The 284,510-nt window shown below is 42.7% G+C and overlaps 18 protein-coding genes, 1 long non-coding RNA gene and 6 other non-coding genes across 46 annotated transcripts; 5 read left to right on the forward strand and 20 right to left on the reverse strand.

The window, feature by feature from the left end:
* Positions 1–6,727: 6,727 nt before the first annotated feature.
* Positions 6,728–9,839, reverse strand: selenot1a (selenoprotein T, 1a). The gene is made up of 6 exons (XM_012826336.3): positions 9,663–9,839; positions 8,927–9,037; positions 8,615–8,741; positions 8,071–8,158; positions 7,787–7,953; positions 6,728–7,421 (listed from the first exon to the last, which is right to left on the reverse strand). Exons 1-5 carry the CDS (start codon positions 9,794–9,796, stop codon positions 7,829–7,831), a joined length of 585 nt encoding a protein of 194 aa, XP_012681790.1. The 5' UTR covers positions 9,797–9,839; the 3' UTR covers positions 6,728–7,421; positions 7,787–7,828.
* A 7,349-nt stretch (positions 9,840–17,188) lies between these two features.
* On the forward strand, positions 17,189–20,148 carry LOC105899192 (stress-associated endoplasmic reticulum protein 1). Its single transcript, XM_012826338.3, has 3 exons — positions 17,189–17,422; positions 17,694–17,769; positions 19,501–20,148. The coding sequence occupies exons 1-3, from the start codon at positions 17,339–17,341 to the stop codon at positions 19,539–19,541; spliced, it is 201 nt and encodes a 66-aa protein (XP_012681792.1). The 5' UTR covers positions 17,189–17,338; the 3' UTR covers positions 19,542–20,148.
* Positions 20,149–21,273: 1,125 nt separating this feature from the next.
* On the forward strand, positions 21,274–33,259 carry pcyt1aa (phosphate cytidylyltransferase 1A, choline a). 2 transcript variants are annotated; one of them, XM_031559200.2, is made up of 9 exons: positions 21,274–21,655; positions 26,427–26,538; positions 27,467–27,566; positions 30,954–31,070; positions 31,343–31,494; positions 31,823–31,901; positions 32,011–32,153; positions 32,506–32,694; positions 32,985–33,259. In XM_031559200.2, the coding sequence occupies exons 2-9, from the start codon at positions 26,428–26,430 to the stop codon at positions 33,222–33,224; spliced, it is 1,131 nt and encodes a 376-aa protein (XP_031415060.1). In that variant the 5' UTR covers positions 21,274–21,655; position 26,427; the 3' UTR covers positions 33,225–33,259. The 2 variants fall into 2 exon arrangements, with proteins under 2 accessions (XP_031415060.1, XP_012681778.1); XM_012826324.3 differs by having other exon boundaries at positions 21,275–21,509.
* A 1,813-nt stretch (positions 33,260–35,072) lies between these two features.
* LOC105899178 (AP-2 complex subunit mu-A) lies at positions 35,073–43,305 on the reverse strand. 3 transcript variants are annotated; one of them, XM_031559201.2, is made up of 13 exons: positions 43,162–43,305; positions 41,933–42,049; positions 40,465–40,730; positions 39,448–39,530; positions 39,291–39,296; positions 39,061–39,196; positions 38,598–38,742; positions 38,305–38,319; positions 37,807–37,929; positions 36,417–36,552; positions 36,209–36,306; positions 35,951–36,062; positions 35,073–35,686 (listed from the first exon to the last, which is right to left on the reverse strand). In XM_031559201.2, the coding sequence occupies exons 2-13, from the start codon at positions 42,004–42,006 to the stop codon at positions 35,552–35,554; spliced, it is 1,329 nt and encodes a 442-aa protein (XP_031415061.1). In that variant the 5' UTR covers positions 42,007–42,049; positions 43,162–43,305; the 3' UTR covers positions 35,073–35,551. The 3 variants fall into 3 exon arrangements, with proteins under 3 accessions (XP_031415061.1, XP_031415062.1, XP_012681776.2); XM_031559202.2 differs by lacking the exon at positions 43,162–43,305 and adding an exon at positions 42,301–42,390; XM_012826322.3 differs by lacking the exon at positions 38,305–38,319.
* Positions 43,306–44,314: 1,009 nt separating this feature from the next.
* On the reverse strand, positions 44,315–54,254 carry LOC105899174 (segment polarity protein dishevelled homolog DVL-3-like). Of its 2 annotated transcripts, none has more exons than XM_031559203.2 (15): positions 53,726–54,254; positions 51,590–51,659; positions 50,841–50,959; positions 50,264–50,385; positions 49,636–49,768; positions 48,509–48,599; positions 48,295–48,364; positions 47,675–47,814; positions 47,472–47,548; positions 47,240–47,307; positions 46,963–47,112; positions 46,609–46,740; positions 45,898–46,065; positions 45,340–45,540; positions 44,315–45,153 (listed from the first exon to the last, which is right to left on the reverse strand). In XM_031559203.2, exons 1-15 carry the CDS (start codon positions 53,884–53,886, stop codon positions 44,849–44,851), a joined length of 2,007 nt encoding a protein of 668 aa, XP_031415063.1. In that variant the 5' UTR covers positions 53,887–54,254; the 3' UTR covers positions 44,315–44,848. The 2 variants fall into 2 exon arrangements, with proteins under 2 accessions (XP_031415063.1, XP_012681771.1); XM_012826317.3 differs by having other exon boundaries at positions 49,636–49,771; positions 53,726–54,252.
* Positions 54,255–54,709: 455 nt separating this feature from the next.
* On the reverse strand, positions 54,710–57,284 carry LOC105899195. Its single transcript, XR_001162347.2, has 5 exons — positions 57,184–57,284; positions 56,448–56,566; positions 55,983–56,100; positions 55,545–55,658; positions 54,710–55,221 (listed from the first exon to the last, which is right to left on the reverse strand). It is a non-coding gene; the product is annotated as an uncharacterized LOC105899195 (long non-coding RNA).
* LOC116218530 lies at positions 55,306–55,435 on the reverse strand. Its single transcript, XR_004162920.1, has one exon. It is a non-coding gene; the product is annotated as a small nucleolar RNA SNORA13 (small nucleolar RNA).
* On the reverse strand, positions 55,756–55,889 carry LOC116218528. The gene has a single exon (XR_004162918.1). It is a non-coding gene; the product is annotated as a small nucleolar RNA SNORA13 (small nucleolar RNA).
* LOC116218531 lies at positions 56,184–56,315 on the reverse strand. Its single transcript, XR_004162921.1, has one exon. It is a non-coding gene; the product is annotated as a small nucleolar RNA SNORA13 (small nucleolar RNA).
* Positions 57,285–59,920: 2,636 nt separating the features above from the next.
* On the reverse strand, positions 59,921–69,584 carry LOC105899171 (solute carrier family 12 member 9-like). Of its 3 annotated transcripts, none has more exons than XM_031560430.2 (13): positions 69,134–69,584; positions 68,881–69,015; positions 68,466–68,501; positions 67,608–67,910; positions 66,723–66,830; positions 66,447–66,558; positions 66,200–66,357; positions 66,014–66,096; positions 65,632–65,756; positions 65,286–65,478; positions 64,444–64,618; positions 61,314–61,460; positions 59,921–61,113 (listed from the first exon to the last, which is right to left on the reverse strand). In XM_031560430.2, exons 1-13 carry the CDS (start codon positions 69,351–69,353, stop codon positions 60,203–60,205), a joined length of 2,706 nt encoding a protein of 901 aa, XP_031416290.1. In that variant the 5' UTR covers positions 69,354–69,584; the 3' UTR covers positions 59,921–60,202. The 3 variants fall into 3 exon arrangements, with proteins under 3 accessions (XP_031416290.1, XP_031416289.1, XP_012681768.2); XM_031560429.2 differs by having other exon boundaries at positions 67,608–67,913; XM_012826314.3 differs by having other exon boundaries at positions 67,608–67,913; positions 68,364–68,501.
* A 6,824-nt stretch (positions 69,585–76,408) lies between these two features.
* On the reverse strand, positions 76,409–79,793 carry thpo (thrombopoietin). 2 transcript variants are annotated; one of them, XM_042703080.1, is made up of 5 exons: positions 79,381–79,793; positions 79,031–79,158; positions 78,293–78,373; positions 77,855–77,989; positions 76,409–77,267 (listed from the first exon to the last, which is right to left on the reverse strand). In XM_042703080.1, the coding sequence occupies exons 1-5, from the start codon at positions 79,391–79,393 to the stop codon at positions 77,112–77,114; spliced, it is 513 nt and encodes a 170-aa protein (XP_042559014.1). In that variant the 5' UTR covers positions 79,394–79,793; the 3' UTR covers positions 76,409–77,111. The 2 variants fall into 2 exon arrangements, with proteins under 2 accessions (XP_042559014.1, XP_042559013.1); XM_042703079.1 differs by having other exon boundaries at positions 77,804–77,989; positions 79,381–79,791.
* Positions 79,794–80,559: 766 nt separating this feature from the next.
* Positions 80,560–121,897, forward strand: clcn2a (chloride channel, voltage-sensitive 2a). 8 transcript variants are annotated; one of them, XM_031559863.1, is made up of 26 exons: positions 80,560–80,683; positions 81,256–81,328; positions 99,060–99,213; positions 104,495–104,626; positions 105,062–105,190; positions 105,595–105,728; positions 106,171–106,248; positions 108,150–108,179; positions 108,776–108,854; positions 109,576–109,701; positions 109,877–109,961; positions 110,796–110,897; positions 112,135–112,219; positions 112,469–112,612; positions 112,831–112,900; positions 113,452–113,562; positions 114,199–114,409; positions 116,221–116,354; positions 116,723–116,904; positions 117,163–117,271; positions 118,242–118,288; positions 118,778–118,843; positions 119,692–119,727; positions 119,837–119,941; positions 120,274–120,360; positions 120,827–121,897. In XM_031559863.1, exons 3-26 carry the CDS (start codon positions 99,060–99,062, stop codon positions 121,298–121,300), a joined length of 2,910 nt encoding a protein of 969 aa, XP_031415723.1. In that variant the 5' UTR covers positions 80,560–80,683; positions 81,256–81,328; the 3' UTR covers positions 121,301–121,897. The 8 variants fall into 8 exon arrangements, with proteins under 8 accessions (XP_031415723.1, XP_031415718.1, XP_042558944.1 ...); XM_031559858.2 differs by lacking the exons at positions 80,560–80,683; positions 81,256–81,328 and adding exons at positions 85,699–86,435; positions 86,544–86,624; XM_042703010.1 differs by lacking the exons at positions 80,560–80,683; positions 81,256–81,328 and adding an exon at positions 85,699–86,624.
* Positions 121,898–124,877: 2,980 nt separating this feature from the next.
* Positions 124,878–133,410, reverse strand: fam131a (family with sequence similarity 131 member A). Its single transcript, XM_031559288.2, has 5 exons — positions 132,527–133,410; positions 127,494–127,581; positions 126,775–126,960; positions 125,928–126,077; positions 124,878–125,684 (listed from the first exon to the last, which is right to left on the reverse strand). The coding sequence occupies exons 1-5, from the start codon at positions 132,560–132,562 to the stop codon at positions 125,116–125,118; spliced, it is 1,029 nt and encodes a 342-aa protein (XP_031415148.1). The 5' UTR covers positions 132,563–133,410; the 3' UTR covers positions 124,878–125,115.
* A 1,184-nt stretch (positions 133,411–134,594) lies between these two features.
* On the reverse strand, positions 134,595–162,737 carry eif4g1a (eukaryotic translation initiation factor 4 gamma, 1a). Of its 5 annotated transcripts, XM_031559283.2 has the most exons (35): positions 162,313–162,737; positions 155,983–156,050; positions 155,733–155,851; positions 155,545–155,628; positions 155,276–155,314; positions 154,615–154,635; positions 153,763–153,945; positions 153,082–153,178; positions 152,429–152,539; positions 151,511–151,659; positions 151,216–151,308; positions 150,772–150,853; positions 150,056–150,525; positions 149,428–149,938; positions 149,059–149,144; positions 145,551–145,728; positions 145,145–145,278; positions 144,832–144,948; positions 144,264–144,662; positions 142,509–142,655; positions 142,144–142,380; positions 141,581–141,685; positions 141,083–141,388; positions 140,820–140,937; positions 140,313–140,430; positions 139,847–140,187; positions 139,502–139,617; positions 138,154–138,326; positions 137,792–137,917; positions 137,467–137,548; positions 137,235–137,333; positions 136,825–136,959; positions 136,233–136,314; positions 135,356–135,496; positions 134,595–135,027 (listed from the first exon to the last, which is right to left on the reverse strand). In XM_031559283.2, exons 3-35 carry the CDS (start codon positions 155,805–155,807, stop codon positions 134,846–134,848), a joined length of 5,337 nt encoding a protein of 1,778 aa, XP_031415143.1. In that variant the 5' UTR covers positions 155,808–155,851; positions 155,983–156,050; positions 162,313–162,737; the 3' UTR covers positions 134,595–134,845. The 5 variants fall into 5 exon arrangements, with proteins under 5 accessions (XP_031415143.1, XP_031415144.1, XP_031415146.1 ...); XM_031559284.2 differs by lacking the exon at positions 154,615–154,635; XM_031559286.2 differs by lacking the exon at positions 152,429–152,539 and having other exon boundaries at positions 162,313–162,736.
* On the reverse strand, positions 138,531–138,593 carry LOC116218532. Its single transcript, XR_004162922.1, has one exon. It is a non-coding gene; the product is annotated as a small nucleolar RNA SNORD66 (small nucleolar RNA).
* On the reverse strand, positions 141,770–141,845 carry LOC116218533. Its single transcript, XR_004162923.1, has one exon. It is a non-coding gene; the product is annotated as a small nucleolar RNA SNORD66 (small nucleolar RNA).
* On the reverse strand, positions 142,746–142,803 carry LOC116218534. The gene has a single exon (XR_004162924.1). It is a non-coding gene; the product is annotated as a small nucleolar RNA SNORD66 (small nucleolar RNA).
* Positions 162,738–166,239: 3,502 nt separating the features above from the next.
* On the reverse strand, positions 166,240–172,356 carry tfa (transferrin-a). Its single transcript, XM_012826316.3, has 17 exons — positions 172,205–172,356; positions 171,930–172,078; positions 171,612–171,714; positions 171,318–171,509; positions 170,973–171,102; positions 170,790–170,845; positions 170,341–170,504; positions 169,919–170,066; positions 169,256–169,407; positions 169,013–169,109; positions 168,875–168,898; positions 168,318–168,482; positions 167,618–167,771; positions 167,349–167,416; positions 166,906–167,084; positions 166,602–166,791; positions 166,240–166,512 (listed from the first exon to the last, which is right to left on the reverse strand). Exons 1-17 carry the CDS (start codon positions 172,242–172,244, stop codon positions 166,466–166,468), a joined length of 2,058 nt encoding a protein of 685 aa, XP_012681770.2. The 5' UTR covers positions 172,245–172,356; the 3' UTR covers positions 166,240–166,465.
* Positions 172,357–178,629: 6,273 nt separating this feature from the next.
* ubxn7 (UBX domain protein 7) lies at positions 178,630–184,573 on the reverse strand. Its single transcript, XM_012826319.3, has 11 exons — positions 184,417–184,573; positions 183,116–183,272; positions 182,890–182,957; positions 182,733–182,798; positions 182,507–182,619; positions 182,064–182,210; positions 181,862–181,952; positions 181,466–181,593; positions 179,525–180,002; positions 179,254–179,333; positions 178,630–179,011 (listed from the first exon to the last, which is right to left on the reverse strand). Exons 1-11 carry the CDS (start codon positions 184,484–184,486, stop codon positions 178,850–178,852), a joined length of 1,560 nt encoding a protein of 519 aa, XP_012681773.2. The 5' UTR covers positions 184,487–184,573; the 3' UTR covers positions 178,630–178,849.
* Positions 184,574–184,993: 420 nt separating this feature from the next.
* ppp1r7 (protein phosphatase 1, regulatory (inhibitor) subunit 7) lies at positions 184,994–189,873 on the reverse strand. Its single transcript, XM_012826328.2, has 10 exons — positions 189,779–189,873; positions 188,879–188,971; positions 188,748–188,803; positions 188,576–188,641; positions 188,340–188,470; positions 187,963–188,125; positions 187,491–187,607; positions 187,293–187,397; positions 186,535–186,621; positions 184,994–186,412 (listed from the first exon to the last, which is right to left on the reverse strand). Exons 1-10 carry the CDS (start codon positions 189,816–189,818, stop codon positions 186,236–186,238), a joined length of 1,035 nt encoding a protein of 344 aa, XP_012681782.1. The 5' UTR covers positions 189,819–189,873; the 3' UTR covers positions 184,994–186,235.
* Positions 189,874–194,701: 4,828 nt separating this feature from the next.
* gk5 (glycerol kinase 5) lies at positions 194,702–201,095 on the reverse strand. The gene is made up of 16 exons (XM_012826340.2): positions 200,486–201,095; positions 200,240–200,333; positions 200,079–200,154; positions 199,773–199,866; positions 199,453–199,584; positions 199,122–199,197; positions 198,676–198,737; positions 198,283–198,356; positions 198,107–198,167; positions 197,853–197,979; positions 197,144–197,248; positions 196,896–196,990; positions 196,484–196,587; positions 196,293–196,352; positions 196,040–196,173; positions 194,702–195,759 (listed from the first exon to the last, which is right to left on the reverse strand). Exons 1-16 carry the CDS (start codon positions 200,609–200,611, stop codon positions 195,599–195,601), a joined length of 1,581 nt encoding a protein of 526 aa, XP_012681794.1. The 5' UTR covers positions 200,612–201,095; the 3' UTR covers positions 194,702–195,598.
* Positions 201,096–202,396: 1,301 nt separating this feature from the next.
* xrn1 (5'-3' exoribonuclease 1) lies at positions 202,397–227,596 on the reverse strand. Of its 3 annotated transcripts, none has more exons than XM_031559469.2 (47): positions 227,490–227,596; positions 227,136–227,342; positions 226,773–227,039; positions 226,363–226,443; positions 226,201–226,227; positions 223,901–225,413; positions 222,453–222,685; positions 222,170–222,267; positions 221,704–221,813; positions 221,504–221,614; positions 221,282–221,367; positions 220,973–221,060; positions 220,470–220,638; positions 220,067–220,134; positions 219,820–219,954; positions 219,466–219,535; positions 219,248–219,353; positions 219,004–219,093; positions 218,516–218,672; positions 217,839–217,958; positions 217,132–217,301; positions 216,651–216,768; positions 216,357–216,452; positions 216,074–216,177; positions 215,714–215,845; positions 215,437–215,599; positions 215,149–215,262; positions 214,862–214,960; positions 214,261–214,376; positions 213,707–213,853; positions 213,472–213,561; positions 213,235–213,370; positions 212,538–212,594; positions 212,236–212,368; positions 211,866–211,935; positions 208,842–209,037; positions 208,472–208,570; positions 208,171–208,263; positions 207,851–207,949; positions 206,368–206,442; positions 206,103–206,243; positions 205,776–205,908; positions 205,463–205,620; positions 205,154–205,267; positions 204,744–204,846; positions 204,349–204,506; positions 202,397–203,912 (listed from the first exon to the last, which is right to left on the reverse strand). In XM_031559469.2, the coding sequence occupies exons 6-47, from the start codon at positions 223,973–223,975 to the stop codon at positions 203,640–203,642; spliced, it is 5,103 nt and encodes a 1,700-aa protein (XP_031415329.1). In that variant the 5' UTR covers positions 223,976–225,413; positions 226,201–226,227; positions 226,363–226,443; positions 226,773–227,039; positions 227,136–227,342; positions 227,490–227,596; the 3' UTR covers positions 202,397–203,639. The 3 variants fall into 3 exon arrangements, with proteins under 3 accessions (XP_031415329.1, XP_031415330.1, XP_031415328.1); XM_031559470.2 differs by having other exon boundaries at positions 208,472–208,567; positions 226,773–227,042; XM_031559468.2 differs by having other exon boundaries at positions 226,773–227,042.
* A 6,541-nt stretch (positions 227,597–234,137) lies between these two features.
* On the forward strand, positions 234,138–240,965 carry atp1b3a (ATPase Na+/K+ transporting subunit beta 3a). 2 transcript variants are annotated; one of them, XM_012826332.3, is made up of 7 exons: positions 234,139–234,448; positions 235,887–236,015; positions 236,177–236,275; positions 237,449–237,636; positions 237,753–237,803; positions 239,652–239,738; positions 239,923–240,965. In XM_012826332.3, exons 1-7 carry the CDS (start codon positions 234,334–234,336, stop codon positions 240,088–240,090), a joined length of 837 nt encoding a protein of 278 aa, XP_012681786.2. In that variant the 5' UTR covers positions 234,139–234,333; the 3' UTR covers positions 240,091–240,965. The 2 variants fall into 2 exon arrangements, with proteins under 2 accessions (XP_031415744.1, XP_012681786.2); XM_031559884.2 differs by lacking the exon at positions 239,652–239,738 and having other exon boundaries at positions 234,138–234,448.
* A 2,140-nt stretch (positions 240,966–243,105) lies between these two features.
* Positions 243,106–249,757, reverse strand: grk7a (G protein-coupled receptor kinase 7a). Its single transcript, XM_012826318.3, has 4 exons — positions 248,954–249,757; positions 248,173–248,610; positions 244,755–245,035; positions 243,106–243,859 (listed from the first exon to the last, which is right to left on the reverse strand). Exons 1-4 carry the CDS (start codon positions 249,554–249,556, stop codon positions 243,520–243,522), a joined length of 1,662 nt encoding a protein of 553 aa, XP_012681772.1. The 5' UTR covers positions 249,557–249,757; the 3' UTR covers positions 243,106–243,519.
* Positions 249,758–259,977: 10,220 nt separating this feature from the next.
* On the forward strand, positions 259,978–264,093 carry LOC105899154 (transmembrane protein 255B-like). The gene is made up of 6 exons (XM_031559388.2): positions 259,978–260,164; positions 260,542–260,604; positions 262,040–262,129; positions 262,844–262,924; positions 263,062–263,147; positions 263,458–264,093. Exons 1-6 carry the CDS (start codon positions 260,009–260,011, stop codon positions 263,693–263,695), a joined length of 714 nt encoding a protein of 237 aa, XP_031415248.2. The 5' UTR covers positions 259,978–260,008; the 3' UTR covers positions 263,696–264,093.
* The last annotated feature ends 20,417 nt before the right edge of the window (positions 264,094–284,510 follow it).

Here is a 284,510-nt window from a genome sequence, read left to right on the forward strand (position 1 = left end):
ATGCAAAATACGGTGTTAAAGGCTAGCCTAGCACCAAGCCCTCCTGCTTTTGTTCAAACATTAGCACCTCCTCTGAGGGTTCATTTACCAAAGTACAGGCTATAGACGCTAAGGTTTGAAAAGCAGGAGGGCTTGGTGTTAGGCTAGCACTTATTCACTTATGATCCAAATCACAGAATGTAAAGAGAGATCAACAGTGTCTTAAAGTGACAGAACACCCTCAGGACATTTTAGAGTAGCCAAATCCAATTAAATCACCTTCAATTGACTAATGAAAACTCCTATGTAGCCTGTAAGACAATATTTAGGGCCTTTGTTTCCATTTCAAGTAGCTTGCATGTTGTTGGGGTTTGGTATTTACATTTAAGAATTTTGTAAGCTACATTTTTAGCATGTGTGACATTTCATAATTTAATATTTAGGGCACCCCAATGGTCAGCAGCAGATCCAACAACAAGCTTACATGGATTATTATTATTATTATTATTATTATTAAGTTTTTAAACTTCCATAGCCGGTAGAAAAAATGCAAATGCATTATGGGTGCCATGAACGCATTTACTCAAACACCTTTTGTATTTAAGTCACTTTCTAGTGACTCCTATAAAAAATGACAAAACCTACCTGATTTATAACATCACAACCATTATAGGTGATGAGAAACACAAAGCCCAGTAGGGTCCTGTACACAGAGTAGCCACAGTCCTGCGGCAGCTGGTTTAGCTTGAGCGGTGTTCCTCCTGCTGACAAAAAGACACCAAGTCCTCAGGTTCTCTCCCAGAGTTTACAATGACCCAACCCCACACACAAGGAAGGAACAGAAAAGGTTAGTCTGCTGAATCTGGCAAGCCTTTGCATTAGTGTAGTCAGTGAGAAGCTGATAACAGCAAGGCCCTGGTGAGTTGTTGAAAATATATCTCAGCACCAAAAACTAGCAGTCGGCTGAAGCCCAATATTTTAAAACTATCCCATATAAGCCCTTTACCTCTGTCTAGCTGAAGTGAAGAGGATCCTGGGCCTTGTGCCGAGAACTTCATGAGGTCCTTAGTACATAACACAGTTGGTCGCATACTAGCCCAGGCTGCCTTAGAAGAACTGGAGTCATCAATGACATCTTGTCCACCAACCAGCTCAGCAGCGTCGGCTTGAATGTTAAAGCCATCCTCATTTTTCACTGGGCCAAAATCAGGAATATCTCTACCGAACATAATGGTACCCACTCGAACATTATCGTTTTTTTCCTCTCCGTGTCTCTCTTGTGTTCGCATGATTTCGAGGCTTACACAGCATATTTGGCTGAAACAAAGAAAGCCAAGACAGAAAAGTAAAACATCCCTGTTTGGTTTAAGCCTCATTTTGGAATTTTCTTTCATAAACAGGGAGCTGCCCAAACGCTTGTCTCGCGGCCCTTTCAGTTGGGTATAAATACAAAGCGAGTTATTCCCAATTAACTTAAATTGATCTCAGACCAACGATATCGCTTAACTCCTTGTCAGTTTATCAGACGCAGCTGGTTTTACTTACTTAAATACTCACCAATTTCATGTCAAATAAGACGCCAGCCCAATGATAACTCAGTCACATCAACTATATTCAATCAGTTTCACTGGATAATCTCAGGCGCTAAACGAGGCCTGTGTCATCAATAGACTTAACATGAATGGGCCTCGTTGTAGTAATTTCCCCATAAAGTACGAACTGTGTGCTGGTCTAAATCGTTCGGAAGTCTGTACAGGACATGAGTCTTTTTTAACTCCTATTATCACGACTTATTATCTCGGGATAACCAAATGTGGCTGTCCTACTCATTTAATCTATCTGTTTGATAGTTTAACATTTTTGGTAGACCTACCCGAGCATATCAGAAATCTGCCTAGAAATTCTGTTAACCCTACGTGTGGAGAGAACGTAGTCCAATTGCCATGTATTAACAAGATCTATATACTGCATCATCTGGTTTATGTGAAGAATGGAAAACTGCAAATGACATGTATTACAGTTTTCTCAGTCGCTTTGGTACTTTTTCAGATCATCCTTAACATTGTGCATCTCGAAACAATTCGAACAAACACTGAGTAAAATACAACAGTAATTAGCATTTTCTTGAGTCCACCAAACCATGACCTAATGCTGTTTTAGTAAATAAAGCCCAACATGACCACGTACAGTATGTAATGTGGCATGTTGCTTCTTACGAAACCCCTCGTGAATGAGATCCCTGTGAATGTTTTTATGCAAGTACGGTAAGATTCTGTAAAGCCCAATGGTGAAATATGACTAAACACATTCGTGTCTGATAGTATCATACTGTTACTGGATTTGCCCCCATGCTGGACTCGCACATCCACTTTGGTATAGTGGCCCATGAGGTTTTACACCATTTACCAGCACACATAGCAATGACAGATGAACGTTTTTTAGTATAAGTCTGTAAAACAACTACAGACATGTACAACAGTCTGCTTGTATACATTTGTAAAAAGAACTATAGACAGTACCAGTGGCGTAACGTAGTTACGACGGTCCCAGGTGCAGGCTATTATGACGGGCCCTAGTCAGTGGCGTAAGGCAGTGGTTCCCAAACATTTTACAGACCCGTACCCCATGTTTGTAACCGCCGCTGCCATGCCCCCTCCCCCTGCGCAGATATTCAGCCTACAACACTTAAAACTGTGAAATTGTCAGGGTATGTCACTAACCGCCGCTGCCATGCCCCCTCCCCCTGCGCAGATATTTTTCTTGGGCACGAAAAAACCCCGGCTACGGGCCCCCAAGACCCACGGGCCCAGGTGCAGTAGTTACGCCCCTGGACAGTACAGGGCAGACATTACAGATCTATACACACCATAGGTTTGTAATAGGAAATACAGACATTAACAACAGGCTCAATGCCGTAGGAGCTGTTTGAGATGGTTGCCATGGAGAGGAGTGGAGCTCTGGACAGACCAGATGAGCAGCCTGAGGCGGTGGCCAAGATTGCTGATGTCATCATGAGGGAGGAGCCAGAGCTCTGGAGAAGAGCAGGTGTGATGCAGACTGGGGATAGCTAACTAACCAGGGGGACATGAGTCACGCTTCCCGAAGGGGAGGGCAGTGTGATGGAGTGCTGCCACTACAGATGAGTATGTGCTCTTACTCATTCCATCGAGCCTTCGGTTTGGTACCCTTCGCTACACAGAGCAATAATAGTTACCACATGTCTATTTATGTGGTAACCTGGAGGATTGTGAGTCCTTATTGATCGGTTTAGATACCTCTCTGGGAATTTCGCCCTGGTCATCACCAATAGATTGGAGAGGGTTTGTATCATTCAGGATGACCAACCATTAGTGGAGGCATCATATGGTGAGTGTCAACAAGGGAAACCTACATCAAAGCGCACTATATACACTCAAATACATACTTTAGTTTTAGCTGAGTGAAACCTATATGATCACAACCATGTGGACACCTGCACATCCAGCTGCTAATTGTAAAATTGTGCATGTTATTATGGAGATATTCACTTGTTCACAACTAACAGGCCCCTGTATCCAGGAGTTTTCGTTAGATATTAGAAACATTGCCAGAAGGAGGCTTCCATTCTGCTGAATGCGTAATCGTGTACTGGGTTGTAATTGGAGTTTGTGCATGTATTTCAATAGTGTATATGAAGAGATGACTGATATGTGGAACTCTGGTGTCTGTGTCCAGGCTGAGCATGGCCATGTGGGGAGGGCAAAACCTTAGTAAATAGGAGAGAGGACCAGGACGTGGTGCTGAATTCACCATGCCCACACACCCTCTCCTCTGAGACCTATCCTACTGTCTTAAAGTAAGAAGATTGGTGCAAGGGTACTAGAGCAACAGCAGGTGTTGTGTCTTTCCTTGCCTTGAGGCTACAGGCCAAGTTTCGTGTAGACACCACATTACAGGTAAGTTTGTAGAGTAGACTTTACACTTACAAAGTATAAAGAATATAAGACATAACTGTTGTTCCCAATGAATCAGTAACATGTTATATGACAACCAATATTTAGACTAACAGTGGTACAGGTAGGTCCAGAAATATTTGGACACAATTTTCATAATAAGACGAGACTTAAGGCCTGCAAACAAACAACAACTGAAGAAAGCTGCAGTCAATGCCTGGAAAAGAATAGAATAGACTTTATTTGTCATTGTGCATTATATACACAACGAAATTTGCTTGTGCAATCACTAAAAAAAAAACAATGCTTACATCCACATACACCCTTAAACCACACTAAAGCACATTAAAGCATGCTTGCAACCCCACGCACTCACACATACATATATTAAAAACATAAATAGGGAGATCATCAAGACATCATATATGGCACAAAGTGAAAGTGCAGTTGTGCTGGGTGGAGGGTAGGAGGGTTGTGTGGTTATTTAGTTCTGTGATGGCCCTGGGGATGAAACTGTTCTGCAGTCTGGAGGTGCGGGCTGTAGTGGCCCGGTAGCGCTTGTCAGAGGGTAGCAGGGTGAAGAGATGGTTTGCGGGGTGAGTCTCATCCTTCAAAATGCCACATACCCGGCGGAGGCAGCGTGTCCTAAAGATGTTGTCCAGGGGAGGCAGTGGAAGTCCAATTATTCTCTCAGCAGACCTTATGACCCGACTGAGGGATTTCCTGTCCTTGTCTGTGCAGTTGACGTACCATGCAGTGATACAGTATGTGATGACACTTTCAATGCAACTGTGGTAAAAAGACTTAAGCAGCTCGGGAGACATCACAAAGGAGGAAACCCATTGTTTGGTGATGTCCATGGGTTCTAAACTTCAGGCAGTCATCGCCTACAAACGATTCTCAACAAAGTATTAAGAATGAACATTTTATTTATGATTATATTCATTTGTCCAATTACATTAGGTCCCTTGAAATGAAGGGACTATGTATGAAAATTGTTGCAATTCCAAAACCCTTCCTCCTATTTTGATGTAAATACCCTCAAATAAAAGCTGAATGTCGACAGGAGCGACAGGAGATGTTAAGAATCAGCCTGAAAGAGGACCTATCGGTAAATTGACCCCACGCACCGTGAGGAGGATGGCTTGACTGGCAAAAGAATCTCCAAGGATCACAGCTGGAGAATTGCAGAGGTTAGTTGAGTCTTGGGGTCAGAAAGTCTCCAAAACTACCATCAGACGCCACCTACATCACCACAAGTTGTTTTGGAGGGTTGCCAGAAAAAAGCCTCTGCTGTCAATCAACAACAAACTAAAGCGACCAAAATGAAGCTTTTTGGCAACAAACATCAAAGGTGGGTTTGGCGTAGACAGAAAGATAGCCATACAGAAAAGCACCTCATACCCAATGTGAAGTATGGTGGCGGATCTTTGATGTTGTGGGGCTGTTTTTCTTCCAAAGGCCCTGGACATCTTGTTAGGATACATGGTATCATGGACTCCATCAAATACCAGCAGATATTAAATTAAAACCCTAACATCCCCCTCCAGTAAGCTTGAAATGGGCCGTGGTTGGACCTTCCAGCAGGACAATGATCCGAAGCACACCTCAAAATCAACACAAAAATGGTTCACCGACCGCAGAATAAAGGTTTTGCCATGGCCATCACAGTCCCCCGACCTAAACCCCATTGAAAATCTGTGAGATGAGCTGAAGCCGAGTCTACAAACGTTGACCTCAGAATCTGAAGGATCTGGAGAGATACTGCATGTAGGAATGGTCTCAGATCCTGTGCCATGTGTTCACCAACCTCATCACGCATTATAGGAGAAGACTCAGAGCTGTTATCTTGGCAAAGGGAGGCTGCACAAAACATTAAATTAAGGGGTGCCAATAATTGTGGCACACATGTTTTGGGGAAAAATATTTATTTAATGTCAACAGTTTTTTTTTTCTTTCTATAATTTTACTATAATGAAAAGGTAAGATTTTTGTGAATATTCTGAGTGAAAGACCAAGAGGATAAACAGCAAAGACATATTTTTTCATAGCCTGTTTTGCTCATATTCACTAGGGGTGCCAATAATTGTGGAGGCACTGTCATTACAGAAAACAATTTAAGCAGTATCTTCGCAGTCTTCTGACAGTTGGATTAGTACATCTACTTCAATCCTTTTGTAAGATACTTCACCTTATAAGCTCCAGTCAAGATGAGGCTATGACAGGATCAGAGTAGATTAGTCAGGATACACAGCCACTAACAGTCTTCACAATGTTATATCTGCTCCACCGACTCAGACACAATTGCATACATATTCAAGTATTCTGAGGCCCAAGCTCAATCCATAAATGTTCCTGCAAGTTTCATGATGTGCCCATTTATTTCCAACCAACTGATATTGAACTAAAATCTGGCCATAACATGATGGTTTACTGTGTAGTAACAATTGTAACTTTTATGCATCCATGTGATCACTCACTTAACACTAGAAGCTGGAGGAAACTCAGACCAAAGAACTGTGGAACTACCACTTAAATTACATTTACACAAACTGCTTGTTGTGCACCTCTTTATAAGATAAGGCATTTGTTTTTTGTTTAAAATATTGCAAAGACGATACTAAAACATCTTCTCATCATTTCAGTTAAAAGCACACCATTAATAGTAAAGGGCACACAGTAGATTCGATATTAACACAATGAAATTAGGTTCCTTAGTATGTGCTATTAACTACACACATAGCATGATTCAAGTGATGATAACCAAATCAACAGGTTCCACAAACTAGAAATGTAAAAAAGCATCAACACCCACATGGTTAGAACCGATTTTATTGTCGTAGCCCTCACATTCTGCTATACAAAGAAATATAAAAATTACAATGGCTTAGAAATTAAAACATTAGCTAAACTGTTAAGCTATTGTTGACTGAATCTAGTGAATAAATTAGCTATTAAATTATACAAGAATCATGTTCTAAGGATACATAGGGATAACAAAAATATCAGATAGATTCTTCACTGTTCATTATCTAGATGGGGATGTTAGCATTTGTTCAAGCCTCTGATAGCCATAAATGTATACAGTAATGCAATTTTAAGATCTTAGAATTACAAGGCTGCATCTGACAAACAATTTCTTGTGATGTATTCAGGTGGTTGCATCTCACCTACAATAATGTTATTTCTTACACCTGGATGTAATTACATACACAGAATATGAAAGACAGTCAACAAAAAGGAAATAAAAAAAACGTAATAGAACCCTGTACTTCAAAGGTCTTGTGAGAAATGCATGTCTATACAACTAATTGCACAGGGAAGAATGGTCTGCAGTAGTAAAATGGCCACAAAATTTGCCAGGGATTCCAGCACATCAGTAGGAGGAGCATCTCAAGGGGCATGGTGAGAACCAATCAGGACATCCGGCCTGTACTAGCAGACGTTCCGCTTTCAGTGCAAACCTTCATAAGAAAGGTCCCACAGCCTTAAGAGATGCTCACCTAAAACCTATAGTGGGAAAATGGGGTGGAAAAGCAGAATTAAAAATGTGAAAAGGGGAGAGACCTTCAATCTGTTAAAGGAGAACTATATAGTTACTTCTGTTAAACAAATTGGCACCACACTAGGCCATCATTACAAAACCAGAGAAGGTCTCAACAGTACAATAACTCTGCCACACTGTTACATTGAAGTGCTTCAAGAGTGTGAAACAACCACGCACAACTTCAACTTCTATTTCAGGTCCCAACAATTAATCGCTTGGGGGGGGGGGGGGGTCATCAGAATGTCAACAAGTTCAAAAGCACCAATTTCCCCCTTGAGCAGTGATGCACAACATGAGGGATTTGTAACATTGGGTTGTAGGCACATACGTGTCTGGCTCCTAGGCTCCTTCTGACAGGGCAGAGGCTGGGTTAGGAGCGGTGGTGTGGAAGTGTATCCATGTGAACGTTCATCTTCATCTCATTCTCCAGAATCTGCACCAGCTGCTGCATTGAGGGCAGGTGACCCGACTCCAGTTTAGACCAAACTGGCACATCTGTTCAAAGACAGAAAAGCCAAATAGGTCAAATACAAGAGTGCCATTCTAACAGTCCCAAAAAAGCACCATACAAACAATGTATGAGTTCAGGGGGGGGCGAATACATAGTCTTACCATTCAGCGAGATTTCAAATGCACCTGTTGACATAAGCTGATTCTCAATCATATTGCTGAAGAAGAACACCATCATGCAGGCATAAATCTATTGAAAAGGAGAAACCCAGTCAATGGGGAAAGAGGAGAAATCATCTGTATGATACATACTCAGAACATCATCGTCAAATATGCATTTACTTCACTACCAACAAAGGGACCAAACAGTGTGGCACAAACTTTTTGTCTATGAGATGGAGAGAGAAACCTTCCAGAAGGGCCTGTAGAGGTTGTAAACCTATATCTGTAAATCCCATTCAGCTGAATTGTAGCACCACAACATAGCTAACTAGTGCACAGATCACATGAAACAGGAGACAGAGGCGACAGAGAAGATAGCTGCTAAAGGGCTATTTAAGAGCCCAACCTACCAGAGGGAATTTGGTTACTGTGGATATCACAACCTCTAGAGAACCAGTACTTTACTCTTAGTTGCTAATGAGACCCTGTGGGTCTGGGATCTGCTGTGCACTCAACAAATGTGACAATTTCTACCACAGTTTACCTTGTTCTCTTGACCCCAAGTCCACACCCCCGGAGCTTCCATACCAAAGGGAGTAAATGGGTCTTTCCCTACTATGATCAGCCCAATCAGGGCTAGCTTGAACACAGACAGGAAGGAAGAGAAGTGTCTAAAGGAGAGGGAGAGTAAAAAGAGACATTGTGTTTACGTTCACTTCCAATCATCCCATCCTCCACAACAGAGTCAAATAAGGCAATTATTGTATTCTGCAGAAATGGTGTCTTACACAATAACGCACAAAAACAGGACCCACGTTTAATTTCAATGAGAATCATTAGGGTCTGCACAACTTACCGGTAAAGAGGGTGAGGAAGGAAATTCTCTCCCTCGATGCGGATGTCTGGGTACCGCTGGTACAAGGCCTGCGTATACTCTTCAAACACCCGCTTGTACCCTCAGGAAATACTAACATGCAAATAGAAAACAAATGATAGGATCCAGTTTTACGGTACAGAGATAAACATAACGTTAGCCCTGAGGGTAATACCCCTGTAATGCTCGACGTAACGTTACCCCTACTCCGTACGAAAAGCTTAAATCCCCATCTTGACATGACACGGGTTTCAGCTAACGTTTCGTTTAACTTAACCAACTCTGTAATGCCGCAGAGTCGTAATATTTGAGCCATACGACCCATTTTCTTTGACATATGTACCTTGTAAAAATGCTACACACTTCACAAACACACGGCAACCAGCTAGTAACCATTAACATCCCTCACGGATTGAAGATAGCAATGTCTTGACACGCTAATGCCGTTTAGGAAGTGCCGAGGCCTCAAGTAAGATTGACAAGTTGATTTTAACAACTTGAGATATATTACTTCTCGACACAGTTTAACTAGTCAACCAGACAAAATAGACCAAATAACTTAATTGGTGTAGTAACAACCTAATTTGATATCTTACCTAAGCTAACCAGCTTGACTAGCTAAAATGGATTAGCTGGCTAACTAACGTTAGCTACATTGCACAAAAAAGTAGCGATAGTCCTCCGTGCAAGTCAATCATTTAAATTAGCGACTACTTACCAAATTTGGAATTTGAGCAGTGGCCCTGCGGCATACTGCATTTTCATCCTTTTCACGCCATTATCAGCAGACGTTGAATAAAAAGAGACGGCCCATAGAAAAAGGACCGAGAGAGGTAGCCATCGTGCCCTCATCTTGCCTTCTTCCCTATACAAGTATTCCTTCGGTAACAGGAAGAGGTTGAACTTCACGTATATGGCATTGTAAATTGCTATGGCTTATGGGAAATGAAGTACAAAGAAAACGATTAAGGTAAGAAGTAGACTTAATGTAGCACATATTTGTTGCACTGTAAACAAAATCATTCAAATACTTGTATATGGTGGGTGGGCCATGGAAGAGCCACTACATGATAGTCAGACCCGCATCATTAAAATACGTGAACGATATAATCAACACATTCCTACATACGTGTGTTTGCAAGTTTCTGATGTGACAGTGAATTCGACACACAGTCAGACCAGCAAGAATTGTGAATAAAAGTGAAAAGGTTAATTAAGTGGTCAATATACTACTCTCAAAATTACTGAAATTACACAAAGAAGTACCATTTCAAACGAAATACCTTTACACTTTTAATAGTGTTTTTTATGCAGGACGAAAAAGCAAAAATAATGTATTAACTACATCAGCTCATAGATGTCCACCTATATGCACATGAAACAAATAAAATCAGAACTGGTCAGAGCTCAGTGACATCTTTTTAAAAAATCAACTGTTTTAGTTTGATGGCCTACAAATTGTTGCATAGTGTTACTTTAAAACGTTAATTTGATCCATTAGGGAAATTACATACCAAACATTACCAATACAGACCAACAGAGACCATTACAATGTCCAACCAATACAATTCTAACCTCTAAACCATTATAATTTCTATGATGGATATTATGGTTTCTATTATAGCTGTATAAGTCAGGGGTAGTGCAAAGAAAAATATGATGGACCACAACATGGGAAGCTACAGTAATTGTTACATACATTGTGACATGTTTTCATAAAAAAATTAGATTTGCAGATAATAATTGTGACAAAGTACTGTTTGTTGTGTTCATGGTGATCCAGACATACATTTGTAAAAAAAAAGTTGACTTGTAGGGAAGACTGGGGTAAGATGAGCCATTGGTTTCCCACCACGTGTTTCTGGGCAATACAAGTTTTGTCATGTGACCCTAAATTTTGTTTGCATTCTCATTTTTCATCTTGCTATTGAAGAACCATGTGGGTAAAGTGGTAAGCATATATTTTTCACAAAAAAATGTTGCCTGTCAAAGTTTTTTTTGGCATATCAGGTATAATTAGTCTCACATCAAAAGTAATTTATCACATTTTAAAAAGTTATATCAGCCATGTTAATGAACTGGCACAGTTGACAGTTTGTAAAAACATGAATGAATTAGCAAAACTGCTAAACTAAGCACTTTTGGTGGCTTTGGGGCAAAATGAGCCAAAGCCTTGGGGTTAAGTTCAACTAGTGGTTCATCTTACCCCAGATATGTACATTTGGTGTTTAAATTAGTGGTGCATCATAACAATGAATAACTGTGTGTGATTTTCTGTCTGTTAGCGTATTTGCCCACCTCTACCTAGTGTGTTGTGTTGGTGTATACGTCTGTCTGCCTTCCCTACCTTCTATATCAGTCTGACTGTAGGCGCTGTTTGCTCATTAAGTGTCAAAAACATCAAAGACAAGCTCCTCGATTGCTCTGTGTGTTTCACATTTTAGATGTAGAATAACAGTAATCGTGCCACATAATTACAGAAGAAAAACAGATAGAGGGTTCCATAGTTATGACATTATAGCCCTTGTTTATGTTTACCTCCGTGTGGATGAAGTAGAAGCATCAGTCTTGTTATGCCATTTTGAATAGCATTTTCTGTACATGTGACAGTTTGTTATTAGCTACAAAGTTGGAAATGATATGGATATTCATAACATTATGTGACACGTTGGTGGTTATGTTTATAAGCTAAAACGTTTGCCATTATGTCAAATAAGTGAAAAACAAATAATCTGTGGACGTTCCTTATAAGAATTAAAGTTGAATTCAATTGAAGACTTCCATGTCGATGTCTAGAGACTTGGCAAGCCATCTTCAGGAATCAAAACTGTAGACAAATGAGTTTATTTAGTTATTAATTTATTTCATGAATACCAATACAATGAGCAGAATGGGGGATTTAATAATATACAATTACATACAATAGAAAAGTTAGTAACTTTAACATGGAGCAAGTGTAGACACAAGACCACATATGTTATTACTGCTCTGCAGGGTGGCCATATAGTGTTTGTCAAAGTTTTCGAATTCCACTCCTCCAACTCCTTCCAATTTTCGGTCAGCGATATCACACACTTATACTTCACCAATCCACACGATTATAGACCCACATACGGAATATAAGGATTGGGTCCCCAGGTGTGCGTGGCCCCTTGTGCTAGCGCCCCCTGAAGTGGGGTAAGCTTAAAGCACTTTTGGGGCAATAGCTCAACAACCATTTCATAGGTGGCAGGTGGCAATTATGGCAGGCTGGCCTCTAAAAGGTGCATTTCCCTCGCTCTTTACGATTTATTTGTGGAGTAGCACCAATTTGTATCAATATTAGTGTAAATGCGCCCTCTTCTGTTAAGCCAACGTATGGCATGTTTGTTTTACTTAACCCCTGGAGACTTGCCCATTAGCACAAGTCTGTATGTACACTATAAACAACATGGCTCTAGAATGGTAGTTTACGGTCAAAGTAGAAAGCGGATGACGTTGGTGCAGTCCCCTCGGTGAGACACGCAGAAAAGACACAAAACATTCACCCAATTTCGGATGAGTGTATTATGGAGGTGCTTCATTGAGTTGGTGAAGCTATGCCTGAAAGCGAGGATTTCCTGATGAAAGACGGACTGCTCTTTGATGTTCTCCTTCCAGAGGTTTGTTGATGTATAATGTGTGTTAGCACCATGCACCTGCAATTATTGTTTGTCAAACTGTATTTTTTAGAGTGACCCTTTGCTTCCCTTACAAATTACACTATATGTGCTGGAGAAGACATACAGATTCCGTTCCTTTTGGGCTGAATTGTCTTTGATAAACACTGCTGTTAATGTCACACCCCTCAGGTAAGGTAAGGTAAAGTTGTGCCCTGCTGCTGGTGTTCCCTAGTCGACTTGGAGTTGAACGTGCCTTGCTGCTCTGGGCTGGGGCTACAGGCAGTGCATTTTGCATCTGTAGGAGTGCCCTTACAGATCCCAAGTGCAACATGCAAGCTTTCGCCAGCCACCTGGAGTTATATGTCTTGTTTTTTAAGGGGACAGTTAAGTGTAGTCTATTGGAAATATTAAGTAGTAATGTGTATGTTTTGTATAGAAAGTGTCAACTATCTTGCAATCCGACAATCAAAAGTCAAGAGGCTGAATGTGCAAAACTGAGGGTTATTGCCAGGGGCGGCCCTAGCACATTTGGCGCTCTAGGCGAGCTTCACTCCTGGCGCCCCCCCCCCAAATAAAAAATATTTGGTTTTCCCCACGAAAACGGAATTGCAACTTTCAAACGCTATTTTGCCCTGTAAGACTGTATTTCTTTCACATAAACACAACAACGATCGCGACAATGAACAAACATTAATTCAAGAACAAATCACTGAGAAAATGTCACGCCTGTGCTGGACTACGCTCCGGCCACGCCCCCTGTTGAACTGTTTATGGACACACACACACCTCCACGTCATCTTCCCAATCGCCTGCAAATAATGTTTTCCTAGTCTTCTAAAAGTGAATCTAAAATGATATAACAAAAGTATGTATTATCATCATTTGTTAATAGCTATTGTGTAGTTATTAAGCATTTTGGTGTATTTGGACAGCCTGACATTTTTTTATCCCAAGATGCATAGCTCTTGATTAGTTGAATCATGTCTAATTAAACTGGCTAGCTCGCTCCACCAAAACTAAAGCTGTCCAAATTTGATTACTCAAATTTTTATGACGCAAAATGACGCAAATTGCGGTACAGCTGAACTTGAACTGATGTTTCGACTGAATGGCAATAACAAGGAACGTCACAAGTCACTGGCTAGCTAGCGTTAGCTAACTAGCAAGATTACATACAAACCATTCTCTAAAGTTGACAACACTTGGATTTTTACCAGTATTCCTCACTTATTGACAAGTTGCCGTGTTTGGCTTCCTTAATGGGTGTGCTATGCAACGAGTAAGATATGTGTAGTATTGTTGCACTGGCTATTGGCTTTATATGTGCGCCCCTATTTTGTCTTTTTTTGTATAATGTAGAATAAATGGACATCATTTTTGATATACCCGCTTCTGTAAAATCATTAAAGAACTATGTGACAGGGAGTAGGAAAACGTTCAATGATAAGGTACATCTTTTCTTCTTAACTCCACTAAAGTGCCGCGGGCAATTCACGCATTCGTGAACGTTTTCTTATCTGGAATTCATTCTAGGCTAGAACAGGATTTAAGGATTTACCTTTCTCCTTGGCACGTTTCTTTTCTTCTTCCTTTCTTTTCTTCCTAAATTGCGCCCCGGATGGCTTTTGCCTCTTCATTATTTTGTTTTCCAAAGTTTCTTGAACACACACACACTAACCAAACGCCTCACTGTGCTTGCATGTTCTGACAACAACAAGGACGTACGTACCCCTTCCGTTTTCGATTTTTGTAATGTAATGTAATGTTAGAATTTTTTTTATGTCAAAATATTGGTTGGAGATATAGAAGGGGGCGCAAAAAAAAACCCACAATTCTTTTTTTTTTTTTTTTTTGCTGGGCGCAGTTTTTTGCGCCCCCCTCTGAGTGGCGCCCTAGGCGACCGCCTATACCGCCTGTAGGAAAAACCGCCCCTGGTTATTGCAGTCTTCTAAGTCAGTAATAGTAGGTGTTCTATGGACCATCTCAATTAAAAAATTGCTGTGCAGTCTCTTTTAAATAAACCTAGTTCCTCCCATATTCTTGTGTGTGACTGTTACTGTGGTCAATCAAAATTAGCTCAGTCTTTTAACCAATCAGAACTTGTTTTGTGTTTAGTACCAGTGCCAATTCCCGGGATTCTCCTTGATGAAGTCAATTCATCTTTTCTATGAAATGGCTGCCTGCCTCTTAGCAGTCAGCCTTTTGGTATTATTGGTCAGCCATTTTGAGATGCTTTCACATCAATTTGGTCCATGTTCACCAGATACAAAAAAATTAAAAATAAATGACCACCTATGTTATGTGTTCATCTCTTTCATACAGCACCCATTATGATATAGTCTAATCACAGCACTAGGGTTGGGCCTGCACTGCTACTTTGCATTCATGGTCATAGCTACAGTGCAATATTAAACTTGCTTGTCAACTGTGGCATTGTGGTTCTCTTTCCACTTGTTCCTTTAAAAACAAGCAGTACCAGTACATGAATGTAAGATGTATCTATTTATAGCTCTACTGATGGCTATAATGTCCCAGCCCGCAGCTTAAGTCTATAAATTCAATTTCAGAGCAGTAAAGCTTATCTTACGTTAGCTTGTAATTATTAACATCTTATTATTTGACAAAAAATACGATAATTAAAATAAGGCAATTGACAACAGTACTCAAGGACAAGTAAAGGTCCTTGTATTAACCAATCATTAATTAATACTACTTCTGTGGATACAGTTCGTTTCTTTATTCTGGTCAGGTAACTGGTATTATCCAAACGTTAATACAACTTTCAAATACCAACTGTCAACACTCAGCAAGATATATTTTACATCTGATATGTAAGTATTATCAACACACTACAACAAAAAATATTTGATGTCAGTACATTGATCATTTCATGTTGATATTATTCTTTCCTCTGTAGTGGTAGACTATATAAAAGCAACAAACCATGAGAAAAATGGGAAAGAGGTAGTGATCAGACTTCTGATGTGTCTAAACGCCCTCTGAAAAGACCTATACTCCCACTTGTGTATTGCACAGCCCAAGTGCATCTGATGACCATTGTACTTTAATTCTATAAAAGGTGATCCCAAAGAGCAATTGCCCCATTGACTTGATATCCGTTACAAAAGGCTAGCTAAGCCAGTTGATTAACGTATGAATGCTGTTTGTGATCTGCTACCGGAAAACACTAGACGATGTCAACTTGGAGACTGGACTGGATACCATAGGAAATGCTACCTGATCTTTACATCAACGCTGGATCGATTGAAAAGCTCCACAAGTGACCAGACCTCTGCGACAAAGAAGTCTTCGTCTCGTAAGTCATAACTGCACAAGCAGCAGACTATCTCCACTGTTGGATTCTGCGGCAGTTTTTTTACCCTGTAGCGCAGGGAGAGAGCAGTCATTACACCCAGCCTTGAACCCAGGTCTATGGGGGACCAGACCTGCACCCTGACCGCAATGTTAAAGAGCCAGGCTTGTTGCTATGGCAGTCAGAGCACATACTCATGTGCAGTGACGACACTCCATCACACTGCCAGCGCGCCTATGAGCTTCACGGATACAGGCATCCCTCACGCAACCTCCAACTGTACTTCTCCCATCCCAGGGTGTTCCACACACTAGTGCTTCATCCAGTGGCGTAACGTAGTTACGACGGGCCCAGGTGCAGGCTATTATGATGGGCCCTAGTCAGTGGCGTAAGGCAGTGGTTCCCAAACATTTTACTGTCCCGTACCCAATGTTTGTAACCGCCGCCGCCACCACGCCCCCTCCCCCTGCTCAGATATTCAGTCTACAACACTTTAAACTGTGAAATTGTCAGGGTATGTCACTAACTGCCGCCGCCACGCCCCCTCCCCCTGCGCAGATATTTTTCTTGGACACGAAAAACCCCCGGCTACAGGCCCCCAAGACCCACGGGCCCAGGTGCAGCCACACCTGCTGCACCCCCTATAGTTACGCCCCTGGCTTCACCCATCTCTGGGATCCCTCACACAGGGGTCAACCTAACCTGGCAGAGTTTTAAAGTGCTCTTAGTTGCTCACCCAGCATCAGACTGATCAGCCCTGTTGAGCTGCAGAGCTCACCAGCCAAGCAGCAACCATTACCCCTCTAAATACAATATCATTATCAGTCATTATACACCAAAATGATATTCCTTACAAAAAAATATATTAAACAATACATTTTATAGTATTTGCAACACAATTTGCCTTCCAATACACAATAACCAAAATAATATCAAAATAACACCCTGAAAGTTCACCTCTCTCAGTGCGGAACTTGGTATATCGCACAGCCACGCAATGGGAGCACCCCATTCAAATGCCATTCCATACCATGAAATATTGGTAATAACGTTTTTTTTCAAAACAGTCTAAATTGTCAACTTGATTTTAATCATCAAAAACTGCAATATTCTCGCGACTTAATATGAGAGGGGTGCATTTTCCGGCAGGGCGCAGAACGACACCGGCAGTTTCCTCGTCGACACAAGCGTCCGCTCCGCGGACCATAGTTTGAGAAAGGCAACCCCATTTATGACACGCCACCCGGAACTGAGATGTTCTAATGTGGGTGGGACCTACTATTGGATATGCTACGTAGACATAGTTGTGTGAGCGCAGTCTCAGAGGAAAGGCGAGGTAGTCAAACGTCAGCTACGACCAAGAGCGTTTGTTAGTGTTGATAGAATAGCTAATCTCCTGTTCTGCACCTAGATAATTCTCATCTTTTAAATCTTTTAACAATGGTGGCGAAGCAAAGGATTCGTATGGCAAATGAAAAACACAGCAAAAACATCAATCAAAGGGGCAACGTAGCGAAAACATCGGTAAGTAGGATGAGGGTTCTCGATCCAGATGTTCCATTTACGGGTGGTTTTAGACCATTGGTTTGCGTGAATGTACATTTAGACTGGGCTTAATTTTTTTGTTTTCCAGTAAAGGTATTATAACGTTGAAAATATAATTTGTCACTCAATGTTGATTCGACCCCAATGCTCTTAGATTATTATGACATTTTACACACACACAAATACATACATACAGATGTATATATTTATTGTATTTATTAAATTGCTATTATCATTTTTTCTTGTGCAGAGGAGCAATGCTGATGACAAAGTTGCTGTGGGACCATGGCTTCTGGCTCTCTTCATTTTTGTTGTGTGTGGATCAGGTGGGTATTTCATTGGCAAGTGGAGTATGGTTGACTGGTGTAGTAATATCCATCAACAGATACACTTCTCCTCTCAACCTTCACCTTTCAGCTGTGTGAAATATTTTTAGTTGTTCACTGAGTCTTCTCAGATGTTATTATAGGAAAGGACTTTTTACCAAACGATACACATTGTGTTGAGATAAGGATTGTGTTTACCGTATGTGTATGATTTCAAAACCTTGGTGTGAAAGTGAAGGTTGAGATAAAAACCCACTATGTGTACACATGGGCAAGGCTGGTGTGATAGCAGGCGTGTGTGCATGCGTGTGCCTCTCCAGTTGTTCACACTCACACAAAGATATGTTAAGATTAGACCTTCACTACAGCAGCAACCCTCTGCAACAAAAAACAAACACCTTTCCGGTCTGAGGTCACAGAGGTCAAACAAAATGGTGATTTTACTTACCCATTTTACTTTGTTTGTGTGTTTGGTCTATTCTATACGTCCACACGGAACCTGGATTGCATGAATCATGAAAATGTTTTGGATCTGGTACTTTTTTGAATTGCGTCCTCACTGAGCCGTGTCAAGAAAAATCTGCGTCCACGCGGAGCGGAGAAGAGTGGTTGAAAACGCTGTAAAGACGTCATGGAGCATGTGCATAAAGTAAGAAAAGACAGAAGTGGAGATCCAACAATATTCCGATTGCTGAACGACTTTTCTACCACCTGCAATCACTGTTACCACAGCATTCAAACAGGGCTAGTCAGAATTGCGCACTTCGCCATAACCCTCGTTTGTTACCGTTTTGAAACTTCCGTCTACAAAAAAATCTTTTCACGTCAGCTTTGCTCATATAGGATATTGCTGACACTTTTAAAAAACGGTTTTGAACAATGGTCCGATGCAAAAAGATTAAACAGTGATAGATTAAAGTGTGGCTTGTTAAAGTCATTCCTTTCCTAACCAGCTTCTTAACAACATTGATTTAGTTTATGTTGTTGCTGTTACGAAGTGACGCACCGGGGTTAATAATGGTTTAGGCTGAGGTTGCGAGGCGGGGTGTGGGGCGTTCACGTCATCGGGTTAGAAAATGTGCGGATCGTGCGTCCACACGAAACACGGATCCGCTGGCGGGTTGGAATCTTTCCACTCTGGAGACCGGATTCAAAAGGCTGCGGATTCAGGGACCCAACCCGCCGGATTGGTGTGGACGGAAGGCAGATCCGACAACATATCTTTCCGGATTCAGGCAATCAAGGTTCTGTTCTGCTTTGAAGCAATGAGGAAGCAGATCAAAGACATACTTGTTCTCACAATGGAAAGCATGGATGTAAAGTTTATGATGTCTGTTCACAGTACAGTATGGGAGGGGGATATTTTCTCTTTAGTTTTTGTAGGATGTGTCATTATATGAACGATAGGGGTTTGGATTCACTTATAATTCACTGCCGATAGTAAAATGATTTTAGCCAGTATCCTGGTAAATGTGGATGCACTGTCAGTTACACTGTCCTCACCTTAATTGTTTGCCCTCTGTGTGTTTACTGTGAAGTGTAGATTTGTCAGCCCTTTATCTGATTTTCCCTCCGTAGTGGGAAAACACTGTTCCCCTCACTGAGTTTGCATCTGTTATTGTACTGTTATAATACTGTATTATTTATCTGGGTTTTAATTGTCCACTGTGTGTGTGTGTGTGTGTGGTTTTGAATGAATGTCTCTATTTCCTGATGCTGATTGTTTTACAGCAATATTCCAAATCATCCAGAGCATACGCATGGGTATGTAAGATGAGGACCAACAACCGTGATTCAACATGCCAAAGTTCTATCCATTCCACTGTTGTCCAGGAGGATTCACGGACTATACTATGAAGTGATTTTGCCAAGATTTGTGTACCCATGGAGATCATTGCCTTGTTCGTGCCTTAAGAATTTTTTAAAGTTATACAGTTGCATTCCAATTAAGGATGTCTGATTTGATGTAATGGCACAGGGTTGCAGCAGGAGCTGTAATGTTTTCTTTTGGGGTTTTAGGGTGGCATGCTATAATTGTTCAACAATATCATGTAATTGCTGTCTAGGCTTACTTTTTCCTGTCACGAAAAGGATATGATGTGACCAAATTACATGGGATTTGCACAAGTTACAAATGAAGTGAAGACTTTAGAAGATGATTCTATAAGCACGCCCAGGATGTTTGTAATGTAATTTATATAGAGCCTACATAGGTTTAGCTTCCTTGCATCATCGACTAATGAATGCCACATGTTAGAACAGGTGTGTATTAGACCCGTGCTGTATTTCTCAGCAGAGTTAATGAATATCTGTTGTTGAAGAACAAAGAATAATACAGGAAAATAAATGATTATGCAGTTTGGCATCTTCTTTACAACATCATTACATCCTTTTTTAGTGTTAATGTATACTTCCAAAGAGTGGGATCATTTGTGTTTTACATTTATGTTTCATGCTTATCATAAAGGATCAGGATAATGAATTGTGTTCAGCATGTCGCCACTAGAGGGCAGTAAATCTAGAGTTAGGTTGATCTAGGATAATGTAAGGATTACAACAAAAATAAATTGTAAATTAACTTTAATACACCAATTACATTCATTTATTTCCATTGGCATTATACAGAAAAATGTACTAAGGATTCAACACCAAAATCTTCACTACATTTCTTGAGTGTTGCCTGCATTTCCTTTGCAAAAAGACAGCTGAATTCATATAAGTGAATGTTATCCACATTGTAATATCCACCCACACGCACAACCACTATATAACACTGTTTGTGCAGTCATGTCAGGTGAAATGGAAACATGGGTCCTTTGAATTTATTTTGCAGCACAGTACAAATTACTTAAGTCTTAATTACTGCGCAGAGAAAACTTTAAAACAGAATTACGTATGATTACACTTTGATAAATAACTCAGTATGTGAATGGTGGTCTCAGCTTACTATGCCTCACCCTAAGAGGTGTCTCATTAGAATAGACATCATCCAAACTATGGATTTAATAGACTTTGCACATATGTCTTTACGAAATAATAGGAAGAAAACAGGAAGGAAGATGTCATAGGGCACAGTGGTAAGTGATGGGAAGAGGGGAAGAGTATCAGCAATTGTTTGGGCCTGTGCACTGCAAAGTAACTAACATATAACTTTTAACCGTGCCTCCCTTTATTGCTCAATAGCCTCCTCACCAGCAGATGCCACCACAAAGGCCTACTCTGTGAATATCCAGTTGGTTAGGCCTGCACCTTTTCAATTCTTAAAAAGGTTTGAAACTTTAGCCAAGCCTAGTTTGACCAACACTTCTAAAAGGTATCGCCAAAAATATCAAATAAATAACCTATTTTGAAGCACAAGAAACAGGCCGACTTTACGGGATGCGCCAGTCTTGCCAAAGATTTCAGATAATTTCTAATACTAATCCTCTCTGGTGTCGCCCATACTGATGGTCTCGCCTTCCACCTTTCTCCCATCGTCACTTCCTGAAGAGGCATCACTTCCGTTGTAGTTCCTTATGAAGAATATTGACGCTGTCAACGAGTTTGAACACTGTCACTACAGCCATAATAAAAACTGGTTGATAATCAAGTTATTGTTTTATCGACGCTTATACGTCCGTAACTGACCAATCAACCGCCGCCACGTAAAATTAATGTTAATGACGAAAGGACACACTTGAGATCAAGGTGTCGAGTTAAGATAATTCAACTTGATCAAACTCACACCGACCTCTGCAAGGGTAAGTAACTTAAGCGTTAGCTGTGGGTATATCGGGCTCTGCGACGAGCTAGCAAGTTAGCCAGCTGAGCCAGATTTCGAGTATGAACTAGGGGGACAAGGTGGTTTTAGACCGACTTCAGAAGATGCTTCATTAGATGGCTTTAGGTAACGTTAACTTGTTAGGAAGTCGAGCTACATTTGACAGTTATCTTCTGATTGCTAAACTTGGGTTGCCTGGGATGTTGACACTGTATGAAAGACTTGACGTTATGCAGTAACGTTTGCAAATGCCATTTGCGTCTTTATGCTGGTCATATAGTATACGCTAACGGTAGGTAGATTACATTAGCTAACCTCATGACATTGAACGGTGGCCTGCTATGAAACATTGCAGTGTTCAATGGTACCTGGTCAGCAAATCTATCATTATATTGGTTGATCTGCTTCATCATCTTAACGTTACGAAATTAGATTTCAAATTGCTGTCTACGCAAGGAAACCTGTTTTTCTTTGTATAGTTAGCTAGCTAGCTACCATAACTAGGTCCTTCTACCAAGTTTGTCGTGAATACAATTGGAGCAATACGTTTGCTCTCCAACAACTGAACTAGATAGTGGTAACTTCAGCTGTTTTGTCTGTCCAGACTGGGACATAGCCTGTAGCTATTTCTGATGTAGGTTGACTGTAAATAAGATGGCCAGCTACAAGCAGAACAGCTGCAACAGGTTAAGGCTACTCCACTCTATGGAACCTTTTACTTTCCACACTTGAATACATAGAAGAAAAACAAAACAAAATGTTGTTGTCATTTCCATACATTTGTCTGCATAATGAAAGTTACTTGATCACAAGGGCTTGGATGGTGTCACAACATTAATCAAGACTTATGTGCAGACATGTGATCGTATAATGTGAGTGCCAAAAGAAATGTGCCGTACAGAGGGCCTGTTTAGGAAATATAGGTTTACACACTAGAATCCCAGGCCAACTAATTACTTTACAAGAAGGCTAAACATTAAACTAATGTCTCCAGTGGCATGACCCTTTCTATTTAGTTGGTTTTCGCTGCCCCTGAATATTGTAGGAATGCCCTTGCATATCAGTTTGAGTGTTAATTTTAGCCACTTTGGTGGGAACTGTGGCGTAAGTTGCCTGTGGGTGACAGGTGCTTTCCCCCAGGCTATGGCATTGGCATAATCAGAACTCAGTATCTGTATTATATAGGCAAATTATACCATTGTATACAACCCCAAATCAGAAAAAGTTGGGACAGTATGGAAAATGCAAATAAAAAAAGAAAGCAGTGATTTATAAATTTACCTTGACTTGTATTTCATTGCAGACAGTATGAACACAAGATATTTCATGTTTTGTCTGGTCAACTTCATTTGATTTGTAAATATACATCCATTCCTGCCATTCAGGCCTGCAACACATAAAAAAAAAAGTCGGGACGGCGGCAATTAAGGGGTAGTAATGAGGTAGAATAATTCAATAATGATGTGATTTGAAACAAGTGATGTCAATCATGATTTGGTACAAAATTAGTATCCAGGAGCACAGATGGGCAGAGGACCGGCAGTTTGCCAACAAATGCGTTAGCAAATAATTAAAATGTTTAAAACAATGTTTCTCAAAGAAAGATAGGAAGGGATTTGGATATTTTACCCTCCACGCGCATAACATAATTAAAAGATTCAAGGAATCTGGAGGAATTTCAGTGTGTAAAGGGCAAGGGCACAAGCCTAAGCTGAATAACCATGATCTCCGATCCCTCAGACGGCACTGCATCAAGAACCGTCAGTCATCTATAAGCGTTATAACCACATAGGCACAGGATTACTTTGGCAAACCTTTGTCAAGCACTACAATACGTAGTCACATCCACAAATGCCAGTTAAAACTTTACTGTGCCAAAAGCAAGCCTTCTGTTAACTGTGTCCAGAAGCGCTGTCGACTTCTCTGGGCTCGGAGGCATCTGGGATGGACCATCACACAGTGGAAACGTGTATTGTGGTCAGACGAATCAGTATTTCAGGTCTTTTTTGGAAGAAATGGACCCGTGTGCTTCGGACCAAAGAAGAAAAGGACCATCCAGACTGTTACTAGCAACAAGTCCAAAAGCCAGGGTCTGTCACGGTATGGGGTTGTGTCAGTGCTCTTGGCAAAAGTACCTTACATTTCTGTGATGGCACCATTAATGCCGAAAAGTACATAGAGATTTTGAAGCATATGCTGCCTTCAAGACGACATCCTGTCCAGGGAAGCCCATGCATATTTCAACAAGACAATGCAAAACCACATTCCGCACACATTTCAAAGGCATGGCTGAGGAAGAATGGTGTGCGGATGCTGGACTGGCCTGCCTGCAGTCCTGACTTGTCCCCAATAGAGAATGTGTGGCGCATTTTGAAACGCAAAATGCGACAACGAAGACCCCGTACTGTTGCACACCTTAAGACTTGTTTGCAGGAAGTATGGGACAAAGTAACACCTGAAACGCTTCCTCGCTTGGTGTCTTCAGTCCCTAAACATCTTTTAAGTGTTGTGAAAAGGAATTGCAATGTTACAAAGTGATAAATGCTTTACTGTCCTACTGTACATGAGTTAAAACATCAAATAATGTGCTGTTGTATTCTTTCTAATGTAATACAGGTTAAATAGAATTTACAAATCACTGTTTTCAGTTTTAATTTTAATTTAACATACCGTCCCAACTTTTTCTGATTTGGGGTTGTACAAGGTTAGTAAATGTACTAAAAGCATTTAACAATACGTCAGATGCCATTGACGTGAAGTAACAAAGTAAACAAACCTTAGCAGTGTGATGTTCACCACACATTAATGGAAAACAACGGATACTTCGATTTACTTTATTTAATGAAGAACATTTGATTTATTCCCAATTAACTTATCTCATAGTTTCTCTAAACATAGCGAACTAACTAACGTAAGTAACGTCAGACTACACACAACTAAAGTTATGATCAAATCTTGCCAGCTTGCAAATTTATAATTTAGCTTCGCCTCGGTCAAATGCAATGCTTTTTATAATATAGTATTTTACAACCAATCATATAGGTATGTTTTTACCAAACATATTCTGTTCTCTGTGAAGCTTCAGTCTAAGCTCCGCCCTTAAAAGCCGTCACTATGTCTTCAGTAATGACAGTGAATACAATATGTACTTTTGATTGTCAGACCCAGCTAGTGGATGTAATATATCGGAAACATCTGCGGCTGTTTGTTTGATATAGGTTAATATATGTACTTTTGATTGTCAGACCCAGCTAGTGGATGTAATATATCGGAAACATCTGCGGCTGTTTGTTTGATATAGGTTAATATAACCCCCCCCCCCCCATAAAACAGTCAATCCTACTAAATAAAACCCACGGTCCTACACCAAGGCTGATGGGAGACTATTTTGGAGGATTGTAGTCTCCCATCAGCCTTGCTCCAGGGCCTTATATATGTCACCCAACAGGTAACCAGAAAGCAAGCTGGTGACCCCTTGTGGATGAGGTGTGTTCTTGGAAGTGTACTTTCTAACTACAGTGCAAATTGGTATCAGTCAAAAACTGCATAGAGGTGAACAGCGTGTCATCTCCAAAAAGTGAAGCCACCACAGGTTTAGCAGTACAATGCAGTACAATGTGTGACTCCTTTCCTAACAGTTAGTTTGCCCTATGCTAATATCTGCACATTTTTTATTTTCCCAAAGAAATGATTTATTAAAACATTATTCTACTGTATCGGAAGAAGCCTTCGTTGGAAGAGATCAGCTGCAGTACCTGAATTGTGCCCATCCTCATTCAGTACGTAGAGTAGCTGAGTTTAGTGGCGACTTAGTTTAACCTACCACTGTTTTATCATTTCTTGTGGGCATAACTGTTAAATGTAAAGGTTTTAACAGTCATGTCCTGTGTTGCTCTTGGTTGTTCTAAGTTCTTTACTGTTTCTAATGTTTTAATAATGAGTTATTATCTCACCCTACACTGCAGGAGCATTCTGCATGAGTAGCTCCGACGAATGGGTAATGTTAGCCAAAGGCCCGGTAGAGATCACAACGGGCTGATATTGATATTTTAGCCTTTATGTCCCATAAGAAATATGAGAACAGATGATAAGGAATATGAACACATCTGTTAGTTACAGTATGTTTAGTTGAGCACCATCTTAGTCTTACATTTACTCCATTAACATGACACATGGTGTCTCTCTATGTTGAAGTGATATTAATTTAGTGATAGTGGTGTAGATGCAAAAATCAATCAAAAATAAAACCTGTTGTACCTTGATGTCTGCACAAGTGGACTGGTCTACCACATTAGTAGGCCTACTTTGTTTTAGTCATTGGGCATACCTGAATTTGACTTTCGTCTCTACTGCGCACTCTCTGGCCAATGCTGGCTCCAAGTGTGACAACATGGCGGGAGGGTTTAGGCTTCATTTTTATAGAACAGAAGGGCAAGAAGCCACATCGTCCACCTCTATATACAATTGATGGCTTCAGGCAAGAGTTTAACTGTTTTTTGCTGGCATCAAATTGATCATGATCGTCTTGAGAAGTTGCAATTGTAGCCTACACTATGGCACTATGGGTTGGATATTATCTATTCATGTTGAATTTAGTCGCCCATCCTACAAATGCCCACCCCAGGACGACATTCTGATAACGCCACTGCTTATAGTATTTTTAAGTAATGTGATCATATAAGGTAATAACAGTGGCGGACCTTCAGGGCCTAGCTGCTAAGCCGAACCATTTTCAAAATGAAGGAATATTTTCAACTTTGCTTTCTCATCTCAAAACAGCTGTGCTTGTATACAGTTATACAAGAGTGTTTTGATGACATATGTATGTGTGTGCATGTGTATGTGTATATGGGACTGTGTGTCTGACCTTTGAACCCCATATGTAATCTATTCCCAGCATGGAGGCCCATGGCTCAGCACGATTGCTGTCTCGGAAGAGAAAGAGGGAGGGGTCAAATGGCGAGGCAGAGGAGGGGGAGCGGCCAGGCAAGATCAAGCGACGCACCGAGGTCAGTGAGATGACATCTGCCATGTTTTTTTCCCCCCACTACACAGAATAAAGAAATATACATACAGACATGTAAGGCACTTAAGGCAGATTTATGGTCGTCCGTTTTCGGAGACACGGAGACACAGAGAGCCCTCTCCGACGTTGCCAACCCTCTCCGTGGCCTGACGTGCACCTCCCAAATTTTGTAACTATCCGACTCCGTCAATCCGTCAATACATCGCTGTTTACCTTGTGGGTAGTAGTATGCCAACATTAGATAGCTGGCTTAGACACCTCGCAAATCCCCTCAGATGTATTTTTCAGTTAAAATAATGGGGTTTTTACATTGCACAGTGTCTATTTCTCGGTAACTTTAAAAAAATCTTAGCAAAAAAAAGGAAAACAAACAACTTTTATGTACAAATACGACCATCTACGGAGTTTGGTCCGCTGCCATCTTTAAAAAAAAAAATTAAAAAATGCTTTACAACACCCACAACCGTCGGAGAACCATAAATGAAAACAAGTCCATCGAGGCAACTGCGTAACCACGGAGTAACGGGGTCGTAGAAGTATATTTCGGCCTTTAGAGAATGCATTAACAATATTGGGCCTTTGGGATTACTTCATCATCTTGAGCCTAGTAACATTTCTTGGTTCTAACAACAAAAATAACATACCTGATTTCAATAGAGCCGATAAACAGCTTATTATAGACTATTTCATTTTATATTTAATTTGATTAATTGCGAGTAGTTTTGGAAGTAGTTGCAAGTTGTAATATGGTATTTGCAAAGTTGTAGCATGGTATTTGTATTTGTGTAGTAGCTGGATGGCTGTCTGCCTTTGTTGTTGTTTGTGCAAAGAGAGATGGAGGTCAGAGATATGTTCAAATAAAAAGTGAAGATTGTGCTGGATTGAATGCTTTTCTCCTGTTGCCTGCTCAGGCTTTGAAAGACCCGGCACCATTTGCAGATCAGCTTGTGTCAGTGGAAAACCGGTCGTATCAGCGTGTGAGCATGGAGGAGGCTCGCAAAGGGACCCCACGTGAGTCCCTCTCTTACACAACACATGTAGCCCGCATCACTAGCCTGGGCCGAATAGAGATGCTCACAATGTTCAAAAATGTGCTGGAAATGTTGAAAAAGTACTGATACACAAAGTTTTATAATGAAAACCACAAATGCATTTTGCAGCACTATGCACTTTATGTTTGCACTTAAAATACCATAGCCAAAACCTATGTAAACATATGAAAACAATATAAAATGTGTTAACATTAACATTAAAGGTGACACCATGTGGCCATGAGAGGTAAGTGCACTTTATGCATTTTGCAGATAAGATATTTTGCAGCAACAACAAACACATTTCATCTGTGTTGCAGCAGCCCCAAAATATTCGACTCTCTTTCAGAGGCCCTATGCTGGATCCTACAATGAACCCCCCCAAAGAAGCCCATCCGCCGCCAGAATTACCGTTCTGACTAATGTTTTTAAAAAGCTCTTAGAGGAGAAAACCTGTGGGCCATCAAAAACGGCTAGAATTTATCGCTATCGTATAAATTCGGTACCAGTGACTTCTCTTCGTCTCTTCCAAAGGAGAAGCAACACCGGATTTCCATTACCATCGATAACTTCCTGGACTCCCAATCACGCTAGACATCCTCCTCCCTCCTGGGCCTCCTTCATTTCACAATGCACATCATTCCCCGAAGCCAACCTTTCATCGCACACCTCCTCTCTCACGTCTCTTCAGTTCTCTCACTATTAGATCCCACAGCTCGCAATGACCAGAGCCTGATGTGTTACGATGTCTGCTTTTTCTCGCCAGAGGACCTTCAGATGTTTACAGATGCAGCACCATCGGTAGGGTTTGGTGGCTGTTACAATTCTGGTCACGATGCACGGAGAAGGCTTCTTCCCCCTTCTCCAAGCTATACCCAGTGGTAATAGCAGCTATTCTCTATGGAACGTAATGGGGGTCAGAGGGAGTGCTGATATACACGATAACCAAGCAGTAGTTAACGCCATGAACAAAGGGGCGTGCAAAATCGTCCACACTGTCTCCCTTCCTCAGACACCTTATTTGGATAGCAGCCTGCCACCAGTTTATAATCAGAGCTGCTCATATTCTAGACTATCACAATCAAATCACTGACTCCCTTTCTCAGTTTAACTTTCAGAAATTCAGGACCTTGGCACCAGGAGGGGACACTCACTCCACGCCACTTTTGAGTTTTCTCCGAGACGGTCTTTCACTAAACCATCCTCTCAGCTATCTCCCGCCCATCTCGGTTGATCTAGCTCTCCAAGCTTTTGCTCCCAGGACTCTCCAGTCCTACTGGACAACGTGGTCCTTCTTGAAACATTTCCACTCCAGCCACTCACTCAGTTTCCCCAGCCTTGATACACTAACCCTCTCTTCATTGATCACATATGCTCATACAGTCCAGAAGATCAAAATCTCAACCATCAAGGTATACCTATCCAGCATTCGTTTTTTCTAGAGGATGGTGTACGGCTCTGAATGCTCTTCCTTTTCCGATGCTTGGATAGGCCTATTAATCAAAGGTATCTGCAGGCAACAGCCAGCTACACCGGACTCGCACCTACCAATTACAGCGGATATCCTCGCCACCTGCCTTACAGTGCATTAACACGTCTGCCTTGCGTTAAGGCATGACAGTTGGCTTGCCCAGCGTTTGGGGGTCAACAACCAATCACGCCGCTATGAATTGCTGACCGCTGTGTAATTTCGTTAGCGGAAAAAAAAAAGCCAAATAAATGACTTCTATGTACAAAATAGACCATCTATGGAGTTTGGTCTGGCATGTTTTTGCTCTCTTTGGAGATTCGCATAAAAGCGTTTTGATTGGCTAGCGCCTGTGCTGTAATATTTGCATGAATACAATTTGATTGGTTGCCCAATGCACTGCCGCTTGAAAAGTTGAACTTTTCTCAACTTTAACCAACGGGACGCCAACGGGACGCCAACACGAGCAAGCAACACGACGCCGACGCCAGCAAGCAACGCGACGCCAACGGAACCACAATTCAGTTCGGCAACGCATGACGTCACCCCATTCAAAGTGAATGGGAAGCGTCTCTGTTGAAGCATCCAACACGTATCGTGTTAATGTACTGTTACTACCCTGCGAAACCAATCTATGTCCAAACACATAGATTTCACCCTCACAGCAACATGTTTGTATTTGCTTTTTTGAGCTGTTGGGATGTAGCCAGTTTTAATCCAGCCATAGATACCTGCGACTCAGACCTTCAGATGTTCAGAGCAAAACCGATCAATTTAAGGAAGGTCACTCAATCACTTTCATTTTTTACTGTTGCTTCTCATCCTCATCCTTTCCAAAGCCTAACTCACTACATCTCGTACCGTTCCAAGCAGTCCTCTCAATTCAACCCTCTCTTCGCCACAGACGAAGGTACCCCGGTCACTTGCCACTGGTTCCAGTCACTCCTGAAATCCGTCCTCATCAAATCAGCATTCCCTGCAGATCACTACTTTTAGCACAGGAACTGCCATGACTGCAGCAAACAATGGCCTATCCGAGCAGCAAATCAAAACGCTGTTGGTCCTCAGATGCCTACCAGTCCTACATCCATTCTTATCTGGCAGATCATCCGACTTGCCTTTCAAACTCCTTTGTAAATTCACCCTCTGGCAGCGGCCTCTGATGCTAGCTCTTGGGGTGTCGGCAGACATTGCGCATGTGCAATCTCGGCTAAAGGCATTCCAGGACCATGGCCATCTACCAAGCCAAACATGTCTCTTACCAAGCTCACTAAATCAAGCGTCCTGATCTCACTCAACTTTGACCCATCCGGTGCTGACTTCCACAGGGCAAAAGGCAATCTCCTGTGGTCTGAAAGGGCAACTCTGGACATATAGAAGGCTGAAAAATCTCCTTCCGACACAAAACAACCCCACGTTGCATGCTGCGTATATACACCCCCTCGCACAACGTCTTTCTCACTCGCTTGCTGTCTTATCTGTGCACGCCCAACATGCCTTACACACGCTTGCTCAATTTTGCAAAGCATAATATTGTGCCACAAATGCATCATGGGAAAAGTAGTCATCAAACTAAAGTTTGCCTAGGGCTCCAACACTGTCAAAGAAAGGTGGAAAGATGTTTTGTCTCCCAGACACCCTCGATCGGGTATTATGAGTAACCACCTGCTGCTTTGAGGAGCCTTTGGGGTTGTGAATGACTACTTTAACCAGGCAGATTATTTCACACGGGCCTTTTTGGTAAATGCACTTCGGTTTTAGGTCCATTTTCATTCAGTTAAAGAGATGACCAAAGTAATACATCACAGGAAATCGTCCAAGTTGTATATAGGTTTTTAATCAGCATATACTTAACGGGTAACCACAGGGCTGTACTCTTTTGTGGCTTTGCTGATCTAGCGGACAGACCGGTGCGGGTGTATGCTGATGGGATCTTTGACATGTTCCACTCTGGACATGCCAGAGCCCTAATGCAGGCCAAAGGACTGTTCCCAAACACACACCTCATCGTGGGCGGTGAGCTCATTTCTATTTGAATGTTTCTCTCTCTCTTTCTCTCTGTTTGTGTGTCAGACTTTTGTTTGTCTGCTGTTGAATGTCATTTATCAAGGCAGGTTGTTTTGACACTTATGACTGAGACCCTGTCCTTCTTTCAGTGTGCTTTTCATAAATGTAAGTCAGGACCTGTAAGTCAATTATTCTGCCCCAACAGTTCCTTAGTACAGATGGAGGTTTAGCCTAGGGTTATCAAAAGTGTTGTATTCAGTGCCTTTCCCACCCCACCACAGTGTGCAGTGATGACCTCACACACAAGTTTAAGGGCTTCACCGTCATGAACGAAGACGAGCGCTACGATGCCATCAGCCACTGCCGCTACGTTGACGAGGTTGTCCGAAACGCACCCTGGACGCTCTCGCCCGAGTTTCTGGCTGAGCACCGGGTAAGCAGAAATGAGCATAGTTGGGTGGATGTAGAGCTCTTGTCAGCGTCTATTTTAGCCTTAGAACATGTATTCCACTGGTCTGGTGAAATGCCTCTTTCTGGACAAAAGAAATAAGTGTTTGCTAAATTACAAGGGTAGTGATTTATATAATGTAGCTGTCAGATGGGATAATGTGTGGCTAGTACAAAACTCTAGTAGATAACATGCTTGTGTTGCTGAGTTACACTGATAATGTTATGACAGTTTAACATAAATATCTTCTGGGTGTTTATTGTGCTTCCCTCTTGTAATCCTATCCTGTCTGGAATGTCCTGATTTTTTTTAGATTGATTTTGTTGCCCACGACGACATCCCATACTCATCGGCAGGAAGTGACGATGTTTACAAGCACATCAAAGAGGCCGGTGGGTGATTAAAGCCCCTTTAGATGCTGTCTGCACAGAGCTGTCTCTTCAAAAGCTTAAGAGTGTTTCATGAAGTCCTCTTTTTTTCTTCCTTGGGGTGGTTTTTCAGGAATGTTTGCCCCGACCCAGCGGACGGAGGGCATTTCCACTTCTGACATCATCACGAGGATTGTCCGTGACTATGATGTTTATGTGCGCCGGAACCTCCAGCGCGGGTACACGGCCAAGGAGCTGAATGTCAGCTTCATCAATGTAAGGATTGAGTGTGGTTTTTCAGTAGGTGCCCCTTAGTTTCATTTTACTAATTCAGCAGATACACCATGTAAGGGCTTGACATGATTTCACTTTTACTATCAATTTTTTTTTATTGTATTACCTGCCTTTCGTGTAACATTTTCCAGCATCACTTCCATAGTCTACAAACTTTGATTTGTGCATGCAGTGACACTTGAAAGTAGGCCTATACAATATCTGTTCATTTACACCCCCAAAAAGGTGCGGTCTAGAACCTCTGAGGATTTTTTTTTTATCTTAACGGGCTCTCCAGCAATAGGCTAAAAACCTTTGTACCCTAAGCGCATGTATGTGATTCCACGCTTTCCAGGAGAAGAAGTATCACCTGCAGGAGAGAGTTGACAAAGTGAAGAAGAAGGTGCGTGACGTGGAGGAGAAGAGTAAGGAGTTTGTGCAGAAGGTGGAGGAGAAGAGCATTGACCTCATCCAGAAGTGGGAGGAAAAGTCCCGGGAGTTCATTGGCAACTTTCTGCAGATGTTTGGTCCAGAGGGTGCCCTTGTGAGTCTCTGCCTCTGAACCGTGATGCAGCAGTGAGGTTGAATTGTGGTGCCTTGAGTAGATTGTAAGAAAAGCAGATTGTAGATTGTGCAGAAGGCATATTAAAATTACTCTTCTCACCTCACTTCTCTTCCTCTCCATCTCACTTACCCTCATGCCTAGAAAATAACTTTACCTACAATGCCTCACCTCTGAGAAAATAACACAGTACTCTCTGAAAGACATTTTTATTGGGTGCAAATCAGAAATACTGTTCCCCTTTTGCTAAATGCATCTCACTCTCTCCGCAGAAGCACATGCTGAAAGAGGGCAAGGGTCGTATGCTGCAGGCCATCAGCCCACGGCAGAGCCCCAACAGCAGCCCCACACGTGAACGCTCCCCCTCCCCCACCTTCCGCCTGCCCTTCTTCAACAAGACCTCTCCACCCTCCTCCCCCCCATCCCAGCATGGCAGTGCCTTCCATGGCTACTCTTACGCCGTGCGGGGACAAGCCATCAGCGAAGACGACGACGACGACGATGACGAGTAGGGCATCTCAGACTCCCAGACTCCCTCTCGCACTGAATTTTTGAACAACCTCACACTCCCCATAATCAGCATTTTCTATCTGATTGGTCTTGTCATGTCATATCTCCATATGTTATTACGCTGATCCTCACTAGTTCATGGACAGGAGTCTTGCAGAAACACAGACACACACTAAAAAACACAAGACGTTATTTATTTGGGGGTTTGTGTTGAATGGATCAGGCCGGCCTTTTTTGACAGGGCGCAATTCCCCAGCAGCTTTGTAGTACTTTGAGACTATTAATGTATACATTCAGTTTCCACACTTGTATCACAGCAACGATTTGGGGAAGACAGGGCAAGACCATTTAAATATATATGGGTTCTCCTGCCTATTTTATGATCACCGTGTTGGGGATAAGATATACATACATACAAGATATACAACTACACAGTCCACTTGGTTTTTACTTTTAGTGTTTTGGCAGTGAAAATGCTCACACAATGCAACTTTTATTATGCTAATAGTTATTTGGTTTAACCCTGCATAAAGTCTCACAGTAAGAGCAGGAAAGTGCACAAATGTAGTGCAGTTAACCCTGTGAATTGCTCAGGCTGTTGTTTGTCAAGCTGTTTGTGTTGTCACAGATGTGTGTAAGTGCGGGGTGTGGCTTTACACTGCCTACACAGCGCTCTTGGCAGAGCGTCATTGTTGTGTGTGCACAACCCATCTGGCCCCCGAAGCTCCAGGTCACCCTAAGAGTTACTTACCACCGTGAATGTTATTTTCTTTGTAAAAGATGCCAGTGATACCGATTCCCAGGTAGACACATGAGTAGCTTCTTTTTGCCTTGCGTTTGACAGCTTGACGTTGTTACTGTTTTTTTCTTCCATCTTTGAATATAGTTTGAACACTATTAGACCTTTGAAAAGACCCAGAAACCAGCAGATGAACTGCTCGAGTTGGATATATAGGTGCTGCTGCTCTCAAGACTGGCAGGGCTGCCTGGTTGGGTTTTTGTATGACATTCAGCAGCTGTTCATGAACTCACTTATCTGCCACCAGCTCAGAGGAAGCCGAGGATTATCAGGGCAGTAGGGGAAGGCCCCTAGATTAGTTTGTCTGGTTACAGTTCATCTTCCTTTAAACTTTAACAAACAGGTCCAGGTCAAGTGGATTGGTGCATGGTCAGTGTGGAAAAGATCTGAACTAGTGCATGAACAGGTAGAATAGGCATTTTGTTGCACTTTCTGAAGGAAATGTGGTTTACCTGTTTTAAATGATGTAGATCATAAGATTAAGAATGAACCTACCACTGTTTGTAAAACAAGATATGTCGTTTGAAGTAGGTTTTATTATTCCCAGAACTGTGAAAGGTTGTTTAAAGCACAGTGACCCTTGAGGTATTTCGGACTGGCAACGGTCTGTGTGGTTGTTACTGCAAGTATTTTATTTGAGTTTAGTCTTCCTTAAAACTCGTCAACCTCTTTTGAATAGTGAATCCGTGATTGAGTCTTTTTCTCTGCAAAATCACGAGCTGTGTAAACTTCACAACGGCCTGTCAATTACATAGATTCACCTCAGCCTCTGTTAAGGTATGCCATTATTGACATAGACTTTATCTGTCATCCAGGCCTTTTTTGTTTGTTTTCCCTCAGTGGCTTGTGAATGTACAGATCATCAAGTAGGGACAAAAGAAACACCTAAATGTAAAATAAATCTCCTAAACATCATGACTCTTCTGTTAATGTATACTGCCACATATCTGTGAAGTACATATGACTTAAGCTGCACCACAACCTAAAGACAGAACACCATCACTATGTCCCCTGAGGAAAGAGATCTGAAACAAACGAAAGGCGTGACATGTCTGTTTCCATGATGTATTTTATACTGAACTAGACAATGACCACTGAAAGCGAGATCATACACAGACACTAAAAGGTATGATAAAGTCAATAAGGGGCAACCACAGATTACAACCCACAAAAGTGGAGCTCTAAATGAATGGGTTCAGTGGCCAAGTCACATCACTTAGGCCTGCTACACTGGTCCAGGCAAGAGGGGTGGCTGAGAAGGAGGGGGGCCCCCCAACACTAGGGGGCCCCAGAGGGAGAAGCCTCCTGGTCTAACTATTCAGTCCCCATTTGCCCACTGAACCAGTTCATTTGGTCACTCAGTATACAGACAGACAGAGAAAACAAGCGTTCACATTTTGCATATTTCTTTTGAGCTTTGCAGTGTTTTTTTTTTTTATAATTCATCCACAAATCGGGAGAGGAATGGGGGGGATGGATATACTGTAGGTAGAGATAGAGAAAGGAGGATTTCATCTGTTCAGTGGCTCATCAACAGCGTGTCTCGTAGATGCCGCTGCGACCAATGTAACGCACCCATTTGATCACATCATGGTCGCTGTAGTTCAGTTTGGACTCAAACACCTTCAGGTAGCGCACCTTCAGTCCAGAAGGTGCAAACGGAACCTAAAAATACATAAATAGGGATTTCAAATTTGATGTGACCATGACAAATTCACAGGTTAAGAAATAAATAGTTTAAGATAGAACAGGGTATTCCCAAAATGTATGAAAACACTGTCCTAAATCCTAAATACTTAAAATATACCAAAACATTTTCACACCAAAGTATCAGACTCTGTTTTTTTTTTTTTTTTTTTTTTAAATCAACAACAAACGTCTGCCAAACGAAGTGACTAAATGTGTTTTAAACACACAGCAAGACTGTACCTCAAAGTTCATAGAGATGGGTGGACGGGCCCACTTCTTCTTATCATTGGTGGGCAGCAGCTCAATCTCAGCACTAATCTGGGACTCCTTCATTCCAGCCATGCGTTTGATCCTAATGAGTCGGGAGGGGGCACACACACACAGAGCAAGTTACCCCTGCGCCACTTCCACATTAGCACGCTATTCTGGGTGGGTGCCACTGCATGAGAGCGTGCAACGAGCCAACAGAATACAGGGAAGCTCAGCTCACTCACTCACTTCCACACAATGGCGTTCTCGCTGGCCTTGTACTTGGCCTTTCCCTTCATGCAGATCACCTGAACCCCACTTGTGTTCAGAGGAGTCGGGATGCGGACCTAGAAGAGGCAAAAAGAGGGTCACCAGACTAAACAAAACCAGCCACCCCCAAAATGACCGCTGGCCCAGAAACTCCAAGGACACACAGCTCCAGCCTGGTCTCACTCACCTCAATCTTCTGTGCAAGCAGAGAGGGCTTAAAGTTGGACTTGATGACCACCTTCACCTCCAGCTTGGTGCGCCCCACCTCCCTCACCAGTGGAATGACACGGAAGGGCAGGATGATGTCCTTGGTGGTCCGATACCTGCTCATGGCATCCACAATGAGGTAAATGGCAACCAAAACATGTCACCATATGGAAATTCTCAATTACTGGTTTACTGAAATGTTGGTCCAATGTTTCATGGTTGCAGACACCTCAATTTTAACTAATTCTGAATTACACAGCAAAAAACAACTAAAAAAAAAAAAAACATGACAATGCACTATTTAAGCAGGGTGTATTTTTATAATCTCAAAGCACTACACCTACACTGCAGTTGTACTGAATGTGCACCCTTCCTTTCTTGGCTCAAGGCTGAAAAGGGCTTGTTGTCTATGGCAAGCCATTTTAACATTTAATAGCTAGACTGATATATATTGCAGATAATCTGTAATTCAATTCATCGTAGTCAAAAAGAACATTTCAGATATCCACAATGACTTTCTTCCTGTCCACAATTATCATTTCAGATATCTACAGTTATATTTATAGAATTCTTACTAGGAAAAACTTGTACTTCAAATATCTTGTTACTACTCCCATTTTGGCATTTATTGTTATCTTTTTGGATATCCAGAATTGCATTCCTACTAGTAAAACAGACAATTGTGGATATCTGCAGTTGCATTGTTTCTAGACCTAACTGTAGATATCTGAAATTGTACTAGTCTTAATACTTTACATTTATTACATCTAATCCATTTAATCCATTTACTATATTACATTTACTGTGGACATCTGAAATGACATTTTTACTAGTCACAATGTATTTCCAGATATTCAAAATTGGAATGTTTTTTTTTTCCGCCTTCATTTTGGATATCTGATCGTATTACCAAATTAGTAACTGCATTGTAGGCATTTGAAATGGGAGTTTTATCTGATATCTGAAATTGAAAGACCAATACACATAACGTTGTGAATATCTGTAATGACAATTGTGGACAGGAAGAATGTAATTGTGGATATCTGACATATTGTTCGTGACTAGGATGAATTGAATTACAGATATCTGCAATATATATCCAGCCTAGCTATTAAATGTTAAAACGGCCACTATACTTAAGGATTTTTTTTAGATATCTTAAATGTAGTTTCGATGAGTACAATCAAAGCTGTGGATATTTTGAAATACAATTCTACTATAAGAATTTTATTGTGGATATCTTTCATAACCATTCTGACTAGCGAGAATACAACAAGAAATGCCATTATGAATATCTAAAAAGTAAATAAAGATAGGAGTGTGGTTGGGTTAAATGTTGAAATTGCTTGCCATATGGTGTCCCCACTCACCTCATGAGCTCGTACTCGCCATCTGGAGGGATGAAGCTGATGCTGCGCTCCGAGTCAAACTTGCTGAGGCGCACACACTGGTGAAAAGTGCAGTCGTCGATGGCTATGGACTGCTTTCCACTGCTGCAGAACATATTCACAGGGGGGGCTTAGTATGGTGCACACATCCTAACAAATGTTAGCTTTCACTTAATTTGGTTTTAGTAACATGTGTGATTTAGCTATGATCAGTTACTTAGCTAGCACAACAGTCTTCAGTGATATCTACACAACCACAAGAACATTATCTACTAATGGGGGGGGGAGGCGGGGGGCGGGGGGGGGGCACATGGTTGAATGAGTAAATTCATATTACCATCACTGACAAGACATGAGTTTCATAGAGATTTGAAAACTGGTGTGTGCGATGCTAATATGCCAAACGGAAAGGGAGAACACAACACACTGAACACAAAGAGGGAGATGGATGTGAAGGAACGAATGCCAGAGATACAGTACCTTCCCCCTAACTCACTGAGGTAGAGCACAGAAAGAGAAAGCAAGGGGAATGCAACAGAAGTACACAACTTCAGAACTCAAACAAAATCAACCGTGGCGTCTACACCCTAAGCATAAATAAACAGCTAACTCAACGAATACACCGGAAATATCCATGCAGAAAAAACATAACCAAAAACACGTACAGAACACCAAAACAAGGTTAACTGACAGCCTCCCCATTTACAATTAAGAAGAGAGTCCCACTTACATCGCCATTCAAAAAGTTTCAGAACACGCCCCCACCAACTCACCTCTTGCCTGCTTCATCTGAAGTTGCGCCTTTTCCCGCCTTGTCAATCACAATTTTGTCATTCATGCCAAATTTGCACTCGGGCATTCCACTCAGGTAGCTCTTCATCACCACCCGGCCAGAGACGTGCGCGCTGAGCACCTGACCTGCAGCGAGGGCACACAACAGCAGGGTGAGTGGAACTGAAAACAGTAGAGCATATCCTATATGTAAAGGATAATGTAGACTGCCACTCATTCTTGAAAAGTAAATCTGTGAAGGGGTCTTGTATCGTCCTGAAAGGATTTATTTTGAATGAAGCAGAATGACTGGCGGACTATACATTATCACGCTTATTGTATATGCTAACACAAAAAACGTTTTATGATTTTGTTGCAGTTTGTCATCATTAGGTTTTCATGCTCCCCTTCCTTTAAGTTTAGCCTCCAAACCCAAATCTCCTGTTCCACCGCAAAGACTATTACCTTGTGGGGACATGAGCAGGTTAACGCTCTCCAGCACATCCAGAAAGAGCTCATTACGGCGGTACTTGATGCCCTCTCGACGCCAGCCTATCTGCCCAGTCACCTGGCTGGTGATCTGAGACTGCTCCTCCTTGGTCTGTGGTGTCACATGCAGAAGGACACGTCAACAGGTCCTGAAACATGTCTGACATCTGACATCAATTGATAATCGAGATAAGTTATGTCATTACCTGATGCTGTGGGTTTGAAGTTCCATCACCGAAGACAGGGTGGGAAATGAAAATGGAAAAGGTGTTCAAGTTTAAAACATCAATAACTGGATTAAAGAGTGGATTGTGTGTGTAATACTGATCTCGATGCTTTGTGAGGACTGAACAGGCTTCTCACCTGGCCCTTGATTCCCTGCTGGGTGATAAAGGTTTTCAGTGCTCCGGTCTCAGAGTTCTGAGGGTAGCCAAAATCAAGGATCTCTGCAGGTGCGCGAACACACACACACACACACACACACACACACACACACACAAACAAACAGACACACATACACACAGTCATGCATGCATAGTCCTGAACCTAGACTTGAAATATCTACTTCCTTTAATCATCCCCATTGGCCTATTTCATCAGCCAATTATAGCCACCTTGGTTATTTTTTTTTTTTTTTAGCATGCCCCTTTTCCCAGCAGTCTGTGCCTGATGTCTAGCCATGAATGGCCGCCAAGTTTTAAAAGATGTAGTATTTGGTTAGTTAAACTGACAAAATCAAAAGCTTCACACTGCTTGATATCGCAAATTATCAATATCAAATAAATCAATGGTGAATAGACATCTGTACAAAACCCACATGGTAAGCGACTAGAAACACCATCCTTTACAGAGTGCAATAAACAGAGGAAAAGACGGCCTCAGTGAATACAAAGGACGACGAGAGTCCTGCTTCCTGTCAGACTGGGACAATACCTATTGTTAAAGTTGCAAGGCAAACAAAACTGCAGCGTACCAACTTGAAAGATGAGTGGGTGTAGATAGGGAAGAGAATAAGGGGCCATTTTGTCCCTCACTGTCAGAGCTCGTGTTCAGAGAGAAAAGGTTTGGCTCTTTTTCACAGATCGCTGCCAATTCTGGAACGGCGGCGGCCCTGGTGCTGGTGCTGGTGCTAACGCACTCCAGGGCAGGACCACCACCGTTCCGGAGCCGGCTGCTCTCCGGAGGTGCCCCTCTCCGTACGAGTTTTGACAGAGGAATCAGAATTCCCTTTATTCACTCTGACCTCAGGGTCAAACATTTTAAGTTGAACAAATGAGCAAAATTCAAAAAGTGCACGCAAAAATAAATGAATAAATAAACAAGGAAAACGCCTTTCTGCTTTTGATGAATGATGTCAACTAATGGTGCCTTAGCCCTTACCATCAAGCAGTTCGTAGATCAGCACAAAGTTGTTCTTGATGTTCTCCTCGCTGATCTTGCCAAAGTAGGCAGCCATGACATCACACATCTTGTAGAGGAATTCAAACACCATGGCAGCGTTGACATTCTGCTTGGTGACGGCCGCCAGCCAGATGTTGGCCCGCTTGACATGGAAGAAGCTGGTGCGGGCAATGTTGGTGACTGGTGAGCGCACTTGTTGCCGCGCATGGATCACATTCACACGGAACGCATCCACTGCATTGCGTCTGAGACATAAAGAGATGGAGAGGGAGACAGAGATGAGGGAAAAGAAACAGATTGATGTCAACAACAACAAAAAGCAGCTGACGCACCTCCACTTGTACAGTACACCAGTTATCAAGGTCACCGTGTCCATTCCCCAGAGGCACGGCTTCCCTCACCACTTTACGCCAGACACCTGCCATTTAATAACGTCCTCTAGTAAGACAAATCCTCCACTTGGCTTCACTTCACACAGTTCAGCCAACTAATGTCTTCAATAATGACGAACCACTAGTCTGCCATGAGATGTTTAGAGACTGTTAATTTCCCTTCAGGAGTTGATCTCTAAAACACCAATAATATCCAAGGTAACCTTCCCGTTCCCATTTAAACAGGGTGCATAAGGTCATCAATGTGCACTATGTGTATATATACAGAAGGCTGACACTGATTACAATAGGCGTACTCCTCTTCTCATGGACGAGCAGGTAAAACATATATTTGGGTTGGGCTTCAGAGTTCAGTTTACACCATTTCTTGCGAACATGCTTTCAAAGGAAACAAAAAAGGAGGAACTTAAGAGGCGGATGACTGGGAAATGACAGCTTGTGCAATTGGCCGGTCTCTCTTAATATTATCATTTTCCACATTTCATTGGCCTGCCCTGTTGGGTGCACTAATATACAACTTATAGTTATGCGCATGTTTGTCAGGTGTCATGCTTTGCGGTCCTCAGTCTTTTGCCATTGGTCAGGTGGCATGCGCTTCAGTTTGATTGGTTGTCATGGGTCTGGGAACATGCTTCTGAGGATGTGATAGGGGAACATCTCTTACCTACTCCTACAGTTGCCATAATGGAAATGTAGAGGGAGCAATATGCCAAAAGGGATGAAGAGAATGAGAGGACAGATACATAAACATAGGTAGGGTAGGTGTGTACTCACCCACACACAATAGACTCACACACAAAGAGGCTGTAGGGATGGCTGATGGTATTAAAATGGTACCACAATATGGATGGATTTGTACATAATTCACAAATGATTTCGTAGGGTGCTGACAAAAACATGATCAAGTCTTAAATTAAATAATTCCACATGAATAGCACCCTTTTTAATTAAATTCCTCGTTCGGTTTGACTTGATGACCGTTTATGACAGCATAAAAGAAAGTGTGGCAGGCGGCAGAATGTTCAAGAATCATCCCTCAGCCTTTCAGGACATACCCAATATCATCACGGTAGACACGGGAGATAAGAACCTCTCCCTTATGGTTGTAGATAAACAGTCCTCCAATCATGGTGGCTGTTCTTCAGTCCTCACGAGTCATGATGGTCCAACACCTACACAACAAGAGCACTAAGCATGAGCCATACATGATTTATTCGTGATGTACAGGTTACTGTTTGAGCCACAATAACTGAGAACCGCATTTGTGATTACCTCCAAAGGGAAAACTTAAGGATAATCTCTATTATCCTATACCATTTACACATCTATATTGACTTTCAGTTTGATCAGCACTTGGGTCACTGATTGCTGCAGCTGTCTGGTTGGCTATGAAAAATGTATGCAGAATTGCTTGCATCCTTACCAATGAATAGGTTGCCATTATGACCTCCAGCAACACTTGATAGAACTGAACATCATGGTAATATCGGATATAAAGGCACTGTTCACATTACAGGCGGCATGGCGATGCTGATAACGTGCAACATCTCAAAACAGATATGACCAGGATGTGCACGAGCGAAGTCTCGATGTATGACGGGTGTTGGTGCATAAATACTAGCCTGGTGTTTCCTATGGACAAAACAATTCCTCGGGAATATTATCTTGCGCCCACCGAAGCACACGTTACATCAAACCAAACCTTAGCAACTACCGTTAGGGTTGTGGTAAAAGCCATATCGTTTTAGCCGGGTTACTCAAATCTGTTCGTGTCCACTAAGACGTGACCTGGCTTGGACTGGCAACATCGCTCAGTTAAGGTCAAAAATACCGCAGGATTATATCGTTTTCAGTCCATATCGACTCAAGGACATGGGGCAAGGTGGTTGCGAATTGATACAATGTAGCTCTAGCTAGTTCGGACATCCACAATGGTGAAAATACAGGAAGTATCATTCCCGTGGCTGGTTTATCGCAATATAATTGGTCCAAGATGTCTGCCTCAACGGAAAGAAAATGCTCATGAAATGTTAATGTTTTTCACCCTTTCGTATTCATTATATTTTCGTTGACCGCTGGGACTACAACTACGTTTACAACTCTTAAAAACCTACACAGATAGATCTTCCCAATATTTTTGATATCATTTGGTTTCAAGCTATCCTGTTCCTGTTGCGAAATAGAACAGAGATCTGCCGCTAATAATGGTGTCGTGACCAACGAAACAAAATAGGGGCACTGAACGAATTTTCATGCAATTTTTTTGGAGTGTGTTAAATCTTACCTGATAAATACCGCTGCACAAAAAAGCGCGGTATCGCCCTTTCCTTTTGCTTGGTATTTCCAGGATCAAAGGGATTAGCGGGATTCTTGCTTCACCGACTCAAGCCCCTCCCTCCCAATGGTCAGTCAGCTGACAACCATCAGTGGTCTACGCGTTTACGTCATTACCGAAATGTCGTGCTGTGCGTGACCAATGGGATAAAAGTCTTTACATGTATAGATCCAATATTCATATAGATTATTGTGAAGTGGGCTACATCATAGCTGTTTCAACATTCTGGAGAACGGTTCTCTTGGACTGAATTAATGTGTGTGGTAGCACTGAACAGTTAGATGACCCATTCTGCAATCCTAGACAGCAGAACGTAAACCTGCCCAACCTGTAGACAGTTTTTGGATTCCTATACTAATGTAGCCTCTTTACTCAACTCCTCTCCGTTGTGGTTAAACTCAGGATAGCCAAAAGGCAAATAGACATTTCAAAGACAGGATACTAATTTTTTCCTCATTCTACACAGAAATAGAAATGACATTTACTATAATGATTGCATATATCCAACAGTTAATTACTATGCAATGTTGCTTTGCTGTCTTGTTCATTTCACTGCTTGTAGTTGTTGCAAAATCTTGTCTACCTGAAAAACACATTCACATTTCCAATGAATTCTGTCCAAGTGTGGTTTAAAGTGAAATTCTTCCAGGACACACCCTTGATCTTTGTAGACGCATAACAGTGCATTTCAGAACTGCTGAAATATTTTTCACTGTTTTTCTTAACAAAATGTTCCTATAAATATTGTTGCACGTCTGTTGGTGTGTGTATTTCATTATGCACATAATGGTGTCAATGGGTCACAATAGCAAAGTCTCCATCAAAATGCCAGTCCAGGCAGTCTAGACATGCGTACCCTACAAGCTCCTCCACAGTTCCATTCCAATAGAACTCCATTTGTCTATTCATAACATTCAGTGGACTACTGCCTTCTTTTGAGGACAACACTCACACATCTGGGTTCCAGATAACATTCCAACAAACATTCCAGTCCAAGGAAGTGAAATTCCTCACTTGTTTTAAGTTCACCCAACATGTCCAGCTAGAGGACACTTACAGACCCTAGTGGTCTTCTTAATAAACACACAGACACACACAGAGGGATATTCCAAGCTTAGGCAATAAAACTATATTTATAAATAAAAAACATTTTCTCATCAAAAATGGAGTTTGTTTTAGGCAATGCATTTCTGCCAAGTGAAGCTTCAAAGTAAAAAAAAAAAGAAATGTTGACAAAATGGAAATGACCAATACTAAAAGTATATGTCTGTGAGATACATTCTAGATCAACATAGTCATGCTCAAATGATGGCAAGGAAACCAGAGCGAAAGCAGAGCCAGAGGGAGGTTAGAGCCCTCACTTCTATTTTGTCACATCTTGAAATGGGTATTTGCTTTTCTTTCTTCTACAACACCTTTTGAAGTTCATCCAGATGAGTTGATGTTCTCTCCTACTCTCTCTGACCTACATTTCTTCTGAAGGGCCCTAATTGCCACCTTCTCAGGTAGCCTCTAGCAGGATGACGCAGGATGCCTAACGGAAACATGGCATTTCTTTACTGTCTTTCACGAACAAGAGGAAACTCACATACACACATCATACATCTAATTCATCCATCCATTCATCTGACCAACATCACATAATGTCAACAAAGAACTCGCCCTGGCTGCCTACTGTGTGGCAGGACTGGCGCGAGGCAGAGAGTTCGGGGGGCATGGATATCAGCGTGCGGCCAGAGGGGGAGCCCGGTGTGGCCACCGCCACCGTACCGAGAGGCGGGTGGGCTAGGCGAACAGAGCTGGAGCTGTGACCGTGGGAACGAGGGTTGCGCATGCTGTGCGAGCTGCGCATGCTGCACTCACTGGGGGCGGAGCGTTCGCTGGGGGCCCTCTCCCTCCTGAGCTCTGACTCGCTGCAGTGGGACCCGCTGCTACGGCTCCCTGACAGAACACAGACAGATGGAAGGAGGTGAGCGGGGTCTCATCTCAGTGAAAATGCATGTGTTTGTCCTTTGAACATTTCTGTGTGTGTCTGTCTGTCTCTGTGAGTGATGTGTTTTGTTATGGACTGTTTTGTGTGTGTGTGTGTGTGTGTGTGTGTCGTCACCAGTCATAAAATCATCTCACCCTCACTATGCTGGCTGCCTGCACTCCCTCCTCCTGCTTCGCTGAAGCCATGGGGCAGCTCCGGAGGGAGGGGAACTGGGTACTGGTAAGGGAAAGCCATAGGCCACGGAGCCTCGCCCGAGTGGAGGAGAGGAGCCAGAGTGTCCTGATCAGAAGCCCCACTCGAACCATCATGGTCTTGTAGGGACATGTGAGCCATGTCTGAAAGGATGGGTAGAGACAAGCAGTTTTAGGTCACACACAAAATACAACAGTTACTTGAATACAGCTGCAGGCAAGCAGTTGATTCTTGACTGATTCTCAACTGCCAAAAACTGAAACTGCTATAACGACATCCTTCATTTTCTCTACTACTGTTATGGTAATGCAGTAGGCATTCTAAGACATATGCAGTAGTTGAGGAGCTAGTCCCTGGCACTGACCAGGCATTTCATTATTTTATGGCAGTTTTCAATGTTGAATTGAAATAGGGAGGTGAATCAAGTAGAATACAAAACACAAATTAAAAAGGCAACAAAGAGGATAGAAGAATAAAAAAAAATGAAAAAAAAGACTTACTACCACAGAGATCACCAAATATGTAGTAGCACTGCTCAGAGAAGGTGATCTTGTTGACAGTGTGGCGGATGAAACCAGCCTTCAGCAGGTTGCTGGCGTACTTGCGTGCCTCACGGCGATCTGTGAAGCCCTCGACGTGATGGAAGAGCCAGTCGACTACATCTGACCCTGAGAACAGGATCTGAATTTAGTGCTAGTGTCATATTTTTGCCACTACAACAAAACAAATATCTGTTATAGCTGTAACTAGTCCAAACAAAAAGAGGGGTTGAAGATGTTTCCTTTGCGCTACCGTTTATTATAGCTATAATAAGCTAAATATTCCATCAAACATGCATGTTATGCATTTCTACAATTTATCTAGGAGCCCATTCAGGCTTGACAGAGTTGTCATTTGCACAATGCAGACAGTGACCTCTTTTTAAATGAATTTCAGTATGTCTCAATACGTATCTAGAGTCTTAACTAGTATACTGAAATTAATGTGAGACTGAAATTAATCTAAATGCCTAGATGCACACATCATATGTTCTGTAAGAATAGCCATACTACACCATAGCCATACTGATAAAGGTCATGACAAAGGCCAGGATTTTCATAAAAAGAGAGATAGACAGACAGACTATAGCCATGAAGACAATAACAATTAGTCTATGCAGCAGGTGCTGACTATGAACATTCTGATAGAGAGGCAGACAGTTCATACCGTACCTATGAAGGCATTAGCAATTGTTATCTTCAGCCACAACCGATCACGAACTTCCAATCCAGAATCAGGACATGCCATTGCTTTAGCAACAGTTGCCATGTCGCTGTGAACTGACAGGTGGTAATCATCGAAGCCTGAGAGGGAAACAGATGGAACAATGTGACAAGTACAACTTCATCTCAGTCTATCCACACAAAGGCCTGAGGCTTAAGTTAAGAAACAAGTCACCCTGACAAACATAAACGAACGATCATGTGAACAAAATATTTACATTTGCCTTGTTATGAATTTAGTCACGTCACAAACACTTAGTTTATAACACTTGGTAAGTGTGTGGACATGCAGATGGCTCTTACGCTCGGTCTCAGGGATGGAGCTGGTGATGGAGGAGCTGGTGGAGGTGACGGTGCTCATAGAGGGGCTCATCCCGTAGGCCGGGTACACACCCGTCATGGCCGCCGTGTGGGACACCCATGCGGCCGGGTCAATGGGCCTTATAGGCTCACCTACAGAGGCAGGACAAAGGGTCAGCATCAAACAGAGCCTGGGGATAAACACACCCATAGAGCACAACGCAAAGAGCAGGACTGTTGTAGAGGAGAGAGGGGAAGGCAGTGTAGCATTAATACTCACTTCTAGGTAGTGCAAAGCAGCTGTTTGGGTTTGGGTCCCAGCACTTTGCCACAGTCAGAGAAACAGGGCTAAGCACAGAGAGAATTCAAAATGAATTTCAAAATTTTATCTCAGAAACAGAATTTGTTTCCATCCACAGAAATCCACTCCAGAATGTTCTAAATCCATATATAATCATGTAATATCACGAGGAAAAATCTCCAGCATCATATGCCAAAGGCCTGCCACTCACCCCGGCTTGTGAACGATATCCCTCAGAACTCGCACTGCATCATCATTGCACAAGTTCTCAAAGTTGATATCATTCACCTGCAAGAGGAGATCAAATCCAACAGATTTCAACAATCACATGAATCAATCCCAAACCACTTCAGCCAAACACTCCACAGTGCTCTTTCGACAATCGGAGGTCATGTTTAGTGCCTACATACATACCTGAAGTAGCATGTCTCCCGGTTCTATCCGTCCATCTGCTGCCACTGCCCCACCTTTCATGATGGAACCAATGTAGATGCCTCCATCTCCTCTCTCGTTGCTTTGCCCAACAATACTGATACCCAGGAAATTGTACTTCTCTGTGGGGAGAGCAAAAAGGACAAAACACACAGTCAAATCAATGGAAAGATTCAAGTACACTGGGAAACACTGATGAAACAAGGTGTGACAATTCAGGTTTACAAAGTAGGGCTGTTATTACATTTACATTTAGTCATTTAGCAGACGCTTTTATCCAAAGCGACTTACATATGTGTGACTTATAATGTATACACATTTTACATTTACACTGATGGCACACTGCACATCAGGAGCAATTAGGGGTTCAGTGTCTTGCTCAAGGACGCTTCGACAGGGAATCGAACTAGCAACCTTCTGATTACTAAACGACTTCTCTACCTCCTGTACCACAGTTATAGCTGTGTTGGAGCCATAAACCAAGCTTACTGGTTTGACACTGGGTTTGCCTCCACAGGCATACAGCTGTGATTAAATACTGGGTACATCTTCTCTTTAACAGTTATTCAAAAGTAGGACGGCTGGAGGGCTCTGATACGTACCCATGTTTAGCGTAACAGTGATGATGTTGAGTGACATGGTTGAGTCAGTGATGCTGCTGAAGGATGACGACTACACAGAAGAGATGGACCAACAGGACGGTTACACAACTGAACAAACACTCTCATAGCAACATTTCACTCAAATGTGGCTCCACTGCACATTCAAAAATAAATAAAGATATTAATTTTTTTTAAACAACACAAACACTCTCACCCTTTCCATGTTTTGTTTGGGTCTCCGCCTCCGCCGACGAGGACGCCTGACCAAGCGTGATGAGCCACTCTGTTCTGTCACACTGCTGAACCTGACAGACATGCACCACATAACATCACACTCTCTTAGCCAGGCACAAGCAAGGAAGGAGGTAAAAGTGTGTTGGAAATACACAACTGTACACCCGAAGCAGGTCTAAACCGGTGTCGCACATGGTTCATTCAAGTCAAGCATTCCTATATAAAGCTTCTAAGCCAGATGACTATCTAATACAGTGGTTCTTAACCTTATTGGAGGTACTGAACCCTGCAAGCTTCATCAGTGCATTCACCGAACCCTTCGTAATTGGAAAAATAAAATATGATTTCTTCAAAATATAGGTATATATAAAAACGGCCCGACATTGGTAGTGTGAACCGGGCTATACTGTGTGTGTCTTGACCCCTACCGAACCCCTGAGAGTGACTCAACGAACCCCTGGGGTTCGATCGAACCCAGGTTAAGAACCACTGATCTAATAGATGCGAGTATAATTCCAAACCAATCTAAACATTTCCATACCATCTTAACAATATCAATTGCTTTAACTCATAGGTCTATGACAGACTCACAAGCCAAATCACAGTACAATTTAATGTAAGAGTGTCTGCTTAAACCAGGAACAGCAGATGTTTGGTTTAGTCTGTTTGTTATTTACAACTGACAGTATTTTTGTAAGTCATGGCTTAAGACCAGGGTGGGAGAAAGAGGGAGCCAACACTATTTATATTTGCTGTAATGATGGGTATGTCAAAATAATGACATATGAAAAACCCCAACTCAATTTGATCCATTTGTGCTACAGTTTCTGGATGAAAAAAGGTAGGTGAAAAGAGTGGGCAGCTGTGCGTGTTTGGAAAAGGTTTGGTGTTGGAATGAGTCTACTGCCACAGCATCACTCAGACCACTCCTCTGGGTTGATGAATAGCTTTGGATCACTGCCAGAACTGTAGTTCTGATGGAGCATAAAAGCTGGGCATTTGTCAGCACCAGGCCAGACAGGTTCTGTCAGAGTGCCATCTGAGGAGGCCCGTCTCAGGCCTTAAGCTATGAATATACGGCTGTCTGAGTGTGGTGGTGCCTCTTACCGGCTGGTGGATCCATCATCTTCTGAGTCGAAGCAGCTACTGGACTCCAGCTCGCTGCTCATGAGGGATGACCGACTGTCGTAGCCCCCCAGGTCCAGTCCTCGACCTCCACGTGTGTACCCATTCATCCTCCCTGCTGCACCCAAAACAAACACCCCTGGATCAGCAGAGCACGGACATGGCCATTTAGCATCACCATGACCAATTCTGAAGATTTCTGTTCTTCAACTTAACACACAAACAGTCACAGGGGGGTAAAAAGAGTACCGTTCTATTCACTTAAGTGCTTTTTGGATCTTTAAAATAGCTATTGACACTGATACGGAACAACACTAAACCAAAAACTCCTTAACAAAGAGCAGACACAGTATGACTATTAATAATTACTATTTACAGTGTAGTTTCCCCAAGCACTTCACCTTAAATCAATGTGGTCACCAAAAGGTCCTCTGGAGGGCTTTAGCACACAAGTGAAAAGAGAGAGACAAACAGTGAAAGAATAGTGCCAAAGAGAATAGAACTGGATGGAGGTTACAAGGTTGGAAATAAAAGGACAGACAGTGGAAAAGTAGGAGAGGACAGGATGATGGCAAGCATGAACGAAAGCCAGAGTGAGAAAATGGCAAACCTGCGTGTTCTTGGGGGTGTTTCCGGCGCGACCTCTCCCTCTCCCTGTCCCTGCGATGGGACGCCACGGAGTCAGTCTCTGTGTTATCGTCCATGCCGTCACGACTGCCAGCTGACTTTGCACTGAGCCACACACAGAACAGGAGAAGGGGGGAGGTTACGATGGTGACGATCTGTGATCCCTTTAATGGTTATTACTAATAACAACATATACAATCAATAACAAGGTATCATCTCATCCTCATAAAGGATTTATTTGGCATGTCAAAAAGCAATGGCTTGAATCTCAATTAAGAATAAATCACACATACTTAAAGACTGAACGAATGAATGAATGAATGAATGAATGAATCACACATGCTTAAAGACTGAATGAATGAATGAATATATCACACATACTTAAAGACCAAATTAATTAATGAATAAATCAAACATACTTAAAGACCGAATGAATGAATGAATGAATGAATAAATTGGGTACAGGGAAAGGAAGATAGAGAAACCAAGAAAGAGAGGGGTAGAACGCAAGAAAAAGAGGAGGAGAGACAGACACAGAGAGAGAGAAGGGTGGTACTAACTGGAAGGAGGGTGGTCTGGAGTCTCCAATGCCTTGGCACCTCTCAAGGGAAGGGGGGCGATCTGACTGGCTCTCAGCCACAGAGCCCCCGTCTGAATGAGAACCATCAGCGGACACCAACTACAGAGACAGAGGCAACATCACAACCAGCTCACTATTACTATACCTCAAAGATCACAGTATGGTACAATAACTAATCATTGTTAGATTTAAGAGGTAACTAATGGATCAGATAAAGGATATGGTCATATTACATATCCATAATACAATGCAAGATTGGTTTACACTGAACATGGGAGCATTGACTTGGGTCAGCATAATCAGGGCCCAAGGTCTAGCATTCCCAAAAAATTCTCCGCCTACATTCATCCTGTGACTGTTGTTTTTAGTTTGATTGAACCCTCATCCAAGTCCTGTGATTCAAGTTAGATTCATTAAATCAGTCCCGTCCTTTGGGGGAAATCAGCCTTTGCAGTAGACCGAGTTGAAATGAAGTGTGTTGGTCTATTCCAATGGATCTGAAGTATGTGTGCGTAAAATGAGGTACAGGGACTTCATTAATGGCAGCATAAATAATATGCACCATGCTACCCATGTGTCTCTATCATACTGAGAGAGCAAGTGGACTGACCAGATGGACGCAATGGACATCCCCTCACAGGCAGCTGAGCATGCGTACGTAAGAGGAGGTCAAGATGCACTTTGGTTCGGGGCAACTGAATTGGGAAAGGTGTCTGTCTATGAGCTTACCCAAGCAATGACACGTCCATTGTAACAGGGGAGCCTTGCATTGTCGTCTGAAATCTCTTCCTTCACCACTCTGAAACAGCACACAAGAGGGGATGAGAGACTTTAGGCTACCGCCATTGTTACATGACCTTTAAGGTTGTGCAAGTCTGATAGTGTTCATGTTCCGTGTCAAATACATACAGAGCACAAGATCAAAGCACATCAATTACCTACAGCATGGCTGGAAGTTCTGGTGAATAAATTAGACTGAATCAAATAAATACAAAAATGTCATTAAGATGCAGGGTGGGGGAAGGCGGGTCTAATCTTCTGTGCATACATCAAATAGGCACAGACACACATGCATGCATGCATGCATACAAACTAAAATACAAAAGAAAGAAAGACATGACAAGAAAATAAAACAGCACAAAAACTGGGTCATTGATTGGGAGAGACCAAGAGAGAAAGAGAGATTCTTTCAGAGTATATCATAGTAATCAATCAGTGAACATACACTGACGTGAGAGAGAGCAACTGAGAGAGCCATTACACTTTCACAATTCACAATTCTGCATTCCACACACAGGCCCACAAAAATGGCTCTACTCCATTGCAATTAAACACACACATACACACACACATACACACACACCCATCTCCATGAGCATCAAGCACAACTGTGTGAGAAAGAATACAGTCCAGCATTTCAAACAGTCAATTCCAGCCCAAGTCTTGCCACCATTTAGGGTACAAATCTATGAAGTTGGGGTGGCTGGTATCCCTGTTGTGGGGAGAGTGGCTGGACGAGTCGTGGAGTTTTTAATTTGCACATGGGGAGAGAAACCCTTCCTTGGGTGGAGTCTGACCTGGAACACATTTCACAGCTGAGGCCGCAGCAGTAAAGCTGCCAGTCCTCGGTGTGATCAGGACATTCCTAAGTGACTGATTGCAGTTGTTTCACAGCGGCATTCCTGCCCCGCTTTAATGTACAGACACAAGCAGAAGGGCCTTGGTGAGACTGGAGATAACAAATAGCTAGGATGTGGGAAGCTATGCAGGCTGCATGTATGGATGTCAGAACATGTTAGTAAAAAATAAAGTTTATGAAAGAGGCTTGAAACACTGGTAACTGTAATGGAAACCAAGCTGTGCTTTTCTCATCACTCAGAAATATTATTCCTCCTTAGACAATGACTACATTAGGTAGCTGTAGCGCTATTAGTAGTGTAGATCAGTTTCAAAAGTAATCAAGAACTCTAGATGAACAGTTTTTATGTTATTTATTTATTTAGCCTCGTTTCCTATGTAGGTATTTTAATCATCTTTGAACCCACGTTCCACTGTCAACTGACAAAACAGTCTATAATGAAGATGACACTGGAACAGACAATTAAACTGTGTACTATACTAAGTAGCCTATGTGGGACAAAGACAGGTCCTGAGTCACCACTAGTGCACATGTTGAAGGGGTTGAGAGATTGAAGAAATCAGACGGATATGTACAGCCTACGTGTATTTAAAAAACGAGCATCTTGCAGATTGTCATTCGATATTAGACTAAGGTAAAACGTAAAAAAAGAAACCATCACATTTCATCTTAACAGACGGATTCGTAACCCCCGGCCAGATCCCTTTCACGCCAACAATGTGATCTCGATATATATATATTCATATTGCAAGTAAAAAATATATATATATTTAAGTGAGTACAATGGTTATTTGTGAACAACATACTTCGGGGAGCCGTGGACGCGTTTTGGCAACACTGGGCCACATTTTGAAGACTGTATTAAGGTTAGCTACGTCCATTATTCCTCTTACGGACTCCCCCATTCACTCTACCTCGTAAAAGAGATACAATCCCTATTTGGTAACTGCACAGGTTTAACATACATGCTGCTGGTGAAATCGAGCGTAAATGGGTACTTTTCAATCAGATACAGCGTTTTTAGGCATATATTTATATATACACACATGAAGGACGAAATACAAGCGACTAAAACTAGCTAGTGAGACCTTGCTGACTCTTGTTGTAGTTCCCAAGCATGGAGGGAGACGCGAACAAAAAAGCTGTTAACAGTTAAACTGCTGTAAAACAAGATGTTAGGATATAATACGAAAGCGAAGAGAGGTTTACTAAGCAAACACACTCACCCGAAGTCATCATCCATTGATTTAAAGAAAAACTTGTAGTTCGGCTTCTTGAGAGCATTTTTTAGGTCTAAGAGAGTGACCCTATCGGCTGGGATGGGCAATTTGACCAGGTAAGGAGTTTCCTGGTCGTCGAGATGATATATTATTTTGGTCTCCCCCATCGCAGACCACCGGGGAACGATAGTCTGTGATCATCCAGCTTTAGTGTTCTTGGATCCCTCTCCGGAACCGGCTTGTGCTGTGGTAGTTGCCTTTATTTCTGTGTTTTTCTTTCTTTACTTTCGCCAAACATCGAGGCTTCCCTTGGACCTCTATGGAGCTCACACCGCCAACTGGACCATTCCTGCGTTCCAGTTCTTCTCTCTTCTGATCGCCAATATGCAATTCTAACTTCGACGATAACAATCTTTGATCAAATACAGACTTGTGTAGCAAATATGAATCGTAATCTTTTCGTTTCCCATGTAGCGCGTCCACTACTCACAAGGCTTTGTGGCAGTGTGGACATTATTCCATAAAACTCCCTCTACTGGAGAGAAATGGCTATGAAGGAACACCGAGGAAGAAAAGTTACATTGTATCCATTACATTGTGGAACACAGCGACCTCTGACGTTACATGACACACTTAAATGCCAGGCAAATGTTTTGCTTCACTAACATATGAAGTGTTATATGTAACATGTAGTGTTCCTGTGTGGGTTCCATTATTCATGTCTAAGCAATATTGGTATATGTTAGCTACAAATAGTTTATGCGGTCTCAGTTCAGTCATCACTATTTCACAGCATTTAAGTTGTGACCATTTCATCATTATGGTCAGATTGAAAACCAGAAACTCATTTAGCAGGTAATTAGACTGATTAGAAGGAAGAACCAATTACTGAAAATAAATGTTTTACAATCATTGGGTAGGATGACCCTCAGTTCATTTAAATGTGGCACACTGAATTCATGAAACGAAACATCCAAAATATATCGGGAATAGTCAGAAAAACTTTTTTATTTTTTTTAAATTGCAGTACACAGATCCTCATTCATACACACACCACCAACAAGGACACAAATAACTTCAAATATATTCATGTCCAATAAGAGAAAATCCTGCAACACACATCATACAATATGACCACAAACCATAACAGACAGTCATTCACACCTTTGATAAACCACCCACACTTCAGAACTGAACGGGCAAACCTAATGAAGGACAAAATCAACAGTTTGAGACATCTGCTGGTTTGGTCTTAAAGATTAGACCAAGCCTACGATGCTGTGGTCCTCTTGGGCCTCCATCCTTGAAGTCCAGGAGACTTTTTCCCCAATGGTATCTGTTTGGTCCTCGGGCTGTAACCTCCATTTCATCCTCTCCTCAATACAGGTATCCTCTCCACCCATGTTCCTCATAGCCTCCCCATGTACACAAAATGGAGGCGTTGACGAAGATTTGCCCATGGTGTGTCCACTGCCACTGATCCAACTCCAGTTTATGTCTTGCTGAAATAAACCACCATCACCACCAGCTAACAATCAGTATCCAATAGCAATCCAAAATACAACATCCACCATATACAATGAAGGCAATGTTCTTGAGGAGCTTCAGAAGTGCAAAATACATACATTTCCAGGTTGAAATCCCCTTAAGAATTAATGTGTGCCTTAGTAGACACCACGTTCAATTACAGAAAAATGAACGGGCAACACAAAGGCAAGTGGCATCACTGCCAGTCAATGTAATAGAAATAAGCTCACAAAAAGCTAATACACGTATGACACGCAGTAGAGTTTGTTTTCTGAGACTGTTGAGCTCATGGTATTACCTCTCGCTCCTGGGCTCCTTTTCCAGCAGATGATCTAGATTTAATTTGGGTGTCCAAGACTGGTTGTTGTTAAGACCCATTTTTACTGGGTTTGAGCCACCTTGCTTTGATTTCCTGGTCAAGATAATTACATATTAAATTAAGTTTGTCAGCAGGAACATATTTACATTGAGATAGAGTTATTTCAGCACCAATCATAATTCATATCTAAAAATGTGCTTGAGAGAAAAGGAAACAAAATGGTCACAAGAGAACATTTTTACTCATTCACCTCAAAAGTTAATGTATGCCTTTATTGACACCACATTCACTGAATAAACAATGAACGGGCAACACAAAAAGGCAAGACATGCATACATCTTCTGGCAAGTACACAAGATAAACAAACTCATTTTTCACTGTGATCAATGATAAGCATGTGCTGTTGATCAGTCTTACCATGCCTTTCAGAGGCTGGGCTGTCGTGGGATAGCATCACAGTTGCACAAATCCAGATAGAAGCTGTGGCGTCACCCCATACCAATCCTCTCAGTTATTTCTAAGTTGAACAAGTTATCTGAATATGAAACAAACAAGAGTGAATTAACCGTGAATTAACTAAACAGAATAAAAAAAACTTTCAATCATTTCCTCCGAGTAGAATGTGCTTGAGGGGGAAGTCAAAAGTGCTTTTTGCACTTTTGAACGATATTCACACATCAAGAGTTGATGTATGCCTTAGTTGACACCATATTCACCACTGGGAAAGTGAACAGGCAACACATAAAGGCAAACTTCTCAAATGTACTGGTCTTCAATCCATACAGTGACGTTCTTGAATCACGTTTTTGTCAAGTACAACCAAAAAAATATGTTCCATTATAACATCATGGCTTCAACACGCAGGCTTTGGTTCAAACCCACCTTCCAAAGGATCCTCCATGGAGAAACCGTGTCGTACAGGGTCATGCAACGCAACCATTTTGCAGACGTCTTCATCACTCAATCTGGGTCTACCTCCATGATAGCCGCTCTCCATTGTACTGTCAAAATAACATAAGACGCATGAAAAGTAGTATTTGGTATTAGTGTAGACCCTGAACGAACCACAGCTCAGAACCTCCCGTTGGCAAATCCTATAGTCAATTAAGCTAGGTTATACTAACAGGGGCGGAAAATGGTCACAAAGCGACCTTCCAAATGCAGTCAATTTGACTTAACACCTTATACATATAATGTACCAACGGAAGGAGAAGAAGGGCCCCATAGTTGTTGCTCTTTTCATTTAATTCGATGGGCAACGCAAAGTTGGCACCCTGCTATCCACTAGCTAACGTACACGTGTTAGCTGCCTGGTACATGCTGCTAACGTTAGTTCACCTCGGCGCCACAATAGTGACCGAGTGCGTTAGGTATTTGTTTTTGGTCGCCTTTTCTGAAATTACACACTAAAAATCGGAGCAACAAAAAGCTTACTGACAACGTTACCAGATGATGAAGTGCGCCACGCTTTAAACTTTAATGTAATTTAGATAACCAAGTTAAGATTTAATGCAAGTTAGCTAGTTAGGTGTCTCCTATAATACTACTATGTACAAATTAAATTACAGCTAAAGTGAGAATTCCCAAAGTTAATATCGAAGAATGAGACTTGGATTACCATTGTAGTTTGGTTCTGCTGTCGCTTGAATCTGCCCACGTGAGAAGAAAGTACGGGGGGCGCAAAGCACGCTGGGAAGATCATCGTCATCAAGACCTCTGACGATATGTGCTGACGTTGTAGTCCATGACTTGTAACATTGTAACGGGATTTTGAAGAATCGTACCAGCCAAACTCTGTTGGTAACGAAGTAGTCTGAAATGCTCCCGATTTATGGCAAGGCGTTTTGGCATTTCATCGAGCCACATTCCTATCTGTATTCCTACTTGTAATTACATTTTTGGTATCCATAATAGCATTTCTCGTAGACAAATTGTGTTCTGACTAGAATGGTAATTACAATAACATCCTTACCAGTACAAATTGTATTTCAAGATATCTAGTCAAAACTAATTTAAGATATATCTAAAAAGCATAATTGGCCGTTTGAAGATTGAATAGCTAGACTAGCTATATATTGTCGATATCTGTAATGAAATTCTTCTTAGTAAAACAACTAAAACAAACCATTTCAGATATCCACAACCCCGTTCTTCCAAGGACAAATCACTTTTGCCATGCATGTGTATTGAGCTTTCAATTTCCAAAATTACCTTTTTCAGTCAGTTTTTATTCGCACAAACGACACACAGTAACACACACGTGCATATATAGTGGTGACACAGGACACACACAGGCCTGAGGTCGCAGTGAATGTAATCTCTGCATTTCTCCCATCCTGGACTATCCTTCCTCCAGGGCTCCCCAGGAGCAGTGGGCAGCCTTTAAGTGCCTGGGGACCAAGTCAAGTGATCCGACTTGGTCAGAGACGGACAGTTCAATTGCTCTGCATGTTTTTCTGTTTGGGTTCTTAGTGGAGGAAACCCCTTGTGAACACGGGGAGAACATGCAAACTCCACACAGAAAGGACCGGGAGATAGCCCACCTGAGCACTGGAGGCCTGGGGAGAACCTACCCCCCAGGACCAACAGTGCTCCATGCAGGAATCGAACCCAGGACCTTCTTGCTGTGAGGCGGCAGTGCAGGCACCTGAGCCACCGTTCTGTATATCGGCAATAGAATTATTAGAAAAACTCCCATTTCAATCTACAATCCACCTGTCACGAGTCATAATTTTAATATCAGATATCCAAAATGAAAAGAACATGCAGTGTTCAAGTGAAGAATACATGTAGGCTGAAAAGTGTGTAGCTGTGCGCTTGTTTTACTTTAGCGCTTGGGAGAATAGTTATTAGTCATAGATACATAAACATTTATATCTATATCAGACAGTCTTTTCTAGCTAACTGTTGTCTCATAAAAATGTTCCTACCAATATGCTAAAGTAGAAAAAGGATAGCCTACATCATGTCGCTTGCAGACTTTTATATGGAAAAAGGGTATTCCAAATCTGAATTTCCCCAACGACTATTGGAGGCCCTCAGAAACCTTTATTTATCAGGAAATGTCGTTGGGGAGTGGGGGGCTAACTGCAAATTCTGTCAGGAGGCCCAGAATTCTTAACAGTGCCCCTGTTACACACATGCTAGACATTCAAGGACATTCAGGGCCTCACATATGGAGAAAAAATACATTAAAGCAGTACATGTCTATAATGATCAGACCAGCGACGTTTCAAGCTATTGAAAAGATCAGGGGCTAGGTCAAGTTTGCCTGGGGCTTGTCTTTTTTGTTTAAGGGAGATTGGCATTGGTAGGCTGGGGAGGTATATCTACCTAGATTTTAAGATTGCATCCCTATGTAGCCTTTGTGTTTTGTTCAAGTTTGCTTAGCTATACTGTTTCTTATGGTCATGTCAATAAAGCAAGTCTAGTTGACCTTAATTAAACTGAGAGAGACATACTTGGCCATCTAACTGTTGGTGTAATGGCTATCTAGCTTGGGTTGCTATATAGTCACGTCACTAAACGTTTTTTTCAGCATCATCATAATTCGATACATTGTGTACATCCCCAAAGAACATACCCATGGTCAATGAGTTTCAACTTGAGTTTTCTTTTTGAAATAGCAAACTGGAGCTTTTCATCTGGGTGCGAGTGTCTTACTGTTTTATGTGAACTGTGCAGCGCTTGATTTCTCCCCCCGCTTTCGGACACTGCAAGTCAAGTTTCACTGTTACACAGTCTGTCTGTTGTTTTGCTATAAACACCTCAGTTTTCAAGATGAAAATACTCTGGGCTAGGCTTAAAATAGTATCAGCCCTAACAACACCACTGGATCAGACTAGCTCTAGATCATTTTAATTCAGACTGGGGGCCCATGTATCCCTTTGTGTATTGCTGGGGGCCTTTTAAGGTATCTTAAGGGTCAACCCTGGAACAGCTGGGCAGGTGCAGGTTTAGGGGCCCTGAGCCTATGCCCAATAGGCTCATGTGGTAAACCAGGCCAGACAATGAGCAAGAATGAAATGAAATAAGAAGATATTTTCCATTCCACTAAATGTGTGTTGAAATATGAAACTTCTGGCAAAAACAGACAAAAAAAGTTTGTTCTTTATTCTGAGTGAACATGTAAGGAACTATAGTTTGTGGATATTGCGGCTGTGTATCATCTTCTGAGATTTTGCAATCGCTCTAGTGAATGAGGCATGAGTGGGAATGTATAAGATATATTCTTGTGTCAAATTTGAGCATTTACATGTATAACAATATGAGCTTCTTTGTATAAACGGACTTGGCATTTATTTACAAGATTGAGAAATACGTAGAGCAAAAGTACAGACAATTCAGTCACGTGTAAAAAAAATATGCCTTTATTTATTTAATTTACCCCCACAACATTATCAAATCTGGTGAAACAAACAAAAAACACACAAATCAAAACTGACATCGGTTTTGTGAGCCAAAGCTAAATGGACAGTAGGAGGGAATGAGTAAAATAACATCATAGTAAAGAAAGTAAAATTACTAACTTTACCAAGACATTTACATTTTGAAAAGGGCAAGCTAAAGTCATACCTCATCTTTCAACACAAGTTCAAACATTCTCAGCCTCTGTCTAAACCACACATTTTATTGATCTACAGATCAGTGGTGAGAACAGGGGCGACTCCATGAATAAGCATAGTTGGCCCCAGCTCCCGACTCAGCAGGTCAAGCTGGTGCAGGTAGGAGGTGTAGCGGCGTGTGTCTGCAGGGGGGTGGGGCAGATACAGGAAACGCACAGCAGGGGGCGGATCTCCATTTTCACGAATCAACAGATTGACAGCACAAAGATACTCATCTGACAGCAGTGTGGTGTTGCTAGGAAAGTTGTGGAGACACTCTGCAGCCTCTTCCTTATGTCCCTCGGTCTGGACTTTGGGATGGAGCTGGTTGACCTTTGCTTGCCTCTGGCCATGGAGCACCAAAATGTGGTCCCAGGGTACAGTGTAGACATCAGCTGTGATACGCAGGTCCTTCAGCATTCGCTGAAGCTTTTTTTCTGCCTCTTGCAAGCAGCTGCCAGTCTTCACACACAGGAAGAGACGGAGCCTGGCCTGGTGCCACGCATGCGACATGTTCAACACGCAAGCAAGCTGCAGCAAGAAGAGAGAGCAGGTGTCCACATACCTGCCGCTATCCGGCCGCAAAAGATTCAACGGCCACACATCAACATAGAGACCAGACTGGCCTGGTTTGGCTCTGGCGAATACCTCCGACCGGTTGAAAGTACAGAAATAACGTGCCAGGGCCACGCTCTTCTGCATCTTCACAGCGTCTGCGATCACAAACACGTACTCCTCAATGGACAGGTCTTTAGCAGAGGCGGCCTCACTGCCCACTCCGTCCCCTCGTACTGCAGGGAAGTGAAAGATTCTCTTCTGTGCTTTATCGGGCTTGAACTTGTCCAAGGAGAGGGCACCGGTGGAAAAGACACAGTCCTGCAGGTTGTCTTTAGGGGAGCAGTCGTCATAGAAACCCAGGACCAGGATGTTGGGCCTCATTCCTCCTGCGGGGAAATAAGAGTAAAAGTTGCCTTTAAATGTAAATGTGTAACAGACACATTGAACCAAAACGGAGTGGTCAACAAACACAAATGTCATTAGCTACAATTCCTTTTTGTGTGTGCACATTTGAATTGCGTGTGCCAAACACAAGTGTAAATATAGTAAAACAAGACATGAATGAATATATAAACCTGTGCAATACCTAAACCAGAAATGAATAACAAGTGCTGGATTCCATGTCGAACCGAGTCAGCCAGAGTGAGGCTGACAAAGGCCTTAATATTGAGATGGTCCACCAGCGACAGCCAGGAATTATAGCATGGCTGTAGTGGGTCCGCAGGCAACATCTCTTAAAGAGGGGGAAAGAACAAGGTATGAAAAGTAACTAGCACATCAATTCATCGTCTATGTGTCAAACTATACATTTCTACATTTCTACATTCATGTTTATCCACCTAATCCTAAACCTCATGAGACATGCCATCCTCCGGGCTGATAGAAAAGCAGAGGACTCCGGTAAGACCAGAGGCGGTGGACTATGCATCTATGTAAACAAAGCTTGTTGTACGGACACTGTCATCATTGAGAGTCACTGCTCTGCTAACCTTGAGTACCTCATGGTTAAGTGTAGACCGTTCCATCTGCCTAGAGAGTTTACATCAACCGCTGTGTCTGCAGCTTATATCCCCCCGGATGCTAACGCTAAGCTGGCAATGAAGGAATTGCATGCTGCCATTAGCAAGCAACAAACTCTACATCCGGAGGCAGCCTTTATTGTTGCGGGTGACTAATCACTCCAACCTGAAGTCTGTACTCCCCAAATTTCATCAACATGTCTCCTGTCCCACGAGAGGAGACAAGACTTTGGACCATGTCTATACTAACATGGCTGATGCTTACAAAGCTGTCCCCCTCCCCCACCTAGGACAGTCTGACCACCTCTCTTTGTTTCTTCTCCCGAAATACACACCACTCATCAAACGTGTGAAACCCACAGTGAGGACAGTTAAAGTGTGGTCAGAGGAAGCAGACTCTGCACTACAGCACCGGTTTGGACACACAGACTGGAGTGTGTTTGCCACCCAGGCCACACTTGACTCCCACACGGACATCAACGCCTATGCCTCATCTGTATTGGACTTTATCAACACCAACATCAACAGTGTCACCACCCTCAAACAAATCACCACATTCCCTAATCAGAAGCCATGGATGAACAGGGAGGTCCGCCTTTTGCTGAAGGAACGCGATATTGCTTTCAGATCAGGTGACACCCAGGCCTACAGTTCATCCAGGGCCGACCTGAAGAGGGGCATCAAAAAGGCCGAGCACAGATACAAGCTCAAGATTGAGGAGCACTTCAAAAACAACTCAGACCCCCGATGCATGTGGCAAAGCATCCAGGCCATAACGGACTATAAACCCACCAACACCTCCCCCCAAACCGGCGAAGCATCATTCCCTGATGAGCTTAACAGCTTTTATGCACGCTTCGACAGGGACCACCAGGAGGCGGCCATCAAGGCTGTGCTCACTACAGACAAGCAACCCCTCACACTCTCCTCCACCGACGTATGTGCTGCACTGAGCAGGACTAATGCACGAAAGGCTGCTGGCCTTGATGGCATCCCTGGACGGGTGCTCAGGGCCTGTGCTGGGCAGCTGACTGAGGTCTTGACTGACATATTCAACATGTCACTGGCCCAAGCAGCTGTCCCCACGTGCTTCAAAACCACCTCCATCGTGCCGGTGCCAAAGCACTCCAAGGCAGCGAGCCTTAATGACTTTCGCCCAGTTGCACTCACTCCAACCATCATGAAGTGCTTCGAGAGGCTGGTCCTGGCTCATCTCAAAACATGTCTACCACCCACACTGGACCCCCTCCAATTCGCCTACCGCCAGAATAGGAGCACGGAGGATGCCATCTCCACGGCACTACACTCCGCCCTTTCCCACCTGGACAACAGTAACACATACGCGAGACTGTTGTTCATAGACTTCAGCTCTGCATTTAACACCATAATCCCCTCCAAACTGATCACAAAACTCAGTGATCTGGGCATCAACACCTCCCTCAGTAACTGGATTCTGGACTTCCTAACCAACAGACCTCAGTCTGTCAGGTTAGACAACAACACCTCATCAACCCTCATCCTGAACACTGGTGTCCCACAGGGCTGCGTGCTGAACCCTCTCCTCTACTCCCTCTTCACCCACGACTGCACATGGTTCTAATACCATTGTAAAGTTTGCAGACGACACAACAGTGATTGGCCTCAACAACAACAATGATGAGTCGGCCTACAGGGAAGAGGTCCAGCACCTGGTCCAGCACCTCAACACCATGAAAACCAAAGAGCTAATTGTGGACTTCAGGAGGACCAAAGGTGGCGCACACACCCCGATCTGTATCAACGGGACGGAGGTGGGGCGTGTCGCCAGCTTTAAATTCCTGGGTGTCCACATCTCCGAGGACCTCAACCTTAATCAAGAAGGCTCACCAGCGTCTCTTCTTCCTGAGGAGATTGAAGGAGGCAAATCTGTCTCCTCAGATTCTGGTGAACTTCTACCGCTGCACCATTGAGAGCATCCTCACCAACTGCATCTCAGTCTGGTATGGCAGCTGCTCTGTTGCGGACCGCAAAACTGTCCAGAGGGTAGTGAAAACTGCCCAACGCATCACTGGTTCCCCACTCCCCTCCATCAAGGCTGTCCAGCGCAAAAGATGTCTGCGGAAAGCGCGCAGCATCGAGAAGGACAGCTCCCATCCCAACCACAGACTGTTTGCCCTCCTCCCCTCAGGGAGACGCCTCATTTATAACTTCTACTGCCACTTTCACCTGTACTTTACATATATCTATATCACATCTGCACTAATCACCATTATTGCTGCTTACTGTTCATATCACTTATGTCTTATACCATACTGTATATATTCTATTTATCTATTTTTATATTACCACTTTGCACATACTCTGCACTCTTCTGATTTTGCACTTCTGGTTAGATGCTAACTGCATTTCGTGGCCCCAGTACTTGTACTCTGTGCAATGACAATAAAGTTGAATCTAATCTAATCTAAAACATGAGCGGCACTGATACTGCCATGTCAACAATAATCATCAGTATCTATTCTTCCTTCAGGTCTTTAAGTAATCCAATGATGCCAAATATATCAGCAGTGTTGTCCTCACTGTGAACTGATCACCCCCCCCCATGAAGCTCCTGAGTGGACTGGCCTATTTTTGCTGACATCCTGTATAGGTAGGTGGCTCTATTCTGATGGTGACCATGTGACGTGAATGTCATGTTATACACCGTAAATGTCATACCCAGCTCCCCCAACTGCACATGGCCGAGCACATAGAGTCCACTCTTCTTCACATCGTTGATGAAGGTGATGAGTCCTGTGCTGCTCCGTGGATTGGCCACCATCAGCAGCACTTGTGGTCTCCAGAACTTCACATGGTCCTTCCTCACATCCAGCTTCAGCAGGTATTTACGCACCTGGTTGAGAGAGTGAGCAACACGCTTGCAGTTTAAGGTGGAATATATGTTGGGTAATCTCCATTTCCATCTCCAATATCTAAATATGCCAACTAGTCCAACGCTTAAAATCAAACCTCAAGGACATGATTGACCACAATAACCATAGTAGGGATCCTGAATCTGGACTTTTGTTCATCTGCTCCATTAATCCAATGAAGGGCACTTTGCACACTAACTCGAGAGCAGAAGTCCTTCATAACTATAAAGCTTTAATGTGCTCAGAGATCTGCATACATTCTGCAAAGAAATCTTTATAGACAAAGTAAGGCTGGCAGCTTTTACGAATTCTTGCAGAAAAGCATGTCCAAGAGCCATGGTGTCGTTGGAGCCCTACTAATGGACCTAGAAGGATTCCTGAAAGAACACAATCTACTCCAAAGAAGCCTAGATTCTGACTTTTGATCCAAGTGTAGGGTAGGTTAGACCGTTCTTTTCACCAAAATGTTACATAATATAAATGAGATATAAACACCAACAGGGACCTCTGTGCTTGATGTTTTTACATGCCATCCACAGTACTGAAAAGTACAGCAATAAACATCATGAAATACCCCAGAGAAAAGGGAAACTATATAAACAACTATAAAACTGCTCGTTTCTAGACTGTGGCTTGTAACATGTATACCTGATGGAAGATGAGGGCCTGAGAAACATATCCCCAACTGCTGCTGGGACACAGGTAGTGGATGAGCAACAACAACACCAGCATGAAAGCAATACTGGCCGAGGCATAAACAGCACTGATCAGGAACATCATCACCAGACAGCCCACGATGCCAAGTGCACAGGTGTGCCAGGTGAAGTATCGAAAGGTAGGCCTTATGAGAGCATGGAGAGTATGAAATGTTAACAGTCTGAAATATTACACATTACAAAACTGCAAAGATATGAATATAATAAAAAATAAAAATAAAAAAAAAACATTTCAAATTAGTTTAGTTAATTCATATGTGGAATTACTAGAACCATACCGAAAGTTTGGAGCCGATGCCCATTCCAGTGCTAAACAAGCCAGATCTACAGCAGCATAGACCAGCAAGAAACATATGGTGACAATGCTAGCAATGGTATTCAATTTCCCTGACAGAAGTACCACCTGCAGAGACAAACGCACAACCATTTAATTTATACACAGTGACACCACATGGCACAACAGCGTAATCATATGGCACTAGTTGCACAAACCCAACCCACACAGGCTCTTGAGGACTGCCGCCTAATCTAACTATCCAACAGACTCCATTCAGTGTAAACAACTGTACCCAAACATTGGCTGTGTGCACCACTCTACACCCATCAAAATACTATATAGTATCAACAATTGCTTCTGCTCCTTTTCTTTCTCTACCCCACCTGTACAAGTGACCAGGAGATGAGCACAGAGACCCATGGGTTTCCTGTTTCAGATGTCCGACTTGCTGGAGCCAGAACTCCACCTGGAAGTAAGGATGCATTTCTTTAACGCCGCTGGGAAAATGTGAAAGGGTTTGAGCTTTATTTAGATATGTAATTTATTTTAAACTGAACGGTGCTACTCACCAAATATATTATCTCGTGATACAGCAAAAAGAATCCGCGAAGCCCCAATAAGATTACTCATGGCTGCAGAAAGTGTGGATGAGTATATCCCCACCATCACAAGGGGACACCAGATATTAATATCTCGAAGAAAACTGTAGTTTCTCAGGAGTAACAGACTGAGGATTGGGAAATAGAAAAATAAAAAACAGGCAGTTTTTATGATATTTTGCCATGATAATGATAAAGTGTGTGTGTGTTGAATTACCGTTCACAAGAGCATGACACCAACACAGCCAGCAGGTTATATGTGATGAACGTGAAGACAACTGCCGTCAGGGTTCCGTGTGGAATGGAATAACCGGGGTTCTTCAAGTCACCTTTCACAGCAAAGCAACAGATTGAAAAGAGAGATACTATAAAAGATCTGTCAGCTAAAGAGACAACCCCAGCATTATCCTGACATACCCTCAACAGGCTATTTCGAACACACTCGGACACCGCAGTGCACTCAGATAACCCCTGGAGAGTGTTGAATGCTCACCTGACATATTGGAACCAGCCATAATGCCAGTGCATCCATTAAACATGACGGCGAAGACGGTGATGAAACTCATCATGGAACCCGTGGTGTAGTCCACCGTGTAACTTGCTATGACGGTAAGGTTAAATGACAATCAGTGTCCATACTCAGAGAGAGTCGTGTAACAACTTCCTTTCCTTAATAAATTCCATTTACTTGACATGGCCATGTCAGTCAAATATTAAGTCATAGGCTATAGTAGTCAATGCTAATGCAAATCAGCTAATATTAAAGCACATGAAAATGTTCTACTACAAATAAATGTACCAGAGGAAATGTACTCCCAGGAGGCTCATGTAGCTGAGCTTGTTCAGTGTGACAAGGAACACACATTTCTTTTTGAAGAAGCAGCAATTAGCACATTTTTTAGCACATGTCTTCATAGGCAACCAGTTTTAGCATAATCAAATTCATTTTGATTATATAATGTGAAGGACATAAAGCATTCATGCATCATATTCATTCTGATGGTATATGGTAAAGGCCAGAATAAACAAACACAAGTACAGATGGACACACATTCCCGCTAGCCACCCAGGCTATGCACTATGTAGTCATGTGGTTCAGGTTGGGCCCTGCAAAAATGCAAAAATTCATCACCAACCATATGCCAAGACACCAGTTAGACTGCTCGAAAGCCTTTATAAGTTCCGACTGTGCTGTTGTTGGTGCACGGTTTTTAGGCATTTAGATAGTTAGCTTGCTAATTTTAGAATTAAACTCTTTACTGCTGCTTTAAAGAATCAACATTACTTTATGCAATCACTTTAATGGGCTCCGAGAGTTGTGTACAGAACCAAGGACACCTGTAGAACTATTGTCGGCAATGTAGTCAACTGTACTTACCCCACAAATTACCCAACAAGGTGTCCAGCTTGACGCCAGTGAAGTTGGCAGTGGTTGGCAGGGTAGAATTGGCAAACGCTGCCGGCAACACAACTACCCTTGGTCCTACAATGAAGAAGCTGACGAATATAGAGCTCAACACAATCATGACTATGAAGAAGATGAGTAAGGTGGCCTTGGCATAGACATTGGCACCTACAAGACACACCACAAGGCAAAGGAGAAGAACTCCCGAGGCATACAGGAGGGACCACCAGTAGCCCACTGGAAGCACGTGATGGGAATATGCCAGACCAGTTCCATCTGCTGAAAGAACATTTAAGAATAATTGAATAAACACCTTTATTTATGAGACACACACACACACACACACACACATATATATATATATTAAAGCTATTTATTTATCCATACATCTCTACACTTTTGCAGATTTATTATCTGGACTCTGACCATACAACTCACCAATTTAGTGCACTAACCAATTATGTGTTAGTCAATACATGTATACCTACACTGAGAAGCGTGTTGCAGCTAATTTCTACAGCTCTCAATGTTGTAATAAATGTAAATACAAGTGCAACACTGAATGTATATTTGATTGAGAAATGTGCTTCCAGACAGACAAATGTACCTACGATACGACAACACCCATACCAGCATAACGCCCCAACTTCCGAAACACTTTCAGGTGTATAAAGAAATATCAGTAAATCTAAATCAGAAATGTGACAGGAGTACATATTTTTTTCAAACCTTCAGAAATGCCAAAAGACACAGTGATTGCTTCCACCAGGCCAAGAACATAGAGGGCGCAACCACAAACGTTGGCAAAAAAATACAAGATTCCTACGCTACCTCCAAACTCTGGTCCTAATGCTCGACTGATCATGTCTGAGGGGAAAAGGTTAGGAACAACACAGAGTCCAGTACTTGACGTGTGAACCAAAAGTATTTCAGGTGTTGGGGAAAGTGCACAGGAAATTGAGACACTTGTAAGTGTAAGTGCTGATGACACATAGGCAGTCTGATTCGGCTATAAAAAGGGAACATCCATGCTTCAAAGACTGCAAAGTCTCCAATCGTTGTGACTTGTGGAGCAAAGAGAAGCCTAATTGGGCCTCTATGCCTGAAATGGAGTAGAAAGTAGTGATGTATATTTGACAAAAGTAATGAGTCCTTGAGATTTGCAAAAATAAGCTTGGACCAGTCGGTTTAACACAATGGGACTGAGATATGTAAATATGTAATGAGACTTGCGTGAAAAGGATACAGTATGCCCCACCAGCATCTATAGCTCCATTAGTTGAAACAGCACAAACTGAAAGCACAGTCATGGTGATGATTAGATAGGCTACCAAGAACATCAGGATGGACTGATAAAGCCCTGCATGACCGACCACAAACCCTGCGAGGTAACGAAAGAGAATGTATTATGGTCTCCAGGCTAATGCCGTTTTAATGTTGATATTTACAGTAGGCATAGGCTAGAAATTGAGTTCAACAAATCGCTTACAAACACTCACCTATGCGAAGAAATATAACAACGCTGAACATGGATAAAACAGTTGGTATGATTACCCCGACAAATGTTGATAGTTTCACTGGAGGTTTTTCGACTGTTTCCCGGGACACACGCGGCGATTTCTCAACAGAGACCCCGACTGAACGCTCCGAGCCATGGGAGCTTGAGGATAGTCGATAATGCAGCAAAGGCGTCTTTTCAGACATGTTAGCGGCGGTCATTCAACTTGGCGTTGGGCTAAAAATGCTGGGGTTGATTGAGAACACTGCATGGGCTACACGTAGGCTACTGTTACTTCCACAGCTGCTTCTAATTGCCTACTAAAAATTACTTGAGGAACGTTTTTCTAAACGAAACAGGACCTGAACGCTACAGACCACATAGTTTGTCTTTTTCCGCCCCCACAGGTGCGATAGCTTACTCTGAGGAGCTGAAATCTCAAAAGAGCAGTTTTCATGACAAGAACTTATAAAGGTAACTTGACATGACCCAATCCACACAAACACGGCCATGTTTCAGAGGTAGGCCTAAATTGATTAACAAGGAAGCAGGCGCACCCAATTCCAATTGAACTGTCTATGGGTGCGAGTTAAGAACGACTTTGATAATAAAGAAAAGAACCGCACTCTTAATCATATTGCCTACTCTTTCTTACTGATTTATTGGGAGCATGTGTTCAGCGTCTGTTTTATGTGCAACAAATAATTGTATCTGTGCATCGTCCTTAACAACAGAAATAGCAATAGGCTACTGCGCTCTTTTATCGCAAAAAGCTCTCTGCAGTCCAAAGTAACAATGTTAGCGTTGCTTTTATGGAACTTACATTTTCATATTTAAAATGACAGATACGGGCAATTGTGTAAGTGTACAGTGCATGTTATAAACAATAGCCAAAACATATTTTGGAAACGACATATGTAACAAATATCTCACAAGAAAAAGTGGCACGGTAATACAAAGACGACAGGAAAGCAGCATTCTGGGGCTATAGGTGCATTTCCTTAAAGATGGCTCACACTGCGCAAGTCTACATTATTTCCACAAGGTGACTGACACAGAACGGCAAGAGACATATTGCCTCAAAAAAAAGGAAAGCACTTTTTGATGTTGGAATATGTGATTCGAGTCAGCAGGGGCATTAACCGCCTTAATGCGCAATTTAAAATTGTTAACTAAAACACGAGCAATGGAAACAAAGTCAAAAACGCGACAAATATCCCACCCTGTATTCCGTCTGTGTGAGTCGAGCACCTGTTATGAATAGGGACTTTAATATGTCATGCGTTAAACCCAATTTAAAGGCCGAATTATACTACTACGAATCCGTTACGGACAGTGTGTCGTATGTGCCATTAAAAACCTGACAAAGGTCTTAATTAGACAGTCGGACGGATGGACGGATTCGACTGACTTTTTTTCATTTATGGTTCTCCGAAGGCTGTGGGTGCTGAAAACAATTCACCGCCAGAACAGTAGGTGGTGCAACGGTTTTTCGTCTTAGAGAAGCATACCTCATGACGTCTTTGAGTGTGGAAGTCATCAATTGTTTATTTACCTCCTACCATAACTTTAGGGGGTGCAGCAGGTGCGATCGCACCTGGGCCCGTGGGTATTGGGGGCACTTAGCATTACATTATAGAGAGTGTCTAATGCTATATATGCACTTGAAAAGGCAAACCTATCTCCATCATGTTAGGTATAATTTGTGGGAAAAATAGTAGCAATCTATAACAAAATGATATGCTTATCTTACATACACTATAGAAACTATAAAAAAAGATTACAATGAAATGAATAGGTTCTTATTTTCTTTGGTATTTTTGTCATATTCAGATTTGCAATGATGATTGCTGGGTAATATGTATGTTGTTGTCCAATGTCAAGTCTCTATTTGATCATGTGACGAGACGATATGATATAGCTAGTTTAGGCGCAACATCTGAACGTCAAGACCGACAAGTTGACTGAGCACAGCCAGAGGCACAGCACACCTGCAAGCCCAAAACGATGCCTTTCAAACATTAAAGTGGTGATGCGTGATTTGCTTTTTCAATAGACAGGATAGCCAGACCATTCAGCCTCTCCTGGTCCTCAGGTAGGTCTTAATGAGTTTCAATTTGGAAAAGGGTTGCTCGGCTGTTGCCACTGTCAGAAACAATAGCAGGGCAGTGCACACGGAGTGATAATCCATAATCAGCATCTTCGGCAAATTGAGGGTGCGGACTGCTCTAAAGCAGTAGCGGTCAGACAAACGTTTTGCCTGGTCATATAGCTCATCATTGCCTGCGGGTCGGGTTTGGCCAAACATTTAGAAATTATACTCGGGCTCGGACACATCAGCGCGATAAGGCATTGATTATTCCATATTTAAAATATCTTAATAAGTAGTGAAGTCAACGTGTCTGCTTCACATGGTGCAGAAGTTCGTTTTTGAGAAATAAAATAAATCACATTTAGGATAACAGCCTTCTTCCTGTGGCGGGAATTTGTTTATGTCCTAGCTGTGACAACGCGATTACAGGCGGCAAACTGGCATCATGGAGGAAGTTAAAAAGAAACTGTCATCTGGAGAGTTTAAAACGATACTTAACGAGGGGAAATTTACTGTATGGAGATATTTCTGTCGGATTGCATCATAGTCGATGCGGATTCTAATGAGGCTGTTTGATATGTCCAATGTAAGAAGTGTGAAGTTTTAATGAAATATGATTGATGCCATCTTCTTTTTCCACAACAACATGGATTAAACCTCGATGGTTGGACTATGTAGATAGTTTTATAACAAAAGTTGCCATGCACTTAAAGTTTTCAAGAAAAAAAAAAGATCTTCAATGGTAAGACTTGTTTGTTGTGCCTCTTCTGGTGTAGCATGTAACGTGAGTTTTATTTAGGCGTAGAAGATGCCTGCCGTGTGTAATGTGTAGGCTATTTCATTCCGTTGCAATGTGAATAATTTTATTTCAATATGCTTATTTACCTCTTGTGCACGCTTGTGCGTTTAACGGTGCTTGTTTGTGTGAGCGAGTGCATTTATCTGTTGATGCTCGAGTTTAATAAAGGCAGGCTATTCATAAAAAACGTACGTAAATGTGTCAGTAGTATAAACAGTTGAGACATTGACTCCTTTGGGCTCGGGTCGGGTTCGGACAAAATATTTCAATGGCTGTCGGGCTCGGGCAAAATTCGAAAAATTCGGGCCGATCCACACTCTATAACAGAATAGGAACAGATAGAGAATGAAACAGCAAATGTGAGATTCCGGAAATGATGTCCTTAGCGGACCAATCACAGCCAAGGGGTATCCGAAGGCTATCCGACATTCCAACGGATAGTCAGAAAAATCAGGAGGTGCACGTCGGGCTCTCCGAGGTGCTCGGAGAGGGTGTTCCACGTCGGAGAAGGCATACCCTGTGTCCGTCTCCGTGAAAACGGAGTAGCATAATTCGGCCTTTAGGCTTATTTATGGTCATCCGTATACGGAGACACGCAGAGCCCTCTCCGTCGTTGCAAACCCTCTCAGAGCACCTCTCCATGGCCTGGCGTGCACCTCCCAAACTTTGTTACTATAGGGCGTATTCACCCACGTGACCCCTATCCATAACAACAAGCTTTGGCGGCCATCTTGGGGTCCATGTACGGCATTGTTTTGCTGTGTTTTATTCCGCTCTGACCATCATATTCTGAAGGAGACACAATTTCAGTGCCTTGTAATTATGGTACTGTGCCTCATTGTTGGATGTGGGACTAGGACGGGTAAAGCGCACACACACCGCGAAAAGGTTAGGTTATTTCGCGTCCCGCGTGTGATAACTAACCAGGGGGAACATGTGGATAGACTAACATCTACTCGGCGCAGACAATGGATTTCTGCCATAAGTAGAGCGAATCTGACAGCGGAGAAGTTGGAGAATGAACGTGTGTGTGGTAGCTTCAAAAGTTCTTGCTGCTCCTGAGGAACAAGACAACGCTACTACTGGTACCAAAGAAACATGGACAACTTCACATCATCCAGAAAACCAGACTCCATCCAGTTGTACGGAACTCACAGGTACAAGCACTTCTGACAAATCTTCCCAGACATCCGAATTTAACTATCTGTTCAAGGAAAGCAAGATGCAGTCTTTTACTGAGGAGTATTTTTCAAACTGTCATGACAGTGATGACAAGGTACGATTTTACACAGGCTTGCCAAGTTTTGATACATTGAATACAGTTTTCAATTTTGTTGAGGCCCATGTGTCAAGGAGGGCCAAAACCTTAACACCATTTCAAGAGTTTGTGATGGTTCTCATGAAACTGAGGCTCAATGTGCCTCAGCAAGATCTGGCATATCTATTTGATGTCAGTCAGCCTACTGTCTCAAGGATTTTCTGGTCATGGATGATAGTGATGGATGCACGACTCTCACCCCTTCTCAAATGGCCTGAACGAGAGGAGATCATTCGGACAATGCCAGCATGTTTTGAGTACTCATTTGGTAGTAAGGTGACTGTAATAATTGATTGTTTTGAAGTGTTCATCGAGAGGCCTTCCAACCTGCTCGCAAGAGGGCAGACCTTCTCCAACTACAAGCACCACAACACTGTTAAAGTACTAATCGCTATCACACCACAAGGATCCATCTGTTTTGTGTCTAGGGCATGGGGGGACGTACATCTGACAAGCACCTTACAGCAAACTGCGGTCTGTTGGAAAGACTGAAACCTGGTAACTTAGTCATGGCTGATCGTGGTTTCACAATTCAAGAGAGCCTTGCCCTACGCCAAGTGAAACTGGCCATTCCTACATTCACTCGTGGTAGCAAACAGCTTGACCCAGTTGAAATTGAGCACACAAGAGGAATTGCCAATGTGAGGATACATGTTGAACGTGTGATTGGACAGTTGAAACAGAAGTACAAGATGTTACAGGAAACCTTGGAGATTGATTATGTCAGCCTTACTGGTGGTTCCACAGAACCGATGGTAGACAGAATTATCAGAGTATGTGCTGTGTTAACAAACATGTGCCCATCAGTTGTACCCTTAACTTGAATTGCAGATGTCTCAACCATTACATGATAAGGACACTGTTTTTTATTTGATATACTGTTTTGAATTCATATTCATACTGTACAGATAAGGATAGTAATAAATATACTGTTTTGATATACTGTTTTGATTTTATATTCATACTGTACAGATAAGGATAGTAATAAATATACTGTTTTGATTTCATATTCATACTGTACATATAAGGATAGTAATAAATATACTGTTTTGATTTCATATTCATACTGTACATATAAGGATAGTAATAAATATACTGTTTTTTATTTTATATACTGTTTTGAATTCATATTCATACTGTACAGAATAGTGCTAAATCAAGTTTTAGTGCAGATACTACCATACAAATTGTGACAGTGTGAATGTAGCAATGCATCTTGAATTTATTTCCATCTTTATCCAAATGACTTAGATCATTCATTGCCCCAAATAGTGATGGAATGGGGGTGAACGGGCACATGTTGACCCTTCATTTCTGTAGAGTTTTTTGTAGTGCTCAGTCTTCAGGAACAAAACCTCACAACTCCAAGGTATGTGGGGAGGGGGGCACCTGCAGCACTGTATGACTTTATTTAGCCTTGCACTGTAAACAGGGGGAAGGACAGTAAAGGTTACTATGGTAACAAGAATTACAAACAACGACATTATCTCCAGGTTAACCTGAAATGTAAAATACAAAAACTTTCTTTGGTAACGCAGAAGGACATGAGGTTGCAGGCCTCTCGCATAATCAGACAGCGGACACGCTAGGTCAACTTCTTCTGACATTTAATAAGTGGACCCCAAGATGGCGCCACGCGAGATGCTGACGTCACGTGAATACGCCCTATAGGTTGAAATATGCTTCTACGACAGCGTTATTGCGTGTCACACAGTTGCATGGACGGACTCGTGAACATTTATAGTAAAATACGTCTGAGGGGATTTGCGAGGTGTCTGCAGTAGGAGTTAAATCTTTAACTGGCATGTGGCATCAGGAAGTACATGCCACTGGCAGGAGGCGGGACATGCCAGGGAGCCGCCAATCAGCAGCATCGACCGTTGACAGCCAATTGCACGAACGAATACTGAGCGAAAAGTGTTTAGATAGCTGGCTCAGACACCTCGCAAATCCCTTCAGACCCATTTTTCAGTTACAATAACGGGGTTTTTACATTGCAGTGTCTATTTCTCGGTAACTTGCACGCAAGAGGTGCTCGGAGGGTGTTTGCAACGACGCAAGGGGCTCTTGCGTGCCTGCGTAAAAAGCCGACCATAAATTAAGCTTTACAGACAAATGGCCCAACATTTTTTATTTTCACCAACCTGTAGATGTGTTTGTATAGACCAGACTAGAGCGTAACATAGGTCTTTAATTAACTAAGTCATTTTTTACTTTAAGGGCGTTCTAGTACCATGAACTTCTTCTGTTCAGCAGCTGATATTTTAAATAGATTATGCCAAGGATATCATTCAACTAAATTCAACGTTTTTTCCCCTCAGGTTTGACCCTTGATAGGGCAAGTATGTAACATTAGTAAACCACACAAATGTTTGTAAAATTGTTGCAGTAGCGCAAAATTGCATTAGAAACCCGCCTAATGGTCTTGTAGTGAACTCTAGTGATACATTTGCTCTGAATGAACAATCAAAAAGACAAAAAACAATCAAATGACACCGGTGAATGACAACTATAATACACAATAAATGTCTACTAACAAAAATTTTCTCTCTCCCTTGTAGCATGTTCCAATTGCTGATGGAAGTGGAAACATTGCTCTTCACCCTCACTACTCAACTACGCATATGGACAGCCAAACTCTACCCACTCACTCTGTTCTTTTTCTTTCTCTCCTAATCCAGACTATCTTCGCTATGGGGCGCTGCTGTAGTCTCTCCACCCAGTCTACCCGTAGAAACCCTCGGCCAATTGCACCCACCGCCACCGCACTGCCGTACACTTACTCTACCTCATACCCTATGCTAGCATTTATATACAATATATATTATTGCCACCATCAACATGTTTCTCTGTTCCTACTCCCCTTACCCCTGTAACAGTAAACCTTTGAGCACAGTGTATACCCACTAAACTGGTCTTGTTTGTATCATGTCAACCCTCCCCCCATCCCCCCTTCCTATCTCCACCCGGCCGACCTCAAGCAGATGGGTCCCCCCTTATGTGCCGTGGTTCTGCTTAAGGTTCCTTCCTGACTAACAGGGAGTTTTTTCTTGCCCGTGTTGCCATTGTGCTTGCACTGAGGAGGTTCAGGCTCTGGGCTCTGTAAAGCGCCTAGAGACAATTGTATTGTTATGGCGCTATATATAAATAAAATTGAATTGAATTGAATTGAATTGAATTGAATTGAACTCTGGCTACAATCTGTTATATGGCATGGCTGCACAGAGGAAAAGAGCACTGAAGACGTCAAAATCCCGCAAATGTATTTTATGCAGGTGGTATTGCTCAAGATATACGCAGGCCTATACGCATCTCATTGTAGACCATAGTTTTTGCGTATTGCGCTGTTTTTTTATGTTATGTTCAATTCAATATTGAATATTATCAGTCTTTCCCCACTTGATGTTCAACAGTTACTTATAGTATCAGCAGAATACAATACAAAATATAATATTAACATCAAAAAGGCAAATATAAAAACAGCCAGGAACTAGGCACTGCATCTTAGACTGTCTCAGCCAGGCCCTGGAGGAGTGTAATCTCATTGGAGGGGGCATGAAAGTGGTCATGTCACATACATTTACACATAAGAATACATTTGTAATTTTGTAGTGCATAATACATTTGAGAATGAATTTGCATCCATTTCTCTCCATCGGCAATGTCCCTGCGCCTCAAAAGGTGCCATGGTCTGTCACTGTAGTTCAGGTTCTGACCAGCAGAGAGCGCAGTAACTCCAGAACATTGTACGGTGGGTCCTTCCCTACATTTCACTGCTTGTTTCCTGTTCCACAGTTCACATTTAGTTCTATAATGAGCCATCCAAGTATGCGTAATAGTTGGCGAAAGTAGTTCAGAACCTCTTTAAGGTCGCCAGTCTCTTTAGAAGGGTACTTTTGGATTATGGGTGGACTTGTGGCCTCCCTCTGAAAAAAACATACAGAGACACAGAGAGACAGGGTCACCCATGTGTGGAGAAAGAGGTCCTCAAAAAGGAGAGCCTACTTAAATAATAACAAAATTTGACAACACACCTCTGACCAAAAATATCATAACTGACAGGCAAGATGAACAATTTTTCCAAACTGTATACAGAAAGTGGCTAAATGAAATATAGTACGACAGTAATAAACAGAGGTAGGCTACTTGAGTATTTTGATAAGAAGTTTGCATTCTTGAGCAAGCTTGGCAGAATTACTTGCCCTATGTGTTCTGTCTCACTGGTCACTGGTCTCACAAGTATTCATATCTGTTTTCAACTTCCGGGAAGTTGTTTGCGGTCAAAATCATGGTCATTATAAGACTTAGGGGATACTGACGTGCATGCACTCTTTTTGGGAAATGGTGGACTTCTCTGTAAATGAAGCATTACACATACAAAAACAATCTCTCTAATTCTGTTGTCAGTTGTACTCCAGGTGTTGTCAGGTTTAACATGCGAGTATATGCTATATGGACTTACAGGACGTAGTTGTTCTACCATTACAGTAATGCTGGGATGAGTCAGTATAACCTGGTAGTTTATGGCGTTTTTTTCCAATATCTCTAGGATGGAACCACAGCCAGATTGCGTGAGCCCCCTGGCAGCCTTCACATCCTGCACCAGATTACTCAGAGACTGCAGGATTTCCGCCATTCTGTCTTGAAACTGGAGATCAGACAGACAACAGTGTTCAGTGTTTTTGGTTATGGCTAAAATCATGTGTGTGGAGTGATGGGGTTAGGTATTCTTGTGCCAGTTTTGGAGTGGTGCTTGCCCGACTGGGCCGCTCCACAGACACATGACATGGCATGACATAAAGCATGACACTAGCCATAGTTATCTGGCAAGAGGTAGATTTATAAATTCTGAAGTGAACAACTGCACTGCATACTTTCATTGTACTGTAGGTCACATCTGAATGAAAACATCTGTGAACATTGCATACAAAACAGCTGTAGACTGACGTACCTGAATCTTCTCCCATGTTGCTTTGTCCCACATGGTGTGAGATAACCGAATCAGAGAAGGCCTCAAGTCAGTGCAGTTAACCTGTGTGGGACAGACAGATATTGGCCAAATTATGGCAGATGCCGAATTATCCACTTGAGAGACTTGAAGTCAAATTCACACAGTCAAAACCCCGCCCACAACCTGTCATACTATGAACACGAATCAGTTCAACAATCTCAAATAACAATGGATCTGTCACAGCCTACACCCTACAACTATGACTCAAGCATGGTTCCTCAGTCAGTTATTATACAGATACTGAATACATTACTTTGATAAAATGTTTGTCCTCTACAGCATATATACTATAAATAAAACTTTAGATTGTATTTATTACTAAGATAGGAATGTATTTGTTATGTTACATATGTTGTGGTAGGCTGCATATTAAAATTGCATAAGCCAACTGGATATACATAGCAACTAACTGGCTAACTTATTATCAATCCATCTAGGTGTGGATCTACCTATCTGTCCACGTGTGTCAAGCTATCAGTTAACAAAGAACGGTAGCCTAAATAGACTCTTGACAAATCTGATTAGTGGAGGGGTTCCAAAATCAAATTAAACGTTTAGGTTAGCGCAAGCAGTTCATGAAAAGTAAATACAGATTCTCCATCCCCCTACCATTGTCTTAATATTAAACAGACATGTTTTAGATAATTTAACGAGTAGTGACAGCTAAATTGACCTCACCATTTCCCCCCTCAAATCATTCTTAACTTTGTTCATCGCACGGCTTGCCTTCGATATGCAGAGAAAATCACTGGTGCGACTGTCACATGCTGTTGATGCGATCAAGAACAGCGACGGGAGCAAGAATCCTGGTGAACACGCATTGTTAGCAACATTTTCTCTATGTTTGAACAACTTCGACAGTTCTAAGCTTTGAAGAGGATTTTCTGAAAAGGCCGGTTAGTATTCTAGAATTGGTTTATGGGTCTATTTTGTTTGTCAAACTAAACATTTTCCTAGACATAGATATTGATACATTTTGTATATCTGAAGAAATACATATGGCATATAGATTAACAGTTAATACTCACTGGTTACAGCCATACCCCCCTCGCTGCATGAAGCGAGCGACTGGGTCCCATGAGATCTGTTCAAACATGCGTATATTGCCTTAATCTCTTCCGAAAAATAGATTGCATAATGACTGTCATTCTGGTCCCAGCTGTAGTAGTTAGTAGGAGATCGAATTCAACTTCAACTTGCCCGTTGCTGTAAGCAATTTTTTTTGAGTCCACTCACGAAACTCCTCCCCTGAGAACTAAACACGCGGGGCAACTAGACGGAACCTTGACATTACATCGGACTATAGGATGTACCTCTATGTAGCCTACTTAAAGCTATCTGATGTGGCTCGTTTATATTCGGGGGAAAAAAGCGAACGCTTCTTCGCTAAGAGTAGTCTACTTATGCTACCAGACATAGAAGACAAGGTGGTCTAAACTAAGTTTTTGAACTATGAAGTAGGGCTCTTAAAGGTCGTGTTTGACTTTTTGTCGACGATATGATCTGTGATTGGACATGGTACAATTTAACTGAGTAAATATTTACGAGAAGTGACTAAATCCCATCGACATTTTATTTGCCTTAGAATAGACCTTGCCCACCAACTGTTTTATCTCATTTAGGTCTGACCCTGCAGTCCCGTTAAGCCTTGCACATGTCATCAGGACAAACAGGTTCAAGTTTTGGTAGGCCTATGTCTTTTCAAAAGGCACTAGTTCACCCATGGCCCGGTAAACTGAGATGTTCTGCGCCCGAATAGCTACAATATGCAGTCATTTTTACCAGACACCTGTTGTATACCTTGTTGAGTAAGCTATCCGACACCATCCAGTTCTAACGTTACTAGACCACCGGCCAAGGTGAGCGCATACCGGTGGATAATAAGGCTCCCCACTATCTCATGAAATGTTATTCACTGGAAAAATGACAGCAACTCGCTATTCCAAGGATATTTGATCATAACACATATGTATGAAAGCATTCTAAGATTCAGGGGGTGGCCTGATTCCTCTCCAAAACATTTCTCACTTGGACATGCAAAGCTTACTGCTATACATATACATAATAATATGCATTCTACAATACATGTATTCACTAATAAGGGCGTAGGAAACGCCACTCCCACAAACGAATACATCGACAGTTGTGGCAGCACTGTCAATTCTCATCACTGACACAAGATCGCATTAGCATGCATAATACATGACCGTGGGCACTAGACGCGCATAGCCTATGTTATTTGTAACCAATCTCAACCAGCCTCAAGAATCAAAAAACGAACTGAAGCGGTTAAGCATCTATTAAGCATCTATTTGTGCATCAGAACATTAGGTATGAAGAGACATTGTGTGATCATCTAACATGCTTTGACATACACTGCGTTTGCATATCTCCTACTCTTCCGAAGGTCGTGTGAGCTAATTGAGACAAAATGCGCCACCGCATGTTGGTGAGATCAAGCGCGTCTGGAGTTTCTGTGGGGAGCTGGAGTGGACGAAGAACTAAAGGCTGTGACGGAACCCGCATTGCATCACAGAATCGTTGCTCAGCCACCACTCGAGCTTCGGGCAGTGTAGATTCGGTTCATTATTTCAGAGAAAGAGCAACATGCCTTAAGAAGGGGTGTTGCTGCTGTGTGGACCTGCTGTAGCATGTTGTTTTTTGCGCAGTTAAGCATTCGTTGCATTTTTGGGAACTTTTTGGTTTCAGTGAATAGACTAGATTTAGCAACGCAGGAGTCGAGTCATCAGCAACAGGGCGTCAGACATTCAACAATTAAGCTGAACGGAGTAACCTGTCTTTAGGACCCAGTCGGTTACAAGCAGTGTTAAAGTTCTCAGCCGTTACTAGCAGCTTGAAAGAATATGTGGAAATAATTTATGCCTCTTTCTCGCTAAATGGAGCCACGTAGGTGACGTTTGGATTGTTGCCTTTTGAGGAGATCTGAACCATTTAGGAATCCCAAGCCGGAGAAATGTGAGTAGCCTACATCGAGGAGCAAATTGCAACCTGTTTCTGCACCACACGTCTTTCAGACACTTAACGAGCGAGTTTTATTGCTGTCAGGTGCATGTAAGACAACGGTATTCGCAATTAGCCTAAATAAGCTATACATTTTATGTCACAAGGGTGCGCACTTGGTGATCCTGGTTGTCTTGGTTGCTCAAGGACATTATGATGCTCACGCGGGGATTCGAGTCTGCGCCAAAATTTCATCTGACTTGTCAACAATTAGACCTAAATTTCTATGGTTAGGAGTAATTTTATGGTTTCCGTCAATCTATTGAAAACAAACTTTGCAGAAAAGGCTAATGTACATATTGCAGTCACTAAATCCCCCCCCCCCAAGGACCTCTCAAAGTCTCGTCTACAGTGATATTTCACTATACACAAGAAAGCATAGAAACCTATAGACTAGCCTACTCTCCTTCAACGTGTGAGGCCACCATGAATCCATGTCAGAGTTGAAGGAGAATAGGCTAGTCTATAGGTTTCTATGCTTCCTTGTGTATAGTGAATTAGTTTAAAGGGAAGTTTAAAGATTGGAGAGGAAGCGAAATGGGTCAGTATGCTAGCGCTTTCGGCTCCAGAGCACCCAGTTTCACTGCCACGGTAAAGTAAAAGGTGTTGCATACCTCCTTTCCCTAGGATACCTCTGGCAGCTTGGATAAAGTGTAATTATTTGACCACTGACTCATTAGTTCAGCAAGACTTGATTTTAGTTCACACGGTATATCAGGGTACTGAATCACCTATATCCATTCCGGAGTAATGTAAGAACTGGTCCTAATGGCAGGTTACTGGATGGAAACATTCTAGATCAGTCTTTCTGGGATCTTGGGAAATATACCACAAGGAAAGCATGAAGCAGATGTACAGAATAAGCACAGAAATATATTTGTATTAATGAATGCTGTGTTTGATAAATGAACTGGTTCACAGGTTCATTCATAAAATTATTTAAGATCATAGCAATACAGTACATACACAAACAATATTTTCTGATAAGCACAATTATAATTGATGGAATGTAAAAATTTAAAATGGCCTGGCTGGTTTGTGTGAGAGAGTGCATCCAAACTGAAACTTTGTATGTGTGAGTGTGAAGGTCTTTGTGTAACAAACATACCTCATTGAAGTCAAGGCTCTTCCTGGTCCCTGAGCTGGCTCCAGACCTGTTACTATGCCACATGATGGCCTATCACAGGCTGCGGCTCTATAGGGAAATTAGTTTGACAGCCTGTTGAAGGCTTTGATACCCAAGGGAATTCTGTCTTTCATCCAGCATAGTGTGTAAGCAGCAGATGCCCAGAGGATGAGGGTGAAACAGACACTGAGAAGCACATGCAGCCTCCGCTTGCCTATATTTAGTATTTACTGTAGCACTATGTAATATTTATAATATTAATGGATGCTGTACTGCCCACTAGCCCTGTGTTTAAATATGTATGTTTTATCAGTGTAATTGAAACATATAAGAAGGTGGACCTGAACTGTGTTAAACTGCCTTAAACAAAGTCATGCCTTTGAATTTGGGATTCATCCATAGCTCCTATGTCCTCTTCACATAAAGGTATAGTTCACAATAAAATTCACTTTCTGGCATTGTGTACTTGTCGCCAGACCAATTGACCCCTGACTAGGTCTCTTGCTGTGAAATACAAATAGAGTTAGAAAGCATAGGAGCTATGGATGAATCCCAAATTCAAAGGCATGACTTTGTTTAAGGCAGTTAAACACAGTTCAGGTCCACCGTCTTATATGTTTCAATTACACTGATAAAACATACATCTTTAAACACAGGGCTAGTGGGCAGCACAGCATCCATTAATATTATAAATATTACATAGTGCTACAGACTTTTCCCCCGATGTTAATTTCTATTGCGTTGTGTTTCTTAACTGAGCTAAACTACACTGAAAATCAATGTAGAGTAATAAAGTGGTAAAAATGCTGATGGAGTAAAAACAATAATTTTTAAGTGTTGTTGAAGCAGGATCTTGAAAGTATTTATTGAGTTACAAAACAAATATAACTACATACAGTAAACTGTACAGTCCCTAGATTAAGTTCTGGAAACATCAGGCAGTCAAGAGCAGAGGTGACGCCCAGTCTCTCGTTAAGACCTTTCTCAAAGGCTGACCTTGAGTGTTCTCACAATTATACTATCACAAAGGCATAAATCATTTACCTAACAGTTGTGCTTAGCAGATACAAATTCAGAAACAAACCGTATTAGGAAGTGAGGAAAACAACAGTATGAGAGGTATGATGTTCAATTCTTAAAGGCCAGTTGCAAGACAAAATATCTAGCTATAGTCCGAGACTCTAGCCATACCCAGACGCCCAGCATGACCACTGACCCTACATCTAGAATTCTCTCTGACGGGCGCAGAATGTGCAAAGTACATTTTAAAGAGAGCACTTACCTAACAGGTCACAGTGGCAACTTTAACATAGAGCACCCTCTCATTGTACAAGCAGTTGTATTACACTTAAACCTGGATACTGAATTTAACTCCTTTATTGGAGACTCCTGTTATGAATTTGAGTGATTAAAGGGCAGTTAACTTAGAAACAGCTTTCATGGCATTATTTACTGACGTCATTTTACACCTACAGCTCCTGCATGAAAAAAACTGCAACATGGAACGAGGGATTATTACTAGGACTATAGGCAGCAAGGGAGATTGATGATTGTCTCCAAAAAGCTCCCCAAAATCATCAAACATCACAGAGGCGCTAGCAGGATACTCAGTTCGCCAAATAGTGTACACTACTCAAAATTCATACATTTTGTCCGGATGTCCAAATTGAAACAAATTTAGGGTTCTGGAATCATCTGGTAGCACAGTGGCTTCCTGTGTTGCAGGTCCCCTCCTCATGAACACATAATTCAACACCCCCACCATCCATCTCTGTAAATAAACACTATGGTAAAAAATAATGTGGTAAAGGAAGACCTTCCATAGGGTTGCAGCTTTGCCTTTTCCAGTCAAATGTAAATACACTGAAACCGTAACCATCATTATTAACGGGGAGTTAGATACATTTGTCCAAGAAGAACTAGCGCCCTCACATTCATCAGGACACTAACATTGAGCCACTAATTGATAACAATTGACCCAATACCTAACAATTGACCCAGGCCCTGGCGACCTTGAAGAGAAAGGGAAAATAATACTCCAGTCAGCTGTAGAGCCAGTGCTCTTCTGCCTGTGGAGCAATGGGTTGCTGCATTGCAAAGACAGAGCATTCTAGAACTGGATGACACACTGACTCTACCTATGCTGTCCAACTGACAGAAACCCCTTGAGAACTCAAGGCCAACATCCCTCCTATTTCCGACGTAGGATGGTTTGTACCAAGCCACTTAGGGGAGACCAGGGACAGTTGTAACACAGGGACAGTTGTAACTTGCTTCATTTCTCAGCTTGTGTCTGACGTATGTGATGGCATCAGCATGCTATATTCAGACTTTCAGCTTTCAGATGCGTTTTGTCAGGAACACAAGTAACAGGTGGTTGTGATCAGTGATTTCCAAACTAGATGGTAGTATAAGTATTAGCTGCATATAATGTGTTATATTTCAATTATCTCATCAAATATTAGGAGAGGATGGTGGGGGGGACAATTGTAACATGCATTACAATTGGTTGTGCCCAGCAAGCGTAGCTAGCAAGTGAAATAAGATAGCGACTTTTGCAGAAATGTGACACCCTTAGTTTGTAAGCAACTCTCTGGTATTTTCAAAACAAACGCTGTGCACTTTACAGCACAGACTACAACTTACAGAAAAACCGTTATTGTTGATTTGAATAATGCATGGTTGTTGCCATACATTGTTACTTTACTCCTTCAAACTGGCATGTTACAACACAGTATGGGAGAATCTTCATGATACCTCCAAAAACCAGATACACAGGATGTATCTTACTCCTAGAAAACGTCGTGTGATGAAAATCATCACATCTCCTAATTGTGACCTGGGTCTTTCTTACATATGTTTTTGGAAAGCCCTAATCATGTGTTTGCCTTTTGGAGACATATATGCTCCACTTTAAGTGATAGAAGTAAATGATGTATGAGTCTGAAGTATGATGGAGAGATCTGTGGGCCGTGTCCATGGAGCTAGTCAGAAAATGTTATGTGCATGGGACGCAGCTTACACTTTGGTTAAAGAAAGAGTCCAGCATTAATATATTTAACTGAATGTAATCACATCTGTACATTATATTGGTATACCTGTATTGGTTTTTTCTTTATAGAGGGAGAGAGATCAGGGACTCGGGTTGGTAAGGGGGTCGCCTTTGGGGTAGGGGGGTGATTGTTCTGCTTCTGTTTGGTATACGTTTTTTGTATTGATCTAAAATGTAAAACTCGTGCTATTTTTTGTATCTTTACCTATATAGTGTACCTGAATGAGTGAACAAAATATGTATGTTACAACTGTACCTGGTTTCCCCTATAACTTCAGGCTAAAGAGACTGACTTAATGCCTAACAGATCCTGATCAGATTTAATTTCATAATCCATATCTTGCCACAGTGAAGATGAGGCGTTTGTAAAGATCGGAGTGAAAAGTCAATGGATAGGCAAATGCAATCAGTTACCTGACATTTTTGAACATTTCTATGCAAATACATTGTACAGTGAGTCAAACTTGTTTACTTATTCTTTCAAATTCAGAGGGTTAATAGAAATACAGAAACACATGTCACATACACAGAAAAAACATCTATCTTGTCAACTGCTCTGATAATTTTAGACTATTATTTGAAGTAGTGCAGGGAGTTAAAGAAATAAGCAACAGCACGTTGGCGTTGATGATCCTTCACAGTCTGCTTCAAACAAATAGCTTACTCAGACTAATAGTGAGTCACGTAGTGTAGTGAGTCACCTTCCACTCTACAACTGAGGGCAAATATCACTGTGGTAACTCAAAGCGTATAGCTGCTGCCCAGCTAGAAAAATGGCAATCTAACATTCTGCTCAGCTCCGCCACCCCCACAAACCATGGGCTCTACCGACGAGCTACAAAATCATCCGTGGCATTTGATTCCTAGTACCTGTTACGCCAACAGTAAGTCTAAGCCCAAACTGTAACCATGTTATCGGATTGAAGTAAAATACACACGACGTACGCATGTAATGTACCGCTTTAGTCTAAAGTGCTAAATGTCATATTTAGCAGTCCGGCATTGACATAATCATCGAGGTTATGGTTCGGGAACCAGCTGAGCATCGTGTGCTACAATATCAGCAAACTTTGGTGAGTGTTCCGAAAAGAAGCGAGTAGAGCTACGTGACCAACTTACAGCGAATGATAGAATGATTCCAACTGTTTGTAGACATAATTTCATACACAGTGGCTCTGGAAAACGGTACGCATTGCATATTTGACGTGTTATTACAACGACTGTGCTGCCCACTCTTTCACGAGGCGTTGGGCTATTTAATTCAACAAGGGGATACATCTAAAGCTGCTTATTTGTTAGTAGATGTGCACTAAAGCCAATACCGCACTCAGTCGTGACCATTAGGTGCATTCAGTGAGAGAAGATATTTTACGATAGTTAGCCGAATGTAAAGCCTGGCGATATTAAAAAGGTGTATGAGGTTGTATTGCGTGCTATGGAGAAATAATTTTAAAAGAGTGAAATGAGAAAGACCTGTGTTAGTGGTTACTTTCATCACAAGCAAGTGAAAAGAGTATTAGCAGTGGTGGCACACACATACACTCCTGCACTACCACCCCTCCTTTTTTCCTTTGGTTCTCTACACATGGACTAAATGTGGAATCCTTTCTGAATATTAATGGACTCATGCACCAGTTTTTCCATTTCTGTCACTGTGGGATTGACAGCTGTACCCTGAAGCACTTCCCAGGAATATCTTCATAGACATACATGGAGAGTGAGATGGAGGGATTGGGGTGGAAATCTTAGGGGTTTCGACAATGCAATTCGATTTCGATCCCTAATGCTATTCAGCAATTACACAAAATCTGGCGCAATATATGATTGGATTTAAAACACTAACTTACAAAAGATATGTGTTTCAAATAACCAGAGATGTTTCTCATTGATGTACAAACACATTGTAGAGCCTGTCATTTTATTTTTAAGTTTAGTTAACAACACTCAATCCAATTTCTGAAAACAAAAAAAAGATACTCTGCTGTTCACAGTGCAACATGTGTCGGACATTAGAGACCCAGATGTGCTTGACATTGCTGAAATGTTATTTTTGGACCCAAGCCAGCAAAGCAGTCTGATAGTACCCTTTACACTCTGTACACTGAGGCTATTATTTTCCACGGTTTCTCAAAACAGTTACATTTGTTGAATGAGAAAACCTCGTCTCGATAGTGTGCTTGCTTTATGTGGATGATTTATTTGTATTATCCTATGAAAGACTTCATGGCCTTTCATGTGATTTGTTCTTGTGTGTAAGGCAGGTGTGCAGGGCCACTCACTTTACATATCAGTGTGTGTAATGCTGCAGTTTACATATCAGTGTGTGTAATGCTGCAGTTTACATATCAGTGTGTGTAATGCTGCAGTTCATATGTGAGCATTCTGGCTGTGTGTAGAGAATGGCCCAACAACAGGCAGAAATCAGGAAGTACCTGCATAATACAGCAAGACTGTTCACAGTGCAATGTGGATTTCAGTCTGGACATGAATGAGTGACATTTTTCTAGCCCCTGGTTTACCTTATTGGTGTGAAGATCAATAGATGTTATATATAAAATGGTGGCTGGTGTGTCTCCAGGCGTGCTGTCTCCAGGCGTGCTGTCTCCCTAAATCCTTCACTCTGACGGGGATCGATCAGCTTGCAGATCGATGGCCTTATCAATCACTCTGTGCTCTTCTACTTCATTACAGGGTGCCACTGAAAATCCTTTCCGTCATTTGTATGGAAGTCTGTACATTTGGCTGAATTGCTGTGTGTTTTTAGAGAGATTTTTATAACAACTTCTCTTTTACAATGTTTTGTTATTTCAGTTGTTAGATACACAGCTGAGGAATATATGACAATTATTTAAATATTTAAATTAGTTCAACACTCACGTTTACGTCTCTTGGATGCACATGGTCTTCAAAACACATGTTTTTCCAGCAATACAAGTCTTTTTGTAATATTCACCACGTTGAAGAATTCACGGCTTTAGCCCACAAACTCTCCAAATTTTCGAAGCAGCGCACAAATAAATGTGTGACTGCGCATGCAGTGCACTATAGGGTTTTGCTTCAGGTTGGTGTATAGGAAATCACAGATCAGAGTGATTTGACTGTGACTGGTTTTCAGTGTGGAGAGCCACTGTGAGGCTTTGTGTGCCTTATTTAGCCAATAAATCCACTCATGTCATTGACGTAAGTTGTAAATATGCAGATACAATGGAGAGTTGTCCGTGGTACTGAAATGAATCTGTGAAAATGCAGTACCTTCATTCAGTGGTACAGTATGGGTTGCTAAATGTTTCTGGTGTGTTCTGAAAATATGGTGAAAAACTGTTAAAATGTAAGTTATAGTACCTTTTTAACAGTTTCTGAAAAGGTACTGACACACGCTTAGATTTCTATACTCTATACTCTAAGTCTTCTAACCTTATGGCGAGGTCCACCTGCATCTATCTTGATCACCTCTGCAGTATAGATTTGTTTTGTGGTGAGGGTGGATGGAGACTTGGGCAAGCAACTAGATTAGTCACACTAAATAATACTATGCACATTTACAGTACACACATCCCTCGGGGCCTATGTTTGGGTGTCTGGAATGACATGTTGAATAATCATCACAGCAAAACATTGGCTTGAGTAAAGTAGTCACATTGGAGATGACACAGTAAGCATAGTAGTCATCACAAAGCACTTATGTTTATATTCTTTGACACTGACAATATTTGTAGAATTTGCGTTTTTCAAAAGGTGTGGGATCAATCGATTCAGGAATGTTTCAGGAGGTTTGTGATAGCACAGTTTCTGTGCTGATTGTATTTTTTCATTCTGTCATTTTGGTTATGGCAAGTCGTTAGCATATCATAAATTCTACTCGCTTGAGGGGGAGTTCTGTTTATGCTTGTTCACAGTGGAACTAGAACTAGACCATTTTTTACCACTTGTCAGTGAAACAAATGTTATGGAATGAAATTGAAAGCACTAAGCCCCTTGCCTCAGAGAAGTGCTCCAACTGAAGAACTGAGCTATTATAAGATTTTGTGCCGTAAAACATGATCAGTCTGTGTTACTACAATAGACCTCAAAAAAGTGTATTTCTGCAGTGTTTTCGTTAAACAGCACTAGAAATAAGTAATTGTAACTAGCATATGAGTACATTTCTCCCTTTCCACCTTTATGTAAGCTACTTTACCAGTGTCTCACAAGCTGACATTAAACTACAGTTCCTGTGGATGGGTTGTATGCATGTAAGGGGGTTGATGCGCACTGCAGTGAAGCAGATGTCAGGGTCAGCCCTTTTAGATTTAGGTGGCAAAGGCTGTTCCTGATGGAGCAGATGGCAGCTTAAGTCTGGATACCTGTATGAGTCATGAGTCATGCACGTGAACGGATGCACAATAAAGGGAAACATATTGAAATGCCAGGGTAAGCGTGTAAGTTCTCCCTTTCTTTCTTTCCTTCTCTCTCTCTCCCTCTCTCTCTCTGTGTTTATGAATCTTTTCTCTCTCTCTCTCTCTCTCTCTCTCTCTCTCTCTCTCTCTCTCTGTATGTGTGCAGGAACCTGTAAGTGTATTGAAGGGGATTGTGTTTTTTTTCCATGGCATTCAAATGACATTTGAAATCAAATATCTTCTCCAAGTATTACGACTGCCCTTTCTTAAACAAAATGACTCTGGATGTCTGCACAAGTACGCCAGCATTTTCTCCAAAGGAAAACAATCCTACCTGTCTGCACTGCACCTTTGTAGTGATGTACAGAGCGGAGCGCGGCCTGCGCTTGACCTTGTGGTTCTAAGTGTGTGCCATGAGGCTCGTGCAGGAACAGATGCCGGTCACAGTGTGCAGGTCTCCTCCATGACAGTGTGAGGCTACGTGGAAATTGTGACTGCAGCACGGATCAAAGCCTCTATCGGTGCGCTCAGGAGGAGTGTCCCGCTGGGTGACAGCAGCATATCCAAACATCATCAGTGGGGTATGGGCAGACCACAAGCAGACATTAAGGACCGATGCTAAGGACTGCTATTTATAAAGGGCTTACGTATTCTTAATGAAGGTGGGGTTCTCTCACTCATTCACTCACCATGCGTGAATGTAGGACCTGAGGGCAAAGTTGAAGGGTTCTCATCCATTACGGATCGAAAGCCATTATATTTTGGAGAGAAATAGTGAAGACAGTGCAAAAATGAACAGGTCTATTTGGCTGTCGTTCACTTAAATCTCACACCCAGCCCAGTAGATTGGAGAGCAGTTATTAGCGTAATTGGATGTGTGTTAATTTTTTTCCACTAAGCTGGAGAAGTTTGGATGATGCTTTTTGTGGGGACAAGGAAGGATCTACTGGGATGCTGACAGTAGTGCTTTGCTTTGTTGTCTATGGCTCTCATAAATGTTAATCCGATCTATCCTGCAGCAGGTGGAACCATTATATTTATTGATTCAGCTTTGACACACACAACCTTACACACACACACACACACACACACACAGGCTGATAAGTGACAAAGGCTTGGTCTTGGGAATGAAATTCTCACTTTAATGTGTAGTGCGTAATTAAATATTCATAGGCAGGCCTGACAGTGTTGTTTAAAGCCTTGGACGTTTAGCGGCAATGTGCATCTACTGTTGAATGCTGTCAGCTAAAGAAACACTCAGTTGTGTCAACTAGATTGTTTTTACTTGGGTTTGTAACTTCTGTGTAAACCTTTTGCTGAAGTGGAAACTATTCCTCGGCTGTAGACTGTTAAAGAAATATGGCACTTTTTCAGCAATTGTCAGTGTAATGGATGCAGTAGTGTTTGAGGATTCAATAGCGCAACTCTGAGACAGGGGTAAGTGCAATCAACAACTTTTACTAATAGAGTTCGGTACACGGGTAGGCAGTCCATAAACAAGCAAACAGATTTCACACAGAACAGAAATAATAATGACAACACAGGGGAAACATAATTTAGGGAACAGGACGGGACTTGACAGTCAGAGAATGTGGTTTATCATGTGCCTCAATCAACGTTTTGGCCCAGATCACAAAGTTTTGGCTCAGATCACATCTCCCCACATGCCTCTGATTGTCTTTCATTGCTGTTTGCAAAAAAGGAAAGCGGTTTTGAAAGGCCACATTTACACTCCAGGTTTCCACTACCATTCATTTTCACTTGCCCACACATGAAAGTTTACACCGCAGTTTACAAAGCAAAGGCTAATAAAAAATCAAATCAGCTTCTTTTACAAGAAAGAAAAATTGTTCTTTTTAGGTTACAACACAGATTTAGAACATCCACAGTATTTGTAATGAATCAAGTGTCTTTCTGAACTGTCAAACAGAAGAAACCCTTAAAGTAAATACTGACAGTAGGCCTACGGGTTCCAAATTAAAATATAGGGCGGACCTACAGAGTAGTATAGTATAGTAGTATAGTTCAAATATGCTGTTTGAATGTTGTATAAGTGATAGTCCGTAGCCAAACTTGCTTTGTTAATAAACAGATGTTACTCACACTTCACACTGAAACTTCAATTAAAATGCCACAAACATATTTCAGTCAGGGCCTTGTGTTTTATCCACACACAATCATCCCAGTTATCAAAGTCCCACTTTTTCATTACATTAGTAGGCAAGCAATACTAACAGGTTAGCTAACCAACTTTAATCTTAGCTAACTGGATCTGTGTAGACGTTAGCAGTGTTGGTCTTGCTTAATTAAATTTGACGTGGAGTCCTTGGATTTTACAGTATTTTCACCGCGGGGAGCTATAAGGTGCACTGCACTGTTATGTTCTTCCCACTTTCAGCTTTTAGGACAAAATAGTGTCGATATTTCTAGCCAGGGAAAGCATTTTCTGAACTTGAGGTCATCATATGGACTTGTTGTTTTATTTGTTGTCTTCTCGTGACGTGTTGTCAAGTGCGCATGTGGATGATAGTATAATGTTCTGCATGTTAAAATCTATTTTAAATGTGTAATCCTGTTAGTAGTCCTGATAGGTGAAAATTCACCCTAGTTACCTCAGGACTCCGGAGCTGCATATAAGTATATTTATTAGACAAACAACAATTGCAATCGGGCTCACTCCCAGCACAAGGCTGAAAGTGAAGCAATGATAAACACATCGCACAAGGTTTTTATAGACAGAAGTTTAGCGTTCAGTAGGGATAACCACGTGGTGGATTTCTGACGCTCGAGGAAAGGATGATTTTTGCACAAGATTAGAAGAAGCACAGTTCGTCCCTTCTTATCACTTCTGGTCTAAACATGCTCTTGTACATATGCAGACTAAGTGGCACCTAATCATCTTAGTTACACACACGCACACAGAAACACAGAAAAGCCATGTTCCTGCTTTCATAAGCACATGATTCATACAAGGAATATATTAATACAAGGCACTTGATTCATATATTCTTAAGTAACAGTGTTTGGAAATGATCTCCATGAAGTCCCAATTTTTGCTAAAAGTATCTGTAATCTAAATGTTTATTTTTTTTCTGTAACTGTACCGGAATACAGTTACCTTTTTTTGTATCCTAATTACGTAACGCCATTCGATGTATTCCGTTACTCCCCAAGCCTGGTGGGCATCCAGTGAGTGATCTCGGCACACTGATGGTCAGTAAACATCCCACAACACTGACCTGCTGCAGCCCCCATCATCATTTTGAATCCCACAGTTTTCTTTTTGCTGCGCATTCAACCTTCTTTTCACCTTCTATGTCATCGGCTTGTCTCGTTCTGTGTGTCTTGGTATCCCTTTCCACTCTTGTCAGTCTTTGACTTTCTATTCGTGTGCACCATTTGTGTTCATTAGTGTGCTGGGATCTGTGGCTAAGTGAGCGCCTGTGACCGGACGGACAGAGAATATCTGCTGGTGTCCAGCGTGAGCCAACCAGGTGCCAGTAACACACCCCACTCCAACAATCCGAAATCTGTCACCGACCCATTTCCACATTTGCCCTCATGCTGGCCGTTGTGCTGCCAGAGAGGAGAGGAGCAGTTGCTCATCTCTTGTCCAGCTGTGCAGCAGAGGGAGCAGGAGACCCCTCCCTCCCAATCCTCCCTCGGCCTGACCTGAGCCTGCATTCCTCCCCAGTGTCGCACTGCTGTGAGTGGAAGCTGTCTGCCGCTCGTTAGGGTGTTAAGGTCTTCTCCAGTGCAAGTGCCGCTGAAGGGGCGCGCTTTTAAAGACTCGTTTCTATTGATCCTGTAAGCCCTGCCGTGAGGGATCTGTTAAAGGAAGCCACACTAACTTTCGATCTCTTTGAGCGAGCACAGCTTGGTGCAATTAGGGCTTTCATTATCAGCAAGTACGCCACAGTAGCCTTTTAATAGCACGTGTTACATTCCTATTAATTCGATTTCTTAAATGGAATCTCTGAGGGTGATTTATGTCCAGTTGAGGGAGAGGCAGAGGCTTGTTATGCTGGAGGTGAGCCTAGTCTAACGCAATTAAAGATGCATTATCAAACAGCCTGCTGCGCTTGTCTACTCATGGTAAATGCTGTAATCCTGGCGGTCAGATTGCTAAATGTGATCGCAGGATGATTGATATCGGCTGTGCGTGAAACAGTGGAGCCTCTGAGGCTAAAAATAGACAGCGCAGAGATGTGGTGCTTTTTATACTGGCCCTTTGTGGTGCTCGCCAGGCTTTTTAAAATGATCGCTGACAGCACATTTCGACTGCTTGTGAATCCACCGCCAGCGAGGTAGTGGCGTTGTGCTTCCATGAGGAGGGAAGGCAGGTGGGGGGAGGGGGTACTCTGCTTGCATTTGAATGCAGGTGTGAAATGGGCGATGTGAGTGGCTGAGATGGGGGGGCAGATACATGAAATGGGGCAGACGGTGAGGATAAGGGACGGGCGATCAGTCAGGGTATCTTTGCTTTCGCTGCAAGCTGCACCTGCTCAGGCGAGCGGAGAGAGGGAGTCTGGCGGAATCGTGACGCTCATCTCAATGTGCCGCGGTGGTGCCAGGGCCGCAGATTACAGGGACCAGTGTTTACCACACAGAAGAAGAGGGAGAAAGAGGAGGGGATTGGTCGAGAGAGAGGGGGGATAGGGAGAGAGAGGGGGGGGTGGGGTGGTAAAGAGAGAGGTAGGTCAAGAGAGAGAGGGGTTAGGTAAAGAGGGGAGAAAAATAGAGAGGGAGAGAGACATGGATTAGGGAGAGATTTTGATAAAGAGACATTTGGAGAGAGAGTGTGGGTTGAGGCAGTGGGAGAGAGAGAGCTAGATGGAGACAGATGGAGTGTGATAGAGAAATGGACAGAGGGAGAATGAAAAGCCTAAAAAACTGAAGAGAGACTGAGAGAAAGAGAATACCCAGTGGATCTTCAAAGCACTGCATTCTACCCTCAGTCTCTCCACAGCACTGAAAGCACCTGTGTGGGAGCTGCCGCCTCAGGCTCCTGTGGCAGGGCAGAGGGAAATGGAAGAGAGACAAGGGGAGGAGTGATAGGAGGATAGAAAACTGAAAGGTAGTACAGTAATTGACAGAAATACGCAAACAACTTAGAGCTGCCTTTGCATAACAGAGAAAAAGAAAGCAAGGGAGGGGAGGTAGGGGGTAGTGTGCAGGGCTGGGGGAGGGGGGGTATGATTACAGTTCAGTGTAATTCCCCCACCCTTCGTCAGATTAATTGATAACTCAGATTCTCTCCTCTCCTCTCCTCCCTTCCCTTCTGCCCCCTCCCCCTCTCTTTTCCTATCTTTCTCCCCAGCTGTCCCCAAGCACATGCGCCCACTTGAGCTGAGGTTCTGCTCAAGGTTTCTTCCTGTTCAAAGGGGAATTTCCCTTGCCCCTGTTGCCTTAGGCTATGTCCACACAGAAACGCTGGGGTGGAGTGGTTGAACCCACTGTAAAGATGTAATGGAGCATGCGCATAAAATGACAGAAGACAGAAGTCGAGATCCAACTAGCAATCTTCCGATTGCTGAACGACTTCTCTACCACCTGAAATCAGTGTTACCACAGCACTCAAACAGGACTAGTTAAAATCGCGCACTTCGCCATAACCCTCGTTTGTGTTAAGTTACCGTTTTGAAATTTTCGTCTATAATAAAAATCTTTTCACGTCAGATTTGCTCATATAGGCTATTGCTGGCACGGTTTTGAACAATGGTCTGATGCAAATAGATTAGACAGTGATAGATTAATGTGTGGCTTGTTAATGTCATCCCTTTCCTAACCAGCTTCTTTACAACATCGATTTAGATAGATAGATAGTTAAACTTGTATTAATCCCGTTAGGGATTTTTTTAGCAGGAGAGCTGCTAAAACAGGCTGTCACTCGATGCGCCATGGCAACCAATTCAGACATTAAATAATGCCGGTCGTGGTCTCAAAAATTACGTCCAACTGGCTAAGTAAGACCACGAAAAACTATCCATATGTAGGAAGAGCAGCACACTATCCCAATACAAACAACTAAGCACAGTAGACAAATGTAAGTCACGAAAACGTTGCGAAAAGAGGGGGGAAAAGTAGAAAAACGGAGAGCTGCTAAAACAGGCTGCTACTCGCGTCGGCGCCACGTCATATACATTTAGTTTATGTTGTTGCTGTTATGAAGTAACGCAGTGGGGTTAATAAGGGTTCAGGCTGAGGTTGCGAGGCTTTCACATGCGGCAATTGCGTCAAAGTGTGCGGATCGGGCGTCCACACAAACATGGATTCACTAGCGGGTTCGAATCTACCCACTTTGGAGACCGGATTCAAAAGGTTGCGGATTCAGTCACCCAATCCGCCGGGTTCGTGTGGACGCGAGGCCAATCCGGCAACATTTCTTTCCGGATTCAGGCAATCCAGGCTCCGTGTGGACGTGCCCTTAGTGCTTGCGCTGAGGGGTTCAGGCTCTGGGCTCTGTAAGGCACCTTGTGACAATTTTAATTGTAATTGGTGCTATGTAAATAATATTAAATTAAATTAAATTGAATTGAATAACACAGTATAGAGGTTATTCATACCAAATATGTAAAAGAGAATGTATATAGTTCAGTTAGTTCAGTAATTCAGTGAGAGGTCCAGTGAGAGGAGGTGTGGTCTGAAAATTACTGAAAAATTTCACCGATTTGCTTGGTAGGTGAAATGGTGTATGGGACTCCTCACTTTGTTTCTTCCTAATTATCTTGTTTGTTTCCCTTCTCTACTTTAGTCAGTGGCCTGGCGGATGTCATGTGTATGTAGTGCTTCGGTATACATGATGAGAGTCAGTTTATGTGACAACAAGAATGCTTACAGTTAATTAGCCTTATCAGCAAAAAATCGAAATCCGCTTGCTATGCTAATTTTGTTTATTTTTTCTTCCTAATTATCTTGTTAGTTTCCTTTCTCTATTTTAGTCAGTGGCCTGGCGGATGTCATGTGTATGTAGTGCTTCGGTATACATGACGAGAGTCAGTTTCTGTGATCTCAAGAATGCTTTCAGTTAATTAGCCTTATCAGCAAAAAATCTAAATCCGCTTGCTATGCTAATTTTGTCACTTATCATTACCTATCAGAATGCCTTTAATATGCAGTTGTTTGGTTTGCACATTTCAGCATCTGTTGCGCATACTGTTGCAGACTAATTCACAAATTTGTCAAGTGCTATTCATCAGTAGTAACATAACACCACCTGCTGTGTTATTTCAAAGTGATTTAATGTGTTCTCTTTCCCTTTGGGCAGGAGATGAACCTTCGTTCTCAGTATAGCTACTCTGAGGGTGGTCAACTGTGTATGATCGGCATTGTTGTGTCAGTTCCACTTCACCTAACACTGAGGCTACAGAAATAGACTTCAGAATTTTGCTGGTGTGCGTGTAACAAGGTATACCTTCAAGGTTTACAACAAGGCCTATATGCACACAAACATACAAACCCCAAAAATAGTTCTGGAGACTTTAGGAAGTCATGGATTGCTTGAAAGTTCCTCAACACTCTGATCAACTTATATCAAAATATTAGGGCTGTGAAATGATTACAATTTTTAATCAGATTAATCACAGGTTTCTGTGGATTAATCATGATTAATCACATATTACCAATTTTCTCGGTATATTTTTGTGAGAACAAAAAGATTTATGACAAAGGACGGATATATACATTTAACACGTTTTCTTTTTTTATTAATAAAAAAAAACAATGGTGCTGCAACTCAGCAGTTCTTTAGCAGTTGGTATGGTTGAAAAAAACATTTTTCTTTTCTTTTTAAATCAAACAGAAATGATTTGGGCTTCTTAGCCATTGTTTGTATAGGATGTTTGAACATGTTTCTCTTTTTTGTCAAACAACCATTAACCACACCATGACACAATCTAATGCCTCTAAATGCCCTTTTACAGTAGTCTAGCCGCGGCTATCATATTACGTGCACTGCCTATAGTGGTCGTTTTGTCTTCAATTGCCCAGTTTGGAACTGTTGTGCACATGCCTCTGCAAAGTGGCGCTCTTCTGTTTAAATGCACGTTAGTGTAAACGACTTTAACTTCCATTCGTCGGTGATTAGATGTGCAGTTACACCCAGGTAGTTAACGTTACTCACAGAAGTCCAGTGATCCCCTGTCAGCACCTGATGTTTCGTAGCAGCCAAGTCATTTTACTTTTTTTTCTTTTCAGCTTCATACAGCTCGTGGATTTTTGTGATTATTGTGTGTCTTCGCGGTGCTTTGATGCTCGAGTCCCCCGTTGCCACTCGCAAAACTTCGGTGAACCCCACGTCCTCAACATTATGAATCGGTTTACAGCTTTTTGCAATCCATTTTGCAACTGTGCTAGTCAACTTTGCACAGGCAGACTTAATGAGGGGCCTACGTTGTTCAGTGAGGGTGGTTTGGCGCATTCCACTTTAACTCCCCTCGCCGACCAATGCATGCATAGCGTTGAGGTGGTACTTAAGGCTGATATTGCTATGGTGAAACGATAACGTCTTCCCGCAGAGTGCATATCACTTTGGTTTTATTGAATGTTCCATCTTTTTTTTTTTTTAAACACGAACTTCCCATTACAGCGGCGAGCCGGCGACTAATGCAGATTGGGCGGAATTGTGGGTATATTGGAAGCTCATTTTGCGCATGCGTTAAATGCGTTAAAAAAAATTAACTAATTAATCCTGTAATTTAATCATAACGCGTTAACGCGTTATTTTTCACAGCTCTACAAAATATAAGTGGACATTTTTTTTTGTTTTGTTACATTTTGTTTATAAACATTTCTAGGGGTGCCAATAATTATTTCTTAATGAGGGACATTCTTTCTCTGAATATATTTGCTTCAATTAAAGGTTGGACTTTAAGCTAATTCACCAAAAGGTGAATTTTTAATATATTCCTTCACTGGGCAGGTTAATTATGTGTCTCACTGATGGGAAAGTGTCACTTTATATTTTTCATTGTGTCTTTAAGGAACTTAATTGTAGGCGTATTGCTGTACTGACACTGACCTCAAGCATAACACAGGGTGTTATCATTCCAGTCACTCCAAGAGAAAAGAGATGGAAAAAACAGTGTATGTGATTTCTTCATGGTTAGCTCTTCTGTTTCCTGTCTCCCTCAGATGTATGGGAGATATACCCAGGAGCTGGGGGCCTATGCTAAAGAGGAGGCGGCTCGCCTGCGGGAGGATGCCGGCCTGCGCCGCTCCGCCAGTGTGCGCGGCCAGACCCCGGAACCACTCGAGTACGAGAAGGACCCCTGCACCAAATGCCAGGGTAAGCAGCACAGAAGGCTGAGCCTACGAGCACAGGCGGCGTCTGGCTAACACCTAACTCTCAGTGTGGTGATGAGAGGGAAGGAGGGGGGGGGGGGTGGCTGTGCCAAATGTTAGGGTAAGCAGACTGCCCACCCCCACAACCCCATGTTATACACCTAAGCCCAGTCCCTAGGCTGCAACCCTCTTTGACACCCCAAAACCACCACATGGGGAGAGAGCAGGACCAACTAAAGATGCATTTCTGCAAGAAAATGCAAAGTGTGATTGCTCAACAGTAGCAGACCCATGCCTAGCAAATGACAGGTTATACAGCCCCAATGCTGATTATATTTTATATTTAGATATAATTTAATTATGAGTATACAGCACTCTTTAAGATTAATAAAACAGTATTCAAAATAAGTTTACAGTCATTTATTGTGTGCAATAAGTTACGTAACTTCCCCAATCAAGGACACTCTTCTGCTGTATTTTTTAAATGAACGAAGAAACCACTAACACAGATGATATGACTACGTACATAGCAGCCGACTTGCTGGCGTTGTTTTCTGCGATTCAGAATTGTCATAATCCCTCTTATGGCAAGTTTCCACTATCACAGCTATTGTTATAAGACATGCGCTCGAGGCTTCAATATCTAATTTAAATGGTTCGGGAACGTTTTTGATAACCAACCAGATATGTAAACATAACACTGACATTGGGTGAAGTATAGACTGCTGTTAATGTTATCTTTGGCAGCATGACTTATGACTTTATGGCTATATTATTAGTTTTACTTGTGTTGTTGCAAGTAAACTTGTTTGGACGAATTTCAGGTGTACCAACAGTAGCTTCAGTAAAGCTGAGGTTACGTGTAATATTATTCATAACATTGATATTTATCAGGTTTGGATTAAAAGATGCTCTTTTTTTGCAAAACCGAGACAGAGAGGGAGTTGATACAGAAGGATGTGGCAGAGTGGGAGAGATAGGGAGGACGGTATCAGGGTGGGGAAAGCCCCTGTGGCAGGATCAGGGTAAAGGGTCCCACTGTGCAGAGGACTGCAGGGGAGCGGAGCTTATCTCGTCTGTGGCAGGGTGCATCAACACTAGAAACAGCGCTGGGTTGTGTCTGTCGGAAGTGAAAACTCAAAAATGTCTTCATTGCCCCTCAAGCAGCTTCCTTGGTAGCGAGGAAGGTGCCTGACCGAAACATCTGTTCATCAAACACCTTTTCTCACCCTGCTCTTGTCACTTTTGCATTTGTGATGAAGCATGAATAAATGATGTTTTTTTGTTTACATCTCAGCTTGGAGTGCTTGTTCAAAGTCAACTTCGGTGCCACACAGAGACTTCCAGCATTCTGGTACCAGACTCTAAGCAAAGTTTCAGTGACACTTTAACCAGAATCAAATACTGCTGACAAAGCGCTTCAACGCAGCCATTCAGTATTGATACAATTATGGAATGTGCTTCATTTCAACTCTAGTAGAGGCGGTAAAAAGAAGGAATTTAAAACAGTTAAACTTTTCAGTTTTTGTGTGGTGTGATGCCGTTGATCCTGTGCTGATCAATGGGAGGTGCATGTGCTAGTGCACCCAATATGCGATCCGGTGCTCGGAGCGTCAGGCTTGTGATGTAATGGCTCCCATGAATACACACACTGAGCAGTCAGTCTAGAATCAGCCCTCTCACTTCACTCCCAGTAGATGAGATTAGGAGAAGCGCAGAGGGACTGTTCATCCTAGATCTGGTGGAAAAGTGGCTCCTCTCAAATGGATGGTCCATGTGTGTGTGTGCTTTAAAAGACACATTTCGTCCCAAGATGAACAAAGCCTCTTTTTTTTTGTAGATGTACAGCTGTAAGGCTGGAAGGAGCTTCTGGAAACCTTCTCCTGGCTGTGTCGTTTCCGACAGCACTTTGGGCCTCTGCGCAGCTTCAAATGAATTGACATGCAGACCCATGCAGACTGAATGGTTTAGCTGCTTGTTGATATACTGCCTCCTGCTGTTCCCATCGAGTTACTGCATACTTGTAACCAGACAACAGATGATTGACTATCTCTGATGTGAACTTGGATTTGTTCAGTCAGTTGATGGCTCATGTTGGTTTGCAAAAGCCACATGCCAATATTCTCTTACATGCAAATAAGTTGTGATGATATCAAGTTTGAAAAGAGCCTGAGGCTTGGTATCAAAGGAAGGGTTATAATGATGTGGCTCTGCTATCATGTTCATTCATGTTCAGAGGATCTACTTTCTGCCTGTCAATGTAGTTCTTATAATACTCCAGCAGAGTGCATAATCAGCCTAAAGTGTTCAGCAGAAAGGTTTATACAGAGAAATTTAAAATGTACAGATGCCACATAAACTGTGTGTTTTATGTTTGTATGTGAAAGAAAAACGAGCTCTGTGATTGTGTCTTCTGCTTTGTGTACAGGAAAGGGAAGGACATGTGTAGGTGTGTGTGTGTGTGGAAAGAGAGGGCATATGTCAGAACACGTGTGTGTGGTGACTGAACAAGCGCCAAGTGGAGATAGCTTCCGCTTGAGGGTGTGTGAGTGTGATGGTGTGTGTGTGTGTGTGTGTGTGTGTGTGTGGAGTGTGCTTGTGTGTGTGTGTGTGTTTCTTTGTGTGCATGTTTTTTCTCAAAATCCAATCATAACATCTTCAAAATTTAAATCAAATCTAATCGTTTTATTAGAATTTTCCCAAAATTGGAATATAAGGATTGTGTGCAGCCCTTCTGCCTCCTTTCTCTGGTCAGTGGGGTTCCTCCTGTTGCCTCATGGACACGGCCGTCTTTGCCTGACGCGGAACAGAGAGAGTTGCGCGTCTGTGTTTTCCGTTGAGCTTGCCTTTCCGTTTCAGAGGCGTCACATTAAACCTCCAAGGATCCCACTGTTCTCTCCACTACTGTGACAGTGTCTACAAATCCTGTCAGCTCTGCTCGCTGGCTACCCACCTGCACTGGAGGAAAAATTGTCAAGTTCTGCATTGCCAACGTTTCCTATCCTCCCGTTTTCTTTATCTTTAGGTTTTTTCTTTCTGTCTGACTTCTTCTTCCCTCTCCTTTTTCCATTTTTTTGGCCTCACACCACTAAATATTGCTTCTTTATACTTTTTTTCTTTGCCTTCCGTTTACCTAGAGGCAATTACCTGTGAAAAACCTCTATGGAGACCATACATTCACAAGCACACTCCCACACACTCACAGAGACACACACACACTCCCACACACTCACAGAGACACACACACTCCCACACACTCACACACACTCACAGAGACACACACACACACACACTCACAGAGACACACACACACACACACAGGGCGGAGAGGCTAGTGACGGGCTATATCAACAACGTGCCATTAATTTCCCCTGGCTAACTTAATAACGCGACTCCTCAGTCCCCGCCTCTGCCCGCATTAATAACGATTTTGCTTGAGTGGTGTGGGGGGAGAGAGGCGGGTTCATGGCCGCGGCTCAGACCCGCTCGGCTTGGCTCGGCTCGGCTCGGCTCGGCTCGGCTCGGCTCGGCTCAGCCCCGCTCGGCTCGGCTCAGCTGGCGCGCACCACACAGGCACTAGCTGACTCTAACTCTGACAAGTGCTGGAAGGTCTGGCATGAGGAGCCTGACAGTAGCTGTCATCTCGAGCCTCCTCGCGCCTCCCACATAAACCCGCCTCCTCCTCACATACCCAGCCAGGCCGGCTTATAAATAGATGCCATTCTGCCATACATGTGTGTTTGTGTGTGTGTGTGTGTGTGCGAGTGTGTGTGTGTGTGTGTGTGTGTGTGCAGGGCTTGTTAGTTGTACGTTGCTACATTATGCATGCAGCCTCCCATAGGGGTGTCAGACGCTGATGCTCACAGCACCGACCTCCTCCTCCTCCTCCTTCTCTCCTCCATGTCTGACTTTACAGAGATGAGGGTAACACCTTTACTCCTAAGATGACACCTGTAGGGTATATTTAATTCTGTGTGTGTGTGACTGTGGAGGCGTCTCTAGGGTTTGTGAGAGAGTGTGTGTGTGTGTGTGTGGGCTTGAAGTGGATGTACGCAGCTCTCTCCCCTCTAACTTTTGACAGAAGGGGTTGACACCCGAGGCGACACCATGCTGTGTGCTTATCAGTGTCATTGAACCCCCCAAATGTGCTTAAGAATGCGTGGCGAAGCCCACACTGACAGGAGCTCTTGCTTAGGTGTTACTGGCGCATTAGACTCTTAAGCGCTGCTGCTGTGTCGGCCGTGCACGTCACAAACTTTCCCCTCTGAGCACTGCTGTTGCCTTTACGGGGCAGATAAGTGCTGCTGCTGCTGCAGTGAGCATCACATAAGACACACACACACACACACACACACACACAGATTCAGAGAAGAGGGGAGATCTGTTTTGTTCTTCTCTGAGTAGGGCTAGTGAAATGCAAATATGTTCTTCAAATACATACCTCTCCTACCAGAGTAGAAGTGAAAACTGAGGCCCTTGACGAGCGTAGCAGAGACTCTCTTTCTGTGATGAAATGTGGTGCTGAGTGTGGCCACGGGCACAGATAGCCGTGTGTTAGATCTCAATCCCCACAGTCTGGAGTGCGAGAGCATGGCTTCTTTAGTTGCTCCCTGTGAAAAGGAGCGAGTACTTGGTTTTGGCGGCGGGGTTGAGTTTATTTTGGTCTGGAGACATCTGTCGCCGCCTGCTGCGGTCAGGCTGGCGTGCCCAGCAGCCTGGGGGCTCGGTGGGCAGAGAGCCTCGTTGCCAACCCCCCCCACCCTCCTCACCGAGGTTCCACCTCTGCTCCATATTTCATTAGTCTCTCGTCTTGTGAAAGCTGTCATGCAGATGTTCCTCCCTTGCTCTGTAAATCATCACTCATTCGCTTTAAATTTGCTCACACTCTATTTCCCTCTTTCTTTGTGTTGTGTGTGTTTCATCCTGCTTAAAGGCCTCCCTTTGCTCCATCATCCCCTACTTTTCTGTGATTCTTGCAATGGTTTGAGTTCTTTATCTGGTGTGTTAAAGGGTCTGATCTCGGAGAACATGATGTATAATGCACCAAGCTCTCTCTCTCTCTCTCTCTTTGCCCTGTCCTCCCCTCCCCTCACTCCCTGTCAATCCCGTCACACTGTCAGTGGGGCTGCAGGTGGCGGTTCAAGCCACTCCAGCCACTGAAATCATGCGAGGGCTTCGGAGAGAGAGAGAGAGAGAGAGAGAGAGGCTGTGGAAAAGGGGGGGGGGGGGGGGGAGCAGGGAGGGTGCGGGCTTTGACCTTGGGACTCTCCGTGTGTCTTTTGCAGACGGCGCCACACGTTGTCGGAAGTTCCTGATCTCGCGGGTGGGAGAGGACTGGATCTTCCTCATCCTGCTCGGCCTGCTGATGGCGCTGGTGAGCTGGGTCATGGACTACACCATCGCCTTCTGCCAACAGGGTGAGCACAGAGCGGATGGTGGGGTCGCAGAGGTGACTGTCTGCCAACTTGCCCATATTGCCCACATATCAGATATAATTGATTGAGGCAGATCTTCCTGAATTGCAAGAGTAAGTTTTTTGGTGCAGAAGAGCTTAAAACAAACACAAAAAGCAGAATAATAATTTTAAAAAAGTCAAAAAGAAAAGTTCATCTCACAAATGCGGCAACACACCTTCAGATTTGTTTCCGGCCAGAACAGCAATTACAGATTGTCAGTGCGCCGATGGTGTGCTCAGCCCTTTGCCCTGCTGTTCTTTATACTTTATTTGTCCCCTCACTGTCCTGTTCTCTGGCTTGTGGCAAGTGGGAAGCTTTGGCTGCTGTGTTGCAATGCAGCGAAGTGCAGCTGTCTGAGCCGTGGTGCTGGCGGTGCGGTCTGCTTTGTCTCCGCAGCCCAGAAGTGGATGTACGCGGGACTGGATAGCAACATGCTGCTGCAGTACCTGGCGTGGGTGACGTACCCCGTGGTCCTCATCACTTTCTCAGCAGGCTTCACGCAGATCCTGGCCCCGCAGGCAGTGGGTGAGAGTGTGCTGCAGACACGGACAGACTTGCGTGTAACCTACTCTCCCTCAGGCTCTTCTTCTCTCTCTCTCTCTCTCTCTCTCTCTCTCTCTCTCCCTCAGGCTCTTCTTATCTCTCTCTCTCTCTCTCTCTCTCTCTCTCTCTCTCTCTCTACCTCTCTCTCTCTCTCTCTCTCTCTCTACCTCTCTCTTTCTCTCTTTCCCCTATTTTCCACAACCTCTGTGTCACTCTGACTTTTTTGGTTTACAAGTTATGTGCACACACCCACACAAACACACACACACACACACACACACACACACACACACACACACACACACACACACACACACACACACATATACTGGACTGGATGCATAATCTCTCCTTGCGGACTGTTACTTGTTACCTGGCACCCACAGGTTCAGGGATCCCAGAGATGAAGACCATCCTGAGAGGTGTGGTGCTGAAAGAATATTTAACCTTTAAAACCTTTGTGGCCAAAGTCATCGGTCTCACCTGTGCCCTGGGCAGTGGCATGCCACTGGGGAAGGAGGTGAGAGACCCTTTATCATGCAAACGTGGACTACACAAGTGTAAAGATAGGACTTCTGTGTCGTGTGAGGGTATGATGTTCTGGGCCTCAATTCATAAATTCATACCTTTTTTGTGGGCCCTCTTCCGCCTCTGGGCCCCTTGAATAATCCCCTCTTTCCAGCTCTCTTAGCAGAACTGGTAATATATACAGTAAGTGTGCGAAAAACCTACCTGCAGTCATTTTGACAGCAGTACAAGTGGAGGTTAAATGCAACAGAATCTAAAGCAATGGCGAGGGAGTAAATGAGTGCCGACTATGAGCAGTTGAGTTCACTAATAGTTTAATTATCTGGTTGTATGGCTCTCCTTGCATGTCAACTTCTTTCTTTTTTTTCTCTCTCTGTCTCTCTCTCTCTTTCTCACACTCTTTTCTCCTTTGCTCTCTTTCTTTCCTTTCAAAGGGACCATTTGTTCATGTTGCCAGCTTGTGTGCAGCTCTCCTGAGCAAGTTTATGGCCTTATTTGGAGGCATCTATATGGTAAGAGACACTTTCATAAGGAGTAGAGCAAGAGCAAACCCCACCATTCCCTCCAGTCCAAACCCCACCATTCCCTCCAGTCCAAACCCCACCATTCCCTCCAGTCCAAACCCCTCAGTTCCTGGTGACCTTCCCATGCTGGCCTCATCCTCCGCACTCACACCTCTCACATGTGTCGCACCTGATCCATCCCGTCTCACTGATCTTTCCACCACAAATGAAGAAACTGATTAGGGAAGTGGATGAAAAGGCTCAAACTGAAATGTTGACTAGAGAGTGAGATGTCCTGCACCTGTCAGCTGAGCTTGAGTGAGTTAGAGGTGGGACAGGCAGGTTCGGTCAGTGGACGCCATCACCCAGTAATTGATGTCAGTTATCTTGACTGGCTAATCAGCTTGTTCCCTGGACCGAGAAGTAATACTGATGTGCGAAGTTAGTGCGCAGACTGCAGAGTGCACGTGGCAGGACCTTTACTTTACAAACCTCAGGCTCAGGTTTACATACAGTACTTCATGTTTGCTTCTCTGAGCCCATTTCTGCTGAGCTGCTTCCACATGTAGGGGAGATTGGATTAGATATCTGACATCAGGAAAGCCTGGCTTGAACGCAGCCCAGAGGTATTGATCAGACTGATTGCAGTCTGATAACTGAGGCCAGCTCCAGAGCTGTTTTTAGGAGGCATTTGTGTCAGATGCTGAAAAGATGTAAATGTATCCATTACTCCAAAATCTGCACATGCCATTCCAAACTCATTACAGAAATGATATAGATGTGGAAACTGCAGCAGTAAATACCCCCTTAGTTGTAAACATAGCATGTCTACAGTTTGAACAGTTATATCTTGCTAGGTAAGAAAATACGTGCAACGTGCCTGGATAATGAAAGACTTTCTGTGGTCCCTGCCATTGTGACAGGAGGCTGAAGTATAGGCCACCCCTGACTTGTGAATAATACAGGACCAGCAGTACAGGATGCAGTTAGATTTTGAGGCTGACAGAGAATTTAATGCAAGTGTGGACATGTGGGTGAATTCTGTCTGAATATTCATTGACACGTCTAAATGAGGTTTCTGTCAATCTCTCGAAATTAACAAAAGATGTGTCAAACAAAATAAGCATAACTGCAAAACTCCAAATTAAAATAGCTGCATGAAGTGAATTCTTAGGGTTTGCCAAAGCTTTCAGAGCTCTTTCCTTTGCAGCTATGTCAATGGCACTTGATAGATTGTAGCCTGCGTTGTCAGTCACGGGTGTCATTGTTACATTGTGCTTCATTTTCATTGTTTCATTTATACCAGCAGCATCACTACAACACACAACAGGATGTGGCTCAACCCCTCGTGCTGAAGGGCATGTTGTGTACCAGTGTGTAAAAAGAATACTTAGGCTGTAATTGCTATAGCCTCATAAAAATCACAGTCACTATAAAAGTGCTTTGGAATCTTTTGAATGTTTACAAGGATATTTAATGACTTTGCTTACTTGCCAGGAAGTTATTTATGAAGTGTGAGCCAATTATAAAGTCATCATAATAAAGACATTCAAGAAATGCAAATACACCCCCAGGGGATGGATTTGGGGAAACAATCATGCACTGTGTGTTATACCAGCGTCATTAATATATTATGTGTTATATTACCAGATTAGGTTGACTCAGGAGTTGATGGTGAGTACATGATGACTGACAGACCACTAGCAGGCAGGGGTATACATTTTGAGTGAACACAAAATCAGGAACGTCTCCATTTTCCAAATGGTCTGTGTAAGGGGTTGTGTAAGGGGTCGCGTAAGGGGTCGTGTAAGGGGTCGTGTAAGGCCGTGAGCCAGAGACAGAGTGCAGTGTGACAGAGAGACCGCCACTTGCAGGTGTTCACTGTTATCCCTGTCTATTTCCACTTACTGCTGAAGGAAGAGCCCTTTGTGGGAACCAAGGTAAGAGTGCGTATGCGGGGAGTGACTGGTCCATGGACTGAAAATTAAACATGTCCTTTAGAAGTACATGTATTCATTTTCAATGAATATGACTTTCTCCCCCTGTCATTTCCTTTTCTTTTTTTCGAATGTATTCTATTTTCTGTGTTGACTTAGTGACGCTAGTATATGGTTGCAACCCCCCACGGCATTAGATGAATCACTTTAGAAGCCAGTTCACGGCATTGTTTCATTCCATATCTCTGTCATGTCTCATTTGGAACTCACTCATTCTGGTAGTTTGTCCTGTCCCTTCACCTTTTTTGTGTGTCCCCCCTCCCCCTGTTGAGTGTGTCAGCTTGTTGAATGTGAGTGTGGGCGTAGTGTGTTTGTGTCACTGTATGAGGGAGAGAGAGAGAGAGAGTGTGTGTGTGTGTGTGTGTGTGTGTGTGTGTGTGTATGAGAGTGACAGTGTGTGGGTGGGTGTACGTTTGTGTGTATGTACGTGCGTACGACAGAATATGTTTGGTGTGTGTGTGTGTGTGTGTGTGTGTGTGTGTGTGTGTGTGTGTGTGTGTGTGTGTCAGTGAGCATTAGCTTCTCCTGTTGTTTTCCAGAACGAGCTGAGGAACACTGAGATGCTCTCTGCAGCCTGTGCAGTCGGGGTGGGCTGCTGTTTCGCTGCCCCTATTGGAGGTGAGAGCGCGCTGGTGGCCCCCTGCAGCTGGAGCCTGTCAAAGCCTAGCCTAGCCTGTGCATTATATCACTTGCATTACACCACTCACAGCATTCAAAAAGCCTGAGAAATAACACTGATATCCCTCAGATATTAATCGGGCGTAGGAAGTTATTTATGAAAACTGAGGTTGCTGACGTTGAACTTTTACTTCAAGGCCATTTCTGTTTGCCCACGTGGTGATGACATAACAAAAAGTCTATTTGATTAGCTGCAGTCACTGAGTGTTCCTACAATGATTATTAACCCTACTGGTAACCTTAACCCTAGCCTTAAAGGCATAGTTCACCTCCAACTTCCTACTAGGAAAAATCTCCTAAACAGACTACCAGTGGTCATGCAGAAAAAAGATTTGCTTATCAGTGCAATGCAAACTGGGTTACACTACATTTACATTTGATTGTACCGTAGTTCCTTTCCAGAACGTTTGAGACGACTGTAAATATTAATATTTGAAACAGATTAATGTGATGTAAACTATGTACTATTACTATGCTCTGTGATTACATATTATGAAGTTAATGTCATTTGGGGCATTTATCATTCATCATCATGTCTTGATGGCATTACCACTTACAGACTCAGTGTAGGGCAGTAAATATCATAAGTATATGAATACAGCACACTGATATGTTTGGTAAATGTAAGAGCATTAGTGAGTGTGTCCCGGGTGTGTGGCAGGTGTGCTCTTCAGCATCGAAGTGACGTCCACCTTTTTTGCCGTGAGGAACTACTGGAGAGGCTTCTTTGCCGCCACCTTCAGTGCCTTCATCTTCAGAGTGCTGGCCGTGTGGAACCAGGATGAGGGTGAGGCCAGCACCAGTCATGTGGAACACAATCAAAAGTGGGTCATCATTTTTAGATCACGCCATAGCTTGCTCTCCCCCTCTCTTTTTATCTCTCCTCTCTTTTTCCTCTCTCTCTCTCTCTCTCTCTCCTTCTCTTTTACCTCCCGCTCCCTCTATTTCTCTCCTCTCCTCAGAGACAATCACTGCTCTCTTTAAAACGCGTTTCCGCCTCGACTTCCCCTTTGACCTGCAGGAGCTTCCAGCATTTGCTGTCCTTGGGTATGTTCTGTGCAGTGGCCTCCAATACAAAATCAATTAGATCCAAGAAATTCTTTCCACGGAGCCTTTAAACATCGCTCACTGACTAGGTGTAAAAGACATGTTGATGCATCGCATTGTCCTCTCTGTTCATTGAATGTTACATACGGGGATTTCTTTCTAATATTTTAGAGGATTTCTTAGCTCTAAACACACTAAAATGAATAATAGAGCTTTTAGGTTATCTTTAGCTGTTTACTTATTTTCACTTAACTTTGTACACATAAATGTATATGATCATGAGTTGGTTGTCATGATTTTCTCTCTGTCTGGTTTGGGTTATGTGTCATTGTTCCATACAAGATGAGGACAGCTCTATAAATAGTCTTGTGGCTGGTAGCCACATCATTTCCCGGCCTGACTATTGTTAAGTCGGCCACTGAGGTCTCTCTGGGCTGGTGGCGTAGTTTTCGGTCTGTGGGAAGGTCATTAGGGCTGATTTATGCAGACATCAGACATGCTTTTGAGCACCACACTGACCTTTCTGTGAGAGGTCAGACACATACTCTCTGAATTAGACGGCACTGACAGAAATCACCACTCACCTTGGCAGGCTAGATTGATATGACGTGTTAGAGGGTGGAGAATGGGGATAATCCTGTTCCCAGTGTACACTGTTCCCTAGAAATGAAGTCAAAGAAGTTTGTCTTCCGATCAGACATCAAGGTTTACAGGAATATGGTAGTTATCATATGCTGTAACTATCACTAATTAGTTTAAACTCTTATTTGAATGAATCAAAATAAATGCTGTTGAAGACTTTTTGTTGTTCATGGACTTTTCCTCTTTCCTCAGAATTGCCAGTGGCTTTGGGGGTGCTCTGTTTGTGTACCTGAACAGAATAATTGTTGAATCCATGAGAAAACAGAAAACTATCAACAAGTTTTTACTGAAGAAGTAAGTACTTTATGACTTAAGGGTTGTGTTGCTGACAGGTGACTCTGCAGTGTTGTGGGCTGAGTCAGCGTTTCAAGAGCTGCATCTTTCACATAGACATTCATTTATTTGCCTCGCGGAACGACACAAATAAATGAATTTTTATGCGAATGCTGTCTAACTTGTTTATGTACTTTTGGGGGATCCAGCGCCTGACTTTATTATTTTCTCAGCTTATTCTGTAGCCATATCTTCGTGAAGAGATGAGCCACTTACCTTGATGGCAAAATAGATGTTTGACCTATGACCTTTGACCTATGACCCTATTGACCCTATGAACTATTTCTGGAAAATCTGTGTGTTTTTTACAAGTGTTTTTAACACCCCCGCCTTCTTTCCTACTGTGAGGCGCATTGTGTTACCTCCTTGTATGAAATGCGCTGTACAAATAAAGTTTGATTTGATTTGATTTGATTTGATTTGATTTGATTTGATTTGACCCCCTATGTCATTCCTGTCCTGTCTGCTGAACTTGGAGAGTTAGGAAATCTATGTTCAGAATGACAGAACAATCATTACAGCGATAATGTATGGAAAGATGTCCGCCGTTATTGCAGCCATGCTTAAACCTACGCTTCTCCTCTAAGGGGATGCCAAGATGGCCGATGTGTTTACTCAACACATGTGTACACAGCACAGAACACCAGGCATCAGTACCAGACTGAGGCTGCATGCCAGTCAAGGGATTATTGTAATCTGAGTCAGTTTTGCCTTACTCACCTGGACAGGAGGTAGAGCAGGGCTTTCAGAGTTAGTTCAGTGTTTTGTGGAGAGAAGCCAGACTATAATTAATGGGTGAAAATGTTTTATTGCACAAGAGGAAAACTAAATCAGGGGCTCTTTTATCCCGCCTGTACCAGAGTGTTCTTCAGCACTGCTGTTGCCTTCACATTACAACAAGACACCCAGAGTAACTATCCCTCTCTTCCTCCCTCTCTCCCTCTCCCTCTCTCCCTCCCTCTCTTCCTCTCCCTCTCTCCCTCCCTCTCTCCCTCTCTCTCTCCCTCTCTCCCTCTCCCTCTCTCCCTCCCTCTCTCCCTCTCCCTCTCTCCCTCCCTCTCTTCCTCTCCCTCTCTCCCTCCCTCTCTCCCTCTCCCTCTCTTCCTCTCTCTCTCCCTCTCTCCCTCTCCCTCTCCCTCTCCCTCTCCCTCTCTCTCTCTCTCTCTCTCTCTCTCTCTCTCTCTCTCATGTTGCACAGGCGGCTGGTCTACCCGGCTCTTGTCACCCTGCTGGTGTCCAGCCTCACCTTCCCTCCAGGGTTTGGACAGTTCATGGCTGGCCAGGTCTGGTTACTCGTATCTCTGTTTCCGTGATCAGCCTATATGCAACATCTTGTCTAGCAGTGGTAGTAGTAGTGGCAAATATAATATGGTTTGAGCGGTCGAGTTGTAGGACATTTAAACTAAGGTCGCATTCCCCCGAAACACAATGATTACATTCACATCCACTGTGCTTTGAGACTGCAGTGGATGTAGTTCTAAATGTAACTCAGCCATCCTCTTTAAGGTGCCGTTGTGTTTGCTCCTCCACAGTTGACTCAGCACGAATCTCTGGTGGCGCTCTTTGACAACCGCACCTGGTACAAGCAGGGAGTAGCGGAGGAGTTTGACTTCCAGGCTTGGAAACACCCACAGCTCAACGTCTTCGTCACACTCCTCCTCTTTGTCCTCATGAAGGTGTGTGTGTGTGTGTGTGTGTGTGTAGGGGGATATGTGTGGTGTGGCCACTGACATGTTTTTCTAGTGTTTGTATGTATTAGTGTTTCTAGCCGTTCACATGTAGCTGTGTGTGCTTATGTTTACAAGTGTGAGCCTTTGAGTGTGGAGAGTGTGGTGCATCTTAGCGCCATCCAGTGTGTGTAAGAGTGTGACACTGACTATGTTTTTTCCCCTAGTTTTGGATGTCAGCTTTGGCCACCACCATGCCAGTCCCCTGTGGAGCTTTCATGCCAGTGTTCCTCATAGGTAAATGCCGGTGATCTTAGTCATGGGAGTGTGTGAATGTGAGACTCTGTGTCTGAGAGAGATCAGCATTCCACTGCATTCCACAGGTGTCGTTTGCTTGTCATAGTTTTGTTGTTCAATATGGACACTACCATGGCTGCTCACACGCAGGTCATTTTGGCAGGTAAACTGCATCTTTATTTCAATTTTATCCCACTTCACTTCATATCTTGGTTTGCGTCTAACTTTTGTTCTTTATCTTTGACATATTTTGTTCCTCCATATCTCATCTCCATCAATGTTTGACTGACAAACCAAATCCTCTGGTGTATAAACATTGCAAATCACCTCCAGCTATGTTGGTCATGGAACACACGCTTGATCGAAAAACATTTCATGTGAGTATTTTTTGCAGGTTTTTGCTGAAGTGAAATATCTGAAAATTTGGCCTGCAAGCAAACAGTGGGGTTTAGTTTTAGTTTATAACAGTTTGCGTGTGTGTGTTTGTGTGTGTGTGTGTGTGTGTGTGTGTGTGTGTGTGTGTGTGTGTGTGTGTGTGTGTGTGCGCGCAGGAGCTGCATTCGGACGTCTCGTCGGAGAGAGCATGGCAGCCGTCTTCCCTGATGGCATAAATGCCGACGGCACAGTGTATCCTATAGTACCTGGCGGCTATGCAGTTGTAGGTCAGTATCCTCCACGGCATCCTGGTTCGTGTCCAATCTCTCTCTCCTCACTCGTGTGTGCGAGAGAGAGAGAGAGAGCGAGAGAGAAAAAGCCATCAGATGTAACCACTGTGCCCATTGTGGCTCCATTCTGATTCGCCCGAATAATTGAGCCTGCAGGGCGCGGTGTGCAGGAGTCATGCATATTTCATCAACCAACACTGACAGCCAGACAAATTAAATCTAGTCAGTGGAAATAGATGCCACTGCTCCCTGGGCAATGTGCAGTGGAGCAGGAAGGATCCGGACCAACACAATGACAAATCGAATGGCTTGCTGACACTGGCTCAGGGCTGTGGAAATGTGACTGTGTGTGTGTGTGTGTGTGTTTGTTTGTGTGTTGTCGTTTGTAAACGTGTGTGTGGGTTTGTTGTGTGTCAGAGTATTACGTGTGATGTAATTTAGTAGGTGTTTGTGCGTGTGTGTGTATGTCTGCATATGTGTGGCATATGTTATAACTTACTATGTGCATCTGCATGTGAATGTGTGTACCTGTGTGTTTGTGTGTGTGTGTGTGTGTGTGTCTGTGTGTGTGTGTGTGTGTGTGTGTGTGTGTGTGTGTGTGTGTGTGTGTATGTGTGGGTGTGTCCACATCAGGTGCGGCGGCTCTTTCAGGGGCGGTCACACACACTGTGTCGACGGCGGTGATCGTGTTCGAGCTGACGGGTCAGATTTCACACATCCTGCCGGTGATGATTGCCGTGATCTTGGCCAACGCCGTCGCCCAGAGCCTGCAGCCCTCCCTGTATGACTCCATCATCCGCATCCAGAAGCTGCCCTATCTCCCCGAGCTGGGCTGGGGGCAGGAGTGAGTCCACCTGTCTGTCTGTCTGTCTGTCTGTCTGTCTGTTTATCTGCCTGCCTGCCTTCCTGCCCACCTGTCTGTGTCACGCTCTCTTGCCCGTTTGCCTGTCAGGCAGGCCGTTTTTGGATTTGCCTCTTCTCTTCCCCTCTGTTCTTATCTCTCTGTCTCTCTCTCTCTCTCTTTCCCTCCCTTTCTCTCTTTGAGCCTCCTCGGTTTTGTTCTGGTTAACTGGATAGATAAACCATACTGTACAAATTCACCTATACCTCTGAAGAAAAAATAAATACAAATTATTTTAGGAGAATTAGGTTGATACATGTCCATCTTTACACATTTCTAGAATATGCACTGTTAGTTTGTAGATCACATCATGGACCACTGAAATAGATTGGTACTGTTCTTTTTAACCATTTCTTGTTCCATATTTGCCTGGTCTCTTTGGTCCTGCTATTCATCTGGCCTCTCTCCTCTCCTCTCTCCTCTGCTCTCCTCTCCTCTCTCCTCTCTCCTCTCTCCTCTTCTCTCTGCTCTCTGCTCTCCTCTCTCCCCTCTCCCCTCTCCCCTCTCCCCTCTCCTCTCTCCTCTCTCCTCTCCTCTCTCCTCTCTCCTCTCTCCTCTCTCCTCTCCCCTCTCCCCTCTCCTCTCTCCTCTCTCCTCTCCTCTCTCCTCTCTCCTCTCTCCTCTCTCCTCTCCCCTCTCCCCTCTCCTCTCTCCTCTCTCCTCTCTCCTCTCCTCTCTCCTCTCTCCTCTTCTCTCCTCTCCTCTCTCCTCTTCTCTCTTCTCCTCTCTCCTCTCCTCTCTCCTCTCCTCTCTCCTCTTCTCTCTTCTCCTCTCTCCTCTCCTCTCTCCTCTCCTCTCCCCTCTCCCCTCTCCTCTCTCCTCTCCTCTCTCCTCTCTCCTCTTCTCTCCTCTCCTCTCTCCTCTTCTCTCTTCTCCTCTCTCCTCTCCTCTCTCCTCTCCTCTCTCCTCTCCTCTCTCCTCTCTCCTCTCTCCTCTCTCCCCTCTCCTCTCTCCTCTCTCCTCTCTCCTCTCCTCTCTCCTCTCTCCTCTCTCCTCTCCTCTCTCCTCTCCTCTCCTCTCCTCTCTACTCTCTCCTCTCTCCTCTCCTCTCTCCTCTCTCCTCTCTCCTCTCTCCTCTCCTCTTCTCTCTTCTCTCTGCTCCTCTCTCCTCTCCTCTCTTCTCTCTCCTCTCCTCTCTTCTCTCTCCTCTCCTCTCTCCTCTCCTCTCTCCTCTCTCCTCTCTCCTCTCTCCCCTCTCCTCTCTCCTCTCTCCTCTCTCCTCTCCTCTCTCCTCTCTCCTCTCTCCTCTCCTCTCTCCTCTCCTCTCCTCTCCTCTCTACTCTCTCCTCTCTCCTCTCCTCTCTCCTCTCTCCTCTCTCCTCTCTCCTCTCCTCTTCTCTCTTCTCTCTTCTCCTCTCTCCTCTCCTCTCTCCTCTCCTCTCTCCTCTTCTCTCTTCTCCTCTCTCCTCTCCTCTCTCCTCTCCTCTCCCCTCTCCCCTCTCCTCTCTCCTCTCCTCTCTCCTCTCTCCTCTTCTCTCCTCTCCTCTCTCCTCTTCTCTCTTCTCCTCTCTCCTCTCCTCTCTCCTCTCCTCTCTCCTCTCCTCTCTCCTCTCTCCTCTCTCCTCTCTCCCCTCTCCTCTCTCCTCTCTCCTCTCTCCTCTCCTCTCTCCTCTCTCCTCTCTCCTCTCCTCTCTCCTCTCCTCTCCTCTCCTCTCTACTCTCTCCTCTCTCCTCTCCTCTCTCCTCTCTCCTCTCTCCTCTCTCCTCTCTCCTCTCTCCTCTCCTCTTCTCTGCTCTGTTTGGTCGTGCTGTAGGAAGTATAATATCCGAGTAGAGGACATCATGGTGCGGGACGTGCCTCACATCACTCTTACCTCCACCTATCGCAACGTGCAGGATGCCATGAACACAGCTCAGCTCAAAACAGTGTCCCTGGTGGAGTCCAATGGTAACGTGTACTCAGATCCATTCGTGACACACACACACACACACACACACACACACAGACACACACCGCCACACCTTTTCACCTGTATGAGTCAATCCATGCCACTATACAAATCAGAGCAGGACTTCCTTGTGTCTCGTGAAGTAAAACACATTCTAGGACACAGTTGTGTACACCCTGCCCTACTTGTTCATTTTTTCATGTTTTGGTTTGTCTGATTGTAACCCTTTGCCTTTTCCCCTCATTCTCCTCTTTCTAATGATCTGATTCATTTAGTCTCACTGGGTTTGTCTATTAGGCTCAGGCTCACGAGATATCATATCAGTCTGATTTAACCTGGTCGCTCTCTTCCTCCCTTCCTCCATTAGAGTCCATGATCCTGCTGGGCTCTATTGAGCGCTCCCAGCTCCAGTCTCTGCTCTCCCTGCAGCTGAGTCGTGCTCAGCGGCTGGAGTTCTTGCGGGAGCGGGCCCAGGGCAACGGTGCCCACCACCCCACGCTGATAGGCCAGGACGGCTCGCCCACGGGGAGCCACGGGGTCCGATTCCTGGTGAGCAGCGCCAGGGGAGACAGATGGGTCAGGTCCTTGGGCTGTAAAACACCATTCATGGGCTCTTCAAAACGGAGATATCTTTTGTTTAGTTATGCATGGCAGCCTTCTTGTCTAAAAATGCCTCTGCACACCTCTGAAGAGCAGAGACTAAGGTTACAGGGGGACAGGCTCTCTCAAAGCAGCGGCTCAGTTCATGCAGGTGGTCACAAGTCAACCACCCCTGTTTGGTGGGTATTCCTCTCCTCCTCTTTTCAGATCTCCACTGAGGAATCGTTCTACAGTCCAACCGTCTCCAACTCTCAGATTCCTCTCAAGTCTGCGCTGAAGACCGTGTCCGCCGTCAGCCACACAGAGACACCCAACGGTATGTGCTCAAACACAGAGTGATTTGAGGCTTAAACATACTCATGTTGTAAAAAAAATATGATGTATATTCGTACTTATAATGACTGATGTACTTCTGTATATCTGACTGTTTATTATTATCTTTGTCCAGTCACTTACCAAGTAAACAAGTAAACTCAATTATTAGACTCACAAATTAGTCACAGGTAAACTCAGAGAGAAGTGCAAGTGACCAGAAGTGTCTCATCTCACGTCATGACATATTGGTGACATATTAGCTGCCTTGACTACTGCAACGCCCTCCTAACGGGCCTGCCGGCTTGCGTGGTGAAACCACTACAGATGATCCAGAACGCGGCGGCGCGTCTGGTGTTCAACCAACCGAAAAGGGCACACGTCACCCCGCTACTCATTGAGCTCCACTGGCTGCCAGTAGCTGCTCGCATTAAGTTCAAGTCACTTATGCTTGCCTACAGAGTGCTTGCTGGTTCTGCTCCCACCTACCTAAACGTTCTTGTAAGGGCAAATGTTACACCCAGGACGCTGCGCTCGTCTAGATTGCGTCGTTTGGCACTGCCGTCCGTGCAAGCACGGCAATCCAGACTATTTTCATTTGTAGTTCCACGTTGGTGGAACGAACTGCCTAGTACTACCAGAGCAGGGGCGTCCCTCTCTACCTTCAAGAAGCTTTTGAAGACCCAACTCTTCAGAGAGCACCTCCCCTCCTAACTGGCACCTGACTAGCGCTTAACTTGCACTTCAGCAGTTACATTCCTGCACTTCTTTTTCCTTTTTTCTAGGTTGTTGTTTTTCTAATTCTCATGTAAAGTAGTATTTATTGTTACACCATGCTTTTTATTGCTCTTAGCTTGACTGTTCTCTCCCTTGTACGTCGCTTTGGACAAAAGCGTCTGCTAAATGACTAAATGTAAATGTAAATGTAAATGGTGACTGAACCACCTGAGGCGCTCTTGTCTCTCTGTGCACAGACTCCCAGACCCTGTCCTGCGAGGACCCAGAGAAGAAGCGTGTGAAGGTGAGGTCCAGAGAGATGCCCACTGTCCCCTAGAATAGAAACTCACCCACCCCATATCATCCCCGCCCACTAACATTTCTTATTTTATGGACAGTATTACTGCATCACTTTGTTGGAGACTGGCTAACTATCCATCATAAGTTGACCTGTGATTGTGTGTGTGTGCATGGAGAATGTTTGGAGCCTTCACTAAAGAGGGAAGATGTGTTAGTTTAAGGGAGCGTGGAGGTGGAAATCCCAGGGAAGAAAGACCCAGAATATTTCATGTCAAATTAACACACCTCTCGGAGCTGGAGGGAGAACCAATCAGCTACCTGGCCCAGTGCCTGTGTGGAGCAGATTCATGGCACTATAGAAAACTTTGCACCTCTGCCAACAAGCATCACTTTAACCTTAATCGGTCCGACCCCAGCCAAACGTAGCTCCGTAGCATGTGTTGGACCCTTGTGTTAACTCTGTGTGCTCCTCCCTCTCTGTTTGTTTTCTCAGAAGAGCAAAGTTCGGGCTTTGGCTCGTAAGAGCAGGAGGCCCAGGCGAGGCAGGACCCCCATGGCGGTAAGATCACTGCTCCGAGCCCTCCGGTACCCCTCAGTCCGCAATCACCGCCCCACCCCAGAGGTGCCGTAGCCTCATTGCTAGCAAGGCTAACACGCACTCCAGTCTAGTGGGTTCAGCCACAGTGGATTTTCAAACTGATTCTTTTCCTTTTTCTCTCTCCTCCTCATTACTATTGTGGTCGTGGCTGTGTGCGAGAGGAGGTGTGTGAATGAGTTCAGTAATTGTCATTGATCTTCGCCATGCCCTTCATGGCTCGCTGTGGTTTGGGAATTTTGATGGAGCATGCTGTGAGGGTTTAATTCAGGATTCCTGAAATGTACTGTTTGCCACGCTTCACGGCACAAAGGTGAAATGGACGCTTCCAACTGCCAAACATACAAAGTCGGTTGCCGTACTACCGGTACTGCGCTTCGCCCTTTTCTCTTGAATACTGGGTCAAAAATAACCTTTACATTTCTTTAAAAGCAGAATCAACAGTAAATGGTGGGTTACTAAATGCAGTGATTTTGGATTTGTGATTTTATGTTCTATTTTACAAAAATGCATCCAAACAACCTTTGAAAGCATAACGTTTCTCAATACTGTGACCGCTTTCAGGATGTAACAGGATGGATTTTACATACAATACTCAGACAGCCACCTTTAGAGTGTGTGTGTCTGTGTGTGCGTGTGTGCATGTGTGTGTGTGTGTGTGTGTGTGTGTGTGTGTGTGTGTGTGTGTGTATGTGCGTGTGTGCATGTGTGTGTGTGTGTGTGTGAATGTGTGTGTGTGAAAGATAGAGAAAGCAAGAGATAGAATCAGCCTGTGGAAATCTGTCTGTAAAGCTGCTCTCTGTGTCCATCAGGCACTGGACGTAGAGGACGACATGACTACAGCTGAGGTATGTCTCGTGCACACACACTCTCCCTCTCTCTCTCTCCAGACTCATCTCTGCATTCTCTCATAGAGAGGCTGGGATTGACTCACTGTCAGCTTTTGCCATTTGTCAGATTACTGAGTGGGAGGAGAGACAGCTGGATGAACCTGTAGATTTCAAGAACTGCAAGATAGACCCTGCCCCGTTTCAGCTGGTGGAGCGCACCTCTCTGCATAAGGTTTGGACCCATCCGTGCCCCGAACAGCTATTCACCTTCACTTATTTCAGTCACCTCCACACACTTCAGGAGCTGCCAAATGCTTCGGGGGTTTCACTTCCTTTACCGCAAAGACAATTCAGCTCATATATGGCGTAGATGTATCACCACAAACAACATTTCTGCTGAGTCACCCCGCTCATCAGGAAAAGCCATCTCAAATTCCTGCGTTTTGTGTTTGTTGTCTATTGAATGGTCATACTGCAATACAACACATTCTAATTACAAAGCATACATTCATTCTAATTTAGAGTGCTCTAAAGCAACCATTGTACTCTGTTTTGCCTCGGCAGACCCACACCATCTTCTCCCTGCTGGGTCTGGACCACGCCTTCGTCACCAGTACGGGCCGGCTAGTTGGAGTCGTGTCTTTGAAAGAGGTGAGCACCACAGCAGGACTTTTAGCCAGGCGACAGCAGCAAAGTCAGCACATGTGGAAGCAGCTGTCATTATTCTTCTCTTGTTCATACAGCTGCCAGTGTATACAGATGTCTGGAGTTGGTTTGTCTTGTCTGGGAGATCTGGGTTATACTGTATGTCTAGCTCGAGGTGGAATTCATATTGTCAGAGAGTCTTCCCCACTGTTTTTGGCAAGCTTCCTGGATAATTATCACTAGTCCTGAATCAAGTGGTGGTGTAACATCTGACGCCTCAGGTCAGACTTCTTCCCACTGTTTGAACAGGGGCCAAGTAATATCAAAGTTATGGCAGTAATTGTGGTGTGTTTTGAATTAAATTCTTCACAGTGAAATGTAAACGTAATGACTGTAGCAGGACCTCTGCTTCCTGGTTTACATTCTTAGCATTTGTCCCACATCCTGCTCACCTCTGGCGTTCTCTTGACAGCTGAGGAAGGCCATTGAGGGCTCGGTGACCGTAACAGGTGTGAAAGTGCGCCCTCCGTTGGCCAGCTTCCGTGACAGTGGCACGAGTACCAGCGTGGCGGAGGTGACGGAAATGCACAGGCTGTGGAACCGGCACCGGAGCCTGTCATTGCCACGGGAACCAAGCCCACCCGAACTGGAGGACCAATCAGATTTGGCCTTCGATGGCAGCCCATTGTTCAGCAGGGACTGCACAGAGCTGTCCACTCAGAACACCACCCTGCAGTCAGACGACCAATCAGAGGTGGTATGCGAACCAGCAAGCCCCTCCCACTCCCCAGAAAAACTTCCAGAGTTGCCATGTGACTATGATTCCGCCCAACTGGATGTGAACCAATCAGGGCCTGTAGAGGAGCTTTGCCCCTCCCCGTCTGAAGAGCAGCCAGAAGAAGCGTGTGAAGCAGATGCGGCCGACACAAAGGATCTTGTCGAATGAGACTGGTCTTCTCTTTCTCTCTCTGTCTTTCTTGCTCTCTCTCTCTACTCTCTCTTTCTCTCTCTCCATCCGTCCATGTACACACAACCATTAGAAGACAGGGTAGTCTGGACCTAACAGGGACTCTTGATGGTGTTTATCATTGATGAGACCTTTAGCACTTCCAAAACCCATAGACTTCTCCGCTTCCTCTCCGCACCATTTGTGTTCGTGAGAGACAGAGAGAGAAACCATGTGTGTCGGGGATGGAGTGAGCTTCAATGTGGTTCTGTGTATATCATCTGAATGTGTTAGTGGGGATGTAGAGGGTTGAACAGGTCACAGCATAGGTCTTCTGGTCCTGGAGTTGTGGTACTGCATAAAGGGGAAGGGGGTTATATATGTAGATCTAAGTGTGAAGGTGTAATGGAAGCGCATGCATCAGTAAGGGGGCATGTGTGAGGGTGCATGTGAAGACTGTGATTGTGTGTGTGACTCAGCTACAGCCAGCCCACGTACCCATCTGGTGCTGACACTTTTAATCGAAATAAGATTGTCTCTGAGAGCGAAACTACAATTTCTCTCCAAATTTAGCTCCTAATAACCCAAACTGAAGGGAGGTTGAGAGGGAGGGAGGGAGGAAGAGAGAGAGAGAGAGGGAGGGAGGGAGGGAGGGAGGGAGGGAGAACCAGCGAGGGGACTGGAGGAGACACCAAGACAAATGGGATGACGCAAGAGGCAGAGACAGACGGGGAGAAGGCAGGGGAGAGGGACGAAGCAAGGGAAGGAACGAGGGGGAATAAGTGAGACTAAACGACACGTCGTCACAAACAAGAATAAATGCCACACTGCGGCAAAACCACACAACAGAGCCCTGGCCAAGCATAGGAGCTTACAGCGGAAGAGGTCCTTAAGCACACTGTCATTTACTCATTTACATTTATCATTTGTATTTACCACCTGAGACCCTTTCTCAGAATGCGACGCATATGTGTTGATGATCACAGGAGCTTCAGTGCTGATGGGTGTTAGTCACACGTTCTACGTCAGTGTCCTCAGTCTACCTGCAGCCCATGCAAGACTCACAATGTCAAAATGTGCCGTGCATGTGCTGCTCCAGACTGATGTGTGTGTGTGTGTGTGTGTGTGTGTGTGTGTGTGTGTGTGTGTGTGTGTGTGTGTGTGTGTGTGTGTGTGTGTGTGTGTGTGTGTGTCCCTCTTGCACGTGTAAATTCCAACTCTTGTTGCTCTTTGAACGTGCAAATTGCACATGTTTGGAGAGACTGAGCTTGAAAAGAAACTGACCCTTAAGCTCTTTATGTATAAACACACAGAAATACATACACATGTACAAATAGAGCCACACACCCAACACACACACACACCCAACACACACACACACACACACACCCAACACATACATGAAGGCCAGACGCCTCAGCCATAGGGGGCACCAAGGTTATGCCCTTAACTTTCTAGCTGGTGATGTCATTAAATGTAATGTAGATAACTTGTACAGTAGAGAAAGTAGTTTTTTTTAGACCGGGGTAGAATTGCATCTGTCAAGAAACTTACGAATAGTGAGAGAATGCTGTATTTTGTTATTTTTTTTAGAGAAAGCTGTACTTGATCCAATGGGTCTAATCAGGGTTGCCTTTAGTTTTAAGTACAGCTTTTATATCTTCAGCAAACCACAGAGGTCCGGGTGACCACACCTGCCTATTCAGGCATTATGGCTCATATGCTTATTTTTGGTCTTGTTTTAATTGCTAAAATGCAATAATATGTGTCTAAATTTTGGAATGTATTGCCCGCCATACAAGATTATTTTTGGTGACCTTATTATAGAGCGCTTAGTGTTTTTAGACGATGGCGTGCACATGCAGTAGAGAGAAGCAATAAGTGCATACATGACCCTGAATGCTCTTTATAATCCCACTGAAAACAATGTGAATGAAATTTAAACTTTAACTCATAACATGTAAATTATGCATACAAATCAACAGTTGACATTATTTTTAAGAATACATGGAATTGTTTTGTACATCAGTGAAATATTAAATTCAATCTTTGAAGTTTAATGGCTTCTCATATGTGTGTTCTGTTGATCAGCTTACACCCTCACTCACTATGTTAGAGACTCGAAGAATCGAAGCCTCTTTTCTACAACACCTTTAGATGTGTTACTGTATCACATACAGGGGGTTGTAGATGACATGACTTAACATCTCTAATTTTGTCAGTGATCTATATTAAGAAAAGATGGACCAGCACCAGTTCCTGTTCGAAGGGAATACAGCTATTTACAAGTTAGTCTAACAAACAACATCCATACATTTAATTCAGGCAGCCACACCAGTGATCACCATCTTTGGTAACGCTGAACTGTGAGAAACATGAACAGATACTTTGAGACGTGTTGTCAACTCATCCTGGTCTGCAAGTCTCCTGGCCTGGTGTGGATCAGAGTGAGATTGCTGGGCGAGATCCATGGACATATCTCCATGTCTATAGATGGACTATAGAATAGAATAGACTTTATTTGTCATTGTGCATTGGATACACAACGAAATTTGTTTGTGCAACCACTAAAAAAAGTGCAGTTGTGCTGGGTGGAGGGTATGAGGGTTGTGTGATTGTTTAGTTTATAAGTTTATAATGCTATCCTCTGCACCTTGACCAGCAGGCCATAAATAACTAATCACCAGGTTAATTACAAGATTTAGGTTATTCACCAGTGAATACTAAGACATAGCTTTTCTCAGAGATGTTTTTTTTTTTGTCATTTATTCATAGTTGATAAACCAACCAAATGCACAACAAGTCATTGCAACAGAGAGGACTTAAAAGAGCAGTTTGAGGAAAAGAAAGACACCATTATTTTCACATTTTGCCTCTCTTGGAGTACATCACACAGTGATCATAATAGAGTAATGGACACGATCCACTAACAGGCACATCGCTCCCTCCGACCAGACACCAGTCTTCAGGTCAGACAGGGAGTGTGGAGAAAAACAGACAGCGGGAAACATTCCACATTCCACATTCTGACATCCTCACGCTTTTTCCATTAAGAATACTGTTATCATTGGCTATGACGCTGAGGTTTGAAGTCTCCTCCTCTCGTTTGACATTAACGAGACCACCTTCCTCATAGACCTCAGCAATAAACCAGAAAAGTCTTTCGTATGAGATACTAAGCAGAGATACATCACTTTTTTTTGTACAAACAAGAACAATGGATTATGTACTGTATCTTCATCTTCACAGAAAAGTACAAAACCTGGTTGGTTAAGGATGCTGCAGCGTTGACTGTTGCGGACGTGTGCGGGACAGGTTGGCACTGTGTCCTGTTTGGAGGAAACGGGAGGTCTTTTATTCAGTCTCAGCCTCTTCTCTCAAATGAGTCCCAGCACGGCAACAGCAGGATGCAGCGCAAAAGTCACCCTGAACTGTCACCTTAATCACGTACACTGTCTAGATACCATACCCTCCATTCACAAAAGGAGGGGAGGTGTGTGTGTGTGTATGTGTGTGTGACAGAGAAAGAGAGAGTAAAAGAAAGACTGTGATTGTGTATGCGTTCGTGTGTGTGTGTGTGTCAAAGAGTGAAAGAAAGAATGAGTAAAGGAGAGACTGTGTGTCTGAATGTGAGAGATCAATTGTGTTTGTGTGTATGTGTGTGTGTGTTGGGTAGGACAGAGAGTAGAGATAAAGGAGAGTAGAGAAGGACAGGAAAGGAGAACAGAGGAGAGAGAGCAGAGTAACCTCAAAGAGCGAGGGAACAATAGCTTAATGGAAGGACTAGCAGAGAAAGGAGGGGACTCGCAGGGCCATCACAGCTTCACACGCTTCCTCTCCTCCATCTCCTCCTCCTCGAAGGACACCACACCCGAGGTATCAGACATGCTCCGGCAGTGATTGTAGCAGTGGATCGCCTCCCGGAAGACACTGTCCTCACCTTCTTCCTCGTCCTGCCCTTGCCCTTTCTCCACCCCCTCCTCCTCCTCCTCCTCCTCCTCATCTTCAGGGGAAAGGCCCGACTCAGAGTAGGAGGTGATGGAGTAGTAGCAGGAGTCTCCTCCGCTCCACAGAGACCTCCGGCTGGGCCTGTGGGGGCCAGGGACGCAGGTGGCCCCGGAGTGGAGCCCCCAAGGCTGGGCCTGCTGCTGCTCCTCCCCCCCCTCCACCTCCACCTCCACCTCCACCTCCTCCTCGTCAAGGCAGTTTGGCTCCGTGGAACTCCTGAGTTCCCATTCCCTCTCCCTCTTAAACTGAGGCTGGGATTCTAGGAAGCTGCCCTGCCCTACAGGATTGGACAAGCAGTCAGAGAGGGCCTGGGCCTCTGCGCTGTCAATCTCAGCCTGGCACGGAGTTTGAGACAGTGGATTGGACGATGTGGCGTCTGAGGGAGGAGCAAAGAATCAGAACACCTACAAGGACAGAGGAGGACAGAAAAAGAACACACAAACACAAAAAGCAAACAAAAGAGGATCAGATGGCGAGAGGAAGAGATGGCAAGACCCAACAGAAAATGATGAAGAGAACATAAGAAATAAGACATGAAAAAAAACAAAAACAAACAGAACACACACACACACACACACACACGAAAGAAAGACTTGAGTCTGAGGGTGCATGTGCATACCTGTGCTTTCAGTCATCAGAGAGAGGTCATTATTTTTGGAGTTGTCTTCATCACAAGAATCAGTATACTCCTCCTCATCCCCGTCCTCCTCATCGACAGATGTCCAGGCCCGGAGTTTGGCCTCAGCTATGGCAAACTGCTCAGCCACACCTGGGGAAAAAAAATCATATCTCTAGCCTCAATACTGATCTTGTACTAATAATCAACCTCAGATGAAATATTATTTGAAGATACACTATTTACAATGTCTTTGCTTTACACTTCACTTTTTGTCAGGATAGGGTTGTAGTTCTAACTCTGAAAGGTTTTTTTCAGGAATACAAGCCTCCAGACCACCATGTTGTTTGGGCAGGACATTCACCTGAACCCAAAATCTATCCAGACAACGAAAGGCCATATCGTCTTGCATTTTGAGGAAATGAGAAAGACTCCAGGAAAAACTGACGAAAACTATGACAGTGAGGGAGGCAGGCAGGGAGCCTGCTGTTTATGGGAGGACAGTGGCGGTTAACTGATGGACTGATCTGGGTAGGGGTGGGGGGGTGGGAGCAGCAGGTGCGCCTCTGTGGCAGAGTAATCTAATTGAACACCATCTGTTTGACTCGCCATGGCAATTCCATCAGCCAGAAGAGGGTTGGGGGGAGGGGTTGGGAGTTGAGTGACAGTGACGCATGAGCAAGTACGGTCGAAGCACAGATGAAATGGTCACTCACATAGGGGAGAGGTTGAGGAGCTGCGGCCATACAAACAGGAAAATGGACAACAGCCAATCAGCACGGGAGCCAAACGGGCACCAGCTCTCGGTAACAGGCTGACAGAAACAGGGAGAGTACGTTTGGGAGCATACCTGCTGCAAAGCGGGCCTCCTGTTCGCCCTCAGTGAGGTGGCAGTAGGAACTGAAGTGGGATTGCAGTGTTGCAGAGGGTGGGTCCAGAGGCCGGGACCAGCCTTTCCACTCGATGAGGTGAGCGACGCGGCCCTGGGCCATTGCAGTGGGCTTGGTGACATGGTCCTTCACCACCTGGGAGATGCCTGGGGTACAAGGCACAAGGCAACCCATTCAAAAATAAAACACATACAGCTGTACAACAATGTAAATACTATACATGTAATATAAAGTTTTAGACTATTATAATATGTACATGTTACATATTTAGTATTATATTATATATTCCATATATATAACTATTTTTGAAGATATTTGTTCTGCACGAGATGCAATATGTGTGCTAGTTCAACAGAGGAGAGGGCAAGCAGGGCCTGGTTCATGAGAATACAAAGACATGGGCACAGTAGAAAGATTCCTCAAACAGTGTCAATGAGATTTGCCCATTTACATTAGTGCTGCTTCAAACAACGCAAACTGCAGCAAGCTTAAGTGGCAACAGACTAATATAGTGTGTGTAAGGATGTGTAACTTAACCAAAGTAAAAAAGTGAAAACTAACATTGTTATGCAATGTCAATCAAATGTGTGCATTTGCAGATAGAAGCACCTCCTGAGCAACTCCATGTTGGCCAATCATATGACTAAAATGTGAGCAAGGATAAAGAATGAATCCTTACCGTTAAATGAAGATCTGGCCAGAGCAGCAATCTCCTGAATGCTGAGGGCTTTCCTTGTCTTGGGAAGCATGTGAGCAGGATCCTCAACCTGTGAGATTAAACCAACAGCAGATCTTAACCTGACTTAACCTACAAATACGGTTAAGTCTGACAAGATGCCGGTTTTCCCCCTGGTATAACATATGGGACACCGAATATTTTTAAATATTTTGTTTTAGATACTTCATGGGTGGGCCTTCATAGGGAATTCACATTTAAATGAAGGTTAAGTTATTTTGTTACAGACAGATAGAGATCAACTATCTTATATCAGCTATGGTTGTCATGTGGTCTTGCTGAAAGTGCAATAAAACATATCTACAGCAAAAATTGAAAACCTCTGCATCAGTCCTTGAAAATATCCACCATTAAAGTGAAGACAGAACAATTTTCAGCCACTTGTGAAATCAGGGCTCGTTTCTTCTAGCAATTTAGAAAATGACTATGTACTCTGTCTTCTGGAGAGAGAGACAGGAGGCAACCTTTTCACAGCTCTTAGGGATCTGACATTAACTGCTCGCTCAGACCTCCTCCTGAGATGCTTGTATTTAAGGCAGACATGTGCAAATGCCACTAAATGAAGCTAAAAGACAACACTTCAAGTTCATGTCTTTTGTCAAAAGTACTCCTGTCAATCAATTCAAGGAAAACTAAGTCATTGTTTTCATTCTAAAACTTTCAGGAATCTACAGAATAAATGCCCACCTTCTGCCGGCCTCTGCCCCCCCTCGCTCCTGTGGTTATAGGGCGCATGGTGGTTGCTGGGACCTGTTGCTGGCCGTGTGCTTAACTAAAGTGAGGCAACAGAGAGCCGCACTGTTTTCCCTGCATCACTGGCACAGTTCCATGCACCGCCTTCACTGAGCAGATGCCCAAGCCAAAAGCCCCTGTAAGCCTCTTGACACACCATTCCTCAGCTCTCAGTGATAAAGTGAAGGGCGTCCATGTCACCATCAAGCATATGGCTCTCCCTTCAGCTGTGGCTCTGTGTAAACTATCCAAAGCTGCTCTATCACAGGGGCCTAACGTATGTGGCATCTGGAATCAGACACAATATCACAAGAAGGCAAAGCTCTTTGGAGTTTACAATGGCTCAGCCTCTCCATATGGCCTTTGCCGACAGTGTAAACATAGGATACCTCTTCCATTCACGTGACAGAGTAGAGAAACTGGATTCTGAATTATTGATTAAAGTGAGATTTAGTAAGATAATTCTCTTGACAAACAGAGTATGTGTGATATAACGTACAGTGTGAAATTTTATGTAATACCAACCAATACCAAGTCTATCTATAATATATATACATTTACAAAATTACTTTAACTTTTACTTGACACTGCTCTACACCCAAGACCACATACAGTGGGGAAAATAAGTATTTGAACCCCTGGCGATTTTGCAAGTTTGGCCACTTGCAAAGATATGTGTGATCTATAATTGTAATGGTAGGTGTATTTTAACAGTGAGAAATAGAATATCAACAAACAAATCCAGAAAACTGCATTTTATAACATTTATGACTTTATTTGTATTTGATGCAGAAAATAAGTATTCGAACCCCCAAGCAAACAGCAAGAATTCTGGCTCCCAATGACCAGTTATGTGCCCAAGAAGCACACAGATTAGTCCTTATTAGGCCTAACAAGGTACACCTGATCTCAACTGGTGACGTGTATAAAAGAAACCTGTCCAAAGAATCATACTTCACACCTTCAACCTCACCACCATGGGCAAGATCAAAGAGTTGACCAAGGACGTCAGAGATAAGATTGTAGACCTGCACAAGGCTGGAATGGGTTACAAAACCATCGGCAAGCAGCTTGGTGAGAAGCAGACAACTATTGGTGCGATTATTCGTAAATGGAAGCAACACCAAACAACTGTCAATTGCTCTAGGTCTGGGGCTCCATGCAAAATATCCCCTCGTGCGGTATCGGTGATCATCCGAAAGGTGCAGAATAACCCCAGAACTACACAGGGGGAGCTTGTGAATGATCTCAAGGCAGCTGGGACCACAGTCACCAAGAAAACCATTGGCAACACACTACGCCGTAATGGTTTGAAGTACTGCAGCACTCGCAAGGTCCCCCTGCTCAAGGAAGCACATGTATAGGGCCGTCTGAAGTTTGCCAATGAACACTTGAATGATTCTAAGGAGGATTGGGAGACAGGATGTGGTCAGATGAGACCAAAATCAAGCTCTTTGGCATCAACTTGACTTGCCGCGTTTGGAGGGGGAAGAATGCTGAATATGACACCATCCCCACCGTCAAGCATGGAGGTGGAAACATTATGCTTTGGGGCTGTTTCTCTGCCAAGGGTACAGGACGACTCCACTGCATCGAGGGGACTATGGATGGGGCCATGTAACATTGAGTATTGGGCTTGAACCTCATTCCCTCATTCCCTCCCATTGAAAACGCAGCCTTAAGGATTTGGAGAGGATCTGCAAAGAGGAGTGGACCAAAATCCCTCCTGAGATGTGTGTAAACCTAGTGACCAACTACAAGAAAATGCAAATTAAGTCATAAATGTTATAAAATGCAGTTTTCTGGATTTTTTTTGTTGATATTCTGTTTCTCACTGTTAAAATACACCTACTATTACAATTATAGATCACACATTTCTTTGCAAGTGGCCAAACTTGCGAAATCGGCAGGGGTTCAAATACTTATTTTCCCCACTGTATTTGGAATAATTACAATTGGTTGAGAAGGAAAGTACAGAAGTTGCTAGTTTTTAGATGTTTAGTTTCAACATGACAGTATAAACCCCTTCACAGCAAGCCGCTAAACTAGCTGCTACTCAAGATGGCGTTCAGCTGCTGTTGAAGGCCTTGTGTGCTACTTATGGGTTAAAGCTGGCAAAAGGTAGACCAATTACTCATCGCTGTGAAAAAGGTAGATCAGCCCAGTACAGTAGCTTTAACTTTGCTCAAACTTTAGATGTTAGAACAGGAGAATATCAGTAGAACATGTTAGGGTTTTGCAGCACCACTACAATAGGAAGCAAAAGCAGAAATGAGTATGAGACAATTCCATTATTCTAACCCAGTGGTTCCCAAACTTTTTACAGTCCCGTACCCCTTCAGACATTCAATCTCCAGCTACGTTTTCGCGGACATTTTCTCCCCGCGTACCCCCTGAACCAAAAAGTACCCCAGTTTGGGAACCGATGTTCTAACCTAATCGCTGTGTTGATACACTGAAGACAAAATTAGTTTTAATATTTGAAGATGAAACAACAGTGACCAAACCCATTTTATATCATAATAATAATGTTATTTTTATATATATATATATATATATATATATTGGCTTAGTGGCAATAAAGCGACTTCAAAAAGATAATCTGCGTTACATTGAAATACAAATTTATAAAAATAGGTTCAAATACAAATTGAAACTAAACAAGTAGAGCAGTCTAACTTACTATTACAGTTCATATTTAATTAGGTGCATGTAGTGAGCTGTTTATTTTATGGTAGAAAGGTTTCTCTCCACACCTCTGTGTCGCAAATCTTGCTTGGCCTTGGTCTGTCTCCCACGAGTTTTCCAGATGCTTCTTTTAAAAGCAGAGGGATAGGCCATCTTAAGTGGGATGAGACCCATTTCCACACAATAAGTCTAAACTTAAATAGGTCACCTATTTCCTTTAATCAAATCTAAGTCAAATACAAACGTTCGATGCATGCGCATGTTACAAAAAGATGCATTTAATATAGGGCAAAATCGCAGGCCGTTCAGTAGGTTACGCAGTGGTCTAAATGGACATTAAAATCATGTTGTTATAGCAACAAGTTGCTTATAAGACATGGACAAGTCTGAAAGATAGACTGTGCAACATGAAGTTGTAGCCTAATATTCGATCAACAAGGGGTGACGTCGCGTAATTTGCTGTCTAAGAATTAGATGGGTTTTTTTCCGTACACGATCAGTGCTCGATGCTCTAGGAAAAACAACTGTTTGACGCATTGAAATGCTCCCTCTGGTTTGTTGTTATGGCAACGACAGCACTTCACTTGCAGCGATAGCGTAATATGGTTGGAGCGGACAAGGCAACGAATGGAGATGACACTGATTACTTATTGTTAAGTTGCCAATGCATCCATGAATGCATCTGATGTGTCATATGCACAACTTACACTAACCTTGATTGATGACTATCTTTAACAATTCATAACCTATTAATACAGAGAATATTTGCTCCTTTAAGGCCAGTTCGTTCCAAAAGTTGTTTTAATTACGGGTTTAAGACATATTTTCCGTAGCCTACAAGAACCCTCAACATTTCAGAAGAAATATTACAGGTGACAATTTGCGTAGGTGGCTGTCGACCTTGAATAATTTCACATCTTCAAACTTGTTATAGGCATGTGGAAAGGCTAGTTGTCTATAGACTGCAGGAGCTGGCTTTGCTCTGCTTCATGGTTGCACAACTGACAGCTTTTCATAACACTTTCGTACGACTGAAAAATGATGGCCTTGTCACAAAACGGACAGTAGAGCGCACCATTAACACAAACATCTAGAGGGTCATCTTAAGTGACTAGTGAATCTGTTATGTGTAGTCTTACATTGAGGTTTGGGAAAACATCAGTATGTCCCCTGTCAAATTGGACTGATTTAACCCGTTTTACCAAGGCCACGGGGGGAAAAAATCACCGTGCGCTACTAGCAGGGTAAGAATGCGAGACTGTGCGAATCAAGCGCGCGATCATGAGATTGCTGGCAAGATAATTTTCAGGAACAACACTATAAAGCCGCTGGGCAGGACATCGGTTTGTCTCCTGGCAACAGAAAACCACTGCCGCATATCAATTGACTATTCATTGTAGGTTACGTTATGGCGTAGATGACATGTCCAACCTAGCCTTCTTCTCACAATGGGTACATGTTGCTTGAGACCGTTACTTCAAAGAAAACAAGTCACAGTAATGAGTTAGTAAATGCCACTGTCGCACGTGACGCAATGATCTACAAACATTTCTTACCTTTATGTTCAATTGGGGAAGCGCTGTCAGAAGCATTGCACATGGATACAGCGTCAACCACCAACCTAAACAAGATGTGGTCGCATCGAAAGTAAAATGGCTAATGCAATGCTTTAGAGGAGCAGTACATTATAAGCATCCGCCGAGAAATACCACACATAACCCCCCGAATGCGTCCCCTCGTTCTGTCCTACTGGCGGCGTCATCGACGCAGCAGCATCTGAAGACCCACCTTGACAGGCACTCAGTTTCTTAAAGCCACAGTAGCTCGGAGTCGCTGTCTGTTCCCCGCGGTACCTCGTAAAGGTACACAGCCATGGAACAGAAGTTAACTGCCTACCCCAAAAGATGCCTGTCTGAATTCTTAGAATTATCCAATATCTAAATGAAATACCCTGATAAATAATAATGGAATGTGACAAAACAATGTAAGGTTTAGAAATTCACGAGAAACTTCATTTCCCAAATGTACACACGCGCTAATCATGGAGAGTTCATATACCAAACTGGGTCTCCTAACTTAAAGTTTTTAAGTCCGAGTGGCTTCAAGCATCAACACCCATCGACATTTTCGACACCCAAAAGGTACTTGCTGATTTGGTCGGGTATTATAGGCAGGTTTGGGTGTCGGTAAATAGAATAGATAATGAATTTCAGGACCGTAGTTAGCGCCGAATCGACTAGGCCTATTTGAGCGGCATGCATCCCCAGTGACTGCAACGTTAACACAAGACCTGAGGAATGCAGGCAATAACCTGACCTCAAATTAAGTACTAAAAACAGAACAAATTATTTTGCACTCAGTGATCTCAAAGGCTACTTTGTAAGCTAAACCCTTCAGCGGTACATATAATGACCCCAGAACCGTCTCTTCAACCGTCTTTCCACATATGCACCAATTCAGGTACTGTATGAGGAACAAACTTAGGCAATACACACTCATAATAGTGGACACGTACCGTGCATATACAGTTCTAAAAGCAATGTCCAGGACCACTCCTCTGCAACTTGATAGTCTTTTATTTGCAATGTTCTGTTTCTCCAGCTTTCCCAGTTTCTGATGCGAAAAAAGCATTAATTCCTTAAATAATAAAGAAAGCAAAATATATTTACATTTTTCTCAATAAAACTGTAATCAGTGGATCATTGTAAGCACCTCTCACCAGCTGGAGGGGAAAAAAGAAATCTTAAATAGAGAAACTGCCACTTCTGCTGGAAAAAAATACATGGCAATACATCAGATTATTTTTTTTAATTTCTGAAAAATAAAACAAACAAAAAAAACTTTAATATATATGTACAGAACGCTCCTGAAATGTGTTTCCACCTAGAGAGTAGAAAAGGCTTTAGGATCATTACTGTGTCATTTCATCAAGTCGATTTCTTTCAAGTTTTAATTATCATTTCATCTTAAAAATCCACTGCAGGCTTGCTCTGGTGCGGACCTTTTAACAGAGGCCCTGACAGTTCTTAAATGCAGAAGAGGTAAAATGCAGACGAAACAGTGGGGGTGGGGGTGGGAGCAGAAGGGTGGGGGGTGGTGGCTTAAAAAGGAAGTATGTCAACCTTGCCCAGCAGTTAAGGTCAGAAGGTCAAAGTCCATGCCATGTCGTCTTGGTTCATCCTCACATCCCCACTGAAGTAAACAAAAAGCGAAGGGCCAGGAAAGAAATTGCAGACCTTGCTCAAAATCCATTCGTCATTTTGAGAGGTCAGCAAATACTACGCTTGTCAGAACGTCATCATTTTTTTTAAAACAAAGCACTGCAATCGCCTTGCGCGCACACACCCCTAAGTAAGAGTATAAAGTTGGATCAGAGGTCACACAAAACAACACAGCATGACGCCCCTCTCATGCCCCAAGGAACACGGGATATGACACACCATTTCATCTATACGCGCGTGTCATATACTATGTTGCATTTATATTTCTATTAACATAAGAGCAGCGTTGGTTTGTATCATTTCAGGAATCTCAATGTTTGTAGGTTTGTTTTTTTTCCTCTCCTTAAAATGCTGTAAGTGATGGTGTGATGACGTAACGCGTTTAAGCATTCCTGCAGAATCATTTTTTTCGTTTTATTTTTTCCACTTTTTTATTTTCATTTGGTGGATATTTCCCACAAAGGACAGGAGACAGAGAAAGAGAGGAAATGAGAAATGATTGTAGTTTGTTGCCATGTTCGAGAGCATCCTTTAAACGACAGGGAATGGCAGCTCGACAAGCATCATGTTCGTTTAGTGACAAAATCCTCCTCTCTCCCATAAGCAGTCTTGCTTGCACTGCTCCTCCTGTGCAGCAGCAGAGGCCTGTGAGGCCTAGCTGTTATCCGACTCGTCCTCTGCCTCCCGCAGCCAGGTGAAGAAAGCAGTGACGGACTTGAGGGCCACGCCCTTCCCCTGCTGCTCAGCCGGGTCCTTGCTGGACTCCCACTTGTAGAAGGCCTCCTCTTTAATCACGTCTTCGTCATACAGTGTGTCGAAAAACATGCGAAGCAAATCTAAAGGGAGGGAACAAGTCAGGGAAAATGAGAAAAAAAAATGTGAAAATTATTCAAATCTACTTCAGCTCAGTTATGAACTTTCATGACCTACCAACATCAACCATGGAGATGTTTACAAAATGCTTGAATAATCAACTCGGCATTGAGGCATGACCTAAAGGAAATGGGATACTAGACCAAAGGAATAACCCATGACTTGGTCTTGAGCACATATCATGTCTCTTTTTGGCATTCATATACATAGAAAGACTAAGTGACTTGCCTATGCTGGCAGAACAAAAGTCGAACGGTGTTGCTGTAGATCAGAGCAGAGATAGTCACTTACTGGCTGGCTGTTCCATGTGCACCATTAGGGCCTGGAGGGCATAGAGGGCCTGCAGCTCCTTCTTCTCATCAGACAGGTACCTCTGCAGCAGCTTGGCCCTCTGGGTAATCTGTTCCACATCCACCTTGTAGGGATTCTCGACTGGAAGGAAGAGAGCGAAACATAACAGCATTAGTGTAATGGAAGGGTGGGGGTGGGTCCTTGCTTGTACAAGAGGAAAACTAAATAACTGCATGGAAGAAGCCAAAAACATAAAGAGCAGGCTAGATCAGATACTGTTAAATCAGTTGTATGTTACAAATTGCACTAAAAATACATTTACAAAAATTACATAGATCTAAATTCAAGTTCACATTCAGAGAGTTATGTTGTTGAAGTAAGCTGTTTTACTCTATTAAACATTATGGTCATTATGTCATGTATTTGGCATAGGACCTGCATTTTAAGCATTAAGGGTTATTTAAGAATTGCTGAAAACCCTAAATATTGCCAAAAATTCCACACACATTTCTGTCACAAAACTGCTTGGCAGCAGAGCAGTCTGGACTAGATCCATTTGAGAACTGAAATATGAGCCATTAATTAATCTACAACTGACCGTACCAGTCTCAAGGCCACTTTGCTTTCATTAAAAGGCATTGGGTTACATGGAATTGGAACAATTGTGGTTGTTTTGCACTGCAAACAGCTGTTCCTAAACATTGAGATTTAATTCCAAGACATTTCTCACCAAAATGTTATGAAATCTTTAAATATGAGTGAATAAGTGAGGTCAATAGTATTTTGCAGGAAGCTAAACTATAGTAGCAACACAATTAATGTCTCTCTGAATTTGACAGCTGTGAATATAAAGTTGTTCCGAGGGAGCTCTACTCACAGATAACGGCTGCTTGACAGACAGAGGTCATCAGAGCTCGCACAAACTGATTAGCGCTAACCTGCTGTTCGTCCAGGTTGGCCTGAAGAAAAAGAAAAAGGCAGTTTGGATTATGAAATGTTACATGAAGAAAGGAACATTCAATAAAGGAAGTTATGGGGGGAGGTCTAATGTCAAGTTTTATAACGACTTTATAAGAGTCGTAATCAGAATAATTTGTTTACGGAATACAACATGTACAAAGAAAATGTGATTCAAGCATGTTCCACAACCAGGTTCCAAAAACCACCTCATGCTTCAGTAGCTCAAACAAGGCACAACAAACGTAGGGTATCGTGTGCAAACACAGCCATTATTTCCAATATCAGGACGACCAAACCCACAGGTTCACTAATGACAATAGGTGCCAGAAACCTGATAAGTTCAAGATCTCAAAAGAGGAAGCTGCAACAAAAATGTTGAGACCAGGCAAACAAAGTAAGATGCCCGTTTGATAAGGTGTTCAGATCTTAATGTTGAGGTCCTACATGCTGTGCCATACCCACTGTTCAGGCCAGTCTGTTGTTGTCTGTTTAGAGTAGTGAACCCTCACCTCCACCCAGTCGTAGATCCTCTGGTTGTTGGCCTTTTCCTTGATGAGTCTATCCAGCTGTTTGCCGATCTCCTCCCCTGACAGCTCCTTCTTGCTTGGCTTCTCAGACTCCTCTCCCAGGGTGAACTCCACCTTCTGCACAGGGGAAGGGAAACACTGAGTGACTAAAGCAGGGGGGGAGCAGGTCAGTTTGGTTGTTTTTGGTCGGCAAAAAGAACGACTGATGCAGCTCGCAAGACAAGGTGGAGTGAAATGCTGTTTCTTGGTTTTCTTTTTTTTTTTCCTTTTTATGTTTTAACATTCTGTTGATTAAGTATTTCATTTTGTTAAATGAGATCCTGTGGCCATCACGGACATATCACAAAGCAGAAACCCTGTTTGTACCACAACGCACAGCAGCCACACCTTACCTGTTCAGTCACAAACTTGTTCACGTCCTCATCCTCAGGTAAGAAATCCTTCCAATTTAGACCCGCCTCCTTCCAAAGGCCTCCAGCTTTTTTATGGCTCTGAAGAGAAAGACATCACACACATTAAAGAGGAAGCCATCACACACACATTAAAATATGAAAGACCCGAGGTATATAAATTAAAAACTTTATTAAAGGAAAGTCAAAAGGAATTGCTCAGAAAGCGACATACTAATCCTTTGCAGAGCAAGTTGAGGATCTGGACCAGGAAGACGGCAGCTTTCCCCATTGGCAGCAAAGGCTTGGACACCTCCCTGATGGCACAAAGCAGCTCAGCTCAGTCATTTACACATGCTTTCAGCAAAAACGTATCCAATCTCACCTACAGTACAGTGCATGTACACTTTTTAGACGCATGTGGTTAGGGGAAAACTGGAGCCATGACCTGTGCCGTGTCAGAACTAGGTTGAGGCACAGGCGACCACCAGAGGGCTTCTGAGGTTTTTGGGCTGCATCTTCCTGCGGCGATACTTTTGAAGACGTCTCTGTCAACTCACCTGAAGAGCTGGCCCATGGGGATACCTCCCTCTTGCAGCATGGGGGTAATGAGCTCACCCAGGTACAGCCAGATGTGGGGAATGTCTATGGCCATGTCGTCAGCCATCTCCAGAATCTCCTGCATCCTGTGGGGCAGAGAACGAGTCAGAACAGTATTATTTCTCCACACCACCTTAGAGCTTGTGACGGACATGTACAAAAGCCAGCTAAAATAAGCATTCATTACAAACATTTAGAATTCATTTGTATTTCTTCTTTGACTGACTGTTCTGATTTCCCTATAATCAGCTGAAAAGGGAACCCCCGAACACCAGCATTAGCCCTAAAAAAAAGCTGCTCCCTCAAGCAGTTGTGGACTGACCCTTTGTAGTACTGGTCCGGGGTGATCGTCCCAGCACTGATGAGATGCTGTAGCAGCAGGCCCATGCGCTCCCTGGCAATGGTGCTGCGCTCCAGAGTGGACTCCACGCTGTTCCGCACGAACACGAAGAGCAGCGATGCGCTGTTCAGCTCCTGCACACACTGCACTGCCTCCTACACACCACACACACACACACACACACACAGACACACAGACACACAGACAGACAGACAGACAGACAGACAGACAGACAGACAGACAGAGAGTTAGCAGTTGTGGCGCATACATGTTTGGCTTGCTGTGTCTGAGGTGAATGTAGATTGATTGATAATTGAAACCAAATCGTTCGACATGAATGACGAATGAATGATTAAAAGCTCCTCAGGTCCTCAATCCCATCAGTGTGAATCAGTGGCCGAGACACGAGGCACTAAAAGGAGGTACCGTATTTTCCGGACTATAAGCCGCTACTTTTTTCCCACGCTTTGAACCTCGCGGCTTAAACAACGATGTGGCTAATTTATGGATTATGATACCTGTGACTGTATACGGTGGCTTTGTGGAGCTAGGATGCTAGCATGGATGCAGCCGCATGGATGCTTAGCTCCACGCGATTTCTCAGTATCTCTCAATAACTTAACTAATGTCAAAATAACCACAGTCTACCAGCGTAGACAGAACACAACTCAAAACACTTTAGAAAATAAAATAAAAGTTTACAACAATACAAATCCAGTCTTCAAGTTCTTTAGCTCACTGGTTTCAAACTAGCGTCTGTCTTCAATCTAACGTTCTAGCTTCTGATTGACTCTTGCGACTGTGTGCTCTTAAAGCAACAGTGCACTTATCTAACTGGCAAAACTAACTATTGTATTAGTTTTGATATTCATTTTAGCCTGTGTAAAGTTAATTTGTTTCAATGTTGCGGTTGGCACCTGCGGCTTATAGACATGTGCGGCTTATTTATGTTAAAAATAATTATTTTTAAAAAATTCAGTGCGTGAGGCTTATATTCAGGTGCGCTCAATAGTCCGGAAATTACGGTAATCAGTGGAGTAAGGTGGGTGAGCGTGTGGGTGAGTCAAGGATGTTTAAAAGGACTTGGTTTTACTAAGAAAGTCTGACAAACTTTCTATTTAACTTACCACACTGTAAACTGCGTCTAGAACTTATAGGTGGGAGGTGTAAGTGAAGTAATATCCAATATTTCCTCTTTTACAGTGTGTTGCCAAATCAGTGATTTAGCAGCAGAACGCCTTGTAGGGCCTTCACTGCGTAGCTTGCTAACTGTTGGGTTCGGGTATGTGTGTGTGTGTTTTTTAGTGTTTGAAAGAGAGAGGGTTCTGACCTTCACATCGTTGATGTGCAGGTATTCCTCAATGATGGCCTTGGACTTCTTGTCCAACTCGTCCTCACTCATGGCTGGTTTGCTGGGAGGGGGTGTGGGAGCAGCCTCCCTCTTCACTGTAAGAGGGGTATTACATTAAAATATATTCTCTACTTGTATAGAACTAAACTGAGCAAAAGTCTTAAGTGCTGAAATACTGGGTATACCTTCTTGCAGTATTGTACAGCTAAACATTTTTTCTCAGTATGAGATGTTTACTTCTAGACTAATATTGCTGTCGACTTCCTAAAGTGCAATCCCATGACATACATCTGTATATGACCAGTGTGACTGAGCACTCCTCACCACTGTCTTTGCTCCTGTCCCTGTTGTGGCTGCCTCGGTCTCTGCTGCCTCGATCCATGCTGCCCCGGTCTCTGCTGCCCCGGTCCCTGCTTCCCCGGTCGCGGCTTCCCCGGTCCCGGTCGTCTGTCATGCTGGCTACGCGGCGCACAGCATCTGCGGGACCACGGTGGTCGCCTCCCCGGCTCCGCTCCTCGTTCTCCCGGCTAAAACTACGCTTGGAGATGACTGCCCGCTGGCGGTCTTGGGACCTATCCTCGCGGCCTTCGCGGCGCTCAAACCGGTCGAATCGCTCCCTATCCCGGTCGCGATTGGGCTCACTACGCTCCCTGCTGGAGCTGTTTCTGTGGATGAAAATACAGTTCATCAACATTGAATCCTACTAAGGACATTACAAAACAAAATATGACAAAAATATGTTATAAAACACAAGTACTGGACACGGCCATAAATGTGCCGGAGGACTCACCTTTGTGGAACTCGTCTGTCGACATCCAGAGAGGAGGCTGAGGAGGAGGCGGCGGCAGGCCCAGACTGCTGAAGCGCTGAGAATCGGTTGACTGTGCTGGTGGCAGGCCGACCAGGTTCTGAGACGAGAGAGTATTCATCTTTCACATTTTTATTTACCCCTTAAATCGCTCATAGATGACCATCAAGAGAGAGGTCAAATGTAAGTTTAAACATGCTACATTGTTACAATAGGTAACTACAGAAAGGAATTTTACATACATTACACATATTATAACAAATCAAATTGCGCGCAGATATAATACCATTTTGCCCCAATTAAAAGACTGAGAGGCTTACACCCTGACCTCAATAACACAATGTTACCTAGTATACCTGATATCAGTACAGCCATCCACCTCACTGACTGACATGCTAGTTGTCATTTCATTAATTTGCCCTTGTTCATTACTGAAATACAGTGGCAAATCTAAGCTTCTGAATCATCTTAGTGTGCAGGTCTGCTTACCCTGTTCTGGACTGGGTTTGGCCCCAGTCGTGCCCCCACTGCTGCCCTTCCCCCAGCTGCCCCAGGTGCCCTTCCCTCCAGGAGCGAGCAGCTGGTTGTTGAAGTCCAAAGCACCAGGCTACAGAAATAAAAAAAAAACGAACCACAGGTCAAGGTGCAGTCAAATGGGCAGGTTGTTCAGTGGCGACCTAACTGTAAACCATATTTTTCTTCTGTTCCGCAAAGACGTCCTTTGCCAATCCAGAGCAGCAGTAGGTACTGACCTTGGTGATCTTGCTGAGGCGGCTTGTGTCGATAGGCCGGTTCTTGGAGATGGGCACGGTGTTCCAGCCCTCGTCCTGAGGCTGGCTGTTGCGACCGCCCCCGGAGGGGTGGCCCCCCCCGCGGCCGCCGCCGCCACCACCACCGCCGCCGCCGCCACCACTACTACCACTACGGCCCCCCATGACCTTCCCAGACATGAGCTGCTGAACCTTGATCTGCTCCCGATGCTCCTCCGCCTCCGCGTCCTTGTGGATCTGGTCGATGGTCTTGGGGCCCTGTTCCCCTCTCCTGGGCACCCAACCGCTCTAGAAGAGGAGGGGTAAAGAGGTCATTACAGGGGGGCTGAAGACTAGAACAGATTCTTGGAGGTGATCGGAACAGGAAGCGAAAAAGACAGAGAAAGAGACCGCACGAAATGATGAAGCGATAAAAGAAAAAGCATGATGGAGAGCAGTGACTGATAAGGACAGAAAGAGGGAGCGTAAAATGCTCCTTACCCTTCTCAGGTCCAGAACGTCCTGGAGCATAAAGCGAATTCGGGATGAGGTCTTCTTGTCCTTAATGATCTTCTCCATCTGGTTGAAGTACTGGTCCATTCTGGGCTGTGGGCACATAGAGAAGGAGTCAGTCAGAACTGATAGGCTACTGGTAGTAGTGGTCATCACACAAAATTGCCATCATGAACAGACCGAAGCTCCCCAATCCCATCAGCGTGAATCAGTGGCCCAGACATGTGGCACAAAATGGAGGTCATAAATGCTCTACAAAATTAGGATTCCATAACTGATCTACAAAAGGCTTTACCCAAAATGTCCCTGACACATGTTGTAATGGTACACAAAACTGGAACAAAAGGCTGCTTTGGTCAAGAGAGTCGACCAACTGATAACACAAGGCTACCGATACTCCTGAGGGAATTCACAAAGACAATTCAGTGGAGCTTAGCAGCCTCCCCCTTTGGCAAATACTATAACAAATATTTATCTATTCGAGGTCATATAGGGTCCACTAGATAACCGTATTTGTTGAGCACAGATTCTGAAAGGGCAAGTTTTCCCACCTTGGCCTTCTCGAAGTCCAGGTCCTTGCCGATGGTGGAGAACAGGCGGCACAGGCACTCCAGACTCTCCTCGTCGTGGTTCTTGAGCAGCTTGACGATGCAGTCATGCATGATGGGCTCGGTCAGCATCTTCAGCTTAAAGAGCTCGCCGATGAACTTGATGTTGCCCAGTGACCGCCGGCGGGCCTGGTCCTTGGCCAACAACAGCTCATCATTCAGACGCTGGCGCTCCACCCCCTGATGAGAGGAAGGGGACAGCTTTCATTATACTGCTCTGACTGTGTGTGTGTGTGTGTGTGTGTGTGTGTGTGTGTGTGTGTGTGTGTGTGGATGGAATGTAACAGTCGGAAAGAGATAACCATTACCTCTGGGGCAGCATCCATCTCCTTCTGTTTCTGCTCAAAGATCTCGTCATCGTCCTTGTCTTTCTCAAATTCCTTCTGACAGCGGTTGAGCAGCAGCTTGCGGAAATTCACAGTGACTCCCGGCTTATCTGATGTGGGGACTTTAAGCTGAGGGAGGAAGTGGAGGGAAAAGAAAAGAAAGTGTGAATTACTATGAACCTACAGTGCTGATGGGACAAAAACAGACAGACAGACACATTCCTCAGTTCCTCAAAGCCATCACTATCAGATCAGTGGCCCAGACACGTGAGAGGAACATAGGGGTGGGGGCAGCATGTGATGAGAGAAATCACTCAGTCACTACATACACACATACCCACCCACACACACACACACACAGTAGATTTTAATTTAGGCCTAGCAGTTGGGTACAGGAGCATGGAGACACACACACGTTAGATTTAGGTGTTTTTATAACTTCACATAATATGATTTCATCTCAACAAACCCCCACAAGTTAGATTCCCTGTCGAAGCGTCCTTGAGCAAGACACTGAACCCCTAATTGCTCCTGACGTGCAGTGTGCCATCAGTGTAAAAAATGTAAAATGTGTACCGTAATTTCCGGACTATAAGCCGCTACTTTTTCCCCACGCTTTGAACCTCGTGGCTTAAACAATGACGCGGCTAATTTATGGATTATGATACCTGTGACTGTATACGGTGGCTTTGTGTTTACGGTGGGTTTGTGGAGCTAGGATGCTAGCATGGATGCAGCCGCATGGATGCTTAGCTCCACGCGATTTCTCAGTATCTCTCAATAACTTAACTAATGTCAAAATAACCACAGTCTACCGGCGTAGACAGAACACAACTCAAGCAATACAAATCCAGTCTTTTCAAGTTCTTTAGCTCACTGGTTTCAAACTAGCGTCTTTCTTCTATCTCGCTGTCTTCAATCTAACGTTCTAGCTTCTGATTGACTCTTGCAACTGTGCTCTCAAAGCAACAGTGCACTTTTCGTAACTGGCAAAACTAATAATATGCATCACTATTATATTACTTTTGATATTAATTTTAGCCTGTGTAAAGTTCATTTGTTTCAATGTCCCGGTAGGCACCTGCGGCTTATAGACATGTGCGGCTTATTTATGTTAAAAATAATTATTTTTTAAAAATTCAGTGGGTGAGGCTTATATTCAGGTGCGCTCAATAGTCCGGAAATTACGGTATAAATCCTTGTAAGTCGCTTTGGATAAAAAGCATCTGCTAAATGACTAAATGTAAATGTAGTTTGCATAGCATCAAGCTAGAGCCATCGAGGTGGCTCCTGGCATTTTGTGTGTCTTGGACCCAGAGACATTATTTGGCTTTTGTCTACAACCACCACAAGATGGTGTAGGCCACAAGGCATTAGCATCTATATGGCCATTCCTGGCTACAGCCCCAGTCAAGCTAGACTTTCCCCTCTGACCTCCAGACACACCCATCCCCTCCCCTTTACACCTCTTGTTATTTCCACACTATAAATGCTTGTACATTTCTGTAATGTTGAAAAAGAAGGAAGAAGACCAACCCGTGAGCAGCAGACGTGCCTAGTGCATGCATGTGTTGTGTCGCGGTGACCGTGGCTAGTGGCTGAATAAACACATTCTTTCGCTAAGCCGTCTTCTACAAGTCTGTTATTCCTGAACAAGCTAACTTGAACCAGGCGTGGGCATCCGACGAATTCGCCGGAGAACAGCACATTGTTTCACACACACACAAACACACTCACCCCCATAAGGCAGCGACACATGTTGGCGTAGGCCACGCTGAAGTTGGGCTCGGAGATGGCTTTCTCGAAGATGAGGTCGATGACGCCCTTGAGGCGCTCCTCCGTGTCGATGGTGAGCTCGGTCACCTGCTTCATCAGCTGCTGGAACATCTGTGGCGTCAGCTTGTTGAGCACGCTGCGCACGCGACGGAACAGCTCTGCAGTCTTGCCCGCCTCCGAGTCATCCTCTTCCTTCTCGCTGCCGCCACTGCCGCCGCCACGCACAGCCTTCTTCACAGTCGGCTTCCAGGCCTTCTCTGCCTTGTTGAGCTGCACGTTGTCGTTCAGCGACACGCTGGCCAAGATGATCTTGCGCGGCTCCTTGCGCTGGCCCTGCTGCGAGCGCCGTGGCCCAGGCGGCTGAGGTGGGAAGAAGGAAGGGTGGGAAAATCAGAGAAGTGAGCTGAAGATATTAGAGGGGGGAGGGGGGGGGGTTGATACAACTTCACATAACTTTAAGATTGTATGTGGAAGTAATTCCAAGTGACAGCCTGCCTGCTGTGCTTCATGAGGAGAGGCATGCACTTACGGGGCCGCGGCCACTAGAGGACGGTCTGCCTAGGTTGGCGAAGGAGGGGGTGAAGTCTGGACCACCTTGGTTCATCATTCGACTCGGGTCAATGGGGCGCAATGGTGTGTTGTTGGCCTGAAAGTACAGCACCGTTCACAAAATCAGAACGAAAATGACAAACTTACAAAACATTCCAGAAAAGGTAAACAAACAAAACTAAAAAGAACAAAACAAAAACAGAAGGGATGGAAGAGGAAGAGGAAGCCACTCCTCCTACACATACAGCTCAGCTACATGCAGGCAATGGTAGCACCACAGAGTGAAGGCTTACCTTGTCCAGCACCACATCGCTGATTTGTGGCAGCCCCTCTGGCTTGTTCATGCTGGCATTGCTGAACTGGAAGCCCAGCAGAAACTCCCGGTCATAGCGCTTCTTCTCCTCAGGGTTAATGGGCTTCCACTTGTCTGGAGGGGAACACAAGGCAGATATGATGAGATGGGGGGGGGGCGGGGGGGACAAACCCTGAGGAATTCGTAAGATGGTCTTCATCTTCCTTTAACTCTTCCCACAAAGTTACATACAGAAATTAAACAAAAATTAAGAAACCTCCTAATTGAAAGGATTCTTGCAGAAAACTCATAGTTTGTAGTAAAATCCATGACACAACAGGTGGAATGGCAATGTGATACTGTGGCCCTGCAGCGACAGTGAGATGGCTCAAACCCCCAAAACCTACCTTCTTTGTACTGGTACTTCTGCTCAACAGTCTTGGGTTCTATGTTCTCAGCGTCCAGCTTGTCCTCCTTCTCCTCCCACGTCTGCTCAGGGTCCTCTGCAGGAGTGGCAGGGGGCGTGGCGGGGCGTGGCTTAACAGGCTCCGGCTGAGTGACCACTGGCTCAGGCTCCACCTCAGGCTGTGGAGGAAAAAGGACAAACAGTCAGGTCAGAATACACCCTTAGAACACACTACACCAGGGGTTCTCAACCTTTTCTACTCCAAGGCCCACCTATTCGTATTTGTAACAGGGACCAGACAGACACCCTGCTTATTTTAGCAAATCTATATTCCATTCTAATTAATAAGCGATTGTTATGGGTCACAAAGAGCAACATCAGCACCTGCTACAGGTGGGAGCCTAGAAATTAATACAAGAAAATCTCAACTCTAGATATTGCACTCAATCAAAATTGCATTGTGCACCAGAAAAACAACATAACCCCCACAGAGCATTTTCAGTCAAAAGGGGTTTATTATCCAAAAGGAATTTATTTGCAGTAGGCCTGGGCCTATTTGTGCACAGCAAACAAGCAAGTTAATAAAACCAGAACAGACCCGAAACATAGCTTGCACTCAACACAAGTGATTAAACATGCAAACAAGACCACTCAGCTAGGCCCAATTAAAATATGTGTTGCTACAGACATGTAAACAAAATGGGTTTGAATAGGTCCAAATAATGATTTAAATCAACATACACTACCGTTCAAAAGTTTGGGGTCACTTTGAAAAATAAGGAAATTTCTAAGAAAAGCACTTTTTTTTCAATGAAGATAACATTAATCAGAAATACACTCTATACATTGTTAATGTGGTAAATGACTATTCTAAGTGGAAACGTCTGGTTTTTAATCAAATATCTACATAGGTGTATAGAGGCCCATTTTCAGCAACTATCACTCCAGTGTTCTAATGGTACATTGTGTTTGCTAATCGCCTTAGAAGACTAATGGATGATTAGAAAACCCTTCTGCAATTATGTTAGCACAGCTGAAAACTGTTTTGCTGGTGAGAGAAGCTATAAAACTGGCCTTCCTTTGAGCTAGTTGAGTATCTGGAGCATCACATTTGTGGGTTCGATTATACGCTCAAAATGGCCCAAAAAAAAAAAAAAAAAGAGAACTTTCATGTGAAACTCGCCAGTCTATTCTTGTTCTTAGAAATGAATTTTGCAACGCGGACGCCGTGGACAGCGCTTGATTGGAGCCAATTTCCTCCTACAACAGGCCAATGACCCAAAGCACACCTCCAAATTATACAAGAACTATTTAGGGAAGAAGCAGGCAGCTGGTATGCTGTCTGTAATGGAGTGGCCAGCGCAGTCACCAGATCTCAACCCCATTGAGCTGTTGTGGGAGCAGCTTGACCGTATGGTACGCAAGAAGTGCCCATCAAGCCAATCCAACTTTCTACAGATTACCTCAACAAATTAACAGCTAGAATGCCAAAGGTCTGCAATGCTGTAATTGCTGCAAATGGAGCATTCTTTGACGAAAGCAAAGTTTGAAGAACAAAATTAATATTTCAAATAAAAATCATTATTTCTAACCTTGTCAATGTATTGACTATATTGTCTATTCATTTTGCAACTCATTTGATACATAAAAGTGTGAGTTTGGAAAACACGAAATTGTCTGGGTGACCCCAAGCTTTTGAACGGTAGTGTAAATAGCACCAAGCATTCCTTGGCAGTGGTTCGAGTGGGTAGCTCTCCACAGAAAAGCATGTCCTGTGCCGCTCAAACGATAACGCACAAAAACCAACAGTAATGCAGCATTACTGAAGTCTGTTGACTCGTCTAACTGTATTGAAAAGAACGGGCTACCTTTCATCCTTTCCAGGATCTGGTTCTGTATGTCCTAGGTCATCTCCGAAATCCGGCATTTCGGAGATGACCTAGGACATCGGTTCCCAAACTGGGGTACGCGTACCCCCAGGGGTACGCGAAGTGGTTCAGGGGGTACGCGGGGAGAAAATTTCCGCGATAACAGAAAACGGACGGAATTCGTAGAATGTAACGTTTGAAACAGAATTGCAACTTTCAGACGGAAACATCATTTTGTGCATCAAAATCGCCCAAATTCCCCTGTATTTTGTCCTGCAAGGCTGTATTTCTTTCTTATAAACACAACAACGATCGCAACGATGAACAAGCATTAATTAGAAAACAAAACCACTGAGAAAATGTCACGTCTGTGCTGGCTCCGGCCACGCCCCCCTATTCAACACAGACCTCCGTAGCCTGTCAAATGAATTCGCTCATCTTCCCAATCGCCTGCAAATAATGTTTTTTTAGTCTTCTGTTCTGTTGATGGCTGAACAACAACCTTAGAAGGTTTGGGTCACTTGTGGCACATATTATTCACTCATTTTAAGCCATCAATCTACCTCTGGGTGAACAAAATGAGCCGAAACGGATTAAAACAGAATTAAAGTAAAATGCAGCTGGAGATTAAATGTCTGAAGGGGTACGGGACTAAAAAGTTTGGGAACCACTGACCTAGGACATACAGAACCAGATCTACTAAATTTCAGCGTAAATACAACACTGATTTATATTAGATTTGGTTTTGTGAATGGAGGTGTCGTTTGAAAGTGGTATTGTCGAGTTTTTTTCGCAGCATCTTCTCCAATCATCTCGCGGCACATATCCACCTCAAATGGCAGCAACAGTTCCTCCGCGATCGTAAAGGCCTTCTTGGTCAGTGCCACACGTCTAGCTACCAAGAAACTTGCCTTCAAAGCACTCGGCTTTTCAGCAAGTGCTGTTTGTCGTGTCTCCAAATGTCGCTTCAGATGAGCGCCTCATTAGACAGCGTTAAAGCGCACTCAACACACTGCGCTCTCAACGTCGTCACCTCCATTCACAAAACCAAATCTAATATAAATCAGGGTTGTATTTACGCTGAATTTTAGTAGTTTTCGGTAGACAGTGCAGTCATTCTTTCGCTTGAGGAACATTTTTCAGCTAATATCGCCACAGAGTAGAACGTTAACTTAACTGAGCGCCTCAACTTGATGACGCTGTAAATTTCGAACAAGATAGATCATGAAAATATCCTGTCTTTTATGCCTATTTATACATTTAATGTTGTGTTTAAAACATCGAATTTCTATAAAAAAAAATTTGATTTATATTGTTCTCAACTAAAAATCAGTTCTTCGTGAAAAATTTGCTTCAACTTGAAACATTTTCACGGCCCACTAGAAAGTGGCGGCCCAGTGGTTGAGAAACACTGCACTACACATTAAAGACCTCAATGCCAAGGTGACAACTTGGAATTCCAGGGTCTCCAAAGGTAATTGGTAGTCAGGTGCTTTTCAGTGCCAATGTCAACAAGCACCATCAGTTATAAAAGGTTTGCTGACCACATTCTGCAAGTGTACCTCACAATACCACCACCATTGTCCTTTCATCCAATGGTGGCTGTTTGAGGACTGATCGGTCATTCAGACACACACTGACCTCTTTAAAGGCATCCAACATGTCTCCGCCATCTTTTTTGTCCAGGTCCTTCAGCTTCTTCTTCTTCTTTGGCACAGACAGGGGAGCTGAAACAGAGAGACGGTCAATGACCCGGTAAAAAGTCTAGCTCAGTTTTTCTGTGTGCAACCTGGGTAACAAATGAAGTACTCCCCACCAAGTATAATTTGAATATAATTGAAAACAGCCTCCTGACACCAATGCCACATCAAATTCACAGCCTTTGATCAGTATTTCCCCTTGTGCTTCAGCCTTAGATCACCACTAAATGTGTTCTGCTTGTCAAATGCAGAGAGCCCCAATACATCCACATCATATTGCATAATATAGTAACTGCACACCATTATCTACCTTGCATAGTAGTCTCCTCTACTGGGCAGCTAGCTTTAGCCGAGGGGGCTTCCTCTGGCTTCACCTCAGCTTCCACTGCCACTGCCTCCATGGCAGCCACTGCCTCCTGCTCCTGGGCAACCACCTTGGGTTCGACCTTGGGCTCGGCGACGGGCTCCGGCTCGGCAGCCTTCTCCTTGGGCAGCTCCTCAGGGTCTTGGGGCAAACCGTTGGGCAGCTGGAGCTCCTCAGGCTGAGCAACGACCTGAGACACCTCTTCAGGTTCAGAGGCAGGCGTATCCACCGCTGCTGGGGTGGCTGGGACTTCCTGTTTCTTGGCAGGCTCCTCGCTGCCATTGGCTGCTGCTGCCGCCGTGGTGGCTGCTGCAGGAGCAGGCTCTTCACTGGGAGTGGCAGTGAGTGAGGCGGGGGTCTCTGTGGCCGACGCGGTGGTCTCTGGGGTCAACTCAGGGGTCTCTGTGGCCGACGCGGTGGTCTCTGGGGTCAACTCGGGGGTCTCTGGGGTCAACTCGGGGGTCTCCGGGGTCAACTCGGGGGTCTCTGGGGCCGAAGCGGGGGTATCCGGGGCCGACGCGGGGGTATCCGGGGCCGACGCGGGGGCCGACGCAGGGGTCTCCGCGGCCGACGCAGGGGTCTCTGGGGCCGACGCAGGGGGCACCTCTTCCTGCTTCTCCTCCTCTACTTCCTGCTCCTCCTCCTCGTCCACCTCTGGCTTATCGTCCTGCGTGTCTGGAGGAGAAGGCTCGGCTGTGGCAGTGGGGGCCTGGGCTTGGTTCTGAGGGGCCTGGGTTTGATTCTGGGGGGCCGGGGCTGCTCCTGAAGACGGAGGCGCAGGTCCATCCACAGTACTGCCTTTGGCCTCCTCAGAGGCAGGGGTCGGGGCAGGCACTTCCACAGGCGGGGGAGAGGTAGGGGCGGGTGGGGGCGGGTTAGCAGAGGCATCTTCGCCAGGCGGGATGGGGAACTCGGCGGCTTGCAGGGCCGCTTTGACCTCTACATCAGGTTTGACCTTGGGAGCAGGCGTGGCGGTGGTCACAGCCGGCTCCGGGGTTTTGGCAGGGGGAGGAGGGGTGGGGGCAGCTGGCTTGTCCTGCTCGTCTGGGCATCAAAAACAAAACAAGCAGTCAGTATAAACCTGCGCGCTGTAATCACCATCATCAATAACAGTGGTGACACTTCTAGAAATTATGAATGTCAACAAAAATGTATGATTTATCAGACATGCACTTGGTAACTTCATATGAAATGTTCTACTGTAGTGCAGTGATTATACAAAGAAAACAGGTGTTTTCACTCCACAGTTGTCCTGTGGAGTGCTGACTGAAGGGCAAAGGCCCTACTCACCCGCTCTTGTCACAACAGTAGCAGCACTAGCGATCAGGCTTTCTCCGTTGGTTTGTGCAGAGCCCGTCATCTCAGGCCCAGACTGAAATCAAGAACAGATTTTATAACTTACTGGAACGACAGCCATTACATGCAGTTGTGTGAGTCTTTATTAGGGAAAAGAACAATGTTGAGACAGTACTAAATGAACATGGGACCAACACAGAAAAATCAACTGCACATCAAAGTCAGTCAGATTCTTTTGACAGACAGCTCATTTTAAACGAAATGTTCAAATTCAAAAATCAATTATGATCAAGAGGTCAATCAATAAGTATCACAAGTGAGCTGGTAGTGAACTCAGACATTATGGTTCAAATACTGATACTGGTTAAGCTCTTTGGCTCCCTCCAAGCTGACGATTGAGAACTGAGCCTGCGCTGAGGGAGGCCTGAGGGCGCTCACCTGGGGAGGAGTAGGAGTAGAGGTAGTCCTTCCTCCAGACATGATCTCCTCTGTGATATCCCGGCCTCCCTGGTTAGGATCCCGTATTCGGATCTGTGGCAGGAATACACACGTTAGTGGAATAATACGCTTAGTGATCCATTGGAAACCAAATTACAATGGAATTATTTCCTTCATCCTCTCCATTAACTTTTGCATCCCTTTAGTTATATTTATATAACTCCATCGCTCATCAAATGAATGCAGGAAATTAAAGCAAAACAGCATCCGTTAGACTGGTTTGGGTGTCCGGTACCTGTTTACGCTCCCTTTTGGGCGGACCCGGCTGTGGTGGAGGTGCTGGTTGAGGAGGAGGGGCCTGTGGCTGCTGGGCGGGGCTCATCATGACAGGCGCGGGCTGCACCGGGGAGGGGTACTGGGGCTGGGCAGGGTAGTAGGTTCCGGCTGCACAAACAACCAGAGAGCAGAAACAGCAGAGGGGGCGGGGGGGTGAGAGTCATTACGATACTTGACCATGACGCCATAAACCAGACATCTAAAGCCAGTTTCACCAAGGGTCAGGAGGATGCAGGGTTTTAATCTGAAGCGATCATAACAGTTCTCTAACTCCGTGGGAGGCACCAACTTTGAAAAAATATCAAGCAGTATAGTGAATGGTTGATGAATCAGTCTGCATGGACTTATCCCTTGGTGGAAACAGCTGTAGAGCAGTGTAATACAAAACACAGCTACACCACATCTGCCAATTACATCAGCACAGGGGATTCTCTTTTGAAGGCGTATATGCATGCATTTATGGTGTGAGAATACATAATGCCCAACTGCAGGTCCTTAGACATGCCCTTTTAGTTCATCGGACAGACCTGAAGTAAGGCTCTCTCTCTATGTACACAGGTGCATGTAATGTATTTTCAATTCATTCTCGAGTGTTCACAGACCCAGAGGGGTGCATGCAGTCCTCATCAACAGAAGTCATCTGTACACTTGAACATGCATGCACACACACACACACACACACACACACACGCAAGCATGCCAGAGGCGTACAAGTTCAGGTTCACAAAACTGGCCATTCCCTGTGTAGCAGTCAATCCGGACCAAAATAGAAAACAAGTGCTTGACACAACGGCTGGGGGGGGGGGCAGCGCTGCTTGAACCTGGACTAGCATGCGCCTCTGCTGAAGACGGAAACAGCCCTGCAGTTCCTACTCACCAGGATAGCGCTGGGAGGTGAGGGGAGCGCCGTGCAGCGTCAGGCGGCCGTTCTCCCGGCCAGCCCCCCTCCCCCCACCTCCCCGCCTCTCCCTCGCAGCAAGAGAGGGCTCTGAGCTCACAAAGAAAGGGATGGGAAGGGGAGCGCAGAAGACAGACAGAGAGAGAGAGAGAGAAAGAAAGAAAGAAAGAAAGAAAGAAAGAGAGAGAGAGAGAGAAAGAAACAGAGTAAATGAACACAGCTAACAGGAAGAGCAAGATATAGCAGAATGAGGTTAGAACACTTAACAGAACTCATCACTGGAACTGAACTCAAGAGAAAAAGAAGTGAAAGAAAGAAAGAAAGAAAGGAGGCTGAGAGAAAAGAGGAGATTAGTATAGAGAAACTGCCGCAACACCGAAATCAGGAAACAAAACACACCAATACTACATTTACGCCGTTGGTTAGTGAAGGCAGGCAACATTTTTTGACAGAAAACTGACTTCACAAGGCCTTTTCAGGAGTCCTGCTGGCCTGACACAGGAGACAGCAGTCTAAAAAGGTCACTGGACCGGTCTTTAACAACTCAATTTAACTAAGTGTTTGTTTTAGGTTGGGGGAAGGATGGTTTTGGAAGGTTGTTGCATGTGGCTCTGGCTGTAAGAGGCTCTTACCATATGGACCGTATTCTGGAGTGGTCCCAGAGTAGAACCCAGCAGTTCCACTGGGCACCGGGTACTGCTGAGCCTGAGGCAAGTACGGAGCACGGTACTGCAGAGAGAGAGAATCAAAGAGTAAACATGACAACGACAAACATAATCCCATCAAGAAACGCTACAGACATGGCAGTGATTTTGAGGGTCACTAAGGATGGGAATCGAGAACCGCTTCCAGATTTTCAGATCTATCAGAATCGTATGACTCCAATAACATCAATTCCTTTTATCAAAGTCTGAAATTTTCTGACAATTGCACATTGCAAAACTTCATGTGTCTACGCTGCTGGAAACTTGCACATAAACTGACTGCAGTTTAAACTTCTTCAACGAGTGAAATGCTGCAAAACTGCAATGAACAAGCACCACAGAATTATTGTGGGGTCATGTTGATGTAGAACAGTATGCTTCTCTTTTGAAAAAAAAAAATGACCCAAAACAGGCACTGTATCACGCAACAAGTGGTGGTATTCAGTGTTATGGATCAAAGTCATATTCTTTCAAGAAAATGAGCAGTGTTAATGAAAAAGCTAGTCTTATTCATTATAGTAAAGGCCTTTGTGTCTGCAGATAAGAGGGTGGAGGCAGTGGAAAAGCAAAGTAGAATGGGCGGTTACGGATGTGTCGGTTGCGCCATACCTGTCCAGAGGAAAGAAAGTAGGCCTGGCCCTGAGAGTTGGAGAACTGCAGCTGCTGCTGGGGGATCATCATGACCTGGGAGCCAGGCTGGTACACATGGGTGGGCGCCACAGGCCGAGGGGTGTTGCTGGGCTGGACCCGGGGGGCACTGCTGGGCAGATTGGGCCGGCTCTGGTAGTACGGCTAGAGGCAGAGGATGATATTCTGAGACGCCATCCCACACACTCCTACAGTGAGCAATAACTACTGCTGCCACTTCATACGTTTCATATCAGTACGTTCATTCTATTGTCTCTGTTTATCTACGGCTACCAACAGTGCGCATACACTACTGATAGCCGTGCCCCACATGCACCAAAGTCAACACACCACCTAACTCGTGCATGTTCTTTAACAGGGACATCAAATTATATTCTTGAAGACATGCCATCTGATCCTAACCCCTAACTGAACTGCAACCCCAAACAAACATTCCTGGATACAATATTCAGATGCTCAAGGTAGCAACTAACATGCGGTAGGAGTGGACGTGATGAGGCAGCGCAAGACAGCCCTAGACAGAAATGGGAGCATTTGAAGTCTTCCCCCAAATCTATTCCCTCTTTACAACCAAAATCTACAAAACCAAATGTTGGGGGGGGGGGAATCAGAAAACAGTATGTTAAAATGGTATAACAGTCTTAACACAAAGCAAAAATGGATCCGGAGAGCCAGTTATAGGGCCAAGAGTTTGATGGATTCTAGCGTGCTAATGCATGCGACGCATCTGAGTACACAGAGACAGTAGAAGCGTCTCCAGTGTAGAGCTCTAGGAGGAGGAATGAGGAGGAGGAGGAGGAGAGAAGCAGTTACCTGCAAGGACCTGAATCCACCCTGCAGCCGCAACAAAACACCAGCAGTGTCAAGAGGAGCAAGACACAAAGAAAGAGAAGATGAGAGCAGAGAGGGAGATGGAAGGAGAGGAAGGAAGAGAGGGGTGGAGAGAAGCAAAAGGTAGTAATAACCGGTTAGGCTGAGCAGCAAGCGAACATTCACCACACACACACACACACACAGAGTTATGCAAGCACCCTTGTGAAACAGTGACAACAAGGAGACAAGCCATACACAAATGGAAGAGCAACAAAAAGGAGTGTGTGTATTATAAGCAATTGTCAGATCATGTTACTTTGAGTTTGATATCTTGTTGAACAAACTGATCAAACATACTATAGCAACTCCTAAGTTTAGAAAGTATCTGAAGGCTACAAGAGCTAGTGAAAACACCGCAATGGAGTGTCAAAGCTCTTTTCGACATCTTAAAACTTTTATCTGGAGTGTGTATAGTGAGACTTTAAAGAAGCCCTCAGAGCATCTGACTCGGGCCCAGACCCGGCCCCGACTTGGCACGGAACCAGACAGAACCGTTCCAGGTCAGAGCCAAAACCACTCAGGAGCCGGCCGCTGCCTGAGAGCCTCTCGGAGTCTCCCAGGTCGCGTGCCTTTAGATCAGCTGAGAGGGAGATGTTAGTACCTGTTGGTGTAAAGCGCGTGGCCCTGGCCCTGGAGCAAACTAGGAGAGCAAGAGAGAGCAGAGAGGGCGTAGGTCATACAGCAGAGAGAGAGCGTGAGAGAAAGAGAGAGTTTGGCAGACATGCAGAGTTGTCATCACGATCACATGAGAACACAGAGTTAAGAAGCAGACATAGCAGCAAAAGCAGCAGCACAGATCTCCTACTGAGGACTACTATATAGCAACGTGTCTGTCTATCTCCTTCTCTCTCTCCTGTTAGGGCGGCGTACCTGTCGGGGTTGCGGTGCAGTGTTCATTTGTGGAGGTGGTGAAGCAAAGACAACAGATGGGGGCTGGCCAGGGGGGAAGGCAGCCTACAGGGAGAGAGGTAGAGGGAAATGTAGTCATGTTCAGAGATTCATGGCCAGCTCACAGGTCTTTCTGGAGGCAAAGAGTGGATCCTGTGATTGGTTCTTACCTGTGTCAGTCCAGGGGAAGGGGTGGGGTGGGGGACAGAGGGGGGTCCTGTTATAGGCTGTGGCGGTTTATTCATTTCACGTGGTTCTGCATGAGGGGGCCTCGAACCTGCCTGCCAAACTGATATTAAGAGGAGGAAAAGGTCAGCCATGAAGTGAAGGAACAACTATACAACAGATAACACACAACACACACACACACACACACACACACACACACAGTGAATCTATCTCTAAAAATGAGTAATGTACCTCTGAAATGTTAGGGTTCAATTGAACTTGGGAAGGAAGCCCAGGCTTTTATCTTCTCCAAGGTCAGCCTGAGAGATGCAAAGAGAAAGAGCAAGGTTAAAGCAAACAGTTGTCTAAAATGATCAACACCCTCAAGGTTATATAGTTCTGCACTCAAGGTTATATTTTTCTGTTATATACACTGTTCAGCAAGAGGGTAAACTGAGCATATAGTGTCACTGAAGCCCAAGGTACACACACAGCTCTCGTCATTAACACTCGTCTCGTGTTAAGAACGTTTTATAGTGGTTGGGGGGGGTTACTGTTAGCATGCTGATAACAGGCAGAGACCCACCCACGAGCCAGACATCACACCCATATATTTCACCAACACACGCATCAATTCTAACTGTGATAAGTTCAGGGAGCCCCCCTTGAGACAGCAGCTGGAGAGCTGGGGCTGGGGAAGAAGGGGGGGGTGAAGGCCCTGGAGGTCAGCGGGCTGAAGTCTGGGGGAGGAGGGGCCCAGGCAACTTCCCACAGAAAGTAGGGGGTGAGAGTGAGGTGGGGAGGACTACTGAAGTCAGACAGGTTGAACCTGATCGGTGACAAAAGAGTAGGGTCTCCCGCTCCCTGCCCCAGTCTTTTTTTGATGCCAACAGGTGGCGGGCTGTAAACCCACCCTGGGGAGCGACAGCTCAGGGTCCTCCACAAAGCAGACAGGAGGGTCTGAGACTGCTGGCTCACACACAGGTAGCCTCGTCCGCCAGAGTGCTCCAGGGTCAGTAAGGAGCACTGCCACTGACAGAGCGGAAGCCAAAGAGACTCCATCTAATGGGCTAAATGATACGTTACACAAGGGTGCCCTGCAATCTCTCACCTGGGTTAAGCAGCCATTACAGGTTAGCCTAAATAACTTATGCAATAACAAAATATTACCAAAAGCCATGATTCAAAGACACAACTGAAACAAAGTTAAATGAGTATGCATAAATTCTCATTCTCTCGAATCTGACAGAGAAAGCACATATAGGGCCAATGATTTTCCGCGATAACGGAAAGCGGACGGAATTCGCGGAATGTACCCTTTGAAACGGAATTGCAACTTTCAAACGGAAACACCATTTTGTGCATCAAAATCGCCCAAATTCCCCTGTATTTTGTCCTGCAAGACTGTATTTATTTCAAATAAGCACAACAACGATTGCAAGGATGAACAAACATTGAACAAAATGAACAAAACAAAAAAAAACATTGAGAAAATGTCACGTCTTTGTTGAACTCCGCTCCGGCCACGCCCCCCTATTCAACAGTTGACGCTACAGTCACATTAATTTGCGCATCTTCCCAATCGCCTGCAAATAATGTTTTTTTAGTCTTCTGTTCTGTTGATGGCTGGCAAACAACAATCTTAGAAGTTTTGGGTCACTTGTGGCACATATTATTTACTCATGTTAAGCTATCAATCTATCTCAAGGTGAACAAAATGAGGCGAAACGGAAAAAAACGGAATTCACCAAATGTGAAACTGAAAACAAATTTTTTTGAAACGGAAAATCATTGGCCCTAATAATACTACATGTGATATCTAAAGGGTCATGTAATTGCTGATCTACAACCAGATTACCAAAGAGATCAATTAGGCAGATAGACACAAGGTATAAAAGCAAAATTGCTGTACTTGTAAACAAACATTTTAAGGAAAAAAACTACAAACCCAAAAAACTTAAATAAAAAAAAAAAAAAAAAAAAAAAAACAGGTAGAGGAAAAATTAGCTGAATTAGACAAAAAGCATATTGGATTAAAATTTCGAACAGTACCTTTACAGGACTACTGAAATTTTCTAAAAGCACAGGGACATTTGGAACACGAGATAAGGTGCCAGCAAACCAAGCCGAGAGTAGTTCAGAACTCACTTAAGGGCCGCTTACACGGAGCCTGGATTGCCTGAATCCGGAAAAAATAAATAGTTGGATCGGCCTCAGGGCGGATCCGGTCACTGAATCCGCAAACTTTTGAAACTGGTCTCTAAAAAAAATTGTCACTTGTGGCACATATTATTCACTAATTTTAAGCCATCAATCTACCTCAGGGTGAACAAAATGAGCTGAAACGGGAAAAAAAAACGGAATTCACCAAATGTGAAACGGAAAATGCATTTTTTTGAAACGGAAAATCATTGGCCCTACAGATGAGAGTATTCAAAAATGTTCTACAGTTTCTTTACAGTTATTGAAGTAAACAGACAAAGGTGTATCTCTGTACAGATCCTTTCCATGTTATCAGAGCCTTATAAAAACATCTACCAGTTGCTTAAACTAGTGGTTTACTTTGAGTGCATGCATAGGATTCCAATCTATAGCGGTCTTGCGGTTACCAGTACTGGACCGATTTCACTTGTGTCCCAGGTTGAAAAAGTTTCCCTTTAAAGCTGCAGGGGAACTATTATAAAAATAACTTCGTCATATTTGCTAAAACTGTCATTATGTCTTGACAGTAGAACATGAAACAGATAATCTGTGAAATAAAATCAGGCCTAGAGATCTTAGAGGCATTTGCAAAAAAACACTGCAACTTAAAAACATTTTACCATAAAACTAAGATGGTTCTGGTTACCGTAACATTCCGTAACGCATCTCATGTTACTCTGATGTTGCAGTCAGAATAACGTTAGCTGGTTTTCCGATGCTAAGGCTACTGGTTAGAGGTGTTTTATGTTTTAAAGTTGATGAAAATATCTTTGCGAAGTGCCAAGGCAGTCGTATCGGTTTGGTGTTTCTCACAGCTGAATGTTCTCATAAGAGGTCTTCACGACAGCTAAGTACTGAAATAAGTGTGTTTACAGAATAGATATTGCTCTACAACTGCCTCCTCTGCTGGAAGGGGCTTTGGAGACAATAGAACTTTAGAAATAAATAATTTTAAAGCAAATTTTACACTACAGAAAACACTAATAAATGTTTTGTCTTTTTTAACCTTGATGACAAAGTATTTAATTTCACCGTTTTACTGACAAGAAGTTTTAGGTAAACAACTGAACTTGCATCACATTCATACCTGGTTTGTGCTGCTAAGTGAGAAAGCAGGATTCCAGCAACTGGTAGTTACACCAAAAAGACAACAGAATGGTCAGAGTGAAGGTAACTATACTCAACTGGCAAACTACTTCCTGTTAAAGTTAATCAATGAAATCAATAAGAAGCTTTGTAACTAAACATGGGTGGTGCATAACAAAGGTGTATGCACAGTGTGAATCAGCCCACAAATATGCACGTTTTGTTTGCATAAACATTAAATGTTGTTTTCTAGAAGTCGCGGTATATTGGCTAATTTGTAGGTCATTTCAGAATATCATGGGATAATGCTGAAGAGGGCAAATGTTTCCCACTGTTCAGCTCCCCCTGACAGCAAAGTAGACTAATTGACTTAGGAATTCATAAGAGTTCAACTATTTAGGCTACTGACCTTCACACAATAGCAAATAATGCCGTCACATCTTAGTGACGCTGAAAATTCCATATTTAAGAAAGCACAGCCTTCATGTTAAGCTAGGGACATGTCCCCACCACTTTTGACCACCTGAAAATAAAACTTCACAGCAATGGATAGAAAGCTTCCCAGCAACATGCTTAAATCACCAGTGGACAGATGATTATCAAATTGACATACGAAAATGAAAGCTGTGTGTAACGTTGGTCTAAGTGTAATGTAATGTTAACTATGCTTTGATGACCCTCAATTGGATGCAATCACCTTTGTCCCAGCCGTTCATCTAAAATAAATGTGTTACTATCGAATGTCATGTGCTTTTAAAATGCGCCAACAGAGGTTCTAAGTGCTGCTAACATCTCAGGTTTTGTTCGGTTTGCCAAGACAAATCTGGTTGACAAAACTCATTGTACATTATGAAGACTTACCAAAGCTACACAATGCCATAGACGCTTGGCTCAAATACCAGCTTGTATTATTGCTGTCAATGACAGACATAATCTATACTTAATACACAACACTACACAGTGTTGTCCACAAATTAAGCTTGTTAAAATTACCAGCACCTGAACACACTGCAAAGTTACCTACACAAAGAGAAGCACTGACAAAACCACAACAAAACAATGAATTTACAGTAAAGGAACTGGCAACACTCAGATTCTAAAATTGAATCAATTTGTCACCATCATATCATGCAGGCCACACCACCACAAATGATAATTTAGTGGCTAAGTTAAAAGATGAGGCCAAGCCACCAAGCATACCACGTCCTAGTACAGTAAATAAACCCAGCAAGAGGGCAAAGCCTGATGCAGGGCTCTTGTGGAAAACTATCCCTCTGCCAATGGCAATTATATTAAAGCCATATACATTGGCTAAGGAAGACACTTGGCAGGTTTTCTGACTGTACAGGACATCCATGAATTGTATGTAGCCTAATGAGTCACACAGCTCAAGCCAAATACAATAATGGCCAAATGACTTTCAAATCTTTCCTTTGAAAATTATGAGAATGAACGTTAAGAATGAACTTATTTTGTTTTGAATTGGGTAGCAAAAGGAATCACAAAATATCAATATAATAACCCTCTGTCTAGGCAAATACGAAAGAATGTGTATGGAATCTGCTGTGCAGAGAACATGCAGTGCAGGCTCTCTGGCCGAACCACCAACTAAAGGCAACGCAAATGGAAATCTGAAGAAATAGGGACGTGTCACAGCAGCCATAACGCCCGGCTCATGAAAACTTGATCACTGCATTAGCTTTAGCTCTCGTTATACCATATGGTACATCGTGCCAAACGTCATTACAACCGTTTATTAAAAACTGAATTCTAAATACCAACACACACACACACACCTTGAAATAATGCGTAAATTGGTGGTAAACAGCCGATCTAATAACATAAAGTATCTGTCTGACGTTACAATATAGTGAGTTCATGAGTGAAAATGAACCGTGGCCCGCTAACGTTGGCTAACTTGTCATTAGCCAAGCTAGCTAGCATCATTTTGGTCTCGGTTCAGGTTAGATTTACACCAAACAGAAAGCCACTGTTTCTAAGCTCGAAATGCCAATCAGTGCCAACCTTAATCTTTACAAATCCACCAACGATACAGTTTAATCATGTGTACTTGATGATCCATGAGTAGTGCCGAATACAGAGCTGGTTGCTAGCTAGCTAGATAACGAACACATTTCATTGATTCTTTCATGTAGCTACACTATGTTCTCAGTGCTAATGTCGAGCAGTTAAAAACTTGGAACTGGCCATTGAAATTCAGAGCAGTAACAGCCCCGCAACATGCTACCTAACAAATCTAGTCAGTCATAGTACTATTATTATTAAGACCTACCGTTAGCCGGTGAGCTAAGTGAAAGCTCATTAGGCATTAAGTTAATACCCAGGCCCAAAATCTCACACGGTTAACGTTAGATAAAGTTAGCTTAGAAGGCATGTAGGTTTCCATATACCAATGTGGCTAATGTTACGTTTACATATTCATACCCTCAGTGAGCTACACAGTTTTGATTGCGGAGCAAAGTTACCTGGTTCACCTAAAGTTACTTATTAACATACACCTATTGTGATGTGACCCTGTTCATAATCCAGCTAATACTTTAGCCAACTTCATGTCAAACAGTCGCTAGTTAAGCTATCTAGCTATCCATGGGCTGTTTCACACATTTTCCAAGTGGAATAACGTTACACTGAAGTGGATCAGGCTTACCCAACACTACATAAAGCCATACACAAATAATTCTAACAGATCAAACCAAGACATCGGCTGGCGAAAGAGGATGTGCTGGTATGCAGCTAACTGGCTAACGTTTGGTACCAATATTTTGTCCAACTTCTGGGCCATGGCAGTTAGCTCACGTTGCCAGCTAGCTGCCAACTGGCTGGCGTTGCAAGCAAGTCTGTCAATGCGATGCATATTTGGGGGATATCGCCCAATTGACAAACTCCTTATCACGTTACCTCCAAGTTTATCTGCCATCGAACAACTAACTTAATCAACTGACGTTACTGCTAACTGTTAGCTAATCAAAGCTGGAACATCAGGGAATTGAGCATAAAACATTCGACACATATTAGCGATCTACACAGAAACACATTCGAGCATAACGTTACCTCCTAACTGCCCGTGGGACTGTAACGTTAGCTTCTTTTAATCAACATCAGCTCACTAACCAAATGAATACCTACAATACTAAAGCACCTACAATACTGGCTAACGACAGCTAGCTACACAGACCCTCACCCGGCTAACCCATCAATTCTCACGAGACGTAGCTACGAGGCCTGTTTGCCTTTCACGTAGCTCGTTAACGTTAACTTAGCAGGACCACTTACCTGGAGTTTGTAAGATGTGTTGAATAGAACAATCAATTATGGAGTTTGACCTCAGGTTTATATGTAATTTGAGGTTATTTTTTTGTTATTTTATCTTGAAATCACTGTCAAAGCACGTCTTGGGTCCAAAGGGAAAGTGGTGCTCAAGGGATGAGGGCTGTTAGCCTGCTAGCTTACTGACACTTAATGTTTAAATCCCTTGTAGCGTGCAAAGGCAAAAAAGTGTCACGGTAAAAAAAATGGACAAATACAGTTATCTGAAATTACTACTGACAACTTATTTGCATCCGGAATAAGCCTCTCGACTGGAGGTCCATGTTTAAGGCGCGGATGGTGACGGATTGCCGGTAAAATCTCCACGCTAGCCTGTTAATGCACGGTGTTCAACAGAGCCATGGTGCAATGCCTTCCTCTCCTTGAGTCTACGGAACCGCAAGGGTATTTCCGGGTTATTCACGTTTGTGACCTTTAACGTCAGTCATGTGATAGTGGTGCACAAGTAAGCTCTGCATGGTAACAAAGTCTTTGATGGTAACTGTCTAGGTTACATTAAATTAGTTAACTTATTATATTATATAATCACTGTGTCAGTTTTAGGTGTTCATCAATTATGGTTGATGTCGTTATAAATGTAAATATGTAGGCTATCCATCAATTAATGCATGTATGTAGGCTTAGCTCTAGGATTTGGTTTAGCCTGTTACAAAGTAGGCTTGTGCATTTGTGCAATTTTGACAATGTATTGATTCTTCATATCCACACACAGTTAACAGCTAAAGCACACATTTTATGGTTTGTATTTAGCAAATATTATGTGTTGTCAATGAATACAAATGACATGAATGCAAAGGCCATAAATGCACATGGCTGTGAGGGATTCTTTCATTTTTTAACCATTGCCAGCAATGTTGAGCAAGGACACAAACGTTTATTCAACAACTGAAAGTTGTCATCATTTGTCTTTGTACAGGGACAATGTTACTTCTCCCTGTCCCATCCCCTGCTCCCTCATATGGCTGAGAACATAATCTGAACAACAACAAATTAGCTCAACAGAATGGTCTGAAAATGAGATACTTGAGTTACAACTCCAAATCAGAAAAAGTTGGGACGGTATGGAAAATGCAAAGAAAAAAAGAAAGCAGTGATTTATAGATTTACCTTGACTTGTATTTCATTGCAGACAGTATGAACACAAGATATTTCATGTTTTGTCTGGTCAACTTCATTTGATTTGTAAATATACATCCATTCCTGCCATTCAGGCCTGCAACACATTCCAAAAAAAGTTGGGACGGGGGCAATTTAGGGGTAGAAATGAGGTAGAATAATTAAATAATGATGTGATTTGAAACAAGTGATGTCAACAGGTCATTGTAATCATGATTTGGTACAAAAGCAGCATCGAGGAAAGGCCTAGTCCTTAAGGAGCAAAGATGGGCCGAAGATTGCCAGTTTGCCAACAAATGCGTGAGCAAATTATTGAAATGTTTAAAAACAATGTTTCTCAAAGAAAGAGGAAGGGATTTGGATATTTCACCCTCCACAGTGCATCATAATTAAAAGATTCAAGGAATCTTCAGTAAATGGCAAGGGCACAAGCCTAAACGGAATAACCGTGATCTCCGATCCCTCAAAAACTGTCATTCATCTATAAGACGAATCAGTATTTCAGGTCTTTTTTGGGGAAAAATGGATGCCGTGTGTTCCAGACCAAAGAAGAAAAGGACCATCCAGACTGTTACCAGCAACAAGTCCAAAAGCCAGGGTCTGTCATGGTATGGGGTTGTGACAGTGCCCGTGGCACCATTAATGCCGAAAAGTACAAAGAGATTTTGGAGCAACATATGCTGCCTTCAAGACGACATCCTTTCCAGGGACGCCCATGCATATTTTAACAAGACAATGCAAAACCACATTCTGCACACATTTCAAAGGCATGGCTGAGGAAGAAGAGTGTGCGGGTGCTGGACTGGCCTACCTACAGTCCTCACTTGTCCCCAATAGAGAATGTGTGGCACATTTTGAAACGCAAAATGCGACAACGAAGACCCTGTACCGTTGCACACCTTAAGAGTTGTTTGCAGGAAGAATGGGACAAAGTTACACCGGAAATGCTTCATCACTCTGTGTCTTCATTCCCTAAACATCTTTAGTGTTGCGAAAAGGAATAGCAACATTACAAAGTGGTAAATGCTTTACTGTCCCAACTTTTTCTGAAATATGTTGCAAGTATTTAGTGTTTATTCTGAAAAAAAACATCAAGTACATCAGGTAAAACATCAAATAATGTGCTGTTGTATTGTTTTCAATGTAATACAGGTCAAAGAGAATTTACAAATCACTGTTTTCAGTTTTAATTTTAAATTGACATACCGTCCCAACTTTTTCTGATTTGGAGTTGTAGACTATTTAACACTGTAAAGCATTTACAGTTCTTATTTCTCTAAATACACAGATGACACAGAGACATATCCTTCAGAAATACACCCTTATTGTAAGTCTGCAAACATTTCCATTTTTTCTCAACAAAAGCACTACACCAACTGCAGTTTTAAATATGTAGCCTACTCACTTACCTCCAAATCAACCACAAATATTCAAAGCAATTATGGGAGACTGAGACAGCCATCAGTGGTGAGAATCATGTATGACTGGGGCATCCTAATATCAGAACATCAACACTATGTTCAGAAATATGAAAATGAATACACTGTACACATGGGCACCTGTGGAAAGGGCATGGGTGCTTAAAGTAGGCCTATTTGAGTCTGTCCTCAGAGCCTCAAGGCTTTATCATGAAATACATTAAACTACCAATAGAGGGCGCCCTACATTCAGTTAGTAAGCTAACTAGAAAAAGAGCGCCTTCACCATTTTCCATATTAGTAACACATAGGGGCATGACACATGGCACAATCTGAACCCGATGCATCTTGTGTCCAGCCATTAATGATCCTGTTCATAGAATACAAAGAAATGGCATATTTTTTTGCTGTCCACTATCTGTGTGCCAAGTCAGACAGCACTATCCATGTTCTCCTGACGGAGAACACTGACAAACCGATATGCCCAGGTGCATTACCTGGAAAACACAGATGTGGAGGGGTGCTTGCTTAATGTTTTTCTGAGCACTCTATAGTTTTCAGGAGGGCTGATAAGGCTTGCAGCAGCCTACTCGTTATCAAGGGCCAAGCACGCAAAGGTAGAATGAACAATTGTAATCTCCTCATATGCCAGTAGGTATCAATAAAGCACATGGATTCCTATCTTATCAATAAATTGATCATGTGAACCACTCACATCCAACCAATAAAAACAAGGAGGTATCTCTACCTACCTATCGTTTGAGTATCCCTGTCTGAAGTCACAGCTTAGCTGTGGGGCTTTGGTATGAGCAGTAATGTGTTTTTGGCCATTTGGTTTAAATATTGCCAATAACAGACTATAGCCAGATAGCTTCAAGGAAACTAAAATCTACTGGTTCTTACTCCAATATAAATCTGGTAGTCTATTCCCTTTGAATTTGCATTGCAGTGCAGTGATTTTGCTATTGCAATTTGCATTGCAAAATCGCAGCGTTTTGAAAGAATGCAGTGATTTTGTCTTGTTTCAGTAAGTTGATTTCTGTTGTAACTTGCAAAAAGGCTAAACACATAAATGCTGTTTCATGGCTCATTGATTGCGGGGCAGCCAGTGTGAGTACAGTTGGTGCACGGCTAGCATCAAATGATGTGACCGTGGGAATTATCTGTTCTTGGGCTTCCCACAATTGAATTGCATTCTGTCTTATCGATAAGTGGCTTCAGATGAGCATGAGTATCGGGTAATATGCACAGTATGCAATTTCATTAAACTGAGATTTATCTTAGCTGAATATAAAGACAGGATTACTCATGGCAGGAAAAAGGAAGATGAATAACTAGATGCATTAGAAAAGGTATTTATTTCTTTAGTTTTTCTTTGTTTTACAAACTTTCATAAAGAGCCAAATATTAGACAGAAAAAAGTTACAGTATCACTGCAATAACAGTTGCACAGGAACAACAAACAACATCCCCAATTTTCTTCATAAGGGAAAGCCAAAAAAGATGAAATTGAAGTCAGAGTTTGGTCTCTTTGGAGGCGAGTTTTGATCTGCATGCTCTCTCCTCTATGCCTTTTGCTGGCAGGTATGGAAGGTACAAGCCTGCTCCAGCTCTGAAACATAATATTAGACAGAAAACGTTAAGCACTTAAGAACATGCTCTCTCGGTATAATGTGTTATCCCATGTTTGTTGGTTGGTACCTGAGATACTGCTGGAACACTGTCTCAGAGAGGTCATTGCTGTCATGTAGTCAGGGCCCAAAAAGTCCTTGTAGCTCTGTCCAGATGGAATATCCTGGAGACATTGTGTGAAGTCTTTGAAGAGGAGGTTCTTTCCATCAGTCGACTCAAACAATTTAAATGACTCTGATCCAGAGGGGCCAAATTTCTCCTGAAATTAGAACAGCAGAGACAGTAAGAAACCAAACAAAATAGCCACAGATTTATCTTTCAGTCAAAGTAAACACAGTTATGCATAGACAAATTGTTTGGTGCCCCTGCAAACCTGCTGCTTTTTGAGGATTGTCACCACATCATCCCGCATCTCTGGACGAGTGACCACAGCATGTGCAGGCACTCTGGCTAGGTTGCACTTCTCATAGTCTTTGATATCAGCAGAGCAGCCAGGACCAATGAGTTTGAAATCTGTAGCTTTCGCACCCTGAGCCCAAGCAGGTACTTTTTCTGGAAAACACAGACATGAAGGGGTAGTAGCTTAAAAATATGCTTAGAATTCTCTTTCTTTCTTTCTTTCTTTCTTTCTTTCTTTCTTTCTTTCTCTCTCTCTCTCTCTCTCTCTCTGAGGAAGTGAGAAGACACACTCAAAGAAAAGAGTGGGGGACAGAAAAACATCACCAGAAAGACTATACAAGTGTTATTTTAGTGTAATTCTCTAAATGTACCTTGTGAAGACTTACTTACTGACTTTGTCTGTAAGGTATCACTCACCAATAGTATACTCATTGACAATGGTATGCTTTATAAAAGCCACATCACCCTTTCCCTCAACGAGACATCTGAGTGAAAAAAAGACATTGTTGAATGATCACGCAAAATCCACAGCATCCACAATGCTGGGTTTATATTTCAGTCACATACACATGTAATACAAATGAATTAAAATTGAATTTACATTTGAACACACAACCTCTTCGCACAGATATAGACACAAATAAGGAAACTACAGGAATGCCTGGTAATGTTCTGCACTGTCTTACCTGAAAGCTCCTCCATAACCATAATACAATTCATCTGCACTTGGCTGGCATTTGGTGTCCTCTCCACCTACCGCTTTACCGCTTCCCATACAGAGTGAGCAAAGAGGGGAGAGCTTATCTGCCCCAGGGGCACAGCTTGCACTGAAGAATTTATCTGGTGATGAATATAATATACTGGTAGATTAATGAAAAGCTGACAGAAAGTCCAATCCCAAACAAACACAGATCTCCCCTGAGGAAAATGCTGCTGGATTTTCCATGTCCTAATGGCACAATAGACTCACACAACAGAATAAGGGCCCCAAGCAGTTCTGTTAATGTCTTAATAATTCATAAATCTGGCAGAATTAGAAGATTACATTAAATGTTATCTTTGTATACCTCTCTCATATTTGTTTAATGTGTGAGGCTTTGTTTATGTTTTTTCCTATGAGGGTTTGTCGGACACCCTTTCACTGCCGATCAATATCATTTAACTTTCCCATTATACCGGTTTGCTGCGGCGCTTTCCTGTATGATTCTTGGAATACAATTGTGAATTAACACTCCATGTTTATGTCTCACTCAAGTGTCTCCTGGGGGGTGCATATATTTCTTACATTTTGTAATTTCAGAAAGAATTCATTTCTGAGTAGATGACTGAATTAATAAATTAGTGACTGAATGAATGTTCCGTCTTTACTGTGATAAATACACTTACCGAAGTTACAGACTCCAGTGGTACTATGGATTTTGCCCATTGGGATGTTCCAGCCAGCAGTGCGACCCAACCCTGTATGGCAGGATTTCTTGTCCTTGAGTGTCTCCCAGGTGATATCACTGCTCTTCTTTGCCACTGCCACAGCGTAGTATGAAGAAGCAGGACCTGAGAGGATTGCATGCAGGACACTAAAATGATTAGTGGAAAAAACATAGGGATAGTTGTGCCTGCGATAAATAATGATGTCTTGTTTGAGCCCTCTTTTTTTGGCTTTGATTATGATGATGATAAATGGTTTACTGTCTGGATTCTTACTTCTTTTTTGGCTTTGTAGTTACTGGTGACACATCCAACTGTTAATTTGATCAAGACACTGGCACAACTCTCTTTGGTCACAGCCATTTTGTGTGTCATCTACATAGCTATGGTTGGCAATATTGCATTCTTAAAGGATTTGGCCTTGTGGAAGTATGTAAAAGAAGAGGGTCCCTAGCATTGATCCCTGGGGAACTCCACAAGACATACATAAGATGTGATGTGATGTGATAATTGCTTACCAGAGGCATCAGGCTTGCACAAAGCTATGGAAAGACAAGGGAATGTATCTTTATGGTTATCACAAAACCGCATCTTTCACATCATATTATGCAAAAAAAAAAAAGTAAACTATAATGTCATGTGTATAGTCTATGTACCTTCTACATACTGTTCCACCATTACAGGAACCAAGCCACACTTCCCAGCAGTATACACTTCTCCTCCATCAATGGTCATAGCATCGGCCTGTTTGCGCTGTAGATAGAAATAGATGGATATAAACATAAACTCAGCCACTAATTATAGGAAAAAGATTTAGATCATTATTTATATTCCAACAAAACTTCTAGAAAAATATAAAAAAAATATCTAGATATTCATAGAAGTCAGATGTTCCTTACCATGATCTTCTTGATGCATTCATCCACAGATCCTGCCATTTCACAGAAGACGCTGTCCAAGCTGCTAACGCTCCAGCTGTCACACTTGTCTCTCTCGGCTTTGCTTGTGACACACCATTTAATGGACTGAGAAGCGCTGCCAGAGCCTCTCTCTAACAATCAAGATGGACGAGGTCATAGACAGATCAAAATACTAGTCAGCATAAAGTCAGCATATTTACAGTAGTGTGTTTGTAACAGTGCATTTACAGAAAGCTATATACAGTATATTAATGTGTATTCATGTGGCCCATTTAGCTCAGATGAAATGTAGTGTTGGTTGTTCAAAATACTAATTAAATTGGTCAGGATTTTTTAGTTTTTTTTTTTTTTTTTGTTTTAAAGGAATATCACAAAATAGTTGTATTTATCATAATATGGTTGATTTATTCAGGAGCTGTTTCCAGTAAATTGACATTATCTGGACATGTTGTCCTTTTGGATTGGACCTATGGCCATTGCATGCATGACAGTAAAGCCGGGCAAAAACTATACCATTACGGTGGCATGAGAGGGGTAACTCTGACAAATAAAGAAATAATGCCATGCTCCACCAGTATACATACACTACACAGAATAACGGACAGAGCAAGTGACTTGAGATTGGAATTAATCTTAACTCACCTTTCTTTAGGGAACGAATAATGCTCATGTATTCAGCTCCCAGGTATAAGAAAGAGTCAGTGGTGCTGGGCAGCTGAACCAATTTTGTTGCTGAGTCTTTGAACATCAGGTTTTTGCCTCCATAGGGATCAGAAACGAAGAGTTTGCTCTAGAATACACAAATACTTTATTGCCATAAGACTTCATAACAACCAATGCATACTTAAGAGAGGAAGGTGTACCTGGACAGTGTCTACATCATATACCTGGTCTGCAACTGTATCTGTGTGACATCATCGAATTGCATTTTGCTTGGGACTTTGTTTTACAAACAAAATTCACCATGTGTTTTACTTATTTAGTTAAGTGAGATCTTGGAGTAATTTATTTAGGTGAATCCAAGCATGCCTTTTCATGCAAAACATTTGAACGATGCACTGTACCTCAACTGGAGTCAGTACATCAAAGATGCGCTTGGCCAGCTCAGGGTCCTTACGACTGACCACTGCATGGGCTGGCACCCTTGCCAGATGGCAAGTCTTGTAGTCATCTATGCTCTTCCTGGTACCATCCTTACACAGGAGCTCATAGTTGCCCTTCTCACTGTCTAAAGAAGGAAGTGGCCGTGTTTAAATTGCATACCAAGTAAGTAAACAGAGATGATTTCAACACGTTATGTCAAGTAATCAAAGCGACCCATTGGTATAGTAGTGCTGTAATTCATTAAAGTGCTCTGTGACCTGACTGGGTGTGAATGAGCGGCGTTCTTTTGTGCATCCCAACTCTGAAAAGTTCCTCGCCATGTGTATTGTATTGTACATTGTGACTTAAGTTAAAAGTGAAAGGTTTTAAACTAGAATTAAAATGTCAGTTATCGAATCCTGTGGCTCACCAGGAACAGTCAGGTGCTTCACAAATGCCACATCTCCAGCTCCATCCTGAAGACACCTAGGAAACACCAGCAAACCGTTTATGAGGATAAACTAAGCCACAGCATTAAAGAAATGTAATATCAATAAAAGGTTAAATGTTTTAGTGATGGATTTAGGTATGTGAAAGCCCCTGCTCTACTCACTGGAAAGCCCCATGATAGTCATAATAGGTCTCCTTGTGGGAACGACTGCAGTCATCCTTGCACAGCTTGCACAGTTTGGAGTCCTTGTTTGCTCCAGGGGCACAGCTTGCTGAGAAAAACTCCATCACAGCTGCAACAACATCAAGCCAAAAGTGGATAAACTTCAAAGCTATGCTCAGCATCTATCAGATGTTGAAATACATGCAAAAGAGACCGTTTTTTTTATAGTAACAAAGGGTACTCTATGCACTACCATTATGGCTTAAATTGTCCATTTTAAACACACACGTAAGCCCATTTTATTATCTCTACTCCTTCAACGGGCTCCAAGCTCTTCTCACTTACCATCTTCCAATGGCTTGTCCTCAATGCCAGTCCACTGGATCTGACCCTGTGCCACCAGGGTGCCAATGGGAATGTTCCAACCAGCAGACTTCCCCAGGCCGGTATGGCAAGATTTCTTCCCCTTCAGAGTCTTGAAAGTGAAGTCAGTGCCTTTCTTTACCACGGCAACAGCATAGTAGCATGTCTCAGAACCTAGAAATGAGCGCAGAGAAGATAGACAAATGTATTGTGTTACCAGGTTGAGATGTTCAAGTGAGTATTTTTTTAACAAGATTTCACATAATTCAATATTACTTGTGCCATAATCTTCTGCAATGATGGGATGCAGATCATAGTTGATAAGGCCAGCTACATAGATATCTCCACCATCAAGGGTGATGGCATCAGCTTGCAAGTCCTAGGTTGGAAGTATGAGAGTGAGGAGATACAGATTGAATAGCTACAGATTGAATAGCTAATTAACTACTGCACAGGAAAAAATGGTGTATTACAACCTGATAGCTTAACATTAATTCACAAGACTCGCCCATACCAAAATGTATTTAGTAATCCACATTCAGACAATGTCCTGAATTTGAATTCGGAACATGTTCACATTGTTACACGTCTCACCTTAATAGCTTTGATGCACTCCTCCGACCCTTCTCGTTTTACGCACACCAACTGTGCTGTCTTGGCAAGATCGGTGCACTTCTTTAACTCTAAATCTGACTTAACGCACCATCTCACTTTGACGTCTGCGGGGGCTGCCATAGCAGAAGCTGTAAAGGAAATAAAGTTACACAGGACATCCGTCAAGTCAGTAACTTTGATGCGCATTACAGATGTAGTCGTAATAGTGATATTTTGTCAAATATTTGTCCAAACATTTTTTTTTACTAGCCTACCTAGGCATCCCAAAAACGCCCACAGAAGGACTGTATGCATGCTGGCAAGCCGGTGGTGATTCAAAAAACACTGACCAGATAGGACGTGGGGAGATGGAGTTTATATGGAGAAGAGATCACTTGGGGGCTGAGTTACACAGCAGGAGGAGTCTGGCCGGGATTTTCCGATGAATGGCGCAATTACGAGATGGACTGTGGTTCGCAAGCGCTCTCTCGCGCTCTCTCTCTCTCTCTCTCTCTCTCTCTCTCTCTGTGAATGTAATTTAATTCAAACTCATCTTTGTGAAAAATAAATGTCACAATTTCCCCACAGTACATTGTGCTGTATGTTTTTTTTTTTGCAGTACAAACGTTGTAAACTGAGTTTAAAGTATTGCGCAAACACGTCTCTCCCACTGAAGTAAAGGCATTGCTTTGCTAGATAACTAGTGGACTGACACGTTTGTCTTGTTTACACAGTCAATATTGGGTAACTCATGCCAGCAGTAAAAGTACACATTGACCATTATACATTTAAATAGGAGTTCTTCGTGGATAATGACATATCTGTTGATAGCACATTTGTGAAAACCCAGCATTACAACATCTTAAGTAGGCAATCAATAACAGAATTCTGGCATTGTTCTTCTCAAACATGTCTTATTTGTACCTATGTGCCCATTTTCCAATGCCCTAGAGAGGCGAGAAGCATACCCAGGTGAGTTGTGCAATGCTGGGTTTTTCAGCTAAGCTGTTTTGGAAAAAGTGGGGGAAAGCAAACTGCAACCAGATTAGAAAAAATTACATAATAGAAAGAAGTGTTTTAAAGGCAGTGTCACATTTGAAATGCTCTGTCCTTTCAAATGAATGTTAATTATTCTATAATATGCCCAACGATCACTTAATCTGATTATTATTATTGTATTATAGTCACTGACACACTGATAGTGGTATAGCAATGCACTGTGCAGAGGACAGTAGTCATAGATGGCGAAAGCCATCCCACTGGTCAAGGCCCTAAGCAGGATTCGTAAAATACCAAGATCAGAGGTGCATGCATTCCCCATCACATTAAAATCATCCATTTTATGAAATGCTACATTGACGCAAGGGTGTTAGTTGTCATCATCCCTATTCTCATTTAATATATCCTGAAACCCACAGAAAAGATACAGAGGACAGGACCATGGTGTCCTCTATGGTCAAACATAAGCTTTAACCTTTCAGCCCTTGCTCATACTTAATCAGCATGAGGTAACAACCCATGCTTGCACCACGGTGTCGGAGACAAAGGCCAAAATACAAAATGGGCACTGCTTTAAGTAACACTTGTCATACACCTTTAGTGCGTCTGTAAGGTTTGATTCACATGCGGTGATACGGGTTGGGCCCTGCAGCCTGTGGTCTCCTGGGAAACAAAAAGGATTTTATACTTGAGGGCAATAAAGGATAACCCTTATGACAGTTAGACAGATACAGTTATCCTCAAAAGACCTGTTTAATTGTCATTCACTTTGGGCTGTACTATGAGCTGGATTGCAAACATAGCCAAGACAGAATTGCCATGTTACTGGCGTGGGGTGTATTCTCGAACTATTTGCAGGTTAAGGTACAACCAGGGAACTGTAATCAATGATTTCATCACCCTTTCCTCCAGATGAGCACAATAATCAGATTTTCTGAACTAAGGATTTGTATTCACGTAACTTATATAAGCATCATTTGTCTGACTGTTCAAAACATAAAAGAACAGGGTAGAGAGTATTTGCTTGAGAGTTATAGCTCTGCATGTCACATTTAGAATATTTCCTTGGTGTTCCAACATGCTGCTCATGGTCTAACCTATGCGTCAACTGCAAACTACAGTAACACATTAACAGGCTTCTAGGAAGGGACAGGAGAGCAAGGGAAGTGGATAGGACCTTATGGGACCTCAGTTCAGATGGTCAAGATAATGGGGTACATCAGCAGAAAAGTTGATTAGATTAGGTTAGATTATGTCTAGTATGGCTTAGTATGCACAATAGGTGGCCTAACTACACCACACCGGGAGCCTCATGGTTCGTTGCTGAATTCAAGGTGGTGTTTAGTTTCGTGCTGAATTGACTGATGCAGGGAGCTGCTTTCTGACTCTGGAAGATGGGGTCATTGAGGACTTGTGTATTAACTAATATGGGTCATCGGCCTGCCTGTTTGAGCAGCTGCAGGATGAGCTCTTTCTGCAGCCCCTGTGCCGAATCACAAAAAAGGCCATGGGTCTGGCTGTGAAACACAAACAAACAAAATACAAAACATATATCAATCAATCCCTATTTACACATCTTTTATCGAAATATGAAGGAAAGCCGCAAACAAGACCTCTCCATTTCTCCCTTTCTTTTGCTTCAGGCTGTGCCATGCCCCATGTGAGACTTATCTTTTCCAACTTGGTTGTTACCATCCTTCTCCAGGTGTTCTTGGGCCTGCCTGCTTTTCTTTTTCCTGATGGTGTGCATCTGAGGGCTATTTTAGGGGAACGTTGTTCACTTCAACACTAGTGTGTGCAGAATGTGTGTCTCCAGACTGCGAGTTGCTTGGGACTTGTGTTACAGCAATCTGGATCAACTGTAGCTTATCAAGTGCTTTCAGGTACAAGATGACATGAGAAGACAAGATGAAGTAGGTTGTTGTAGTTGCCAGACCTGATGCCAATGAAACTCAGCTCTTGCATAATTTAGTAATGACAAACAGCAATTGACAAGGTGGACAAAAATGTATTCTGCTCTTTGTTATATAGCTGTAAGACCTGATTTCAAGTGTTGCTATTCAAATTCTGTGCCAAACCCCAGTTTCGATGAACTTGAGTAAAACAGTCCTTCTTTCTTCCTTGTGTGACCCAACAATGGACAATGAACACCTTTTATACCCACTTGCTGTGCAGGGATTTTGGTCCGTGGTGCTTTGATACAAATCATGATAGTTTGGCAGACAGCGCATCTATTGAATTTGAGATAATGCATCATTAGACCCATGTGCCACATACCTGTCCATACTAGTCTTCACCTTTTCTGGGAGAGGATACAGGCCCTTTAAAAATAAAACAAAATCACGGTCTCTTAGAGTCAAGACTTTTACTTTTCACTCATGTATTTAGATAGACAATCTGTAAATATTTAGTCTAGTGGTCAAAAATACTAGTGGCAATGTGATGGAGAGTTTGTTGTTGAACCTAATTTTACTTCACCACCTACCGTATTTGATTTGGCTTGGACTTAGAAAACACAACTCTTCATCCTGAACACTGGGTGAGTTGCAATGTTTGTCACCTTCTTTAAATAATACCTGAGGCCTTTGTTTCACAACATATGCTGTTTAAAATAATCAAGGTAAAAAAAAACACATGGCAATTCTATACCAGGACACCTTGTTTTTAGTACTGAGGTCCATGGCAAGTTTCTATGAAGGCAGATTGTGTAAGACCATTTTAAAACAGCAAAGCTAATTTGGTTGGACTTGCATGCACAGCTGTGGTTTGGTGGTTCAGTGGAATATTAAACAATATTAAATTACTACCAAAACCTTCGAGCCCTACTTCACCACACTAATTTTTTACACTAAAGTTGTACGTTTTTACACTCACACACTAAAGTATTATTCATACAAGTAAAAAGCTTTTTTCTTTTTAAATCGTACCATTTAGTGAGTCATTGGCAAACAAATACTGTTTGACACCCATTATCTTCTCACAATGTCCTTTGGGAGAAAAACAACTTGGTTAGTATTGCCCAACTGTGGAACATTTTCTTGTGATCAACATTGTTCAACTTAGAAACTACACTTGAACTGTGAAAGTCCAACATCAGTAGAGCTCAACAGAGGACTCCAGTGTGCTTTGATATTCAGGTTTCCCATTAAAAGGTGGTCAAGCAGTTACAGTAAATCCCAGTAAATCACATAACTTCCAACAAATGCCCAACAGTTTCCTCTTTGTTTGAAATACAAAAGCTTGACCTGCCAAGTTGTGTATTTAGTGCCTCCTGAGAAAAATAGGCGACTCACAAGGTATTAAGTCACACCGAAAATTAAAACCAATATTTGGACACACAAGATTTTCAGGTCTACATTCCAGTCCAAGGGTGCTATCTCAGACTTTCAATATAACAAAAGAAATCCTCAACAAAGGTACCAATGTTTTGTTCATGTTCCAGTTACATATAATTCATCTCATATCCCTTCATCAGTATGTCAACGTTATGATCATACTGAACATACTTGGGTGCAGGTATGACATCAGGTGTATGCCTGTCTGCATGAGACAAAGGAGTCCCTTTGTGGCTGATATATTTGATTGAAATGAATGTACCCACAAAACATGGACTCTTCAGTGTGATACACACAACACTGTTCTTCCAGAGCATTAGTTAACCAACTCGTTATTGCTGATTCATGTTACCCGGCAAGCCTCTGCTAAACTCTGGGGGTCAAGTTCAACATCGAGATAAAAGACTGAAAGTAGAGCAAGAGCTGAGGCAGACATGCTGTTCCCCCGACTTGATCAAGTATGTGTGCTAAAGTGGAGATGGTCGCCATGGAAAACAACAGACCCCAGGGTTACAAAAACATATGGAGACACTTCATGTACAGTCTAAAAAAAAAAAAAGGTAACACAAAGACCTGCCCTATTTATTCTGTTCATCCCTCCTAAAACATATCTTCACAAAACAAAGATTCATTGTCATGAACAGTACACAAAACACAGATAAATGAATTAAAAGGATCCTGTGTGATAAGATTTTACAACCAAATTCTCGTCTTGCTTTCTACAGTGCCTTTTGGAAACACAATCCAGGCTGAGTGGTAAAGGATGGTCACTGAATAAGCTGAGGAATAGTTTTTGAACAGTTATGGCCGTGGCATATTACATATATGGCATATCTTTAGTCACCAATCTCGCCCATGAATCCAGCTGGAATGGCTACAGTATGGTGAAGTGTGTATTCTTGCCTCGGTTGGGTTGTAACCCCTCAGTAGGGTTAAGAATCCACTTTCTTTCGAACATGGCCCAAGCGCTCATCTGACTTCTCAGTGCTACCCTGTCTAGCGTTTTATATGGACCACAAATAACCATCACCCATAACTGCACTTAGTTATAGCACAAGTAAACATGAATCACTTACTTCATAAGAACAAATGAAAGTGAAGTGTTTTCATTACTAATGGGCATCAAAGACATTGGAGAATACTAACTTTGACTTTTCCTCCAAGTAACAATCCAAAACTCTTCCAACAGTGCACGGCCTAAATTACCTGGCCAAAAAGATTTTATCTTCCTTTTCTTCTTGAATCTCCTAAAAGGTAGATGCAATTGGAATAGGAGTGTAACAATTTTGGGACAGTTGGCAACGAAGTACGAACTGATATCCATGGGATCTGTTGTTCCAGGCACAAATTCAGCTACATGGGCACGTGGACAGTGCAGACCTTTGCCAGAGCCGATGGTGTGGCAAGGCCAGCAGATGTCAAAAATGCCCTCTCACAATGTTAAAGACAATGAAAAAGAAAATCCGGGATTCGCCACTTGATCTGGTTCCACTCCAAATGTTTATGGGATCTTCCTCTACCCGTGCAACCTCCCTACATCAAGTTTCATCGGCCTGTTTGTTTTTGTGTAATCCTGCTGATAGACAGACAAACATAACCACTTTGGCAGAGGTAATAGTAATTAGTCCTTCCAGGAAAATCAGTGAAATTACCCAATCAGCTACCAATACCTCTTGCATAATTTTAATGTGACCTCCAGAAAAAAAGGGAAAGAGGAGCAAAGAAAATTCATTGATTGATTTGCAACATTTCATGTTAATAGAAGTTAGTGTGTTATGCTGTGAGTGAGTGAATGATCTCAAGTGGTTTACAATGAACTGCTAAATGTCAGGCAGGTGTAGACTACTTGGGTAGGTGCAAGTTAGCTAGTTAGTTTTTTTTCAGTCAAGGAATTCAGCCCCATGAAAAGCTTTGATGGTTAATTCATCCAACATAATTCAGCTTTTCTGGCATGGTTGATAGGTTTGAATAACACAACTTAATAACAAGACAAATAACTCCATAAACAGTCAAGAATCCCTTTGTTTGATGATTATATTTGAGAATATTTTTCTGGAAATGATACAGAATATAAAAAAGAAAGAAAAAAAAGAAAGACAAACTCACTATGACTAAATGTCAACCTTTACACCATTTTTGTACAGTGCAGGTTTCAGAATTGAGGATTCATCCTCTAAATACCTCTTTTTGAAGCCCCCCCCCCCCCTCCACAGCCATCTGATTTGATTTCCATGGAGAACAGCCTCCATAATCCTCCATCCGATGTCAAGTTCAAGTGTTTGTGACATCTTGGGACAAAGGGGTTTAGAGACAGCATCTCTTGTTCCATCAGCTCTCAGACACCAAATGTTTACGATCTTTTTTTCATCCAACTTCTAAAACCGTCAGTCCCCTACTCTGATTGTAGACCACATGACCCAATCAGGCTGATGTGCATTAAGTGACTGAAGGTGAACGCCAAAGAAAGTGGGGCTTCTATACATTTGTAGTCCTTCCGGGCCTTTAAAGAGGTTCTGTCTGTTTCGTGTGTCCAGGTCAATGGGGTGAAAGGAATGGGGCATGTGGCTGAATTGTAGCAGAGGGGGTCTAATTTCTCTCCTGCACAAAAACTGTTTCCTGCGGACACAGTCCCGCTTCCTGCAGTGTGATGTCATAGTCCAAGTGGGCAAGTTTCCGCCTGGGGAAATTGGTGACGAGTTCAAAGCGTTCATTGGGGTAGCCTTTGGACTGCACGTGCCTCACCAGTGCCTGGGAACAGGAATGGGAACAGCTTGAGATTTTAAAAGATTCAGGCCGAGATAATTATGAGATAAGGTTGGATGTTACATCCAGAAACACGACCACCGACAACAACATCTGTTTTTTTCCTACCACTCTTAACAGTAACAAAACAAAGATGCTACATTTAAAAAAATATGATGTCAGAGTGTTTGTTGCAATAACAGGCAATGAAGGTTTGAAACATGTAAGAGAGAATTACTAGCACTTACTATTAGTGAAGCGTTGGTAGATAGCGCAATCTGTTCCCTCTGTCCATCTGGGTATCGCAACATGAGTCGAGCCTTGGGGCCTACAGTCATAAAAGAGTGCATAGCACAGCCACAGTCAGTCAAAAAATAATATGAACACCCTTAATCCCATTTCAGCCAACTTATAAAGCAGAGCTCAAATCACTTAAATATGAGTGCTCCCCAGGGTCACTTTGAATAACACTGTCTTTGACATGGGACCAACTGTAAAAGATCATCAGTAATGACGTACCATTATCATCGGGTTCACTGGCACTGATCTCGGAAGGTTGTGTGTGCTGGCCTGATGATGAGTGGTTGTTCTCCCCATGCTGCCGCTGGTTGGAGCTGGGCTTTGTCTGCTGGTTCGATGTGCTGGGCTCCAGGTGGTTCTTCTTACTTTCCTCTTTCCTGTGACATGACACTTTGTGTGGGGACTTCCTGTGGTGGGCAGGGCTTTCTGGCCTGGTCGGTGGGGCCGGTGTTGAGGGCGGGGCAGAGGCAGCTGAAGGTGATTGGTGACCGTCTAATGAGTCCTCGCCTGCTCCGCCCTCATTGTCAGAACCGTCCACTGAAATGAGGCCCTCGCTGTCAGAGAAAGGCTCAGCATCAGAGTCATCATCGGAGCGCGAGTCGGGCCGGTCCTGGGCGGACTCATAGTGGGTCTCCTGCAGCGAGGCCCGAATGGCCGCCTCAAGCTGACTGTCCTCGCTGGCGTCGATTAGACTCTCCTGAGGGTGTGAAGTGGATAGGAAAGATTATTGAGACAGAAGAACTGCAAGGGGGTGTCACTATGACAACACCACTACCGTCTATGGCTGTTCATTATCTGAACTATGTGCATTGTTTTTTTTGTTTTTTTGGCTGCTAATGTGCGTTAATATGAACTCATATTATACACTTACTGGCAGCCGAACTCTACCCACTCACTTTCTCTTTCTTCCCCTCCAGATCTAGGCTATCTTTGCTGTGGGATGCTGCTGTAGTTTCTCCACCTGATCTCCTTGTTATTTGTAGTTAGTTAGCTAGCATAGCAACTAGGCCACCAAGTAACAACGTTTGCTGCATTACCACAAGCAACATTTAATTTCTCAAAATCAGCTCACCAATAAAAGACAGCCTTAGGTTCAGAGTGATCACAACCACTTGCGGATAGATATGTTAAATAGCTTCACATAGACATGAAACAGTCCTGAGAGAAATAAAGGGACATCAGTGGAGCAAGGGTGTATGGTGAAAAAGAGGGGTTGAAGTCCCCCTCCCCTTTCTCGAACACGTTAATTCAAGTGGTTACCAGGGGATCTATTAACGATTTGACTTAAACATTAAGCGTCTATTCCCACACAACACCATAACACTTAATAAATGCTTAATAAATGTATGGTTTTCACTGTGAGTGGGAATGAGGTAGCCTATGTGTGTGTTTGCATACGTGCCAGGAGAGAGCATTGAAATGCCCATCCCATACAACTTTTAAATGGCTTGTAGCACTCGCATCACAACTACATGGCATTTACTTTTACGTGATAGGATGATGCACCATTGAATAAACTGCGGTTAATAAACAGGTGCGGTCAATACACCAGTTTGTTTTATCAAATTACATAAAATACTGTAATGCGGTTAATAAATGGTGCTGTTTAGTTTGGAAAATATGGTAGCAGAGTATGGGGGAGCTGGAACCACATACAGGTTTAGTGCCCACGAGGACCCTGGTTCGATTCTAGCCTGAGGTTATTTCTCAAGCCCACTCCCCCTCTCTCTCTCCAACTCCCTTCCTGTCAAACGTTCACTGTTCTATCACTACAGGCTAGAAAAGCCCCAAGAAGAAACCAAAAAAACCTCAGTTGTGCAGCTGTACACTGTATACTGTTTTTAATGCCCTGAGTGCAAAATGCCTTATGTGTCCAGTTTAATGTACTTCAACCGCATTGAATATGTGTGCTTTTTTGTGTTACTCTGTCACTTCGTGTATGTGTATGTGTATGTGTGTGTGTGTGTGTGTGTGTGTGTGTGTGTGTGTGCAAGCCTGTCTGTCTGTCTGTCTGTCTGTCTGTCTATAAATGAGAAAAGCACACTCAAACAATAACCTATTAATGAGGAATAAATATCAGTTCAACTGAAGTAACATCATGTTTGAGTTTGTGTAAGAGCCTGACAACCACTGGAGGGTGATGAATAGGGAAAGGTTTACCGAGCGCGCTCTCTTTGCGGGGGGCTGACAGGACAGTCCGTCCAGCTGTCCGTGCTCAGTCAGGAACCCCGTCACCTGGTCTAGGAATGAGGTCACGTCCAACTGATTCCACTCCACCATCTTTTGACCTACCAGTGCCAAAGCTCAAAGGTTACTGGGGTACAATGCATTATTGACCATACCTCTGCATTCTGAGCTAGTCAAAGATTAACACGCACCTACCACCGACGAGTTATGAAAGTGCAATTTCATTTCAACATTTTTATTATAGTTGTAAGTGACCTTTTTTTGTGAAGATGGTTGGAGAAGGCACTGCAGATTTTAGAGCTATTATTAAGACATGAAGAGCAATACAAAAAACACGTCAGGCAGGCAAATAGGTCAGCACTCTCTCACCTGTTCTGGGGTCCAATATGGAGATGTATGGGAATTTGTTCAGTTTGTAAAACTGTATATACCTCTGTCCCTCTTCACTATCATGGTACACCTGTGCATGCAATTAAGGAAAGGAGAAATAAAAGAAGAAAAGAAGTGATGTTTAGTATTCAGTGTTCAGTGTGTGTGTTTGAAAGAGATTAGGGTTTGTGCTTATATTCACCTGCCAGAATATGAAGTGCTCTCTGATGATGGACTTGACTGCGTCATTACTCCACACATCCCTGTTTAGGCACTGACAGGCAAAGTCTTGCACGTTCTGAATGTTGATCATCAGCCATTTGTTGGAAAGCTGTCCAGTGTCCTTTGCCTACAGCAGCATTAATGAAAAGTTACACTGAGTCGGACAACATTGCTACTAATCATAACTTATAAATCATAAACAGCAGCAAGGCAGAAACATGGAAGCAGTTTAACATTTTCACTTCTGCATTTAACGTTACATCATCATGTTGTGATTTAGCACATGGCTCCATGGCTTTACTTTACTGTAATAATTAATTTGGACTTTGCATGAAGAAGCTTGCTCTGCAACTGGTGAAAGGAGCACAACTTTGACATAGAAGCATCATTACACCCTCTACTGGCAAACATCAGAATGCTCACCGTCTCAAAGCTCCCCTTATGCATCAGCTCAATAGGTGGACGGAAGAGGTCAGCCAGTGTGCTCAGCTTCTTGTCCATCGGGCTGCCATTCCGTAGCTCCTGCTCCTGCCTGACTGCAAGCCAAGAGGAACCACACTGTCAATAAAAAGCACCACCACACTGCCAGGTGTCCAGCTTAAAGATGTGTGACACTTCAGCTAGTTATAGAAAAGAATTGCCCACTTACTGGTTTCTGTCTGGAAGTCCCGAAAGCCATCAAAAATGGAACGGGCAGGTCTTCGTCGCTTTGGTACTGTTGGGGAGATAAAGGGATATTATTATGGATCTGTCTGTGAAGAACAATGAGCTCTTGCTATGGCTTCAACTGAGCATATTGTAGTTACCTCCAAATAATGGCTCTGGCTCCACCAGTATGTCTTGCTTCTGTGGGATTGGTGCCCGCACATCATCTCTGTGGAAATGTTAGCACAGGAATAAAGGAAGTGACACTCAGGTACAGGCAAACCGCACAATAACCCCTAAACAGGAGTCAGGTTTGGGTCTGTGATAACGCCAATGTCTTATCAGAAATATAAAGACATCGATCTTAATAAAGACTCATTAACTCACTCTGCAGGTTGACTTCTATTGCTTGAAGCCCCTGCTGAACTAGAGCTGGTGCTGGGCTCCTCTGCAATCCCCCCTCCATCCAGGAACATGGTCACTGCCATCTCTAAATTATTGTTGCAGGCCTCCAGCATATGCTGTCCCACACTCTCAGTGGCCCCTGTGGGAAATCCAAGAGAGCACAGTCAGACCAATAGGGAGAGCAAAAAAACACTGTACAGCCAGGTGCAAAGTCTGTGTTCAGATGTGGCAAATCAATTAATTAATACAATTCATCAATACAAACCATACTTTCCATATCTAATAGTATTTGCACGACGGATACGAAAAGAACGGATGGACCATTATGAACCAATGACACTAACTGTAACAGTAAGCAATCTGTAAGGGTTCCTCGTTATTGCGCATGCGTCACACAGCTGACATGCTCGTCTTTAGACTAGTTCCAGGCAGGCACAGGCTTCACGTTTAGGATGTTACAACGAGAAAGTTATACTGGCACAAGATCGAAAAGTGAAAAGTGTCATGAAAATAGTTCTTTATTTAAAATAGTTCAATATTTGTAATCATTATCCACATACTCCTGCCCGAGTCATTTCACTTAGCACTCAGACATAGAAACGGCATAATTGATACAATTTCTGCCTTAAACCGCCATATTGTTGGTTGACTTAATGGTATGAGAGCTCGCTTCGTAAAAATTGATCGAAGGGTTAAGAGGGTTAAAAAGTTGCAAACAGGTTGACGATACAGTAACGTTAGCTTCTTCTGACTGTAACGTTACATATCTGGACCCATAACATGCTATCAGTAAGACGTTTCGGACTCACCAGTACTCATTTAGAAAGAGCCAGAGTGAGCTTACTAGCTAGCTTCATATTTGCAGGAATATATTCCACACAACGACGTCAATAGACAAGGCAGTGAGAAACGCAACACTGTCAGGAGGGAGTTCAAGGCATGGAGTGATCATAAAACTAGCTTTAACAGACATCGAATGCATTTATTTCATGGACTTAGGGCGGGGTATTGATTTTTGGAGAGTCTGAATTCCCAAATCTGTACAACATAAGCAGCAAGTGCTTTGCTTGTATCCTTAGCAAGCTAACTTGCTAGCTAGCTCCTTCTTGTCTCAGCCAGGTCTTTTCCCCTTGCATGACAGAGGGGGCAGTAACGTTAGCTAGGTAGTGATGCCCCGTCTAAGTTCCATGCGCAATTTCTGGATTACATGAGTGTACCTTATTTTTCTCGCAGTACCTTAGCAAATGTGGATTGCTACACGTTTTACAAAATACTATATTTACCCGTTATGGCAGTGAACTGTTGTATTAACCCATTCAGCCCCGGTGCTGATGCATCTCCGAGTGTCGCCATCTTACCGCCACCGACAACAACACAGTAATGCGCCTGCGCACAGCTGACCAATATTTACACCGCCTCAGTGGATTCGTCACACACGGCTTCCGTTTGATTCTGGGTAATGCATTCCTATCATCTACAGCCCAACACATTTTGTAGTATTACAAGTTAGTTTTATTTTATACCAAGAATAGATATATTGGTCTGTTGTTGGTTGCCGTTTGTGTCATTGTATTTGAAGGCCATAAACACTCACTTGCTATTTGGTAGCCTATAGTGATAGCATGGCGGTGTGATTTGAAGAGATGTTTCCTAACATTGCATACTTATGTCTGTTTCAACACTTCAATAGCATTGGTTTACATGTTTCTCACCACGAAAATGTAAACAATGCAGGAAACATCAAGATGCAAAGAATGTCCAAAAAGGAAAGACCATCTTCTCACTGTTTTGTCAAAAATAATCATGTCTTAAAGCAATTCTTTTAAAAATGAATATAAACTTAACATATGTAGCACAATGCATTGTTAAAATGAACTTTATTGTTTAATCTGTTTCTTTAATAATACATTCAGTTCAAAACAGTGAACCAAGCGCTTGTAAAACCCAAACAAAAATAAACAAAATAAGAAAATGTGTCCCCAAGTTATTCCTGTGAAGAGGTTCTCTCCCAAATAGTACCAGTGGAACAGTACTTTCCAAAACTTTGCTTTTCCTAAACTGGACAACTGGAGCTGAGCACACATGCCAATACAGGATATCATTCCCGCCAATTCCATAGGTTCACCTGCTAAATCAATACTGAATACCTGAGCCACTCCGTGACAGTGAATCCTTACCAGCAGGTCCTGCAGCAGTGCCTGGATCTGGCCAGAAGGTTTCACCCATTCAACAATGCCGCACAATGATGTTGACAAATCCCTCACTCACACCAAACATTATTATATTTGTTAGTAGGACAGTGTGCTCGTCAGTGAAAACAAAGTGCACTGCCATTCAGATACTACCAAAGATAATGCCTTCAACAAAATTACCTCATGGTGCCACATGCAGATTATGGCAGAATGTATTTTTCAAGTTGTGAGAAAGAGTAGGTGTCTGCCAATACAACCATTTTGATGCAAATTCAGCAACATTGCACAGTATGCAAAAAGCAGCTGTACAGAAAATACAACGCACTTTGCACTGAAGGCAACTGTCACTGTAGGGTTTGTTATTGGGAAGATCCAATTTGGGTGAAAGGGAAGAAATAAAACAAATGAATATGAAGTCTTGACATATCTTTGTCCAACTTCGTTAAATCTGGAGGATATCTCCTAGACACACTTATAAAAAAATTTTTTATCAGAATGAGCCTTAGAAATCCTTACATCACACTCATTTTAATCTCCAAGGTGGGAGGGGAGTGGGTGGAATGCTACAGCACCATTCCCAAATCTACATGCACAGAGATGGCTTCATATCACGAGGTCTGAGGCCTCAGCACAGGCCCTCCCACACCTCCCTCTCCATGTTTCTCATTGCAGTTTATTAAGCTGATTAATAAAAGAACACACAAAAAGTCTCAGTGTGCGCCTTTGCATGTGTTTGTGTGTTGCCAAGATAAACAGGGTGGTGGTGGCGAGGGGATGTGATGAAGAGAAGGGAGATAAAGGTGTATACATGACTGACCCTAAGGATGGGAGTGTTGCATACATGGTGCGTTGGGGACGGGGTGGGAAGCGAGACTGGCATTGGGAGGCAAGCTGCACATCACGGAGGTGGTCAAAAGCGGATGAAGGTGGCATCAATTTGCCTAACGCTGGGCAAAGCCAACATGATCTTGCGTCTGTACTGAGGGTCCTTTTGTAGCGGGTTCCTCTCTAGATAAACCGTCTCTAAGCCTTTGGCATTCTTCAGCTCATCAAGATCTGACCAGTTGTCAATTTGATTATCATTCATCTAGTAAACATGGAGAGAGTAACAAGAGGGTAAGATGGAGAGGAAAAAATACCTGCTTAGTGTGTTACTTAACATTTTTAGTTTTGTATAAATCTTCTTGTTCTTGTCTTCCTGGTCCTTACCCAGAACTCCTGCAACTCTGTCAGGTGGCTGATATTTTCAATTTTTTTTATCCGGTTGGCAGCGATGTCCAGAGTTGTCAGCTTTTTCTGAAGGGAGTTGGAGTGAGACAGAAGACACAAGAACATAAGAGAGCTTCTATTTCCGGATACATTTTAGGTACTAAAAAGGAAATACTGTTAACTGGGTCATGTATAGAGACAAAACAATACCAGCGGAATAGCTATAAATAGAGAGTTGCATTGAATCTCTTCTAGTTATTTTGTACATGTTAATGTGTGGCTGTGTTCAACTGTTCAAGCGCAACAACACATTAAACATTTACATTCAGAATTTTAGTTTATCATTTACTTTCTATTTAATGAAACACTCCTAACAAATGATGGCTGATGTTAAAACTCTCATCGAAGTGGAAAATTATTATCAAGAGAAAGTTATGGCATGTTAAAAACCACATTTAACAGTCTAGATGATCTTACTAGCAAATTAGGAACCATTTGAGGGAAATGCATTGCATTCTTGGCATGTGTTTTGCCTAATATTTCTTTTTTTGGTACCAGTGCACTTCCATTACTTGTTAGCAATATTAGCAGTCAACTAAATCAGAGATGCAATATTCATGCAGCAACTGAATGTCATAGAAACAGAACACAAACACCCATGCTAATCTGATTTTGGCTACACCAAGCAATGTTTCAATTGCTAAGTGTTTCGATAAATACTACTGACAACCTTGCTGATATTCTCATTAAGAACTTACATTGTTTTCCAATCCCTCAATAACTTCAACTCCATTGTGACTCAGGTACAGCTCCTTTAAGTTTACTAGACATTGCAAACCCTCCATTTTTGTGATCCGATTGCTCTGAAGAGGAGAGACATATGTACATGAGTGTGTCAAAAAGTAAAATATATAAATGATCACATATTTCTGTGTGCATGAATAAGACAAACATACTTGAATACTGAGGACGGTGAGATTATGTAAGCCATCAAGGTTTTGCAACTGGGTGATTTTATTTGTTCCGAGAAACAAACTTTGCAGAGAAGACAGTGAATCCAGATTCTCTATCATCTATAAACACACAATAACATCAATCTATATTGAATGCATTTAGATACTTTAACACAAAGCAACTTTCAATCAGTTAGTATGTGTTATCAGTAGTTTTGTTTACTTGGAAGTGTGTTCAAGACTTTGGTCACTTAGGCCAAGTAGTTGAGCTACAGTAGCTGGCACAACATGCCACACTTCGGGCCCTAGCTTAAATGTAAGATGACAACCACCCATTTTGTGAAAGGCGGCGAGAAATTCTACAAAGTGACAGGAGCAATACGGGAATGAGTATCTGCCCAATAGTGTGTGAAGTGAATGCATACAAGTAATGTTTTCATAAGATGTGTGCATATGTAAGTGTCCTAGTTCTTACCCGAATGCGATTGGACCCAAGCTCTAGCATTTCCAGGTTGGTCAGGTTATCAAGGTTGGCAATGGACGCTATCTTGTTGTGAAGCAGGAAGAGCTTGGTGAGCTTACTGAGCTGCTCCACACCCTCCGTTTTTCTCAAGACATTAAAGGATACGTCCAACTGCCTGTAAATCACAGACTGACTGATCACTATCCCTTCCGGACATAGCAAGCTCTACATAACCACACATGCCACACATACAAAAGAAAAGCATGACATAGGCATACCCAAGGCATATCCAAGAGATGTAATTTATTCAATTACTCAAGAGGAATTTATCACTGTCCATCTTATGCATGTATACAGCACATGTGAGCACATGTAAAACAAATACTTACTCCAGCTCAGTGAGTGCATCAAGGTTTTCCAATTTGCGGATCTGGTTGTCATAGAGGTCCAGCTCCCGTAATGACACCAGACTTTCAAGATTCTCAACGCACTTAATGAGGTTCTGTCTGAGAGAAAGTGTCTGGCAAAGACAAGAGGGCATCAAGTATGGCAAAGAAGAAGGTAAGCAAATATAAACGATAGTTTTGTATGTACACAATGCCTTCTTTTATGAAAGTCAACTAACCTTTGCCTTCTGTAAGACCTCTAACCCCTCAATCTTGCCAATTCGGCAATGGATAAGATCTACATCCTTTGATTATAAAAAGTGGGGATAAAACAGAAGATCAACAGCTTAATTGAGCTATTTAACATCAGACAAGGCACTGAAAAGATACACAGATCATCTTTTCACTAACCTCCTCTTCAGGATCAAGGGTTATAGTGTCCATATCAACAGGAGACTCCTCTTTATCTGAAGGAGAGGGTAATTTCATTGTTAAAATCTGGCAGTTAAGTCAGAAATACCATTTTTAGGGGAGGTTGTCACCTGTTGATGGTTGCTGAGGGTCAGCTTCTCCATTGATGCTCTTCCTCTTAGTCTCATCATCGCCAGATTCCTCTGACTCTCCCCTCCTATCAACTGCGGTCAAGACATAAGTTTTGAAAATCACTAGACTAGTAATCAGTTCATAACGGCGTAATGCCATGTACACCGCAGCTGGTCATGTTGGCAATATTTCGGATGGTCTAACAATGACTGTGTATGTTCTAGAAAGATGAGGGCACGTTGACTGCAGTGACACAGAACACTGCATGTAACTTGCCAATCCTGACTGACAGTTAACAATAAACATTTATAAACTGTGGCAATGCATGGGAATGTTGACACGATCAAAAGACCACGAACGGAGTGATTAACGGCCTCGTATTCATAATGGCTTAATATTTTCCTGACAAGCTAGCAAGATAACATATCTTACCACCTTTTTAGTACTGGTAATGAAACTGCTAATGGAAGTAACGTTATAACCCTGACTGTTGTGTTACTTAGCAGGTTGGCTGGATTTCTAGCTAACGTTATAGGCACAATCAGCTCTTATTAACAGATTCACAGGCAAAGCACATTTCCATTGCGATAACTACATCGCTAACACGGTCAACGTTGTTTTCCTTGCAACGTAACATACTACTGTAGAGTTAGCAAGCTGACAAGCTAGGTAGCTATCCTAGCATGCTAAATAGATAATCAGCAGGCGTAGTGTTGCGAGCGTAAACAATCACCAATACAGGGAATGAATGGTTGAATCATGGAAGAGATCCGAGTAGACTGTAATTTCCCCATAAACGATTTGGCACTCAGATTAAAAAAATGAACACAGCATTTATATTATCTTAATTTAATCATAAAATGGAATAATGCAAGAGATACATATAAGTGTAGTCTCACCTTCCATTTCTTGGGGCTCGCCAACAGACAAGGTAGCCATCTTTTCCTGAATCCACCCACTGCTGAATGATTGACATTTATTTGAACCAATCCAAACAGAGTTATTCACCGACTGATATCATCGACCATGTACCTGTAATGAAAAACAGTTAAAGATTTTTTTGAATTAATTCATAATCGAGTTATATTGACCATATTCTAAAGTGTATAGCATTTGGTCATTATAAGATAAGATAAGATAAGATAAACCTTTATCAATCCCCGTAGGGAAATTCAGGTGTAATAGCAGCAAGGACAGTTACACGTAAGAGTCTAATAAAATAGATAAATAAAAATAAATTATAAAAAAAAAGTACACTGAGCAGCTGGCCCTAGATATTAGATGAAAGTTATTATGTGGGGGGTCAGTCCTCGGTTGTAGAGCCTGATGGTTACTGGCACAAAGGACTGGCCAAGGCGCTTTGTGGTGTTCTGAGGAGGGATGAGTCTGTGGCTGAACGTGCTCCCCATCTGTGCTCGCTCGCCATAGAGGGGATGGGAGGGGTTCTCCAGGACAGCGTCCAGCTTACTCCTCCTCCTCCTCTCCTCCACAACCGTCCCAGATTGTCCAGTTCAGTTCCAACCACGGAGCCAGTTTATTGTACAGTCCAGTTTATTGTTCATGTGTACTCCCAGGAACTTGTAGGTGTCCACCGCCTCCACCTCCTCCCCTCGGATGGTGATAGGAGTCGGGGCCTCTTCTTACTCTGTCGGTAGTCCACCACCAGCTCCTTGGTCTTTCTGATGTTGAGCTGGAGGTGATTGTTGTCACACCACCCTACAAAGCTACCAGAGCGCTGTATTCCGCCTCGTTGTCATCCGTGATGCAGCTGACGGTGGAGGAGTCATCGGAAATCTTCTGTAGGTGGCACGTACTCGAGTTGAAGCAGAAATCGGAGGTGTAGGGGGTGAACAGGAAAGGTGACAGCACGGTTCCTTGAGGGGCACCGGTGCTGCTCACAAGCACATCCGACAGGCTGCCCTGCAGTCTCACGTACTGTGGTCTGCCAGTGAGGTAGTCCGTGATCCAGGCCCCCAGGCCATGGTCCACCTGCATCACTGAGAGCTTCTCAGCTAGAGCTAGCCGGGGTGGCTGGATGGTGTTGAAGGCGCTGGAGAAGTCAAAGAACATGACTCTCACGGTGCGGCGCGGCGCGGCCTCTCCTGGTGTGTGTAGGCTCTGTGGAGCATGTAGATGATTGCATCATCCACACCAATGTTTGCCTGATATGCAAACTGCAAGGGGGTCCAGGGAATCATTCACCAGGGGCTTGAGGTGCTGCAGGACCAGTCTCTCAAAGCTCTTCATGACGTGTGACGTCAGAGCAACTGGCCTGTAGTCATTGAGGGCATAGACATATATACATATGTATATATGTCTATGATTGAGGGTACTGGGGCGTGCCTTCCTGGGCACCGGGACAATGCAAGAGGTCTTCTAGAGTTGGGGCACCTTCTCCGGCCTCTGGGAGAGGTTAAAGAGGTGCTGGGACGCTGCTGCCAGCTGGTGTTGTCTGGTCCTCTGGCCTTGTTTATGTTAATCCTATAATTATGTTATGCAAGCAAAACGACATCTGTGTAACACTAAATATGCCAATTTCCCACAAACACATTTGTTCTAATCTATATCTGCCATCATGTTCACTACACTACACTCCTGTTGCCTTCCATCATTGTTTTGATCTGGAAAGAAAAACAAGATTTGGCTCAAATTAGATCTTTATAATAATCACACCCATGGCTGTTTTGCAAGACATAACATATGCATAACATTGCTACAAATAATGTTCATCACCACCCATTTACATTTACATTTACATTTAGTCATTTAGCAGACGCTTTTATCCAAAGCGACTTACATATGTGCGACTTACAATGTATACACATTTTACATTTACACTGATGGCACACTGCACATCAGGAGCAATTAGGGGTTCAGTGTCTTGCTCAAGGACGCTTCGACAGGGAATCGAACTAGCAACCTTCTGATTACTAAACGACTTCTCTACCACATATTATGTAAACTAATTGTACAGGTATACACTGCCTACATATTGCATTACCTGAATTTGGAGATCCACTTTTTAAGCCAAAACCTTTTACAGACATTTGGATGCCAGGCAATAACTATAACAACATATTGCTCGTTTTAATGTTGTTTTAATTTAATGTTCTATTCAATGTCGCTGTCATAACCTCCCTGACTCTTCGAACCCACTGATTTTTGGTCTGGAACTGTTCCATTGGGTTCCAGTAAGGTTAGGTGCATATCTGTTAGGTGCAAATTCACCCTAGTTACCTCAGGACTCCGGAGCTGCATATAAGTATATTTATTAGACAAACAACAATTGCAATCGGGCTCACTCCCAGCACAAGGCTGAAAGTGAAGCAATGATAAACACATCGCACAAGGTTTATATAGACAGAAGTTGAGCGTTCAGCAGGGAAAACCACGTGGTGGATTTCTGACGCTTGAGGCAAGGATGGAAGTTTTGCAAGGTCGGAAGAAGCACAGTTCGAACCTTCTTATCACCTCTGGTCTAAACATGCTCTTGTACATATGCAGACTAAGTGGCACCTAATATTCTAAGTTACACACACGCAGAAACACAGAAAAGCCATGTTTCTGCTTTCATAAGCACATGATTCATACATTCTTAAGTAATTAACAGTGTTTGCAAATTATCTCCATCAATATCTAACAAGTGTCCGTCTAAATAATAGTTACTACGCTAAACATTTTAAAAAGAAAGCTAAAAGCACATCTCTTCACCTTAGCCTTTAACTAGCTACAACGACATAATGTGATATTAAGGGGATAGATAAACTATTTTCTGTCTTATGTTATGCAATTTATGTATTCTATCCTTGCACTCCATCCGTGTCTATCTTTATGTTTTTATGTTATTTATCTTTGTTTTTATTTATGTCTATGCACTTTATCCCAGTTTGTATGTTGATGTTTCATGTGTTACAGTATGTCTATTCCATGTCTATTTTTATGTGGATCACTGTGCATGTCATTTCTCTCCAAGCAATTTCTTTGCTGTTAAGCACTTTGAGCTGCATTGTTTTGTATGAAAGGTGATAGATAGATAGATAGATGGATACTTTATTAATCCCGAGGGAAATCTAGGTAAATTAGGTAGGTGCTATACAAATAAAGTGTATTATTACTTCAGCTATGCCATGGATTTTTTGCCTGATAGTGCAGAACTGCAAAGAAGGATATAAACAAAACTAATTCAAACCCTGGAGGGAGATAAGCTGTAACATTCATCTTCAGTAAATGGTGTTACAACTCACTGCCCATCTTTTTAACCCTTCAAAAGTAGCCATTTTTTCCCCCCATATGCAAATTTGGAATGAAAGCATACTCGCTGTCATCACATGAGCCACTCTCTAATGATTGCTGATTGGGCACAATTTTAGGGTTTTTAAACTTAATTATCAGTAACACCTCAAAATCCTAAAACCATTTAAACCTTTACTGCTGTATGATACCAAAATTACCAATTCAATTATGGAATGGGACAGGCAAATGATGTATTTACATTCATAACACTGACACACAGCCTGGTACATATGCCATTACTTGCTGGTTCTCTGCAGTGACAGTGAGATGTTGCAAAGACTTTGCCATCCATGCAATGCAATCATTTTCCCCAATTTGACCAAAAATAAATACATTCTACTAACCCCAATTGAGCCTGCCAAGGGTACCTCAAACTTTGGTTGACATTCATAGGTTAACAAATAAACTGCATGAAACCATATATCAGCTAACTGGTTTGCAGAACAAGGAAAAAATATTCGACTCCCAGTCGGACAATTTATCAGTTGTGGGCTGACATGATAGATCCTCTGTCCAAGAGGGCTGCTATTTAATACAATCCTTACTGAGTTTGATATAATTAAAAGTCATGTAAGTATGTGTGTATATACATAGTTGTGTAATTTAATTGTGTTATGTAATTATATCTTTATGATCCACACAATATGACTGACCAATTCCCCAGAACTCACACATAAGCACAAATGTAATATTGACTGCCTTTGGAAAAAAACATAGCAAAGAACAGCTAATGACTTAAATGGAAACTTCACCGCAAAATATGAGAAAAAAAAGTATATGGAGCAAATGTTACTTTGTTGTTCAGCAATTTTCAAGAGAGCAGTGACATTTATTATTCCAAAAGTGCATTGTAATACAGTTGTACATTTCAAAATTGACAATACAGTATCACAGTTAATAGAGTTCGCAGTTAAAGATGCCTTCCGTGAAGCGGTTTCCCGAAAGTTTGTTGATATTTGCGCTCAACGGCAAATCACATTACACCGCTCCTTTCTGTGCTCCAGCATCATTGTGTTGATTGGCTGGAACTGTTTATAGCTCAGTTTGGGCCTCTACGTTTGTTTTCCATTTACAGAACTAGGACTGTGCAAGAACACCAGAGTTTTCTTTAACCGTAAACACTGAATAAACAGCTAGAGGACTGAGTAGCAATTTGTTGAATTTGACAAAAAGTGAATGGGAGTAGAATCACGGACTGTACCTTTAATGCAACCAAAAGGCCTCTGGAGGCTCAGTACATTACTTACTTTAGCAAAGTCCCTGGTAGACTATTATTTTTTTCTACGGCAATAAAAAAAGTGCATAATCATTACAAGGCAATAATGTGGCGAAAATTAAACCACTTTAGTATTTTAGTACTTTACTAACCAACTTAGTACTTTACTAACCAAATTACTATTCATGTTTTATCTTCTAGTTTACCGAGAACTGTTTGACAGGTCACTTGGCCTAAACTACTGAGTTCTTGTTACAAGGCAATGCATGTAGCATTTTTTCACAACAAAATACATTAGCCGTGATTTACTGGGCTTTGATATCCAAACTCTAATAGAACAGAATAATGTAATGGAAAACCCACCTTTGCTTGCAAGCACACGGCCCCACAGCCCCATTACTTTGTCAGGAGAGCTGCCTGATACATAAGGCATGGATGTGGTAACATCTCATTTACTTCAATGTCATACTGTGACGATATACTCCAGATTTTCCATGAGCCAATGACAGAAATAAGAGGAGTTGTTTAGGCTTAACACAAACTCTACAGTCAGCGCATCGGTTTGTGGCAACACTGTGGAATGGGAATTAAAAATGTAAAGTTGCCAAAACTATCTGCATTTATACTTAAGATTAAGAAGCACTCATGTAAACAATACTCACAATAGAACCTGATCACATACCCAACAAATTACAAAAGGCACTTTTGTTACAAAAATATGCTAAATAAAATCAAGATGCCTCAATTGGCCATCTTGCCATCATGTCATTAGTATGGCTTTTAAATTCCATTATTCATTCTAAAGAAAAAAAATGTGGCAAATTGCTGTAGGTTGGAGAGTGTAAAAGGTATGGGACAATAAGTGACCCGTGTTTAGGCACTCGAGGTGACGTCATCTGAAGGGGTCACGTGGGATTAAAATGAAAGACAGTCTCCTCTATGGCAAAGCCATTACACTTATGTTGACAGTCATTATTATGATGCAGCAGATTCAGTTTACTAAGGCTCTCAGGATAATCTGCTATACAGGATTATGACCAGGTGTACTACATGAGGGTTATACCTAAATGGTGTAGGGCAATTGGTGGCCCACAGGAGAAGTGGACATGTTCCTTCACGACCCAGTTTATAGAGATGCACAAAGGCAAAAGGTGCAGAACTCTGAGGCTCTGGGGTATGAAGTCAGTACTGCTCTGAATCCATGACATCATCAGGACTTGCTGTACCAGTGCATAGAGCGCTGCAGTGCCCTCTCCCAGCTCTGGAGGATGGGCTTGTAGTGGCTGGCAACTCCCTGTAGCGCATTCTGGGGCAGGAAGAGATGGTCTGTAGAGAGCAGCATCTTTAGCTCCTCCTGACTGTTCCAGAAGCCTGCAGAGTCAAGTCAGAATGCCATGCTAACGGTGGTAAAGTAGGAGACTAATTTCATATCACACTGGGTCAGTAGCACACCAGACATCAATTATTCAATATGTCTGAATGCCATTAAGTGACAACAACAGCATGGGTGTATAAAGCATTGGTTTTACAGTGAATACTGTCATTAATAGCTTATACATGAAAGAGGTGGCCATGGTGCTCAGGACATGGATGCCTCATACTTATACTTGTTTGTTTGTTTGTTTGTTGTTTTTGTTTGTTATTCCCATACCTACTCCCAGTCCTGCCATAAAAGCTGCACCCAAAGCAGACATGTCGAAATGACTGGGTCTTGCGATCTTGAGTCCCAAAAGGTCAGCGGTCAGTTGCATGACAAAGTCATTGGTACAGACCCCACCATCCGCCCTGTTCCCACATAAACAAGAAACTTGGATAACCTCACAAACACGCATGCAACACAGGTGACTGACCACAGGGTTAACGGGTTCAAATAGAGGACACTCCCCTCACTCAGAGGAACATACCTTATTTTGGAAATAGGAATGTGTGTTTCTCTTCGCATAATATCATAGAGCTGCTTGTTCCTATGAAGGTAGAAATACATTGGTGCATGCTGGCATGTGTCAATTGCAAATACATTCTTCTAGGAAATGAGAGTGAGTGTGGACCAAACATCTATGTCAAGAGTCACCAGGGCAGGACACTTTACACTCACCTGAATGCCACGGATTCTAAAATGGCTCTCACCAGGTGGTGTTTAGTGGTGGAAGGCTTGAGGCCCATGAAGGATGCACAAGCCCTTGGGTCATTAAGAGGAGCCTTGTGTACAAACACACACACACACACACACACACACACACACACACACACACACACACACACACACACACACACACACACTGTAAATACACCAATATGAGGCCTTCATTTGTTGATGTTATGGTTTCATTAAGACGACATATAGAGACAAAACAAATAGAACACACACAACTGAAACCCGTGACTTACAAAACAAAAGCTGGGACACAGAAGTCATCAGTAGATGCAAAAGAAAGAAAAGACAAAATTATCACAGTGATACCTTGGCAACTCAACAGAGTCCAAACGCTGTAAAACCAATAGCATACCTGCAAACCACTGAAGGAGGGGACAAAACACACTCCATCAGAGTCCTTTACGCTGTTGGCCATTTCCTCTGTCTCACACACATCAGTGAACAACTCTGGTAAAGAAAGAGAGACATATTTAGACCCGTGGACCATGCTTAAATAAACGTTAGTACAGTACACAGCGCTAACAATATCCAGACTGAGTGTTGGTAAAAATCCTGTTTCCTCTGAGGCAGTGTCTGGTCTGAGGCAGTGTCTGGTCTTACCCAGCTCTTGTGCCCATTTGATGGCGGTGCCTGTGTCTGCAGCATTGCCCTCTGCCAGATACACTACATTGTGTCCGATCTTCCAGCCAACCAGAGGATAGAGGCCTGTTAAAGAGAAGAGTTGGGTAGATAGAAACAATAGCTCAAAATGATCAAGTATTTAAAAGGTACCGTCTGTGATTTTGGCAGAAGTCATCACTAAAAACTCAACCAATCAAATACACCCCTTCCCTCAGTGTTTCTTCCGAAGTCCCTCCAACTTCATGCACATGTTGCCTGCACTAGGACATGAATATTTTATTTATACTATATTTTACCAAAAAATGTATACAAATCTCAGCGTTACACAATCTACAAAAGCTACAAAACATGCGAGTCAAAGTAAAAGACGGTTTTGGGGCTCTTCTTAACCACAGCCTGAGTCTGTTGACACTTTAAGGGGGGTCTAAGAGACACAAGTGTTTTTACATACAACACAGCAACAGCAGACTATTCATTTTTCACAATTTCAACAATTTTTTACCAGGTGAAGATGCACTGTGGCTGCACATAAAAAAACCACACATAGTATGGGCACATATAATGGGTGTCAAAATGCAGTTGTTGAGTTTGAGAAACTGCTACCAAACTACTGAGTTGAGAGGTATTTCGGTAATCACGTTTCAGATTTCCTCAACATTATTTTTCATTCAGTCTAGTTATGTCTTACCAGCGATGGAGGTGTGTGGTTTGGCCCCAGTGTTGATGTCCATGAAAGTCCCTGTTCCCATGGTGATTTTCACGTCACCTACGTCAAAGCAGCATTCACCAAACATGGCCGCCTGCTGATCTGCCATCTGTTGGACAGAGAGTGCACAAGTCCTCATGGTTGTGGCAGTCACACATACTCAGAGCGCGGGCGCGCGGACAGGAAGAGGAAACATTAAGCCAAACAACAGAACTAGAACATTCTCGTGAACTTACAACTGACATGATTGGTATGGCAACCCCAAAGATGGAGGGGTCAGAAGAACCAAAGTTGTGGCTGGAAGGGAAATGAAGTTATGGTATGGTAGGTAAGGGAAGCAAGGTTAGCCTCAAACAGGGGCAGACATGAAGAGAAGTGCAGTGTAGCACCTGTGCAGTTTGGTGATGCTCACCTAGTATTCTGCACTTTGGGGAGGATGGAGAGAGGCAGAGAGAGGAGTGAGCACAGGACACTGCTCCAACACATCTGAAAGGTGCGCGCACACACACACACACACACACACACACACACACAATGAGATAATGCTTGCTCAATACTATTATGTGCACTTTACAATATAAAAACATTTTTAAATCATAAAAAGTATACAATCCTGCACAGTAAGGCAACTGACATGGTTTAGCAATATTACCAGCACATTATAATACAACATCAAAGACCCTGTTAGCTGTGATTGCACTGCATTGCTCCACACAGTATTTACTGAGTACAAGCATTCATTTTTCTGGACATTTTACACACTATCTTTGCACTGGTACTATGAACAGCATCAAAGGTGACTTACCTGGTATGAATCAAAAATTCCAGTTGTGCTTGCATTCGAGTAATCAGTTGCATGAACTGACCCTGTAATGGAAAGCAGAACATTCCTAAAAATCCTGTTTAAAGTACACAAGTCTGTGTATTACTTTAGCTCACTGGACAAAATGGTGTCACAGATCAAAATGGATTTTCTGCATAGCACAATTACTGGTGATTAGGCCACTTGACTAATGCTCTGAAGAGTGGGCTTAAGAACCTGTTGTGTTTTATGCAGAAGTTATGCAAAATGACAACAGAGAGAGATTCTGCAGCTTCTGATTCATTATACCCTCCCAACCACCATGCACACACACAGTGACCTTTCCTATTGGAAATCGTTGCCAGTGCCCCTGTGAGGAGTAGTATATTGTGTATAGAGAATAAATAGAGGAAGGGGAGATCAGAAGGAGAGCTTTGGTTGTCCCTTGCCTTTTGTCAGTTTGTAGAGCAGCCAAGTGTCGATGGTTCCAAAGCAGCAATTATTTCCATCCACAGCTTTACTCAACTGTGGTACATATGGAAAACGTATGAGACAATGGAGATCAGTCAGAGATCATGAATCTATTTTGCTATATGTTAATAAATCCAGTGTAACGAGGTCGTTTTAAATACGGGAAGAGATGAATGAATAAACAAGACTTCCAAAAGGTTCTTTCTGAACACATTTAGACCCATTAAGACAAAGTTGTATTGATCTCTTGACTTCCATGCCCTCTCCTGTCTATCCAGAGCAGCAGGTCATGCCTGCTAGCTCCCTTACCTCTGGGCAATTGCACAACATCCAAGCCAAACGCAGAGAGACGTGTTGGGTAGAGAACACCACGAGGCTGGCTGCCAGGAATCTATTCTGTCTGGTGAGGAGGTGCAACACTTTCATCGCCCCATGGACAAACTGTCAGCACAGACAGAAAGACGTAGTCATCTTCTCGAGGATCAAGATATTAATTTGCAATTACAACACATATTCATGCCTTCCACAATACATTATTTCACTGAGCTGCAGGTGTGCAAGTATATGTTGCAAACTAGATTAAAGAATCAAGAGAGATGTTATGAGAGTTATGAGAGATCCAGTCTCACCTTCATTGTGCAAGATTGGTTCCATGATTTAACTAGTTCAGCCGCTCTCAAGTCTTGCCAACTGATGAAGTTGTGAAACACACGTCCGGTTAACCTGTGGACATTAAATGTGGTCATAAGCACATTGTGTGACACTTTCATCAAATGCATCTATGAGCACTGGAATATATTGAGGATGCACATTTCATAAGCACGCCTTCTTTAGTCAACAAAAGTGTTTACAACATGACCATGCCATCGCTTTCACTATGCTCTACAAGGTGAGTTAGCACCCTTTAAACAGCTCCTTACACAGACACAACTCACCTGTCCCATGTGGTGAAGGTAGCCCTCTGTGTTGAGATTCCTATTGCTTCCATTTGCCGCATCTGAAAGCCTGAATCTGAAAAGGGAAAGGAGAAATCCTTAGACTCCTGCAACAATGCCCCTCGCTACACAAAGTAATTTAAAACCGAGAAAACACAAACCCTGTACTGCGCCTTTCACCACGGTGACAAAGCTCTGCCAAAGCTCCTCTGGGTCCATTTCCACTCGTCCTGGCTCAGGATACAACAGAGACACCTGTTAGGAACACAAACATCTGTAAATGTGCATGAAGTATATCTGTACGATAAAAAAAATTATATTTACTGACCCTAACAAATCACGGCGTTTACAATGTAATGACACCTTATTGACGCAACCTTTTAATAACGTTAGCTTAAGTTATTTACCTTAGTGGTGCATGTTCCTCTAATCTTCGCTTCTTTGTCATAGACATGGCACCTGATTGAAGTTGTTCCAATGTCCACGGATAGAATAAACCTTTCCTTTCTGTGGCCATTTCTGTGTGTCCCCATGATTTTGCAGCGTAACCCAGACTGATCTAACTGAACATCTGTGGTGAAACTTATTTGCTCCGACTCGAACTCACTGGGTCAAGTATTGCAGAAACGCAGACATTGCCCTACTAAGGTCAGTTAGCTTCAACTTTGGCCAGAAGACCTTTGATATGAATTTATACAACCCATGCGGAGCATTGGCAGGAGTTCAGCAGCTGGTATTCAAAGTGTCCACTCCATGCGTATGCTAACAGATAACCTGGTTACGATAGACTGGTGGATCAGAGGTGGACCCTGAAAGATAAAAACTGTTGCATTTCCAGCTCATACCACCTGTTGACGTCCTTTCCCGCACTGCTTCCAAAAGTAATTTGTAATCATCCAGTCAACCATCAAAACATAAAGTCTGAATTCGAAACCGAAATCCCAAGTAGATTCCAATTCTTGGAGGTCACTTCAGTGCACCACAAAACGAAGGCGACGTCATATATCAGTCGATAAGTGGGAGTGCCCAAACACAAATTTCTTAAAGAGACAGTGCTCCAAGAAATAGTGACGCGGGAACCGATGAACTAAACAAACAAATACAATACATAAAACGATCGTATGTGTTTGGCTACCAGGTAAAATGCTCCATAATAGACCCATTAAAAAACACCTCCCTTCAAATTTAAGAACAGAACAAGTCATCTCCAATGTCCCACCCAGTGGCGGCTCCTGAAAAAATTCTCAGGGGGGGCAATTTTTTTTTATAATGATTAAGGCGACCCATTCAGTAGGTAAATTAAGCAAGACAATTGTATCAATTTGGTGTTAGCTCATACAGCAATACCTTTGTGTCCACTAGAAAGCAACACACAGCAGAAAGATGCCCCCTCTAGCTACATAGAGTAGCTTACAGGTGGAAAGCTATGGAAGAAAGTTGGATCCAGGAGCCTTCATAAGCAAGAATTGTGGGGCTCCACAATACTTTATCCCACTTATTCATTATTCACATTACTCAAATGTTGTATGATGTAAAATAGCTTAACAGGACACGATATGTCCAGTAACAACATAAATAAGGGGGCAACATATAAATCATAGCCAACTATATTTATTGATTGATCTTGAAAGTATTGGCTTACAAAAGCAAAATAAGTCATCACATAGAAAATAACAGTGTTAGTGCAAGTAGCGAACATTCACATTGTGAAACCTATGAAAAGTGACAGTGGTATAGAAATACAGAGCGCGTTCACAGCCTGCTAGCCACGATTTTCTTTTGTACTAATTCTTGGTGTCGGATTTCCCCTAATAGGTTCTATTTGTTTTGTGCGTCAATGTATCTTCATTAGTACGCTGACTGAAAAGAGTTTCTTTCAAAGAGCGAATCGAGTTGTTACACTGAACGTTAACCATCTTGACAGAATGTGACTTGATCAGAGCCCTATGACATCCTTTACGACATACGCAGTTACGTATGACGAAAGCACGGTGGGGCGAGCCCTCCCCGTAGACATAAAGATTGCATTGAGAGCCCCGTTTTGTGAGAAAAAAAAATGATTTAACATGGTTGTCTATGAGAGAGTTCTGGGCGATTTTCATTTCGGCCAAAATAGGACAATAGCATTTTAGAGGCAGATCAGACGGTCTAGTGGTAGAATCGGACAGAAAAAAAAAAAATCTCCTTTTCCCGTTTGGCAGTGCGTCGCCCAAATCGACCTTATGGACAAACCGCCCCTGGTCCCACCCATCCCATAAGACAATGATGTCCGAACTAACCCACCACCAACAAAAAAACAAACACGACAATAATCAACCTGATGGTAACAAAAGGAGTTTATTAAACGTTTCTGTACAGTGTGTCCAAAATTAAGACACACACTCTGCTGTACATTTAGGCTTTTGGTGTTTATCATTCTTAAATAAACTACCAATTTCATTTTAAAATAAAATTCTATACACAGATGTATGTCTCTTTGAACATTTTAAAACCACACTCAGACAGTTCAGAGCAGAGTACCAAAACTGGCAAATAATGAATGAGATGAAATCAAATGAAATGGCGAAGAGGTTGATTGCAGCTGACAATATATACGTATAACCATAAATGTTTTCAAGGTTTGAGGAAAAAAAAAGTATTTGCTACAGGTGGTCATTTTTCCTTTTCCACAAGAATACCATACCAACCATCAACTCACTCCCATAAAATTCACCCATCCAGCGATTCTTGTCCCTTAATTCTCAGTACAAAATACATCACATGTCCAATAGGTTCTACTTACGTGATTGAAAAGGAACTTAAAAGCACTTCATCATTGGCAGGGAACAGCTAAGGGGGTTATACACAAAAGGGACTCCTGCCAGCAAACAAGACACTGGTACACAGGCACCAAATTCATAAACCTGACAAAACCAATATGTAAACCAATATGGCCCTTCTACTCAACAACCAGAGAAGACTGCAGAACAGCATCTAGAGATTAAGTTCACTGGTGTTTTAACTACTCTGTGTTAAAGTGTGTGGTATGCCATTTGGCTGTGTAATGTTTGGTACTGATTTTTCTGTTACTATTTGGTACTATGTGTTAAGAGTCTTTCTTGCCCGATGTTCGTGTTTAGAGTTTCTTTGCCACCATCAAAATTAGGGGGAAAAATTAAGCTTTTTTTATTTATTTTTTAAAACCCTTCATCATACAAGCAAAGAGTAGAATAAAAAATCTGTCAGATTTCAGGCTAAAACGGTGTGAGAAAAGAGGCGAACGTGAAAAGAATGTGTCCATGATGAGCCATCTGTAAAGGAGAGGGAAGTATCTGGTGTAAAAAAAAAAAAAAGAGAAGGAAGTTTAAAAGAGGTTCCCCTACTCACTCAGATGACACGCAGGAACTAAAAACAACACCCTATAAAAAAGAGCCTGGGTGAGTTTTGGGGGGGGAAAGAACAAAATAATTCATTCTTACAAACATGATAGAAATGCAAAAACAAAAATGTATAGATGGGCTTCCATTTTCGGCCTTCTCTTAGGAGACTTCACCTCAAAAGTAACACTGCCAGTTTGACGTTTCATTCTGTGACTTTAGCAGCCTCAAAATTCACTGCCAGCTTCCTGAGTTTCCGTTTGGAGGCTGAGCCTGGCGTATGAGGGTTGGGGTTCTGTTTTGGAGTTTTGGGGGTGGTGGGCGTGGCCTTCTCAGTGCAGTCCTGTGTGCTGTTAGGTGGAGTCTGAGGGGAGGCAGATGGAGTTGCATCTGTCGCAGGGTTTGATGCTGCATAAGCGGAGTTCACAAACTCTCTTGTTTCCTGCACCTTGCGGCCTGAGACTCGCTTCTTAGTCACCTGAGGTAAGAACACATAAAACCATAAGAGAGAGATAAAACCACCCCATATGATATGAACCAGAGAGAGAAGACCATATCTTTCCAAACTTAGACCACCATGATGATTAATGATTCTTCAAGACATTATGTACTTACTAAAGAATGGTTAAGGATCAGTATATGGGACAATACACACTGACAATGCACAAACTGAATGTAAAAGGTACTAGTACACCTAAACCATAAAAGAAACCGCTAATACTGATATTTTTTAATGAAAATAACTTATAACTTTCCTGGCATGGGGGTGTGTTATACATGGAAATGTTAACACGTAAATTGATCACACACACACACACACACACTTGTGGTTGGTGTGTGTGTGTGTGTGTGTGTGTGTGTGTGTGTGTGTAACGTGAGGATGTGATTATGAAAGTATGGTTCTGATGCCTGACCTGGAGAGGCACAAACTGGTTGTGGGATCCGATGGGGACAGAGGGTGGGGGGACGTGCGCCCCAGGAAAGGTGCCGCCAAAGAAGGGCTGGCCTTGGTGGAGCATAGGCATGCCCCAGGGCAGGGGTCCATAGGCCTGGGGTGGCATTAGGAGAGCCCCTGTACGGACAGACAAAGGAGAGTGAGTGGCAGAGAGACACAATATTTACCTCACTTTCACGGCACACGTAACACCCTCAGATCTTATGACCTCTACGCATGAACTTTACTGCCCCTTTGTCATCACACTCCTTACACCAGCAGACTGAATTCATTTTCTGAAAATCCAGTAGCCTGGTGAATGACAATGAGTGACCCAATTTCTTCCCAAAATCAGAATGTTCAGAATCCACTCACCGGGAGGCTGAGCAAACATAGAGGGATGGGGTGCCATCGGCCGCATTGGCTGAACCCCTGGGAACAGAGGTGGGGGCAGGGGGAACCCAGAACCCACAGAGTTCTGGACAGAAAAATCAATGGATTATTATTATTATTATTATTGTTAATAAAAGGAGGAAAACTGCCAAAATGGCAAACTGAGTTGTATTACACTACATCACAAATATTGTTAGCTTGACGTGCCAGGCACAGCTCAAATTCAACTGTGGCATTCTCAACATCGAATTCTACCTACCCAATGACAAATAACTAAAACAAACCTAAAAAAAAAATAGGGAAAATCCTATGTTTCACTGTAACTGAACTTTGGTTAGTGCTGGGTTGTCTCCAGCTGAACTGCGGTTAGAGGAGTGAGAAGCAGAACTGACCAGGCGCTGCAGGGCAAACAGAGCTGCCTTCTCTTTGGCCTCGTTCTCTGACTGGCACTGAGGGCCGTGCACCAGCAGACCACTGGACAGCTTCACCTGGCACACCGACAGACCCTGGTCCGAGAAGGGGGGGGGGGGGGGACATATAGAAATTATGTGAGTGGCAGTAATTGCACGGAAAAGGTTTTTCTCCATTGTTGAACTGACTCTGGTTCTTCCCTCTAGCGTGTGTGTGTGTGTGTGTGTGTGTGTGTGTGTGTGCCTCTGCAGCATGTGAGAGTGAGAGTGAGAACTGGCTGCTAAGCTGACCTGAGGGGTGCACAGGAAGGTGAACTCGGGCGGGGCCATGCCGTGGCCCATGCAGACGCGCCCCAACTCCGCTCCCATCACACTGGGGTGGAGCGTCGGGAGCCCAGAGGGCAGAGGGGCCCCGGGGGAGTCCCCCTGGGGGGAGTTCATCTTTGCAGCTGTGGAAAGGGGTGCCAGGTGAGACACAAGCATGGCTCAGTGTAGAGAGCTTCAGCTCAACTCAAACATGTTCCAGAGGTGAGATGAAGGCCCACGGATAAGACAATGCGCACAGACTGTACTGCTTCAGTGCTAGGGTTAAGAGATGGAGTACCTAGTTTTTTGGAAGGTCGCCTACGCTGCTGCTGCTGCTGTTGTTGTTGTTGTGTGGAGTTGGGTGTTTCAGCAAAGGAGGAGCCTCGAGGGCCGTCAATCTTGAGCATCTCTTTGAGCATCAGAGTTCCCTTCTGCAAACAAGCCCACAGGAACAACAGCGCTTACAGTCAATCACATCACATTAAATCACAGCAGACACATCTTACAGCAATTAACACATGGAATATATTTCCATAAAAAAAAAAACACTGCACTCAAGCGCAAACTCAATAACTTAAAAAGGGATTTAAAAACAAATATGAGGACAGTCTGAGGGTGTGGGTACCATGGCAAAGGACTGTGGTGACAGGGGCTCTCCTGATTGTTCTGCTGGCTCTTTGGGAGGAACCAGCGGAACCAGCGGAACAGGCCCATTCCCCTTAGTGATCTTCAGATTAGCGATCAGATCCTCAAACTCTGAAGAAGCCTGAAATGGTCCAATGTAAATTGAGTAAACGGCGGGGTGATGAACATATTAGTGTTTGTGCGTGAATGCGGATGTGTCTAGCATATAGGACATGCCATGCATTCCATAAGGAACAGTACTACACCTTGCTTGGCTGGTTCTGGGGTGGCACTAAATTGAAGTCTTCATTTCTCTTCAACAACCTGATGCCTCCTGGGTTCTATGTTGCAGTGTAAAAAAAAAAAGAAAAGTGTAAAAATACATACATTTTAAATGTTAGTTGATGAAAACTAATCCCATTCTGATTTTGATTCTGTAAGGATAAACATGACAGAGAAGTGTGCAAGATCCAATGCTGTTTTTCATGCCATTGTGTTTCTTAGGCTGTTTATGGAGTAGTCACTGAGATTAGAATAAACATTAAGGATTATGGAGTAGTCACTGAGATGAGAATAAACATTTCAGGTTTTATTTAAAGGGGAGAAGGCATTCATGTATAGACAAAACCTGTCTGGTCCCCAAAAAGGTTTATTCATTTTGTTATTAATAAATTATGAAATATTATACATACATATATTAATTCATGGATTATCTGATTGACTCGTCATAACCTTTGGGAGACAGTGTTTTTCCATCCACAAATTTCCACCTCCCAGTACGTTATGAAATACATACAGTGCATATTACAATAAAACATTTTGGTTAAAAACATCATAAATTGGCCACATGTAAAATCGCGTGACATGTTTGACTCCAAGATAATGATTTCTTGATAAAATAAGTAAAAAAAAAAAACCAAAGTTACACTGAACTAGCTTAACATCCAACACATAAACTATGGTTGCATTAGTGCTGCACTGATAAAGTTCTTTTTTTTTTATTATTGCTTCCCATCAGTGGAATGCTGAAGGGTTGATTTCATGCTCAGGCTGAAAGGCTGGCTCTACAGCTCGCTGCCTACTGCCAGATCAGTGAACTGCTCTGCTCCCTGTCCTGCTGGCAGCTCGGCCTCCAAAACACACTCGCTCTGAAAGATACCATCTCAAAACATGTCACATGCTCACAAGATACTAGCGCAACTATCCTTACATACCCTCCTTGTAGTGCACTGAAAATCTTCCCATTTCTCCTTGCTCTAAGCACACCCGATCGATCAGTGTAATCAAAAAGGTCTTGGATGACTAAACCAGGTGGGTTCAGATAAGCATTAGTGCCACCGATTAGTTATCCAGCCTTGTTACCCAAACCAAAGAAAGATTGAAAACACAGATCGAGGAATGTCCCAAGAACAGGATTGAAAAACCCCTGCTGCAATGCAGTTACAAAGTAATGGCTGGGTGGACTGTAAAAGGGGAAGTGTGATATACAAGAGCCCTGACAGCTGCTCTGTGGTTTATAGGGGATTATGCATAGTGTCTATGTCCCTGGCAACTGTGTTCAGTTTTTTTTTTTAAGAGGAATTGTTTGAATTGATCGCTTTGGATCTTCTGGGCTCAGATACTGTTTTATGGCAATAATGTATTCATTGCTGTAAGGCTGTGAATTTTGTGAACTGGTTTATGGGGATTACAGGTTTATGGGGTACGGTGCTGTGGGGACGATGTGTTTCTTTATAGGAGAGTACGTACTGGTTTGTTGGTGGGTTGGAAGACCTGGGACTCGCTGCCCTGACTCTTGCTTTGGCTCAGCGGACTGGCTGATCCTGTGGGAAAGCTGCCCTTTCCAGCCTAGGAAACACAACAGTGGAGTCAGGAAAGACGCAGATGTCCGCACACACACACACACACACACACAGCCATGTGTAGGGTGCAAACTGACACCCACACTAAAACACATATGCCTTACACAACTCGCATGGGATGTACAAATAAATCACCGGCCCGCCCACCTACACAGACATGCAGAACTGTGTGTCCATTACAAGCAAACAGCGGCTACGTTCACTCACATTATTTTGCCAGTGAGCTGGTGGTTTCTCGGGCATTGCAGAACTCTGAAGAGCCTGCCATACATTGCTGTACTCCTCGTCTTTACCAGAGCCCTGCGCACACACACGCACGCAGACACACACACAGACACACGCACGCACATACATACACGCGAACACACACACAGACACAAACAGAGAGAGGACCTGCTGTCAGTATACAACACAGTAGGGGAGAAACACTTCGCACATGCAAAATCGTCAATCAATAGAAAATAGAACAGACCCCATTAGCACAGGACATAGACAGACGGACACGCACCTTGACTTTTTGCTGGTTCTTCTGGTTGAGGGCCTTGTGAGGAGAGTGTCTGTTGCCCTGAGTGTCAGCCCTGAGATTAAAGCTTTTGCCATTCTGCTGCTGCAAGAACAAGGGAAATGCTCCGTCAGATCACACCCTTAACTACGGAATTAAGCACACAATTTGATTGGGGTATAAAATATGATTATTGGAGACAAGTCACATGACTTTCCATAATATGTATTTGAGGTGGTGCGGGTGTGAGTGTGAGTGTGAGTGTGAGTGTGAGTGTGAGTGTGAGTGTGAGTGTGAGTGTGAGTGTGAGTGTGAGTGTGAGTGTGAGTGTGTGTGTGTGTGTGTGTGTGTGTGTGTGTGTGTGTGTGTCTCTCACCTGTGTGGGTATGAATGGGGAGCGGGGGGAGTGGTTGAGGCCGGCCAGCTGGCCCTTGTGTGGATGCTGGGAGGAAGCGGATGGCTGGGGCTTGATGATGGCAGTGAGCTTGTGGGAGCCCTGCTCCAGACGGCAGCCATGGCTCAGGTTTATTAAGGCACTGGGCGGCAGCCGGTAGCCACGGCCTTCTGAGCACCTACACACACACACACACACACACACACACACACAGAAAAAGAGAAGAAAACATTAGGCTCAGTGCAAGCACACAATCATACATGATAAGAGAAAATAAAAGCAAACACTGGCAGTAGTGCACACACACACACGCACGCACGCACGCAAGCAAGCAAAAGATCATTGGACCTCATTCTTGAACATTTTCTTAATTGTCTTCTTAAATATCTTCTTGCGAACTTTGTAAGACCAACTCTAAGAAAGATCTGGATGCCGGGTTCATGAATGCGTGGAAATGTGTTTTCTCGTACACCTAAATTTGCATACATAAACGCCCCACCAGCTCTATAAGGGACTATAGAGCCATGTGCACACAGAATCCACAGGCAACGCGAAAACAACTTGAGACTGATCAAAATCATGTCAAAGCGGAAAGCGAGCACCGGTCCAGTAAACGCAGACCTAACTAGCAAGCTAACTACCTAAAAGGCATGCAACAACCTTGCAAACATCACTGATGGAGATAATTTCCAAACACTGTTATTGACTTAAGAATATATGAATCAAGTGCCTTGTAGATTGTGACTTATATTCCTTGGATGAATCATGTGCTTATGAAAGCAGGAACATGGCTTTTGTGTGTGTGTGTGTGTGTGTGTGTGTGTGTGTAACTTAGATTATTAGGTGCCACTTAGTCTGCATATGTACAAGAGCATGTTTAGACCAGAAGTGATAAGAAGGGTCGAACTGTGCTTCTTCCGACCTTGTGCAAAACCTTGTGCAAGAACTTCCATTCCATTCCAAAACTTCCATTCTTGCCTCAGACGTCAGAAATCCACCACGTGGTTATCCCTGCTGAACGCTCAACTTCTTTCTATATAAACCTTGTGCGATGTGTTTAATATTGCTTCACTTTCAGCCTTGTGCTGGGAGTGAGCCCGATTGCAATTGTTGTTTGTCTAATACATATACTTATATGCAGCTTGGGAGTCCTGAGGTAACTAGGGTGAATTTTCACCTAACATATTTGGGGGCTCGTGTCCGGGATTCCAACAACCTTATCGACTCTCCACGCTGGGCTAATGATCAGGATCTGAAACGTACGGAGGAGTACGAGACTCAGTTTTTCTAAAGACCTCCATGAATTGGAAGGAGGCCAGGGCCTGCCAGCGAGGAGAGCCGAGAGTGAAGGAATTGAGATTGATCTATAGGGGGTGGACTTCGAGCTGTTTGTGAGTATATTGTTGGTTTGTTGCGCATGCACGCTAGTATAGTTTTTCTTGGGGTTGAGACTAACTTTATGCTTTTTACCAAAGCATTTTATTAATTTTAACTATATATTATATTTATACTATTTCTCTGTAAAACTGTTTTAAGGGTACCATGGCACTGTCGGAAACCATATTGTGGCTTTAATATATCACATGTTATTCTCAGAGATATTTTCCTAACGAATGTTCTAGTCCCCTGGGCGCAGTCACCTTCCTTAAGCCTGTAAAGGAGAGCTAGTGTCTCTCCTAAAGCCCCGAAGCGTGTTCGGTGGAAGAAGACGAGAAGGCCTCTGAAGGAAGGGTATAGAAGGAAGGGTGGCCTCTGGGCAGGGAAACATAGCTAGGGAAAATATTTCACAGGGTAAGGCGATGTGTTCTGCAGAAGACCTTCAAGGACACAGCAAAGAGGCCTTGTTTGATTGTTATCTGAAGCCTAGGCGAGCTAATGACACACGCACAGTCGACACCCACTATGTTGGCCTACAAATGCAAAGTATACAAATGTGTGATGAGAAATATGATGACATTTTAAATGATAGACTTATGATGATATGGAGTGATGCTCAGTAATGATCTCTGTTCCGAAAATCCATGTGATGAAGCTCAGAGTGATGATTTTGAAGTTATCCATTGAAATTGATAATTGACGAATTAAGAAAGATGATTTGTGATTTTGAATTATCCATTGAAACGGATAAAAGGAGGGACTGATGGAGATAATTTCCCATCACTGTTAATGACTTAAGAATATATGAATCAAGTGCCTTGTATTAATATATTCCTTGGATGAATCATGTGCTTATGAAAGCAGGAACATGGCTTTTTTGTGTGTGTGTGTGTGTGTGTGTAACTTAGAATATTAGGTGCCACTTAGTCTGCCTATGTACAAGAGCATGTTTAGACCAGAAGTGATAAGAAGGGTCGAACTGTGCTTCTTCCGACCTTGTGCAAAACTTCCATCCTTGCCTCGGACATCAGAAATCCACCACGTGGTTATCCCTGCTGAACACTCAACTTCTGTCTATATAAACCTTGTGCGATGTGTTTAATATTGCTTCACTTCACTTTTTCTGACTTGCAATTGTTGTTGTTGTTTGTCTAATAAATATACTTATATGCAGCTCCGGAACAATCACCAACAGCCCAGCTGACATAGAAGCTTGCCAACACACTAACTGGTGTCTTTTGGCAGTATAGCTGGCAAGGTCACAAAATCAGCCCTTAAGAACATGGGCGCACTCCAATCTGGCCTATCTACGACTGCTTTTCCACGTTCTAAAATCCTGTTCTTAGCTAAGAATGAATCCCAGATAAGAAAACTTTCATGAATGCCAGAATTGTCCCGGGAACTTCGTAAGTGGAGTTAAGAAGAAATTTCTACTTAACTTTTTCTTAACTGCGTTCGAGAATGAGGTCCATTATTCCAACATAATCAAGCCAGCTCGTGCGCCCTGCTCGTATGCCTTCAGCTCTACAAGTACTCTCGTATCATGTCCACCCATCTACGTGGTGCCCTACTGCTGAACTGAACCTGTAAATGCCTGTGGGTATTGAAAGAGAGCCAGAGAGCACGTACCTGATATTGAGTCCTCCTGCAAATTCCTCATCAAACACAACCTCATACAGAACCTCAGCCTCACGCTCCGCTGGAGTGGGGAAGGAGATAGACAGATACAGACAGATAAAGATAGAGAACCATGGGAGAACACAAAGTGGAGTTGGAGTTGTGCTTAGAAAAATATTTTTAAGGCATTTTCTGAAATTGGAAATGCATGAGAAATTATTGCGTTATGTGTAAAAGCATAATGTTGATTTTTCTGACTTGGCCACAACAAGAGATATTCCAGCCACATTGTGTCTGTGTGTGTGTGTGTATCTGCTTGTGTGTGTGTGTGTGTGTGTGTGTGTGTGTGTGTGCGCATGTAGTTACAAGGGCGCACAGTTACCTCCTTTAATCCCGATGATGGTGCCTCTCAGGCCGAGAGGGACTGAGAAGCCGTCTCTCACGTTCACCACACGGTCAAAGAGCCGGTACTCCACATCGGGATCAGGCACCACTCCATGCTGCTGCTCCAGAGGCTACACACACACGATCACAGCCAATACACTTCAGTCATGGAGCACCAACAGGCAACCCCACTAAGCACACACTACATTCTGTTCAGTTAAAAAAAACACAGAGGTATGCACACAGACACCCACACCCCCACAGGGGATCTTGGTGGTGTTCATATGTGGTGGAACTCACCCTGTAGAGCAGATGTGGCTTCACAGTGACCCGCACTTTTTTGCTGCTCTTCTTCATCTGAAAACAGAACAAACAGAAATGACATTGGCACACATGCACCCAACAATGCACAACATTTCCTAGAGTACAGGCCAGTGCAGGAATTTCACCAGCATGGAAAATGTCATTGTAAATGTATCCGTTGCAAACTTTGACGCCCTATATCATGGGAATAGCCAAGGAAGCAAGGCAAATGCTGATGGCAGTTCTGGTGTTAATGGCTAGTTCTGCAAGCACCATTATCTAAAGTTCGTGTTAATCAAATGAAGTTTGTTAATTCCACAGCTAGCAATCCGATAAATAATTCTAATGTTAATGTTATGACGAGGTGTCCGGATATAACTTTACAGAATTTCGTCTATATGTTACAAAGTTACAAAGACTCTTATCAAATATTGCCACTACATAGGCTGTCCCGATAACTTTGCTTCTTTTCAGAAAGCATGCCAAGGAAGAACAAGAGGGATAGGGCATTCATGTGTTTTACCATTCAGTGCAAAATTCATTAATCAAAATCAGTGATATAAAAATCACGATTCTTGTCCTTGACTGCCTTGATGCCCTTACATGTGGTCTTAATGCCCTACAAAAAAGAAAGCCCCGCCAAAGGTCAAGCTCCAGGCCTGGTACTGGCCACACACAAGCTCCCATCTCTTACCTTGGCCTTCTCCAGCTCCTCCTCAATCTTCTCCACGATAGCGCCATCCAGGATCTGGAGGTCACATGACACTCTGGCACAGAAGCTGACAGGGTGGGCCTTTAACCAGTTGGTGATCTCCTGCACCTTTTCCGCACTGTGCAAAGAGAAACAGATTCCACCATCAGTATCTACCCCATGGTAACTAAAGCCTCAGTGAGTCCATTGGTGGAGAGGGTGTTATCTTCTGAAAGTTACCCATTCTCATCCTCTCCAGGCCAGATGTCATCCTCGTAGAAGACGTCGTCATGACTGTTCCTGGACACGAGGTCAAACACCTCTGAGAATCTGGGGGAGGACACGTGTTAACATTCATATTATTGTAATGTATCGGAGCCAAAGCTTTCATATAAAAAGAGATACGACAGCTGGGAAGGGCAGGGAAATGCACACACACACACACACACACACACACACACACACACACACACACCTCTCAAGGTACTCGGCCAGAAGTTCCTCCACAGCAGAAGAGTAGAGCCACTCCTTCTCTGTCCTCTTAGTGTAGCCCGGCACCTCCTCGTTCTTCTTGTTGAATTTGAGGTTGAGACCCGCGTTAGACTTCTGCTCTCCGTGAGGACTAGGGGAGGAAGAGACACCATAACTCCCAAACACTCCGCTGGCACCACATACAGAACGGAGGAGACACCATAACTCCCAACACCAATTTTTTACCAAAATATTGCGATTGCGATTCGATATGCGATTTTTTTTTTTTATCCTCTTTTTTTCCCAACAAAACGTAATGAATGATTTAAATATGACCAACACAATATTAAATAAATTTAGTGTAAAATATTCTTTCCCACATTTTACATTTTTATTTAACTGCTCATTACAGAAACAAGAACAACAAATCGGTGGCTTTGCCACTGTGCATTTAAGTAATTTAAAAAAGTAATTTTAAGTATAAACACTAGGCATGCACTTTTTAAACACTGTGTGCAAAATGTACCATCTTAAAAAGAAAGAAAAGGTTCCACTCACTTTCTCTTGGAGCCCCTTCCGATGAAGATGCTTCCGGAGAACCTGGAGACGAGGTAGCTGGTGATGCCCAGACGTGAGGCCAGGACGTAGCCGGGGCAGTACTTGACAGAGTATTTCTGCCGCAGGATCGAGGAGAACAAAGTTATCGCAAGAAGGAAGCAGCAAATGTTAATACTAGAGGGGAAAGTTTAAGGCAGGGCTGCCTATACTGGCTTTGTGGAGATCATGCATCACAAGTCCTACAGGTTGAGATGTGAACCAAATGACATTTAATCAAACAGGCATACTAGTAAAGATAACACAATAAGAGACCCATTCTAAAAGTAACACATTTGACACAAAGGTAGTGTCTTATCGTCAACAACACAAGCTAAACTACAATTTATTTGAGATTCTCAATTTGCAGTACTATTTCAAAGAATTGTACAAATGTTTCTTGCCTACATAACCTACACAATTTATCATCAAATAGGCACAATTAAGGTGTCAGTTGTGTCTTTGAATCTGAGCTCCAGCTAAACCCATCGGGTGAGGGCACCTCCTCAATCAGGGCTGGGCACCCCCGTGTGCAGGTGCATATGACCAGGATGGGGGCACTCACATGCTGGTTCTGGATTAAGGCATCGAGCTGCGGCTCGCAGGGAACAGTAAAGACCACCCGCACCCGGCCCTCGCTGATGACATCACTGGAGTCTTGGACCTTCACCGTGGACAGAATAAACAGAATTACCAACACACAAAAACACGTACACATCGTTTACAGAGTATGTGTGCAGCAAACAGCCGTACAACATCTTGCTTATTCATGGGACAGCTAGGTATGATAAAATGTCACAACTGTGATATGTCAGGCGTCCTAATTTCATATGAGAGCTAAAGAGAACATACCTCTCCCATGGCTCCGTAGTATGGATTCCCCACCATAAACACGGTGATGGCAGGGGGAAACAGTTCCTCGAGTGTTGTGAAGCAAGATGTAGAGGAGTCGAAGGTCTTGAGGTCCTGTGAAAATATAATAAAAAAAAAAGAGAGAGACATGAGAACGGACGAGGGGCATAGGGAGAAGAACATACAGTAGAAGATGCAACAAAACAATGCACTGGGCAGATGAGAGCCCACTGGAGAGGGAGACGATGACAGGAGACACAGGAGAAGTCAAGCCCGAGGGCCCCTAACCTTGACGATGGTCTGGTAGGCATGGGGCAGGACCTGCTTAGCCCACTGCTTCTCCAGGTGCACCTTTCCGTCCTGGCCGGGCACGTACTTCCTGCCCGTCAGCAGCTGGGCGTACACCACCACCCTCGTCTGGTTTATCACGACACCCTTACGCTTACCGAAACTGGAAACAAGACCACAAAGTTACTCAGGACAGAAACACAAGAGCGAGTTGAGTTGACTTCGGTGTGATAAAGCAATTAGCGATAAAAGAAGTGTCAAAGAGGGTGCCCCTTACTGCTCAGTGAGGCCCTGCACATCCTTCTCCCAGTCCTTTTGCTCCTTGTCACTCAGGTAAGACACTTTAATGGGTGGGGTAGTCTTATCCAGGTACAGCTTCTGAACACCTGGGGGTTCTTCCAGGAAAAACCTTAGCATGATGATGATGAGGGGGAGAGAGAGAGCGAGAAAGAAACAAGAAATAAGTAAGGAAAAAACAGTAACAGGAAATAGACAGTAACAAACAACAGTTCTAAGGTGGGCATTTCCTATAGCATATATATCTCTGCTGTCCGTTATATGATATATGCACATCAAAGTACATAACAGACAGCAGAGTTAGAGACTAGCTGTGGAGCCACAGGAAAATGCCTCTTACTTGGTCTCTCCATCACACACCGCCACCACACGGGCTTCCTCCAGATGAGGCCAGTTCACAAACAGCGACTTCCCCAGAGTGTTGGCAGCTATTTCATCGCACACCTGGGAGAGAAGCAGAGGAGGCACTCCAATTAGATCAAGATTTGAGGACCACAGTGATTGTGACCTCACCCTGAATCCAAAGGAGTTTGGAGTTGAGTTTGGAATGTTGTGTTCAGTGTTCGACACTAGACTTAGAATTAAGGGGTGGGTTATGACAACAAGAATGGATGATGGCTTACCGGCTCCCCCTCCTGGCTGGGTAAGATGTCCAACATCGTGTTCTCCCCTCGACTGCTCTGCTGGAACACCACCACCCCGGCCTTCTTCTTGTAGAACTGCGGACAGGTAACGAGAGGAGTAACAGGGCTGTAATAAAATCATACTAAATGTAGGTCCTTCAATGTCTTTTTGTCACAAAGTCCTCATCTCTGAAGACACAGAGTGATTTCTAGCTTGCCACTTCAACCTTGGGTGGGTGGTTAGCTCGAGTTGAGAGCAGTGGCTCGTGCATGCAGCAGGCTAGCAAGGCTCACCTTATGACGAATGTGCTGCAGGGTGGGGAAACCACAGAAGTACAGCGCCCCCGTGTCTATCTGCCGGCCCACATGGTTTAGCGACACATGCCAGGCATCCATGGGCACCGCGGTGATTCTGAAAACAGCCGATCAAACCGGTCAGACCTCCCAGAGAAGCCACGGAGTGCTCTACAACTGCTCAAAGAGGTATTTAACAGGCATACATGCAGTGATCCACAAAACTACATTATCTCTGCTTCCACAGTGGGCACAAAAAGATGCCTGCACACTCTCTCTTTTTATATTATCGAAAAGGAATGCTGTTGCTTTTACACCGGTCAGACTTTTGTCAGCCAAGGACACCTGTACCAAACAAGTACACGTGTGCCAAACACTGATTGCATATTCTAACCCAACCGAGGCGGTGCAGAGGAGGAAGAAAACACACATGCGTACTGGAGGATATAGATGCTGTCTGAGCACTTGGCTTCATACTTACTTTACATGGCAGTGGACAATGTTGGGCAATATTCCCGGTAAAGAGGAGTCGTAGGGGTAGTCCAGCTCTTTGTCAAAAGAGTAGACGGCACATTCTGTGTGTCTGTTCCTGGCCTTCTCTGCCCTGTTCAACTTTTCATTGCAAGGATCCATAGCAGCAAGCAGCAATTTCTGGGAGAAGCACACACACACACATATATCAGGAAATGAAAGCTATCAAATATTTCAACCTGAATTAAATTAATTGCGAGATTGATCATGTTGGCAGTACTGATAAGCTGCTGTTGATGATTTCATCGTCACTTCAAGTTAAAGCAGTGGTAAGCAATGTTTTCTTAAGCTTAATCATTTTCACAGTATGAGAAAAACATTTTTTTAAAGAAATTTGTGGGACTTTGCTGGGCTGTGCTATCTTTAGGAAAAATGTAATCCATGTGAAAGTGTTAAGATACAAGAATCCCTGCCTGCCAATTTTGCCAAGTGGATAAACAGGTAAGGGGGCCAAACCAGGCAAAAGTTAAATTGAACGGTGAAGGGTCACTTGGAGCCGTTTTAAATGTCCATCACACTTCACCCCAAAGTGCTGTAGGTTTCAATGTGAATCTCTACAAGTTCTCATGTATTCTGCTGTGCGAAGCCCAAGGAACCCTGCTAGTTCAGCAGCCCTGCATTAACCCTCTGGCAGCCTCACGTCGCTCAGACAGTCACCTCATCTATGAAGGGGATGAGCACCACGGCCTCCCACTCCTGCTGCTTGCCATTGAGGTCTGTTTTGAAGTCCTGCGGGTAGTACTCAATGATGGGGGAGCATTGGGATGTCATCAGGTGCTGAAAACAGAGAAGACAAGGCAACGTTCAGTATGGGAGAGAGAGCTCATGGCCAATATATCGAAAAACAAAAAATTGTTTATTGTTTACTGAATTATTAACTGATGTCCTAGATTATCTGGGGCTGATTTGAATGCCTTGTCTTCTTTTGGGTGCTTTTATTTCATTTTAACAAAATTAGCCAAGTAGCCATTGCATGACTTTTCCATGGGAAAATATTCACATGGCCTCTTCAAGGATTTTTTTAATATCATGTATGGTTAAATATGTATGAATATGAAGCTCTGAATAGTGAATTCAATTTAGAATAATATTGCTCACTACTGCAAACAAATGCTGAAGTGTTTTTAAGACCTATTTCACAAGTGTTTTTAAGACCTATTTCACAAATACATGTACAAGTCCAGTCTTTTCTCTGCATTGTTGATCAATTACAGGTGTGTGTGTGTGTGTGTGTGTGTGTGTGTGTGTGTGTGTCTATATACACATGTTTTGTGTGTACACATATTGGAACACTACTGTATGAGTAACTGCATAAATAGGTCTGTGTTTGTTACCTGGTAGCTCTGAGGCAGAAGATCTTTGCTGGCTGCTGGCAGGACGCCCAGCAGCTGCTCAAAAGGCATGAAGGGTGTCCCCATGTCAAAGGTCAGCTTGAGGTTACCAAGGTTCCTCACGTCAGACAGGAATGGGGCATAGTGGTGGGGGTAATACCTGACAAAGGAATCACCAATGAATCGTCTGAGACATCACTTAAAGAGGGCCAACAGGTAAAGTCAAGTGTGTGAACTAGTGCCCCCTATTGGTCGGGAGTTGGAAGCCTGAGACCTAGTGGCCTATGACAATTGTGTGGTTGATAAATGAGACTACCGACAGGGGTGTTTGGCAGAGCACATTTAGAAAGAGACTAATGTAAAAATGCTGAAAACATTAATTGTGTTCTTATTTCTGGGTACTCTAAATGCTGAAAGTATCATATAAAATGCAAAACGGTGGCTTTGGGTTAATGCTTCCACTAAAACACACACACACACAACTCCCTTACCAGCTCCATGACTGAACCCCATGGTAATAGTAATGAAGAATCCACTGGATTCCCTCGACATAGCACTTGGCTTGGCCGGCTAAAAATTCACTGGAAGGACAAAAGGCAAAGTAACGTAAACACACAGACACTGGGAGATTCTAGATGCTCACCTATGTGATAATTCTTTGTCAACACACTATTCAACATAGGATGCTACTGTTTTGTGCCTGTCAGCTTGCTGAGGGACATGTAATTAACTCACTCCGAGACGACCTCCACACCCATCTTGGACATATAGTACATGCGTTTGTACTGCCGGAACTCCACCTCAAATATCTCCTCCTCCTCACCATCTTCCTCCGCACACTCTGTGGGATGATGGAAGACACAAGGAACAGTGGTGGGTTACAGTGAAAACATTCCATAGGAATCCACCCCTATGAAAATCACAGCAAGCCTGCACTAGATTACTATGGGTACCTCTGCTTTGGACGCCACCGGTGTCCTTTCCACTGTCGAGAGCAGCGAGACACAGGGAGTCCTCCTGTGACTGGTAACATAAAGCAGAATTCCAACAGAGGAGATGCAACATGAAAACATTCTTACTTAATCAGTTCAGCTGATTCAGTTGGTTTCTTTATTTACTTCAGGAAACACAGACCATGGCAAAACAATTAAGCAACCAACATGAGATATCAAGAAAAAGACTAACAAAGACACCGTTTATCCCTTTAAATCAAGTCATGTTCCCCTAAAAGCGCCATTAGTGGCATGGTTACTATAAAACTGAAGCACGTAGAGCTGTTTCTAGTGGATGGTTTGAGGGATGCTCACCTTGCTCTTCCTGACGTCTTTGCTGCGCGCTTCCTCTGCAGCTCGACCAGCAGCTTCATTCAGGTACTTGTTCCCCACTTTGCTCTCAAACCACTTCAGGTCCACAAACACCTCATTAAAGTGCTCACGGTCAAACTGGAAACCAAAAGCCAGCACAGGACACAACATGACAAAGTTGCTTCTGTTTAAGTTTGTTTACTACACCGTGTTCTGTTACTTTAGTTTAAAAATGATGTCTCTTGCTTACCTCAGACAGCTTCTCCAAGTATTTCTCAAAATTAACAAGATTCAGAAAGCCGTTCTCATTAAGGTACCCTATCAAAGATCACATAAAATAGATATGAACAAAAAATCAATACTGTCAAATTGACTAAAGCATTTTCATTTCAAGTTTGATTTTGTCTACAATTCATAACGCACACACACACACACACACGAGCCGCTTGTATAAGGAGCAGTGGTCCTCTGCTGCCTGAACAGGGCGATGCACAGCCGCAGAGGACCAGAGAGAAACCAGTGCTCCACCCTGCTGAGTGCTGATGGCTTGGGGGGCAGGTGGAAGCTGCGTTTATCATAAATGTGCTGTGTGTGACGTGCGTTAGGGTGCTGTGTGCGACGTGCGTTAGGATGGCGTGGGGCGCGCTACTGACCCCCGAGCGTGGGCAGCACACTGATGTAGGTGCGGTAGAGCAGAGGCAGAGCGTCGTGGTTGATGTGCAAGTGAGGCAGGTGAGGGATGAAGTCGTTGCCCACCAGGAAACCCATCAGGATCCAGTCGTCGATGATCCGCTCCAGGTCATATTCAAAGGGGATCTTTTTCTGAGGGGAGACACAAGGATAGCATAACATAACTCAAGCTTGTGGTGAATGAACTATGACCAACATGGGGCTAGAGTTATTTTAAGTATAATTATAGCAATTAAAGACCATTTCAGCTATAGCAATAACTAACAAGTTTAAGGCTAAAAATCTCACTTGCCTCTGGTGCATCAATCTTGTCATGTACATCTGTGCATGTCTGTATATGTATATAAATGTGTGTGTGTGTGTGTGTGTGTGTGTGCAACACATACATATTGTGTGCTGCTATGTATATGTTCCTATTAATGCATGTGTATATTCATAGCGTGCTCGAATGTGCCAGTGTGCATACCTTAACGTCTGAGAATTCATAGTCTATGTACTCCCTAAAGAGGGAGAGGTGCAGCAAATGAAATGTGGTCTCCTCTGGAGCCGTGATCCTGCAGGATGAAAGCCCAGTTATTTACATTCACGGTCAGTCTGCTGTTTTTTTATCTGTGTATGGCTATTGTCACAATTGCAAGGGCATAGTCACTTCTCAAACGGAATCAGACTGAATGAACGGCAACAGCCTTAAACATTGTTCTTAAAATCCCCTAAGGCAACCGGCCAATAGCGTTCCCACATTCAGATACACCACCGCAAGTGTGCACACACACACCTTTTCTGAGACTTCTTCCCACCGAAGCGCACCTCCTCTCTCAAGAGAGAGAAGTGTGGTTCATGGCTGGTGAGGCCGAGCATGATCTGCCGGGGACAGAAATGAACATCATATGGTCAACAGCACACTCAAGCTCAAGACAGATGCAGACGTGTGTCACACATGATGCTGTGGAGGGTATACCAAATCCACACCATACTAGTGTGGGAAGCAGACACCTACCAGGTCAGCGTCCAAACCGTAGAGGCAGTGCCGTGTGTTAGGATTGTGTCCCGGCTTGGCATTCTCTGATCGGATGAACTCCATAATCTTGTGCTCTCCTTCCCCAGGTGTCTGTGGAGTGTTATGCAGAAAATTATAAGACAGTGAGCCACTCGTTGCAAAACTGCCACACGTGCGCACCGATGAGGCGTGACTCTCACCTCATGGCCTGACAGGAAGACGTTCACACCGTGCCACAGCCGGTCAGTGGACAGCTTATTGTGCACAAAGTACTTGAGCTGCTCCTGTAGTCTGGCCATAAAATCAGTCCCTGTCCAGCACAAGTAGTAAGGAAAGAAAACTGTTAAGAAAGACCCACCCACATCCCTCAAGATTCCAAAGTCTAACAATCAAGCAAACAGTGCCACAAGGTAAAGCGATCTAAATACAATGCCATTGTTTGAAGAGACTTCAAATGTCCTTTGGAACAATTAAAACAGATGAAAAATGCTACGCTTCAGAGAGAAGTACACCATTTGTCCCAGCTGTCCACGTGTACACATGTAATTAAACATCTCACGGGGCACCAAACACTGAACAGGGTAGGCAAATAAGTAGTTATCTTATTGCGCAATACTTATTTGCACCCACCCAGGAAGGAGAGAAAGTAGCACAGTGGCTCCTCACCTGGAGTGATGCAGTTGGAGTCAAACCTGGCTTCTGTGGGCAAGACCTCTCCCTTCTCCAGGGCCTTTTTGATCTTGTCTTCTGCCTCTTTGGCTGATCTATGGCATACAAATCAAGAAAAAAAAAGGTAAATATCTCCACAGCTGGGACTTAACTAAAAATGGATATCTGAAAACCAATATCAGTAAAAAGAGGAGAGCTAAATGTAACGTTAACTGTGGTGGATAACTATGACAAACATAATGCATGTGACTGCAGTGTGAGTATCTTTAACATAGAGTACCTGAATCTCCTGCCACGCTGCTGGTTCATCTTAGCTCTTGGAGCAACCCCGTCCACCGCCATAAAGAACACCTTCCTGGGTTTGATGATGCGGAACAAAACCTCAATGTAGTGGAAGATGTCTGTCAAGATCTTCTCCTCTGTGATGCGGAAGTGTACATCCTCGTCATTGGGGTGTGAACATTGATGGATGATTCCATTCATGTCCAGGTACAGGTTGTCGAATTCTGGGATCTGCAGTTAAATAATATGAAGGGTATGGAGAAATTATCAGAGGTTTAACTTTAGACAATATATTTGTGCAACGTTCTTTGGCTTTGCGACAATAAAAAGTATATTACTACTAGCCACACTAATATACTAGATAGCTGCAATTGCTTAATTAATGGAAAATCACACAATGGCACCTATTGTTGATTTACGGCAGGGAACCTCGCATAGGATCCGGTAAGCAAGCTCTGACCTGTACTCGATGGTGTAACTCTAAACCTTGCATATGCACATCGTTAACGTAAAAAATATCACACTATTTGAGTTTGCTACTTTTGCTCACTACTGGTGAATCATTTTTAACAGAAATTTCAGTCACCTGGTACTATCGCAATCTTCTCTAAGACAAAGTGCCCCCTTAAACGTATTCCATCTACACCAACTGATCAATTCAGGTGCCATGACTGCATTTTCCCACAATGTCTCATTATTGGCGGGTGCTGGGGCCCAGTAATGCTATTATTGTGGTCGGCCTGTAAATTATTTTAAGGTTGCCGATCAGAAGGGTAGTCACTTAGCTGACTTATCAGTTGACTTGCGAAGTTAGTAACACGAAAGTCCTTATGGTTACAAGCACACGTAACCTCTCCAACTCCCGTTAGCTATTAAAAATCAATCTGAAACCAGGAACAAAATAGGAGCAAAGGCCAGTTATTTGTTTTCAATAACTGACTTTGGAACTAGGGTAACCGGCTAGCTAGCTAGCATAGCTAACTAAAATAGAATAGATATCAAGTCTCGCGCAGACGGGCAAACATTCCGCTAGCTGTTGGACTAATGCTAGCTAGCTACCGATCACATCCAAGTACATGTTTAACGTGGATGATCTGGCTGATTAATGTAATAAACAAGAACTAAGAGTTTACAACTGTGTTTTCTAAATGGCACACAAACATTGCATATCCTGTCGGAAATGTGTGAATAAGACTTCGCATTTGAACTATGTAAACAACGAGCTGGGCTAGTCTGTTTTGGAACCTGAGGTACGTGGAGATGAAAAACTCCTAATGGCCTGTTAGCTAGCCAGCTATATTTAGCTAGCAACTAAACCTTTGCCGGTTATTTATCCTCCTAATAGCGTTGGCAACTACAACTACAGCGTTAGCGTCAATGCAAGTGCCAATAATTCAACCCAGCTAGCTGGCTGGCCGGTAAACTAACGTTAGCTAAAAATCATACCTGATGTTCCTTGACAACTTGACTTAGACAAGGATATCGCTCCGAAATCCACCGGTAAAATTTTGGTACCCCCATCCTCACTTCTCCAAAGAATTATATAATCGTTCGTTATAAAAACGTAAAGAGGAGAAGAATTGTAAGTTTCATAAGAAGTTAATATTGCTTGTGAGACTAGCTAGCAAGCAAAAGGGTCTCTTTCCGTTGAAGCCAGTGCTGTTCAGGGCGTAAAAATGTCCGGACGGATGCGATGACGTAATAAATAACGAACCCGGAATATTAGAAAATGTCATATTAACTTGTTACATCATTAAAATAAACACAGCGTATCATTATTTATAAACAAACATTTTAAATGTACACGATACGTTCTCACGATTACATGAACAATATCCACAAAGTAACATATTTTAGCTACAATTTTTCCTCTGAGTGGTACTACCAACAATATAGTCCGGTCGAACGAAGTTCTGTCTATTTTTTTGGCCTAGCCTACATTGTTGTTATGAATACAGTCATAGTTGTAGTTCAAATTATGGTACTAAGTAGACACTTTTTTCAAAAGTCACTTATAAAACAGATACAAATACAGTAAAAACAACAATGAGAAAATTAAACAATAATCATGCTGTCATTTCATTCATAAAACCATATTAAAGTAAAATCAATTACTATAATAATAATAATAATAATAATTGTTCTTGGTTTGTACAATGACAGTTTCAATAGTATTTAAACATAACCTTTAAAACTAACTTAAAAACTAACACTTCCATGTTTAATTTTGACAATACAAACTGCACGTTTAAAATATTGTATTACACAAAATAGTACAAGCACATTATCTTTAATTTAAAGTAGCAAACAGTGACACAAGGTTACAGCAGTCTAAATACAATATCATTCAGATGTCTTTGGAACAATTAAACCCTATAACATTTCTATGTTTTATTAAACATAAAGTGGTCTGAAATAAGAATACCATTTGTACATATCTAAAACAGAATTTTTGGCTGTCAGAGCATTTTGTTTGCTCTGAGCTATCCACAGGTATTGAATTAAACATCTCAGGGAGTACCAAATTGTGCAATACTTATTTTCAACCTCCCTGGTTAGTTTTGTTAAGTTAATGAACTCAGTAGTGCCAGTAATGAGTAGCTGTGGCAGGAGCACAAGCATCAAGCAACAAATCGAATAAAACCTTTCTGTAAGTTATAAGTGTATTTCCACATACATCTTAGCAGTGCAATTCAGCTTCCATAAGCTATGTATATAAATCATAACACAAAAAAAAATCACTACAGAGGCACTAGAGGTAGGAAACCAGGATGTATCAGCAGAGCCTCACAGGATTTCTATGAATGACTGGAACTTACATCAAATTCTGCCTACACATACTGGAATCAAGGCATATTGCTCAGTAAGGATGCTTTGATGGAGAGGGAAGGTTGTATAGCTGGTTCCTTGACAGTGTCTGAGGTTTGAGCTGGATAGTGGACTATTGAACCCAGAACCCCTGTGAGAGAAACACAGCAAGTCATAAACCATGAGCTACACCCATAAAGCAAAATAGTATGTACACAAATTAACAACTACCTAATAATAATAAAAGATTAATGAATCTTGCGGTAAAGGACACACAATGTGTAATGTGTAGTTTATGTTGTCAAAAAATTAAAATGCTTTTAAAAACGGTAACAGCCTAATTATGTAGTGATGTAAAAGTCTGAAAAATTAGAACATATGAATCAATATTCCAGTGCATGATATTCAATGCATCATGGTGTATTTGTGTTAAGTGTTCTTTAAAGTTGTGTTTACATTCCTCCAATACACAGAAACACAAACAAAATAGAAGTGATTAAAATAAAATTATTTTCAATGAAATGAACAGGATTATGGAAAATTATCATGTTTTTATGATGCCTTTAATGATCATGTTTCTATGATGTCTTTATGATGCCTTTTATGATTGCCTCTGCCAATATGATAATAATAATAAAAACTGCCCTAGCCTCCTCTTTTAGCTATGGGTCTAGTTGTTGTTGTTGTGTGAGGTGGTGCTTTAAAGCATTACGTAGTTCCTGGAGAGGTGTCGTGCCCTGTGCCCCAAAGTTACATAGTGCAATTGGCACCGGTTCCATTTTCTGTATTACAAGTCATTGTACCACCAAAATGATTTTGAAGCTATTATTTTGAGGTAAAATAGTTGCATAATGTTTCTTTAAAATTACAAAAGTTAGCTAATCTTCAACATTCTGTAAATCTTTACACATTCAGAGAAGGTACAACAGACTTCTTACCTGCTGGTGAAGCAGAACCTTTGACATCTTATGACACACACACACACACACACACACACACACACACAGACACACACACAAACACACACAGAAAGAGAGCGAGAGTGAGAGTTGTCAAACACAACATTTTGCACACACAAAAAAAAGTATCTATGTACTTACTGTGTTTAGACATAACGCTGAGAATGACCAGACCAAATAATATAAGTACTGCCAGGAGTGGGGCTAAAACTGTAGCTGAACCTGAAACAATAAAAACATAAATTTGCATTCATAAACATCCCCTGCAGGTGGCATTTTCATTACATTTAAATAGCCCTCTTGTGTCATGTGCAGTTGTTATGCAACCACAGCGAGCTACGGTAAACTAAATATGTTGCAAAAAGAGCATGTTTCACATATTCAGGTTTTTAACACCACTTGTCTTTAGAACACTACTTAACATGGGTGAAGAAGTCTACACAGTTAAAACAAGTTAATGTTTACAGTATCAGGTGCATTTCGAGGTCAACTGCCTGTCACTGAGCAACCTATGAGGGCTATAATACAAGAATCGTTGTGAACAACATTACCCCCTTTGGATGCAGAGTACGAGTGGTTTAGGTCCTTCATCAACTCCGTACAGGCCTCCTGAAAACACATCCTGTCACGCACTGTGCGTTCACTGTCGCGGTCCAACTCCTTTTTCAGGAAAACGGCCTGCGGGTCCAAGGCCACCCAGGTGTCTGTCGTTTGGTCCAGAGACAAATAATCTTTCCCATTGTGCTTGATCCGGTCAGATATATGCATCACTTGGTGTCCATTAAATTTGCACTCTCGAAGACGCTGGTAAGTGTGGTCTTCTGTGGGGAATTGTCAAATGTCATTATAGGAGCATGAACATGACACAGAATATACAGATACCAGATCTAAAAGGGGCTTATAAAAGGTCTCACTTTTTGTTTTGTTGAAACTATTTGCAAAAACCCTGAGAGAATCGTGTAGAGATGAACTGCCATTGTTGAAGGACATTACGTCGATTACTCCAGTACGAACATCTCCATTGCCATTGGGTGTGACGGGGGATCCGTTAATGAAGATTCTCTCTTGAAATGTCTCTTCCTCGCCGAACACACTATTGTACTCATACCGAATAACTGTGCCTTCATAAAGTTACAAACAAAATGCGGTCAAACAAAGAAAACAGAAGGCTCGTCAAAGGACATTAACAGGATTACACATTGTGACTTTTCCAAATAATATTCAGTTTTAAGATTATTTAATTAGAAAGGTAGAGTTTAATAACTTACCCATGGGCAATCCCGCAGATAGTGTTACCATACACAGAAAATACAAGGTGCGCAGCATCCGCATATTTAACTTATAGGTTGTAGCTTGAAACGTTCGTTATACTTTCGGTTTAAAATTATGTCCACAGAGTAAGACTAATGAAAATGTGCGCATATGAATGTGCAGCGTGTGATGACGTCTCAAGGGTGGTTTGTTTTGTTGCCATTTAAATGCTCACCAATCTGAACATCAGCTTCGTTTGTATTGGTTCAGAACACATTGCCATGGCGAAGATTATGGGGAGGTTCTTAGCTGGACACTATTTATAGTCAGCCTAATGTAATGCATTTTGCCTCAAGGCTGTGGTCACTGGTGACAGTGGGCTAAACATTCTTTAAAATAAATGCAACAAGCAGACCCAGATATTTAATGGTAAATATTGTTTAGCCGTTATTGACTGTTTTAGGACTAAGCTATCAACCTCATGGAAGTAGTTAATTATGTTTCAGGGAATTGTCGTCAGCTGAATGCTTATACGGAATCAGAACACATTTAAAGTCTGCCATCTGCTTGAATCATGGAGCGAAATGATAACAGACTCACGATCAAGTTCTTCTGGCATCCAAACTAGATTGGGGAAGTGTGCCGACGAATTTGAGTTCTGTACAGTGCGTTCTAGATGATAGCATTCAATTCATAGATAAAATTTCCGGGTGTCAGAGCACAAGTTGTTCGATGTGTGCGTCCTTGTTACAAAGTCTTGCGGAACATTTTGTGTTTAAGTAGTGAAGATTTTTCCCCCCATCAGTAGGGGGCTGTTTTTAATCAGCATTAGACTACTTGGGATACAGTAAAATCGAAAATGTCACTTGACCACAATTACATTGTGCAGAAGTCAATAAAAGACCTATTAACTGCAGTTTGTTGCCTGATGTTACTTCACAAAGGATGCATGACAATAAAATACTGACACCAGGGACATGGGAAAATATAACCTAATCAAAGAGATGCATTTGCCACGGGCAAAAAAAAAGATCCATCGTATCATTGCCCATGAGTTTTCTCAGAGCTAACGTTGAACCCAAATGTTATGACAAGGGAGGAAGTTACTCTTTAAACAAACATAGACAAGAGAGGGTGGGGGACATGACCAAAAAAGGCAAGGCACTAACATCAAATTATCTGATGTGGTGTATGACTTCAGGAGAGCCTTATCGGTGAAAACAATACATTCTTACAATTTATTGGACAGTGTGTTATCATTTAGTGTATTATTGTTAGAACAAGGATAAGTACAGTTACTGTCTATCACATGCACAATGAGGAATGATGATGAGAATGTGCACTGTGAAAAAACTAGGACAAACTTATACAATCCCAACCAAACTCATCACTGGTCATTATTAACAACTACTCACAAAATCAAATCTGTTTTCATCTATGATGCAAATTAAGCTCTGAAGACGGAAACTCTACAAGTTGCCCAGGTTCCTGATAAACCAGTTTTGATGGACAAGGCGGGTGGGCCTCTGAGAACCAGTAAACTGGTCAGCATGGGATGAACTTTACTCTACATGCTGACAAATTGTCATCATCATATACACTGTATATCAGAATCAGAATCAGAATCAGAATCAGAATGCAGTTAACAGTGTAATGTTATAATGTTACAATTATACTTGCCAGGTTTGAACCAACTATTGTGTATGCCACAAAAGCATGTTTTCAAATGTGGGGCCAAAGCGCAGTACCAGTTTGCCAAATCCAATCTGATCATTTTCTTTACAGTTTCAGATGACATTTAGACATTTACATTTAGTCATTTAGCAGACGCTTTTATCCAAGGCGACGTACAAGGGAGAGAACAATTAAGCTACGAGCAATAGAGACCTAGTGTAACAATAAATACTATTTTACATAAGAAATAGAAAAAAGTGCAAGAATAACTACTGTAAATGCAAGTTAAGTACTAGTAGAAGTACAAGTTAGGAAGGGAGGTGCTCTCTGAAGAGTTGAGTTTTCAAGAGCTTCCTAAAGGTAGAGAGGGACGCCCCTTCTCTGGTAGTGCTAGGCAGCTCATTCCACCAACGTGGAACTACTAATGAGAATAGTCTAGATTGCCGTACACAGATGGCAGTGCTAAACGACACTCATTAGACGGGCGCTGCATCCTGGGGGTAACAGGGAGCAGAACCATCAATCACTCTGTAAGCAACCATAAGTGATTTGAACCTAATGCGAGCAGCTACAGGCAGCCAGTGGAGCTCAATGAGTAGCGGGGTGACGTGTGCCCTCTTCGGTTGGTATGGAGATGACTTATTATAGTCAATTATATTATTGTGCAAATTCTTGTCAAAATGATAGATGTAGGAGAATACAAGACTTTTACCTGTAGTCATGCACAGATCATTTCTGTTGTATTTATTTATTTAAGCAGGCATTAGTCTGAATTCATTGTTACTATTTAAGATTGGCCAACAGGGGTCAGTAGACAGTGCATAGGTAAATAGGGGGATAGGAGGCATTATATTCAAGTTTCTATACATACTCATGTTAGTCTGCAACATCACCTGTTCACCCTGTCAAAATCTCTCTCTCTCTCTCTCTTTTACTTTCAACTTGTGCATTGGCAGATGGATAACTAAATAGTTTGATAGATAGATTGAATCAGTCTTTGGAGCGACAATCACAAGAGGTGTTTTGCCGCTCTGGTTTTAAAACATCCTCCTACAAAAGCATGCTTTGGTCTGAAAAAGGTGTCGTGGGAGATGACACACATAAGGCAGTCAATGTTTCACTGATTCAAAATAGCAAATATTAAAGCATCAGCAAGTTTTGGTCTAGCAAACTAACTACCTAAAAGGCATGCAAAAACTTTGCAATCACAGTTGGCACTGATAAAAGCTTGCCGGCACGCTAACTGGTGTCTTTTGATGATATAGTTGGTGATGTTGTGCCGTTAAAGCTTTTCTTACATTATCTTAGGGTGATCTGTCCAACTACTTGCATAGTATGGGCGGCTAGTGGGAACAATTGGTGTGTTCATCTATCCTTCACTGCTCTGATGACTACATGACATAATTGTTCATTGAAAAATCACTGCAGTCTCTTGCAGCAATAAACTACCATTTTTGATTACACCATGTTAAAGGCAGAACAATTCGGACTGTATTTGCCCTTGATAAAAAAAAAGCTGTGTTTTATGACATCAGGGGCTGAACTGTTTGTGAGTGGAATGGATGGAGAAGCAGAGGCAGTGTCATATTCCCTCACTCTATGTGCTCTGTCTGACACTAATGTCCATTCAAGCAAGAATGCGTCCCAGTCTTCCTTTCTCTTCACGTTCCTCTCACCATTTGATAACTATGTGTCCTATTTAAAGCCTTAAAGGTACAGTCCATGATTCTCACCCAATAAACTTTTTATCCTATTCAGTGAATTGCTCCTCACACTTCTCTAGCTTGAGCTGTGCAAAACTTTGGTGTTCATACACAGCTCTGGTTCTGTAAATGGGAAACAAACATAGTGGTTCGGAATGAGCCATAAACACTTCCAGCTAATCAACACATTGCTTTAGGGGTGAAATTTGATTGGCTGTTGAGCGCACAATTTTTTCACCAGAATCTTGGACTGTACTTTAAGCTCTATCATGGCCTGATTTATCAAAGAAATGAATCAGTGAATACATATAATATGTCAAATCTAAAAACGTAATCATAATTACATGTAGTTACACCCATTGTTAAAGTGGCATTATGTAGGAATTGCTAATTGCTAACGAGATGCTAGTGGCTAAACCTAGCAAAACCTCTTGAAATTTGCTTTCTTTGACACTATGACAAACTAGTGAGTCAACAACTTTCCTAACACAGTCAAACATCAAGGAAGTGCAACACAAGACAAAGCAAGACGGCAAATAAGCTACTTACTAGTTCGGCAGACAGTAGTAACCGATCGGCTTCAGGCAAACCTACATAACCCAGTAATATTCCTACGGACCCTGGTATTGCAATGGCACGGAGGCGATTCTCCATATTAAACGTCATTGTAGCACCCCAATTTTTTTTAAGCTGTTATTTTAAGGTAAAACTGCTAATCCTAACCCTAACCCTGAAGTACAATTCCTACATAATGCCACTTTAAAGCAGCAATATCAACAGCCCAGTTGACACTGATAGAAGCTTGCCAACACACTCACTGGTGTCTTTTGGCAGTATAGCTGGCAATGTCATGCTGTGAAAGCTTTTCTTCCATTTTTGCAAGGTATTCCAGCCCGGTACACAGAACTACATAGGGCATATTCTGGATGACTAGTGGGGAAGACACAGGTGTTTATCTGTCCTTCACATGACCATATGCTATCAAATCAAATTAATTTGAGGATGGTACCAAAACTAGTTGCCTATAAAACCATACCTCAAAAAGTGTCAAATTGTGGCATAGTGTTACTTTAAGTCATATTACTTACATTGAGCTTCAACACAAGTAACTACACCACACCCTGGCAGCATTTGGAGATGGTTGGATGCACCCTTGGCTTTCATCATGGCAATGGAGGTAATTATAAGGGCATGCAAATGGGTTGTTGGTGGTGGGAGGCTGCAGGACAGCATCTTCCAAGTGAGCTTATATGGATGACATGAAAACGCTTACAACAACTGCTCCATGTAACTATCAGCTGTTGACCAAGTTGAATGACAATATGAAATGGGCAAGGATGAAACTGAAACCTAGCAAATGTAGAAGTATATCTTTGCTATCAGTAGGGGGAAACTGTTTGAAGAGAGGATTTATATTGATGGTGAGGTGATCTTTTCTAAACAAATTGGTAAAAATGTTAGGCAGGTGGTACAATGCCACGTTGAGTGGCCAATGACATGATGAAGAGCTTAGAGAATTCATTGTTAAGGCAATCAGTACTACAAAAACCTTCTTGCCTGGTAAACTGAAATTGTGGTGCTTGCAGTTTCAGTGGCATTTTAGATTAGATTAGATTAGATTCAACTTTATTGTCATTGCACAAAGTACAATTACTGAGACAACAAAATGCAGTTTAGCATCTAACCAGAAAAGGGCAGAGTATGTTCATATGTAAAGTGGAATATGTATACAAATAAGATATGTACAGTAAGGAATACGATATGGAGTATGAACAGTATTGATAGAAGAATTACGGCAATAGAAGTAGGTAGTGCAGATATGATAAGTATGTATAAAGTGCAAGTGTAAGTATAAGTGATGGTAGTATCGTAAATGAAAAATTAGAAAATTGAAATGAAAAGGTAGCAGTTATACACAGAGTAAGTTAAGAGGTTCGATATAAGTACAATGAATACACTATACACAAGATAAGTATAAAAATAGACAGGGACGTGCACAGGCATTTTGAAGGGTCATCGCTCTGACCTGAAAAAAGGGCAACACCCCCCCCCCCAGACTGTATGGAGATGGAGTATTTTTTTTCCTCGGAGGGGCAGCTTGAGTCGAGGAGGGCAGACGGGCAGTTGCCCGGGCCACATTTCGAGCTCTTTGGTCTTCTTGGTGTTGAGGGCCAGGTTGTTGTTGTTGGCGCACCACTCCGCCAAGTGCTGGACCTCTTCTCTGTAGGCTGCCTCATTGTTGTCGCTGATGAGGCCAATCACCGTTGTGTTGTCTGCAAACTTGACAATGGTATTAGAACCATGTACAGGTGTGCAGTCGTAGGTGAAGAGGGAGTAGAGGAGCCCTGTGGGACGCCTGTGTTCATGATGAGGGTTGAGGAGGTGTGGTTCTCTAACCTATAGGACTGGAGTCTATTGGTTAGGAAGTCCAGTATCCAGTTGCAGACGGAAGTGTGAAGCTGAACTGAAGTCTATGAACAGCATTCTCACGATGGAGGTGGCTTTAAAGCACGTGGGGACAGCTGCTTGGGCCAGTGACAGGTTGAATATGTCATTCAAGACCTCAGCTAGCTGCCCAGCACATCAGGCCCTTGACTGCGTATGAAGTTACTATTACAGAGGTGGAAAAAATTATGAAATTATAAGAGAGTCATGAATAAGGCAGTTAGGAAATGGCTTGGGGGGCCACGTCGTCTAGGGAAGAAGTGGAATCTATGACAAGCAGTTTCACATGCACAAGGCGCATTACAGCGTAGGTACATCATTGGGCAGGCATAGAGTCGAAGAGCAGGGTTTGGGCTATAGGTGACAGTTGGTAAATTGGCCACTCAATGGTCCTGAGGTGCACCACAGATATTTTTTTTGTATGCTGTACCTGCACTTAAGGGCTCGAAGTTTTTGTGTTTGTGTTTTGCACACCAGTGCCACTGTATCGATCACTGACACACACACGCACGGAGAGAGGGTGCGAGAAAGAGATGCATTGAAATTGCGTCACTGAGGATTTCCCAACTTCCCCATTATTCCCCCACTGGGAATGGGCATCTCTACGTTTCTCCTTGCAACTAGAATCTCGGGATTCATCATGGATTCACTACGAAGCCTCACACTGCTTCAAAGCAACGCTATGTAAGCAAATCAGTTCAATGCATTGGTTGGTTGTCGTCGTACCGCTTGTAGATGACATCGTAACAATTAAGCCCTTACACATTTCTAGAACATACATTACATAATCTTAGCAGAGTTTCAACTGGATTTTGGAAGTTACGAATTTTGCGCTTGCGCGCAGGTCCCCCTTCCCCCAACAAAGCCCCTGATTCGCCAAGGTCGAGAGTTTTGACTCAGCGCTGTCATTCGTGAAAAAAATGTTCACCGAACACAGCTGCCGCGGATAACCTTCCATCAGCACGCACCAGGCTAATCTTTCGGCTATTCTTTTACCCTTTCCGCTATTTATGCAATAAAACATTAGGCCGTTATCAAAATGACGAAGGAGGAACAGAAGCCAGGAGAGGGGAAAGAGGGCAAAACAAGATGGACAGATTGCATTTATAACCCGAGAACCGGAGAGTTTATTGGTCGGAACGCAAGTAGCTGGGGTAAGCATAATTCCCAATCGGATGGTTGAATGAAAATATAGGCTACAGGACTGGACATGTAGGTCCCTGCATTAAGACCTAGGAAGACTGATGCTGAAGTGCTCTGATGTCGTATGCTGAAGTGCTCTGATGTCGTAGCCTCCTAGCCTGTTACCTAGGATGCAATAGCTATCTTGCACCCCCCCCACAAAAAAAATCCTATTTATGATACATATCCAGTTGCGAAATATCTTGTACCTGTCAGGAACGTTACTCTTTGTTGTGAAATTTACTAAGGCCATGATTATTTTTTGTTATTGTTTACCTGCATTATAATCCGGTGTACTGTGGATAAACGGATGGAAGGGGGAGGGCACCTTGAGAGACATTTTTCAGTGATCTTTAGGTGTTTAGTAAGCGCCTAACTTACTGTAGGATATTCAAATTAATATATTACAAATTAAAAAATAAATTCAAATATTCAAAAGACACTGGCTTGCTTTGGAGGATCTGAAATCTTCTGGGTCTACACTCACCCCATATCCCCATCAATCGGTGCACTATATGATGGAACGTTGATACCAAAGTAGCCTAAATGACACACACTATCTGGTCAGATGAACTAGCCCTGTCTTGAATTATGGAATATAGGTTAAGACTTTTAGATCAAAGCAGTGGACGGCTATGATAAATTAACGGGGTTCCACCGTGACGTAGTTATGGACTAGAACGTTAAAAATTACACGAATGATTTGATGTCTCTGGTGGTCCGGTCTATCACGGTGTAACCTATTGATGGAATTGAAATGACCGATGGGATGATTTTTATCTATCAAATCAAGATTTAAGAAATGTGTGTCTAATAGGACTGAAACATAATTTTAGATGTTATCTTTTACTCTATTGGCCTGCCTTTTCTGTAAATGAGAAGTCACCAGCGCTCTAACGCATGCGAGAAACAGCATAGTGTGGATCCGCGCGTGCTCCAACATCCTCCTCTTTTCAATGGCCTCCTATAGCGCTTAGCTGTGCGCCTGTCAAGGTCAAACCGGCTTCCTGCACTAACATGGTTAATATAACAGCAAATGCGAGAATTGTTAAGCTGATGTCATAAATCAGTACTATTTTTCATAGAATGAATAAGCCCTGTTTCACTCATGTATAGTCTCTTCAAAGTATTTAGATGAAATTCAGCTGGAGGTGAAATGTTAGCTAGGTTTCAGAAACTCTCTTATCTAGTTACTGTTATGAAGCTGTTATTGCAAAACAAAGTGATGTGAAAGTGATATGATGAAGGTGTTTAACAGCAGCGGATTCTAGTTGATCCTTGCATGGTGTTGGACATCATGGTGTTGGACTCTGTTTTAGAGTCAGCTTGGACAGGATGTCACAGGGTCTGATTCACTGATTTCCTTTGGTGGTGAATAATTCATTAATAAGTGATTTTTTTTCTGCTCAGGGCTCATACTCCTCTTCTACCTGGTGTTTTATGGCTTCCTGGCTGGATTTTTTTGTCTCACTATGTGGGTGATGCTTCTGACCCTTGAGGATCATGTTCCAAAATATAATGATCGAGTCCCCAGTCCAGGTGAGGAGAGTGATTACATGTTTACAGAAATGATATTACTCTTGTGTCTGTACCTGCTGTGTCTGCCTTTTTTGAAGACTTTCTAACATAAAAAAATGTTTACTTGTTAGCATGTAATGCCTCTATTTTAATGTCTCCACCTGATGCATCATTCCTTTTAGGGTTGGTTATCAGGCCAAAGTCGCTGGACATAGTTTACAACAGATCAGACCCTGCAAACTATGGCCAGTATATTCGGCACCTGGATACCTTCCTACAGAGTGAGTGTCAGCTCTGTCCTGGTTTTAATGTGCTTCCCTCCTGATCAGTTTGGCTCTGTTGTGATGTGACTAATCAGTCACACTTTGTGTAGTATACAGTGAATACATTTGCCAAAACACAGAATGCGGTTTGCAAATGCCCCCTGATTTGCAAATATGCTTTGCAAACAAACAGGATGTGTAATACAAATACGTTTTTCAAATATGCACACCATGCTTTGCCAACATACATAATGTGTTTGACATACATCCCACAATTTGCACTATCATTTCTACCAATAAACAACATAACAGTATAATTCACAAGTCATTACCACTCAGATATGCTAGATTGTGAATCACATTTTAAATCACATGATCAGAACCTTCCCTGGGACATGTCATTCATGACGGCCCTGTCTTCATCTACGTGGTGGTGTACAGAAGTGGCAGAGAGTGAGTGTGAAAGTGATGTAGTGTGTGTTTGATGAGCTGATGACATGTCTCTGCTGGTACTGAGAGTGAGTGTGAAAGTGATGTAGTGTGTGTTTGATGAGCTGATGACATGTCTCTGCTGGTACTGAGAGGAGGAGTTAGCATGGAGTGTGTGTCTGTGTGTGTATGTGAGTGTAGGCGTGATGTTGCCTCCTACCCTCCCTCTTACATTACTGTCTGACTTTTATTTGGATTTAATATGTTTTTGAGAACTATCAAACCTATATCTATGATTAACTTATGAAATCAATCAAATCAAATCTTTCAATAAGTAGTGATCCTTTACCTTTGATCAAAATCCATTGCACTGAAATCGTGCACTGAACTGAAAAGTACAGTTTATTTCATGCCATTCTTGGTTTAGTAACAAAAAATCCTCTCCACTCTGATGCGTCATCAATGTGGAATTGCTTTATTGAATCAGAAAGTAGAAATAATGAATACAATCAGCCGGCTTATTGGATGGATGGGGTAAAACGTGTTATTGCATATTTATTTTCTAAACTAGCTTCCCACTTCTCATGCATAATAATGTACCACTCATTGGATGAGTAGGGTAAAACGTGTTAATGTATATATATTTTCTGAACTAGCTTCCTCCCTCTCATGCATAATAATGTACACAGAGTTGTTAGCCCTACAGAGTCATTCATATTGATCGGAGTACAGCCTCCTGATGACCCCACCCATTATGTCTAGGGTACAACGACTCGGAGCAGGCCTCAAATGAGCTGTGCCTGGCTGGGGAGTTCTATGACCAAGATGCTGAGGCTCAGAAGAAGGCCTGCCAATTCAGGAGGAGCACCCTCAGAATCTGCTCGGGCATTAGTGACCCCAACTATGGCTACTCCGAGGGCAAGCCCTGCATCCTGGTCAAGATGAACAGAGTGAGTAAACTACCTGGCAATTACCTGTCCACTCGCTAATTTTGGTTTCAAATGTCTGTATTTGTGTGTGTAGGGTATTGATGATTTGTTTAGCTAATTGCCTGATTGCCCTGCAGATTATAGGCCTGAAACCTCAAGGAGAACCATACGTTAACTGCACAGCCAAGGTAACATTTCTAAGTGATTTTGCTTTGAGCATGCACACATATACACCGATATTAAGCAGTATATTCAGCTTTGTAGTGTCCATGTGTAAATGAGCAATGGTATAATGGAATAAAGACTTTCTCAATATTTCTCTGATAGTGTTAGAGTTTTTGTCTTTGTATGTCCTTAGTTCTGTCTTCAGTCTTGTTTTTCAGTTTGTGTCTTTGTTGGTTTCTTTGCATGCTGCCAGTTGAATCCAATCTAAGGTGACGGGGAAGACCACAGCGTAAGATTTAGTGAATAGCAAGGATTGTGTTGTGTGGCAAGGATTCTCTCATTTTATATTTTCATCTTTGTAACAAAAGAGAGCACTTGTGGCTTCTTGCTTTCATTGGCTGTTTCCACATTCAAAGTCTAGTGTATGCACTTTCATGTAGTTTAAATTTTTTTTAGAATTTGAGCTGTTAATCACATAGTGACATTGACATGTACTAACCTGATTAACTCAGTCAGGTAATCAATGACTGGAAGATGTATTCCACAGTATAATATAATGTGGAATACATCAGGATCTTTCACACATTCATTTAGTTTTTTATGTTCTTTAAAAAAAAGGGGTTCCTCTGCTTCTTTGGGGTTCTAATAAAGGACAACTTTTAAAAGGTTGTAATTGGAATGCTCATAGAGTAATATCATCCTGTTTCGCCTGTAAATTACACCACTGTTTTCAACCTGTAAGAATCCTACCAGTCCAGATGAACCCCTTTTGTCTACATTCATCTAATGGAAAAAAAGCTTTAATTGAGATTGATCAGATCTCAGAAGAACAAATCCTCAAAGGTTCTTGATTCTCCCTGATTTCAAAGGGAGGAAATTAAAGATTAATTGTAACTTGATTCATATATGAAAAGTGAATTGGTAAAATGTAGTTGTATGTTCAAGTGTAGCTACAGCAAATATTATACTTTCCAAGTTTCAGTGTAACATACTGATATACAGTTTATCCAATATATGTGACATGTTTGAACCCTTTTAAATATGTGTTTGCCTGATGTGCTGTAGATGCCATTTTATAACAATACACCATAAACTCACATTCTTGATTGAATGGCAATCCACCAGTTGACAGATTGTCTGCATAGTCCACTGTGAGGGTTCACGTTAACTGCCATGCTTCACACTTTTTCATCCGCTTACTTTAGTTTGGACCATACCTGCAGCGGTTACAATCCTGAACTGTTTTGGTTGTGTGTGGCAGGTAGACGCTTAATGATAGCATCACATTTGCACACTCAATCCCAAACACAGAGATTAGACATTAAGGACTGGGGATTTCCAGTGGCAGGAGTAGCATTGAATGATAACATTACCACCAAGCCTTTCCATAATCGGTGACAAGAGATGGCATTGCAGGGTTTAGGGAGTAGAACCACCCCCCCTTAATGTTTTTTTTTGTGTTCACCATCTGGATTTGCTAATTAGCACAACTCCTGAACCAGAAGGTGGAACTAACAGGCCAGATCAGTTGGCTCGGTGCTCAGTGCATCATTCTGCATCCTGATTCGTTCATGCCTCAGCTACTGTGTGTGGCCAGTGGGAAGAGAGAGAGAGGTTAGTTAAGGTTGGGATTGGGATACAAGACAGAGCACGGCACACTCTCTGTGGATATCATGAGCAACATACGCCCCCTGCTGGAAAGAGTGGACTATAGCACCAATGCACTCTTCAGTAGAATGGGAAAGGGTATGTTATCAGGGGTCAGTCACGTGTTTGTATGTGCTTTGATGCGTTTTTGTTTTCATTTGCTTGTTTTTGCTTTGTATATTTATTGTAAAAGCATTAACTATGAAAGATGTCTCCTCCTTCAGAGAGACAGTCCTTTGTCTGTCCAGTACTTTCCCGCGGCGGCACGAATTGATAAAATGTACTTCCCGTACTATGGAAAAAAAGTTCATGTAAGTATAGTCTGCACTGGTGAACTGGTTAAATATAAAAATAACGAAATGCATGCTTTAGGTGAATTCATTGAAGGTTCGGGTTGAGAATTGAATGCTTTCTAGTGATTTACCTGCTGTCATCGCTATCTTTATTAACTCTCTCTCTCTCTTTCGCTCTTTCTCTTCTCCTGTGGATCTGTAGGAAAAGTACGTCCAGCCCTTGGTTGCAGTGAAACTCTTACTGACAAAGGAGGATTACAACAAAGAAATCACAGTGGAGTGCCGAGTTGAAGGGTCTAACCTGCGCAACAACGACGAGCGGGACAAGTTCCTGGGACGTGTGACGTTCCGCGTCCTAGTGACGCAGTAGATTATGGCTTAGATTGGAGCTAATATGCATGGCACAACCCCCAGCACCCTTTTCCCCTACTCCCCAGCTCTGCGCTCATCTTGACCCACCTGCAGAGGGGGAAAGGTTCTCACCCTTCCCACCGCTTTGTTCTATTTGCAGAGGTGGACATTCCAGGTTTAGAGCGTAATCCTTGAATTATTTTGTTATGTATGTTTGGATTCGCCTGTTACTGCTTGTATTGCTAAGATAGGAGTGTCACTGCCCGTATTTGAACATATCCTCCCCTTGGGCCTTGCCTTCACCCTATTCATATGTAGGCCTGGCTTTTCAAAGTATCCCCCATCTCATATCCTACTTTTTGGGCATCAGATATTAACACACACACTCACACTCACACACACACTCACACTCTTACACACACACACACACACACACACACACACACACACACACACACACACACACACACACACAAACACACAGGGCCCTTTTGCCATAGCATGGTGCTAGATACAGCAAGATCAATTATTATGCATCTGAACGTAAAAGTAGCCTGTTGAGTTAGTGTAGTCATCTCCACAATGTATTTCCTGTCTGTTTGTTTATATTCATGTCTGTTTATCTCTGTTTTGCTGCTCTTTGGTAAACTATTTAATGTTTTTCAGTTCTGTATTTATATGTAATGGAGCACAATGTTAAAGCACAGTAGACAACAATAGTAACAATAAGGTGAATGTGCCAAAACTTATTTAAACCACTGTAATGAACACAGAGAGACGTGTACTTGTGAACCAAGTGATTTTTATAGCCTCTGCCAGAAAATCTTTTGTGCAGATGCCTTAACACCTATGTAACAGCTCTGAAATAAAAAGTGATTTTAAGAGAATGGAAAATTGGTGTGTCCCTTTCAGCAGAGAGCCAGAGTCAGCATAGTTGACACCTTGTATCCGTGGAGGCTTTACAAAACACATGTAGTGCACCTGAAATAATACTTTTGCAGCAAAGCTTTACAGTATAACCTCCATCTAGCTCTCAGTTTTAAGTGTGGCAGTGTAATAGCACTGGTGTTAATGCAGAGCCTGGGTGAAGGGGCTAAGGACTCACAGCTCAGGGCTGCCAATAGCCATCAATACAGAGGTTTATTGCTTTAGCTGATTATCAGTGCTGTTTTAGACGTGGGGATCTACTCCTGCCTGTCTCAAGGCCTCTATTCTAAGCTCACTACTCCTCAGAGGAAGGCCACTAATCTTGGCAGAATGCCTTGGTTTCACCTTGTAACAAGCCCTCCCATTACTGTACACTATTGTCTATTTTTGTGGGATGTTCTAGATTGCTGAAGCGATTTAAAAGTCCATTTGCCCAGTGTTCATCTTCACTCTTGCTTCAAATAAGCATAATACAGCTTCACAAGTATCCAGCTCTTAGAAATCTTGCATTGCAAATCAAACCATATAAAGCCAACAAAGGCCAAGCTTCTGCAGAGAGATTTTGCACCTTTGAGAATCAACTGTTTGTCTTTCCGTCCATCTGTCTGTCCTTCACATACAGTACACAGATGTATACAGAATGTAGAGAAATGCATGAGGTGAAGTCTGCTGTGTGTTGAGGTCCATAGGTTGGTGGGATTAGAAGTTGATTTAATTACAAGGGTGTAAGACAGATTATTGCCTTATAAGATGAGGGTAGCTCTCTGGGTAGACTGTGTTGACCCTGTAATGGGCTTAATGTAGTCAATAGTTTTAGGTTTTAGGATCTTGCAAGAGCACATTCCCTTGCTATTTTTTTTAAATCTCAATGCATGAACATGTAGATAACCACACACACATACAGAAAAGTCTGGCAATTTAATATGCTATGCTATGATTTAGGAAGTCACAAAAACAGTGCTATAAAGAGAAGGAAAACACACAGTTGCCTGTAAAAGACACATATTTTATTCATTCAAATAATTCATGATTCAAGCAAGTCCCAGTTGAATGTCTGACATTCCTATCACATATAATGTTTCCCTCATAAATTATATTTACAGTTATGTTTAATAATATTATTTATCTTCACTGTAAAAACTGAATACTGGCAACAACATGCATAACTCATTATATGATACAAATAAATCACAGCACCTGTAACACAAAAACAGGAAGTAAGGGGATACATTCCAAACTCTAATGGAGGATGGTTTTCTTTTTGTCTTTGGTATTGCTCAATTAGTTATATATTTGGAAGCAGAAGTCCCTGGCCAGTTACATGATGCTTGCACAATTTGAGGTATGATTGGGTCATGACCTTGTTCAGATCATCTGACCACCACTGCCATGGCAACAGCAGCCAGCGTCATCTGGCCTGCTTCATCTTAGCTCTCTGCTGGCCTGTCCTTACTGGACGTACACTCCCAATCCTATGCTCCATGAACTCCCCATGGAACACACATACACAACCATTCACTCTTGCTCTTTCTCACTCTCTCAGTCTGTCTCTCTCTATCTCTCTCTCTCTATCTCTCTTTAACACACACACACACACATACATGCACACACACACACCCCCACACACACACTTATTTTTGTATTTTATCACTGTAAACTTTCATATTGTGTTTAAATCCATAAAGGCTAGTATCTACGCTATGTGATCGTGCTTCTTTTACTGTATATACCTATTTAAACATACATGCTACATGTCATGTTACCTTCAAAGTACATGTTTTATTGCAAAAATAGCAGTATCAATAATTTGTGTTAAGAAATAACTATATTGCAGTATAGATGTGTTAACGGTGCAATTCAACATTACACTCAGTATCTGTAGAACATAGCTAAATGTTTCCAGTTCGACATAAAAACAATTACAAGATTTAAGGTGGATTTAAGTCCTGGATTCAGCTTCTGATATTTAGGATTGACGCTCCTGACCTTGGTGCACACTACAAAGGTTGCACTGCTGTTCATGCAAATATATTTCTTGAGACTTCCTCTGAAGGCTCGGATTGCACACTAAAATATTTTCTGTTGACTGTCCATGTGGAAGTATTTCTTATATATATATAATATTCACCATATATATAAAGTATTCCTGTGATTAACTCTCCTCATAAGAACCTTGTGATTTACCTTGGTCCCTGTATGGTAACTACTATATTTACAAGACAGTCAAGACTGTCGGGAAAAGATGTTTCAACTTTTTTTGGATGTACGAGGCTCGGCCCACCATAACATGACTGTTCTAGAAAGTTCCCCAAACCCAGTGGTTCTGCATCTGCCAGTGTTTAAGACAGAAACATATTTAAGACACCCCAGCCCTACCATTGGGATGCCACCTGTCCCTCACACAGCATCTCCATTTTTAGTCATGCATGCTTTGGATAGATCTTTCGTTGTTGTTTGTTAATGATAACAAAGTGGAATTTATTTGTGGTTGGTAGGGGGAGATATCAACAACCCTCCCTCCTCACAGAAGTGCGCAGGTGCCCGATTTCTTCTCATCATCGAGACCAGCTGCGGACTCTTTCCGGTTGGGGTCATTGAGCTCGTCAAAGAGTCCAGTTGCGATCTGCTCCTGCTGCCAAGAGATAGCCACAGCGCCTGTGGAAAACTCCTTGAAGAATTTGTTATCCTTATCATCAAACACGATGCCCTTGATCTCGGAGAACTCTGCAATGTCGCCAGTGTCCTTAGCATACACAACATTGGGCTTGGGCACCCATGGGGGTTCGGTCAGACCAGCCTCCAGACGTGGAAAGTTGATGGACTTGAAGAATTCGTGCTTCCTGGGGTCCTCACAGTTATTTCTGTGAAAATATGCAAAGCCATGGTGTGAGTGCAGTATCATACACCACAGATAAAGAACAAGAAGAGCTTTTGTGACCGGTAGAGTGTGATGCATAAGATACCAGGGTCATTACATCTGTCACATCTCCAGGACTTGGAACCTAAGCCCTTATTCTGTATTTCATTATGGTTAGAAATATTAGGAAAATGCCTCAACAAATAGAAGTGATAGCATGGTCTATTCAGTATCTTAAAACAAACCCCAATCAAGAGAGGTTTGCTGGATATTTTCAAACCAATTTTACCCTATGGTGAAGTCAATCAAATAATTTCTAACCATGCTCTCAAACAAATGCCGACAAAACATACAATGAAGAAAGAGATGCTTTGACCTAAGGAGATGTGAACTGATGCTATGTTAGGTACAGTAGCATTAGCTGGATTATCCACCAGCTTGGAAGCTTTCTATAGAACTGACACTGGGTGTATGGCTTGTCTGCCTTCACTTTTCCACTTACTGGTATGGTGCTTTAGGCTATGGAAAGCCAACCTTAGTGTTTGTACACCTGATTCCTAAACCTTTAACCTTCATTCTAAAGGCCGGAGTTGAGGAGCAGGATTAAGGAGAGACAGGTGGAGGATCATTACTGGGCATCATTCCCCATCATCAGCAGTGAGGCAGTCACCTAACTGAGGTGGATGTGACTGTTTTACTGACATTTAATACATTTTCTTGAAAACAACATCTGATGCCAGACATATTGTCAATTGGGTTGCCATCTGCCACATTCTCTCTTTAACCTCATTGGTATTATTTGTGACAAAAACTAGATAAATAAAATAAAATCAGCATTTTGCATCCTGCTTGGGGAGCACATGCAAATACTATTTCTCGAAAGTGACTGTGGGGCTTACTTGCAGCCAAGGCGGTCATCAATCTTCTTCTGGAGGAACTGAGTAATGACATCCTTGATGGGAGCGTCAAAGTTCTTGTGCTCAAACGTAGGTTGTTCGTTGATGATGCGCCTCTGAACCTCCTCCTTCTCCGCCACTGGCTTCTTGTCCGGAGAGCCCTTGAAGGTGGTGTAGCCGGCCACCATCTCGTAGATACTGATGCCAAGGGCCCACCAGTCCACTGATGTCCGGTACGGGATGTCAGTCAGAATCTCAGGGGCCATGTATTGCCCAGTACCAGCCTGGGAGAAAAGAAGAGATGCACAGTTACAAATATATCTTAAGTTACACAAAAAATGCCTCTACCATACAGTGAATTCCTGATCTGTGAATCCACTGTATGAATACCATGCAGATACTCTTATTATTGCAATATTACTTGTCAGTAAAAAAGATATTAGTTTGTTCAGATGTTCAAGGCAACAGTGCAGCACACAGAGGAGAGAGTGAATACTCAGCTGTGGCTGCCAAATGTGCCAAATGTGCCAAACGCTTAACCAACATCCAAATCCTTGCTTGTCCACTTAGCTAATGCTAATGCTAATGCTAATGCTTGTTTCTCACAGTAAGGTCATCTGCTTCAGTAAAAGAAATTGTGTTTGTGGCATTAACAAGTAAGATACTTCATAGTAAGGGGTAGAGCCGGGGTAGTAATGTCTTGGGGATTTTATGTAACTCGGTCCAGGGCTCCTACTTGACCTCACCTTATGGCCAGAGTGAAGAAGCTTAGGTGTAATCCTTGGCTACCTGTCAGAAGTCATGGGAGTATCCATGGTGATGTACTGCTCTGAGTCATTACATAATGAAGACAACATCACCGGTAGTGCATAGAGCATTCCTATGCACCTACTGTTACCGTCACACACACACACACACACACACACACACACACACACACACACACACACACACACACACACACACACACACACACACACACACACACACAAACACATAGCAAAAAATCACCCATATACACACAGCTGTAAAAACAACTAAGCACATATTATGTGCATGCACAGATGCACACACCACACACACACACACATACACACATAATCAGAATGGCATGTGCATATGCCCACAAATATGTTTGTACACACACACACACACACACTGGTGTATGGTGTCTTGCACGTTAATCCATCTTTACAGGATTGTAGCACTCTATGGTAAACTGCTGTCAGAGTTCTGAAGCACTCATGTGGTCAAGATGAATTCCTGTCCTTTTAAATATTTAAATTCTACATTTAAATATTTTACACGATTCAAATTATTTTATTCCATCTCATGGATGCCACATTTTTTTCATATTTCCTTCCAGAAATACGTCCATCTTCACCTCAGGCCTAATGGCCTGGTCAGTTGACACTAATGAAAGAGCACAGTTGTGTTCCTGCACAACCATCAGCTGACACTGAGACCAGGTGGGGGATCCATAATGTAAACTCCTTACACAGTTTTACTTACATTAGATTATTTTTCTTGAAAACATAACCCACAAAGCCAGATATATTGTCAATCTACAGGGTTGCCACCTGCCAATTTTCTCTTTGCATTCATGATTCTAAATGTAAAATAATGTCTGCTCTGTGCAACTGTAGAAGCTAGGGGAAAACATGGAAATACCATTGGTCTGAAGTGGATTGACCAGGCCTATCTGTCAGCTGGTAAACTGTGTATACCTAATAGATGTTTGCCCTTTGTCTGTCTGTTTGTGGTCATGTGATAGCCTTCGCTTCAGACCACATCAGCCAGGCACTTAGGACTGCGTTTGCCTTAATCAGTCCCACTATGAGAATGCCAAGACATACTAACTCCAACAGACTGAGATACATTGTCAGTCCATATCTGAATGTATACATCCAAGACAACACATGCTAAAATTATGCGTTTACATTTAACATTAGTTTTGTGCTTGCTTTGTGTTAGCAAGCATGTGCCAGACTATGCAGCTTCATGTAATGTTGCTGCAACTGCCGACCCCTCTCCCCAGAGCTTGGTAGTCTGACTGGAGACAGATTTGCGTAATACCTCCTAAGTAAGAGGATCAAGACAGCAAAGCCAGGCAAGCTCCTGCGGGCAGGCTTGGGTCTCAGCCCACAACCATGGACCCAAGAAGGGCACAAGATAATGAGCTTACCATTTTGTTGCTCCATGTACCCTGTGATTGACTTGGCTAAGGCTTTTTGCACGTCCAAATGTGTTGGCCTCCCAATATCTCACCTTACATAATCTTCTAGTCTTCTGACTAGAGAAGTATAATTAAGGAATGAGTTATGGAATGGTAGCACATACAAAAACCCAAACCAATTTAGAATCACACACTGCCTGGAGACAAAACAAAGTAAATCAGACTCCTGAGGTCCTCATCATCTAATAGGCTAATGATCGTTTTGTGTCCATATTTTCTCCTTGTCCAAAAATGCAATAAAATGTCTACCATCTCCAGCTGAAACAAACTGACCTGTGACTGTATCACATTCACTTTGCCTCCATTAAGCTTAGTTACGCCCTCTACAAGTACTTGAAAAACCGACCTAGCCACATGGGTTTTTGAGTTAGGGAAATTAATTAAGGCATCAGCATTTATCCTGCCATTATAGTCCTTTGATTTTTTTCAGATTATTGCAGACCATGAAATAAAATCTCATTGAACTCCACAGTCAGTTTCTGATTGCCACTGAGCCTGATTTTAATTCTCGCTGCAGACTATGTGCACATCACTGACCACCCCTCAGACCAAACCGCTATGCCTAATTTATGCCACGCATTTCACCCATTGACTTCCACTCATTTCATCAATATGTTATCTTTCACATGAACAAAAGAATGTACCCTGTGTGGATTAAGTGTACAATACAGTCTCTCCAGCCACAATTTAATGTGCTTCTTTACATCATGCTTTCGACCTCATAGCCTTCCCCGTATCTATATTCAATATTTAACAGAGGTTTTCCTGATTGTTTGTTGACACCTACTGTCAACCATTTTGTCCATGTTAAAGAGTCTCTCTTTTTGCAAGGTAGTATGTAAATAAGTGCAATGTCAGCTATATCCCCTTGCAGAAGGCACCACACCCCCAGGTCTTGCAGCCTGAAGTTGGTAATGTGCCAGCTCCCATAATAGGGTAAGGCTGAACTCAGAATTGCAGGGATCAAGGGGTTATATAATGGAGGTAAGAACGAGCATCATAATGGCTCTAATAAGACAGTAATCTTCAGACGGAACAGACAGAAGCCCAGCTCTATGAGGTCAATGACACTGTCATAGCAAGATGATTCTACACTGATTTGAAGATTTTGCTCCTATTTCTATTCCAATCGCTACTATTTGGTGGAGGTCAAAAGTGACATGTTCAATGACCAAAGCAGCTTACCTTCTGGGTGATGGTTTTCCCAGCTGGCAACTCTACGGCCAAACCCAGATCAGAGAGGCGGCACTGGCCCAGACTGTCTAGCAGCACATTCTCAGGTTTCATGTCACGGTACACAATGTCCATGGCGTGGAGGTGCATGATGCCAGTGGTGATCTGGGCGGTGTAGTAGATAATGCGATCCATCTCAATACCCTTTTCACCCATGAAATAGATGTGGTACTTGAGGTCTCCTCCATTCATCAAGCTCATGGTCAGACACAGGTGTTCCTTGGTGTCATAGGCGTATGCTAGGCATACAATGAACTCACTGGCGACTTTCTCCAGAATCTTCTTCTCTAGCAGAGCCATCTTCTCACCATGTTTCTTCTTCAGGCGCTTCTTGTCCAGTTTTTTGCAGGCATACATCTGGCCCGTGTTTTTCACTTGCACTGCACATACCTGGAGACGAGGGTAGGAGTGAATGCCCAGGATTAATTATTTTGCAACTATAAACATGCATGAAAGAGTGTGTGAGTGTGCATTTGGAAGAAACAGAAACAGAAAGGGTTTGGACGAGAGATCTAACTGGTATGATTCCAGAATAGGTTTATATAGGAGTATATGTAAAACCTATATCCTCAACCATTTGAAAGGAAGACATACAATAGCTTGCTGGAGGGGAATAGAAACAAGTTTTCTTGTGCCTAATTGGCATTGACACCCATGACATCATCAGAGGAGCCTAATTCAGCAGCTTATAAATTACATTGAACCATCCATTTGTAAAATGGACTGTACTTACCTCTCCAAAGCCTCCCTTTCCTAATGTCCTGAACTCATAGAAGTATTTGTCACTGATGGGCTGCTTCTCAAATTCTTTCCACTGCAAGAACTTATCAAAGAATGGGCTGGTCTGGTAATCCGTGAATGGTGTTCCCTTGAGGTACTCTCTGGTGCCAGCTCGCACTTTGGTTACCATCACCTCGTCAAAGTCCTTTTCTGTCACCCCTTTGCATTTGTCAAGTGCTTCACCAGTCAAGAAAGCCATGTAGTTCTTGGAGCCCTCCTTGCAGAACGTGTTGATGATGTTAGTCTTGAGCTTGTCCTTGGCAGGGCCAGGGAGTGACAGCTCCCAATCCGTCAGATCATCCAGGAACGTTGCAGCAGTCACATAGTCGGGAGACGCCTGCTTCAGATAGTCTCGGAAGAACTTCTTCCCTATGGGCTGTTGTTCGCAGAGGCTCTCGTAGTTCTTGTCAACCTCAGCGCGGACGGCTGCTAACTGGTCCTGCTTGGGCAGAGACAGACTTCGACGCCGCTTTTTCATCTCCTTGTCATCTCCACCCTGGGCTTTCAGGTAGGCAGTGTTTTGCACCAGGTTATCGAGGCCTCCCATGTCACACATCTTGGCGGCTTTGTTCGGTCTGTCCCCCCAATAAACTGAAAACTCTGGAGTCCCTGCGTGGTCAGGCTAGTTGGCTAGTGGATGCTGCTGCTGCCACTGTGTGCTCCTGGTGGCTTTGAAAGTACGCCTCGCTCCGACACCAAGGTGCGAATGAGCCGCACCAATGCACGCTCCTGCAGACCAAAGACACACTGACAAACCCAGTAATTACTCATTTAGAATTAAATACCTGTAGAGGATTTCCACTTAAGTATCTTTGCACAGTCTATTCATGGAAAGGAACTTGTAAGAGGGTTCTTTTGTAAGAGGCTTTTCGGCTGCCTATATTTAGCCAGGTGCAGAGCGAAAAAGCTAATGGTTGTCGGTCGGAGTCAATTGTCTATTAAAGGTGATAGGAATGAGGGAAGCAGGGTGGCACAGTGTACAAACAGAATGAGAGACACACACCAAACGACTCCATGGGGCTGGCTCGGGCCCCATAGCACAGTGATCTTTGCCTTGTTTAGAAAGTGCTTCCATGGCACTGGTGGGCCCTGTGGGGTATGCACATAAACCTGCATTTCACATTTATGTGTGGGGGAAAACTATATATTGTCTATTTAATCAAAGAGGAATTCTCGAGGAATAATTCTCAAACTAAATAAATCCCTCAAATAGTTCAAATTCATGTACACTCATTCACTTGAGCAGTTGAAAAAAAGGCATTTGTCCAAAAAACGTCTTTTAGTATGTCAGTGCGATAAGAGGATGGGTGGAGATGAAGCTTCCTTGTGCTTTGTTCCCAAAATGTAGGTCAAATGGGCAGGTAGTTTTGCCATAGAGGAGCAGCAGCGTGAGATGTAAACAGTAGAGTAAACGATGGCATCTCCATGTGCCAAGTGTCTGAGGTGCGGCCTTCTGTTTCTGTTGCACTGAGAAATCTGCTTCTTTACTGTGCTTGGCCTTAATCTGCCTGCCTCATCTGGTGTATGGGCACACAGAAGTGCACTCATGCCCACTCATGCCCCCCCCCCCCCTCTCTCTCTATATATATATATATTTATACAGTATATACGTTTATATCAGTATTTTTTATCATGAACATTTATTTTTTATAATAATTAGGTACTACCTATGAGTGTTTAAAGTAGAGATTTACTTCTGGATATAAAAATCACTCTGTCTAAGGGTCATCAGCTAGGAACTGAAATAACAGAGGAACTGAAGACTAAAGAGCCTAAGTGAGGAAAAGACTCAGAAAAAATATCCAGGTGTTTTGATGTCCAATTGTACATCACTGGATCCATAAGCAGAAAGTGGGAGTTGCATATCACCATCCAGATGCTTTGTAGAAAAGGTTGCCCTCCAAACCAAGCACAGAAGAAAGATATCAAGTGGTGAGGTTCAAACACACACACAAACACAGACAAACACACACACACACACAGACAGACACACACACACACACACACACACACACACACACAGACACACACACACACACACACACACACACACACACACACACAGACAGACAGACACACACACACACACACACACACACACACACACACACACACACACACACACACACACACACACACACACACACACACAGACAAACACACATCCACCACAGTGCAGCCGTCATCCCCAAAAATCTTCTAAGTTCTATGGTTGGAAATGGGGTACATAATCTTAATGTTTTTTCCAATCATTTTCACACTTGGTTCAATGCCATGTACATTTTCCCAAAACACTTACGCAGGAGGATCCATATGGTAGCATGTATCGATGTTGCTTACAGTTTTTCTCGATTGATTACATTCAAAAACTGGAACTTATGGCACAATGACCACAACCTGTAACTCATGTGCCAACTCCCTAAACCAATTCTGCTAAACTATAAGCACAATTATCTGCTTTAGACACAGATTTCAATTGTTAACCGCACTTTCTTCAAAACACAACACACAATTATCTGCTTTAGACACAAATTTCAATTGGTAACCACACTTTCTTCAAAACACTAAACACCATCCACTCTACTTTGCACACTTCATCAATGCCAAAACCTCCTTGTGTTCAGACAGAACACACTGCTATTCAATTGGCAAAACTTCCATTTCCAAGGCTGTTGTGCAATTTGAAATCAAAGCTTTAGCAATATGATGGCCACAGGTTAGCTCCTGGTTTGGAGAACAATTGATGGCAACATTGAAGTGAGAGGTGATCAGAAAGGCAGTGGAGTGAGAGTAAGAGGAGGAGGAGGAGGAGGAAGAGGATGAAGAGAAAGAGCAAGAAGGAGAGCCATTATCTCTGATGAGATTCGGGCCACTGTGGTCAACCATGTGGTCAACCATGGTTTGACCATGCAGGAGGCTGGCCAGAGGGTTCAACCAAATATAAGCCGCTTCTCAGTTGCATCCATTCTCTGCACATTCAGAAGAGGGAATAGGTAAGAAACACTACTATGACAGGAAAACACTAGTTTGAATGCCTTATCAGGAGCATAGTATTCTTGTATTTTCCATTGTACTGTATCTGTAAAATTACGTAAACAAATACAAAGTGCAACCATTGATGACCAAGACATATTCCTAAACATCAATACAGTGAGCCTAGCCACAGTGGACTGTGTTCTAAGGCGGAACACCTTGAGAATAAAGCAGGTGTACAGGGTGCCTTTTGTCCGAAACTCCGACAGTCAAACAGTTATGCTATGACTATGTGCAAGTAAGTCATATACATTTTCACAACTGATTGCGTCCTATCAGCACTGACACATTACTGTACTGTATTGTAATCCAATCCAATGTTACAGTTTTTCTCGATTGCTTACACACATGAAGCATGCCTCGTTTTCTCAAAACTCTAAACACAAATCCCTAAACCACTCACACAAAATGCAACAACATTCACAACACTGTGTAGGTCTATTTCTGATAGCACATTGTCAATATTGTCTTGAGCTAGAACAGGATGCAGTAGTTTTTTGTCCTTTTTTATTTTACATTTTTCTTTCTTTTTTTTGTTGACTGTACTGGCCTATATATCCTATTGTTTGTTTTGTGCAAATCATTTACACATTCATTTGTGTTTGCTGTGATGTATAGGCTACAGCACTTTTGGAAAAAATAAAGAAATATTTTAGTTGTTACTGTATATTTGTGTGTTGTTTTATATTTGAGTAAAAACATTATACAGTTATATTTTACTACAGGAGTAATCGTACAGTAACATAATGCTCCTGATAAGGCCTTCATACTGGTGTTTTCCCATTTCATAGTAGTGTTTTCCATTGAGCACATCAGTGTTCAATCGATGCTTAGAATGTCTACTCATATAATGGGCTGTGTTTGTCATTAGAAAACAAAGTACCCTTTTGAGGTGACATAACACTGTTTTGAAAGCAAAGTTACCTTTTGCAGGATATATAAAGGGTTTTGCATTTTGTGTGAGTGGTTTTGGGATTTGTGTTTAGAGTTTTGAGAAAACGAGGCATGCTTTCAAAAAATGTGTGTTAGCAATCGAGAAAAACTGTAAGACATGGGGGAAGTGTTTTATGGTCATATGAGATCAAAATAGAGCTTTTTTTGGCCACAGGCTTGAAAAGTAATATTGCACATTTTTTCTTTGGGGGTGAAGGCTGGAACCCTAATCATTTCCCCTGCTACAAAAACAAAAAATGCAATCGTCATGCTAGGCTCAACCTGAGAATTTCTAAATAGACGTATACATGATGGGCTCTGGCTTACAATAAATGTAAAAACCACGGTCCTTAGCTGCTTTCATGGTTGCAAGTTACAGTAACACATTTCTTTTCATGATACCATCTACAGGAAATGAGCTGGTGCTACATCGGAGACCGGAAGCACAGTTTTACGTGTTTCCTTTTTAATACATTTGCAAAATTTCTAAAATCTGTTTTCACTTTGTCATTATGGGGTTTTGAGTGTAGATTGATGAGGGAACTATTTTAGCATAAGCGTTAAGCATTTTAGCGTTTTATCTATATCTATAGCTCTTTCCCTCATGCTAATTTTCACCTTTACAATCTACTGGATCTTCGTCCTTCACTCAGGTGGTAGTCCATGTCAGTGCCGCCAGCTCTCTCATTCAAAAAGACTTGTGAATGTGTGATCTGAGATACACAGTCAAAAAAAATACAACTCCTCTTAATTATTGGTAATTTCCTCATGCCAAATTTAGTACTTTAAAACTTTAAGGGCCACAGTTGAGTTCATCGTGAGGGAGGTTGGTAAGTCTATTAAGAGAAGCCTTAGCGGTTTTGGCAACCTTTGTCCTGGTTCATATGAGGGGATGATGACTAACCGAGGACATGAGATCACTAGCTCATCAGTTTAAATCACTGAATGATGATTGGATATGTACTCTCATTACTTAGATAATATTAGTCTTGGGTAAAAAAAATGCATTGAAAAGTGTCCTTTTACTGCTCAGGCACATCAGTATACTACTATTTTTGAACAATGTAGTTCTCTCATCACTTTAAAGGTGCTAGGTAAGAATTTTAGGTTAAACTATTCCATAAACCAATCCATTTTCAGAGTGCTGGATTGAATTTATGAACATACCCCAAGTAAACATGGCTATCCTGTTATTAGTAGCTCAGTAGCAAGTCCATTGTTTAACATAGACAATCAACAATCAACTAAGTCAAAAGTTTGAGAGCTTAAATGAAGATCTACAGGGGTCTGTTTGCTGCGACTAAGTTAAAGTAACATTATGCAACAATTTTACCTTAAAGCAGCAATAAGTCGTTTTTGGCTTGTAGCTCCCCCTAGCGGCGAAACCTGTTGAAATTTGCTTTCCTCATTTATGACAAACTAGCGAGTCAACAACTTTGCTAACACAGTCAAGAAAAGATGGCTAGCTCTGAATCGAACTTGTATCCAAATGTGTCTTTCAGCTCTCGCCAACGAGTAAAAGCTGTCCCGATAATGACTGTCACTACCCGATCCTAGTCGCGCATGCTCAGACACAAAGGACCGGGCAGCTCCAGAAATCTTACATACCGCAGTATTTTCCCTACAGACGCCCGTGGCAATGGCGGAGAGGCCATTCTCCATATTAAAAGTAATTGTAGTGGCACAATTTTTTTCAAGCTGTTATTTTAAGGTAAAAAGGTTACATATTGTTACTTTAAAATAACACTTCAAAATCATTTTGGTGGTACACTGACTTGTAATACTGAGAATGGCGTCTGTGCCACTGCCAGTATAAAATAATTTAGCTGAGAGCTAGCCACTCTTCATATACTTCCAAGGAACAATCAGTGTAACATTATTAACATGATTATTAAACTTGGTGCTACATCTAAGACTTCATAAGAAAGTATCATCACAGTGCATTTTGCATTTTGTAATGACATCTGGTCTGTTACTCGCAAGTAAGTTAACTATCAAACAACACAGTATGCTTATGAATGTTAACATACATCCATTGTACAGCTTTAAATACATTACATTTGACATGATGTCAGAACTACTTTTATTTAGTATGTTAATAGGTTTACATATAAGTTTACATATATATACAGTATATATATATATACATATATATATACAGTACCTAAGTAGAAACATGGTTCAGTATGATAGTCACTTGCAGTATATTCCCTTGCAGTATTTTAATACACAACCTACCATAAGTGCATTAAAGTACCAATATAACAATGAAATACAGAAAATGTACTGATTTTTCACTAAGCAAATGTGCCAAATGCATTCTCTAACATGACAAGTGTATCTGAGATAAGAAAACATTCACAACAAAGATCCCATTTTTGGGTTTGTCATGCCTTCATCTGGTGATACTGTGTAATCTGTGTCCAGGAGCCGGGCCCCTAGACCCCAGCCCTAACGGTTAGATTGTTAGGTCTTTAATCTGTCAGGTGAAAGCAAGCAAGAGATTACATTGTGTAGCCTAATCCATAAAGGTCATCCTTTCACTGGTACACTGGTAAATACGGAATGTGTTCATCTGCATGTGTCAGAGGACTGATCAAAAAAACTACACTGCAGTGTAACATCTTCAACGTGTCTTTTAGATGTGTAACATTTAATCATTATTTTGGTCATTTTCTGTTAAATCTGGTTTAATTTGTTATTTGTTTAATTCTTTTTATTATTCTTGTCTGCTTTCATCCGTCCTTACAAACCACAATCCTGCTGTATCTGTAAGTTCAAGCCTGTCACCTTTACAGTGTATTTTAAGGTTTCCACCCCCCGGCTGTCTGGTACTTTCCCCTTGATCTAGTGCCAAGACAAAGTGCCGTTCATTACTGCCCCCTAGATGACGTTATGCTCTCTCTTTCAATAATCAAAGACTGTACTTGTGGTATTACCAAGAAGAGTCTCATTAGACTACAGCCATCAAAGCTCTGACTGGATTCTGTCTGGCTGAATTACATCATCTAAAAAAACGTGCTCTCATTGGCTGTGGTTCGTTTGTACCTTAAGGCTATATCACTATGTAGGCTAATTCAGTCTGTTAAATCTAAGCTATTATAAACTAATCCGCACCAAAAGTGTCTCAAGATCTGGGAGAGCTGTAGGAGGGGGAGGTCTGTCGTTCACGTATATGACATGTTCTCTGTGGGTTACACACAGGTAAAACTGATAAACTGGTAAAACATTATGCAGTGTATCAGTGTATCTTCCCTCACACAAAATTGTGTGTTACTGTCCTCATTATTAGAATTTGTACCATCTATCAGGACTGGCTGTATATTAGAAAAATCAGGCACTGTAAGAAAACAGTCAATTTGCACACTGCCAAAGGACTGACAGAAAGCATATGCACAAGCACTGCACTGGAAATCATATCAAATTTCAACTTGGAAAAATAGTAATAGTAGTGCTATTTATTTCCTAAAACATAAATGCAGCAAGAAGAAGGGAATTTCATTTGTTCAGCATTTGTTTGACAGGCACAACACTCTCCTATCCGTCCCTGACCAAGACGGACGGATCACTTGATTTGGTCCCCGGGCGCCATAAAGGCTGCCCACTGCTCCTGGGGTCCTGGAGGAAGGACAGTCCAGGATGGGAAAAATTCACTGCGACCTCGGCATCCGTGTGTGTGTGTGTGTGTGTGTGTCCCGTGTCGCCACCCTAAATGCACGTGTGTGTTGCTGTGTGTCGTTTGTGCCAATAAAACTGACAAAGGTTTAGTGTGAGACTGTACAGATGTCCCCTGTCTGTTTCTGCCCTCTAGTGGCCAGACTTAAAATTCAAAGTAGACACTTTACATGCAACCGCCGTCCCCCCACCCCCACAAGCACACATGAGGCACATCCAAATGCCCCACCCCCTCTCTGCTAGTCATGTCTGTTATAGGACAGTTTAGTTGATTGATTCTCAAGCATAAAGCTGTAAGCCAGACACGTAAATAGAAGTCCATCTTTGTCAAAGCTGAAAAATCAATCCATCAGTCAGTCACCTCTAAGTCAGTTCTTCAAGGCATTGTAAACAGATTTTCCTTTAACCCACAGCTTAAAGGAAGGAAAAAGATTATATTAGCTTGCTTTTGAAGAGATATCTTGTCTCAATGTTGCCAATAGGTCTGATTTTCTGCCTTTCGCCTGACATTGATTTAAAGGGGGATAGGAAAACTATGCAGTAGTTAGGACAAAGTTATGAATATACATGAGTAGGGGTATCAGATATCACTATCTGTTACATATTGGACTGGTTCATGATACACAATGACAAAACTGTTTTCTCTTTCTTGGTATTTGTCGTATGAGTTTGTAGCTTAAAGAAGCAATATGGATTTCTGTTCCAAAACTAGTAAGCTAACTACCTAAAAGGCATGCAAAAACATTGCCATCACCACCAACAGCCCAGCTGACACTGATAGAAGTTCGCCAACACACTAACTGGGGTCTTTTGGCAGTTTAGCTGGCAATGTCATGCGTGTAAAAGCTTTTCTTCCATTTTTGCAGGGTGTACCAGCCCGTTACACAGAACTATATAGGGCATAACCTGGATGGGTAGTGGGGAAGACACAGGTGTTTATCTGTTCTACACATGACCGTATGCTATCAAAATTAATTTGAGGATGGTACCAAAACTAGTTGCCTATGAAACCATATCTCAAAAAAATATGACACCACTATGTGACCATTTTCCATGTTTGAAATCACAAGAATTCTTTTTATCATAATTCTGCAACCAGTAACACGCGTGTAACATGTACATCTGGCTGCAACCTAAACACGTCGATCCTGAGGAACGGATATGAAACATTAAAATGATCATGTAAAACTTTACAATGCGTCTGCTCTGCTCTCATGACATTTTTAGTACACATGTAGACATCGTACCCCATGTATGCGGAATCCCTTTGGAAGCAATATCCCTTGCCAGCATATGTTCCCCAGGTCAAATTTAGGTGTATAGCAAAACATTAAACCAGAGTTGATGTGGCCTCTCCAGGAAAGTCTCCAGAGCCCCCCCCCCCCCCCCCCCCCCCCCCCCTTGGTTTAAAAGCTCTGCGGGTATCCTACAGAGTGGTGAGCGTGAAGACCAGCTGTGCAGAACAGTGGGTTATGTCCTCAGGACGGAGAGAAGAGCCTCCGGTGGGGTGCAAAGCTCCTCCAAAAATGAGCCAAGCGGGTAAGATAGAGTCATTACCTTCCAAGATTAGGAATGCTTTATGAGGTTATTTGTGAAGTTATTTGACCCTGGATGAAATTATGTTCTACTACGGCATGCTATTATATTTCCGTGCTGAGAGGATTTTCATTTGAAGTGTGCATTTAGAGAGCGACTACTTGAGTTCTGCTGTTGCAGAGAAATGCAGAGGGAAGCTTTTTACTGCCTGCCTGAAACGAACGACAAATGCCCTTATTATGTTTTAACGCATACACTCCGCCGTGTAAATATAAAGTTGTTACTGTATACTGTAGCATACATGCTTACACATTTTAGTAAATTAGAATGTTTCATGCTTTAATATGATTAGAATGTATCATGCTGAAATATGATTAGAATGTATCATGCTGAAATATAATTATAAAATGTATCATGCTTTATTATGATTAGAATGTTTCATGCTTTATTATGATTAGAATGTATCATGCTGAAATATGATTATAAAATGTATCATGCTGAAATATGATTAGAATGTATCATGCTGAAATATGATGAAACTGATGTTTGTGAGTGAAAGGTAGGCACCCCTCTCTCCTCCAGCCTCTCTGATAAGAAACTATGCTCGTATGTGAGCCTCCCACCACTCCATCTCTGGCCAACAGCTCAACCACTTGTGTAAAAGTAGCATATACAGTACAGTAGACTACAGTACACTATGGCAAAAATACTAGTGTTTTTTAGTTAATTATTAACTATTGCATTAAATACATGTCATATGTTAAACATTCTAAATTATACTTACAAATACACTATCAAAACTACTGTGTACTTGTATCAACTATATATTTAATAATGCATTTCAAATTACACATCAGTGTACTGAAAGGGAGTGCACTACAAATGGGAAATGCAGTTGTTAACATACTGAAGCATAGTATATTTCCAATATAATATAACTTCAACATAATATCAGCTTTTTCTAAGGTAAGCATTTGAGGACTTTAACAATATATACTACTCTGAATTTACTTCCTGGATAACATAATAGCCATACTTAAAAGATATGAAAGAATGCTTTACCATCATGTCAACATTGGTATATCCCAAACAAGAGATATAAAAAATGTATATATTTAAGGTATGGCAGGCTTGTTTTTGTTATATAACACTCCATACACATTGGTAATGTTAAGTACCTCGCACACGAGCAGATAGAAGACCAGAGAAAATAAAAGATTAAAAAAGGTAGAGTGCATTAAATCAATAAGTAGGGAATGGGAAGGCACACACACACACACACACACACACACACACAGACACACACACAGACACACACACACACACACACAGACACAGACACACACACACACACACACACACAGACACAGACACACAGACACACACACACACACACACACACAGACACACACACAGACACAGACACACACACACACACACACACACAGACACAGACACAGACACAGACACACAGACACAGACACACACACACAGACACACACACACACACACAGACACAGACACAGACACAGACACACACACACAGACACACACACACACACACACACACACACACACAGACACACACACAGACACACAGACACACACACACACACACACACACAGACACAGACACAGACACACACACACACACACACACACACACACACACACACACACACACACACACACACACACACACACACACACACACACACACACACACACACACACACACACACACACACACACACACACACACACACAGACACACACACACACACACACAATAAGCAGTGAATGGGAAGGCGCTGGATGAATAGGCACTCATATGAGTCATGTGGTCCCTCCAGATGCTCTGAGGAGACGGACCCTGTGTCTGGTGCTGGGTGTGTTGTTGCTGTCCCTGCTCATAGTGGCCACAGGACTCTACGTCTCCACAGCCACAGAGAGTCTAAACACCACGGGATGCCCCTCAGGATTTGTTGTGAGTTGTCATTAGCATGTGTGTTGTTAATGCTCGTCATCTATGAAGGTAGGGTGCGCAATTCTAATGAAAGGTTGTTGATAATTGAGCTCCCTTCCTTTCTGTGCTCCTGAAGCAATGGTGCTGATTGGCTGGAATTGTGTATGGCTAGGTTTGTTTCCCATTTACAGAGACAGGACTGTGCACGAAACAGCAGTTTTGAGTGCAGAACGGACAGCTAGCGCATGTGTGCTCCTGCTAAATTTAAATGAAAATACCTCGATATGACTACCCACCCATGTTTTACAGAAACTTTCACTTTTAGACATACTGTCTCCCAATATGTGAAATAACTGACATGATAAACTCTCATGTTTTTTTTTTTTTTTTTTTTGCAGTTTGTCTTTGCATCTATCCTCAGTCTCCTTGGCTTATCTCTGAGGGGGAACCGCCAACAGCTGGTAAAAGACACCTTCATCAACACAGTGACAGACAAGAGTAGTATGGGCAAGCCAACAGTACCTCTTGTATTTCCATTCAGCCTCTGGATCCGAATCTAAAAGCACAGCATCTGGCCATTTGCCTGAACAAAATATATAGATTAACGTTTTTGTTTCCCAGAACTGATGCATTGGGAACATACTTTGGCAGAGTTTCAGCCCTCATGGCCAGGTTACAATGCATCTGGCAGTCTTAATATGAAACATACGTACATCAACAGCTTTTCAACATCTCTGTCAGTGTTGACACCCTGTTCCCAAGTTTTCTGAAAACAGAAATGTGTTAAAGAAAATGCAGTGAAACGAAAAGGAAGGAAATAATGGAGATCAAAGGTGATAATGGCATTTAAAAAGTAGGCTGGTGAAAATGTGGAAGATCTACCCATGATGAGCCTCCAAAGCACTTTTGTCCACAAGGCATATTACAGTTTTGTACGACTTACACACGTTTTAAGAAACCATGACTTGTTTTTCCAAACCTCTAAACACAATTCACAGAATTGCACACACAAAATGCAAAATAAAACACTTCATTCGAACCCCCATAATCAGATCACCAACTACAAACTAGTGTGAGAATCTAAAACAGTCTTACACTTCCAATGTTACAGTGCACTTCATAGAACAATTTGTCAAAACTGATTACAATAGACCAGATAAATACACAAATAGAGTACTTTCACAAATTTCAATATTTTTTTCTAGCTTTTCAAAACACTGTAGACCAAAGTGTTGCGCACACACAGTGCCCCTTTTGGGTTTTAAGTGCTACGATGTAGAAAGTACAAAATATTTCGCTCAAAAAGTTAATTACAGACACACATAAAAGCTAGGGCATTTACGGTGCAGGGGGCTGTAACAGTAACAAAGACATTTACAGTAGAATGCATTAACAAAACAGTACGTAGAAAATCCAAAATATGAAAACACATCATACACAATATTGTATAAAAGGCAAATGTAAGAAAATTTAAAAAAATTACCCTGTGTACATGATACGTAAAATCATGCATACAGTCTCCTATTTGGGTCTTCTTATAGCATATCACAACCAATGTCCTCTTATGGAACTGGTATATATGTCTTATCTTTTGAAGGTCAGTCCCTCAAAAGCATTGCCTCAGAAGCGTTCAAAAGCTGTTGTATCTTAGAGAAAGTGAACTATGTGTGTATTGTTTTGCAAAAAGTATTTATGACAGTGAAAATTGTGGGAAAGGCTGAGAATTAGCTTATAGTGTTGCAGATTTGGCGTGGGGTTTTGTGACAGTGACAGACATTGTGTGAGGTGTAAACATGTTCTGTGTAAGCTCTTGTAAAAAACACTCTAATAGTGGCTCCGGAGTGACCCACTTGATGATTACTGATACATCATTTGTCTGCTCTCTGATATTTTCAGCTCAGAGCAGCCATATTTTTCTTCAGTCTCGGTATCATAGTGTCATCCATAAGTCTTGTGTTGGATGGATACTTCATTCTCCCCAGCATCGTAAGTATACCTCTTTTTACTATACACACATTACTTCTCCTAGTAATACACTTCCCAACATCCCAAATGGACTACTTAATCTCCATACTAAATCACCATACAAGATGCCAAGACAAGATTGTCCCCATAAAACAGCCATTAAAGGTGTACAGGTCTTTAAAGTTTCCTAGGCTATAAAGCTGATTGCCAAACAGGTTTCAGTGTTTCTGAAACCATTATAAATAGGATACCTCATCAGAGGGCTCTCTGTATTTGTGTTTTAACCTTAGATTATTAGCCTGTACTTTTTAATAGCAAAACCCTGTAATGCATACACACACACACACACACACACACACACACACACACACACACACACACACACAGACACAGACACAGACACAGACACAGACACACACACACACACACACATACACACACACACTCACACTCACACACACAAACAGAGGAGCTACCCAGTGTAACACTAATCTACTCCATTGGACCAGTTCAGGGGTTAAGTGCCATGCTCAAGGGCCGGTAGCAGAAGTTCAAGGGAAAAGAAAAGAGTCCTTTTGTCAGAGAGTATATAGACATTTCTTGGCATACCTTTTTCGATTCCATTTACACCTTGATTCCAAATGCTTACTATACTAGAATCTGACTAATTGAACTTGATTATAGATTGTAATGGAATGTAACAATAGCTCTCTGATTTTTTCTTTAAAAAAAAAGGATGTCCGGCCCATAAGGGCTGGCAGGTGTCAGTTCTACTCAAGTGGACGTGGCTTCATCTATGAAAACCACTACAGCACAGTATGTTCATCCTATATATATCATACGATCCTTACTTATGGCTTTTATGGTTCATCATTTACAGTCTGGACTGACCGCTGGTCTCTCCTGTAGGTCCCATATTTACAGTCTGGACTGACCGCTGGTCTCTCCTGCAGGTTCCATGCCGAGGCCTGACGGAGTCTTGTTTTATGATGGTGCGCAGTGGAACCTGTTACTGCTGTGATCTGTATGACTGTGCCAAGTGAGCAGATTACAGTGATTTAATAGAAATGCACCATGAGGAGAACGGACACTATCTATCTACACCTGATTATGGACAAATAATGAATGTGACATCGGAATCAACTCTGATATTATACCATCTTTGGTTGAATTTAAACCAACGTTGTTTAAACCCCCTTATGCTTCCTATTTCAGAATCTATTTCTGTGACATACCAAACATTGCACTAATAAATAACATGGATTCAAGCTAGGACACTATCAATAAAAAATGCTCCAATGGACACGTGCACATATCCACTTTGTGTGATTCTCTCTCTATTTTTACAGCGGTGGATACCTTGACAAGCACTATGAGTTTGTGGGCGTGCAGGGATGCCAGGAAGTGTTGTTTGTGTACAGACTCATCTGGGTTGTCGCTGGGCTGAACTTGCTGGTCCTGGTCCTGGGACTCCTTGCTTCTGCCATGCTTGGCAACATCAAGGCACTGGTAAGAGAAAGAATGCTCGAACAGATCCAGGGGGATTTGAGGGCAAACGTCCAGATAGCGCAGGAGATAAGTGCTTAAATCTCAAGACAACAGATAACAGAAGTATGTGAACTAGTAGGTCAGTGTGTTTAAATGTGGTATCACAGACTGATTTTGTGTTTTGTGAATGTTTTTTTTTTTTACACGTGTATCTCAATTTTGCATTAACCCAATACAGGATGGCAGTCATGGAATGGACAAAACTACAGAGGAGATAAATCTGTGGGACACTCAATGTTTTCAAAATGCCACAGCTCCCCCACTCCCTGCACATGTGAATGACAACACCCCTCTTCTTCCAACGGATCAGTCCATATATCAGCAGAATGGAAATATGCTTCTGCCACTTGACCCGGTCAGGCTCCACATTTAACTGTGTTAGTCTCTCTCTCTTTCTGTCTGTCCATTTACCACCTCTGATAAAGCCTCACAGCCATTCACACACACCTCCATAATCCCGTAGACTCCATTAAAATGTCAAATGGCCACAGTTTTCATGTGCAACATGTTAAACTAAAAACGGGACCTTTACTTTGTCAGACTGTGGTTCTCCTCTGGGCTAGTAAAGTTTATGTAAAATGTTTAGATAAAGTGCTGTTATTTAGCTTTACTCTGTATTGTCAGAAAAGTGTGTGAAGTTTAAAGGTAGTGTCCATGATTGTAATCCATTACACTTTTTGGTTATATTCTGCAAATTGTTTCTCACGGTCCTCTAGTTTCCTGTTCAGTGTGTGCACTACAGTCCTTGCGCTGTGAATGGGAAAAGAGCATAGTGGCTCGGATCAAGCCATAAACACACACACACACACACACACACACACACACACACACACACACACACACACACACACACTACAGTCCTTGCGCTGGAAATGGGAAAAGAGCATAGTGGCTCGGATCACGCCATAAACACATTGCTTCAGGAGCACAAGAGGGAGGCCTGTCATTTTATTGGCTGTTGAGCTCAAACATCAACAAACCTTTGCCAGAATCATGGACATACATTTAAGCATACATTTTAAATCATTCTCATCTCAGTTGTACAGACTCCCATTACTAGTTAACAACATTAGTATGCTAAACACAGAGATACAATATCTCTAAAATGTATATGTAATGGAGGAACAATTGAAAAGAAAAGAGGGAATCAGTGTTGTCTTGATATTGACTGAACTCTTCATTTAAACTCTGTGATTCATGACCTGCCAATGCATATCTGGCTGTAGCCTCTGGGTTTAGCAAGCACATCTGTCCCATGTCATGCATTAAAGCACAGCATCGGACTGACAGAGGGCTTTAAATTAAGTGTGTACCTGTAATGGGGGATCTTTAGTCTGCCATTTTGTCCCAAAAAGAGTGCCCCTCCCTTCTCCTCATTTTTTAATGGCAGCCTATGTGAGGTTAGGTATGGGTGTTTTACAGTTTGTTTTACAACTGCTTGCACATGTTCTCCAAAACTAGGTGTTCTTTTTTTTTAAACTCTACATACAATTCACAAAAACACCTCGTATCTCCTGCTAAATGAAACAATGCATTCAAAACTCAATAATCCCTTTTCAAAATCAAATTTTTGTGTCAAATGGCAAACACAACTATTTATATGGTTACACACCAGTGTGATACATCTCAAACACTCCTGTCTTCGTTAGGCTAAAGCCTTTTGCCATTACAGTGTTACAGTGCACTTCATAGAATGATCTGACAAACTTGGTTACCATAGACTGAATGTATAAACACACTAAAACAGTACTTTAACTTTCAGTTTTCCAAAACACTGTGAACTAAGGTGTTGCACATAGACAGTGAACCTTTTGCATTTTCAGTGCTAAAATCTATATTAATATTAATTACAGTAAAACTGAAATATATTTTGTCTACACATAAATGTAAGGCCATTTAGGGTGTTGAGGGTTTTAACAGTAACAAAGACTCAGAGTGCATTACCAGAAATACAGTATTTCATAGTGCTCAGTAAGGAAACACATCATACAATATTTTTTAGTATGTAGGAAAAAATAAGCCTTTGTACACTATACACAAAAAGACACTGTGTGTATCATGTGTGTGCTAGTACCCCAGTCACAGCAACACATCAACAACCAATGTCAGTGCCTTGAAAAGGCACACACATGTTCAATTTCTATGATTATTGTGTGTAATGTTTTTAAAAAAAAGTGTTTTACGGAATTGAAATCTGAGGGAAAGGCTAACAATCAGCTTGTAGTTTGGTAGATTTGGCAAGGGGTTTTGCTCTTGGAGTGACAGGTTTCAGAAATTGTGTGACAAGTAAAGATTTTAAAAGACTGTAAAGAACATAATAAGTCAGACTGGAATGAATTGTGGGTAACAGACAAATGCATTCACTTATTTACCTCTCTTCTTCTTCTTTTTTTTTTTTGCCCCCAGAGCATCCCGTCCTACACGAGTAATAAAGGGTCCAGGTCGTTTCCTGATGGTGCTGTGTGTGCAAAACTATACCCCCAGTGTCCATAGGTTATTAATCACTCTTTACAAGGTTGAGAAGGTCAGGACACAGTGGCAGAAGCAGCTAACAAGCAGCTAATCGGCGGAAATGCAGTGCCAGTGAGCACGTTTTAATAAAACCATTCACATAGCACCGATTCCTAACAACCATATATAGCTGGCAAATATGCATTAGCTTTTATGGCTGTCTTCATCGTTAATGTGAACCATCTGTTGCCCGTGTGGCCAGTGTCTGTCTCTACGCTAATCAAAATAGCAACAGGGTCTGAGTGAATTGCTAGGACAAACGCATTCCTCAGTGAAGCTGCTATCAGGTACAGGTGTTTCCAGACAGAAATACAAAAGGCAAATATGGACTGTGTAACGGCACCTTTAACATGAATAAGATTTAAAAAATCAGATATAAAACAATGGATGGACAAATGATACAACCAATCAAATGGACAGATGACGTACTATTAACTATTAAATGTATTTGGCAATTAAATGTAAGTTGAAATGTAGATATATTTGTGTCATACCACTTATTTTTATTTTATTTTAAATATGAAATTACTGAAGTTATAAACTTTTTGTCATTCAAGTCCTAAGGAGGTAAATCACCACATAAATGAGGGACAGATATTTATTATCACCAAAATAACAATCCCGTTACCATGCAGGAGAGGTTTCTTCGTCATACTAGTTATTTTAATGGTTATTTAATGACAGTAGAGCTCTTGACAGCTGGTCAAGATCAGATCTTTAACAATAGGCAAAAAGCAAACATGAGTTTTTGCAAATTTGACTTGACTCCATAAAACTGGTGCTAAACAGGAAGGTGGTAGGAGTTTTCAATTGGAATATACAGTAATCCCTAGGAAATTCACTCCTTTGGTTAAGTCCATCTTCGGTTTGGATTATATGTCCAGAGACTAGTTGGCCCTCTCACAATCGTTCTGTTTGCACATTTCCAATTAAATGTTATACTATGACCTTTGAAACGCCCCTTGTATATACAAGAGATTGGTCAGCTGCCAGTCCGACATCTGATCACGGGTTTATAGAAGGTACGTACATATTGAAAAGGTGGACAAGTCCAGTCAGAGAACAGGATTGTTGTAAGGGAAGTAGGGGGATTTGCGGCCGCATGAATAAGGGAAAGGATGTGCAGGCCCTGGAGAGCTGGGTGGGACAAAGCCACAGATAAACTGAAGACTTTGTCTGTCTGTCTGTCTGTCTGCCATAATTAAACTAGTTTAACGCACAGATACCACTGATAGACAGTCACTGTTCTAGTTGTGTTTCCTGGTCCACACCAGCTGTTCCTTTTACCCTACTCAAGACAGAAGGGAATGTGCTTACACTGCGACGAACTAAAAACCCATCTTCATGTATCTTTAAGACGATGCCCTTATGAAAGCAATACATGTAACCAGAACTTGAATAAAGGTTCATTTTTATGTGGATGTTTTTTCTTAAAACAGAAACGTTTAAGGGAGCAATATGATGGAAATGGAACAAATATGCAAGAGGTGAACAAGGAGGGTAAAGAGATTTAACAAGACAGCACTGAAGTCCCAGTGTGTGTATGTGTGTGCACGCAGTCCCAGTGTGTGTATGTGTGTGTGCACGCAGTCCCAGTGTGTGTATGTGTGTGTGCACGCAGTCCCAGTGTGTGTATGTGTGTGTGCACGCAGTCCCAGTGTGTGTATGTGTGTGCACGCAGTCCCAGTGTGGTGGTCATGTGTGTGCACGCAGTCCCAGTGTGTGTATGTGTGTGTGCACGCAGTCCCAGTGTGTTGTTGTGTGTGTGCACGCAGTCCCAGTCCAGTGTGTGTATGTGTGTGTGCACGCAGTCCCAGTGTGTGTATGTGTGTGCACGCAGTCCCAGTGTGTGTATGTGTGTGCACGCAGTCCCAGTGTGTGTATGTGTGTGCACGCAGTCCCAGTGTGTGTATGTGTGTGCACGCAGTCCCAGTGTGTGTATGTGTGTGCACGCAGTCCCAGTGTGTGTATGTGTGTGCACGCAGTCCCAGTGTGTGTATGTGTGTGCATGCATTTCAGACATTATTCAGGCATGTCCTCCCTCTCCAGTTTCATGAACTCATGTTATGCGTTAACATTAAAAGTGTAGAAGTCCTCATTGTACACTTAAACTTAAGCACAGAATCAGGCAAAGTGATACTAAGTTACTAAGTTATTACAAATGCAAATAACCACAAATGTTAACATGTTAACAGCAAAGCTGGTTTAAAATGCCATACTATAGAAGATAAAACACCAAACACCTTTGAATACTTGCATTAAAAACGTACAAACCGTTACATTTACATCAAGCACACAAAGGTATATTTTTTTAATTCATTAACTTCATAACAAGGATAATGTAGTGAATATCTAGGTTGTCCATAACAGTACATCAACCAAAAGAGGTCTGTAGTGTAGTGTAGTGTAGTGTAGTGAGATCAGGTGTGGCATTCAAGATCAAATGTATTTACATTGATAAATAGATTGGACATGTGCAGTAGCCAAATCATATAAACAACACATATAGATTATCCAGTTGTGTAGACAGAGCTAAAAGCCTTTACCAACATCACAATACATCTTAGTTTCCAATGTTTAAATGCTCTTTAGCATCGACATCCTCAAACCTCACCATCAAACCACACACAGTACATTTTCCTGCAAGAGGTCAGCTGGACCAAGGGGGCGAGCCTGGGAATCTTTGTGCCTTACATATAAACATATACATATACAGTAACATATATATATAAAAATATATAAAGACCAAAAAGGGAAAGTTTCAGAAAAGTAAAAACAAGAACAGTTAACTATTGCACAGCATAATAAAGTAACAACCAAATAAAAATCGAATAAAAACAGATAAATATATATGTATAGCTACTATACAGAGATTAATGTAATTTCATATAAATAGTGAATAAAACTTGTTGAAGAACATTAAAAACATGTTTTTCACAAATACACTGTAAACAATACTGCACTTTTCTTGGTATCTGTAACAGAGTAGTGGTAAATGATCTTCCCTATGTAAAGGAGCCTTCATTTGAGGCCTATAAAAATGTTAATAAGGGGTCCTACTCTGTCAAGTCAAACAAGTGAAATTCTGCCATCAAGCTATACATTCATTAACACTTCCTTGCATAGGTGGCTCTCTAGTGAGGGTGTGTGTCCTGGTGATTGATTTGGCTGCTGTATTAACAGCGGTGCCTGGAGTTGTTTCTGTGTTGCCTATGGGTGCTGCAGGTGTAGTCCTTGTCAAAAGGGTCAGCAGAAAATGAGGGAGGAACATCGGCAGCCGAGACCAAATGTCATGGCAACGCAGTCCATACACAATTGGACTCAGAGACTGGGCCACACAAAAAACCAAAAAGTTGACCACGTGTGCAGTAAGGTTAACTGGCACACGCACTATGATGATAATACTTGGAAAAAGGTGTAGGCTCAGCTGTAAGGCGTGGATGAGGATAGTGCGACGCCCCTTTTTGTTGGAGTGCGAAAAGTGTCCTCCTCTGTGGCCCTCCACATAGATGACCACGTAACTGACCACAATGAGAAGAATAAGGAGAGCCAGTAATGTCAGGGCGGTGATTCGTGGCACAAAGCCTTCCAGTGGGCCTGAGCAGAGAGTGGCAGGCTCCGTCATATACTCCCATGAGGATTGAAAGTAAGCCATGAGGGTGAACAGCACTGGGTTAAGGAGGGCCAGGGTCCAGGCTATCAGCTGGATGTGAACGGTCACTCGTCGGACGAGCTCCGAGTAGTGTAGCGGGAAACGGATGGACAGGGATATGTTCATGGACATGAGAGTGAGGGTGATCACGAGAGCGCGGGCAAAGACCACCTGCAAATCAACAATCAGCCAGCACACAAGACGAGTGACAGGTGCCTGGAGGACATGGAGACCATGCAATGTTGCCCCTGCCGCATTAAAGCCAGTTACACAGACACAGTGCTGACACAAGAGGATGTAGTGGTTGCTCTGTTTGAGATCTCTGGTACCAAACACAATCACCAAAATTAAGCAGGTGAGTAGTCCAGTAACCAGGAAGGCTGCGGAGTACGCATAGGCTTTCACCGTCTCTAGTGTCTTCAGTTCTTCCAGCAGGGTTGAACTGTTCGATGACCCTGGACAAAAAGACTGAGTGAAATAGCTCCTCTAAAATGTACAATAACATGTTTAGAAATGTAATTTCTGAAAAATATTAGCATAGCAGCTTTTCGATTTTGGAATGAACAAAATGTTGAAATCTAAACATTTGAATAGGGGGATATTCATATAATATGGGAATGCCTATGGCAAATTTAATTTGGAACTGAAATAGAATTATATGTTAATAAAGGACCAATATTAAATCAGACAGAGCATCAATGCAGGGCAGGTAGGCCCGTTGGCAGTTGACCAATGGAAAACCTTTTTAATAAATGTAATTAGGCATATTTAATACCTGTAGTTTGCCTACAGGAGTCACACCACATCAACACATGATGCAATAAGCTATATTAATGTACAATGTATTTGAATTGCCAACAAATAGCACATAATGGACAAAATAAAAAGACACCTGTATAGCCCATCATACAGGATTTACAATAGCCCAGAGTGATCGGACCTAATGACACCACTGGATCAGACTAAGGCTACGCCCACACGGAGCCTGGATTGCCTGAAACCGGAATTTTTTTGGGATCCGGTACCTTATTTGTCCCTGAAGAAACCTAATGTAATGAAAGTGCACTGTAATAAAAGTATATTTATTTTTTCAATTGTCAAATAATGACTAGGCTAAGGGGTAGCATACAGTGCCCTACACAATTATTGGCACCCCTAGTGAATATGAGCAAAACAGGCTATACAAAAATATGTCTGCTGTTAATCCTCTTGGTCTTTCACTCTAAATATTCACAAAAATCCTACCTTTTCATTGAAGTAAAATTATTGAAAGAAAAAAAACTGTTGACATTAAATAAATATTTTCCCCCAAAACATGTGTGCCACAATTATTGGCACCCCTAGAAAAATCTTATAATTAAAATCTAACCGAAATATATTTCCAGTCATGTTTTACATTTATAAGTTCACCTGTTTGATAAGGAACTCTTAAGAGGTCAACCATGACTTCCTGTTCCACTGGCGTACAAATATGAGGTGACACAGGCCAAATTCCATTAGTCATTCATCACTATGGGAAAGACCCAAGAATACAGTGACGATGTGCGACGGAAAGTTGTGGAGCTGCACAAATCAAGCAATGGACACAAGAAAATCTCTAAAGAGTTGAAAATACCCATTTCCACTATCATGGAAATAATTAAGAAGTTTAAAGCGACAGGAGATGTTAAGAATCATCCTGGAAGAGGACGTGTGTGTACATTGACCCCACGCACCGTGAGGAGGATGGTTCGACTGGCAAAAGAATCTCCAAGGATCACAGCTGGAGAATTGTAGAGGTGAGTTGAGTCTTGGGGTCAGAAAGTCTCCAAAACTACCATCAGTCGCCACCTACATCACCACAAGTTGTTTTGGAGGGTTGCCAGAAAAAGCCTCTGCTGTCAATCAACTACAAACTAAAGCGCCTACAGTTTGCCAAATGTAAGTCAGACTTTCGATGGGGCCGAGTTATATGGTCAGATGAGACCAAAATAAAGCTTTTTGGCAACAAACATCAAAGGTGGGTTTGGCGTAGACAGAAAGATAGCCATACAGAAAAGACCCCCATACCCAATGTGAAGAATGGTGGCGGATCTTTGATGTTGTGGGGCTGTTTTTCTTCCAAATGCCCTGGACATCTTGTTAGGATACATGGTATCATGGACTCCATCAAATACCAGCAGATATTAAATGAAAACCTAACAGCCCCCTCCAGTAAGCTTAAAATGGGCTGTGGTTGGACCTTCCAGCAGGTCAATGATCCGAAGCACACCTCAAAATCAACACAAAAATGGTTCACCGACCGCAGAATAAACCCCGACCTAAACCCCATAGAAAATCTGTGGGATGAGCTGAAGCCGAGTCTACAAACGTTGACCTCAGAATCTGAAGGATCTGGAGAGATACTGCATGTAGGAATGGTCTCAGAACCCATGCCATGTGTTCACCAACCTCATCACGCATTATAGGAGAAGACTCAGAGCTGTTATCTTGGCAAAGGGAGGCTGCACAAAACATTAAATTAAGGGGTGCCAATAATTGTGGCACACATGTTTTGGGGAAAAATATTTATTTAATGTCAACAGTTTTTTTTTCTTTCAATAGTTTTACTTCAATGAAAAGGTAAGATTTTTGTGAATATTTTGAGTGAAAGGCCAAGAGGATAAACAGCAAAGACATATTTTTTTATAGCCTGTTATGCTCATATTCACTAGGGGTGCCAATAATTGTGGAGGGCACTGTAAATAAATAAATAAATAAAGACTCTTTACCTATTCTAAATAAGGTCAGCAAACAAATCTAGACATTTCAACAAATGACCAATGTAAAAAAAAATAAAAAAAATATATACACATGGCTGATTCTGAAAATGAGCTTGTCTGAAGTGGAGGAGTAGGTCTTTTTGGAGTTGGTCTCCAGATGCCTGAGAAGGACTTTCTGTGGGCTGAAAAAGCTACTGTGAAAGCTTCTCTGGGAGCTCAGATAAGAAGAAGAAAGACCCTTCTCAGAGATCAGACCAGCACTTTTAAATGCCTTTATGACGACCCAATTATTTCAGTAAGAGATGGATAATTAGAACTAATAGCAGGAAGGCCATTAGGTTTTTTTGTATGTACCAATAACCCCCACCTCCATTGTCAACATTATCATGCACCCTGCCACCATACATGATAACTAGCTACTCTGCGGACGACATCCTCTTTGAGACCTCTGCATTGAGCCCATCACATGTATAAATATGCATTAGGGCACTCATCACATCTCACAGTCTGACAATGGTTGCTAGGGGATTGTGAGATAGAGAGAACTTGACATTTGCTCACAGCTGGATCCCTTAATTAACAACTGTGAAACCAACAGTGTGAAGTTCCCGTCTTAAAAAAAATGCTTGTGGTCTACATTCTGTCTGTTGATGTTTTTGTGAGTGAGTGTGTGTCTGTCACTGAGTAACCATATCACTGATCATAATCATAAGCGGTGCTGTTTTACCAGAGAAAGATCCTTTGAATTCACCCTTCAAATGTAATCTGTGACCAGTTTCCATGGATATTATTTATATATTTATTTGTATAGATAGAAACACTGTCAATGTGTGATGGTTTAAATTATTATTAAAATATCTCTTGAAAGTTAATCGCATAACTGTTGCATAATATACAATTAATGTAGGCTAATAGATTAGTAATTAAACGAGATTATGCCTACATTTGATGTTTGACTACTACAAGGCTACCTAATGTCATCCATGTACACTAATCATAATGAGAGGTGTGTAGTTTAAATGGGACAAAATAATGAGATCATAATCCAGTATTTTCTGGCACATAGGCTAAATTCTTTTGAAACCATTTAAGTACATAATCTGTAGGTTATCGACTTCTGCATTATAGTCATCAACTTATGCATTGTGGCATTAAGGAGACATAAAATAATATGACGATTTCACAGTGGCGGCGCCAGACATTTTTTTCTGCAGGTGCTATGGGGGAGCTCAGCGTTTTAGTGAGGGTGCTATGAAATGAGGATGATAGCCTATGTGTCACATGGTTCTCTACTACAACAACTTTACATGTTTGCTCTCTGAAGCGTCTTTGGGGTCCATGAAAAGCGCTAAACAAACTGATTGTATTATTATTATCATTATCTAGGCTTCTTCCGACAGACGCGCACATCTGCGACGGTCACTGACAAAAGGCATATAGCATGTTATAGAGTCCGCAATCCCAAATACCTAACTTACTTTAAAACACTTGTGGTAGTGAGGATTAAAGTTGGGCGACAGGTGACCACTACCATGTCAGATAGAGTGAAATTAATCTTGGAATAGCAGATAGAATTAACTAAAACAGTCAAAGAGTCAGAAATGCGTTAAAAAGGTATATATTATTTCAGTTCACAATTATCAGTAATCACATAGAACCTTATGTACACCTAGCACACAGACAGACTGTTTGTCTTAGGCTAAAGAGTCTCTGATTTTTTTAAGGCGGCTCCAAAAAAAAACAAAAAAGAGGAAAAAGGCAAAAAGTTAAAATCTTCGGCCAAAAAGGGCATCTTCGTTGCTAATCAACCGAAACGAGTCTTCAGCGACACAGGGCAATCAATGCATGCAACAAATCAGACAGCTTTCATTAATGTTACACAGCTAACAATACCTTAGTTGCATTGTACTCCAACAACGCAAACTGTCCCAACCAGCTTTTACAAAAACTCCTTTGTTGGACTCCAAACATGCAAGGTGGATATTTCTGGAGTTTTGGTCTTCTCGGACCATCCTGAGCGTTCATGCTAATGTCACTGATGCTGCTAGCACCATGGTTGGCACCCTCAGTAGTGGTGGAGGGTTGATCTCCTTGACCACAACGTTCCTCTCCTTAAAAATCCACACCAGATACCCCTGGCATTTCTTCTTCTTCTACATCACTCTTGTTTCTTAATCGTTCTTCTAAACATGGACATTTAGGTAGCAAAAACCGATGCATTGTTGATATTCACTTGAAACTACGTACTAACTCGATTTATCCTTCAACCGTCCGGTAACGTCAACATTCAAGCGTGCGACGTGAAAGTTGGGTCAAAGGTTATGACAGAATGATTGCTCTGTGTCTAAAACAATCTGTTCATTTCAATCTGTTATTATTTTCTTTTGTGAGTTAAATATTATTATCACACAATAAATAACGCAGAATGAAATTAAATAACAATAATAAATAAACCATTATTTTCTTGGGGGTGCTATGGCTAATCCAGGGGGAGCTAGAGCACCCCCTAGCCCCCCCCTGGCGCCGCCCCTGCGATTTCATAAGGCTTCTGTCAATTAAAGTAGAAAAAACCGCACTCTCAAGCTTGTCTCATTGCTTATTTTGACCAGTTTATTCACAGACGCTTAACACAGTTTATTAATAGTCTTTTTCACTCGCACCCTAAATCGCATTTATTTTGGAAGTAGAGCGCGCCTATCCTTACAAATTCTGCCAATTAAAAACATTCCAATTCAGGATATTATTTCAGATGTAGTGATGCAAATTCAAAATTACATTCCGTTTCAGATTTCTAACTTCAAACATTGCCTAGTCTATAACATATGTCAACATCTCAGACAAATGAACTTGCAGTTAATCAAACAATTGTCTATCTGGTTCCTGTTACAGTGTAAAATGTGTAATTTTAGCAGATATAAGAAAAAACCTTACATTTCAACATAACTGGAGTTTAGCCTGGCTAGCGGGTAAGACATGTATATCTGTCCATCACATGATAATATATCATCAAAATTAATTTGAGGATGTTACCAAAACGAGTTGCCTATCAAAAATGGCAAACTGTAGTACCTAAAAGTGGCATACTGTTACTTTAAGATTTTTTTATCTCACCTATTTGGATGCTGTCATAACTGTAGCTGAAGTTTGACATTTTTCATCTAATCCATTGAACAGTTGAAGGAGAATTTAGCTTCGTTACTCTCTGACTCATCCAGGAATTCATCCACCACAGAATAATCCAGATAATAAACTCACTTCATACTTTGGCTCCTTCTTATCCACTCGTTTTTTTGCGGCTGACCACGCATCTGCTGTTACAGCCTCTGTGCTTCGATACAGCCTACTTATTCAGATGTGGTAAAAACACGTATGCATGTTAAAGACCCCAGTTTGCACAGCATAGGAACAGCAAGAATGCTTCCGTACCAGCCAGTTGAAGGAGAAATGCATTGTTATTCTCTGAAATCCAGAAAATGATTCACACAAAGAAATCCAGACATTTATCTACTTCCATGACGGGAAATATCAAACTGAGGCTTTGGCTATCGACCGAACAATAGCGAGGTTTGATATTCACCGGCATGACCGAACGGTCGAGGCTAGTAAGTTGTTTATTATAAGGCATTTTTCGATTAAGGTCGCTTGTTTTTCCTCGCAGTGTTTGCACGTTTCTGCTCTTTTAAAAAGTTCTCAATTTACTCCTGGCTGTTGTTGTTCTTTTCATTTTCGTCATCTCCACCTCTAGTTGTAAAAAACTCACTACCAGTGTTCGCTTTCGCTCATTTTGGAAATGAAAAGAAATGGTTATTGTATCTTGTTGTATATGTGACGGGAGGACGGCAGTGTAGACCGACTACGCCACCCAGTTTATAGAGATGGGACTAATTTAAATGTTCAGTGTTTTAGGTTATTTGTTTAGTGGGAGCAACACTACAGATTCATCCAGACTTCAGTTTCTGATACAAAAATATACAATTCATTACAAGCACTAAAAAATAAATACAACACAAGTATCCAAGTCCATATGATTCAGGCCGTAGGCCACTGCCGAAGGAACCACAGTCCACAATGTCCAAGAGTCCGCAGTATCCAAAAGTCTGCAAGCAAAGTCCGTCAGCATCCACCACCGCATCACAGCTGCTCACGTTGGTCTGTCAATCACGCACACTCGCTCGCACACAGAGAGAGATAAATCGCCAGTATCTCCACAAGTAGCAATGCACACACGGCAAACAGAAAGTAAATAACCAACACACGAAAAAGTAATAATGTCAACCAAAAGTAAATCAACCCAAAGAAAATAGCTACTTGTGGTAGTGATGGCAGCCTGACACTGAAGCGCCAGAACGTGCTTCATACCTTAAACTACACCAACCATAAAACCACTGCTTCGAAGGTTGCTTTGGTACGGAAAAATCACGTGACATATTACGCGCGAAACAGCAACTGTTTCTTTCCCCGAATGAACCAGCTGAGTGGTTCACAGCGCCACACACGAACCAGTCAGTTGCCTCGTTTCGAGTCTGAATTGTAGCGCCTTCAAAGCATAAAAACTTGCGTTTGGTTCGTAGTAGCCGTAGTAGTATCTCATTCTGTGACAGTCATTACGTTCGTATTGATTTATCATCATTATGGAAGCATCTAGGAAGAGAGGTCGTTCTGACATGTGGGAACACTTTATTCTGATCGCTCATCATAAGGTGCGCTGGCTGTTAAATATTTAGGCTATAGGAAAAGTAGACTATATCAATAGGCTCAGTCCAAAAAGTGTAGAACAAATAATGTTTTTAAATCAATTTTTTTTACTGTTCCCTATCCAACATGGTTACACAAGCACACCCAACTTGTGCCATATTTTTCCAGCACATCCTTTCCCCAAGCACTCTCTCCTCAATAACACAACATACAAAAAATAATTAATCTTTATTTGTAAAAAATAATTATATCACAATCTTTGTATACGGGTGCATGTGTGTGGGTGAGTGTGTGTGTGTGTGTGTGTGTGTGTGTGTGTGGGGGGGGGGGGGGGGGATTTGGTGCGTGCACACTAGATTGTCATTGTTTTGAAGCCTCGTGCCACTGTCAATTTAGTTGCAGCCTTGGCACTTCACCAGGAGAGGTCACTGTTACTGAAGCTTTAAGTAATGAACCGATTTTTGAAACATGTGTCTAAATGGTTCAATGCTTCACCAAAGCTTCATTTGCCCATCACTAACTTGTGGTAGTCCGTGAGGCTCTACTTTGTATGGTGCTAAAACGTAACTCACTCAGCTTATTAGCGGCAAGGCACACTCACCGTTTAACCGGGAGCAGACGAATCTAGCTCCCAGTCGCTGTTCAATTAGGCTTCTCAGTCAACGGACGACTCAGGTCAGATCTTTCCAGGAAACCCACGAACGCAGAAGACGGGGATCTCACACAGCCTCCACTCCAACGCAGTAGGGAAACAGTCAACTTCGGATCTCGTACAACAGACATCCGGTAATCCAGCAAACGCCAACAACTAATCAGAATCAGAATCAGAATAGTATTTATTGCCAAGTAGGTTTACACCTACCTGGAATTTGTTCTGATGTATAGGTGCATACAGTAAACATAAAAACATACAAACACAGTAAGTACTACACATAACATAAAACATAAAAACACAGTAAGTACTACACAAACACAATAAGTACTACAATACGAAAAGCAGGGCAGGAGTGCAAAAGTGGATGTGCAATGTGCAGTGTGCAATGTAGTGTGTGTTAACATAACACAGGCTTGAGGTGTGGGGGCGGGATGAGAGTCCACGTCAGGTGGCCTTGTTACTAAGGCCAACGGCAGCCGGGAAGAAGCTGGTTTTGTGGTGTGAGGTTTTGGTCCTGATGGACCGCAGCCTCCTGCCGGAGGGAAGGACCTCGAAAAGTTTGTGACCCGGGTGTGAGGGATCGGCCACAATCTTACCTGCCCGCCTCAGGGTCCTAGAGGCAAACAGGTCCTGTAGAGAGGGCAGATTGCAGCCAATCACCTTCTCGGCGGAACGGATGATACGCTGCAGTCTGCCTTTGTCATTGGCAGTGGCAGCAGCGTACCAGACGGTGATGGAGGAGGTGAGGATGGACTCGATGATGCAGGTGTAGAAGTGCACCATCATTGTCTTTGGCAGGTTAAACTTCTTCAGCTGCCGCAGAAAGTACATCCTCTGTTGAGCTCTTTTGGTGAGGGAGCTGATGTTCAGCCCCCACTTGAGGTCCTGGGAGATGATGGTGCCCAGGAAGCGGAAGGACTCCGCAGTGTCGACTGGGGAGTCACTCAGGGTGATGGGGGTGGGTGGGGCTGGGTTCCTTCTGAAGTCTACGACCATCTCCACTGTCTTCAGAGCATTTAGCTCCAGGTTGTTCTGCCCACACCAGGTCACCAGATGGTCAATCTCCCACCTGTAAGCGGACTCATCCCCCCCAGAGATGAGCCCAATGAGGGTGGTGTCGTCCGCGAACTTAAGGAGTTTGACGGACTGGTGACTGGAGGTGCAGCTGTTGGTATACAGGGAGAAGAGTAGAGGGGAAAGAACGCAGCCCTGAGGGGAACCGGTGCTTATGGTCCTGGAGTCAGAGACATGCTTCCCCAGCCTCACGCGTTGCCTCCTGTCAGACAGGAAGTCTGTGATCCACCTGCAGGTGGAGTCAGGCACGTTCAGCTGGGAGAGCTTGTCCTGAAGCAGAGCCGGAATGATTGTGAAGGCAGAGCTGAAGTCAACAAACAGGATCCTGGCGTAGGTTCCTGAGGAGTCCAGGTGCTGGAGGATGAAGTGAAGGGCCATGTTAACTGCATCGTCTACAGACCTGTTGGCTCTGTAGGCAAACTGCAGGGGGTCCAGTAGAGGGTCAGTGATGGCTTTGAGGTGAACCAGCACCAGACGCTCAAATGCCTTCATAACCACAGAGGTCAGGGCGACGGGTCTGTAGTCGTTGAGTCCAGTGACTTTTGTTTTTTTGGGGACGGGGATGATGGTGGAGGTCTTGAAGCAGGCTGGTACATGGCATATCTCCAGTGAGGTGTTAAAAATGTCTGTGAACACCGGAGACAGCTGATCAGCACAGTGCTTCAGGATTGATGGAGAGACAGAGTCTGGCCCGGCTGCTTTACGGGGGTTCTGTCTCTTAAAAAGTCTGTTGACGTCTCTCTCCAGGATGGAGAGAGTCATCACTGTGGAGGGGGAGGAGGGGGGGGGGCTCTGAGGTGGGCAGTTGTGAGGCGCAGGCCTCTGCTGTGGTGGGGGCGGTGCAGTTGATGGGCTGGGGCTGGAGGGAGGTGTCACGGGGGATGGTGTCAGGACTGTTCCATTGTCCATGCTCTCATAATACATGCTCTGTCACAGACTTGGTTCCTCCGTCCTCTCTAGCAATCCTACGTGATGTCCAGCATGCACAGACTGTTCAGTGTTAATTAAAAAAAAATATCTCAATCAGATACATAATTATCCGCACCTGTACCATGCAATCAGATGTTTGCGAGGCGCACCAGTCAAGGGGGCGGTGCCCAGCAGAGTTCTGAAAGTGAGCGGTCCTAATTAAAGAAACGGCAACTGCACACAAACACAATAAAGCAACATCATAACAAACATACAGTCACTCAACATCCACACAATACCCACATATGACATATAGCACACTCTATACTGATACAACCAAATCCCCCCACTCTATGGAAGACCTTAGACTGGCAAATTATCTGAATGACTTCTACTGTAGATTCGACAGACAATGGACCAGTCCTAACCCTGTCCCCACTACAGCTATCACATCTACTCTTCCCAGCCTGGACAAAGACTCCACCCTCTCCCACAGAATGATCCCAGACAGCCCTCTCCCCCCCCATCACACCTCTCTCCATTCAGGAGAGGGATGTCAACAAGCTCTTAAAAAAACAGAACCCCCGCAAAGCAGATGGATGTTGTCTCTCCCTCCACACTAAGGTACTGTGCGGACCAGCTGTCTTCAGTGTTCACGGACATCTTTAACACCTCACTGGCTGAATGCGTGGTCCCTGCCTGCTTTACATTCATTTCATTTAGTCATTTAGCAGACGCTTTTGTCCAAAGCGACGTACAAGGGAGAGAATAGTCAAGCTACGAGCAATAGAACCTGGTGTAACAATAAATACTACTTTACATAAGAAGTATAACAAAATGAAATAAAAAGAAAAAAAGAAGTGCAGAAATGTAACTGCTGTAATTGCAAGTTACGCACTAGTCGAAGTGCCAGTTAGGACGGGAAGTGCTCTCTGAAGAGTTGGGTCTTCAAAAGCTTCTTAAAGGTAGAGAGGGACGCCCCTGCTCTGGTAGTGCTGGGTAGTTCATTCCACCAACGTGGAACTACAAATGAGAATAGTCTGGACTGCCGTACTTGCACAGACGGCAGTGACAAACGACGCTCACTAGAAGAGCGCAGCATCCTGGGTGTAACATTTGCCTTTACAAGAGCATTTAGGTAGGTGGGAGCAGAACCATCAAGCACTCTGTAGGCAAGCATAAGTGACTTGAACTTAATGCGAGCAGCTACAGGCAGCCAGTGGAGGTCAATGAGTAGCGGGGTGACGTGTGCCCTCTTCGGTTGGTTGAACACCAGACGCGCCGCCGCGTTCTGGATCATTTGTAGTGGTTTCACCACGCAAGCCGGCAGGCCCATTAGGAGGGCGTTGCAGTAATCAAGGCGGGAACTCACCAAGGTTTGCACCAGCAGCTGGGTGGCATACTGGGTTAGGTACGGCCTGATTTTGCTGATGTTGAATAGCGCAAAGCGGCAGGACCTAGAGACAGAGGCAATGTGGTCCGTGAAAGTCAGTTGGTCATCAATAATGACCCTGAGGTTTCTTGCTGTTTTGGATGGAACAAGAGATAAGGAGTCAATATTGATGCTGATGTTGTGGTGGATGGCCTGTTTGGCTGGAAAGACCATCAGTTCCGTTTTGGCCAGGTTCAGCTGAAGGTGGTGGTTTTTCATCCATGTGGATATATCAGCAAGACAGTCCGAGATCCGCGCCAAGACAGTGGTGTCCTCAGGAGGGAAAGACAGAAACAGTTGAGTATCATCGGCATAGCAATGATAGGAAAAACCATGCGAGCGGATGATAGGGCCCAGCGAAGTGGTGTAAATGGCAAAGAGAAGTGGTCCCATCACCGAGCCTTGGGGCATCCCTGTGGTGAGGAGGTGAGGTACAGACAGCTGACCTTGCCATGACACATTGAACAAGCACCCAGTGAGGTACGATTCAAACCAGGAGTGCGCCTTGCCAGAAATGCCCATACTTGACAGTATGGACAGAAGGATGCGGTGGTTGACTGTATCAAACGCAGCTGATAAGTCAAGCAGGACGAGAGCTGAGGAAACCTCCACCATCATCCCCGTTCCCAAAAAGCTCCCAAACCTGTTCCACTCCAGGACCAGCAAGAGAGCATGCAAGATCCTCGCTGATCCTTCCCATCCCGGTCACCACCTATTTCAGAGGCACCCATCTGGCAGAAGGTTCCGGGCTATAAAGACCAAAACCTCGCGCCACCTGAACAGTTTTTTCCCCACGGCAGTGGTGCTCACAAACAAGCCCCCTGCATCACACTGACTCTGGGTTTGCCATTTCCAATTCACTGCATCTTAGCCCTGCACGTGCCCAAATTATTTATTATTATTTAATATTCTACCTTGTAAAACATTTGTCTTTTATTCTTGTTTTTGCTATTTTGTTGTTATGTTATGTGTTTTTCCCACCTGGAAAAGGGTAACACATATGTGAGGATGCTGTTCGTAGACTACAGCTCAGCATTCAACACTAATGTGCCTGCCAAGCTCGTCCCTAAGCTCAGGAGCCTCGGGTCTTAAAACCTCCCTTTGCAAATGGATCTTGGACTTTCTGACGAGCAGACCCCAGGTGGTGAGAATAGGCAACCTCACCTCCTCTTCACTGACCCTGAGTACCCGGGCCCCTCAGGGCTGCGTACCCAGTCCCCTCCTGTACTCCCTGTACACCCTGGCAACACACAGTTCCAACATCATGTTTGCGGACGACACTACCATCCTGGGTCTCATCTCTAACAATGATGAGACCGCTTATAGTGGTTTTAGTGAACGTTTGATAGGACAAAGATACCCAGCATTCTATGCAAGTTAACAGTGGGGCATTACGGATGCCCCGAGGGAACAAACTTAATTGAATATCAATACACAACATATCTCATCAGTTTAAGTTTCTCAAATCGTTTAGAAGACAGCCTGTTTCTCCTTGGGGTGTTAGTACGAGATTGGCCAGGCTGAAAAGCCTTTTAACAGGTGCACTTGACGGTGTGGCAGTGTTGTATCTCATTAAAGGAGTCAATCGGAACGCTCGTACTATCGTTGCCATATGAACTTTATAGGGCTGGGCAACGATTAAAAACAACAGAACACTCTTCGTCGGTCCCTGACCAAGACAGACGGTTCATCTCACCTGGTCCCCGGGCGCTTAAAAAAAAAAAAGCTGGTCCTGGAGGAAGGACAGTCCGGGATGGGATAAATGCAGAAGCTAAATTCACAAACGACCTCAGGCCTGCGTGTGCGTGTGTGTGTGTGTGTCCTGTGCCGCCTCCATGTATTCACGTGTGTTGCAGTGTGCAGTGTGTCGCTTGTGCGATTAAAGTCTGACAATTATTATTATATATGTCTATGTATAACTATCGAGATTCTAAGTAACATGGAGACCAAACTTTGTTTGGTACTCCACGTAGATCATAAACCCTTGAATATACAAACGACTCTATTAAATCGGTTGAGAAATGTAAACACTATAGTGATTTTTATCCAGCTCCACCGCAGCTCCACCGTTCACTTGCGTTTGTTTACAGTCCAGCCTTTACCTTCCCAAGATGGCGGCGAGTTGGCACGTCGCAGCAATCATAGACATATATATATATGTCTATGGCAGCTGTCGCTACCGGATGGTAGTCACGCATGCGCACTTGGAAGTTTGCGAAAGACAGTATACTTTAAGAAGTTTGGTCATTGTATACAGCTGTAAGTTCTTAACGTTTGTATAATAAAGAAGTTAAAGATATACTGGATATCCTCTTTTGTTCTCCCTGTCAAGTTATATTGGCTAGCACATCAATGCTTTATTTGTTTTACCTACTGCTATATTTTCTCACTTCTTCATAATACAAACTATTTGCCTTTTACCCTTACTCCGTCTCCACACTTTTAATAATTAAATATTACATTAAATATACCCACATTATGTGTTAAGACAACCCCATATGTTGACGTTGAGCCTTCTGCCGTAAACCGTTTGTGTCTGAGCATGCGCGATGTGCGGGACTACCATCCGGTAGAGGACTACCATCCGGTAGCGACAGCAGCAATGCCCTTCTCCATGTTTGTTTATCCGCTCATTATTTTCTTTTCTGGTTCCGCAGCAGTCAGCAGCAGACTTTTACAAAATAAAAGCCTGTGAGCAACAGACTTTTACAATAATAAAATAAATAATAAAACCTGCGTTAACGCGCGATAAAATAATTGTCGGCATTAATTAATTGATGCGTTAACGCAATAATAACGTTACGTGCCCAGCCCTAAAACTTTAATATTGAATTTCAAAAAGAAGATCGAATTAACATTCCCCCAAATATCAACATGGGCCCATCGTTGACGGACATAGACCGTTTTAGTTTTAAAATTCAAATGTATTTGTGTGGATATTGCCCAAGGGCAGGGGTTGGAAGAGGCAGGCTGACCATTTCATGACGTGGATAACTCCCAAACGCTTGACTCTACGGGAGTTCCTCAAAGTCAAGGATGTTTCCTTGATAAGACAGATTCTTCTGAGTCTTTGGGTCCTTCTGAGGCTAGGCAAGACTCCTTCCAAGTTTTCGGAGAACAAACAATGGAACAGTCAAGCAAGTGTGCAGGTGTGCGTTGTTGAAAAGGTCCTGCCTTCAAATTCC

This window comes from Clupea harengus, chromosome 22, assembly GCF_900700415.2.
Source record: "Clupea harengus chromosome 22, Ch_v2.0.2, whole genome shotgun sequence".
NCBI lineage: Eukaryota > Metazoa > Chordata > Actinopteri > Clupeiformes > Clupeidae > Clupea > Clupea harengus.

Coding starts and splice junctions, on each gene's coding strand:
- gk5 (XM_012826340.2), bottom strand. CDS start 200,611: ATGGGGACACACAGAAATGGCCACAGAAAGGAAAGGTTTATTCTATCC. Junction 199,585..199,772: donor ACCAATCTTGCACAATGAAG/GTGAGACTGGAT, acceptor CTGTGCTGACAG/TTTGTCCATGGGGCGATGAA. Junction 198,738..199,121: donor GCTCTACAAACTGACAAAAG/GCAAGGGACAAC, acceptor TTTCCATTACAG/GGTCAGTTCATGCAACTGAT.
- LOC105899192 (XM_012826338.3), top strand. CDS start 17,339: ATGGTGGCGAAGCAAAGGATTCGTATGGCAAATGAAAAACACAGCAAA. Junction 17,423..17,693: donor GCAACGTAGCGAAAACATCG/GTAAGTAGGATG, acceptor TTTCTTGTGCAG/AGGAGCAATGCTGATGACAA. Junction 17,770..19,500: donor TTTTGTTGTGTGTGGATCAG/GTGGGTATTTCA, acceptor ATTGTTTTACAG/CAATATTCCAAATCATCCAG.
- eif4g1a (XM_031559283.2), bottom strand. CDS start 155,807: ATGAATAAACCGCCACAGCCTATAACAGGACCCCCCTCTGTCCCCCAC. Junction 149,939..150,055: donor CGTCGGCCCCAGAGACCCCT/GCGTCGGCCGCG, acceptor CCGGAGACCCCC/GAGTTGACCCCAGAGACCCC. Junction 141,389..141,580: donor ACGTTCTGGACCTGAGAAGG/GTAAGGAGCATT, acceptor CTCCTCTTCTAG/AGCGGTTGGGTGCCCAGGAG.
- xrn1 (XM_031559469.2), bottom strand. CDS start 223,975: ATGGGGGTACCAAAATTTTACCGGTGGATTTCGGAGCGATATCCTTGT. Junction 215,263..215,436: donor CCTACCAGACCATCGTCAAG/GTTAGGGGCCCT, acceptor ATATTTTCACAG/GACCTCAAGACCTTCGACTC. Junction 213,854..214,260: donor GGAAGGGGCTCCAAGAGAAA/GTGAGTGGAACC, acceptor TTCCTCCCCTAG/TCCTCACGGAGAGCAGAAGT.
- LOC105899178 (XM_031559201.2), bottom strand. CDS start 42,006: ATGATTGGAGGACTGTTTATCTACAACCATAAGGGAGAGGTTCTTATC. Junction 39,531..40,464: donor GATCTACGAACTGCTTGATG/GTAAGGGCTAAG, acceptor GCGCACCTGCAG/AGATCCTTGATTTTGGCTAC. Junction 35,687..35,950: donor CCATCTCTATGAACTTTGAG/GTACAGTCTTGC, acceptor ATGTATTTTTAG/GTTCCGTTTGCACCTTCTGG.
- grk7a (XM_012826318.3), bottom strand. CDS start 249,556: ATGTGTGACATGGGAGGCCTCGATAACCTGGTGCAAAACACTGCCTAC. Junction 245,036..248,172: donor GGAAAACCATCACCCAGAAG/GTAAGCTGCTTT, acceptor CTTTTCTCCCAG/GCTGGTACTGGGCAATACAT. Junction 243,860..244,754: donor GATGACCGCCTTGGCTGCAA/GTAAGCCCCACA, acceptor ATATTTTCACAG/AAATAACTGTGAGGACCCCA.
- LOC105899171 (XM_012826314.3), bottom strand. CDS start 69,353: ATGACCGCCGCTAACATGTCTGAAAAGACGCCTTTGCTGCATTATCGA. Junction 66,559..66,722: donor GGCTGGTTCCAATATGTCAG/GTGAGCATTCAA, acceptor TTGCTGTGAAAG/GTGACTTGAAGAACCCCGGT. Junction 66,358..66,446: donor GTGTCATGCTCTTGTGAACG/GTAATTCAACAC, acceptor CCCAATCCTCAG/TCTGTTACTCCTGAGAAACT.
- ubxn7 (XM_012826319.3), bottom strand. CDS start 184,486: ATGGCGACACTCGGAGATGCATCAGCACCGGGGCTGAATGGGTTAATA. Junction 180,003..181,465: donor CCGCAAAGAGAGCGCGCTCG/GTAAACCTTTCC, acceptor TCACACCCTCAG/GAGAGTCTAATCGACGCCAG. Junction 179,012..179,253: donor CTACCAACGCTTCACTAATA/GTAAGTGCTAGT, acceptor TCCTGTTCCCAG/GCACTGGTGAGGCACGTGCA.
- pcyt1aa (XM_031559200.2), top strand. CDS start 26,428: ATGGAGGCCCATGGCTCAGCACGATTGCTGTCTCGGAAGAGAAAGAGG. Junction 27,567..30,953: donor GGCTCGCAAAGGGACCCCAC/GTGAGTCCCTCT, acceptor TTGCTGATCTAG/CGGACAGACCGGTGCGGGTG. Junction 31,071..31,342: donor CACACACCTCATCGTGGGCG/GTGAGCTCATTT, acceptor ACCCCACCACAG/TGTGCAGTGATGACCTCACA.
- atp1b3a (XM_012826332.3), top strand. CDS start 234,334: ATGACGAAGGAGGAACAGAAGCCAGGAGAGGGGAAAGAGGGCAAAACA. Junction 234,449..235,886: donor TCGGAACGCAAGTAGCTGGG/GTAAGCATAATT, acceptor TTTTCTGCTCAG/GGCTCATACTCCTCTTCTAC. Junction 236,276..237,448: donor CCTGGATACCTTCCTACAGA/GTGAGTGTCAGC, acceptor CATTATGTCTAG/GGTACAACGACTCGGAGCAG.
- tfa (XM_012826316.3), bottom strand. CDS start 172,244: ATGCATACAGTCCTTCTGTGGGCGTTTTTGGGATGCCTAG. Junction 171,715..171,929: donor AGTGCATCAAAGCTATTAAG/GTGAGACGTGTA, acceptor CTTCCAACCTAG/GACTTGCAAGCTGATGCCAT. Junction 168,483..168,874: donor GTGCAAGCCTGATGCCTCTG/GTAAGCAATTAT, acceptor CAATCCTCTCAG/GTCCTGCTTCTTCATACTAC.
- fam131a (XM_031559288.2), bottom strand. CDS start 132,562: ATGCTTCTGACAGCGCTTCCCCAATTGAACATAAAG. Junction 126,961..127,493: donor GGCCAGATCTTCATTTAACG/GTAAGGATTCAT, acceptor CTTGTACCCCAG/GCATCTCCCAGGTGGTGAAG. Junction 126,078..126,774: donor GGAGGCCCGCTTTGCAGCAG/GTATGCTCCCAA, acceptor TTTTTTCCCCAG/GTGTGGCTGAGCAGTTTGCC.
- clcn2a (XM_042703010.1), top strand. CDS start 86,574: ATGGTTCGGGAACCAGCTGAGCATCGTGTGCTACAATATCAGCAAACT. Junction 108,180..108,775: donor AGCCCTTTGTGGGAACCAAG/GTAAGAGTGCGT, acceptor GTTGTTTTCCAG/AACGAGCTGAGGAACACTGA. Junction 117,272..118,241: donor CCACACAGAGACACCCAACG/GTATGTGCTCAA, acceptor CTCTGTGCACAG/ACTCCCAGACCCTGTCCTGC.
- ppp1r7 (XM_012826328.2), bottom strand. CDS start 189,818: ATGGCTACCTTGTCTGTTGGCGAGCCCCAAGAAATGGAAG. Junction 188,642..188,747: donor CCCTTGATCCTGAAGAGGAG/GTTAGTGAAAAG, acceptor TTATAATCAAAG/GATGTAGATCTTATCCATTG. Junction 186,413..186,534: donor CAGAGTTGCAGGAGTTCTGG/GTAAGGACCAGG, acceptor CATGTTTACTAG/ATGAATGATAATCAAATTGA.
- LOC105899174 (XM_012826317.3), bottom strand. CDS start 53,886: ATGGGGGAGACCAAAATAATATATCATCTCGACGACCAGGAAACTCCT. Junction 50,960..51,589: donor ATGGACGTGTCATTGCTTGG/GTAAGCTCATAG, acceptor CTGTCTCTGTAG/TTGGTGTCCGCTGATGGTTC. Junction 47,549..47,674: donor CGGGAGACATGCTACTTCAG/GTATGTATGTAG, acceptor CTCCTCTTGCAG/GTGAATGATATCAACTTTGA.
- thpo (XM_042703079.1), bottom strand. Junction 77,990..78,292: donor CAACATGGGAGAAGATTCAG/GTACGTCAGTCT, acceptor TCTGATCTCCAG/TTTCAAGACAGAATGGCGGA. Junction 77,268..77,803: donor TGGTAGAACAACTACGTCCT/GTAAGTCCATAT, acceptor TGTTTTTTTCAG/AGGGAGGCCACAAGTCCACC.
- LOC105899154 (XM_031559388.2), top strand. CDS start 260,009: ATGAGTCATGTGGTCCCTCCAGATGCTCTGAGGAGACGGACCCTGTGT. Junction 260,165..260,541: donor GATGCCCCTCAGGATTTGTT/GTGAGTTGTCAT, acceptor TTTTTTTTGCAG/TTTGTCTTTGCATCTATCCT. Junction 263,148..263,457: donor GATCTGTATGACTGTGCCAA/GTGAGCAGATTA, acceptor CTATTTTTACAG/CGGTGGATACCTTGACAAGC.